Raw genomic sequence first — 229,715 nt, 5'->3', positions numbered from 1 at the left:
TGTTGTGAGATGGAAGTTTGAAACTCTTGGGGAGAGCGGGTTGGTTTTGTACAACTCAGGTATTCATCAGTCCTTGCTGTCCACCCTGTACACCCTTCCTGTAACTCCAGTGATACAGAGCTGTGCCAGAAAGAAACCGGTCACAAACACAAACAAACAAATGTGGTTGGTTACTGTTGAGGCTTACTGGTAGCACGCAGACCCATGCACGTGTGCGCCCTCCATCTACAGAATTAAGGAAGGGTTGTGTCTTGTGCAGCCCCTGCATAGCAGATTTAAGTGGAACTAGTGTAAAGAGTCTTCTGGGGAAGTTGCTGTCTTGGCAAGATCATGATCTTAAAGTGGTAATTAAGTTTCCTGGTGTCCCGTCCCTCGTGTCATTTTTGTGCAGGAGCTGTGTGTCCTGCCTTGTCCCAGTGCAGGCGACAGTCGTTACAGCTCCTGAGCAGGCAGAAGTTTTTCTCCCTTTCTAGGGAGATGAAGTTTTGGCAGGCTGTACAAGGAAAAGATTGGCTCACTGAGGCAGTTCTGGAGGAAACCAGAGTCCAGGGGAGCCAAGGGAAATGAGGGAGACTAATTTAACAATGGGACAGTAAATTTTCCAGGAAGGGCGAGAGGAAGAAATCAAAAGTGAAACTAATAGTGCCAAAAGGGGTGGACCTTCAAGTTGCTGATTGAGAGGAGAAGCCATTATCAGTCCGTCATAGTGCATATCACGGCACGGTGGCTCTTTCAGACTGCAACTGAAGTCTTGGTTCAGGTAAGACACAAAAGAAATTATGGAGGGAAAGAGATGCTGAGACTTGGAATGACATGGAGACAAACATTTTGGACCTGAAGGTGAAAGAGTACCTGTGGTGTTCCTCTGTGCTGTTCCCAGCCTTTGGATGATGGTGCAATTCCTGCCAGTGAAACAAGGTTTTCTGATCTCATACTAGGGTGTGCCTTTGGGAAGGAATTTATACGGCTCGTTCTATCAAAGGGTACGGTATAGTTTTGAGTTTGTAAAGATAGGTTGAAATTCATGAATGACTGTTTCCATTGCAAAATTGTAACAAATTTCGGCACTCCTAACTCTCTTCATAATGCTGCCCTGAGGGTCTGCTGAGAGTCTGGTAGCCATACTGAGTGCTCTTTGATTTCCTGCTTTGTGGGCGATTCCAGCGACTTGCATGATGGGAGCCTTTTCATTGAAGGCTAAGTTCTTTACTTTAAAGAGAGTGAAGATATAAGAAGTTAATTTATGTTTACATAAATAATTTCAGAAGAATGTTCAGTTGTTGATTTCCCTGTATTTACTGAGTGCTGCTACTGAACTTGGTGCTAATAGTTGGCTTTTTTTTTAATTTAAAAAAAATATCTTCCTGTTAAAAATAAACTGGAGTGAGTTGGAGAGGGACTTCAGAGAAAGGGGATAAGTCAAGACAGATCTCGTGACACAGCAGGGCCATTGGACAGAGATATTTTAAATGAAAATATGTAGATTCAGCCATCTTCCACTGTTTTTAATTAGGATTTGTGTATGAAAGCAAAAGTGCTGAGCTGTGCTTTATGCTAGAAAGCACTAGGTATGCTGCTTAGTTGGTGCTGTAAAACAAAAGAAAACCTGATTACTTCATGGCTTGTTTACCATTTTTTTCTCACAAGTTCTGCAATAATCAGTTCTCTGAAAACTGAAGTAGCTGAAGTAGGGATCTCCTGCTTTATTAGCATTTTATTCCATTGTAACATATCTCTTGGAAGTCATGTGGTAATACCATATCATAAAAAAGGCAGACTTTTCCTGGACCTTTAGAGACTGGCTGTCTCACTTTCTTCAGAGTTGTTCTCCCATGTAGGTGATTTAAAATTACTACTATAATTAATATTATTTTTACTGGTATCAATTGTGCCTTTAAGTTAGCAAACTGGAGAAAAAGACAGTGGCACCTAAATATTGTTTTAGTTGTGCTCCCTGTAATTACAGACAGGCTTAAATGTAACATATAGGCACATCTCTTCTAACTGCAATAACTTGATGGATTTGAAACTTACAGCCTTTGAGAAATAAGATGAAAATTTTCTTCACAAGAAAGATTTGCTTCTATAAGCAATATCTCTTGTATCTTAAATGAAAGGCGTGATTTATGCGAGAAAGAAGATAACTTCATAACTACCTACCAAGAAAATGTTATTCTTTCCTGTGTGGTTATGGAAATATAAAGTCAAGTAATCACTGAGGTTAAGCACATTCAGATACTACTGGTTTATATGGGCTGAAGGACATGGATTCTTGCCTGTTTAAAACTTTGGTTTGAGTGGATTTAAGGAAAACAGTATTTTGGGGCAGAACACAAATTGTATGTGCTGTGTCACAACATGTTTCACTGTTTATCAGTTTACTTGGATTCACTGTACATTCACTCTTGCTAACCCACACAACACTGACCAAGGGCATGCCACAAAAACCTCCTTTGCTGTTGAGTCCTTGGAGGAGAGCAGAATACAATTGTCTGCTAATTATTATTTCCAGTTAGTCAGCTGGGCTGCCTTGGAGTATTGTTACTGAAACATTTGCAGTAGCAGTGGGTAAAATGGATTGCAGTATTCCAGTAGTGCAGGAGTAGGAAATTCTCATTTGTCATTGTTGCCTTTTCTGTCTCCCACTGCCAGTGTCTATAAGAAAAGAGTCCTGTTCTGAATGCATTTTTACAGTTTCTTTTCAGAGACTCCCAGGTGTCTGACACCTAGGGCAGAGAAAGTAAAGTGGCAGATGGGTCTCTCACTAGAAGGAAGAGGAGACAGGTCCTTTAAGTGCCAGCTATAGGCTGATTTGTCTCAAGCATTCTGAGCATTGCTGCAGGAGAGGTGTGATCAGGGGACAGGGTCCTGAGGCAGTGGGGCAGCGTTGGGCTGAGCCAACTCCCTGCTCCACCCTGAGACTCATGCTCCATCCCCCAGCCAGCTCACTTCTGGGAAAAGGCTGCCAGTGCACACGTGAACAAAACACACTGATCTAACTTAGATAATGGGCATGCACCAGCTTAACTCCAGCAGGACATGGACTGGGCAGATTGGGCACACACCCCCTCCCCCCTTTATGCCCTCTCTGTTCTCTCTCCATCTCCAGACTATCCATGTGGCAGCATCAACACAGAATCTAAGGACTAGGGATATTCTTTGCTTTCTTCTCTTTCTTGCCTTACACAGCTATGATATTTTACCCCATATTCCATTTTGAATTTTATTGTGGGAGGGAGGAGCTTGTGGAGATTTTTGTGGCTCGGGAGCCAGCACCTTTTGAGGAGGTTGTCTGTGGGAGCTGTGAAGTTGTGAAGTGTACTGTGCAAAATTAAGGGCTTATTAGCCTCTCCTCTCATGGGAATGTATTGTATAAATTTAAGGGCAGGTTAGCCAATACCTTTTGAGTTTAAATATCGGGCTGGGCTGGTTGCTGTAGTTAAGAAGATGGTACAGCCAAACAATGAGAGCTCCTGACACATGTCCAGTGTCTTTGTTCAGCTCGACAAGAGTTTATAACAGACACCAACCATGGGTCATCATATCAGTGGAGGCAGGTCCCTTCAGTGTCAGGGGGAGATAGCTGGAAGGCTTGGAATTTTCTAACTTCCTCTTGTGCTCAAAAGTTGAATCCATAAGCCAAGTTAATTATTTCTAAAGCTGATGGAGAAAGAGGAGTGAAACAGAGATAGTTTGATAAGAATTCTTCATGGGCCTTTGTAAAAGGGATGACATGATCTGTATTTGCTTTTAATATTACAAATTCATTGAGAACTGGGAACTGAATTTTACTTGATGCAGATAAACCAAAACAGGAAGAGGTGCTTTGGGAAGGCTGGCCAGAAGCAGTATGAAAAGAAAGAAGAAGCCAGATAGCTTAGAGTAGCTATACTCATGTGAACTCTTAGTCCTGTTATAGTGTAAAATTTGGCAGTCTCATTTATTACATACTCTGTATTTCAGACTGGCAAGTGGCTGTTTCTCCCAAATGGTATCAAACTTCAAAAACCCCAAACCCGAAGAAAACCAGCAGCAGCCTGCCAGGATTTTACATCCTATACATTGGTACTTCCCACTGTCTAGACACAACATAGAAAACAAGAACGATCTATGACTTTCTCTGCTGTCACTTAGTACAGAGGTTTCAATGTCCTTCGTTTAGTCCAGAGAACTGAAGGAGATAAGCATCAAAGCTATGATAGCAAGACAGCCTCTCTCTATCGAAATACCTCTGATTGCATGTATTTATTTTGGGCTACTGTACACCATGTGATACCTCTTACATGAATCATGTTGTTGCCCTAGTCTTGCTGACAAATGAAATCCACTGCTGCTTGTGTTTAGATCCAAATCCTGATGTGAAATGAGCACAGACTTCCGCAAACTGCTTTTTGAAGTTTCTGAGGCTTTGGTGACAGAGGAACTGTCAGCTCTTAAATTCCTTAGCCTGGACCATGTCCCCAGGAGGAAGCTGGAAGCCATCCATGAACCCAAGGCCTTCTTTGAAGTGCTGCAGGAGAAAGACATGATCAGGGCAGGGAACCTGTTCTTCCTGAAGGAGCTGCTCTACCGGATCCATCGGATCGACCTCCTGACTGCCCACCTGGGCTCCAGCCGGGAGGAGATGGACAGGGAGCTGCGGATCCCGGGCAGGGCACAGGTGTCAGCTTACAGGTAAACACGGGGAGTGCACAATGAAACAGTTCAGTGTCAACTGCCTTTTCTGTCTGCACTGCTGTCTTATGAATATCCCAGCAGAACTGTTTATGACACATGAATTCCTGCCATTGTGAGTTCTACATTCTGCAGTTCAAATGTTTAATTGCGGTGTTTGCTTCTTTCTTGAAGGTCTCTCTATTGTTTTTTGTCAGGCAACTGCTGTATGGAATTGCAGAGGACTTGACTTCAGAAGATGTCAGAAGTGTGAAGTTCCTGCTCCAAAAACAACTACCAAAGAACAAGCTCCAGGAAAATGCTGTATGAAAAGTTGTCTTGAGAAGTTTTTTGCAAGGCTAGTTCAGAGTCCTCTAGTTCTTGTAAGAAGGGAGGGAAGAGAAAGCAGTCTGCTCTCATGAAAATCTGGTTTGAAAGAATTGTGAAGTTAGCTAATAGCTGCTGTGTGAAAGAATGGACCCTTATTTTTTGCATTGTATTTTTGCCTTTTTTTCTCTCCTGATTCTATTTTCTCTTCCACCAGCCATCTCTTTAATCTTATCTTCTTGCAAAATCCATCATGCTCTTCCTTTAATCTTTGCTTGGCATTTATAAGACAAATGTCTTTAAAAGAAATATGCTATACCTAAGAAGAATGATGTTCACTAAAGGAAAAACAATGTTTTGGAGGCCAAAAATCAAGTTCTAATGTGAGTTGAACCAAATTTTTGTGTGTCAATGGGTAAATTTTCTTCTTTATTGTAGTTTGGAGTAACAACATACTGTTAACTTTCCCCCAAAAGTATTAAGAGGCTGGGTGAGCTAGTTAAATTTTTATAATGAGCTGTGTTATAAAAATGCTTGGTATTATTAAGAACCTTCCTTAAAAGTCCTATTTGTATTGTGGCACGTAGAGGAAAATTAGCAGATTTACCTCCAACTTGGTGGACAATTGAGCTTTAATAAACAAAATTAGTGCTGAACAGCTTTTCTGTGTTAGAAAATGGAAAATGGCATAGCTTAAAGGACTTAGCAGCACTTAATCAGAACACAAAGGCACAACAGGATGTTATGTTATCCTCATCAGTGCTTTGTACTGCTGAAACAAAGCAGGATACCCTAGTTATAGGCAATTTCTAATTGTCCTGCTTTAACCTTAGTGATGATGGGTTTATTCAGTTGCACTGCAACTTGACCCTTGCTTTAATGAGTTTTGGAGGGAAAAGCAATAGGTCTTTAGCTGGTCTTTGGGAATGAGGACATTGTCTTCTGCCCTGTTGCAGAAGTCTCTGGGAATGAGGATGTTGTCTCCTGCCCTGTTTCAGAGCTGCCTGATACAAAGGTCACTGGATGAATTTGGGTTATGTGTTTTTGTTTTACCAGTCAATGTTGCAGGTCTTTCTGGAAATGGAAAGAAATGGGATAATTAAAGAAGATAACTTGACGATGCTGAAAGATATGTTACAGAGATTTAGAGTTGACATAAAGAAAAAAATTGATGCCTATGAAGGAAAAAAAAGAGGTAAATTTATTTAAGCTATTTAAGCAGTTTAAGAACAGATCTGGGGTCTTTTGTGGGTTTTATAGCTCCATCCTTGGCAGCTTAGAAGTCTGGTAAAAAGGAAGAGACCTGCCTAGGGCAGGCAGAACAACTCTGGAGAACTCTGATTTCTGAAGTTTTCTACTTCATTATCCCATCATGGATTCTTGTATCTCTCCTTGAAGTATATTCTGTCCCTTGTAAATGGCTTTCTTCTGCCTTCTCTTTGCCTTAAATGCAGTTTATCTGTTCAGCAGGCCACTACAAGAAACAGGAAGTGACATTTGACTTAGGGAAACTGTGTTGGGAGATTGTCAGCACTACCTCCTGTTAGCCAGGCACTTAGCTCTCAGTCATAGGGAAGTCCCTGAAAACCAGTCACTTGGCTAAAGTGTTACAGAAAGTTTTCTGTAACCAGGTGGGAAATTTCAAGGACTTCAGTATATCCTGGCTGTTGCAGCTGAGGTGTTGCTTTCTGGCACCACAGCTGGGTGTGACTTTGGGAAACAGGATGTTTCAGTCAATAGCAACTTCCTTCTGAAGGACTCAGGTCGTGAGTTTCCTCAGATACATTTAAACAGTGCATGCAGTACCCTGCAGAGCTACCCAGCAGTTCTCCCTCCATGCCTTTGTGCTGCTGTCCTCTGCTGGTGTCTCTAAAAGAGCAGAAGATAATTGCCAAGGTAGTCTATTGCCAAGCAAGTCCTATGTTGGGGAATAGCTTTCTAGTAGCATTGCAATTATTTTGTCCTCTTGATAAGTAGAAAAAAAATATGTTGTGTAGAGCCTTGACAATTAAATTTCACTTAAAGATGTTTTTGTAACTTGTAAAATGAGTACTGTGATTTTATTTCCTTGGTTAGAGTCATGAATTTGATGATTTCTTTACTTTTTTCAGAAAGTTGTATTCAAAGAAGTGCTCTGAGGAGATCTTTCATTATGCTGGTATTTTACATCCTTGCATCCACTCACACAGTAAAGTTCTCTGAAGAAGGGACAGTAGCCTCAGAAGTAAATGGACCCATTGCACAAAAATGGGTCTCCTCTTTCACTTGTATATCCCACAGCTGAGAGGCTGGTGAATGGCTTGCCTATGCACATTTAACCTTTTATTATCTGTATCTTGCTACCAGTAAAAGAGCAGAGGAGCAGAGAAGCAGGGGAGCACAGCCCTGCATGGCTTCTGTAACAACCAGCAGTCTGTGAAACTAGAGTCAAGCCTGGCCCAGCTCTAAAAAATGCTGGTGCCTCACTAGTGTGAAAACCCCCTGCACCTCACTCCTTGTTCTGGCTTTTTGAGTGTTGAAATATGCACAGTGGAAGATTTATCCTTGTGGTTTTAAAATGCTTGTTTATCTTCTCCTTCTTAGAAAATTATTCTAGGGAAGAAGTCTGCCATCCTGTGTCTGTGTCTGTGTATCCAGAGGAAAAAGGAGCAGAGGGGGAGGCAGCAAAACTGGTGAGAAATACCTCAAGAGTCCCTTTAAAGTATTTATCCATCTCCTGGGAGAGGGAACATAAATTCATAACAATAAGCAGGTGGCACAGCCAAGATGGAGAGGTAAGCCTTGGAACAATTCCTATTTTCCAAACAAGACTGAGCCTTCTTTGTGGGGACCTGATTGTCAGCAACCTTTTAAGCAAGATATGAACAAACAGTTGAGTGAAGAAACCAATCTTAATGACAATGGAGACTGGGACAATACAGTCCCGGCCAGGATACTCCTGAACAGATGTGAAGGGAATAGCAGAACCCTCTACCTCACTGGAATTGCACAAGGACCCTCAGAGGAAATGGTGGGGTAGAGGAACTTTTCCTATGCATATGCAGATCTGTGTTTCTGGATCCTCTATCCCATGTCAAAATCATATCCTCACCAAAGAAAGAGAGGAGAAGGGGTTCAGGGAGACAATGCAGATTTCTCTCCTCTGTAGCTAAATTTGAATCCTTAGGCTTTTTCTTTCTTCATATCCTTTGTGACTTTCTTTTGTGCTTAGATAATGGATAGACCAGAAATCTGTATATAGTGTACTTCTCTTTTGAACGCTTGGGTCTGCTTTCCTACCTGGTTTTTTGTTTGTTTGTTTGTTTCTGCAGCATGGGAAAATATATAAGATGAAAAATAACCCCCACGGTTACTGCTTAATTCTTAACAACCACATTTTTAAAAATCCATGTTACAATAGAGAGGGAACATTGCAAGATGGAGGTAAGTACTTTTTAAATCCAGTTACTGGTTTGGAGTTTTTCCTTTGATAATTCTTGAGAACAAGAATATTGGAATCTTTGCTGTGAAGAAGAATCATGTCCATGGTACTCCATGGTACTCCCTGGCTTCCAGAGACAGTCATGGTACCAACTGGAAATATGTCACTTCCAACATTTAGCTGATGGCTTAAAGAAGGATCTGCTTTTTGTTCTAGGAAAAAGATATTGTCTTATTTGGTTGTATGTACAAATAGAGAAAAAGTGATTATTATTCCACCTTTCCAATTCTTGATTGTTTTCAGTTCTTAGCTTAGAAAAATATTTTAAGTCCTCAAATTCTCCTCAATGCTCAAATAAATGCTCCGATTCCCTTCTTGCTGCATCAACCATTGGCACAGAATGAGGGACCTACTTCATTTAAGAGTGGCAGAATTTGTCATTCTAAAGAGGTGGCACTTCTTTAACTTGCCAAGTGTTGTTCTTAGGCATCAGAAACTACTATGCAATGCATAGTTAAAGCTTGGGTTAACACAGTAAACTTCACTAATTTGTACCAATACAACACAGAATCTAAAACCTGTTCTTGTGTTAGACAGCATGATACTTAACCCAGTTGTGTTTAAAAAAAAATAAAATTAGGCAAATTAGGCATTTGGGTTTTTCTAATAGGATTTGACAGCCTAAGAGCCAGTCAGGTGATTTTATTGGTGGGATCTGAACACTTCTGCTAGTATCTGATATACTACACAGACACTGCTGTTTCAGCATCTTCCTTGTCACTGTGTATGTTTAACAAGTTCCTTCTGATTTTTCCCCCCAGAGGCTGTGAAGAGGGTCTTTAAGTGGCTTCAGTTTGAGACAGTTGAGTACATGGATCTAGAAGGAAAAGAAATACGTGACACAGTTAAAGAATACAGCAAGAAAGATCATAGATATATGGACTGTTTTGTTTGCTTCATTTTCTCCCATGGTGAAAAAGACAAAATAAAAGGTGTTGATGATGAGTGTGTAAATATTGACGACTTAGTCTCCTACTTCACTGGAACTAATTGTCCTTCTCTTGCTGGCAAACCCAAGGTGTTTATTATCCAGGCTTGCCAAGGCTCTGGACATCATCCATCTGTTGCAGTAGAATCAGACTCTTCTGGACATCTTGAGGTGGATGCTAGTCCTTTGACTTCCATTCCTGATAAGGCTGATATTCTGATTGGCATGGCTACAGTGGAGGACTACAAGTGCTACCGCAGTCCTAAGACTGGCAGTGTTTACATTCAATCCCTCTGTGAGAAGATGGAGCTGCTTTGCCCACTGTAAGTACTAGTTCTAATTCTTGTACATTTAGAGTATTGCAGATGTGCATACTTAAGCATGCTATGCTGAAACAGAGTGATTGGCGTTTGTGCAATTAATGCTTTTGCCATTCAGGACAGTGCAGAACAGTATTTATTTTGAAATTGGGCACTTCTGGTCTTCTACAGATAAGCCAAAGTATAAGTGACTTCCCCTGGTTTTCCTGTGACAAAACCAGGGTTGTAATGCTGCAACGTTGCACACAAACAAGTGTGTGTATGTGTGCTTTTTAACATTTTTTGACTGATAATTTTTTTTCTTCAGATACCTGGCTAGAGGTGAATTTGCTGAGTGATTACACAGACAAAACCCTCCAGTGTTGTGCAGGCATAATTTTCATTGTTGCCTCCCACCCGTCTCCTCATAAACTTCATTTAGAAAATAGAATTTTATCATTTTCTCATGGTGTCCAGAAGAAGAGATGGAGAATGTATAGGTTTGTTTCATCTTGGCAACCTCTTCTTGTTGTAACCAGAGCAATGCTACATGGAGGTTGCTTTTATTTCCCCCAAACACACTGAATTCTGTGGTTGTTCAGTGGAATGTGCAATTTCAGTGGCAATAGGGTGAGGAAGATACCAGCCTTCCCTGGGACACCCCTTTACTGGGGCAAACACACATCACCTCTTTGGCTGAGCTGCAAGTACCATGTGTTTCAGTGTAACTTCTCTTCATTTTTGTTCAAGGCGCACGGATCTCACAGCCATCCTGACAGAAGTGAACAATGAAGTGGCAAGAAGAGACTTAAAAGGATTTAAGCAAATGCCAAAGATAACATCAACACTACTGAAGCGATTGATCTTTGAAGTTCCACAATGAAAAGCAGACAAGTAAGAATACACTTGGTTAGGAATGACATCTGGGCTTTGACAGGGAAGAGAATTTACATGAGAAGTTCCCTGGATCTATGTGTTAGCCCTAGCCCTTTAAGGAGGCAGAGGACCTAAATTTTCCAACTTCCATATTGAATCAGTCTTCCAATACCTGGATCTGTAATGGTTGGTAAGGATGTGGAAAACTACAAATCATCAAGCTTTCTGTCCTGAAGAAGCAATTGAGTATGTTCAATCTGGGTTTCAAGTGAGAAAGGACTTTCAAGTAGTATTGTAAAAGTTATTGGAATTGTCAATGAAGTCCCATTTGTGTCTGAGTTAAGTCCCTAAAATCTGCAAAAAAATAACAGCTTCAGAAAGCTGGATGCATTCCCAAGCAGCACGTGTAAGGTTGTAACTGCCTTATCCAGAGGTGAATCATTGTCTGTCTTTGGAAGCAATAAATGTTCATGGAAAATAACATCCTGCTCCAGAAGGACCAAACCCCATAATTATATTAGTTTGGTTCTTTTCTTCTAAATATTTGGTTTGGTTTTTGTCAATCATCTGCTTGGATAAGCAGCCCAGCTGTGTAAGTTTTTCAATAATAAAGGTTCTCACTTTGATATTTCTCAGAGCTCTCAGGGCATGGTGTGTCCTTGAATGAATGTGGAATACTGGAAAAAAGTTCTGTCTTGAATGAATGTAGAATACTGGAAAGAATTTCTGTAATCATGTTTCTGTTAGAATAAATTATCTCGGTTTTTATATCACCTCAGTTTGTGGTGAGTTCCTCTCTTGGATGAGCTTTCTGAGGGACAGTCAGCATGACAAACACTTTTATCCCACAGAAGTGATTTTGTTCTTGTTGGAATGTTTGTTGGCAGCCACCCTAAGGGGCAGCAGCTGGAGAGAAGGTAGCAAAGAATAAGTTCAGGACTGTCATGATAATGGCAGCTGATGCCAGTAGGACCATTCAGTAACTGCTTCCTCTGGGAGAAACTTGCTGGAAGGTGGCAGCTGCTCCAGAAGCGAAGTTGTACACCTACCGCATTTCTGTTTCTCATATTTCTGTGTCAGAGTTCAATACACTCAGACCAAGTTCTTTCAGCTACTCTACATGAGATGGAGTTGGATATCAAATTTAATTATTTGGTAACTTTGGGGATCCACAGGATTTTGACTTGGTAGGGTAAGACAGCTACATAGGTGTGCTGTCATGACCCTGGACATTCCCAGTCATGGTGGAATGTGGGTGGAAGCCAGCTCAAGCCCACTGCTCTTTCCAAAGTTTAAATATTTTATCAGTTGTCCAGGTTTTTTACTTTTATGTTGGTTTGGGGTGAGCCACTTATCCACACCCTCCATGGTGGTCTGGCTTGCTCAAGGAGACATTATTCCTTGTTAATTGTCTTGGGGTGGGGGTTGGGGGGGAACCTGCTGATTCACAGGTGCAAATGTCTCCTCTAAAACTAAGGTCACTTTCCAATCCTGATGGGGAGGTAAATTGGTCTTTCTTTATTATCTGTTCTTCCCTGAGATGGTGTGGGGTTTTTGTCCTTCTCCTCTGAGCTGTCCTACACTGTAAGGGGGGTGGGGGGGGGTGAGGCTATAGAGGGTCCTGACCAGTCACACCCTGTGATTTAAATTAATTTAATTGATTTGGTATTTTGTTCTGCCTATTAAAATCCAGCTACCTCCATAGTATACCATTATCACTTGTGGATGAAGACCTGATAGGAGGAAGAGAAAGCACCATCAAAATCCTTTAAAGAACCACAGAACAGCCATACTCTGAATTTGTATGTAGGTCATGCAGCAACCAGGCAAGGAGAAAACACACTTTGAGTTTTGCAGTCCTCAGCAAAGTGTGGCTGGTGGGATTTGCATGGATTTGTGTCCCTCCCACAGAGCTGAGTGGTAAGAAGGAAGTTGGTTCTGCAATTTCCTGACTGTTTTTTCTATCTAGTACATGCTAGACAACAGTGAGGGGCAATTACTTTTTCTCTGTGAAGGCCCTCAGCTTTGTTTTTTACTTTGCCTTTTCTTTCCTACCAGCTCATGGCTGGGAGGCCAAATCCAGTCAAAAGCCTGGCACTTAATTCTATTTTGTTTTCAGGCAGCAGAAGTACTGCCACCAGAAAGTGGGGCCAGAAGTCTGGTGGGAAAGAAAAGCTGGTGAGCTGAAGTCCTGAAGACTTAAACTGAAAGCAGGCAAGATCAGAGTGGTGCTATTTGAAAAGGAAAACACTTATAAGATTTGGGGAGGACTGTTAGATAAAGCGGAAATAATGCTGTCCAGGGGCATGAGTCCTTACCCAGTCATTCACATTTTGCTACTTATTCTTCCAGTTTAACAGCAGTGTTGAGTGTTCAGCCTTTTTATTCTGACCCCTCAAAAATGTGGGCACATTCTGTCAGAAATTATTCAAATCTGCCTCTTTTCAACTGGAGATATTTCAAATTATGAACAGAGAATGGCATGTTTAATCTTCAATGACTTCTTTGCAATGTGCTAAGAAATATAAGTGAGATCTTTGGGAATTCATTCATTCTATGTGTCCTTTCTGTAAGTGTGCCTTTGCTTGTCACCCTGTTCTGTTATTGACAGCCACTGGAACTCCCCAGACCACAGACATGGCTGGCTCTTGTGGATGCCAGCCATACATGGAATGTTATCCATACATGGAATGTTATCCTGGACACATCTCCTGAGCTTGGCCTAAGTCTTCTATGTGAGTTTTATATGTGTAGCCACTTTGTGTTTAGGCCTGATTTGTCCAGGTATGTGAATGCAAAGATGGACCCATACGTCCTTAGAACAAAATAGGAAGATCTTGTTCTAACAAGTCTTGAGGAGAGGTCAGCTTATGGCCTGTTGGAAAGTGCCTTGCTTTTTGGATTCCTTCCATCTCTGACCCAACTTGTATTCAAATCGCAGTGGTTTGGCCTGGGAAACCAGCGAGAGGCGACGGCAGGAAAAGCCCGGGCAGAGGGATTCGCACTGGCCGGTTCGGTTTGCTCAAGAATGGGTTCAAGAACATGCAGAATTGTGAGCACGCATGGCCCAAAACACGACGTTCCCCCAGGAACTGTGGGGGGTTTCGCTCCGGAAGTTTAACTCCAGAGGGAAGCACCGCCCCGGGCCGGGTCGGGTCTGGCTCCGCCCTCCGTCCTGCGCGGCTTCGAGGCGGCCATGGAGCTGCCCCGGGGGCTGCTGCTGGCTGTCAGCGACGAGCTGGACGGGGCCGAGCTGGCGGCGCTGAAGTTCCTCTGCCGGGATCACATCCCTTGGAGAAGGCTGGAAGACGTCCGGACCCCTCACGACTTGTTCGAAGCGCTGCAGGAGAAGGCCATGCTGGAGCCGGGGAACCTGGCCTTCCTCAGGGAGCTGCTCTACCGCATCGGGCGGATCGACCTCCTGGTTGCCCACCTGGGCTCCAGCCGGAAGCAGGTGGAGAGGGAGCTGCGGGCGCCGGGCGGGGCGCGGGTGCCGCCCTACAGGTGGGTGAGGGCGCCGGGCTGGGCTGGCCCGGCTGCCCGCCTCGTTCTGTCCGCGATAGCCGTCACCTCCGCTCAGCACCGGGCTGAAGGGTTTGGCTTCAGGCGGTCCTGGTCCTTGTAATCTCCGTCTCAAAAGGGAAAAAAGGGGAATATGTGCTGGGGGAACAGTAGGCAAGAGGAGCGGTGCCGTAGTACGGAGTTAAGTTGGGCTTGGAAACACGATGAAACAACGCCCTCCACTTCTTTTTCTAGATACTTGCTCTTTGACCTGTATGAACATGTCACCGAACGTGAGCTGATGGATTTCAAGTTACTTTTGGGCAATGAAGTGCCAGAAAGCAAGCGAACTCGTGAGACTGTAAGTATCTCTGTAATACTTTTAAAAAATTATTACTGTAATCCATAGAGGCAATTGGGTTGCTTATGGGGGAATGAGCTTCACTCTTCTTTATGGTGTCATTCTTAAGATGAAAACACCACAAGAAAAAGGGCACCCCTGGGTGCATCTGGGACTTGTTTGTGCTGGTGTCAGGCACAGCTTTTGCAGCAGTGTCACCACCAGCTGTGCCAGGAGTGCCAGGCATGGAGGCCATCATGTCCAAGCATCACCGGGAACTCAGGGCACTCAGTGGCCTTAATAAACAAAAAACTGGTAAGCACATTTACTTTTCTTGCCCAACAGCCTTTTTTTTTTTCCTCAGTCATTATCAAATATAGAAAGTTATCCACTGTGGATATTATTTTTTTTTTTTTTAAATGCAGAAAATACAGATCTAAGCAGCAGATTCTTCTCAAGGCTAACTCAAATGAGTTGAATTTACAAGTAGCCTTGCAGGAGATTCAGTGCTTTTCTGCTGTCCCAGCCTGCAGTTCTGATTCCTTGGTACTTTGTTCTGTCTAATAAAAGTTTTGAGGATTTTTCTTAGAGGGGAGACTGTGAGAGCTGTTCTAGTAAATTATTGGGGTGACTACTGTGCTGTGCCATTCACTGATGAGTTTTTGTCCGTTGGGTCCCCTTTTGCTTCAGAGCAATCTCTACACCTCACATGATGGTGTAGAGATTGCTCTGGAGCAAAAGGGGACCCAAGGGACAGAAAAACCTTTTTGCCAGTGCTTAAGATGGTCACTGCAGTGATTCTTGTTTCAGTTGAGTGCACAATAGCCACTGAAAGTTGAATGAAAGCAACCACTAAAAATATTGCTACATTCCTGTATGACCACTGTTAGATGCCCTGGGTTAGATCTTAATTAGGTTGTGGCACCTCTGAGCTACAGACAGGAAATGTTTTGAGAAGATGTTGGTACTTAACAGTACTTGTAGGTTTTGTTGAACTAGGATTAACTGGCTCAGCTGAGGTCTCACCTGAGCTCCCAGTCAGCTGGATTGACTCTGTGGGTCACATGTGCTGTCACTACATTAAAGCTTTAGGTGCACATGCTGCAGCTTCACTCCCAGTGGCAGCATGGAGGTGCCCTAAGAGCAAACTGCCTTTCTGATTACCCAGACAATGCTTGACATTCTCATTGTGATGGAGAAGAGGGGCCTTCTGGGGAAAGACAACCTAAGTATCCTGAAGAGTCTCTGTGAAAAAATAAACATCAGCCTGTGGAACAGAATTGAAGATGGATTAAAGCTGTTCGGTAAAACAGAACAAACCAGCCTCTTCCCCATAATTATTCTTGAAGTGATGTATGGGGACTGTACAGCACTGATTGTGAATGCTTTGCAGGCCAAGAAGAGATGCTCATCACAGAGGAACAGAGGGGCAGCACAGGATGCCCTGAGGGACATCTGGTGTCATCTGTAGCACCTGGTCCTCCTGGCAGCTTTAATGACTCTTCCCAGGTAAGTTTATTTCTTAGAAACATCATTTTGTCTTGGAAGAACTCAGCCCTCCAGGAAGTGAACAATTGTTTTAAGAGCAACTGCTAAAAGCACTGTCTAGGAAAAAAAATGCACAACTCTGCATCCTTTATTCTGAAGCTGTGTCACAGGCTGCAGTGTTGTACTTCAGAAACATCTGCAAGGGTAGCAAGGTAGCCTGAGTTTATGATACCAGGAATTAGGCAGTTGGCAGCTGTCTTAGCACCAAGTTATGAGTGAACAGAGCACCTTGTGTGGGCTGAGCCTGACTTTGGTAGTCCTGCACAGGCTGGCAAAGGCAGTGAGGCAGGGCACTGCCAGGCCCTGGGAGCAAAGCTGTTGAGGGAGAGCTGCCTGGAGAGGAGGCCAGCTGGCTCTGGACCCTGCTCTGCCACTCACAACAGCTAAGGAGCACTTGGAGGAGAGCGTAGGAGTTTCACCAGGAGTCTTTCTTTTCAGCTGCTTGAAGCTTACAAAATGACCAGCCGACCCCGTGGAGTGTGCCTGATCCTGAATAATTACGATTTTGCAAAAGCTAGGGAACTAGTGCCGGAACACAAATACATAAGGGATCGGCATGGGACAGACGTGGATGCAGGTACAGTCAATGTTAAAGATGAGTTTGCCAATCTTTAAAAATAGAAATCTTGTTTCTCTTTTCAAAGGTCTGAATTTCAGTCTTCCCTTTCTAGGATTATTTTTGTTGTAGTGGCTCAGTTGGCTCTGTTTACTGTGCTGACAAGTCCTAATCAACTCATCAAGTTTTTAGTGCCTGACACTGAACAATTCACTTGCATTTTGCAGTTTTAGTGAGGTGATTGAAACCTTAAGCAGCATCCTGAGCCTGGACTTTACAAGCTGCGCTAGCTTTGCATCAGCCTTATGCATACTAATTCTAAAATATGCAGAAATATGCAAGAAAATTGTTTAATGACAGTTAAGGGAACACAGTAGAGATACGATTAGTGATTATACTACTAGAATATTTTCAGACCAGGAATGTAGCTACATGGATGTAGTCATGTAGCAGATGACCAATTGTATCTAGAAATGCAATCTGCAGTTGCAGAGTCAAACTTTCGTATAATGAAATGTCTCAGCTTTCCCTTCTCTTTGCTTTCCAGCGGCTCTGAGGAATGTTTTTAGCAAGCTTCATTTTAGAGTAGAAGAACGTAAAGATCTCACTGCAGAAGAAATCCGTAAGACTGTGAACATCTTCCGGAGTGAAGACCATAAGGACAAGGACTGTTTTGTTTGCTGTATCCTGTCTCATGGGAAAAAAGGCATTATATATGGTGTTGATGGGCAGGAAGTACCTATCAGGGAACTGACCACTTCTTTCACTGCACAGAATTGCAATTCACTTGCTGGAAAACCAAAAGTTTTTTTTATTCAGGCCTGCCAAGGTGATGCTTTCCATCGAGGTGTGACCATTGAAACAGATTCTGGAGAGCAAGATTCTTCTGTGGAGCAAGATGCAAGGTTTCAGTTCGACTGCATCCCTGCAGAGGCAGACTTCCTCCTGGGCATGGCCACCCTGCAGGATTACGTCTCCTTCAGAAGTCCCAGTGAGGGAACCTGGTACATACAGGCACTGTGCCAGCGCCTGGAGTACAGCTGTCCTCGGTACCTGTGTTTCCATAAGCTTATTTTTGGCAAGACAGGAATTTTCCTTCTTCATGACAAGAATTTGATTTAGATGCAGAGGTAGATGATATGCAGTGGGAATACTTGATCAGAGTGAAAACAGTGATGTAGGACAGAGCAGCACCATGAAAACTGTTCAAAGCAACTTCAGGAAGTGCTCTGAAGCCTATTAAAATCAGGAGCCATTAGCACTGATGTATATCAAGACAGCAAAAATGTAATTTTGCTGATGTTAACTGCCTAACACAAACTGTACTTGTTTCTTTGCAGAGGGGAAGATATTCTCACCATCCTGACAGCAGTAAATCAAGTAGTGAGCGGAAAAACTTGTGATCGGGGCATAAGGAAGCAGATGCCGCAGCCCAGTTTCACACTGAGGAAGAGGCTCATCTTTCCTGTCAACTAAATGGGGGGCAGCTGCATGCCAGAGAGAGCTGCTGCAGCCTGGAATTGGCTGGTTTCAGAATTCCATCAAACACAACAGACTTGCAGTGCCTGCTCTTAGCACAAGGGCAGATATTTTTAATTTAAAATACAACTAAGGAGAAAAAGCCTTAAGAAATTTGTATTATTACATTAATTTTGTATTAACACTTTATACTTAAGAGCATCTCTGAGCTGGTCTCTGATTTATCTCTGATTTATTTAGCTGATCTCTCTCAGTGGTTTGCTGGCAAAAATCTACTCGGTGTCTTCTTCTCATCTGTACCACATTGCTATTGCTTTCATAAGATATTTACAAGGCAACTTTTAGAAGACAACCATTATAAAGCTTTGTGTACTTTATGCCTAACCTTTGCAAAATAAAGGGAGGAGTGCTGTAAATTTTATAGGATATAATCAGCTCACATCAGTGTGTTTTGTTAATTGTCTCCATGACTTAGAATCATTCATTCTTAGTGGCTTGGTACACTTCAAGATCAAATTAAGCATTTGTTACCTGGCATCCTCAGCAGGATGTGTCTGTAACCTGGATTTCAGTGTATCCTCTCTGTAGTCTCAACAGCAAAAATCAGTTGCTCTGGTACAGCTTCATGGTTGAAGATGTCCAGTTACCCTGTGTTCACTTACCTTTGAGTCTTAGTTCTAAGCACAGAAAACGTCACTGGGTAAGTACCCAGCATGCACAGAACTGCTTCAATGTCTACTCCCATTTGTCACAAATCGATAGGGCTCCCATAACATCAGCTACTGAGATGAAAAAGCAGCCATGGTGGTGGTAGCCAACAGTGCAGTGCTAACACTGTAATGCTAGAGGAACACACTACCTGCTATAAAAGAGGGAAGGAAAAAACCCCAAAGCACCACCCATGCACAAAACCCCCTGAGGTACCAGAAAATATGAACAGATTAATTTAGTGAGGCTCAACACTTAAGTACTGTCTATATCAATTTACTGGCTTCTAAAGTACAGTATAATAATCGCTATACATTTTAGCCACAAAAAAGGCCTGATTTTAGGTTTGTTATAAAAACAAACTAGTCGAGAAGATGACATCTGGAACAAACCACAGAAGATCAGCAATATACTGAAAAATGGCATGTTATACATGTTTATTATCAAATTTACATTCCACTATGAAACAACAGTAAGTGCAAAAAGCAGATGGAAAAAATACCATGAAAATCCCAGACTGTTCAAACACTGTGTGTAATCCCCTCATGTAACAGCCAAATGAAGCCCAAACACAATTATTTTCCTTCCCTCTCTGTTGCTAGTCGACTGCAGTAGATGTTTAACTTTGATCACAGGTATTTTGAGCATGCAGGTATCACTGAGTTTATTAAAAACAAACAGTGAAACTAGAAAGATTTAAGTTTGTGCTTTAAGACAATCGGAATAAGGTAAATACAAGAATTCCCTTCTGTCTCATAACTTGCACAAGCACGCTAAGTCCTTTCTAGCATCTGTGTTTGACTCAAACCTGCAAGATAACAGAACCCTGCCAAAATGTAACTCTCCATTCCTTCTAGGTCTACCTCTACTGAAACAAAAGATCTGGTGCAGGATGTCAGCCAGGCAAGTTTGTCACCTCTCACCCCTCTTATGGGAGACAATGAAAGCCAAATAATTCCTAGAATCATGGTAACTTCTAAAATGTTCTCAGAAACACATGTTGTTAAAAAAAAGTTTATCTTCTAGGTTTTGGCACAAAATGGTAAACTTGGAAGAAGCATCAATTTTCCCTGTTACTGCAAGCCAGGCATGTATATCCAAACTGTGCATGACTATCCAAAGGCATAAATGCATGACAGAATTTGAACAACACTGCACCACAGCATCAACCAATTGGGTAAACACACACAAACACCATGGTATAGAGATTCTTCCATTTTCTTTTTGCCTTATGTAAATATCTGATGAGACACCTCAGCTACAGAACAAACCGACCTCTCAACATCCACAGCATTGTTTGAACTGAGCCAGTTTATATTGCTGGGCTATGGAATAGGGAAACATCCCCAAGAGACACAGGCATTTCATTTATATGCTTGTAGATTAGTTTTACCTGAACCATGGTCTGCCAAAGGAATTCTGCCTTAGCTGATTTGCTACTCTGCTGATCCAGTGGCTGGAGTTATCTTATGAAGCCGGTTAGAAACACAGTGTAGTACCTTCAAAAATTTATCTGTAACTCAGGTATTCCTACAATAAACACATAAAATGGACGGACTTTTGATATGCTACACGCTTCTCTGTTGGTACCAAACTGTCTAAGCTTTTGCTAACTCATTTCCCTGAAAGTCAGAGATACACTGCAGACATACCCATCCCAGGCCACTGGAGACCAACATGGCACTCCCTCCTTTCACTCTTATGTAGCTAGGCAAGACACCATGCACAGCTAAGTACATACAAACATAAATACTTACATGAAAAAATTAAATATTTTTCACTTAAAAAACAAAATTAACCCGTATATAGTCTTTTAAATAAAATTCACCTTTTGTAAGTGTAAGATTTTGCTTAGAGAGCAAGAGGCAACTCCAGGAGTTCCGAAATATTTCTGTGCGCTGCTGACAGACAAGCTGCTGCTAAGAATCCCTGTGCAAGTTTGAAGTGGTTACTCCTTTTCCTTTTACAAAACAAAAATATCAAAGAGTCATCACAAGATCTAAAGCATTGTAAAATCAGAAAGGCCACGTTACAAATTTCCTATAAACAACGTTAAGAAGCTTTCTTTTCCTGCCCTACTCCATTCACCCCTGCAACAACGGGGGTGCTGATTGTGGAGACTTGCCTGATGGCAAATGCAAATCAGTGTGATTGCACTGATGCTTCACACCACACCCCCAGACAGCTGCCAGCTATACCCAACTTACATGGTAACAGGCAAGGTAAACTTGACTGCTTAATCTAATTGTATGGAAACAAATAATTTTATCATGTTGATAGGTACAGTGAAAATTTATATGAAGACTGAGAAGCTGTTTCTATTTAGGTCACTAGCAAAGACAACTTTTTGTTAAGTTACACAAAACATCTGTTGTAGATTGTTCACTTATGATTAGAACCTTAGACAGGAAGGAATCAAAAAAGCAGCATGGGCAGTAATATTTTTATAATTAACACTCAGAAACCAGATTTCTAAAATGAAGTTCTTTTCTGAGTTGGAAAGTCTGCCCCAGCTATGTTCAGAACCACACCCCCTGACTGATCACTGGATTTCAATATTCATTAAAATGCTACAAAGAACACTAGCTTTTTTCTTCCTGTTTCTATATAGAGACTGGCAAATTTTGCTCTTAATGAAATCTTTTAAACAAAATCCTGCTTGAAATGAGAAATAATTGAATGAAAGGCATAAAGTTACTGAGAACTCTCAAATATACAGAATGTGTACTTGGCAAGACAAGAGGCAGTTTTCTGAACTTCCAACAATTTCCTTGAAGTAAATGCTCTCCATTTAAGTCTTTAAAAAGAAACCCTGAATCAAGCACCTAGGGTTTATTTCCTTTTGCAATGCTGAAATGTGCCTGAGATATTTGTGTGTGTGTGTGCACACAAAACTATCCTTATTTAAACAGATGCACACTACACTTTGGAAAGATTTCTTAGCTGGATGCACACACTTTTCTGCTTCTTAATTCTTATTCATTGCACATTTCTCTCTGTGCTTTGTTCACAAGCTCTGGAAAGGAATTAACTTCTGTTAATACCTAACTAACACAATTGCACTCTTTCAAAATATAAATCCTGTGTTTGTAAACTGAAGTATTACTTTCTTACACAGAGCTAAAGATTCTCTCCCCTGCTTCTCAAAGGGAGGAAGAGTTCAAAAGAGCACAGTTTCTGAAATGGAAAATAAAAGAATGAAAAAAAAATCAAAGTTTTTTCATATTTGTTTGCTGCAGAGAGGAACTTGGGCTGCTAATGCTGGGTCAGACTGATTGTTAGTTTAATATTATATTTAAATTATGTAGTCTGACTGCAAACAACTAGTAAATACTATGGGTGTATGATGGGGAAAAAAATGCCTACACACACAGGTTAAAAGGTTAAAACACTGAAAATGTCAACAATAGTCTTCACTTCTGACTAAGTTAAGACAAGATGCTGAAATAAAGCTTTGGTTTTACCTTTCTATCTCACAAAAACCTTCTTCCTCAAACCCAAGCAATGTTCCTTTGCTCCTTGGTCCCAACGCTTGTCTCTCCCACACTTTTAACATGCACATGCCTTCTCCAACACTTCTGTAACACACCTAACAATGCCTGTACTGGATGTTCATCCCTCAAATTATTTACTGTGCTCTAAGTCAAACACCTTTCAGGCCAGTTAGTCTTCCTTTAGTATATCCATTTTTGATGACTGTGTGCAAACAGGAGCTCCCAGTGCTCCAATCATGGCTGGAAGACTCTGGTTTCTTCTCAGTCCTGCCATTAAGTTGCTACCTGCATTTAAAAACCCAGCTGAGTCCTGCCTCTGCAAGCCAGCCTCTGGCCCCTGATTCTTGCCACGGTCCTGTGTTTCAGGGGGCTTGATCACCCTGGCAATGCCCAGCCTCTTCAGCCTGTCCACGAGGCTCATCTTCAGCTGGCCTACATCCGGGGTGGTACGGGAGGGCTTTAGGCCATACATTTCCTGCAGAAACGTTTCTGCTGGCCGAGAAGCCAGGAAATTCTCTGAGTGATGCACTCGAGGCTCAAAGAGCGGCGGGGAAGGACAAGGTGAACGCGAAGGAGAATTTGGTGGAGTGGAAGGAATGGGAAGAGTTCGGGAGGGCTGCAGCAAAGGCGGTTTTTCTAACACGGGGCTGTCGTAAACCTTGGCAGAGATGCCTCGTTCTTGCAAAAGTTTAGCCAGGCTGCTTGTGCTGCTGAAAGTAGTAGTTGAGTCTCTTCTGTTGGTAAGAAATTCTCCAATACTTAGTCTGTAAGGAATGGCTGGAGTGCTCACTACTGGGGTTCCAGTACTGCTGCCAGTATTCCCTAGTGAAAATGAAGCACCCATGGAGCTGAAAGAAAATAAAAATTAAACAGAGAATGTACACACATTAGACATTTTTATACCTGCTCTTCATTTGACTTTTAGTATATAGAAGACTCAAGAAAAGCCTTAACTATTGCTATCAGCTGTGACAGCTTCAGTACTCAGAATTATTGTTCTGCAAAGTACCAATGAATTTACCTTCTGTGATCACCTGTACTCTGTTAGCTAGAATATTAACATACTTGTCCAGTTAATAAAAAGAAAAAAATAACAGAATCAGAAAATAAATCATCATGGAATCTTTTTTCCCCAACAGCTGTATGATACAAGGCAACTGCTACTTAAGAGTTAAAATTTACTTAAAGTTACCTTAACTTGTTTTAACTCTCACTACAGAGAATTCCAAGCTTTCCTTCATAATTACAATTATTTTTATTAGTAACATCCTATATGTTGCCTAACTGCCTCAGTATTTTTAAAACTGGTCCATGTATCAAAAGCCAGAAAGTAACTGTTTAAACCTACGCAGTGTTATTCCTCATACCTGGGAGTAACCTGAGTGACATCAGATGGGTGAAGGATCCTACAGGTAGTGAAGGTAAATGTGGAATTTGTTGAAGATAGACACTTCCCTGGATTTGAGGCTGCAATGTGAAGAATTTACATCCATTAAGGGTAAAAATAAAGACATAAAAGAATGAATCAAAGTTTAAGACAATGTTATTATCACCACTAATTTTTTGAGTCCTTTTTTTGATGTAAAGAACAAGAACAGCAAAGACAGCATTACCACACAAACACTTTCCATAGAGAAAAGGACACTGCTAAACAGACTCAGGAACACTAACCATGGTTCTTACCAGTGAGTGGTACTGCTGCTGAAGTAATAGGTGGCAGGAAAATCCCTGCCACTGGCTTTGCCAATGCACATTTCTTTTCCTCTGGGAAGGACTGTTGTGCTTGAAATGTTATACCTCCTTCACCCTCTTCCTCATCATCTTCCTCCAGGTCAGAGATGTGGTGCACAGATGTGGTATCATCAGACAGAGGGGTAAAGCCTTTAGTAACAACACCTGGTCTTGGGTCAAGAATGGTGCCAAGGTTGGGTCGAGCAAGCTGCTGCCAGTGAAATAGAGTCTGAGATCCTTGTGTGACAAAAGAGAAGAGATTCAGAGAGCCATTACCTACTACTGTATCAAGTTACAAGAATGCATTATAAAACCAAGTGCAGCTGGCTGGTGCCCACACTGTTATCCACACATCCACGGGACAGCAATGCCAAGAAGCAGCCTGACACTGGCGTGGAGCCTACCAATACTGCTGCTTCCTATTACTGCACATCACACCTATGATTTAGCTGGCAAATATAAAATCTTTTTCTGCTAATGAGAGAAGAAGATCATCCTCTTACCTTCAATTGGTTTGACAATTTGCAACTTCTCTGGTAAGAGAACACGGAGATTACTAGAGCTGGCAGAGAGATCTGTGAATTCTGAGTTTGTACTTGGGGAAAAAGAGCTTTCTGTTGGTGTACTGCAGCCACTAGCCTCTTCTTTCTGCTCAGCCAGCAAATGCATTTTTCGGTCCCACTCCTCCTCGAAGAACTGCTTCTCACACAGGTAGTTCTGACGACGCAGGGAGAGCCTGTGCAGAGCTGTGACCAGGTCATTGTCTCCAGGTGTTCCTGGCTGGCCAGGACTGTGAGCATCTCTGTGAGAAACATGAAATAATAACAGATTTTAAGCCCATTAAATTAACTATTTCTCTATGGGTTTAGTTTTGAATCAGTTCTTTTCAGAAGAAGGTAACAAGCATTGCTTCTTACTTCAAATTCTTCTCAGAGCTGCTCCCTGGGACCACCCGTGCATGGCTCTCCAAGTGGTGCACATCAGACTGGAAGGGCTTTGCTGTCATAACAGCACTCGAGCGATTTGATCCAGGGATTGGCAATGGGGCAGGAAAGGATGGGGAGCGGCCACGGATGATATTAGCAACCTTGACAGTGTCAAACACTCGCTTCTGTTGATCCCTGGGGAAAAGACAAACAAACAAATGTGGTTTTCAGAAGCAAAAAAGATATAGAAAGAAGAATCTCTGAAAATCAAAGTTTGAAAAGTCTGTGGAGACCCCACTAAAAAGATATTCAGAAAAACATAACTGCCCAAAACATTAATGTCTTCAGGAGATCTACTCTATTAAGTATCAGAATTACCACTTCTTTACCTGAAAGACCTGAACCTCTACTGATAACTGCTTTAGCCTATTCAAAAGTATATATTTTATTTAATTTGTATATGCTTTCAGAAACACATATTTGGTTTATTACTCCTTGCTCAGAATTATAAGATCCAAGAACAGTCTTCAAGGTTTTGAAAACTGTTACATATCTTTCAGCCACAATCTCATTTGTCCAGCAATTTTTCTATAAGCATTAAAAGGAGTAAAACTAGTACTGTGCATCAGAGAATTTGGATCAAAAAGCCTCAAAAGAAGAATGAAATAACATCCTTTTAGCAAGGATGTTATTTTGATTCTTGTTATTACTACATTATTATTATTATATAATTTAATAATTTATATTTTCTATAATTTATAGTTTAATTTTTATAATTTATCATTTCTGTAATTTATAATTTCTTCTTATTATATAATTTTGTTATTACTTGATTCTTCATAGAATCAAGTAAGAATAGCAGGTTTCAAAACTGAAAAGACTACCAAATACTACAAACCTTTTTTTACTTACAATGAAAACATTATAGAGGGAATATATGCATTTATGGAGTCCCAGAGATCAGTTTCACCTTAATTAATACAAGTCTATGGAAAAATATCAAAATACCACATGGAGATCTGAAAACATACTTTTGCTTGGAGAGAAGAGATTCATCAGCCTGACTCAATTCCTTCCGCATTGTCCCTTCAATTTCTGCTGCAAGGGAATCCTAGAGAAAAATGGAAACCATAAGAGTTGACAAATTAGATTCAAGTCTTCCTTCTGACAATTTTAGCAGAAAATATGTGTAAAAATTACTTTTAACAATCAGCATTTGTTTGCCCAGTATCAGTATACTTTGGACAAACCCTTCTGCCTCTGAAGGAAGGGCACGTGGAACAGTTTTCCACAATAACTACACCCATGTGTAACCAGGATGGGTTCAGTTTTCGTTAGCAACATCTGCTTTTTCTTTGGGTTTATTTATGGACTCTGTATGTTGGTTGCTTTAGTTAAGCTACAAATTTTAAGAGCACTTCTTACAAGTGTACATGAGTGATTCTGTACACACAGAGCAACCAATCAAAACCTGAAGAATTCCCAGATATTTTGAGTATGTGAGATGCTCTGTTTCTTAAAGAAACACTGTTGAGTTATAAAATTCACACCCACATCAAACAAGACATTAGCACAACTGAGCATAGCTACAGAACATGCCAATTCCCTTATTAAACAGAAATGGCACATAAAAAGGAAAAATAATGGCAGTGTCACAGTATGTCAAGTGAACAGTTAGTTTCCTAACTAATTTCCTAAATTTCTCACAAGTGTACACATTGAAGAATTGAAAAACCATCAGATCAGCTCCTTTGCCTACTGCAAAGTAGTTCTGGCTGCAGTTCCTGCAAAGGCTGTTGTGCTCCTAGAGCTGCTCACTGCCACAGCTGTGTGTGCCATGCTAGAGGTGCTGGTTACCACAGGAAATGTTCCACGGGACTGAGAGTGGCAGAGACAAGCGACAGAGCTGGCTCTGCTGCGCAGCAACTTCACTTCTTCCTGGGACTCGTGCAACATCCCCAGACACTCTGCATTCCGATCCTGAAACTCATGGAGCTGCAAGAGAAGAGAGGCCATCACATGATCTCTTCAGAGAGAAGACAGAGTGAAACTGAATGAAGTCCTACAGCAACCTACAATGGCTGATTTGACACTGTAGGATTCTTTCAGCTGCAGGGCACATGCCCACAACTGGAATGGACAACAGTCAGCACAGCACCCATAGCAGTTTTAGTGACAAAGCACAAAGATTCAAAAGAGGAAAAAGTATGATGAAATTCAAAGGAAATTACATAGAAAAAAATGCAAATACACTACTGATGCAAAAGAAGCAAAAAAAAGAGAACTGCCTTAAAATCTAATGAGCCACAGTTGATACAATATTACTGTTGATACAATCAGTAACATTCCCACTAAAGCACTCTTTTTCTCGTAACTAAAAATAGTAAGACCTCCCTATTTGAAACACGCTCCTTGCCTTTTATACTCTTGTGAACTACAAAAATATTTGTGTAGGGTTAAGTAACATAATTATTCGTTCCCTCCAATCATATGACTTAACACAACGAAAGATTAAAATCCTACATAATTAAAAAGCAGTAGTTTCCACTCTCCCTGTTTTCTTTCTCCTGTATTCCATCCCAAACATTTATCTAAAATGTATGTTATAGAAGTCTTAAGTACCTCTGCTGTCAGTTGTCTCTGAGCATCTTTGGAGGCTTGTAAGTGAAGTTTCAGCTCCTCCTTCTCAATCACATTCTGAAAGCACAAAAAGGCGCTCATCATTTTCTGAGCCCGAGAGACTGATCCTCTGCCAGACTTTCCTGGAACAGCCACTCTCTTGCAATTCAACCCCGTGGCTTGCCAAGTCAATTTTTGCCTGCTGTGAGCACTGGCACACACAGGCTGCACAGACCCCTGTGCACACATGGACACTTTATCAGCATTCCCTTACTTCTTTGAGTTTATGCTGAAGATCAACAATCTGGGACAAAAGGGACGAGATCTCTTCCTGGTAGCGAATCACCTCCTCACTCTTCTCTGACAGCTCCTCTGTTATCCTGGAAATCTGAGCATTTGTTTGCCCTACAAAACATAAAAGGAACTTAGTCAGGACCTTGTCCCACCAAAAAAAAAAAAAACAAAAAACAAACAAACAAACAAAAAAACAAAAAAAAACCCCACCCCCCCCAACAAAAACCACAAACAAAACCAAAACAAAACAAAAACACCCACAAACAAACAAACAAACAAACAACCAAACCAACAAACAAAAACAACCCCAAGCCAAACCTAAATCCCAGAAAGGATGAGTGAAAGTCAACAACAACCTGCAAAACCACCAATTCTCTTAGGAAATCAATTCATATTACATTAAAGTAGGTGCTTTAGAACATCCATGAGGAAAAGACTAACAGTGGGGAGAAGGAGGAAAAAGAGTTAACTTCAAATGCAGGTATAACATATTAAGAACTAAGCATGCAAAATCTGAAATACACATGATCAGTATGTGAAATGACCACAATAAAAAAATTTCAAATGACATAATGACTCATGACCAAGGCCAGACTTGGAATATGCTGGAAAAGTCTGGTTCTGAATTAATCTTGTTATTAACTCCCACTGTAAGCAAAGGCATTTTGTCAAACCTTGTCAACTGTAACATACACTCTTGATCCTAGTCACTATCTATTCCCCAAAGATCCACTGAATAGAATTCCCTGATTCTTTTTTTCCTTTTAGCAAGCGCTTAGCAAGTGAGATGACAAAGCAACTCCAAGAGCTGAAATATTTTTATGCAGTTAGCCTTGTCTGTACACTTGCCCTGAAAACATTGCAAAGTCATTAAAAAAGTCTGATCAATCTTGCATAAAGGTCACCCTACAACTTCAGTGCTTGTTGTAGCTCACACATTTACTGTAGAACAAGGCCCTCCTCATGGGCCTGTGAGCATTTAAGCTCAGTCAGGTACCTTTTTTTCCTGAAAATGCAAATTTTAAAGCTGTAGGAAACACAGCTTCAGGAGAAGATTTTTTTATGTGAATCTAAATTACCTAGCATGCCTACTCATGCTATAGAATTGAATAAAAATGTGAACTCACAGACATTCTGACTGAAGGAAAATAGGAGAACATATTTGAACTAACTCCTATTTACAAAAGATGCATATTTTCTCAGTGGGATCAGAGTAAATTAACCAACTAAGTATCAATTAACAGTATTTTAGGGCCATCTGTAACAAGAAAAATAGAGCAGCAACCCATCTTCCTTATGGGGGTTGTAGAGAAAAAAATAACCTTACATATACTTTAAGGTTATTATGCACAAAGGAAGTAGTACATATCAAATGACCACAGATAAAAAAAGATATTGTTATTTATTGTTTCAGAATACTTAGCATGCATTTATGTAAGAGTAGCTGCAGTTCTTTGCAAATAAGCAGTCCCCAAAGCAAATACAAACAACTGCTCTAGACACATTAAGCCACTTGCTAATTTAAATGCTTTGGTTCATAACATATATTTTAAAACTAATGTGTTCATAGTTCTAAGACTCTACACAATGAGCTATTTCAGTGTCAAGTGTGCTGAATATACACGGAGAATATTTTGTTGATTATCTAGTGTCTGTAGGCTTCAGTTTAGAAAGTTATGGACATCACCTCTTATATTCATTTTCCCCTTCTAAACATGACACACACAGCTGAATTTGAATGCCAGAGTGAAACTTAATGAAATACAGAAACACCTTGCACTTGGGCAAAGGGCAAGACTTCAATGATTGGCATAAATTACTGAAGCCCATTTTTGGATTCAGGACTAACTAAGAAGGTGTAGGCACCAGGTATTTCACCTGCCATCCTGCCACTGCAAAAAGCAGCCTGGATACTCACGGAGTTCTTTGACACAGTCATTGACCAGCTGCTGCTCCTTCTCTTCATATGTAATGGTTTCTGACTTCAGATGGTAAGCCTTTGAGAAAATTATTCATTTATCAATAAAAATTTCAGTTTATCTATAAAGTTATCAATTTTTACTTCTAAAATTCTTGCAACTGAAGAGCCTCCCCTCTCTTTAAAAATTCTATGCAACTGTGTTTTCCACAATAACCTGTTTCCCAGAATTTGCAGGTGTTTTATGTGAAAGACAGATAGACACATGAAGAAAGCCTGATCTCTTGTCTCTAGTAAAAAATTGTTGCAAAAAGATGTAATTTGGTAGGGAAAGTGAACCAAGACAGAAATCAGAAATAAGCAATTTAATCTGCTTTAAAAAACTTAAGTAATAAAAAAACCTTGAAAACTGACTGATGTTAGCCAACTCTCTTATGACACTGAAAAGCTCTTAATAGAACAGCTTTCCTCCATATTCCCAACTTGGTCTATTTAGACTAAATTTTCTGGGCCAGAGACTGAGTATCACAACATATCTAAACAATACGAAGCACTCTAGATTCCCACTTCTCTTTTGATTGTGAGGATGGTAATATTAAATTTAGCAGACAAGTCTTCTACACTCAGGACTGTTTGCCAGTAAAGGACTCACACTGTAAAACTTAGCAAATGGTTTTAAAGATTATCCCAGCAAACAGTACATTTACACAAGTGCAGGCAAATACACTTCTTTACATAGTGCTGTCACATGAAAAGAAATAAAAAAGCAAATAGAGGCTTATTGTAATTGAGGCTATTTCAGTTCACTGAAGGTTATATCACAGAATGATTGAGACCTGGCTCTTCTGTAAACTTGTGCCATCATATACTTAGGAGCAAAATAAAGGCAATCTGATCTTTTCTTTGTTATCCTACAGCACTACTAAATGTATCCAGTTGGTGTCAGGGAGTTTTAGGAAGAATTTGCATCTCAGGCTGAGTTTTCTGGAGACAAAACAAGGGTAGAAGTGTATTATATTGACATTAAAGGAATCTAATGTAGTACTGGTACAACAAGCTTATATTGGGAAAGGCTCACATTAAAAAAAAAATCAAAAACCACACACACAAAATAAACAATCCTCACCTTTCTTACAAACAACACTCCCTTTTCTTAAAGGCAACAAAAATAACACAGTTTTAAACAATGTCCTATTTTATAAGTCCCACTCTTCACAACCAAAGAAAAGGCACTGCATCTGTTGATTCCAGTTCTTGGAACCTTTGCTGTTGGTTCCATTTTCTAGCCATTTTTTGTCTGGCCATTTAGTCTCTATCCTTCTAATGGCATCTCTAGTGCCATTCAAATTTTACACACATGAAAGACCAATTAAAACAGAGAAATTAATCACATAGTCATGACTAAGTGCGTCTTTAAAATAATTTAAGTGGAAGCTTATTAACCCTTAAATTTCTTCTGATAAAAACAATGGCAACAGAACAGAATTCCCCAAATACTCCTGCTCATTGCAGTCAGATTTATGTCAAAACAAACTGCATGAGCTTGAGGGCCTGATGTGTCCTGGTACTTCTGCTGGGTGCTTACCTATCTTTCAACGCTTTTTCATGTACCACAACTGCACTGAAAACAGACTGCCAAAGAACTCTGGAGGCAGTGAGGAATGAAGGAAACAGAAGGATGTGGGCATGGAGGGAGCGTGCTCAGGAATGATTTGCATACAGTGACACAAACAGCCACGTGCTTTAAGAGAAACCCTGCTGCTGGATTCTGAACACTCTGATTTGTTTCCCACTCAGCACAGACAGCACGTGCTGTCAGTCGGATATACCTTGGATCGCAGAGCCAGGTTCTCCTCCTCCAGCTCTCGCAGTTTATCCTGCAGGACATCCAGCTGCAATGGGTCATGACAGACTGTGAAAGACTCGTTGAAACGCAGGGGTGTGGAACAGCTGGAATCCGTCTCACTCTCCTCAGAAGCGATGGAAACGATACGCAGCAGGTCATCCTTCTTTGACAGCTCATGCTGCAGCTGGTTAACCTAGGACAAGTGAGGATCACCACCACGTGAAGTACACTTTACATACACAATATCATACTGTATTATTTATGCAGCCTCTAGAACATCACTGCTCCTGAACAGCTCACACCTCCATTTATTTACAGGAAGATCACAAAATCATAATTTTACCACAGCAAGGGAGACCAAAAATTCAAGACACCACAAAAATGAACAACAGAACCTACTTTTTAAATAGTTTACTGCAAAATCATTTTCTAGCTGCCTCAATACACTGTTTTATTTTAACATGCTAGCTATCATTTTGATTATGACCATTACTCTGAATTACTGAGTTCCTGGAGAAAAGGATTGAGAGACAGCTATTTACATTGATCAAGAGTGGTACCTTCCAGTCCGCACATTAAATGACCTGTAGGACAATTAAAAACAAAAGAAGAGATAGATCTGATTTAGATAAAATCTATTTTGCTTATCCACATTTTTATATGAATACCTAAGTTTATGCTGTCCTACAGCTGATTATGAGTACATCCTTGTCACCAGCATGCTGTTTTATACAAGCAACTAAATCCATTTCACTGTAGCTTACACTACACCTCTTGACCACAGAGTTATTTGTCAACTTTTTAATTATTTTTCTAAGACAAAAAAAAACAAAGAAAAGGTTGGATCAAGAATTTGTGCTTACAGGAAGAGATGGAGTGAAGATCTTGATCAGAATTCACTTTTCATTACATTTTATTTATTCATTTGTTTACTCTCAGTGTAAGCACCCCATCAACCAGCTCACTTTTTGTCTGTTTCCTCACCTGTGAAGTTATGTAGCAGCTCATGTCAGATAGAATCACTTATTTTGACTAATATTAGTCCATTTTTAGTTTAATGGTGAGAAATCAGAATTATGGTCTGATATACCCTAATGATATCTAACACTCTCATAATTCCTCAGTAATTACAGTATGTTGTCTTCATATTCAATTCCTGGACTGCAAAAAGCGATTCAACAATGATTAGAAGAATGACATCTAAGCACACTTCTGTAGTCCAAGAGCACCAATCACCCCAAAATGATATATTTCTCTTAATCCTCTTACCACCATCATAAATGGGAAAAAAAAAAGAAAGAAAAAAATGGAAAAAAATCTAAATAAAGAAAAAAAAGAAAAAAAAAGCAACCACTTACTCTGTCTAGAGTTTGTCCTAACTGTTCTTCCAGGGCTTCATTCTGCTCCATCAACAGATGGTTTCGCTTAAGGAGGGCTTGTCCAATTCGCGCTGCCAGTTCCAGGTCCCGATCTTTCTGCTCACAAAATGAGAAAAAAAATGTTTCCTTTTGATCATGTAAGGTTTAAATTCAGAGTAGTTTTATATTCCCCTCGATGCACCAGCACTCTGAGATCCCCCCTTACTCTCGAATGATCAACACTATTAGAAAATTATTAATGCTTCATCACTTGGATCCAGAACACATTCATAAATGTGTTTTTTGATACAGCATATTCTCTTCCACAGCCATTTGCAGTAACAGAAGGGTAAAGCACCAAACCTGGGGACAGTTTTGGGCTTTGTGGCAAATACAAAGATTATGTGGGCTCTGTTGCATCACACACACACACAAAAATCACACTTGTGGCCTTCTCAGTGACACTTTCTCCAGAACAGACTGCTCAGCTTAAACAATGGTGAAAGGGTAGAAGCAGAGGAGCACCAGGAAACCAAAAAAAATCTGTTTCTTTCTTATACTCACTGGCTTCATGGGTGCCCACAGTTTTGTTACATTTTGTTTCTGAGGTTGTGCAAGCAAACAGGCAGCTTCTCATTACCCATGTGTTTGAAAAGCAGCTCTTGAAGATAACTGAATCAAAATGGTCAGCAGCTGAATAAAACCCTCCCTCAACTGCATTAACACAGCAGAGACAAGCATACCTCAGCTAACAGACGCTTGACCATCTCAGCTTCACCGTAGTCTTTCTGCTCCACATTATCTGTGCCAAGAACTGAAGAGAGACAAACATGCTTATTTTATTGAAGGAAAGACAAGAAGATTGTGGGAAGTGGGAGAGCTGAACTCAGAGGATGTTGTTTATATACAAATACAGTACTTGGCTGATGAAGCTAGCAGAGGCTATGAAAATGCATCTTCAACTTCAGAAATGTGAAACAATACTCATTTGGTAGACTGATAAAAGAGGTATTCAACATTTGCACCTTTCAGCAATGTTAACTAAGACTTGAGGTGCTCACACATCTTTCAAATTTAGAAAAACTCCTAAGAACAACTTTTTGAATACAGCTAAGCAATTAAATCCTCCAGCCTGCTGGGGAGAGAAGGAGGAGTATATTGGAGAATATCCAAATATAGGTCAACACATACTTTAACCCTGAAGCAAAATTCCCACTAGGCTGTGTGACAGCTGTATGCAGGAAGTATGGAGACCCCTGAGACAAGTCATGAAAATGCATTTATTAAGGGCTTGACCATCTTGGAAAAATTAAGAAGAAATGAGATAAAGTATGTCTGAGTTTTAGATGTAGCAGTAAATACTATCTTAGTAATCAAGTGATTTCAATGTTTGAAGAGTTTGCAAAGCTATTAAAAAACAGAAACATCAGGATTGGAAAAACAGGACTGAGTGAGGAATCAGCAAAGCAAATGAAAAATCAGTGACACCTCTGAACAAAACACGGTGCTAGAACTGCAAAGCATTGGTCTGCTCTAGTTTGTGTCTTGATAAAAAGATGATAGTAACAAAGGCACCTTAATTACCTTTTGCAAATTTGTGAGATCCATCCAAGGAGGAGGAAGGAAGTTCAATAAGAGCTGGAGTGACAGATAATGAAAGATATAGAGGGGAAAAAAGAGAACAAAGAAGAGAAAGAATTAAAATGTAAGGAAATAGGTAATTTTCTGCCATGCATCTACCACAATCAAAAAATAAATGCATGTGCAACCATAGTTTTTTCACTATTAACACTTTCTAAGGCCTTTTAGGGAACCATTTAAATGTAATATTCTTCAGAGGCAGAATTACGTATCTCTCTACCAGGTGATGAATGTTTGTGCTAAGCTCAACAGCAATTTGCTATTTTTGCTTTATGAAGTCAGGATCATTAAGATGAAGAAGGCAGCAATATAAATTTAAGAATTACAGGAGTAGCAGCTTCAACTGACCGTTTAAGTCAACGTTTTTCAAAATTAATTCCATCATCACTGGACTGCAAAATGAGATTACTACAGATTTGATCTCAATATTTCCTTCACTCTTTCACCTTGTTTAAACCTCATTCTTACTCTGAATACATCGATTATCAGTTCTTTTCTTTGTTTTTTTGAGGACTGCAGACTCAGTTATGAGATAGTAAAGTGCCAAGCTAAAGTGCACACTAACTTTATTTACATTTGTTATATAAGCTGTCTATACCCTTTACATACATAATGCCCACAATTAACCTTTTAAAGCATAACACTACACCTATGCTAAGATCAAATCCAAGTTGCATTTTAGTAACAAAAGGAACTTTTTTTGTAATTTTGAAAGACAGGAGAACAAGAAGAACAACACAGAAGGAGAAGTTTTACTGTTTCTCTAACAACTTAAAAGAAAAATATATCAAAGTAACAAACCACATGCTTTTCATCTAGTAGATGAGTAAGCATAAAAACCCAACACATGCTGTTTAAGCATGCAGGAGCTTTGAACTTATAGAATTGTCACTTACTAATTGTATTTCTAATTGTATTTCTAAGCAGGGAAAAAAATAGAAATTCTCTACTAAATTTACATATCTATCAGTAGCATAAAATGCATTTGGAGGACAATTTTACTGTATTACTTGGTTGCTGATACTGGCTGCTGAAAGGGGGACTCCAAACTCATCTAGCTTATTAGTACTTGGAAAATTAACTGCACATACAGAACTAAGTTAGAGCCATTACAGGCAGAATATTATAGCCAGCTCTCCTCTTAGCAGGTGATTTCAAGTTTTAAGTTTCTATCCAGTCCCTCTAATAAAAATTTACACTAATTCCATACTAATCCCAAGGTTACTCAGGTAAGATTAGTTCCTAAAATCAAGAGCAAATATCTTTACTCTGATAACTAAAATCACAGAAACAACAGCTTTAAAACTTAGCTCTATACAAATTTCTGTGTTTTCCCTCAGTACAGGATCAAAACTATACACAGTTTATTAGAATTCCCTCTTGAGAACACATGCATGTGCAATACTCACCTTGCCAAGTGAAAGTAGCAAGCAACTCTTCATTTTGGTTAAAATTCTTGTTATGTTGTGCCATGACCTTTTATTCACACACACAAAGTAGTTCCAAAGAGAGATCTTTCGTAATTCAGGATTTCTTATGCTAGCACAATTGAAGCAGAAAATATTCTTCCACTTCACTGAAAATACTGCCAATGTGAACCCAACTGACAGACCTTCTTATAGGCAGCAGCAGCCATAAAAAGAGGAGGAGCTCAACTGCAGTAACTACAGTGCTGTTTTGGGGCTTTTTTCTCAAATACAAATTCATTCAAACCATATATTTAGCACTCTCTCTTGGAAAAATGTTTCCATACATATATACTGGGAGGAAGATACACAGCTAAAACCCCATGTCATGCTTCATGTCACATTATTCCCAATTCCAGGCAACAAAGAAAGATTAACATTTCACCTAAAAAGTTATTCAACAATAATTATAACTAGAATTTGATTTATATCTGTATTTGTCTGGGACTCTCCCAGTATGTCTCTGTAGGTTATTAGTCTCAAAAAAGCTACTATGACTTCAAGTGTAACCAATGTCTGGACAATTTTTAGGCAAAACATGAACCATATTTATCTTGAGTTTACATGACTCAGCAGTTACAAAAGTGTTCTTAAATGATACAAGAATTAATTTTATATGTTATGCTTAACAGCTATCTTTTAATTCAATTTCAGTCGTTGTTACAAGAAAACATTTATACCTTAAAAAACTGCTTAAAAAACTCCTACTAGGAGTTTACTGTTTTCTCAGGACACCTTCTCTATTTGAAAAGAACTTCCCTCTGGGAGGACTAAGAAGACAGCCCTCTCTGCAGTGCCTTGACAGGCAAACAATACACAACAGGCTTCATGAAAACTTTGTAGATAAAAGCCCTCCCTCTCCCTGCAGGCTGAAAATGCAAGCTCACCCTGCCTGAAGGTCCTTTGGAGCCCTGCATTTCGTCACGCAGGTGAGGTGCTGAGCCGAAAGCTTCGGCAGAGCCACGTTTCATGTCAGGCACGGATAGACTCTGATCCACCTCTTTGTAATTAACACTTAGAGACAAGTACACACCCCTCCAATCACACAACTGCTTGCACTGAACTACAAAAGCATTTGCCCAACTATAAAATCATTTATGCTTGCAATATTAGTATCAGAAACAGTCTGTGCAATGAACATTAAGAAGCTTTCCAATTACTTTCCACAGTTAAGAGTTCAAAGCCTTCCAGTTCAACTCATAACAAGGTCACTCTAAATTGTTGAGTACTGCATTCTTGGGAGGTGATATTTTAATCTTTGTCATTCCTTTGCTACGCACCCTTGGGAAGTTTAAACTACAAAGAACAATGACCAAAAAAAAAACCCTTTTAGAGGTGGCATATACAAGGAAGAGGTAATCATTACAGATTGTATATAAATAACAAGTTCACTCTTCTCTGTGGTTTGTTCCAATAGTTCCAATATATGGAAGAAACAGGAATTCCCCATTTCTCTGAATGCATTCTCTTCACAAGAATGCATCCTCTTACAATGCATTCTCTTCACAAGAAAACACTTAGAAACTACAGGCAATAAAGCGTTCAATTATTTTGGCAACTTTCTATTCATTTGCTTTTTAACATATTACAGGTTTCTTCATGTGACTGAAGCTGTCCATTTTCCTCTTTATCATTTGATGGGTTTAGGAGTAAGTTACTTAGTATTTTCAGAACTGGAAGGCAGTGATCAACATTGATCTAGTACTCACCTCTCTGCCATTCATTCTTTTTCTATCTCCAGAAGAAACCACCTACAGCACCTCACAAACATTACTGACACAAAACATCAGGGGAACATCACCAAATCAACAAAAGCACTGTCAACATTCCTGAAAACAGAACTGCTTCACACTCATACCTCTTGTATGAGGTATACATCTCATCTAGCACAGTTCTAGTTTCCTGCCTCTTTTTCACTATCACATGTTCCCATTCTTACTTCAGACTGTAATCTGATGATCAGGCAGTCATTAAACATCCTAAATCAGCCACCAGAATTGCAGCGTGAACCACAAGCACGTCCCCTGAAATCAGCCTTTTCTTCTACCTGTCCAAAGTTTTCCAGATTTGACCATTTCCTAATATTAACACTGACAGTGTATGTAGATTTTTATCTTCAGTATTTGGGGCAATAACTCCCGACTCACTCATGTAACGGAAGGAGTCCTCCTCACGAGCTGGAGAAGCCACCTCCGGCAGCCGGCCGTGGCAAGCCGTGGGCTGCATCCAGTCTGCATTCTCATACAGGTACAGAGAGTCCACCCGTAACTTGTAATCTGGCAGCTGCTCCTCCAGCATGCCCACCAGCTCCACCTCAGGAAGGTCCTCACTGGAGCACCCATCTGAAAGAGAGTAAATGCCAGTTATAGTGCATTGTTAAATATATGTAAAATTTAATAGTGTTGTACAGTACTATACAGTTTATGTACGATAAAATACTTCACAAATCTTTGGTAGATTTGGAAATAATTATTCTGTACCAGACAAAATACCAGACTACTTACTGAATCAATGATTGATTTATACTGCCATACTTGTAAGTTCCTCACCCCCAGCTGATCCCAAAACTTCCTGAAAAGATGGTATACTGTGTCCCTCCAACTTCCTGAATCTAATGTATGTAATAAGTTTCAATTTCTATCTTTTCCTCTTCATTGAGCTAAAAGACAAACCTACATTTTACCAGCTAAAGTCTCACTGACTTTTCATAGTTGCTACACTTATCTTTTCTGAAGGAAATTCACATTTTTCTTGTTCTTCTGCTTTATGCATTGGTTTGATAATGAACATAGATGTAAACAATCTTAAAAGTAAGTAAAATCAACTGAATACTAATTTGAAATCAGGGAACAAGTATACAATTTCATTATCATCCTCATGGAATCACACTCTGAGAAACATGATACTAAACCCCCTGCAATCAAAGTTTAGCTCTTTCTATGTTGTGTGTGTCTCTTAATCTCATCACAATTACTGTAAAAAAACCCACATTAATACTAAATTGGTAAAATATCAATGGTATGCAATGATCATCTTTGCAAGATATCCACTCAAGATGAATACTATCTGCAATACCTTTCAATGGATAAAAACACCAATGTTGACTATTGATAATAAAAATTTTACAAACAGTATTTTATAGTGCACAGTGACTTTACAAGTGAGTCTAATGTCACTGTTTTTGTTCCTCTGCAATATCAAACAAGCAGTACAAAACATAAGGTTGTCTTCAGGTTGGTGCTTTATGACATGTTAGACACATTCAAGATTTGTAATAGTAATTCTTCAACTTACCAGGGATGCTGTCCAAGCCCCTGGGATCAAAACTCATGAGTCCTTCCTTCACAGTTCACTTCCTTGGAAAGAGCATTCTGTAATCAAGCTGTGCATCATTCCTTTATTGCTTTGGTAAAAAGATGGCTTTGGTTTAGAGAGAGAGTAAGTGAGAGCCATCAAGGCACAGAGACTCACAAATCTGGCATCAACTCACTTCTGTAGGCTGGTTCAAACTCCAGATCTACTGCCATCTTAGGACATGCCTATTTCATCTGGGCTATGGATCAGTAGAAGTGTTTCATGTAAGCTTCACCAGCTTCTCAGCTCACCCATCACCTAAATATAAAACAAAGAGAATGCCAAGGTTTAACTGATTTCCCTCTTTAAGGGAGACAGGTAAATTGGTGTGACATTGTCTCTTTCAGTCTGAATTTCCCCTCTGCACTATAATTAATTAATTAACCGTTTGCTTGAGTCTCCTTTCCTTTAGGAGTCTGTTAATTAAAAATTGGACCTATCAGAATTTTACTTTGTGGATTGTGATAAAATTTGTGTTTTCTTTTCAGCAGGGACTCAGGTAAACCAGAAAATGAAACCACTGTGACTGATTCAGATAAGCTATCAGAAGAGTTTAATGAAGTTAAAATACACTTTTCCTTTGCCAAGACTGGTGAACCACCTTCAATATAAAACAGTAGTTCTAGATGTCATAAAGTTATAAAACTGAAGAGAAAACAAGTGTCCTTTTCCCTCCTCTGGCACTCAGTTAACATAAAATTCTCTAAAAAGCCTTCATTAATTTAAAATTTGCTCTTAACAGTTTTCCCAAGACCTCCAATCACCAAGCACAACAATCAGAGGTTTGTTTTGCTGTCTGTAGCAACCTCTTATTTGACAAGATTAAAATGGACAGTGCAGGAGCTTTTTAAAGCAAGCCTGGAGCCTGCCAGTTCATCTGGTCGTAGACTTTGGCAGGAGATCAAAAAAGAACTTTCTTCCATTAAGGTCAGCTCATACTTGTGTGCAGTATCTTCTTGTTTTGTCATTCATTTCTTTATGTATGTAGCCTGCTTATCAGTTGTAACTATTATGCATATCAAACCCTTAATAAAAAAGAAAAACTTGAGATTTCAGAAACATTTTCTACCTGAATGTATAGATGTTTCTAGCAGCAGTTTTAAAAAATTTTCTAGAGGCTGTTTTTTAAATGGATTGCTGAAAAGCATGAACTATACATATCCCCTTCTCTAAAACAACTTAATACAGCATAATAAAGGACATTTAAGAAGACTGTTGTAGATCCACACATGCAAATGACTTTATTTTGTAATAAGAAGAGTCCCTATACAGCTAGACAAAGTTCAGCAGCATAGGACAGTTTCTTCACAACTCTAACTTGGTCTTTTTCCTTTCTGTTTGAAAAATGTAAAAATGAATGCTGCTACTTCTCAAGATTTGTTTTAATCTCTCTTCTAAGTGCAAAGCAGAAGCACAATTTGTAGCAGGTCAATCTCAGTTCAGCCAAAGGCTGGGGGAGGGGGGGGGGGAAATAAAAGGTGATTTGGCTAAATGTTTTCTAGAGCACTAGGCCAACACCAATCTGTTGAACTGAAAAAGCAAACTCATTTGTAAAACCTTTGAGAAGTTTACTACATAAGCAAACATCATAAAAGCTAATGCTTGCATTTCCAGTGCTTCTCATAGCTTTAGTTTCCTGTACCATGAGACAACTTCTGTAGAAATTCAAGCACTGGGCAATTCCACCCTGACAGTGACTCCATGACCCTTCTACACTGCAGCTATAAAATTATTTCCTAACTGCAGATTCCTCCTGCAAGTCAAAACTATGATTAAATACATTTAAATAAACCCCATAAAATTTATAATGTGGCTTTAAAATATATGACCATGCTATAAAAAGATGGATTAGAAATTAAAATGGTTAAATCATGCAGAAAGACATGTCCAAAAGAGAAGCTAGAAAACTTTCTCAGGTATTGATTTAAATCTTTATAAATAAAGATTATTTCCACTGTCAGTTTACTATATTCATTCTACACTGATCTACATCTTATCAGTTTTGTTCCCCTACTCCCTCATAGGCTAATTTCCCACTGATGTTCACATATTTTACTAATAGGTTAATTGAACATGGGAAAAATAAGGGAAATTCAAATATTGGAGAATAACCCATATGCAGGGGGGGTGCTCTCAGAAGTCTTTCTTCAAGGAAGGTTCATGAGACATGAAAATATCAGACAACATTTTACATACATCCCCATCCCAATCTTAGTGTTTCTGTACTCTCTACATTAAATTTTACTCTCCAATGTGTGTCTCACATTTCAGCTATCATTTGGCTCCAAACAGTGAGTTAAACCTGAAACCTGGGGTACATATAGCACACTTCTTGTAGAAGTCAAAACCATTCCTGCACCTTCTGAATCGGCCCTAGAGAATCCAAGTTGCTCTAAAGAGATTTTATAAATTTTTCTTTCAGTGAGTCAGAAGACTCTAGTGAAGATTAACTTCAAAAAGCAATACTGACAAAAATCTTAGAAAAAGATAATATAGTTATAAAGCATTGAAAATTGTTCTTGTCTTTGTAAAAGTACTACTTTGAGCAATCTCAGGTGGATGCAGAAAGAGTTGGGGCACCTCAAGATAGAATATAATTCTGAAGACATTCTACCACTAGAGAAGCTCTAATTCAAATCTGAATTATGAGAAAGGTGAGGGAGTTGCTTTACAACTGGAAACCACATACAACTGTATGTGTTATTCCTTTGTACAAAAAGTTAAAAACATATGCAAAATATTGGCATCTATATTGACAATATCCAAACTTCAACATAAATAAATTGCTATTGCTGCTATTTTTCATTGTTGAGAGCAGCTGACTCCTCACAAGTACTTGGAAAGACTAAACTAGGTCTGCTCCTCTGTACAATTCCAGGATGCAAGACATTAGGTCACAAGTAACACAAACAAAATTTTAACAAAGAAGATTCTAACAACAAGGAAGATTCTAACTTGATTAAGAGAGAAGACAACATTCATTTTCCAAGCAAGCCAAACAAATGAGCATACTATTCTCAGATGCCAAATTTTAGTGCCATGTAAGCATGCAATTTAAAAAATTGTATTAAGTCATTAACACAGTACTTTTTCCATTGCTAAAATTGGAATGCTGTCAAGCCAGCTAATAGCAATCAACACATTCTGCATCTCAAGGTTAATGAAACAGTTCTATTCTTATGGCAAACATGACCACACTGAATTGCTGCCAAAACATTCCTGGGACCAGTGCTCACAAGCCGTGGCCAAATTATTCAACACCATCCAGTAGGAGATGAAGGACAAAGGATTATCAACTGAAAAACAAATCTATGTGAACACAAACATTGCCTATCACAATTAATATTTGCTGTGTGCCTAACACCTGTTATTTTCAGCCATTACTATCCCTACAGAAATCTATTTGGTGGCTGTGTTTCTCTCATGTAAGGAAAAAAATATTTAAGGAATATGCCAACATAATCCTAAAACCAACTGCAATAATCATAAACAACCCTGCAACAGACTTTCAACCAATCATTAAAAAATAGTATAAGAAGAAATTAAGAAAACAAACAAAATAATCCCACCCCCATCTTCTGGATTGTTTTTCTTCTGGGATGAGGGAAAGGCTTCAGAGAGGAAGCTGGAGAACACTTCTTGGAGAATGATTAATCACATGGGGATCATGAAGCCGGCCACAACATTCCCTCATCCCGTTTTATCTACAGTAACACCTAACCAGGCTCACTTATTCTGTTTGTCTGTCATTTGTAACAGCTCATGTTCTCCAAAGTGTTAAATACATGTATACATGCTTTATGTACATGTATACATGCATACTGTTGATTACCACAGCTTGATAGTTAAGATTTATTTAAGTCCTACCCATTTGGAGGTTGTCTATATCACCCTTAGTACAATGTAAAACCAGCAAATGCCTAATTGAAGTCTCCCTTAGCCTGAAACTATGAGTGTTACGTACATTAATGACTTTATTAAAGACATTATTAATTTTTATAATTAACTTTATTATAAAGACATTATTAATTCCTAATTTTTTATGTAAATGCACAATCAAAACATTACTATCAGTATGCATCTTTTCTCACAAATTTTCTTTTTTTAGAAGAAATGATGTATATATGTAGTTATGTTATGATCTCAAAGGAATCAGTAACTATCATGAATTGCCTATTTGTTTGCTAGAGTATAAAATACAATAAATGCTCGAGGCATTCTGCTAATGCTTCATTCTGCTAAGTTATCTGTTAATATTTCATTATAAAGGTTGTAATCAGCTTCTTTTAAAACTCAAGCTTGTTTTGTATAAAGTATACTTGAAGGGAATGTGAATAACACTTAACTGAAATCACTAACATTCAGTTGATGCATGGCTGATCACCCAAAAAAATAGTTTCAGTTTCTTGACCTACACCCCAGCCAGTGCTCAGCATTTGAAATCATAATTCTGTATTAGAATTAACCAAACTTTTCTATATGACTCAGTCACCAGAATATCACTAGCAATCAAACCAGAAAAAAGAATGTCTTCTTTTTTGTAGCCATATCTGTGAAAATGCTCTATTTCTGTCTTCTTGGAAAACTAATCAACAAATCACAATTATCATTCCTGAAAGACGGCACTTCTACTACCCAACACTAATTCCAGAGCTCACTATTAGAGGAAAACCACCATCAGGAAAGTCTGTGGTTTTCCAATGCTCTTCAAACTACATTTTCAGACATTCATAACAGAAATTCAATAAACAGATACAGCTCTAATAACCACAGTGCCACTAGAGTGGAAAAATGTCATGTAATGGAAAATAATTATTTTTCAATTTCGCTTAAGTGTCAGAATGTAATTAAAAAGAAGTTCTACCTATTTTTACTAAGAGATACATCTTTTGAAAGAACACAAGTATCTGAAAACAAACCTAAAATCGACTGTTGCTTTCTAGTGTTACCTTAAGTTATTTATTAGTGTATCAAATATCTGCATCAGACTGTCATAATCAGTCAACAGTAGCTGTGAACATAACCAAGAAAGAGGCACCTATGCAACAGCTGAAGATTGCATTAAAGACAAAAATAAGAGCACGCCACTCCACATACATTTCACCACTAGCATGAACTACAGAGTAAATGACACTTACAGACAGATCAGCTGATAAAAATGTAACAATGTGATTAAGAAGTTGCTAGCAGCGAAAATTACCTCGCCTGCCATACACAAGCAAGACAACAACTAAGATGTCACCAAGGGCTGCCTCGTATTCGCGGTACATGACCCTCCAGGGAGCCCGCTCGCTGACGGGCACCCCGGGCCCCTGAAGGTCACCCCGGCATCGCCTGCGGGCACCGCCGCCCCCGCTTACACTGAACAGACAGAGCTCAACACAGCGCTACGTTACATTAAAGCATCACCACCGCCAAAAGAGTCCTGTCAGCTGCCAACCCGGACAGGCGCCGGAATTCCTTCTCCGCCCGGGACCGCGGGGCAAGCCCCGGACAGCGCCTCACGCTCGGGCCCCGCGCTCCGACCCCAAGCAGCCTCAGGAAAGCCGCCGCACGCCCGGCGCGGCCCGCCCTACCTTCCAGCCCGGGTAGTGCCGCGGCCCGACGGGGAACGGCCCCAGGGCCGAGAGGAGGGGAGGGTTAACCCCTGCAGTGGTGTGAGGCACGGAGCGCACCCGTGAGGCGGCAGAGCAGCTCCCGCCCGGCGCCGAGTGCTCGCTTACCCGGCCCACGCTGCGCTCCCTCCGGCGCCGCTCCTTCCCGCCGCAGCCCCGCATGCAACACAGCGGCGACTGAGGAAGGGCCCCGATGGCTTCCGCTCGGCTCCCGCCCAGAACTACAGCCCCCGGCGGGCCGCTGTCAGTGACGAGCCCCACAATGCGCCGGGCCGCGTGGTGCTGGCGGCCCCCGCCGCTGGGCCCGGCGGGGCCGGGAGCGGGGCGGGGTTCTGGCGGGGAGGCGCGGTGGCGGCGCCGGCCCCCGGCCCTGACTCCGGCGGCAGGAACGGGCGCTGCCGTCCTGTAAGGCTGCTCGGCTGCGCCGAGGCTCCGCGCTGGCCGCGCCCGCTGCTCTGCTGTGGGGGCAGCCGGGCGGGTCTTGGAGAGGGAGCGGCGCACACCGAGCTCGGGAGGCGGCTGCGGGGAGCGGAGCCCTGTCCCGGCCACTGCGGGCGGCCAGAGGGAGACGGGGGCCCAGCGAGGAAGGCGAGGTACGAACTTAACGGAGCGAGTGAGGAACTGAGGGGGAGCCTGCGGGGCGTCCTTCCGCACATTCCGGTGCTTTGTCACGGACGGATCATTTCACTCGAGATACATGACCGAGAGCTGCCTCAGTCACTGCGAACTCTGAAGTAGGAGCTGCAGCCCAGCGTCAGCAGAACCCAGTAACGCGCGTTCCCGGTACCGGGGCTTCGGCTCCGGAGCCTTCACACTCCCCTAGCTCACAGACACAGGTTTCTGTGGGTTTTTCTGCCCTGCACTGTTCGCTGGCTGAAGCTTTGGACAAAGTGCGATGAATGTATCATTTTACCTGTACAACACTGTCACTATCTACATTACAAAAAAAAAAAAAGCCTGCGATACAGAAGGAAAAATGTGGGGACAGGGAAGAAGTTGATGTGGGGACATGTTCGAAAGCCATATTGAAAGATGGAAACAATGTCAAGCTACATAAGAAAAGAAATAAAAATCTTAAAATTGTAGTGTTATTTGAATAAATGTACATCACGGATGTTTCTGTTGGCTGCCTATACATCTTTGAAGTAAGCCTACAATAATTTGACTTTGGTATATCATAGTTATTAAGACTGTATTCTTTAGCTGAGCTTTTGTGGTTTCATATTGCAAGCAGCAGAATAAATTGTCTTGTGTAGCAGAATGAGGCATCTTCTTTCCAGGTAGAAGGATGCTGTAGCCATTACAGTGCTAGGCAGTATCCTGAAGTACCTGCATTATTTTTTTTTTCCTACTCTGCTACAAACTTCCTTAGTGAAGTTGTGAAGTTGTTTAAGTCAAGCGCAGATCCTTTGAAGGTGCCCAGTACCTGATAGGGATTGACTTTTGTCTGTATTTGGTATCTCTAATAAGGAATTACAGCAGATCTTTGGGGTAAAAATGTTACTGGAATGGCTTGGATATTTAGCAGTGAATGGAGTGGTGGGGGCTTGTTAGCTTTTCAAGAGTGTTCCCTTGATTAAGTATCATACATAATTTAAATGCAGGATATACTCAAGCTTAGCTCCTTAATAAACAAAATTATCAGTTTCTGGTATAGTGCTCCAGCTTTTATAAGTTAACTTTCGTACAAAAATTGCATATTAACATGGAACTATCACCTGTATCTGACTTATTATCAGACACCAAGTAGGATTCCTCGTGGTGGCTGAAAAGCTACCTATCAGGAAAGGACCTGGGGTTGCTGTTTGAGAGCTGGCTGAACGAGCCAGCAGCGTGCCCAGGTGGCCAAGGCCAGTGGCATCCTGGTTTGTATCAGCAGTAGTCTGGCCAGCAGGACCTGGGAAGTAATTGTCCCTCTGTACTCCCTGGTGAGGCCAGTTTGCATCTCAAGTTCTGCATTCAGTTTTGAGCCCCACACAAGAAGAAAGACATTGAGGCACTGGAGGGTGTTCAGAGAAGGGCAGCAGAGCTGATGAAAGGTCTGGAGCACAAGTATAACAAGGAGTGGGTGAAGGAGTTCAGCCTGGAGAAGAGGAGGCTCAGGGGGACCTTCTTACTCTACAATTACCTGAAAGGAGATTACAGTGAGGTGGGAGTTGGCCTCTTCTCTCACATAACAAGAGATAGGATGACAGTAACTGGCCTCAAGTTGCACCAAGGGAGGTTTAGATTGGATGTTAAGGGATTTTCTTCACTGAAAGGGTTGTCAACCATTGGAACAGGCTGCCCAGAGAAGTGGTGGAGTCACTGTCCCTGGTAGTGATCAAAAATCATGTAGATGTGGTGCTTAGGGACATGGTTTAATGGTGGGCCTGGCAGTGTTAGGTTAATGGTTGCACTCTGTGATCTGTGAGGTCTTTTCCAACCTTAATGATTTTACTGTTGAAGACTTGCTTATAGCTGAGGTAAAATAGTCCCATTCTGTACTTACAGAAGCTTTGATATGCTTACTAGATATCTCTCCCACTGCCTAAGCCTCCAAGCCTCCAAAGCATAAAGTAAGTTTGCTAGACGACTTTCAGAGAGGCTACTCTGATCTGTGAGGGAATTATTTCTCTTTTTTTTTACTAAAATCCCTTACAATACTATTTCCTACCTCACTTGTGAAATGTAAAGTGCAATTGCTTCTGCCTTGCTTTTTTTTTGTGAGCTAGTTCAGCTGCACACAGCCAAGCCAAGATCTGCCTAGCACAGCTGTGCTTCTTTAAAACAACAGACAATGATTTCTTTTCCTACAAACTGCCAAGGATTCCAAAGTCTGGGGGTTTTTTTACTTTTTGCACTTGTGCAGTTAACTTGCAATTAAATTGTTTGTTCAGAACTGGCAGTAAAATTTCTAAACCCATAAATTAAAAAGGAACACTTGAGTTGACATGTAGCCCTCAGTGTAGAGTTTGAAATTGATATGCTACTTAAATAGAAGCAGACTTTTGCTGAGCTGGACTTCTGGGGTTTTGTGTGTGATAGCTGACAGGAATGCCTCACAGTTCTGATTAAGGAGATTTAAGTTTATCACAGGTTTATGTATCATCTTACTTTGCTACTTCACTTTTTTTTTCTAGGATAAATGGGTGTGTATGACTTCTCCCCTGACCTAAAGCGGTTCCATGTCTTGTTTGGTAAGTTTGTCTTTAAACATTTTGGCTGTTGTACCTTGTTGCCCAGCTATACCTTAATATGAAAAGCCCCGGTGAAATGTCTTGCTTGTGGGGATTTCCACAGTGCTGACATGTTTGAACTTCATTGTTCAGCTTTTGGTGAAGGAGACTTTAATGTCTCTTCTCTCTAGGTCTGCCATGTGTGTGCTTTATATGCTGTTTCTTAACCCCTTGATTTATTGACTTGCAGCAGAAGACTTCCTCAACTGCTGCTTAGAAGGCCTCCTTTTTTACATTTTTGCACTGCCATATTTAATAAATTGCAGCAACTCCATCAACATTCACTTTTTTCTGTTCTTAAGGACTGCTCCTGTATTCTGCGTACACCAGTTGAATCAATCAGACCAGAAGAGCTATCTCAGAGCAGCATCCATGAATGCCTGGTAAGAATAGAAACTTTAACTCCCAAGGCTAAATAAAAAGCTGGTGCATATTTAAAATAGCCTTATTAGGGAGTACTTCTTGAAATGTTGACAATAAAAATAAAGAGAGTACTTTGGGGCTTCCACTTTGCCACTTTGGTAGAAGACTGTAGGTATCTAAGTGTTAATCTTGTGCCAGTTTGAAAACAAACACACACAAAACTTGTAACTCATAAAATGAAGTCTTAATAATGGTAAAAGTACCTGCTTGAATGTTCTTATTTGAGTACTGGACTTCAGCATTAATAATATTTTTGCATTCATTTTAAAAAGATAAATTATTTTAAATTGCATAGTCATTTTGAGAACTGTTTCTTCTCTTTGTTAGGCAGATTCTGATCTAGCCTGGATTCCCCCAACTACAGGAAAGAATGAAATGGTATTTTGCTCTTCTAATGTCTCTCATTATGAACTCCAGCTGGAAATAGGTAACATAAATGAACCTTAAAATATTTCTTCCTCCTTATCAATAGTTTATTGCTAACTGCAATAAATATTAAGTTTGGAACATGAAGGACTATTCCTGTGTCTCCTTAGTTGAGAAAAGTGCGGAACATTGCTTATATTTTAGTAATCTCTTATTTCAAGATCTAAGACAAATCAATAATTACCTGAAATTGTCTCTTGATGTTTGTGCATGTACTTGTCAGTTTTCAAAATCTGTGCTATGTGACAATACATACAGCCTTAAGTAACATCATAATCTTGTAACTTGGGTACCCATGTTGGTTGTTGTAAGGATGGCTGCCTTAGATCCATATGCCTGCATATGTTTATGTGAATATGCATACTAAGTGTTCATTTGCATGTGTAATTGATGCTGATGTATGTTCAAACACTTTTAGTTGTTCTCAAAATAGCAGAGCCATGCTTCAACTAATTTGCTGCATATATTTTGCTGCAATTACTTAAGGTCTTAGCATTCTGAAACAAAAGGACACACTGCTATCAATTGCAATTTTAAAACTGGAAAATGATCTCTAAACATGAAGAAAACCATGTGTTGGCTTATTATGCTTTCCAATGTTAAAGTAGCCATTTCTGGTTTCAGGAAGGAGGTTCAACAATCTAACTTCAGTCTACCTTGCTCGGCACACACCTACAGACAGGCAAGTTGCTGTAAGGATCACAGACCTTGAAAATTGCTCTGAAGAGCACTTGAAAGCCTTACAGGTAAAGGAACAGCATTCTTGCACAAAGCGTGATGAAGATAGTGAGGAATACATATGAGATTACTGAACAAACGTAGCCTTTGTTTGAACAGGGTCATTTCTGTTAAATTTTTCCCTCCAAAGGATTAGAATATAATAAACATTATGCATGTATAAATTTGAGAGTTGCTTTCTGAAGACCACAGCTGACAATTGCTTTAGAAATTGCTTCTGTAATTGTACAACTTACTTGAAACATCTTCTGTACTCTTATTTAACACCAGAAGTTTGGACTATGAAGAAACTAGATTTACTTCAGACAAAAGCAATTTTGGACAAGCTATTTACATTTCTGTTGCAGACTATGCACATCACTTGCAATCAAAAATGTGTATAAATGCAAAGAAACAGTTCTCTTTACTGATTACTGAATATAGTTAATGCTCTTGGTAGGATTGCTGTTCTGTGGCTAACACATCCACTTTCATTTCTTTCCATAGAATGAGGTGGTTTTATCACACTTTTTCCAGCATCCCAACATAATGACATTTTGGACAGTGTTTACAGCTGGAAGCTGGCTTTGGGTCATCTCCCCATTCATGGCCTATGGTAAGAACTGTTAACTGCAATTCTGGAATAGGAGAAAGGGCTGATACAAATTGCACCACGTGCAATTGTATCAGCCTTTCACGTGGTCCATGAGAGGTTTCTATTTAATCATCTTCTGTCTTGTAGAAAAAGACTCTCCCAAACCATTTGTTAGAGATTTCCTCCCCATTGAAGACTGGTATTTGAACTGCATTAAATTCCACTTAGTCCTAGCACCCACCATGTGAGGAATGGTAATTGGGAGATGTATTTGACTTAATGCAGCTTCTGCTAACAGAAGACCTGAATACAGGTTGGGCACAGGCTTGCAGTTAACAGAAGCATGACATGGGGCATCAGTTACATCCATGTAATAATGCACCAGAGTCAATATAGAATGCTGCTCTTGATGAGTGTATACAGTGAAAGAAACACAGACAAATTTAATAAGACTTGTTAGGCCTAGCTAGGTTTTTTCTCACTTCCAGGTTCAGCTAGACACCTGCTGAAGACTTACTTTCCTGAAGGAATGAGTGAAGCTTTGATAGGGAACATTCTGTTTGGTGCAATCAGAGGATTAAATTACATGCACCAGAATGGATATATTCACAGGTAGGAGAATGTCAATAGATAAGAACCAGAACCAGCATCTTACCTTAAGTAATGTTTCCTTTTCCTCTATACCTTCTTATATCAGACAGTGCACAAGTAACAATTTTTTCAATAATACAGCAGGATTAATTTTAACAGAAAATGTATTTAGACATTTCTTCAAACCAGTTGTTACAGGGATTATACATCTGCCTGGCTTTGTCTCTTTGAAGCAGAAGAAAACCAGAGTTATGGAAAGGGCTTCCTTAGTTTACACCCCTTGCAGAGAAGAAGGGCCCTTCTCTAATTTCTGGCACTTTTTTCCTGATCATCTCCCTTAACAGAGAGACGAACTCCATGCTGGCATCTCACTAGAAGTCAATGAAATATGAAAGTTTTTCTGTTCTAGTAGTACTTAGAGTAATTCTTATAATTAAAATTTACCACTTTATATTACAGGAATATTAAAGCTAGCCACATTCTGATTTCAGAGGATGGGCTGGTTTCTCTCTCTGGCCTAAACAACCTCTACAGTTTAGTTAGCAATGGACAGAAGTCAAAGGTGGTGTATGATTTCCCCCAGTTTAGTACATCTGTGCTTCCTTGGCTGAGTCCTGAACTACTGAGACAGGTTAGTATAAATTACACATAATTTTTCCAATTCAAAGGTAGTGGCAGTGCTCAATTTCCAACTTAAGTCTGCTTGTAGAATTGCAATGAAATATGTTGAACTGTAACTTTTGAAAATACATGTACTGAATTTTTAATTCTTCTGGAGAGAACCAGTTCTAAAGCTGTTGGTAAGGTGATGCTGTACTAAATCTCTTTACCCAAACCTCCTGGAACCTACTGCAAATCCTGAAACTTGTGTTCAATACAGCCATCAGATTTCTGAAAAAAGTCTGAGGTTTCACAATTTAATTGCTTCAATACTGTGCAGGTTATGGGGTATTAGAATCTTGGTTTGAAGCAGGCACTTGTATTCTTGTTGGCACCGCTCAATGGCCTCAGTGATCAGTAATGTCTTTCTTCTCTCACAGGATTTGTCTGGCTATAACATGAAGTCTGACATTTACAGTGTGGGGATTACAGCATGTGAATTAGCCAATGGACATGTTCCATTTCAAGATATGCCTCGCACTCAGGTATAATGCTAAACTTTATCTCTAGCTAAAAACATGCTGAGCATTTTTTTTGTTTTGCTTTACTCACAGAAACCAGTGCTATTACTGCTGAAGAAGTGCCTGCTTTTTTTACTTCAAATATGCAAGCCTCTTTCTAGAATAAATAATCCCTCCATCCCTAGAGTTTCATAGCTTACCCTGAATAGGTCTGGATAGCTGTTGAACTCTCATACTGCTATTCCTTCCTACTAGATGCTGCTGCAAAAGCTGAAAGGTCCCACCTACTGTCCCTGGGATATAAATACCTTTCCCCGGGGGGAATCCAGGATGAAGAATTCCCGATCAGGTGTTGATTCTGGAATTGGTGAGAGCATGACACGCACAATGACCAGTGAAAGACTACAAATGCCCTTTTCCAAAACATTTTCACCTGCTTTCCACAACTTGGTAGAACTTTGCTTGCAACAGGACCCTGAGAAAAGGTAACGTCCTGGTGAAAACTAGTTTTTTTGTCACTTCCATCTAAGACCAAGTACAACCCACAGTTTAGAATACAGTAATCAGCTGAATGCTGTTAGAGTCAGAATTTCAGAGCAGATGTACTATGTAAAACCATACACTTACATTTGTATTGTAAGAAATGTCTTGTCTGATAAAGGAATCAAACTTTTAAAGTCATTTGGCCCCTGAATTTCTTGTAATATAATTGTTCTTTGTAACAAGTAAAATTAACTTTCAAACATGTACTTTGTCCAAGAAAAAAACCACCAGAAATCTGAAATATATGTTTTTAATTCTATGTCTCTTTTGAATGAGGCATTTAATTCCTTGTTAAGCAGAAACATGAAAAGGCCTTTAAAAATAGATTTCTTCAGTAGTGCTTTCACTACAAATTGAGGCATAGAATGTAGGAATTGTGTGCTGCTTTTCTCATTCTTCACATTTGTCCTGTGGAGGAAAAACTACAGGGCTTAAATTTATTTCTCAATCTGGCCCATTATCCAGATGCAGTATTTTACTTTCCAAAACATAATTATATTGTTCATTTTATGATTCAGGCCATCAGCAAGCAGTTTGCTTTCGCATACGTTCTTCAAACAGGTGAGTTTACTGTATTTCATTACATGACACAGCTATACCCTAAATAAGCCACAAAAAGAGCTAGATTACAAAGTAATGAAGCTCTTGTATGAAAGTAATGAAGCAGGTATGCTCCTGTAAGAGCATACCTGCTTCCAATTTTTTTTAAACGAAATGGTATTGATAAGAGTATAGGAAGCATAAGATTAATCAATTTCCCCATTGATTAAGTTGATTTTACTTAACTAAAGGCAGCCTAACTAATTTAAAAAAAACCTATTAATATTCTTAATTTAAAGCAGAACTGCACAGCTGATTTCATTAGTCTTGAAAGACTAATAGAGCCATGAAAGCAAAACCTCTCATCCTTTTACTTTCAGTACTGTAACATGCAAGAACATGGCTCTTATTTCACATGCTTTTAATCAAGTCAGTTGCAAAGTTATGGAGACTTTTTTGTGTAAATTTATTTTAACTTTTTTTCTTTGTAGATAAAGGAACAAACACAGAATTCACTACTGTCCCTATTACCACCTCCTATTCAAAATAACAGATCAGAGTTCTTGGCACTGCCCTCAACAGCAGTTGGGACTGAACTTGGACATATTGCTACAAATCAAGATGATACAGACTGGGAATTCTAAATAAATACCAATGATACCTCTCCAGTGTTTCAGAGAAGGGAAAATGTGATTTGTATTTGCTGCTTTTGTATGATTATAATACAGTTAGACCAAGTATACTTGAAATGCCATGAAGTGGCTATAATTCATTAACTTCCTCTTGGCATCACAAAATGCAGCGTGCCTCACTCTCTGACTGTAAGGAAAACTGTGTATAAAGAATGGCTGAGTGCTCACCTCTCTCTTTCAAAATCTTCCTTAACAAGAGAGTCCCTGCTGTAATCTTACTCTGTACTGTATTATCAGCTCACAGTGCTGCAGTCCACATGCCTTTCTGAATTCAGGCCTGGGGTTTGGCTGTGATCTTACCTAAACATCTATTTGTCTTTTCATTATGACCCAAATAATTTTAGTAAGGAGAAATCCTCCACTTCCGAGTTGAAATGTGAAACTGCAGATTACCTGCTTATGTAAATAAATGTTTCTCTGTCAAAGGACATTTTTCTCACTTGACATGCTGTCATATTTGCCAAAAGTTAGCTATGCATCATTTTTTTATGCAGTTCTAATGCTGTGTGTTTCCCAAAGAAGCTGCTTGGAAGTGGGACTCTTGCTCTTGCATCTGTTCATGTTTTTAGTACAAATCTGGGCTTTTGCACCTCTGTTTATTGTTGTGTCGTTTTAGCAGTTAATCTGAGGATGTCTCGCTATGCAAAATAAGTCTCAAGTTCTATTTTGAAGAGGTTAATTTTGAAGAGTCATATTAAATAATCTAAAGTTACTGTACATATTTTTATTTATACTGTATTCCTATTCACCACCAGAATTTACCAGAACCTAATACTGTTTTCTTAGAAGAAAAAGGCAACAGGCATTAAGCTTCACTGGCACTGCTGCTGTCAAACAAGCCTCTTATGCAAGATACAGTTAAATTCCTGTGGATCAATTCAGCCATACTAGGATCCTAGTGAATTTACCTGTTCTAAGTCAGATGAAAATCTCTCTTCTCCCTACAATTCAGTACGTTCTCACCTCTCATACTGTACCAGGCAACTCAAACTGAACAAAAGCAGCTGTTTTCTTTTAAAAACCTGGATATTCTCATAGTGTTGTAGGAAAAGTTGTGTCCCAAAGCCACTAGCACTTCACTGATGGAAGCATGATGGTGGTAAAAAAGTATAAATAGATATTGGATGGATATATTTTAAGTTTTCAACATAAACAACATTCCACATAAGTCTTCAAGTCTTCCATGGCTGAGCAGGCCTGTAGCCAACTTTGAGAATGCTGCTGCATTGCCAGCAGCTTTACTACAAGGCTGTGAAGACCAAATGACTCAAATACAAGCCTGAGAGAAACAAAATTCTAATAAAAGTATCAGCAAAAAAGTTGATTCTACTCATTATGCTGTGAAGAGAGCTCTATATTCCTAAACTTAACATGTGAAACTTGAGATTAAAGACTTATCAATATACTTACCCTATCTGCCTCCATTTATATCTGTAATTCTTGGACTTCTGTTTTCACCATAGTCCAGCCATACTAACAGCTTCTTGTTACTACAGGGAAAAAAAAATCATGTCTATGTCAATCATTAGGTAAGGAAATAGCTGTTGAAACTAGAAAATTATTCTGATTAAAAAATATGAATAACTTAATTGTGTACTCTTGGAGAAGATACTGTTTTCATGTGAACCCCATGTTCTTCAATCTTAGCCATTATAGATTTGGACTGTTTGCAAGTCGAATATGTTAGACAGCATCTACAAGTAACTTTTGACTAACACAGTACTTGTAAAAAGCAAGTCAAATATCTGAGAAGACATGTGAAGTTCTATATATTTTAATAACAGACCTCTGAATAAATATTACTACTATTAAAACCTGTAGAAAATTTCAGGCAGCCTAACTGCTAGTATTTTCATGCTTCTCTTGCAACTCTATAAAAATGAACTTGGATACTAATAACAATGTTAGTACAAAGTTATTCAAACCACTTTTCTGCCCTCTCTGTGGAAAAAAAATTAAAAATATTTCTAAATGCTTCCAATTTCTGTACTGATGTTAAGAAGACAATCAAATCAAATTTTTTTAAGTTAAAAGCCCACAAGTCTTTACTCTCAGAACTACTGCTTCTCCACAACTGTATCTCTTCAAACAAAAGCAATTAAGAAGCACTGTGACTTCTTACAATAACCAGAAATACTTGAAAATACTCCCTGGATTATATTTACTGAAAGGTTTTATATAATTTTGCTCATTAACTGTGATGCTTTCTATTAAGGAATAATGCAAAATAAATATTAGTTAGGAAAGATGTATAATCATCTTTTTAACATTTCAACTACCTGCCACTGAAAAGATAATCTGGGAAACAACTGTTCTGAAAATCTGAAGTTTTTGCATACAATTAAGTTTTCAAAATATGAGGTTGATGATCTGCATTGTTAAGATTCAAGCTGCAGAGACTTTCTATTCCAAGCTGACAGTTTTAAGCACAATAGATTTTTTGTTGGGTTGTGGTTTTTTTCAGAATACTTGTTTACTCTTGCTTATACCAATGATATGTGTTACCAGCATTGAATTAGAATTAAACTTAGACTTGAAATTTCCAAGTACCTTGCATTTAGGCTCCATGTGATATATTTTCAAAGTGGCTTATAAAACCTATGCCTTTGCAAAATCTCATGGCCAGTGAAACAGAAATCTGTCTAATCTGGTTACTTTTGGAATACTTGTGAAAACAACACAAGTGGGTTTTTTGCAGCCACCTTTCATTATGCTAGCATTTAACACTATGTAAAATAAATACCTGTATAATCAAAAACTTCTGTTAATTAACATTATCCTGAATATATGCTCATGCTGTTAAGTGTCTCACTGTCTTGATCTGATACCACAGCAGTTTGTGCATGACTGAATGGATGAACACAGAAGAAAATGTGATCTACTCAGAATCAACTTGTTCTGATACATTAATTCCTCACTTTAAAGAGAATCAATGCAACAAATACCCTTTGAAAACAGTTTCTTCCACTTGATGAACAGAAATAATTTTTTTTTTTAAATAACATAGTTTTACCATACCTCTCTCTTTTCCCTACCCCTCTCCTTCTCTTCAAGTGCTATCAAACCCAGAGGATGGGCAAAATTATGGGAAAGCATTTGAAAACCACTGCTCTGAACCTCTCTTGACAAGAGGCAGGTGCCAAAGTAGGTAATTTACATACCTGCTTTACATGCCTTTAATGCTATTAAGTAACTTTCCTGAAGTATATTAGCTTGTCTAATAAACCTCTGAAACAACTAAGGTAGCAGTAATGGCCAGTCCTAATGATAGCCATCCCTATCCTGTATGAAAGAGGAAAAACTATTAAAATTCAGAAACAGTGCACATTACAGCAAAGACCTCTAAGGACTAAGAACCATGAAATGAAACACCCGGATGTAGCAGACAAGCAAAGAGTTTGAGTTTATAAAAGAAGAAACCACTGAAAATTGAGGTGGTCTACTAATAACCTGGTAGCAGAATAACATTTGGTATTTAACATAATTAAATCTACTCAAGAACTTGAGATAGGATGAAGGAAAGAATATTAGGTTTAAACAGATGCCTGTGGAAACCTCTGTAATTTCCAGATGAAAACAACTAGTTCTACTCGATAAATTAGTTACATATATGTTTGTTTCTTATCTGAAAGACTATCCCAGAAACTTCTGGAAAAACGCCCCAAAAGCCTATATGAAGTTAGCTGCAATCAAGTGGTAGTTTTATTTTTAGATATGATTCTAGAATATACCATTATTACTGGATTTACCTGCACACCCAGATTCATGGAATTCACTTGTCCCCTCATGAAATCCATCTGGAGAAGATGGATTGCTGGCAGGATGCAGAGGTTTTCCTCTGTTTTGTCCAAATTTCCATGACCAAGAGCATCAATGCTGAGTTTATCTACTACATTTTACTTTCAAAGTTTGTTTATTCTACCTTCAGTATCAATTATCTTTTTAATTCTAACATTTCATGCAGTCAAAAAAAAAAAATTCTTACAGGCAGATTTCCTTTTGCCCGTGTGAAAGCTGGCAAGTCAATTATAGATGAGTTTTCTTTAAATGCTTTCTTGGTTTGAGGTGGCTGTTGTTCTACAGTTGCTGATGGAGCCATCACAGACTTGTGGAATTATGTATTTGGCTGGCTGTCATGCTCTTTTTCCTGCTCCATTTTCTGCTTCAAGTTTTCCTTATCATGGGAGAACACATGGTTTTGAATCCTTGGAGCCTGAAGCATGTGATGTGGAAAAAGGTGGTTTAGCACACATGGTTTTTCTTCACTACATTACCAGATTTCCTCAAACTAGTTTTGAGGACAAAGTAGTTTGGTTTTCCTTCCTAAATGGCACATTTATTAACATTTGACCCAGATGCTGGTGGCATGGCAATGCACATTTCTCTACATTGCTTTCCTTTTGACTTCCAGGCAGGATTTTTTTGGCAACATTTCTTTTTCCTTATGCTGGACTTGTAAAAATTACCCATTTTGGGCAGTTTGGTGAGCCATGGCCTACAAAGGTGCTCTGCTTGAATATCAGCATTTAAAATTGAAGAATTTTATAGTTTCAGACTTTGTTCTTACTCTTTGGAGACTTTTTAACAATTTAAAATGTACAGGTTTGTTTTGGATTTTTTTTTTTTTTTTTTTGTGTTTTTCTTCCAAAGTGGTTGTTGGTTGGTTTGTTTTGGAATTTTTTGGGGGTTGAGTTTTATTTGTTTGTTGGGGTGGGGGGGGGGAGAGTGTCATCTCCCCTCCTCCAAAGTACATTAATCTGTTTATTTTTACTGTGGGGATTAACTAGTACATCTGGCAGTGGGTATGGATGTTTATCCAAGAGAAGATCTTGCTTTTTGTCTCTGTATCACTGTTTGAGGCCTGCCTGTGTCCATTTGAATAGCCGCGCTCTCATGGTTATTTTAGTGAATACAGGCAAACTGTGCAGGCAATTTTCAGCTACGGAGGGCCCTACAACTTGTAGAGTTCGAAGAAAAGGTTACATACATTTCAAGCACAGAATAATTAAAACGAACAGCTTGGTTCGTGTGCAGCAGCAGGTGGGATTTTTTTTTTCCTTTTTTGACTGGGTTTCCCACTTAGATCCCATTGCCCCAAATCCCCGACCGACGGCAGCGCGGCCGCTTCCCTCAGGCCGAGTCCGACATGGCGGCCGCGCCACCGCCCCCTGGCGGCGCGAGGGCAGGGCGGGAAAACGGGGGGGGATCCGGGCAGGGCTGAGGGGGGGACCGGGGCAGGGCTGAGGGGGACAGAGGTGGCGGGGCTGAATAGAGTTGAGGGACAGCGAAGTGACCGCGGCGGACAAGCTGCTCGGGAAATAAATGCACCGGGGACGGGAGGGCGACACACGGCAGGAAAAAACATGCCCTAAAGCACCTGTCCCCAGAAGCAGCAACCGGCGGGTTTCAGGCTGGGAGGCCTCCTTGCCCGCCGTGAAGGGAGGGAGCGGACCCGGAGGCACAGTACAAAAGTAACACCCAGGGAAAATAGGATTTCTGCGAGTATCTAGGGACTTTCACAGCAGTTTCAAGCACAGCCGCCCTGAGGAGTGCAATAGCACCGTACACATCGCTACGAGGAAAAAGGGAGAGATAGGTAAGGCTTAGGCTCAGCTGTAGGTATTTACCTGATGGTTTTCTCTGAGCTCCCAAAGTCTTCAGTCACTTAAATTAATTCTGCTGGAAATATACAAGCGAGTATTTCTCAACTAACCATAACCCTCCCTAAAGTTTACCTCAGCAATACCAAAACTACTTTAAAAAAACACTCTGCAAATTAATGTTCCCTTGGCTTCATTTTGAGAAAACTGCCTTGAGAGAGTAACGTTCAAACCAAGACGAAATTACCAAATATTAAATTTCTAGAACAATTTAAGTAATTAAAACAACTTAGCTTTGGTGTCCAGCCTCTGATCAGGCTACGTGGGGCTTTGTCCACCCAAGTCTGGAGCAGACCCAGACAGGCCCCCAGCCTCCCATCCCAAATCTACAGACAGACTGATTCATTTTAAACAGAATAAGCAACGGGAAACAAGACAAAGTAGTACCATCATTTCTAACTAGGTTACAGCAATTGTTTAATATATGTTTCATATATGTAAAAACAAGAACTTGGCACCAACATACCTGAAAACTTCATTAACACAAATGCATTAAAAACAATGACGGAAATGCACAAAGGCATTTCAGTTAAGGCTTCTACAAATATTGCATGTTCTAGAATTAAACATCTATTTTGTAAACTTGTTCTAAGACTTTACAAGAAACTAAAAAAAAAAGCTCACTTAAACTCATATTCCACTGTGAGGCTTAATGGAATGAAAAGTATTTTGTAAAATAGATAATTAGCCAAAAAACTGTTTATTGTGCTTTTTATATGGCAACCTCAAAACTCATCAATTCAAATATGGATAAACTCAGACCCTCCTAAAAATATACACTGGAAAGGCAAGCCTGGCTTGAAATACTGATTACATTAAGTTCATTAATTCAATCCCTGCTCAACCATAAAAAAACTACAATATTTCACAATAAGAAAGAACCTGGCTGTCAGCTGGCATCACTTTGTCTAAGGGATACTTGGAAGGCCAATTCCTAGTGTTAATGTCAAAAATCAAGAAATGTTATCCAAGCTTTTCCTGTACTGATGAGATGCCTTAGCAGACTTCTGCTGAGCTCCATATTTTATGGGTAAAATTATACTTCTGACCTTACCAAGATGAAAGAAAAATCATGCAGCCATGCCATTAATAATTTCATCTTCAGGAGGTGAGTGACTCTGCAAGCAAACACACAACATCAGCAGAAAGTGTGGTGGCAAACTACATGGGAACACTTCCTGTCTCATCCCTCATCTCCTACAGCCAAATAAATCATGGCAAGAACATCTGGCGCACAACTGAAGGAGATCAGCACTCTGAATCTCTCCATTTTAATGTACAATGCAGTGCCAGCCGTAATTTAGCTCTAGTTTTACAGACACACGAGCCACAACAGTTTACAAAAGAGGCTAAGGGCTCCATCTCACAGAAAACTGAATGCCTCAGAATGCAGCCAACAGCTGTGGAACATCTTTTAATTCTTGTAGATGTCTTTTTCCTCCCTGCCAAGATTACCACAGCATTTAAAAGGTATCATGAACCCTGAATTTTTTAATAACTTTAATTTGCTGCATGGACATAAGAGAACACAAGTCCTCAAAGGGGCAGCAACAGCTCTAGTCATACACATTCCCATGTTTGTTTTGAAGCAACTCAGGTAACAGCAAAAAGTTAGCACAGAAAGCATTGAGAGCTCTTTGACGTTTCCTTTCAAGTCCCATCTGGCTACTCTTAACTTCACTACGAAAAAAGTTCAGTAATTCTTCAGTGAACTTTGACAAGTGCACCCCTTTTACAACCACCCATAGACACACGTATTAAATCAAACAAGGCAAAATCAATATACGTTAAATAACACATACAAACATACAAAGTTTTACATACAAAGTTTTGGGCTTTGGGTGGTATTTTTTTGATAAATAGTTCTCAAACTAGACCTTATCTGTGTTTACTAAGGAGATTGTTTCTTCCTGCAGTATATCTGTATTTATTCACATCTGCAATGCTTTCATTTTGCCACTTTAATTTAAAGGAAAAGGATAAATCTTTTCAGCAAAACCCATTGCCTGCCACAATTACTACTAGGTCACTGCATAGAAGGTGCTGCAGACTGTTTGGGTTGGTTTAATAAGCATTTTCTTGTAATTTTAGGAAGAAATTTCCCATTCTATCCTAACACAAAACAACAATTTGGCAGAAAACAATCTCCATCAAAATAGGTAGGAACATTTTTAAGATCTATGAAATCCAAGTTTGTTTATAAAGAGCAGTGAATCAAATGATTGCTCTTGCCATACAAGATAAGGAGAAATCAGAATGCTATTCTTGTGAGTGGCTTTGGAACAGTTACACTTCCTGACTGTTGAGAAATTACAGGATGTGGATACATCCTGATGGCAACACAAAAACACCCTGTTTGATGACAAGATGTATTTAACTGACCAAACTGTTGCAACATTAAAACTTTTGTCTTTTATCTACATCAGCCTGTAAGAACTTGTTATCATCAAGATTTTTGTCAAGAGAACTAAACAAACATAAAAAAGCGGATTTTAATAATCCTCTTTTATGGATTATTCAACAAAATCCCTGTCAATTTAATCTTTTATTCTAGAAAAATATTTTATGACAAATAAATGTAGATTATTTTAAGATTACTAACTTGGTGGGGTTTATGTTTTTTCTAACTCTGCTTTGTTATAAATTTTCCTTAGGCTACTTTTGTTGTAAGATATTTTTTTAATCTCTAGAAAATGTTTAACCAAATCAGATAAGCTAACTGATTTGCATAGTAACAAGAGCAGGTTGTTGAAGACTTTCAGCAGTCAAAAACCACCTGAACACCTGATCTGCATCCCTCTAGTCACTTTGGCTATGTAGGTAGCATATTTACAAAATCACCTTGACTTTATGCAAGAGGGATAATCTACTTTGTAAAATAAAAAGCAAAAGTATAAAAGTTTTCAGTCACATTTGGAAAGTGTAACACATAAAAAGATCAACATGAAATATATACAATATAAAAATACATTTTTTCTTTATGAAAATTATAATACATAGCTATAATACACAACATGTTGAGCCATCAGTCACAGCTACAATATATGCAGCTTCTTGTTCCACACTTATGGCTGGACTCTGGGTAGGACATCTCCATGAGGAAATTCCTCAATTTCAGAATGAAACATCAATTCTAAAAGAGAAAGGAAAGAATTATGTTTTCTTAACTATCACCTGAATATAATTCCATTATTCCTGAAAAGTACCCTGGCCTTCCCCCAAGCCTCCTGCTTTTCATCCCAGTCATATCATCAACAACTCAGCAATGGCAGGGGCCACCAATATTTTTAGAAAACTACTGCTGCTCCCCAAAATTGACAGACTTGGTGACAATGTTAGCAGTTGATCATGTGCATGATCATCTTGCATTCAACATGGACACTGAAATACAACTCTGCATTAGACTGAGGGATTGTTAAAGTTTTGAGCATATCAGACTCAAGAAGTAAAGACTTCTGTTTAGAGATTGGTTCATTTTTACAAGTCTTTGCTCTGTGTCTCACAGTATTAAGTTAGCATATCCCAGCCTTAGCAGACTAAACTTTCACTGCTATTTGGAGAAAGTACTAATGAATTTCTCTCTAGAAATTTCTGAAATGGTTTTCCATTCTTAGTAGGCACATATAAGTATAAAAAAATTTAATCAAAACCTGAGTAAAATTCTGCCACTGGATTCCTTGTTTAAGTCTTTATTATTTATGGGTTTAAAATACGGTTTAAGCATCTATCATAAATTTTACCATTGAGGACTGTAAAGGCTGCCACTTAGTTGTTTGGGGTTTTTTAACTCATTAAATGATTTCTTAGAAATAAACACAGTAACGGGAGCCAGCTGAAATACAAACACCTGTACATTAAAATTCAAAAGTAATTTGAAGAGGCCTGTTGAATCCTCAGCCTCCCAAACACAAATCTGTGCTTCAAGTCATGATGTTCTTAGGATATGTTTTGATTTTCAAGTTGAAGCTTAGGATTTTTATGTACAGCATACCTTCAAATGACAGGCTGCACACACTTGACAGGAACACTGAGTTAGGACACACCTTTTGGATCCCAGGTGGAACACAAAAGGAAGAAGGCCCAGTTTCTAGCCAAGTTTGTTCAATGAGAAGAACCTGCTTCCCCCTCCTCCAGCCTGGACCAGCACAAGCAGTCCTCATCTGAAGTCCTGTGCTGCAAGCACAAATCTGACTTTTCAAAGCCAGGGAGTTCCCAAAACTATTGCAATGTCTTACTGAAAATAATACTGAACTTGTAACCCATTCAGCACTTGCAGAAGGAACATTAATAACATTAGGGAATTTTCTAAGAGACACATAGAATAAATGCATTTCAAATATTTAAAATACTGTTAAAATTTTAAATTCTTTTTCTCTTCATTGAAAAGAGACATTCTGTAATGTTTCAAAATTCACATTTCTTCAGACAGGACAAATAAAACTTTTTTTTTTTTTAAATTAATGTTTAAAATACCAAACACAGACACCAGCGTCCTAAGAAGCATTTGCTGTGCAAGGTTGCCAGGAGATAATTGTTCTTCCTCAGTCACAAAATTTCTCAGGACTAGTCTTGAACACCAAATGCAGAGCACAGCAGATTAAAAAACCCAACAACTTGAATAAACAACATTTTGTCTATTAATATGTCTTACCTTCACTGTGGTCTAGCTCTGGTCGGGAACTTAAGAAGATCCAACTTGTCCCAACTAGAACAGACACTACAAGATTCACCACAACCCATGAATGAACAATTTCTGCCTCTGTACCTGCAGTCCTGGGAAAAACACATCAAACCATCAATCATCACTAGTGCCCAGAAGTTACAATAACATCAAAACAAGTTTTCTAAGCCAGATGTGAAAAGAGAGCTACTTGTACCATCATGGTGGTCTTGCATTGCAAAGGCCTGGTAAAAAGAACAATTACCAAAGATCACAGAAACCCTAAAGCTCCACCCCCTCCTAAAAACTAACTGCCCAAACCAGCAAATTTTCACATAAATGCTTTTGTTCTACTCCTGGTTTACTTTAAAAATCTGTGCTACCAGAATTTAAGTCCACTAATAGGTACTTCAGAAAGGAACAGTTTTGTGTGGGATCACCTAACATGAAGCGATGGTTTATATTTAAATGCCAGCTGTGACTGCATCCTGTGGCAGACTCCTTCAAAGACAGTGTTTACTGTCTACAGAATGCCCTGCCCTTGAACCCAAAATGGCTGCTTACCTCAGTAGGGTCCCACTCTCAAGCAAAAGAGATTTTTAAGGTTCCTGCCAGATGACATTTCCAGCATCATTCCAACTCTTGTTTGAGGTATAACAGATTTGCAAACAACATGACCAAACTCATCCCTGAGTTTTTATTTTTCAGTGAAAATATCAAATATTCAGGACAAGCTCAAAGGCAGGTTCAGAAATAAAATCCTTCATCAATAGTTTCTTATGAACCTTGTACAATCTCGTCAATGTGCCAGTTTGACAAGGTCCCTAAGTGAGCTATGTTATAATTTACAGGGATTCCTTGTTTCCTACCAGATACTGCCATTTTCCGAAGGTGGTGTGTAGAGGTGGATTCTGTCACACGTCATCTGCTGGCTTAAGGATAAGATAAGAGCAGCAAAGTACACTGGAAGAAATGGAATTCATAGTGTCAGGTATAAATCCCAAAATGCTCTCTCATCATGACATGCCACTAATCACTACATTTTCTTTCCTTTCACTCCACTGCCTCCAATCATAGTCTGCTTTAATTCATTCTCTTTTCTTTAACATTCCATGAGCTACATCAAAGCTTGCATTTTGTGATTCTGTTTGTTAGGTTTGTGCTCTATATTCAGAAATGGAAAAGAGCTACCTCACTAACAACTCTATTAATGCTACTATTGCAAAGGCTTTAAAAATATGGAACAAATTGTTTATGGCCATTGCTATTATCAACTACTGAGCAAGTAATTTATTCTAAAGCAGAAAATAACCTGGGAGGAACATTTCAGTAAAAAGAGTATGGAGGAGTTTTCCATTTATCATATTTTCTGGACAGCTCCCTATCCACTTCAAAATACTTACAGAAAGAAGCTAGTGCTGCTGGGTCTAGGGTAAGAAAGCCCCTCAGTGCAATTGATGCTTTTGCCAGATCAATCCTGATAACAAAACCAAGAGTCATTAACACAGCCCAGTAAGACAATGATATTGTTCCTGTAACAGCATTCTTTTGTTCTTTTACTTTTTGCAAGGTATTTTTTCTGCCTCTGTAACAGTGCCTTAATCTACAACTATATCCCACACACATGGCAATGGTCCCCGTTATGCCAATTCCAGAATGAAGGAGGATGTTCCATGAGGTAGTACACTGCAGACCTTTCTGAAACAGGGAGAACCTGGGACATCTGTCCCCTCTAACCCTTGCCATTCAGTTCAGTGGCCATGCTAATGCAACTGCTTACAGGAGCAAATGTGAGTAACTTGGGACTCCTCCCTGCCATCCTTGGAGGGAAAGAAATCACAATTTTTTCATAGCACCAACTCCCCTACTGGCTTATCCTACCTGTAACTAAAATAAACTTTTGTAACATCCATTAATCTAGTCTACTTAATGATCTTTTTTGAGCTTCTTTCTTTTCATTCCCACTCTTAACTCTGTAATGCAGAAGCCCCAGCTAAGCCAGGAAAACTGTTCACTCAGCTATGTTTCAAACCTGACTAGGCAATGGATTCATATTAAAGTGAACCTGACACAAACATTTGTTGCTCTCTACCCCTCTTCACAGTCCCACTGCAAAAAAACAAATCAGCTCTTACATTTGTTTCACCTCCTGATCTCACAAACAGCAGAAGTACATTGAAGCAGGGTGCAAGCATCAAACAGAAATGACTACCAAAGGTCTGGATGCACAAGTACACCCCTTCTGTATTTGGTCAGCCATATGAAAAATCATTCTTTGAGTATATCAATTAAATCATCAACAGCAAATCAAAATGTGCCTAAGGGGAAAGGAACATCATATACACAAATTACATATATACACCTTTCAAATACAAATATGTTTTACCTGTCAAAGGCTGAGACTGTACTGATAGACAGCAAAAAATAGAACAAACTTTGAGCTGGGTATGCTATTGTCTTATACTGCTCAAGCAGGTTAGAAACCATGGAAAGCTCATTTCCTGCCAAAATGTAGATAACCACGATGTTCCATACAGCATAACCAGCAAGGAAGCCATGGGTGAACAGGCCCAACACCCTGAATGGAGGAAAGAACATTAGACCAGTTTTAACATCTTGAATTAGCTATAAATAGAAAAGGCCTATGGATCCATCTGTTCAACCCTGCTTTTCAAGGCCTTTCAGAGATGGTTTCTGAGTGCTTTTTCTGATCTAGTTTAAAAAATTCTAAGCAAGAGTTCTGTTTGCTCCTGTCACATCAGACTGCACCAGAGCCTGAGCACTTAAAGAAAACAAAGATATTTTGCCTTCCCTTCATTACAGCCACAGGCATCAAATACTTTCACTTATAGCTGCCTGTAGTTTCCCAAGACCACCGTCCCTTGCACTCACACAACATTCTAACTTGTCCCCAAGGCAATCTTTTCAATATCCTTATTGCTAAGGAAAAGCTTCAGCAGGAGGCACAGGTTTCCAGCTAAAATCCACCACAGAAGAAGATGGCTGTTATCTTCCCATTTGGCTATTACATAACAACCACATATTAAAAAAGTAATGGTTTCCCTGTAATGTGCAATTTCACTCCTCCCTCTTTCCCACCAACCAGGATTTTCTTTGAGAACTGTCTGAATTCATGTACTTTTATTCTGGTGATACACAGGATAGGTCAGTCTTATTTTCTAACACATTTCTCCAGGTGATTAATGTTTTGGTTATCAGCTCAATCTCTTGCTATTGAGATTTTGTCTGAATCTTTGCAGTATGGCTTTCTTACTCATGCTTTTTTTATTTCACATGTGATGTCTACGCTAGATATTCATAATCTTGACAACAAATACAAAAGCTAGAGGACTAATAAACTTTATACTTGTTGAATCTAGAACCACCATTTATTAGGAATATCCAAAAGAAATAAAAATACATCACAACTACAGAGGAAAGACAGTAATTTTCAGGGAGGGAAAAAACCCCAAAAACTCAAACCAAACCCCTGATTTATGTTTATTTACATCAGAACATTTGTCTTTCACCTGAAACTTCGGTGCACTGAGAGGGCAACATCTCTAGTAGTCCACGAAGCCTTCACATCCAAAAGTACATTGATATTTTCAGTGGTTTTAATCAATTCTGCACGGTCAGCTGCATGAAAACGCCCTGAAAGGATAAGGAGATCAGTTTTAGAGCTCTGTTTCCTTTCACCATCATTTTTATATTAATGTTATTAGTGCTAAAAAGCTGTTAGGAAGCATCAGAAATTTCTTCTCCCCACTTTCTGCCTCTGGTCAGAATGATGCATCCCAGTGGGTCAGGTTATGGAGTTAACAATGAGCAAAGCACTTTGGGAGTGACTCAGTATTCCCTGGGACAAAAAAAAAACCCCAAACAAAACAACAGAAAAACACAAATACCCTGCAAAAAAACTTCCACTTGAAAGAATTTTTGTAATTAATAGTTTCTTCTCAAGGTACTGTGATAATATTAAGTCAAAAAAGCTCATCTGAGTACTTTAAAACCTTCTTCACTCCCACCATGGAAGTAAAAAATCAAACCAAATATATCAGCACAGCAACACCACCATTCACTGTTGAAAAATTATCATGTGTATTTATTTCCAAAAAATTTCTGTTTTAGAAAACTTCTTAAAAAATTCTTCCCAATACTATAGTATTTAGATTTTAGATACAAACATGCTTCTTCTAAGTGCAAGAAGATTTTTAAATTACTTAAATCACAATATGAACTCACGATTTTTTTCAACAAACACTTTGCTAACAGGCTGACTAATTCCAGTGGGAGCAGCAAACACAGGCTGCTGATCTGGGCTCTTTCTGTGCTCATCTTCGATGATGTCTTCCTCCTCCACTTCCAGCTCATTGGAGCTCACTTCGGCTGGCCGAGGTTTCCTGTTGGCACAGAACACCCAGTGGGACAGAGAAAGAATAGGAGATAATGTGTAAAATCCAAAGGCTCCCATGAACACTTAACATGCCCAACCTGGCTGATAAGAACCCATCAGAACCTGTACAATACTACCCTGTTTATAATTTTAAGGGCTAAACTTCTCATAGAGTTAGTTGACTAAAACTAGTAAGACTAATTCCATATCAAGGGATTAATGATTAGAACATATTAGAATAAAACATATCAGAACAATTGGGAAAAAAATGCTAACTTTTGTATAATTAAGACAGTAAGAATGATAGAAAGCAGTTCCAAATTCTAATTTCTTCATGTCTGTGACTGAACTATTAGGCTCATGAAAATGTAATTAGAGCTGTGATGCATTCAGGTATGCCCAGAACGAAGAAGATCTTAACCCTGGAAAGAACTGTCCACAGGCTAAATGGTACTGTGGGCCTCAAGATTTTACATTTTTGCCAAATAAGAATGTAAAATACTCCTCAGCCACATTCACTGTTACAGTTAGTCCAGATTATGAGCTCTACTAGTTCTGTCTTACTTTGTTCTTTTTCTCTGTTTGCGGATCACTGTTTCTTCAGCTTCAGGGACATCCATCCCATTCCCATTCTGAAATTGGGATGCCACATTCTGCTGGGTAAAAGAGGTCTCAGAATCTGAAGATTAAAAAAATAACCAACCCAACATGAAAGTTTTAGAGCTTTAATAAAAATGGAATACATTCACCTAAATACATAAGTAGTTATTGTATAAAAAGTGGCAAAAAAATAATGATCTGAGTTTTGATAGATGTTAAGTATTACATAATTTCCAAAACTGTATATCCATTATTTTCATGGAGGTTTATACCCTATGAAATCTGAAATGAGAAAGTGAAACTCTAAGCTACCACATACCCAGAAATTACTTTTGGCTGTCTTAGGTAAAGAAGCACATGAAATGTTCTAAACCTAAATACACGTTGTCCAGTAATATTTCTGTGTTCCCAAGTTTTATTCACTTCTCTTTCCCATCTACCACTATCTCACATACCAGTAGGAACTTTCTTCTTCTTGCGCTTCCTCTGAGGAGGGGCATCAGGAGGTTCAGGGGTCAGGGGCTCGCTGCTTTCAGACTGTCGACGAACTGCTGCTTGCACAATGCCATCTAAAAACCACAGCAAAAGACCCAGCAGCCTGAACTCAGAGCCACTGACAAACAGGCAAAAGAAAGCTGCCATTTACTACCTTGTTGCCCAGCTGAGCAACAACTGAGATGAAAATGCTTGGCTATAGGATATGTAACAGCTGAGAATCAATGATGAGAGGCAGAAATATACAAATGTATTTCACAGTAAAACAGTATCATGCTTAGGAGAGAATTTAAGTATCCAAGAAGCAGCTCAATTCCCATTTAGGCATGCAGCAGAGGACTGCCTAAAAAGAATCCATCACTGGAAAGAACTACACCTCTATATTTCTCTTTTCTATGTGTAAAAATTATAATGCAAGAGCCAAGAAAAAATTAATCGTTTATTACAAGGTGATCCACACAGATATGTGCTAAGGCAAAATTGCATCACATCAAAGGAAAATTTAAATGCTAAACATACAGCACAAGAATAAAAAAAAAGGAGCAGAAAAATCCACTGAAGGATATTTACTCCAGTTTGAGCGATTAATTATTATACTTTGGAGGAATTATATTTCTGTGAAAGGTTAAAATGTATTCATATTATAGTGCAGTAGCACCATGATCAGATACAGAAAGACAAAATTGCTTCTCCATTTTACATCGCACCTGCTTTTTAATAGCACCTTCAAGAATGCAGTTTTTATGGTAACAACTGAATCTTTGTTTCCACTCCAAAGTTAAGTTTGCCCACCTTTTATAAACCTTTATTGGGCAAAAATGCAAAAGTAACCAGCAAATAATAATCTTTTACAGTCAACTCTTCAGTGATAATGGAGTGATTAACTTGTGACTTTATTTGGCTATGGACTGAAATTGAACCAGACTGCCAAATGAGTTTTATCTTAGTTCATTCAAAAATTCAAGTGCTTAACAAGTTCAACATAAGCAGCTTACAGCTGGAAATGTCTACTTAATGAATTATGCAAAGAAGTTAGAAAGGAAAAAAATGGAAGGAGTAAAAGAACAGGTTTTAGTCTTGGCAGGACCTTACCTAATGGAGTCTTTCCTTTGGGTTTCCTTTTTTTGGGACGACTGAGTGGAATTTCATCTGTATAACATAAAACAAAAGGATGGGTGCACAGCAAGAAAAAAACCTCAATATCTTTTTTTTAACAGCCATCCTATTGCAGGTTAAGAAATACATTATTTTTTACAAATTATGACAACCTTTGTTTTTACAGGTAAGATGACAATTCACCAGTTCACACAAGGAGGAGGAGTACAGAAGACAGTAGGAAAACAGAGTAAAAAATCAGGGTAAGTAGTTCTATGTGCAGCAAAGGCACAATACATGCAAGCACGTGTGCTAAGCAATAAACTGAAATACTTTGAATAATGCTCTGAAAAATAAACTTATCGTTTCAAGCACAGTGGCAACACTTCAACCTTGATGGAAATTGCTAACAGTAGAGAGAGCAAAGAAAAACAACAGTTCTAACAATGCACAGGTATCCAGTTTAAATGATCTGCCTGCATTTAGGAAAAGTATAAGGCTCTATCTTTAAAGAGAGAGTGAGTGGCACCAAAAGGAACTATCAGTGTTTGTAGTTCTCTTTAATAACTCACCTTGGCTTCCACTTCATGTTGAAGAGGGAAAGTTGTTGACAAGCAGTGTAAAAAGATGAAAAGAAAGTTAGTTTTGTATCAATTACAGTTCACAACTGTAAAATTCACACTGCTGTTTTTATGGTAATTTCCTTATCCCCCCCTCCTCTTTATGAGCAGATGTATATAACAGGGTTAAGGTTGCGAAGCAATCAGCAAGATTCAACACTTTGTTGGTGACTACACACAGTTTCTTGATTGGCTAGCTGTGGATCAGATTAAAAGCTTTAATCACCTGGCTAATTAAAACTTGTCTTACTGCCTGGTATATAATAAACCAAGAGAAGTTATGAAACATTTGAGCCCATACATCACTAAAAAGACATTATCTGTCAACAATCATAAACATCACATTTACTTGCAGGTACTTTGAAGGAATTCTCAAGTACCATCTCATAAAAACTATATATTTGCTTTTCCTTTCACACTGAAAAAAAGCCCAATTTTTTTCCCTATACTACATCAAACTAATAGATACCTAACTCCCCATTAAAGAATACCTAGCCTAATTCCAGAAATGCCTGGTTTTAAGTATTTGTGATTCAAATAAACTAAAGAGCACATAATAAAAGAGGGAGGAAGAAGAGATTAAAAATAACAACAATTAAGCTATACTAGACATTAAAACTGGAATCTTTGTCTAAAAGTTTTTAAAGGGTTTATCTCTCATGAGTATTAAAACTGAGGTAATATGGTAAAATCTCTTTGCTTCTATAAAACTTTAAAATGTTTTGCATTCCTTGTTAAGCATTTTGGGACAATAAATTAGCAAGATAAGCAATTTTACTGCTCAGATGCTTATGAAACTTATTTCTTTTAATGTTACTACTTTCAAAATCTGCAGTACAGCATCATGTTCAGTTCCACAGAATGCAATTATTTTACCTTGGCACTGGAGGAAGGGCACGAGGCGGGCACTGAAAGACAAGAGAGAGACAAAAGTCAACTTCTGCCAGTATGAAACCACCTCTCAGAAAACAGCTTCAGATCAGAACATCCAAGGTATGTTTTGCTCTGTATGCCTCCTAAATGGCCAAACATTCCTAATGGAGATGTCATATAAAAGCAAGATGTAAAAGATGCTAGACTAATATGCCTTGAGCAGAGTTCTGATGGGCACTGCAGTAGGAACACACAGCTAACCTCTGTGTGGGAGAAACAGCTTGCATTTCAGCTCCAATAATTTTCACTTATAATGTAAGGTACCGCTTTCACTAGAAAGCTTATTAGTAATTCTATTTAAATAAATATAAAATATTGTAATAAATTCTGCATTCAGTATCATTGTACAGTATACAAGTGAGCTATTTTCTATTAATGAAGATATAAATTCAGAACAATAATTAAAACAATAAAAGGAAATAAGCTCACTTATGAAAATACTTTTAAATATTATAAAATAAAGTTTTTCCATATTTACAAGCATGTCAAATACCTAAAATCTAAAAGGATCTCCAGATAATAATCTGCAACTGAGCTTGTACCTTTCTCTTATCTAGAAAAAGGAGTTAACTTTCAGATTTTGTATTACATAATTATAGTGGAAGAATATACACAAAAAAGTCATTCCCATGCTCAGAAAATTCATAGACCAGAAATAAAAAGGGCTTTAAGATTGGTAAGACTCAAGGATCCACAAACTCACCACTTGTTTCTTTCCCATATCATCTGAAGTTGTGCCCTGAAAGAGGCACTGTGAACTGGTCTAGGCTGCTCACATTGAACCTCAGCTAATTCTGAACTAAAAATAAACTTCAGGCAGCCAGGATTAGCTGGAGCTGAACCCTCCTGCCCCTGGGTCAGGCCCCAGAACTACTCCCATTTGAAACAAGGGCACGTTGTTCAATGGCAGCAAATATTACTTGCATTAAAAAACCTTTGACTCTGCATGCTGCCACAGGTTCCTATAAGCAAGTTTTACATTGGTTTGTTTACCCAAAGCAAATGATATGCTTCATGCAAGGAAGGGTTTGTGAGATTAGACCTCAAATCTCTCACTTGGATTTTGGCCATGCTGAAGACTGACAGCAAGTGCCACTTACACAGGTAGAGAACTGCACACCCTAAGTGGCACCCAGCAGACTGGTAGGGACTGGTCACACTATATTGGTGCACCATAAGGGAAAAAAATATTGGTAAAGGTCAGATCTCATTACTTTTATTGTTTCTAACATTCTTGTGGCAGTAAATAGTAAATATTTAGGATACTTGGTATTTAAAAAAACCTAAAAGCTAAAAACCCCATAAAAACAAACAAAAGCCACAAACCTTTGATACAGCATTCACTGCCTATGCAGTAGTAATTCTGTACTCAGTACTACCTCTCTATTTTATTTCTTCTACAAAATAACTGGCAAGTGCATTGATTTCTGTATCGTTTATTCCTTGCAACACAGGAAACCACATGCCAGCAGCCAGTCGTAAATAGTCATCTGTCCATCTGTGTAACTGTCCCCAACTCTGCCACAGAGCTATCAGCTTTGTCTATCAGCAGGTTCACAGCGTCTGAAGTGACTCACCCCAAATTTCATAGAAAGGATAAGTTTGGGGACAGGTCCGCATGGACATTTTGTTATGGACAGAAGAGCCGGTGAGTGCTCTTAAGTGCCACTAAAACCAAGAGACTCCTACAAACCAGGGAGCCGCTGCCTCGGTCAATCCCCGTGTTTGCACACCTGAGCCGGGCCACAAGACAGTGGGAGGCACCTGGAAACTCAGGGGGAAAAAAGAACTACCCAGCTCCCCGGGTGTCCATTCCAGGATGCTGAGAAGTAAAGGTTTAACTATCGAGAATGTTTAAAAACACTGAAGCAGCCTTCACAGATTTGATAAAGATTTGCAGATTTTTTTTTAAGAGGTTTATATGGAAAAATACAACGAAGAAATGCTTGTTTGCTTCCGCAACAAAGATGGACAGAAAAGTGCGACCCTGCGCCGGTTACATTCCCCCCTCCCGCGGGATGCAGCAGGGCAGGGATGTAGGAGCCGCGCTACGAGGGCACTCTTCTACCAAGGCGCTCCCGCGTAGCGCTTCAGCTCCGCCTCCCCGGAGCAGCTGCTGCAAGGGAGCGCCCCGCCACATCCCTTCAGCAAAAGCGCTCAGCTGGGCCAAGCTCCCGCGGCCGGGCCCTCCGCGCCGCAGCCCCACGGAGCCGTTCGCGCCCCCCTCCCGCTCCGGCCCCACCACCCCCTCACCACGCCGGGGCCCGCCCGCCGTGCCGCCATGGGCCGCGCCCGCCCAGCTCCGGCTCTGCGGGGAGGAGCCGCTGCTCCTTCCGCCCCGCGCCGCGGCTGCGCACCCCCAGCGCCGGGAGGTCCGCCTTCCCTTCTCCCTATCTGCGCCTTCTCGCCGGCGGCAGCCGCCGTACCGGAGTGAGCGCGGCTCTGCGGCTCTGAGCGGTAGTCTCTCGGGCTGCAGACAAGTAAAATCAAGGGGAAAAGAGTTCTGGACTACTTCAGCTTGTAGCTAGGGTCTCAAACGTTAAATCAAGTAATCGGAAAAAAAAAAACAAACACCAAAGAAGTAAGAAATAATACATGGAAAAAAGACAAAGAGTCGACAAATGCTGGACTAGGCAGGAGTGGGGAAGCTGGTCATGGACCACCAGCAGAGAGCTGGCTGCCATCTCACCCTCCGTCAGTACTTACCCACATCAATGACATATTGGGGCTTCAGTCTCCCATTTTACCTCTAAACAGAGAATGCAAGTCCTGCCTCTAGAACAAGCAGGCATCCTGGTGGCTGTAATACTTCTTTAAATCATCTTTCTGGACTGCTTAACTCACTTTTGTTGATTTTCCTCCAAGAAAATCAACAAAAGTGAGTTAAGCAGTCCAGAAGGACTGAGGTAGACCAACAAAAATGAGGTAGACCAACAAAAATAACCATCTGTGTACCTCAGGCAGCAAGACAGCTACAAATAGGAGGTGAAGAGAGTGAGGAACTTAGTTGCCACAAGCATTGCATCCTTTGATGAGGAGAACGTGCTACCACAGACCAACAAGAGTAAGATTTTCTGATTATCTTCCTCTTTGGTAAGTCCACATTCTTTCAGTTTGCACTCACCTGAGTTGATGGAAGAGCAGAAAAGATATATTTACACGTATTATGATGATAACTGGGTCTTGGAGTAATTCATATTATGCCAACAGCAGTCCTATCTTAAAAGGTAAAAAGGATTAGCAACAAACCAACACTTTCATAAATAACACACAGTTGACAGACACCATGCAAAAAAAGCACATTCTGACTTAATATAATTAGTAAGGCTTCCAGAATGTAAAAGGATCACAGAACCAGAACAAGTACAATAGAAAGAGAGGAAAGGACCTTTCTGGACTTATGTGTAAGTAAATAACACAGATACATGCAACAAAATAGATTTTTCTTTATTCTTGTAATTGAGTACTCACAGTATTTCCTTTTTTTTTTTTTTGTACAAAAGTGGATCCAAGTGTAACATAAAAAGCTCAAAAGCTACACAAAACATAGTATGATTATATTCCCCATTTGAGCTTCTTTCCTAATCCTCTTCCAAATCCCTCACGTACAAAGATAAATTCTTGCAATCCTGACATTAGGATTATTCTTGAAGTAAAACATAAGCTGTAATCTTCCTGAAGCTGCCTGCTGCTTAGAATTAGGGCTGATTGTCCGAGCATATCCATACTGCAGGGACCCACTGGGGCTCATCCTGTGCACGATGTACTGCAGACAGCAGCTGCGCAGATGCTTCTTGTAAATTGTCATTCACAATCACGTGATCAAAGAACTGACCAAACTGAGCTTCCATTTTCTTAGCCGATTCTTCCATCTCCTGTAAATCTTCTTCCTGTGAGACAGAGTAAGTCCATAAAACTTCACTGTTGTGTAGAGAAACATACCTGCACAGCATCTGCAAAACACCTTGGACCACATAAACAAGAGGTGAATAGAAAATGTCAGTCTGCCTTCTTTCATTTACAGTTTGCTATAATAAAGTACCTCTGCTACAGTCAGTTCCAGGTCTCAAAAACTGAGCTGCCTGCCATATGCTTCCCAAGGAAGTACCTTGTGTCTTAGGATGCTCCATTTGCCCTAAAATAGTTGCTCTAATGATAAGTGCTGGCAGAGAACGTTAGGGACTGGAAGGTAAATCTACTAATGTTTGTGTTCTTATTCCAAATTTTAGTTTATTTCCCCAGTGTCCATGTTAATTTCTGTCACAGCAATCATGAATCATTTCCACATAGTTATAGACTGAGGTCTCCAAAATGTCAAGATGCTAAATTTGAAGATGATTTGCATGGAAACGATTGTGTCAAAGTGCTGTATATATTCTAAATATAAGAGATCAAGCAGGATCTGTGTTTTGCCTACAGAACTTAGTGTAGGATTGATACTGGCACTGAGCATACATTCTTATAACTGTGAAAAAAATAATAATTTTACTGAACAAAGCACATTCCAAGTATTTCAATGCAAACAGTAAATATATGTGTTGATTCAAATATTGACGCAAGACAGCTAAATAAAACAAAAATATGCAAAATAGCTTCTCCTTTAAGACATTTTGAAGCAAAGTGCCTCAGCCCCCTAGGTTACAAATTACAATTCTTATGCTTCAAAGCCAATCTGTAAGGGAAAAAAAAATCCCAACAAAATCCACAGAAAAAGATAATAATTAGATTTGATCCTAAAGACACAGTAATGTTTTTTTAAGGATTAATAGTGTAGCACAGTAGAATGCATTATGTTCTAGTAACAGAGTCTCAGAATAATAGACTCAATCTCTTTTATTCCCAAATCTCACCTTGAACTTCATGTTCACATAATAATCCGTAATGATCCTGGCATTTTTACGAGTCTGCCTCATGCAGCCGATGCTGGGTGGCTTGATGAATATAATGTAGGGCTTTAACTCATGGGTCCGGGCTATTTGTATACCCTACAAATGAAGAGTAAAATAAACTACTTCAAGTGCATTCATTCCAACTTTACTCCCATAAAAAGCCAGTTGTTTAGAACATACTGTGATCCCCAGACCTAGGAGACACTTTTTTCAGGAACACTTACTTGAAAAAGATCTCACTAATAATCCCTGGAGCAGACATTGTTAAGCAACTGTAGCATACAATTACTTAATTCTGCTTGGTAGCCTCATTAGGAGATGCTTTCAATACCAGTGAATGATGGAACAGTGTCACTAACAGATCTCTACAATCAACCACATAAAAGATGCATTTGAAACATGTTCTTTTTTGACTGTAAGGGTGCTACTTTTGGAACAAGTACCTCTTTTTTGTTCCATGCTGGAATAAAGTATCCTGCTTTCAGAACTCCTTTACTGTGTAACATTTCCTAATGCTAATAAGTAATTTTAAATTACTGCAGAGCACTAGAGGGAATGGAAAAAAAAAAGAAAAGCTAAAGAAAATCACCAGATTTATCAAATCACCAGATTTAAAATAAAGAATGCAACACAGCAGTAGTTCTGCTACCTCACTGGTCTTACTTAATACTCTTTCCAAAAGTTGTCCTTTAAACCCACACCCTACAAAAATAAATCATAGTGGCACATTTGTCCAAGTGGCAAGATTACACACCCCATGCCACAACACCCTTCTTTTAGCCCTTTGCTTAAAAATGTAACAGAAGAAACCCAAAGGACAGTGTCTAAGGTGTGACTTCTTTTTCCTCTTACAGCAGTTTCAGTTTTGAGTAGCACCCCACAAAAGTTGTAACTTAATTTCTATTTTAAGCAGCACAAGCCACTGCCAGCCTAAGGCTCAGACACATTGGCTCTGCATAATTAGAAGGAAATATCCAAGAATTACTGAGTTAGGGTGTTGCTCTTTACATTCAATTAGAGGAGATGTTTAAACAGCATAGCCCAAACAGCTCCTAAGTACTAAATATGCAAGCAATTCAGAGAAGGTTAGAAAGGTTTAGCTAGACACAGCTCTAAGTATCTTAGATATTTACAAGCTCAGGCTTTTATTAGCCTTATCTTCATCAGCAAATTCAATACAAAAATAGAAGGAAAATAAAAATGAATAGTATCTAAGTGAAGAAGCAGGTTACTAAGAGCTGTAACTTCTGGAGAAAAATGCAGGCACAAAGGCACACTAAAATTTTCAGCTTTTGCTTGATTACTTTAAGTGTTGCTGCTTTTACCAAAGGGTGTTCTGAGATTGCTAATAGAAGGACAGAACTCTCAACAGTAGGGCTTGGAGGAGGAATAAATCCCATGCAACAGGTGTCCATGTGAAAGACTAATCCTTGCTTTAAGTAAGCATGAAAATTCATTTCTGTACCATCCAAACTGATAATGCAGCTGCTGGCTTGGTAAAAAATGAACTGTCTCAACATACTTGTCACTGTGGTACCACCATCACCCCCTAAGACACATGACAAGAATAATCTATTATTAATAAGCACCATGAGGTAAAGTGAAAAAAAAGACAAAGCAACTAACACTGTTCCAATGGCTCAAGAACGTAGAGAAAATTATTTTTCCTCCCAGAAAATTCCCTGCCCCTTTACCACTCACCTGTGGTTCTAAATCTATGACACAGATCTTCCCTGCATCAAGGACTGTTCGCACTGCATCAATACTGGTACCATACAGATACCCTTTGTACTCCCCATATTCCAGCATTCTGCAACAGTGGTGAGGAAGAAGGAAAATGAAAGAGCATTTAAGTTTCAAAAAGGTTCCATTTAAAGGTGAAATCTTCAAATACAATCCAGTGATCAGGACTGAATGATCATAAAACCTACAGAATATTGTTTACCTTTGCTCTTCCCTGCTACACTAGGCACAAAACCCATTACAATTCATCTCCAAAACATGCATTTTTTTACTCATCATGGTTTTATGAATTTTGTTTAGAGACTGTGATTTTACTTGTCAATTACATACGACAAATAACTTCTAAGTCTGAAGATTTCAAAGCACTTGGCACGGTTCAGTGGCTTCTGTAGTGCTGAGCTGGTCTGTCTTAGAGAGATTATTGATGCATACAAAGGAGCGGACACTTTTGAATATTTAGCCCTTACAGTTCAACCACTCATGTGTCATCACTGCAGAGATGCTGTAATGGAGTTGTAGGTCAGGAACAGGTATGATTTACTGCTAAATTTTCAAAAGCAGTCTGGTTTCCAGGAAAGTTAAACTCATAACTTAAAAGCACATCTAATGAGCTCAGGACTAGAGATCCCACTTCCTTTTAGAAGAATTCTGAGATTAATTGTGGAGTAGCTATTTGCAACTGCACAAACAGAGTCTTTGAAGAAACAGTCTCAAGTAGTTTGACACAAATTTACACCACACATATGCAGTAAAAGTGGAGGAGCCCAGACTTGGGACCTAACTACAAAACTGTACTTTCTTGGATTGTGTTGTATTTTAGGTAATAAAAATGTAGTTAATCTCTCCTACTCACCTGTGACTATACACCATGTTTTCAAAAGTCTCCTTCGATATGTAGTGATATTCACGACCATTCATTTCATAACTTTTCTGAACACGCGTGGTGTCTGAAGGATGATATAACACAAAGAAAAAAAAAGCTGCAACTAAATTATTGTGAGTTTATAAGCGAAAATGAGAACTTAATGAAGAACTATTAATCAGTATTTTCATAAATAATAATATGAGTTATTTCCATTTGTAAATCCAGAACAAAAGTCCCATACACTATAATGGTTTGCCAGTAACAAGTCATTAAAAGTTACCAAAGCACAACTGTATTTCTAGGAATGGAAGAGTAGTTTAATCCAAATAGTTGTGAATCAAAGCAATCAGGAACTGTCTTGGAACTGGTTGCACAACTCTTTACTCTTCAGAGGCAATTTTTTTTAAAGTTCATTCAGAAAAATCCCATGAGTTTGCCACACTGCCCCTCATCTGGGACCTTAACTGCTAAGTCATGAATTTTCAGCTAGCTTCAGATACATAACTTCCAGATTGGTTACCTAAATTACAAGAACCAAATAAGCACAGGTAGAAATAATTTCAGTTGTTACGTCAGAAGTTAAGCTGCATAAGTCTCATCTGAGACTAGAAGGCTAATAAGGAAAGCTGCAAAGCCTATTAAGCACCAACTTCTGTTGTCTTCATTCTCATACCTGAGTACTTAAACCCTAAGAACCTGAAATACTCCAAGAAATGTTTTTTTTTGTTTTAAATCTAGGAAAAGCAAACACTAAAGTTAAACCAAATCATGCAGATAACTTTTCATCTCCATAAAGCTTTTAATGGTTTCAGAAGATGGAACTTGAACATACCTTTGTCTGATTTGCCAAAATGAGATAGGTAGGTAGGTAGGTAGGTAGGTAGGTAGGTAGGTAGGTAGATAGATAGATAGATAGATGATAGATAGATAGATAGATAGATAGATAGATAGATAGATAGATAGATAGATAGATAGATAGATAGATAGATAGAATTTTAAACTAACCCTTAAGAAAGCAAACAGTACTGGCTTTCAGTAGAGCTGAAGAAACAGCCATAGAGCAAAGAGTGTATAAATAAACAAAGGCAAGAGGAAGGTGCTTAGAATTTCCTATTCACGTTTGAATTGGGGTAGTAGAGGAAAGAAGAGAAGCATGACATACGAGGTGTGGCACTTTGAAACTCTCGTGGGTTACTTGTGATTAGCCTTCGCCGCAGCTCATTCACACCAACTCCTGCGGGACCTGGAAAGGTGGAAGAGCAGCTAACATTACTGACAGGGTAACAGCAGCTAACATTACTGACAAATCACTCCCCAGCAATATAGCCATACCCAGGAGGCAACTCAGCAGTACTATTTTAAAAGAAAAAAACTTCTCAAATACTTTCAGACTTAGAAAAGATGGTGGATTTGCCTTTACTCAGTTTGCGTTACCAGGACCATAGAACAGTGCAGAACAGCATCCTCCCTTCAGTCATTACAATTAAAGTCTCCTGGAGAGCCTGCAGCCCACTTAATGCAGTACATCCTATAAGAAGCATTATTAAAGGTATCTTTCCATACTGTTCATGATGGAGATTGTTCTAGCTGGAGTTAAATATTCTCCTTATTATTGTCATATCTATACATTTAACACTGCTTGTAGAAATGCCTCCATGTAAAGATGCTTTCTATTAAGTTGCCAGTGATTTCTCATCATTTTCAGTCCCAGCTGAATATAAAACAGAGCCACTCCCTAATAAAATCCATTATCAGCCAGCATTCATAACCAGCTTCTTCTAAGGACTTCATTATTACTGTTTTTAAACACTCACTATCTCAACCAAAGAAGATGATACCTGCGTTAAACTTTAACCTAAATAATGGGGTCAAATGATAATAATTCTTCAAGTGAGACTGCCTACACAGTCAGCACTGCAATCAGCAGCAGGAAACCCCTGCTGAAATGTGCCTGGGAAGGTGGTTAAGCTCTTACCCACGAGGATAATTAGTCTGTGCCGGTCTGTTGGGTGCCGCTGGTACCTGACCACCTCTTCGTAGGGAGCTGCCAGGGTGCTGTAGCAGCTGCTGGGGCAGCGGGAGTAGCAGGACTGCTGGTTGAGCCGGGCCTTCCTGCGGCACAGCCGCATGCTTCTGCGGAATCCAGCTGGGTGGGGCAAAGGCACACTGCTGCACAATACAGCCCTCGTGCAGGCAGCTCGTTCTTCAGCCCTGAGGGCCTCTTTCTAAGCCACATAACATACTACCTTTTCTGAGGTTTTTGCAAAGTGAAGGTTAGTGAATTTCATCACTGCACTTGATATGACAGTTTGGTAGAATCTCTGAGCATTAAATGACAGCTACAGAGTAGATAAAATTCCATTGAAAGTCACCTGAAAATTAGCCTGGAATTAAAGACTTCTGAAAGATACCCCAAACAAGCTGGAGGAGAAGTTTCTGGCTACCTGAGGCATTCCTAAGGAACAGGTCAACTTTTTTTGATAGTGTAGGTGGTTCACTCTCATGAGGCAAGTCTGCAACATTTGCTCCAGCCTCCAGAACATGTATTTTAAAGGTCACTATGGTTCAATAACCATAGAGGTAGGTTTGTTTCTTCACTTGACCATCCACTTTGAAAACTTTACTTATAGGTGTACTTTTCTAAGGAAAGCCCTCATGATTATTCTCAGTGGATGACAGACATTACTTTTGAGCAAAAATTAATCATGAAGTCAAGTTTAAATAGCAGTGGCCAAGTCTCTGTAGAAACCTAACAGGAAGAAAGATTTAAATGTAGAAATTGAGCATTATTAGGAAGAAAGAGACTTCCTGATGTTTGGAAACCAGAGTAAGCTGTATTCCATCTTGTAAGTCTTTAGGTGAAATAAAGAACAAAGCTTTTCACTGAACTTCATTAAGCTAGATCAAGCCCCAAACATTTTACTTATCTTTAGTCATTGCATACCAATAAAGACTCGTTGACCAAATTCACCAAATTCTTCCTCTTCTAGAATACAAAGAACAAATACTCATTAAATAAAGAAGAAAAGAGAAACTTAAAAGCTAGATGGCAAACAGTTATTACTAATCCCAAGGAAAAAAGGAGTTTCTGTAACTATGTGGAAGTATAATGCTTAATATAATTTTAAAAGCTCAATACTCTATAATATCAAAATATTTCACATGACCAATGACCAATTCAAAAGGGTTATTGCAAGAAAAAATAAATCTAGAACGTCTTGGTACTTCCTAAGTGAAATTTGAAACTTAACATTCTATTTGTTTCATTCCCCAGATATCTACATGCCAGACAATGTTTTGAAATGGAAATTAGTGAAAAAAACCTCCTCATAATTTAAGCTTTTCAAGTGAAATCTATCTCACAAGATATCTTTAGTTAAAATTAGAAGCTCAAAATTAGAAACAAAAATTTTATAACTCAGTTTCTGCCCCATAACATGTTTGGAAAATGCAACTTGTGTCTGCTCAGATATTTCAGGCAAAATGAAGACCTGATTTTATTACTTCGTTTTCTTCATTGGGTCTGTGATATCTGCTCCAACATGTGAGCCTAACCTCTTTCCTGCAATTCTTTTTGTCCTCATTCTCATGCTGTTCATCATGAAGTCTTCATTATTCAGGTGAGACTTCTAAAACTCTGTATTTTTTAAAAACTGAATCTCTCATATAAGGCTCAAACATACCAATTTTCCAATAAACCAATGTTCAGAAAGTATAGAAACTATTTGAGAAAGGTGATATGGAAACAAATCACCAAAGAAAATAATGGTGCCAGCATTTAGCTTTCTTTTCAAAAAGTACTCCTTATTTTCCCCTAACCACACACATAGTTATTCAAGCTGTGCATTCCCTTTATTTAGGCCTTGTTAAAGCAAGAATGAGATGCAGAAGACATAGGCATGTCTTTAAAAGCAGTATTTGTTCCAAGGAAAAACTTTTTTTTCATTTGCAAAACTTTGAAATACTTTTAGCACTCTTTGATTTACAATTCTCATAAGCATGGAAGTATTAAAACAAAATTAGATGCATAATAATTTCCCTTTTATGTCTATACACTCTTCATTACTTGTACCTTTACAATAGTTTTATTCCTACATTTCCATATGTACTAACAACTAGTTAATGACTATGGGAAAAACTTGGCACAAAACTGCTCACTCAGGGCAATGCTCAGAGTAATGTTCAGCTGACACATGCACATCTATCTTTAAGTCTCTTGAGTTATCATTCAAACATATTTAAATATTTCTGCCTTATCTACCCTGTCTTCTGTGGTATGGAGTGCAATGTAGAATCTACAGGGAACAATCAAGTCAGCTACCGGGTATTGCAAGAAGAGTGGTAGTTCCTGCTAAAGCATAAACACAGAAAAATTCTATTAGATTACTGCTACAGGAGACAGGGAGGAAAATGTTACCTTCTTTAAGCTCCTCTGCAGATTCAGATAGAGACAGACATAAAACAATTAGTTTTGAGAAGACAGTCTCTACTATGATCTAAAAATCCAACAAGCATTGTCCAGAGCGTTTAGGGAATGTAAAAAACAGGTACTATGGACATTAAATCTAAAATATGCTTCTTTGAGCATAAATTCTTAGTTCCCAAAGAATACAAGAAATGCAGCATCTATTTCAGTATGGTAGTGCAAAATCTCCAACTACTTATAGTGGTTAAAGTGAAATGTAGAATTGCAAATATTTGCACCTTTATTCCTCTGACTGTGTGGATACAGCAGACAGCTGACTCAGCACTAAGCAGGATTTACAGCAGTAATCCCCAAGTGCAGCTATCAGAAACATCCTAGCCTGAAAACAAAAGACTGCCCTGCAGACCTGCTGGTTATGCCTTAAAAGCCTTGGGCATTGCTTGAGAGGTAGAAGAGAACAAACGCTTGTGATAAGAGAAGAAGGTGCAGATAGAAGAACTGGCAAGTAGAGACCTTGTGGAGAAGAGCAAATCTAAGGTAAAAAGACACTCTTCTCCACAAGATTACTAAATACCTCAAATGAGAAGTTTACCAGTAGTTTTATTTATGGGAGAAATGATTTATTTTAGAAGACTCAAGTTTTGCAGAACTCTCAATGTGCTGAAAATAAACAGCTGCTTCGTAAATGAAAAAAAAACCCAAACAAACAACCAAAACCCCCATATCGGGTCAAAAAAGAATACGTATTGATTGTATTTTTTATACATAAATAATGAATTTTGTAAGCATTTTTCTTTCCAGTATGTCAGCCATGGCCACAATCAGGAATCCAGAAGCAGCTTTCCTCTTTACCACATCAACTCCTACGGGCACTGGGGATTCAGGCCTGCATATTACTGAAGGTAATCCAATTATCTGCTGACATCAGTGCAGCCCCTGCTGTCACAGCTCGCACGGGTACAGCTGACAAGGGTTGGATAAATAGGTCTGCTACAGATGCACGAGAAGAAACATTCACACTCGTGGGATAAGAGGACGGGAACCTTACTACTAAGGTAATCAGAGAACAAGAGGAAGACTTTAAGCAACAGGATTTTACATGATGGCTGTTCAAGCCAGAATGGCTTCTGAAGCTGAAGTGGCATTTTGGTTTTTGCCACCTGCTTTTTTTCTAAGATGCTTGTCTCTGGACACCCTTCTTGCAGCAAAACAATTGCAAGGAACTTAGAGTTAGGTCAGAGGAACTTACCTGACTCAAATGTTTCTTCATCTTGTTTAGTAATCCAGATAGCAAAGATATTAAAATAAATTCAAAATTTAATTCTTCTAATGAATATCAGAATCAGAAATCAGTTTTCCAGCCTCTCTTGGTCTGTCTCACGTATACTTTCCCCAGCTGCCTCTACCCTGAGGTGGCAAAATACAGCTCCCCATACTTGAATTAACTGCTTCTTCTCTTTTCACACAGTCCTACAGGATCACATCCCTCCATGAGAGCTTTCAATTACCTTGGAGAAGGAAGAATGAACTACACTGCTTTAGGGAGCAACTCAAGCTACCAATCTTTACACTCAGTGTTCACAAGCAAAAACCTATTCTTGCTCCTTGTTCTCCCAAGATCAGGGATTTCTTGACAAGGAATTGTGTGGGTTCTCCAAGACCACAACAATCTGTGGTGTTAAATATGCAATAAGCAAAAAAGCATGGTGACTTTATAGCTACAATCCAACACCTGAATCAAAGTGGTTGCATCACATTCAAGCCAATATTTTTGTGCTGGTCAAAACACTTCACTATAAGCACTGTGCACCAGAACTGCAAACAGCTCATTTTAATACACTAATACAAGAGGAGATTTCCAGGATATGAAAAATAGAATTTTCTACCATTAAGTTCACTAGAAGAATGAATGGCTTTATCTAGGAAATGAGGCTTTAAACTAGCTACTGACTTGAAGCAAATAAAATAATCTCAAGTGAATTGAGTTACCTGTTTCCACACACTTTTCGTCAATCTGCATGTCATCCTCTACAGATCAACAAAGGGAAAAAAATTCATCTGAATCAGAAAAACACTGGAGAGGAAAAACACCCTTACAGATCTTACAAGACTGAACTCAGACATCAGAAACAAGATAGGTGAAGCTCAAATCATCTTTAGACATCTTTAAGAATTTTAACTGTTAACTCCAATTTAGTGATGTTCTTTGTAATTCAGTGAGCAAAAACTCTTAAGTGAGTGCTCTGAAGGCAGAGAGACAAATGCATCTAACTTGAATTCTCCTCTTGAAATAATGAAAGGTTTAACATGCCTGTCAATCTGTTTATCCAGTAGATATCTATTTATTAAGTATTACCATGAGGGAATATAATTTTCTCTGTTAGAGCTTTTAAATATCTTTCCAACATGCTACACTCAAGGAAAGTATTTTGCTTTTTATTTTTATTATTATTTTTACAAGGAAGAAAAGATCAATTCAGCTCTTTCTCAATCCCCAGACTACATCAATTTATGTCCCAGAAATGTGATCACATGAGCTTGATCACAATACAGCACTGTTGGTGTTTTGTCCTTGCACACCCTTCCAGATAGGCCCAGCAGGTCCTATTTTCAAGTTACAGGCAGAGTACCTGTCAATCACATTCTGCCCATATGTATCCTTTAAAGAAATACTCTATCGGAGCTGCTCTAGGAGAGAAAGAAGGAGAAGAAAAGAGAAAGGAAATTTTGTCTTTCTTTCCTCAGACAACCCATTCAAGCTGTCACTTCCATGACAGATAATGCACAGCTAGGGTTTCCACTTTAAGACAATGTATGCATCTGCTAGGTGAAAAAAGGTGAAAAAAGGCTGGATTTCAATTATGTTAAGCACACAAAATGCCAAGAACTTGGGCTTCTTCCACATGTATTTATCAAAATGCCTAATTTCTGACAACTTTTTAAAAAGCCTGTAAAACCATGTATCATACTGGTTCCAGGTACAGAAATGCAATGCTGTCCAGATGTGATTTCCTACCTTCTTCCACAGTGCTTACTGCTCACAGCATATCCATTGAAGCAGTTAAAATGCAATAAAATTATGGTGAAAGAGAGCCTAAGCTCTAGCAAGCAATGCAATCAGTGCAAGCAGAATCCTAGGGAATGAAACACATGCCCCCAGGATTTATCATGAGAGAAAAATTTTATACTTGCATAAAGAGCCATAGAAGGAAATGGGGACAGAAGAAACAGGAAGAACATTATTTTTCTGGGAATAATTGCATATTTACAGAAAATTATAGTTTGCAGAAGATAATAGTTCTGGATTGTTATCATGAATAAATTCAAGGGCAGCATAGCTTATCTTAGACTTCAAGAAAATAAGTTCTATTATTTTCTCTATAGCTTTGATGGCAAAGAAACATTCCAAACATGGCACTTCTCAGTGGCAGAGCTGGTATCTGTGTCCCCAGAAATCCAGGCCAGTACAATTGTCACCTCAAGACTTACAGCCAATTCTCCTAGAGAGAACTGGCTGGCCTAGTGAGGTCCTAGAACGTAGAGACTTTAGAAGAAGTTGAATTCACAGATTCTCTTATGGTCAGATCTCAAGTACACTGGAAACAACCATCTCCACCATCAGTACTCCAGGTACAATTATCAGTATTTTTTTTCAGGGGCTAGCTAACACAGTTGAAGGTGACAATATGGCTCCAGAAACAATGTCTTTGAACTAAGCTGAATTGCATAAGCCTTGATTTCAGTATCCCTGATACAGAGACAAGATCTTTCTTTCCTGCTGTATTGCTCAAGTGACTTTTCACTCACACATTGATGATTTGAGACAGAGGTGGGGCTGGAAGGGCTGACACCACCAGAACTCTCGCTGCTTCCTACATAGAAATAAATTTATCACAGTTAAAGAAATAAAACAGTCCACAAGCACATTATGCTCCAGTCAGATTCACTGTTTACATGTAAGATTGATCAGTACTGAACTGAGAGAAGACAGCAAGAACTGAAACATTACCAATGTTTTAGCCCACTGCAAAGACCTAAAATAAAACCAATGTGCTATCAGAAGTATTGAAATTTCCAAATCAGCAGCCCAGAAGCACTAAGAATTTATACAGAAGTACAGGAAGATAAGCCATACTGTGGTACAGACTCCTGGAAGTAGAAGAGCGTGCTGCTGGAAGGGATAGTAGTACTACTGCCTCCATTACTGCACAGAGCCTCTTGCAGCCTGAGTCACAACCCAGTTTGATTTCACCTTGCATTATACAGACTGCAGGTAGGTTTATATTTATTAAAGTCAAGTTTATCATGTGCTAGTGCGTGGCCTTACATTATCCTGGGGGTACCCCAGGACAGGTGATTAAAGGATCAGATTGGAAAGTTTGCTATAGCAGTGTAAGAACTCTGATTCTGAATGCATGTGGTGTAAAAACAATGGTCTATTTATGCAGAAAATAATAGGCAAGAGACCCTTGTTCTTTCTTGAGTGTTTGTTTTTTTTCTGTTCTTCTAATCTGGTCTACTCAGTTTTGACCAAAGCTGAAGAGGTCACTCATGCATCACAGGACATCCTTAAAAATATACTATGCTTTAAGTATCTCTCTCTTCCCCTTGCTTTTTTCCCATCATAGATGATGATCATTTAGTAGTCAGGGCCCTCAATTTCAGCTGCTACACTCCACCAGATGTCTTAGCAACCAGCATGGAGAATGGATAAGTGCTGCAAATTTCCTAAATGGCAACTTGAGATTATACAGGTGCTTTCAAAAGCTTCTTCTCATACAGGTGCTCTTCCGGGAAAAATAGCAAGAAGTCAGAGATCAGAAAGAGGAAAGATGTTTGTCAGATGTCACTCTGAATCATACTGCTACAATACTTAGGAAATTTTTGAATAACTGGCTGATTTTTGAACCAGAAATCAGGAAAATGATGATTTTTTTACCTTTTAAGAAGATGATTTGAGGGTATGAGTCCAGCACAGGCACTGAGATCTGAAAGTTTCCTGGCCTGCCACCAGAGTGCATCATTCTGATCCACAATCTGGAGTATTTCACCCCTCTTGAAAGGCAGACCTGCATCAGCACATGGTATGGCAGGATCTTGCAAGGGCCAGTAATCTGCCATTGCTCGCACGTACAGCTAGGAAAGAAAAGAGCCAGGAGTGAGTGGGAGCCGAGTCTAGAATGGACACAACAGGGGCTTTACAATCACAGGGCCAGGTATTGCTGCTACTTCAGTCTAGTGATCAAGTCAAGTTTTAAAAACCAGATCAAACCTTAAACCCTCTTTGTTCATTAAATGAGGAAAAAAACCCATTTATCTCATACATTATGAAAAGATTGACCTTCACCTTGTGGATCACTCAGAAAGTGCCTTTATTACACTGTTACATTTCTACTTACTGTCTTTGCTGTTTCATCAACATATTGATGTCAGCTGAAAGGCAGCCATAAAGGCAAGGTAACATTTAGGGATTGCAATAAACTTCCAGGCAACACCATATCTTTGTATCACACAATTGGGCACTATTGCTACCAGTCTGGGAAAAGAAAAAGAATGTTTCTTACTGTTGTTTGGTTGCTGACAGGCCGATCAGAAACTGGAATTAATTTGAACATAATTGTCCCCTGAGACAGGGCCTAAATTATTAGAAAATTAAAATATGGTTGGTATTCAACACAAATAATCAAACATAGGCAAGACAGAGCATGGCTTTGAGGATACTGCAATGTTTGTGTTATAGATAGAATTCAGGTAGACAGAATCAATGTGATAATACTGTATTTTTTCCAAAAGGAAACTCAAGAATGAAACATCAAATTTTGCTAAATATTTTTTAATTTAATCAATGTAAGTTTCATTGTAAGTATGCGTAATTTCAGAATTGATTCATACCAAACTTTTCTACTGAAATCTTATTTAAATTAGCAGCAGAGTCTGGTTAGATGGGTTATATAAAGGGAGAGGAACATAATTTAGTAATTAAGCATTCCAATGGAGTTTGTATTTCTTATACTTAGGAGTGGTACAACCATGGCAATGGCACAGAGACTTGGTGTGATTACACACAGAAATACCTCACTGGCAGGCACTTAACAGTCAAAAACCCTGAAAAATTGTGCACAAAATGACAAAACAGGGACACCTCAAAAGATTTCTTCATGAGAATTTTGACAACAGTAATGACACTGCCCTTTTTTTGCAAGGTAAGGTGTGTAGCTTACAAGCTCATTCACTCTGCTTTAGTGCATTTTGTAACATGGACTCTAACTAGAATAGCAGCTTTCCATGACTTTCTTGTGGAATATTTCTGAGTGCCACTTCTAGAAAAAGTTAGGAATCAGTGAAGGCTGAATAAATTAGTATTTTTCCCAGAAGCTGCAGGTGGAATGGTCACAGTTAATTTCTGCTCAGAACAGAACTTAGATTTAATTCTGCTTTCATATATTCTGATTTCATGAGCAGCTGGGAACTTCATTCACTTGATTCTTCCTTCAGTAAGGAAACAATCTGAATTTTCTGTTAAAAATTCCAGACTTTCTCATGTACAAGAGTGTGTAAAAGAGCGAGCATACAAATAATCTTAAGGTGCAAAGTAGAAAACATATTTAAAAAATATTAAATACCAGAATATTAATGACTTGCTCAGGCTCAAGTCCCTCAACAGGAACTCCATTTACTTCCACCAGTTTATCTCCAGCATACAGCAACCCTACCATGAAAACAAATATGAAAACAGCAGCAGGAGTTTTATCACAGCATGATTTATCTTGAACAGGCAAGGCAGGGCCACACAGAAATATCACATGTTTGTAAGTCAGCATTAAAATTTTCCAGCACCACGTATAGAGGAAGGCATTTTGGATTCAAGCTGCACTGTTTCTGGATAGGACTGCAGACTGCAGCAGGTCACAAGGAGCTTGCATGCTTCAGCTTTCTTAATCCTTCCCACTCCCCCATATGACATCTTTACAATTTACTGATGATTTGCCTTAAAATTAGCATAAACATTTTAATATTGCTCCATTTCTCAAAGTAAATTATGAACCTATCCTATATTAATAGACCATGAGACTTGGAATCAGACCCCTAAAAACACCAGGTGCCGTGGGAGGTCCTGGGACTCCTCTCTGTCCTTTATAGTAAAGTATTCACAATATTTTCTTTTCTTTTCCATGTTCCTTTTCCATGTAACTCAATAAAAATAATAGTTCAAGCTAGGAACTTAATCAGCTATTTTCTGCAAGTTGGGTTTTCCTCTCTATACAAAGGCCAGAAAATACTTAAAGGAACCATTTTATAATGATTGCAGTTGAATTTTACTTCTGATGTTTTACATTTTAATTACATTACATTTCCTAAGGGACATGGAACACATTCAATTCTAGGATGACAAAGTAGTAACATTTCCAAGGAAACTCCTTGCAAGATTGCTTAGCTACTAGTGCTAAGCAAGGTGTTTAGTAGAGTAGTGCCAAAAAGTGTTATTACATATTCCTTACAGCCCATTATCTTCTAGAATCACCAACTATTGATGTTTACCATTTCTCCATTAGTGAATGTGCTGCATTTCATACTACACTGCAGTTTGGGATATCCAGGTATTGGTGCCAAGAACACATAATGAAAACTGGATTTCTTCATCCACTCAGTCTAAAACAGCAAATTCATCTGAAAATCTATGAAGTCAGAATGAAAGTCACTGCAATCCATTACTGCTTACAATGCTGTCCCATGTGCACATCATCTTGCTCTATAATGGAAGATTAACTGTAGAAGCTAAGGTATTTTCTTACTTCAAATATCTTAGTTCAAGTTCAGTTTTTTGTATCACTTTGTTTCAAATTCTACGTACCACTTCTGTCTGCCAGCCCACCGTGGATCACACGGGCAACCGTTATGTCACCTGTTATCTCATGGCGTTTAATGGTGGCACCCTGGCAGGTAAGAACAAAGAAAAAACACATTGATCACCAAAGGACTCCAGTAAGTTTCCTTCCATATCACAAGTCTGATCTTCAGGCTGACTCAAAGACATTGAGGGATACAGCTTTTTTTACCACAACATGGATATAGTAATAACCACAGAATTGTGGAATAAGCTGAGTTGGAAGGGACCACAAGGATCACTGAGTTCCACTCCTGGCCCTGCACAGCACCATCCCCAAGAGTCACACCCTGTGCCTGAGAGCATTGTCCAAATGCTTCCTGAGCTCTGTCAGACTTGGTGCTGGGACCACTTCCCTGGGGAGCCCATTCCAGTGCCCAAGCACATTCTGGGTGAAGAATCTTTTTCTAATATCCAATCTAAAACCTCCCCTGACCCAACTTCAGACCATTCCCTCTGGTCCTGTCGCTGGTCACTAGCAAGAAGAGATCAGTGCCTGCCCCTCCTCTTCCCCTCACTTGTGACTGCAGTGAGGTCTCCTCCAGGCTGAACAGACCAAGTGACCTCAGCCACTCCTCACAGGGCTTCTCCTCAAGGCCCTTCACTATCTTCATGGCTCTCCTTTGGACACTCTCTAATAGTTTCGTGTCTTTCCTATATCATAGCACCCAAAACTGCCCCCAGCACTCGAGGTGAGGCTGCCCCAGTGCAGAGCAGAGCAGGAGAGTCCCCTCCCTTTCCCAGCTGGAGATGCTGTGCCTGATGCCCCCAAGAACACGCTTGACCCTCCTGCTGGAGGGCACTGCTGGTTCATATCCAACTTGTCACTGACCTATACCCCCAGGTCTCTTCCCACAGCACTGCCTTCTAGTGCCTCATTCCCTAGTCTGTCCATACATGCACGGCTGCCCCATCCCAGGTGAAGAATCCAGCACTTTCCCTTGTGGAACTTCACATGGTAGGTGATTGCCCAGCCCTCTCTTTTATTGAGGTCTCTCTGCAGGGCCTCCGGGCTCTCAAGGAAGTCAACAGCTACTCCCAGTTTTGTATCTTCTAGGAACTTGCTCAGTACCCTTTCCAGTCCTATGTCTAGGTCCTTTATGAAGCTGTTGAAGAGCACAAGGCTAAGGATGAAGCCCTGCAGAACCCCGCCAGTCACTCTAAGCCTTTTTGCCCAACCCATAAGCCACTTGCTCACCCATCCCATAATGTGTTTATCCAGCTGTGTGCTGGACAGTCTGCCCAGAAGGATACTCTGAGAGACAGTATTGAAAGCTTTACTGAATTCCAGAAGGATTACATCAATTGGTTTCCCCTGATCAGCTAGCTGGGTTACCTTGTCATAAAAAGAAATCAGGTTTGATAAACAGGACTTTCCCCTCACAAAGTGCTGGCTGTGACCAATGACTGTGTTGTCTATCAGGTGTTTTTCAATACCTCCCAGAAAAATCTTCTCCGTAACTTTACCAGGCACTGAAGTGAGACTGACAGGCCTGTAGTTTCCAGGGCTGTAATGTATTAGTACAAAGTCCTTCAAGGTCTTCAACTTCCATCACACTAAAATAACCTCACTGATTGACAGTTAGAAATCTTTTTCGTCCCTGGTATTACAGATATCTTTCTCTAAAACAGATTAGCTAAGTTATACAATGTTTGCTGCTCATAAGTACAAATGATTACTAAAGAACTCTCCTCACTTCCTTTCTGTTTTGGCCATGGGAATAACTCTCAGTCCAGTTTGGTTTTATCTCATATAATGAAAATGCATCTACCAAATGTTCAAACCCTGAGCAGACAAGGCACTGAACAACCTACACCCACACCATGCATGGCTAGATGGCCTTCTCAGATCCTTTCCAATCTCAACAATTCTTGTGATTCTGTAAAATCTGGACAAGAATCCACACAATCCCCATGACATTCCTGGGAAGAAACCAATATGCATCCAATGCATTATTAATTCTTTCTAAGTTAAAAAAAAATTGACAGACACAAGAAAGGTCCCTCACCAGAGGCTGGTTATTTTTCACTAAGCAGACAATCCTCATAGCCTCTTCATTTTCAGGTATGTTGTCTGGCAGTGGTGGAAGGGTTGGTTCAAAATCTTTCTGGGCCACGGTATCATGAGCAGATAGCAAGGCCTGTTACAAATAAAAACAAGCAAACCAACCAACCCATAAGCAAAAGTCAATAGCAGAGTTTTAAACAGTGACAGGTCAGAAACCAGAAATCACTGAATGTGTTCCTTTGTGAACACAGATCCCTTGTATATATTGACATTTTCTTCTTTCCACCAATAAAAGCAAACCATGAAAGTTTTAAGAACAGTTCCTTTGTTTCTTGTGGAAAACCTTCAAAATATGAAAGAAATATTTCTATTTGGAGCTCTTGGGTTAAGAATACAGGTTCTGCAATTTCAAGGAATATTTGATATTTATATATCTGCATTAACTGTCCATAATTAAAAACTTGCTAAGAAACATCTCTCAAACACAGCCTTAAATAAAATGCAGCCCACTGCAAGTACTTGAGATACACAGTCCACATTTGATCTCATGATCAGATTAGTTCATCAGTAGTAAACTATGTCTCTTCTGGCCCCTTTACCAATTCTTGTGAACAGCTGCCCATCCATTTCCATTCCCACTGCAGAGAGCTCCATGAGCAAACTTTTTCTTTCCTTATGCAGGACTTGCCTTGAAGTGTGGAGATCGCAGAAGCCGTCTTAGCTCTTTGACCTCTCCTGACTGAGGGGCTTCATGCAGTAACTCTACCACCTGATAAATGTAAGAAAACAGCCACAGAGATGGATTCTAGAGGACAATTCATTTAGAAAGCTCTACACTGAATGTAAAGGAATGGAGAGAATATGTGGGAATGTAAAGCCCCCCCACATTATATGAGTCAAAGGATGTCCATATGGCTTGCTCTAGAACTGGACAATATGACCACAGATGCACAATACTCAGCCAAGCTTAATTTAGTTCAGGCACAGTGCCATGTGCTCTAAATCAGTTTTTGCTCCCATCTCTCAACCGATTTCATCACTAATCTCAATTTCTCTACTTTGTCATTAACTCTCCCACTAATTAAAAGATTTAGAATTCAGCTATTATAATTAGAAAAATCTAAAAAGCTTTCCAATATCCTCATGTCATAGCACATGACATGAGGATATTGTAACTCTGTGGTTCAGTGTCATGGCCCATGATTGTAGCCATGACACTGAACCACAGAGTTACATGGGAAGAAAAATACATGGTCAGTGATTAAACAATTGACATCTGTGTTCATTACACTGGCCAGGATTTGTGTAGTGCAGCAACCACAGCTGTGCCCATTTCTCATGCCCCCCCCCCCACCCCAGTAAGGGCTGTTGAGTGGTTTTACAGATGTGTAAGGAGAGTTTCATGTTGATATACTGTGCTTAAACCTGGGACACAGAATTAATACCAGAACACTTAACTGCAGCAGAGTTCATTCATTTGGTATGGGTAAGTAAAGCAATAAACTGTGCATACAATCTCACCTCACGACTCAATGCACGTGCCTGCAGCGTGACAGGAGCTGGTCTTTTTCCAAGATAGTGTTGGAGGCATTCATAAATCTGTTGCATGCCATGACAGACAAAACAAGGCAACGATGACGTTGACCAGTTCACATGATCATATAGATACATGCATGACAGGCAATGGACTACACTATTTCTGGAAACTTCTCTGTCCAGCTAGAGCCCCAGAGTCTGCAATCTCAATTCTTAGTATCTAGAATTGAGTCTTGAACTCAATGTCTTTCCATATTATCATGTAGCTAGCCAGTTATACTGTAGTTTTGAATTTTCCTAGAAGAAAAGCTGTCTACACAGGCAAATAGCCTGATAGTAAATTCTCTGATTTGTAGCCTGTTTCCTTCCTCTAGTTGAAGGCATAATTGCTGCATTTAAAATACCCTTATGAGCATTCTTATCCAGTAAAAACTCCTCATTAAAAATCAAAGACTTTAAAAATCCTTCTGAAAGAAAAGCAGAATTTTTACAGATTTTGTCTCAGAGATAAAATTCTTCTCAAGATAGAAACACCAATCAAAACTCTGTTCTCTAACAGTATAAGATCTTCAATTACACGGCAGATAAATGGGATGCAAACCAAAATACAGTGTCAAAGGCCAAGAAGTGGGATGCATAGCCATACAGAAATTTAAGAACGGGAAAGACAACTGAGTAATGATGTGTTCAGTGTCTGTCCCCTGGCCTTAATAGAGACAGGTAAAGTAGAAGAGCCTAAATGTCTAGGACATTATAGAAGAGAACACTTTATTTTTCTTTAAAGCATAAATGGTTTCATCTACTGTGACTGCTGATGTTAGAACTGACATCAGGACTATCAGCACTTGGTGTAAATAAGCATTTATTGTCCTCATATGGCAAAATCAAGTAGCTGTTCCCTAGAGATCGTTGTGTAGGTGACCTTTGCTTTCCCAGCTGGGTGCTGGCTTACCTTGAGCAGTGCTTGCAGCCAGCGAGATCTGAGCAGGTCATAGAGCATGCCAACGCCATTGACATCTCTCTTACAGAGCAAAGTGAGCTCTTGCAGCACTAGAGTCAGAACATGAGACACACCTGAGCCCAAGAAACAGAAAAGTGCAAGACACTTCAGTACAAAGAGACCAACCAAAGCCAAACAGTGACCCAGACCTTTGAAATGCACCTTTCCTCAATTTGTTCTTCTAAGAAATGCACAGACATTTCCTGCCTGTCTTGCTTTTTTTCCCTGCAATCACCTCTGTTGCATAAGAGCTATTTTACCGTGTTATTAGCCACCAGGTTAGGTCAATGCTGGCAATTTGCAACTGACCTGTGAGAAAGCCATGCAGGCAATCTCACCTGTAACAGTCTGGGTTCAAGCTCAAGTTCTGGGTACCTCCTACCCAGAAGAGGTGAAACAATAAAAAACTCCTTGGCTTTATAAGCCAGAAACAAATGCCAGGTGTTCTCCTCTGATGCTCTCTTAAATTAACTGCATACCACCACTGAACATCAAGAATCATTCCAATTGTTGAATAGTAATACTTCAGACACATTCATCTCTCTCGTGACTCAATGGAAGAAGAGTCACAGAGATCAAGGAATAGCACTTTTGGAAAAGAGAAAGAAAACTGTAAAAGAGATGAAGAGATGGAGAAGTTACCATTATCTTTACTGCTGACCGTTGGCACCTCCATCTTCTCCTTTATTCAAGGAGGTTCCACTCACTTTGAATACTGCATTCACACCACGTTGGGTTCACAAAAAGAGATGATGAACTAGGGAAAAGAGCACCCTCATATCAGAATACTGTCAGCTATTTTACACTGATAAGAAAGCAGAATTCAAAACCAAGGAAGGGGTGGGCAATAATTTGTATTTAAAGTACACCACGGGTAAGAAAAATAAATTAAATATATGAGTCCCACCTGTAAATTCAGCCACCCAGTAGCATCCAAGATGCAGACAGACAAACCTCAACTGCAGTGTGGAATTTTAACATCTTTATAGAATTGTCATTTGCTTGCTTCATTAAGTCATGGAAAACAGAAAGCTGTTTGGTCCATCTTCTAGCTCTCCAGCTTCTTAAGTGTACCACCATGAGAAGTCATAATTTTTTCTAAAGACTTGTATCTTGTTTTAAACCCATATAGCTTGGAAAATAATCATATTCAAGGATACATTACATTTAATTCCTCTTAATATTGACACAGTATTAAAACTAAAAGACTGGAGTTTCTACTGAATTTTCATTGAGCAAGGACATGATTTTGAAAAAAGTGATCCCTGTCTCTATCACTATTAGAATTTAAGGTCTTTGAAGGATTTGTTCTACAGAGATTTCATTATTTTTCTCTTATTTCCTCATAATGAATTAAAAACCCAAAAGCCCCAAGCCCAGATAAAACCCCCATTTCTTACCTTGCTGGTATCATCATCTCTCTCAGGCAATTTATAATAGGTTGTCACTTTTAGAAATGGAATCAAAGAAGTTATTTGCTAATCTAAAGATGTGTTGCTCGTTTCTTTAATTATAAAAAGCAGCATATACTACCTTATTTGTTTTTTCTTTAGATTTTAAAAATCAGCATTTTTAAGCAATGCAGGAAGACAACACTTGCTAATTAATATGTATCTGTGTTGCATAACCTTTCCACAAGTAAATTATGCACCTTCTAAAATTTTCTCTCAAATTCCTTCCCTCCCTTAAATTCTGTGGCAACCTATCACTAGCCTATAATGTTCTCTTAAACTGAAACTGGAAGAAGTTCTTCAATCTGCTGTTCATGGTAAACAATGCAGTACAGAATTGCTTCAGAGAATTCTCTGAACTCTTCTCAAAGTAGTATGGAAATTCCCCAGGGAACACCACACACTGCATCTATACCCTAAAGCATCAAGAATCCCTGTATGAAAGCTCTTAAGTAGTTCAAAATCTTCATTACATCCTAGCTGATTTAACTTCACGCTTGTGATACAAGTGTAAAGGTATTGTTACAATGACAGTATTGTAGATTACTCTTAAAGGATAAAATATTTCAGCTGGCCACTCAAGAGGTAGTTTGTTTACTTGTACTCTAAGTTAACATGAAATATCTGAGCACCTCAGCCAATAGTGAACCCCAGTGTGGCACAGTGAATGCGTTACACCAAATTCTGCTAAATGCACAGTAGGTTATCTCCTGGATTAATAAAGTAAAAAGGCAGCCATTTTCCTCTAGATTGCTTTGTAGACAGAAAACAGTAAAGGTACAAGCAGGAAAAGTATTACCTTGATCTGCTTACAAAAGCAGAAGGCATTACTGTCACTTTTACTGCATTTAATAGTTATTTTTAGAACACACTTCTCTCTCCTGTTAAATCATAAAACTGCTTTCAAAAGGCAGTGGAAATTAAGGGAGAAAAAACCACTTAAATTATGAGATTATGACACAAACATTTTTTTACTGAGTCTGGGCAATTCATTTCAAGTTACTTCTACAGGATATTCAATGGTACATCTTATCGAAATTCTAACCTGAAGACTGCTTTTACAATTACGATTTTTTCTTTCAAAGATTCACAAAATTATAGTTTGATCCTCCTCCAGTACAACTGGGGTTTGAGCTGCAATTATTTAATATTTTCAATAGTCTCAGTTCTTTTCCTTAAAGAATTTGCCTTCCCCATTTTTAAGCTTAGTTGATCTACCTAATGGTGGATTTAACAAAGGACATAAAAAAATCCAGCCATGAAAACCTGTTTCTTAATCAAGACAAAGCACTTGGAAACAAAAAACATTTCTGGAGATGCTAAAATATTTCAGATTCTGCTAAAACACAAACAATATCATTTCCCCTTGAATGTTTTAAAGGGGTTAATTTTTTTCCCATAGAGCATTGCAGCTTCTGGTATCAGTACAGCTTCCATAGAGAACAGATGTGGGAGCAACTTGAGTGTGTTTAGAAATTTTGGACACAGTTTACCTTGAAAGGTGAACCTCAGATTTCCCAAAAATCTGGGAAAGCTACTGAAGGTTTTGCTTGGCTTGTTGAGTGAAACCCTCAGTTACAGCTATCAGAGTTCTAGGAATAAACCTTTCCATCTATTGCTGTCATCTTAAACCACAGAGTTTATGCTCACACTAACAGAAGAGGCATTTGAACATCAAAATCTGTCAAGCTCTGACCACCACAGCTCACCTCAGTCATAAATTAGTAGCTGTTTTGTATTTACACACAACAAAAGGAAAGCAGCTTCCAACTGGGAAGCCTGGTTTCAGAAGCTGTCAGTAGCAACAGATGCTGAAAAAGTCACTAGCAGAAGAGAGGAAAGTTGCTTCTTTAGAAAGAGACCTACAGGACTGCTTGCTTAAGGGCAAAGGTCAGAGTTCAAATAAATGTAGAATTACTCCTGTGCCTTTATTTCCTAAGACTTACATCTATGTAGACTCCAAGGCCAGAGCTCAGGGCCTCCTCATCCAGGGATCTAAATAAATTAGATGGAAATTCTTGCTAAAAGGCTTACCTGACTAATCTGCCAGGCAGTGTAAGGGCCTTCCCATTCACGTGTATTGGAAGCAATTACAGATGCTCATTAATAGAAGAGACTCTCTTTGCCTGTTGTTAGAGAAAGAACTGGATATCCACATTGAGTGTGCCAGAATTTGAGTCAAAATGACTCAGTCACCACAAGTCTGCAGACATCAGTTATCCAAGTCTGAGCTACTCCTTCAGCAGCAGAGAATAAAATTCCTTGATCCTAACTGTCAGAGAGGTGAGAAGGTCTTATTGATACAAGGCTAGAGCAGCAAGGGAACCTAAGCCCTGTTTTAATAAAGCTTCAGAATTGTCTTTAAGTGGACAATTTTGCATCTTGTCAAGCCTCTATAAGAGTCAACACCAGAGAACCTGACATCCAGAACATCAGTCCCCTGCTCTTATGCTTTGGTTAAGATGTTAGACTTGAGCCCTTTTTACAAGGAAAGCTACTCCTATCTTTAAATTTGCCAAAATTAATGATTTGGCATACTGAAGACTGCAAACTAGCTTGAGGGAAGGAAACACTCTGTGAAAGCTTTTGTTGCCACTCTAAATCAGCAAACTGAGTAGGCAAAAAATGGAGGGAAAGATTCAACAACTCAAACCACATGCCCTGTTCAGGACTTTTTTGTTCTGCATTAAATAAGCCTAATTAGGCCAGTGTCATTACTGAAGTCTGACTGCTTCTTTTCTAGTCAGTGTAAGAACAATCCTGCTTTTTGTATACTTTTTGAGACACCAAAGTGTTTTAGCTAAAGCAGCAACCCTAAATATTAATGACACAACTTAAGCCTGTGAAACCATTTATCCTTATCTCATACCCAAGCACCTCTTAATGGAAGTCAAAGGCAATAGAGTTTAAAAAAAAACCTGAACAAATGTTATGTGCACACCAGGCATTCTGTGAGATTTCACAGAATCACACCTGCACACGTGAGGTAATTTGTGCTGTCACTCTCTGTACTCAGATCTATTCAGTGGGGGTTCATTCTGCCTCCCTCCAACACCCTTAGAGCTGCAGTGCTGGGGCCAGTGCCTTGTTTACATGGGCTAAGAGCTGCCAAAACATCACCCCCCAAAAAGAGTTGCACTCAGAGAACACTTGGATGCAGTCAAGAAGGGCAGCCAGCTTTACTTCCAGATGTTTACTGCTAACAGCTTGGGCTTACAGAAAAGAAATCAAACTACCAAAAGCCCCCTAAATAAATAACCAACCACTGTATTGATACTAAATCAACTTAGAAGTACACAGCTAGGTTGTTCATAAAAGGATTTGTTTTACAGTCCCATATCAGTCACACATTTTTCTGCATTATCTCTCAACATGCCAGAACAGGTAGTTTCCTAACCTATTTCTAAAAACAAGTATAGTTTTGTGAAGATTAGGACTGAGGAAAAAATTGCCTTTCATGCTCCTACTCCACATTCATAATACCCCTCTAATATGTAGCTAACAAGAATTAAACAGGTATCAGAAGTTTAAATAGCGTTGCTATAACTATGAGAGGAAACTAATTTCACAATTACATGGGGACAATGCATCCTTGCAGAATAATGGTTTCAGTACAGTGCAAATTTTCTTACCTGCAAACCCCACAGAATACGCCATGTTCAGCTCATGTAGAATTTCCAGAGGGAAAGATTATTTGTTGGATGTTAGTACAGCAAGTAACCTCACTGCCCCAGCTAATCTATGGACATCCTCTCCTTTCTAATCCGCAGAAACCTAACCTTAGAACTACTCATTACCAGGGAGAAGAGAACAAATCCCCTTAACCCTTTTCTTGCATTAAAAAACTGCTTTACATCGTCTCTCACCTAAATAGCTTCTTATTCTCATCAACTTTCCCAGTCATTAGGGTGCTCATCACTTGGGGTCTGTCTGCAGTCACTGTGCCTGTGATTGCAGTGAGAATCTGCAACACCAGAGTGTTGATCTTCTGTGGCTGGTTCCAGGATTTCTGCTGCAGCACAGGAAATACCTGGCTTTCCATTAAAGAGAAAAAAAAGAGAAAAAAGTATTTACCCTGAAGCAATCCAGCTGGAAAGGTCCTGCAGGTTAACTAATTTCTTAGTTAGTTACAGCAATACACAAATCAAAGCTGGTCTGTACTGACTTCCTAACGCATCCCAGCCCAGATCGGCTGCAAAGTGGAATCTGTGTCAGAAGCACATTTAATCCAGGGATTCTCTTCAGCTAATAACTGAGCTATATATCAGAAGGACCAAAAATAATCCAGCCCAGCCTGTCTGCTTTCCTAATTCGGCCAAGCTAAATTCCTACGTGATACCACTACTTTTTCTAGGAGATTGAGTGTATACAAACATACCTCTCTCTGTGTTTATGTATGTAAAGGCAGATGTATCCTTTGGGTTTTGTAGTTCTAAGCTTTGCACCATTCACAACCAATGAAGTTACACCATTAGAAGTTGCTACATGTTTGTAGCTACACCTTGTTCTTGAAAAACAGAAATGATACAGAATTTCCCATTTCTAGTTACATTTCTGGTTTAAGGCACAAAATCAATCTGAGACTTCATATGAAGTAAAACATAATATTAAAATCCTTTCTTCTGAAATATCCAAATACAGAAAATGCTAATTCAAAGCAGTTACAGGGGAAAAAACCAATCCCAAATCTGTTTTTCATGGTTACACTCCCACAAAAGGCAAAATAAATCCTGAATTCAGATCTTCTGCACATGAAAATTGCCATTGATTTACTCAGCTGTTCAGCATAGCCCCATTTTAAAGGGCAGTTCTGTTCCTACAGGCTTCAGTTAATTTTTTTTTTACATGGAGTTACAAGAGATGATTGCATGGAAAGGTTGCCTCTATGCAAGATGAAGTGTTTGAATTCTGCCTTATCCTTCATTATGCTCTTCACCTCTAGTTGCGTCCTCCCCCCTTATCAAGTTAGCTTTTTACAGCTTCCCTTTTACTCATATTATTGTTCATGTCTCCTTGAATTATTCAGTATAATTTAAAAAATAAGATTAAGCCAACACTAAGTTGTTTGTAAACATGAAGTCCTCTCTTTATACTTTCTCATCACTATAGTCTGTTACAATTTAACAGTAGTTTTAAATAGCATCATTCCAGAATGACTCTTTCCCCTTCTCTGATAAAATTAGAAATAATTTTGAAAAGAACAATTACTTTTACTTTATTATGAAAACTGCTACACTGCAGCTGTTGTTCAACACAACAGTATTTTGGCATATGGGTTCTTTCCATTTAGATGCCAATATACAAGCCACGACCACTACTTCAGGATATGTTAAGCATTATCTATGGAGTCTAACATAACATTCTGTAATCTACATTTCCCCTCAATTTGTTTTATTTTTTTGAGGCAGTCCTGGCACCTACAATACTCTGGTTACCCACCAGTGTTATTGGTATAAGTGAAGTTAGCCATGAACCACAGAACACACACACTCAGAGATTCCCCTTCCCCAGGGAAAGGACTTCTCTCAGCCTCCGAGGTGAAGTGCCCCAGCAGGTGTGATCAGGATCGCGCTAAGGGACCGCTAAGGGACAAAATGGAACACCTTGTCATTAGTGCCAGGAGAGACAGCCCAGCATGTCCTGCTCCGAGTGGGAAGCATGGAAGCACTGAAGCTCTGCCTCAGAGGCAGCTCTGGCTCACAGGCAGAACCAGGAGCCACAGCAGAGTTCCAAACCCACTGGAGCAGCCATGCCAACGCAGCCTGTGGGGTGAACTGCCCAGGAGCTTCCCTCAGTGGGAAGAGCTTGGCATTGGTGCCAGGAGTTCGCTTCTGAGGCAACAGCTCTGCATGCTAAGCCCTCCTTCCCAGGAAGGGACCAGACATCAGCTGCTGCTGAGAGAGGAACCTGGTGGGCACCTGGAGTTAATCAAGGCCAACCCAGCACATCTGTTCAAGAGCACCCTTCACCCTTCTCACCTCTCCATCAGCCCACAAGAGCTGACAGAGACAGCATTTGTCCTCAAGGTAAGCAAACTGAACACTGCACAGCATTTCATTCAGTGCCAAAATCTGAAGTGGTCAGTGCCTTTTATTTATTTCATAAACAGAACGAAAGGTAGATGCCTGTATATTTACAATTCCAGTAAATAGGGCAGTCCGTAACAGTGTGATTATTTCCACAACAGCACAGGAATACTGCATTCAGCAATGCTGTTCAACACAGATGCCTCAAAACCGTTATCACCAAACACACTATAGGTACCCATTATAAATACTAACATATTTCTATTTTCTTAAATAAACAAACATACAGCTTAATTCAGGAAGACCAAATGGTTCTGTGATGCAATTCATTCCCTTTAAACATTTCTGCTGACAAACCAGGACTAATAAAAACAAACCCACTGCTTTGGAAGCCATGCGGTCCAGACTCACATGTGTTCTATGGAGATGCCATGCCTTTGTGCAGCACGGTTAATTTAAAAGGAGTAAATTATCTTTCTGTTAGAATAGGAAAGTATTTCTTCTTGGTAGGTACTTGACAAACCAAGTCTTTAACTTCATTACCACTTCACAGAAAGCTTCTGGCTGCAGTTTTTGAATCTTAGAACTGAGAGTTCAGAAGAAACGACTGAATATTTTCATCTGTAGCAGCAGAACTATAACCAAGTATTTTCTAGGGGCCATTTCAGGAAAGAAGTGGTTATGACTGAAGTTCCACTGAGTAGATTATCCCATGGAGGCAGGTTGTCACTGATGGTCTAGGTAAGCTTTTCGTGCTGAATCTGGTAGTAACATGCCTGAATTAAAACAAAGTTCAGATTAGCACAAGTGGCAGTTCACAGCAAAGCATCACACACAAAAAGGTTGATATTTTTTCTATGCAAGAAAATGGAGGACAAGGTTTTCTAGAAGTAGTGGGGCTACAGTGGCACTCAGCACATGAGAGCCTTCTGATACGTAAGCTAGCAAAATGAGCAACAGGAGACTGAATTACAAATTAAACCAACACCTAATGAAGCAAGATAGCTTGATGTGGGACTCCACACTTTCACAGCTCCCAGCTATGCCAAGATGAAAGTATATTTTTGGTTACAAGTCTCTCTTTGCCCTTTGACAGAAGGACTCAAAAATAGAAAATATTTTTTACAGGATAAGGGTGCAGGAATGAAGCATTTCAAAAGCACTCAGAGTGAAAAGCAAAGGTTTCCATCACCCTGCCTGCCTGCTGAGAGTTATTCACTTCATGCTGGTTCAAATATGCACTGTGTCAGGTCAGCCAGGATCAGAAACTTAATATTAATGTCTCAGACAACATTTGCACTCATGGCAAAGTAGATTCTACTTTGGCTTCCACCATGTAGGTTCTTTAGTAAATTTGAACTGATGCAAACCTTCCTTTTTTGCAACATTATGAAACTAATAGGTCTTAAAAAAAAAAAACCCTCTGGACTCGACTATTTTGAGTTTGCACAGACGGAAAATACAATCACGATAAGTAAAAAATCTTAAATTGAAGTTTTAGGTTAAGTTTGAGATTAACAGCCTCCCTCCAAAACAACACCACTAAAAGGCTCCACACTGCTGATTTGTCCCAAGATCCACGTGATAAACAGTTTTGAGGTACCTAAACAACATATTTCCATTATGAATGTCTTAGTGTATAACAGGATATTCTTCCAAACACACTCTCTTCCTTTTCCCATACTTAAAAAGAAAAGAATACTAAATAAAATGTGGAGAGTGACAGAGTGGGGTTTTTTCCCTCTAAAACTGAATTCTTGGGAAGTCTTGATGTAATGTTAGACTTAAACTTTAATGGAATGGCTAATCTCCAAAGAAGAACTTCGTTTCAATTTTTATACAGAGAGTAAGGCTTGTTAAGTTGCAGGGGTGACCATTTAGAACACTCCAACATTAACCAATATTTGAGCAATCCCCATTTGCACATTACACCATTTTCCTTAGAGGTACCTGCAAATAGGAGGTTAGCCAAAGCTTTACATTGAATTTCCTTGCCTATCCTAGTAAAAAATTTAAATTAAAAAAGTCAAAGAACTTATAGCCTAATGTTCATATAATTGTCCTAAGCTGCTCTTCATTGCTAAAAGCTGATTATTTCCAAAGAAAGACTTTAATAATGCTGAATAATTTTCATACCTTCAAGGTAGTGAACATGATGCCTTGCTCCCCATGCTGGAGATAGGGATCCATCAGGTCTTCAATTAAGTGCACCTCAGACCCCAGATTCCTTATCCTGCCACATGTGAGAGTGGGAAAGTGAACATGGGAACACAAGTTGCCAGTATAATGTTTCTTAATTCTGAATTCAGGGCCTTTTCACAATAAAGACTGTTCAAGACTTTTTCAGACCAAAGCAAACAGTCAAATTGGAGAATTTATAGTTACAAAAAGCCAGTAACTAATCCTACAACAAGCACTGGGAGTGTTTAACACTGAAGTCCTTGTCCTGCCTGTGCTCACTTATGACTGATGCCCCCCTTGGTGCCTACCTGGCTCGTAGCACCACGTAGAGAAAAACAGGAAATAAGTCATCCATGGACCACAGAAAATCTTCCTGAAGGGTCTCAAGTACACTCTGGGAGATCTCTTCAAAAGTCTGCTGGATCACCTTCAGCTTGTCAGCTGGGGTAAATGTGGTACTATTTGGGGAGCAAAAGCAAACCATGATAACAGCAAGCAGTGAGAGATCTGCATCTAAATTAGGAAGGGTTTGCTGGCCAGCATGGCCCTCCCCATGCCAATGGATGTCAGTCAGACATTGACACTGCAGCAGCCAGGGCTGCCAAGGCTGCACAGAACCCAGGTTACAAGCACCACACCAAGGCACACTACTGCAAGGGAGACTCTCTTCACACTTTTATGGTGTTTTAAGAGTGAAAGGGGCAAAATTCCTTTCTAAAATATTCCTAATTTCTTAAATTCTTGCACAACAGACACGGAAAAGCCTCCCATGCTGAGGTCACTTGACCACAGCTGTTTGGAAGTGCACATGTATATTTGATAGACATCCTTATGCCTTTGATTCTAAATGGTGCCCTAGACGCTGCTTTCAGTCATGTTTATGAGGCAACACTTCATTCCCCAGCAGGGGAAATTGCATCTTTACTTAGAATTGGAAAACATCTTAGTGACTTCTCTTACAAAGGTGAACAAAAAAGGGTGACAAGTAAAGGATCCCAGTCAAGTAAACCTGATACTACTACAGCAGGAACAGTGAAACACTGGAAGACAAATGACAAAGAATTACCTGATTTGCTGTAAACATTCAACAGCAGAGGCAAAGCAGGCATCTTTTGTGTTTGATGATACCTGTGTAATCATGGTAAGATTTATCAGGCAGGTTCAGCACCCCCACTGTTCAGTGTTGAGCCTCTTTCAACAAGATAAAGATTAAGAATGTAAACTATACATTTTTTCTAATCAAAAAGTATATAATGATATAATTCTCTTAATTAAGCAGCTTGAAAATCTCCTTGCTAGACTTTCATTCTCACACTTTCATAACTGGAGACCAAGCAAAGGTCTCTTGAATTCATTACCAAGTCAGTCAGTGAGTGACAAAGCTGGGCTGATGGCCACTGTAAGAAATCACAGCATGGCTGGGGCTGGAAGGGACCTCTGGAGATCATCCAGTCCAGTGTCCCTGCTAAGTCATTCCCATGGCATTTAAATAGTAGGCAAACTTAATGGAAATAGAATAACATGGCATATCTTAAGCAAAAAGCCTGGCCAAAAATTCTTTGATCACTTTGATGATTTCAGTTCCCTGAAAGAAGCACTGGCCAAAACATGTAAACAAGACCGAATGAACATACCTTTCTACTCTCTCCAAGGATGGACACAGTTCCTGGCCAAAATTTTCTGCAAGAAACCCAACATAGTCCACTGAAAAAACATAGTCTTAAAGTATTTTTTGTATTACAGGAATGAAATCATCATGTTCTGAGACACAACAGCCCTTCCTACAGGATCAACTACACCTCCCACAGGTACCCAGGAAACTGTAATTTGAAATGTCTCACTCTGATTTTGGAGCAATGTCAATCTTACCTCCTTCCCATCCCTTCCACCTCCTCGTTTTGGAAGAGGGAAGGTCTGATTCGCTCTCAACCCTTCTAATTAGCTTGAAGACATGTCTAAATGCATTTAAATCAGAGAAAATAATTTAGAAAGCTGGGGCTTTGTTTCAGTTGCTTTACCTAATACCATGCCATAACCTGTTCCATTTGTTTAGCTGTAGCATACTCACGCTTGCACTCCAAGAAAGCTGAGAAGAGCCGTGTCAGTTTGTTTGTTCAGGCGCAGAACGCATTCCCAGTAAATGTCCTCCTCACGCTCGTTGTCCAGGGCATACAGCATAAACAGAGGGGGATAGAGGCGTGGCAGTAATACAGGGAGCAGCAAGCCAAAACTGGTTACCACGTAGCTGCAACAAAAAACCAGAAGGGGTGGCTTGCAAAGGAAGACATAAAAAGACCTAATTATCTATAAAAATTGAATGAAAAACATTGGAACAAATTTTCATGTATCATGAGCCTATTCTATGAGGGATAAGAGTAAAAAAATAAGTACAAATCCATCAAATAACTCTGATAAGATAATAAATTACCTCCAGTGCTCTTATCTGAAATGCTTTTCTGAAGCCCAGGCCCAAGCCTTAACTTGCTCATCCGTAACAGACAAAAGCAAATTTTAAGTAAAGAACCACTGCATGGACAAGCATGAAATGCTTATGGCAACCATAACCTGGAAGTTTGCTTATCAGAATCCGTCATCAGAACCCATGGGGAAGAAAAACCACTGCTTAGATCCATCAGTCCAATATTGTTTATCTTTCTTCCCCAAAGAAGAAAAAAAATGCAACAAATAAAATAAAGGCTTTGTTAGTTTTTATTTGGTTTTCCTTTATGTACCCTGGCTCAGGAGATTCTGATCTGGAATCAGATTTCCCGCTGCAAAAAGATCGCCTTCCTTTTGGCTCCATTGTCAGAAATGGAATTGTGCTGCCCTCTTCCGGGAGATCAGGAAACAAGAACCTAAAAGGCAACACATGGAACAGCATTTGAGGTCACATCCACACGTTTCCACAGATCTCAGCACTAAGGCAAGACTGGAGAGAAAAAAGACAGCAAAAATAATATATGGTGGGTTAAGACAGCACAGGTAACACACACAGAGCACCAGCTCCCTGGAGGAAAACTTGGGAATGCCAACCCCTCCAAGGACAACTTTCCTACATTAACATCACTTCCCTCCAAGACAAGGCTTCTCATTGGAATTTGGAGTATTTCTGCATTAAGATTGGCAGGACACAATTAAAGCTCTAATTATTCTCAAGAATCTAAGCCAGCTCTTCATAGGAAGAATGTTCATCCATTGTTAAGAACTTTAATGCCACATTGGTAAAAACTTTATGGAATACACTGAGATTCCCTATCCTCATTAGTCTTCTATACCCTTTGAACACTGTCTTTGCATAGCACCAATATCCACAGACACTTAACTGTAAATCCATATTCCAGGTGAGCTGCTTACAGCCACATTTTGAAGTACAATGTAGGATGTAATTCACCTCCAGTGTAAAGAGTTTAGTTTTTCCATTTCTGACAAAATATTCAAGACTCCTTAGAAAGACAGGAAAATACAAGCAACCCCCAAAATTAAGTAACAATGCCAGCACCTTTGAGCTGTACAACACTAGACAGCTGCAGTACATGGGGCAGCTTTAATAAATTCAGTAGCAGTTTGACTGGGAAATGAGTGTCATTACCTGACCAGCTGGAAGATGCGTTTGAGGTAGGACTTGATCTCCCTTACAGCCTCCTGCAGCAGTCGTCGATTTGCTCCTACTCCAACATAGGTCATTCTGTAGACAGCCACCAGTGTTTCCACCAGCTTGCCCAAGGGATGGAGAGGAGTATCACAAGCCTGAGTCAATGAATATTAATTGGCCAGTCAGATAGGTCAGTGGCAGACAAGTTTAAAAAAATTGCATCCAAAACAGATGGGTGAGAGATTCAACTACAGGCCTTCAAAAAATATTACAAATATCTCAAAAATGAGCTATATTTAACAAATTGCCATTTGGATTTTAAAATTTCTGTGTCAGCTAAACACAATTTACAGGAGTCAAAACTGTACAAGAACTTGTTCTACTACTTGGACTAGTCATCTGTCCAGTACTCTTAAAATCAAGATGCAAAAATTAGCAAGTATTTCAAGATGCTTTGCTGGGATCCAACATTAAAGAATGAAAACAGTAACTGAACAGAAAGTGACTTTAGGACAGCATTCATTAGGTAGTCAAAGATTTTAGTCTTAGTTGTGGACTTCAATCTCTTAAGTGATGAGCAAGCATGAACTATGGATTACAAGAGTGCAAATATGGAAGTAATTAGGAAAGCTATTACAAAGTGAGCTTGTCATGCCTTGCCATGCCTTGTTATGTAAGCATTTCAGTCACAATACCTTTATCAAATATTTTTTAATATTTTCATATTTTTCCAGGGTGAAGGCACCAATGTGTTGTGGAATGAACTCCAAACTTTCCAGTGTCTGAGTATGTGAGCGGCTCAGTAATTCCGGGCTGCAGTTTAGAAAGACAGACATTGTACAGGTTGAGACACACAATGGGTAAAAACCCCTGACATGAACAACTCAACTGGTAATAAACATCAGCATGTCCCTGAAAGGGTTTGTAGTGCACAGCAGTAAGGTTATGATTTCACTTGAGATTTGCTGTTGTTTTAACTAAAACTTCACAGAGTTTCAAGTTTAGAGCTGAGTGCAATTCCAGTTTCCTTCTCCATTGGTGACACATTCTCTAGGAGCCAACCTGTCTTTGTGCTGCCGTCGGTTGGTGGTCAGAGCCACCGCGATGTTGTCCCAAGCCTTCCATCTGTCCCCCTGGCCAGGGCTCTCACAACCAAGCTGGTTCCAGCATTCTTCAAATACTGCCTTCCATTTCTCATCAGGGGACACTGCCAGGATCCCAAGTTTCCGCCTAATAAAATGACCAGTGGGTCTGTTAAAATCAAATAGCAATGGAACAGCACATTCAGCTTGAAAACCACCCATGGCTAATGTCAATCTCATCTCTCACACTGTTTTACCAAAAGCTGAGAAACTTAACAGACTCTACTGTGAACCAAGTTTTATCACTAAGAATAAAGTTAGAGCCTACTATTAATACTTACATTAGAGGACAGCTATGAACCTTGTTAGTTTTACTCTTTCTTGCAGCCTTCCAGGAACTGGTACAAATGGCTGGTGCTATTCCTCACCACTGACATTCATTCAGAAGTCTCAGGACACATTGGTGTAGCAGGGACACAGCACAAGTAAGTCCCAAGTATTTCATTGTCCTGGATTGTACAAGTAGCACAGCTACCCACATAAACACCAAGGATGGCTACACAGCTTCTGACCCTGAAATAGTAGCTACAGATAATTTTGCAGGGCATGTTAGGGATGTGTTGATAGAGAGCAAAACCAGCTCAGGCATCCTTTCACTGCCAGACAATGCTCAGGGATCATCTGTAGCCAGAAGAAAATCAAGATCTCTTCTTTGCATGTATATAAAGATATCTCAGACATATAATGAAATTTACAGCTCTGAAAAGCTTTCTCAAAACAAGTAAGTGCTGTCAGGGTTAACAGGTCTATCTTGATTTAAATCAAGTATCAGAAATTGTCATACCTTTCATTATTATTTCTTGCAGCCTATTTGAGATGAGAACTAGCAACACAGGTGATTTCCCCATGCTGCCAGTTTCACAAAGCAGAAAAAGTAGGCTCTAAGCCTTTTCAGAAATTATACCTGAAGATTTTCCACTTGAAGACAGTCAGAAGAGGATAGATGAAACCCTTATTTCACAAGCCATCCTTAAAAATATGTATATACATTTATTCATAGACTCCCTACTGGGGTAAAAGCAGACAGCTGCAAAGGCTGCAAGTGTTCAGTTCGGCAGGGAGGCCCTGCTTAACTTGCACGCTGTTGTAGGTGTCAGTGCTGTCAAAAGAAATTACCAGTGAAAACTTCAGGAAGCCAACTGACAAGTAATCCATGTAAAAATATTAGAGCTGTGTTTCCCATTTTAATCTGAAATTGCAGAGCAGGTTTCCAAGATACTGAATCCCATACAGCAATTGCTAAACCATTACATGGTGCTACCACATACCAGCATCTCACCATCAACTCTTTACTTCAGCTTCTTTTACTCAAAGATGTATCAAATAGAACTTTGACATGTTTTGGTATTTTCCTCCAGAAAGAATTAAGCAAATTGCCCTAAGACATCTGCTATACAGAGGGGTTTATGGAAACTTTTTAAAGTGATCTTTGCCAAGGTATTAAAATGCTCTTCTGCAAATCAGCAATATTCTATTTTCTTACACACTGCTTGGAAGAGGTGGAGGATCTAGTGAATTCTGTCCACATATATCCCCACTGGCATTATTAAATGATACACTGAATTCGTTAATGTGCTAACAAGGTAACTGGCAGAAGGCAGAGAGGTCTGTGATTAACTTAACCACTCTAATGGAACTTCAGTCTTTCTCAGGACTCAGAAGTCAGCAGCAGCTGTGAACTCAGGTTCTATCTGTCAGCTCTAACAAACAAAAAAAAATTTTAGACTGCTATAGCACAGTAGCAGCACATCAGCTGTCCTGTAATTTCAAGCCACTATTTACATATTCAAGTAGTAATTAAAGCAAGAGTAACTATAACAGTATGTTTATCTTATTTTATTTCTCGAGCAGCAAGAAAGAGAAAAAATGTTTTCAAAACGTTTTCACTGTTTCTTTGGAAGAAGTATTTTTGACCAGTCTTTGAAAAAAGACAATCATTCTGTTCCTAAGTAATACTGAACCATATTTATTATTTAAAATAATAATTATTTATTATTCAACACTCACAGTGCTTTAGGCTTGTCTTTCTCATTCTCATACAAACTAGGTTTGAAGTAGGTTCCTGTGATTTTTATTCCAGATCCCCACTCTCCACTGAAGAGACCTTCAATATAATCTCCATTTGGCAAGGTCAGTGTTCCCTTGAGAAAAGATAAAAAAATTTAACTAAAATCCACTGGGAACCAAATGACAACCTTTTTATTTTCTTAGATGGCTAACAGTTTACAAGTGACAACTGCAATACTCACCTTTCCACTCAGAGTCCAGTTATCTGAAAATTCCCCCTCATAGACTGTATCATCCTCAGAAAGCAGAATTCCAGTCCCCTACAAAAAGAATCATAAAGAACACAAAGCAGTAATTATAACAGAAGGGCAGACCACAGATCCAAAAATGCACTTTAGAAAATCTGTTATTAATTCTTAGCAAATAGTAACTTTTAAGCTCTTTCTGAAGTAGTCTTAGGTGAGAGCAGGGACAATAAAGGCAATTCTAAAAGCATGGGCAATAGAAGATTAGAAGAACAGAAGGTTTCCACAGCCTAACACACACTCATCTGCCTCAGAGAGCTGCCACACTTGGAGGAGAAGTCCCTAAGCCCAGGGTCCAACTCACCATCATTTTGTTGGTGCTGAAAGCTCCTTCGTAATACAGTCCAAACTGAGTAACCACAACACCATTGCCTTGGCAAAGATCATCTTGCCACATTCCCATATACTTTTCTCCTCTGAAGAAAAATGAAGTGGGAAAAACAGAGCCTAAATTGTACATCTCTAGTCTTTCTTTGGCTTTGCAGCCACATTGACCATTACAGAAATCATCAGAAGAGAGTCATAGTGCACTTGCTTTGGGTCTGTCAGTTTGGATTCACCAGACTCTTTTTGATACAAATACATTAGAGTGACCTTTCTTTCCCAATTCACATTTCAAATTGGCCATGTCCAAGCAAGGTAATGAGCTGAAACAGTGCTGCAGCCCTGCTAAGCCCACTGCATGCCCCAAGGAACTTGAGCAGCTTGTTCTGCCAAAGTTTTTATTTCTTTTACCCAAAGTCTGATGACTCAAACTGAAGAGAATAAAAATATCAAAAGAAACCAAGCTATTCTTCTTGGGGGAATAGGAGGGAGACCTAGAAAGTCATACATGATGTTTTTGAAATATTAAGAGTACAAATATTGTGAAGAAACACATCATATTGTGCCAAGTTTCTATATAACAGCCTAACAAAGGTCATGATATTAAAAAATTTATTATACTACTAAAGATTGCTTACAAATAAACATCAGCCTCTTTCAGACTATTTAAAACACATTTTTTTTCTTTATATAAGTGCACAGATGTCAGGCTAGAGTTGTTTGAAACTTAGTGCAAGTCCCAAATATTTCCAAACAACCTATTTTTCCAGTTGTTCTGAAAGAGAATGTCACATTTTCCCCATGCAATTAATAAAAAATTAACTTCTCAAGGCCTTTTTTTCTGCTTTTAGAGGAAACTAGTCATTGATTTAATACAATTCTGCTTGTTATCAAGCATTTTCCTTGAAATGTACCCAGGAAAAACCATAGTAAAGCAGAGTAGTATAGTTTATAATAAAGAGAGTAAGCCCAACCATTAAACTAAGCTCAGGGGTGTCTCCCAGCTGACTGGCCCCATAAGGTGGCAGGAAGCTTGTCTGATAATTCATCCTGCCAGCTACAGAGGCCTCTGCTGGGTGAAGGCCCCTTGGAGAGAGATTCTGCATGCTCAGTAACTGGGATGGAAACTCAAAGTCCCACTTGTTCAAAAAACTGTTTCTCAAAAATGACAGCAGGCAATAGTGTCTGCAGCTATTCCTTTTTTGTCTGGGCTGCAGAATAAGTGCAGAAAACAAATCCTGAGGACACAAAGTTACACAGATTACCTCCCTGAGACCAGAAGAAAACTACATCAAGGCAGCTCACTCATGTTTGAGTAGCACTGGAGTGAAAAGCAAATGCCACACTCCTCCTTCACCATGAACTAATACTGCATTTACAAATTCTGGAGGTGAGAGGATTTGCAAGAAAAGCTGGTGTCTATTTGTCCTAGGACAATTAATGTCTAAAGGAAGTATGCAGACACATCTTGGCACTACAGGGTAAGAACAACCTGAGCAAGGCTAGGTGCAAAACTGACATGAGGAAATACCTGGAGATGTTACAACAGCTCTGTTTCAGAAAAAACATCGCCCCTTTACACTCCAGACTTTTGCCTGCTTGGCTTTTCAAGTGGGCATTCAGTTAAACCAGCAACAGTTCTTTGGGCATTCACCAAAAGCTCTTTCCAGGAAAACAACCATGAAATTGGTAACAGAAAGATTATATTGATGTGTGCTCAGGGTTCATTGACTGCACATATTTAGTGCAAGCCTGTCTCTGAGACCATCTTTTCAGTAATCTGCCCTGAGAGGAAGGATCTTTCCTCCACTACGTTGGCAGAATAAGCCAGTGGAAAACTTGAGCACGAGTTGAAATTCATGAGCACCATTATCTGCCACTGGACAACTCAGTCTCATAGGCCTGAGATGAAAGAATATTCCTCACATGAATTCTTAACACTTTCAGCACATGCACAACACAATGGCTCAATAAGACACCATTCTCAGAGCTAGTTTTCAGGCAGGAGTATGACAGAAAAGCAAGACAGAAAAAAACAGTGCAATCCCTCCACCACTCACTCCAGAAGCTGCACCAAAAAGCAGTTCCTAGACCCATTTCTTTATACCACCAACCCAGAAAGCCCAGCAATAAAGAAGAAAAAAAAAAAAAAAAAAGACATGCACTATTACTGGTACTCACAAATCAAATCCTTTCCTACTCTTTTTGCAATTGCATGTCATAGCTGAGTTTTAAGGATTTGTGGAAGCATTACCTTGTGATATCATCAAAAACTCCATAACCACTCTTCTTGTCCATTATCCACTGTCCAATGAACATGCTGGGAGAAGAAGAGGTCAGCTTCCCACTACGCAGCAGCCCGTGCCCGTGGCGCATGTTGTCCTGAAAGCACCCTTCATAGACCTCACCGCTAGCATAGCTGGAACAGCAACAACAACACAGGAACAGGTAAGAGGCCTTCATCTACTGCTCTGCTGGGGGGCTGCTCTGGGAGTTCTTCATTGATTTGTTTTGCTGGGTGCTTCTCCCAAACAGATAAACCCTCTCTTTTTCCTTCTCGGAATTCAATTACAACCACACCAAACAGCAACTGTTTAAGTATGTTTGGGATAAATGTGATCCTTTAATACAAGTCTTTGGATGCTTTATTGTTTTAAAGCCACTCTGCCCGACAAGCAAGGCCATTGGAGGTGATATTTATCTCTCAGAATCAAGAATCCTCTCTCATTGCCAGGAGGCAGCAACATTAGAGCAGACATTAATAACTGACCAGTGTACAAATTGCATTTGTGAGGAAAGCAAAATAAGCCACACTAACTGTGACCACAAGTCTGCAATGTAAGAAAGCTGCACACAGAGCCTTGGTCAGGGCATCAGCCCTGCTCTCCTGCAGCCATGCAGTGCCAGCAACACAAGTGCCACAAGTTACCTGTACACGCCATGCCCACACATTTTGCCTTCCTTCCAGTATCCCACGTAATGGTCCTCTTTATTCAGTGCTTTGTTAGGCACTCTGTATTCCCCATACCTGCCAGGGCAGAGATGGAACACAAGCAGCTGTAGCAACAACACATTTCATTAACAGAGCAGATACACATCACAGAGCCATTCTAAAATCAGAATGCTCTCTCATTTTTGTGCATCTTTAACTACAGCAATCACAGATGATAGTTTTTATAAGAGAAAGCAAGAATTCCAGCATCACTAGATGGTCAACTTAGCCCATACTGCTCTCTCCTGTTTGATTGTGACATGTTGTAAATACTCCTCTCACAGCCACAATGCAGTGTTTTTCTCAGGCCATGAGTCTTTTCAAATCACAAGACTGCTTTTACCTTTATTATTTTCATCAAACCTTGATAATTTAAGTGCACTGTATTCCAGGAAAAGATAAGGGCATGCATTGAAAAGATTTTTTCAAAATATGCTAGCTTCCAATTATGCTCAGTGATAAGGAATTATTCACAGTTTCAGTATGCCTGAAAAGAATGAGATACACAACTGTATTTATTGATTTTAATCTCTCGAGGAGATCAAAATCCAGTTCTGAAGGTTCTCCTCAGAGCATGTCCACCCAACATGACACTGCTGTTAACTGCTGAGACTACAACATGCATGCTGAAATACAAATCTACACATTTGATCATTTCAGCAATTACAGCTCAATACTAATCCATTTCTTTCTGGCTGGGACTTGTTTGCAGTATTTCCATCTCCAACAACCCTAAAATCTCCAGGATTAGTTACTTAGTTACAAATGACCAAAGCTCTAATCTTGCTTTATAGTTTGACATTACACCAATAGCCAAGAGGAATTTTAAAAAGCTGTCAGCAGTCAGACCCCGTTTCAATTTCCCCTCCAGCCCAGTATTTTGAAAATACATCTCAAAGTCAATAGGACTTCTCACATATTTTTATACTGCCCAATATAGACATATCTGCTCACAAGATGCATATAAAAATGCATTTAGAAATAAATTAATCTCTCAGCCTCAACAGTGTTCTAAGCAGATTCTTAGCAATGAAGTCCACAGATTAATTCAAAGCTGTGTAATACATTAAGTTATTTTCAAGTGGCCTTATTTGTTTCATCAGATAACATGATAATGTACAGACCTTCCATTCAGCCTACTTTCAGTCTCCTCTGTACTAGTTATCTTCATCATCAAAATCACATACTCTCATTAGTTTTCACCCAAACCCTGAAGTTTCAATTCAAGATTTTGTCTCTTTGCTAAATTACTAAACCTTTACTCTACCAGAAATATAGCAAAGAAAACACTAGAGAAGATGCATCACTATGTTATAAGACAGGTCAGTAAGATTCACTGCAAAGCCTTTAATTAAAAAGGTTTTGTTGTTTTCTCCTACAACAAAAAGTATTTCTTGCCTGGCTCAAGTAGTTAGAATATCTTACCCATCCTCCAACCCAGTCCGGAAAGTCCCAGAGTACATTCGTCCATCTGCCCATTTTAGGATCCCTCTGGAAAAAAATACAAACCCATGCAAATATGTAAGATAATCAGTTCACTTTGCACTTTGCAAATACCTTCTGTCAGTGAGCCTACTTATTGTTACAGCAACCACTTCATTTTGGTTTCAACAGCTCCATTCCAATGCTTTTACCTCCCATGGGGTTTTCCTGAAAGCCACCTCCCATCATAAACAGCATCCTTGAATCGAGGGTCCTTGTAGAAGGTGTATTTGGCACTGCGAGAAATAGGAGGTTCCTGTCTTGGCACATTCCCACCAGCTCCATACAGAATCATGTCAGAAGTCCCTCTAAGGGCCTGATCCACTGCTTGGCTTATTGCCCTCAGCCACTTGGTCTGAAACAGAAAGTGGTTCATGACAGAATTCAGCCAGCACCTGTCTTTGCACCGACTCTCACCTTTCCAGCAAGCACAGTCATGCTGCTGGCACTGCTCAGCACAGTGCTGTGCCCTCTAACACTGCTACACTCAGGCACCATGTACAGCCAGCCTGCACACTCAGCTGCAGAAAGATTTCATTATTGGGGAGTACTCGGGCAATCCTTCTCCCAGTCTGGTTTCACAGTAGGGGAAAAAGCCTCGTGTGTATCACCAAAGCCATGTCAAATTTGTAGAAATGCCCACCTTCTCCTGAGGTGTTGAAGAAACAAGAACAAATTGCTCTTCAGGTGTTGTAATCTTCAACCCGTTCCTACACAGGGGAAAAGTATTTTAATCTGTGAAATTCCATCCTGAAACCCCAAGGTTTCTTAGAGCATTGATATTGTGTTTTCTCTTCCCTACCCCAGTGAGCATTCCCTTTAAGTTGGCAATAAAAAGAAGCAGCAGCAAAGAAGACTTGCTTCCCTCTCGACCACCTTATTCTTTCTGATGTTTACACAACTATTTTTTAAGACATAGAAATACATTTTCTGAAACAAGAAAAAAGGGTAGACATGGCTGCAATCACTGCATTCCACTCCAAGTTCAGACAGTAATTGGTTACAAAATGCTCCTCTTCTCTCACAAAAGATCAGACTATTTCAGCATTACAAGCAAGAATACTCACACATTACCAGCTTCCTCTGAAAGAGCTTCTATCCACAGTGTGGACAAGGGAAAGATATGGTGTGTTGAGAACTGTAGGAAAGGAGAAGGGAAACATCACCAGTTACTGATCCATTAACACGGCCCCATTTTTTTCCAAATGGTTTATTTTTACCCCCTTTGTTTGAGAACTAGGAAAAACTGAGCATTAAGGACTCTTCCCACCACTTTGCTTCAAGAAACAGCCAACAGAAACCATGCCAGCCCCAGGGCAACGCAATCAAATGTTAAAGACACATAATGTCAGATTTATTTTTACACTAGGAAAACTTCACTATATGAAAAATATGTAATGTTGTTTGAAGCAGAGAAAAGGTTTTGTTGCTGGCTGCAAGCTGGCTCACCTGAGCATGTACCAGAGCATCGTTGAAGAGGATGAACCAGTTCACAGAGAACCTCCCCGCATGCTGCAGGGACAAGGCCCGATTGCTGCTCTCACAGATCAAACGCCGCTCCGGCTTGCGCAAGGAGTCCTGCACGTGGGGTCAAAACCAAAATGACACAATCCCACTCCTCACTGACTGTGATTTAAGGTTGGTGCTTTAACCTTTCACAGTAAAGGCCCAACCTTTCCAAAGTAAAGAGTACTACAGCAACACCAGCTGGAAAAAACAGCAAGTGCAACTGGGATAGCAGCATCAGTAAGAGACACAGGCACTAAGAGCAAGAGATTCAAGCTGCAGATGGACTGGCAATCGTCACCGTACCGTCATTTTCCCAGGAAAGGTCTTCCAGAAGCCAAGGGTGTATTCTGCTTCTTTCATTTTCCTGCTAAGATGGACAGCAAGGTTCTCGTAACATGAACTAGAATCCTGCAGCTTCTGGTATTCTGGAGATGCCTGTAGGGCACAAGGTAAGACAGAGCTGAGGGTGCTGCTGATCCCCTGAACCAACACCACCAACCAAGCTGCAATACAACTGCTCATTTTATTAAATCAGCACTAGGGCATGACACTTGGTCTGGGTAATAAACAGAGCAGACAGTTATTTTCTTGGTCACATGCTCTGTTAAGTGTCCTGATAGTTTTTAAAAATCAGAAGGTGGTCCCTGAATGTTACAAGGAGAATGATTAATATACAATTACATGATCTACTTTCTTGCAGCTTAACAAGCTGTCCCAGAAGTAGTGCTCATAATTGCAGGAACAATACTCTAAATTACTAATTACAATATTGGGCTAAATGTACAAGTAGTTACTGTGCCTGTTTAGTCATCTTTTATTTCAAAACAAACTAATTATACACATCTAAATGGGTGGTAAAAGTCTACCTAATATATATGTAGCATTTTTTGTAGAGTATTACAGCCAAGGGTAGCTGCAATGATGCCAGATGAAACTGAAAAGCAACAGGAAAACATCAAAACAATATATTTGCAATTAAGCACTCAGGCACACAAATGAGCTCTGGCAAAATAACAAGTTTCTACCTGTCACATGATTTGTGCAGGTGGTGTAAGATTATGCAAATAAATCTACAAGATCTTCCCTGCAGCAAATACAAGTTTGAAGTAGCTCCTCTGAGGAATAAAGTGGTTTTAATTACCTGGCATTTGCTTCACACAGTTACTTCCAAGCTATAAGTTTCATGAGCTTATTTATTGCACTATAGATAGAAAAACCATCCTACCACTTCAAAACACGTGGCAAGCTTCAGCAAAGTTCTGGCATAATTATGAAGTCGTCCAAATGGCATGAAAAACAGAGCATTCAAAACTTCTACTAGCTGGAGGTTTTCCTCATTCTTCTCAGACAGTTTCTGTAACAGCTCCTGGTTTTTACTCAGAAAGTCCCTAAATGATGGGAAACAGAGGGACGAGAGAAGAAAAAAGACATTAAGACATCAGTGATGTTTGATGTAAATGAGTCTAGATCACCCTTTTTGAATTATCATAAACCAATAAAAATTATAAGGGCAAATGTACACTGCTTATTCATCTATTTACAATTTAGTTTGAGGAAGTACAGCAGTAAAGATATATAGCTAAAACTGCAACACAAGACTTGTTTTTTATTTCTAATTTCATATGCTCAGTCATCAAACTGGCTGAAGGAAGTTGACTATGTTGCTCACTTGTAACCAATTGGCTTTTTCCTCTTTACCACTTGATGAGTAAAGAACAAACAGGAGGGAAAGACATCCCCATTGCCTTTGGAGTAGTAAGTTTCTAACACTCTTGATTCATGCAAGAAGACCTGAAAGAATCTTAACTTTGCTCTAGTGCACTTCCCTAAATATACTGAAATAATTTCTTCTCCCTGCTGCTGTTCACAGCAACTGAGCAGCTCTTCCCCTAACTACAGAAATTCCATCCTACCTCAGAGAAAGGCAGGAAATCTGTTCAATCCTCAGTCTGATTTCCAAGAGGGAGAACTAATCTAGTTCAGAGAAGAAGAGGGAAATGATTCTAAAGACAATACATTAGCACACAAACCAGGATTTCCTCATTAAAAGGAAAGCACATATTTTTCCCTCTCCTTTGCTGTATGTGTGTGCTCACCAGTGCTGGCACTTAAGACAGGTGCACTGAAACACATCCAGCTGGGAAACATTTAAACCACAAGTTGCAAGAATCAGGTGAGGCTGAGAAAGCAGGCCCCAGGGATAGTGAAACAGATCAGAGTTCACAGCAGACTCCCTAAGAATGCTACACGATTAGTGAGATGCCATCTCACACAAACTACTGTACCTTGTCCAGGTATGCTAGTGGTGTTTAAGAACTCTGCTACTGAACAAGCCTTAGGAATAAAGTCTTCTTTAGAGATAAGACTGTTTTTCCTAATTTTAAATTTATGCCTCTGGACAGCTTGCTATTTTTAATTTTGAGATCCTCACATGGAGGTTTCTCTGTTGAAAAGCATCAAACAATAACAGACAACACTCACTACAGCTTGTCTACACTTTTAGAGGACATGCTCAAAAACCTGCCAGCTATGGAGAATTCCACTGAAGCTGGCACTTTTTTTAAAGTCAGGACTATATCTAATGCATTCATGCTGCAGACCATCCATAAAAGATGGGCTGACACCATTAACCATTTACTTAAGACAGTACCCCTCAGGGAAGGAGTGGGAGGAAATTCATCATAAGCACCAAAGATATTCTTAAATTTCCTTTGCAAGAAGCAGGACAAAACTTGCATGATATCTCTTCCCTGAAGTGTTATTTACCTAATGAGACCCTGGTTGCAGTAGGAGAAGCTGTGACACCCAGCAGTGACAACTGATGTGATGAATTCAGCACTGGGTGATTTCAATACGAATTATAAACAAGCTTATACTTGAACTAAGATTTCCTCTAAGTCACCCTAAAAATCCTGACCAATGACAAAAGATTCTCAGTGTCTCTCAGCAGGGTGATTCTGTATTTAGACTTTGGTACTGATCCTCAGAGGGCAGAATATTCTTCGTCCTAGGTACCTGCGTTTCCAAGAACTTCCAGCACCATAATTTACACTGCACTCAAAGCGCTCCATAAACATTAACTGAATTACTCCCAGTTACAGAGTTTGGGAAGGAAAGGCAGCAATTCCACAGACAAATTAAAAATTACTCTCAGTACAACAACTTCTTCAGAGCACTAGGGTGGGAGACCCAGTGTGATTATTTTATTTCCTAGGCAAAAACTCTACAGAAATGGGAAAAAAGCTTCAGGATCTAGAAACCTCAACTGTACTGTCCCAGACCTTAAAATACAATTCCTTCCTCACATTTACAGCATCTAGGCATGAAATAGAGCAAAGAAACCTTGAGAGGCAGAGAAGATGCACATGCAGAAATGCATTATTTCTGCATCATTGTAAAGCACTACCATAAACTTAAAGAATTCAAATAAAATTAATTCACCTAATCTACTCGAGCTAATTGTCTTTGGTATTTTCCTGACAGTGTTTATTCTTTCAAACATTGCTAACACTGAATAATTATGAACATTTAACATCATTTATCTAAAGTTTCAAAAAAATCATGATCTGAACTCTGTTTCTTTGAAGGAATTTCCAACAACAAGCTTTTTTTCCTCCTTTCTCCACCTTCAAGATGAAGTAACTGAACTCAGCAGCATTTTAACCTAAATTTTTATTACAGTTAAGAGGAGGTAACTTTCTCTTTATTTGAAGGAAAATGAATTAGTGTACTCAAGTATGCTGAGAGGAAGCCTCTGCATGGTCATTACTACACACATACACTCTCCATTCTTTATGGCTCTTTGCTAATTGATAAAAATGTCCAAAAAATGGTAAAGGTTTGCTTACATTGCTGGCTTTGCAAGGAGCATAAATCCTCCCATTACAAGGAAGTTTGTTACTGAAGTACAATACCTAATATAGGGAAGAAAAAGATCTTCAATTACAAAATGAAAACATCCCGAAAGCAACAACTGTTGAAATATCCAGGAGTTTATGATGACATCTGTAATATCTTTTACTACTACTACAAGTTACACAGTACTTGGGCAACACTCAGTGTTACTGAACACTTGGCATTCACCTTCCACGTGGAGCACTGAACATGCACCACTATGCATTTCTGCTGCCATTAGCACAATGCAGAGGGGCTTACTTGAATTTTCATTCTGTTTCTCTCAGATTTGGGTGTGTACAGAATAAACCACCTGTTTGAACCATTAATTAGTAATGGTTAATTACAGCTGGTAATTAGTACTACCAGCTTCTAATTACAGTCAAGATGGAAATTTCATGAGAGGAATTTTCTCTTTTCCTTCTATTCAACATTCTATGACTTCTCCCCATCACCATTACAAACCACCTTTCTCCAAGGGAAGAGGTCTCTGCTTAGCCCATTTAACAGATTATACTTGTGTTGCCTGACTGATCCTTGAAAGATACTCATGGTGTAACACCAAGGCTCTGATGCCACACACATAAAAACATATAAGCAATTGGGAGCAAAGAGGGAAAGCAAAAGACAAGCAGTAGTGAGAATAGAGATTAGGTATTTCGAGAACCAATTTTGAAAATCCAGGTTACAAGACAAATTCAAGTTGAAGACTAAGTAAGAAAATGAGAAAAAACATATTTAGAATTATGCACAATCTATATGATAAACAAAGATGGAAGCTTCTTTTAGGGTGATACAGCATAAGTTCATCACTGACCTAGCAAAAATGTCCTTGGTTGTGCCTGTGTTCAAAAACAGTGCAACTAGTTGTCCATTCAAACTGCTACTGCATAACAAAGTTGACAACTACTGCATAACAACTGAAGTTGGTAATCTCAAAAATTTGTTTCCTTAGATATTTTCAGATATCTGGTAACCAAGGCTACATTCAGATACAACACTTTTCAACACTTTTCTGTGAAGCCATTAATTTTCACAAAAAACTGTAAGTATTAAGTATGATGAGACTTCTCTCACATTTAAATAAAATTGTCCAGAAACTAGAAGTTACTGACAGGAAAGACAGAAAACAGGCTGACTGCATAGGTCTTCTCTCCCAAATGCATTAAGCCAATAAAAACAGTAAGTAGGAAAATCCAGATTTAATTCTCATTTCTAAAGCAGCTCCAGCTTTTGGCTGACAGGTGTAATGTCAGCTGTTTAGCAGGTATAATGACAGAAGAATTTTTGTCTGGAAAACAATCTTTAGTTAATGACTATTGAGAAAGCATTTTGTAACCTCAATAAACCCCCAAAGGCAGCTTTATTAGCAGCCTAGCAATGGTAAGTCTTATCACATTATACTACAAGATCCTTAATGAGTGATGAATATTTAGGCTTATAGGCAGCAAACAAAGAGTCTGTACCCAGAGTTTTACACAAAGGAAGGTGATGCTGTTCATGTGCTCCACTGGTGAAGACTTGGAAATATATCTCACTACAAAATGAATCCATTTGTGTAAAACTCTCCACACATTTCCAAATCGCAACAATGCAACAGTTATATAGCTTTCCTTATGACCTACTTTCCCTTAACTCAGGGCTTGTTGCAGTCAGTAGATTAAGCCTGCAGAGACTCAAGATGAGAGGGAATTGGATACTTGCTCAGTGTAACTATCCAAAAAGAGACTGGAATGCTTCAGAATGGCCAAGCTCCTGGCTTCTTTTACTCCATGAAGAAAGCTACTTAAAGAAGCTCCATGTTGACCAATGAGATAGCACAGCTTGCTGAACCTGCTTGCCATTTCCTGCAACAACTGGATTGCATTTGCATTGCCCAAATTATCTGTAACAGACCAGAAAGCAATTTAGCTTACCTTATGAAAGAGCAGCACCCATTAACAGAGAGAATCTCAACAGGGTGCTGTTTAGATGTTTTATCAGCACTTTCACCTCATGGATACATTATCCAGAATCAGAAATTCAACAGTTTTAGACTAAATAGCTCAAATCATGAAGGATTTCAGGTGAAACCATCAGGAAAGTGCAAATATTAACAGAATGAACACTGTCAAAAGGCAACTGTCTTTCACCTCTTGATCCAAACAGGGGAGAAAACAAGAGCTTAGTTTTATCACAAAAGTATATTATTATGTTTAAATTTTGCATAACAGAAACTTGCTGTAGAACATAGGGGAAACAGTATCAAGGCAAAAATTAAAAGAAAGGCCTTACCTAAACCTAAAAGAGGTCTAAGAACCTGAGATTTGATCTCGCTCAGTTTGAAATAAAACCTTCTCTCAGTAGCAGCCAACTCATGCAAACTGGCAATATATCCCATTACGTTTTTGTCAACTAAGGCCAGACAGTTGTCACCACCAGCTATCACATTGCTTATGTACCCTATCTGAAAGATGAAAAAGAGAAAAGAAAAAACAGCAGCTTTAATGTTTTTCTTTTTACACTCCAATTTAAAAATAGAGTAATGCAAATAAAGCATATTTTGAAGAGCTAAGTGATAGTAAGTGATAGTAAGCATTAATTACCTTCAATGACAAACCATTCAATACTGTCTTAATGCAAGAATGACAAAAGCTGAAGATACATTTATAGCCACTGCTGTTCATTTTCCTGACTCTGACAGAACCAAGAGACAATAAATAAATCACCTTTTAAGGTGGCTCATACAACCATTCCATGTTAAGGAGACAGTGACCTTAAATTCAGTCACTTTAGCAACATTACATCATACATTTCTCCTATTAAATACAAAGAATATACTTTATTAGAACTATGACTGCGCTCTGGACAGGTCCTTTCTGGACCTGGAATATGTCAATTTATTGATACTGCAATATTCCTAACAGTAGTACTTGCTTTCCACAGTAGTTCCAAGCAAAATTCTTATCTAAGGTCAGCACAAGTGCCACTGACACATTGTGGTTCCTCACTAATTTTGGCTCACATGCAAAAGTGAGTAATTCAGAGTTTGAGCTCTACTTTTATTTCCTTGATTGCTAAACAGAGGGTTCCTTTGAAACACTGAGCCAAAGTTGTTCAACAGACAACCAATTCTTATATGCAAGAGCCTACCAGTCACTCTTGAAGAGAAGGGAATGGCTAGCAACCATCTTACAGAGGGCATATAGGAGTGTGTGTCTGCGTGCACAGACATAGACCCAGTGTCTACATCTCTGTCCCTCCTCAAAACACCTCCCAAACAGCTTTTCTGCTCAATTTAGGGAAATAGCAGTGATACCCAGAGACACTCTCTACTCACAATTTCCTTTTTGTTACCTTAAACTCATGTTTGTCTGAAACCATACATACACTGGAATAGGACATGCAATCAGAGTTCACATCACTACCTCATTCCAGCCTCAAGGCACGTGTAAGATTCAGCCTCATGAAAAAAACTGTGTAGGAGCACCTCCTGTCTCCCATTAACATCAAATGCACATCTTTGCTCAGATCCTCCTTTGCACTCACGTGAAAGGGAGGGGTAGGGAAGGAGAAGGTGCAGAACTCATGGGGACCTTCTGCCCAGTCACAAACAAGAGGCAGAATGGAGTAACAAACAGAGCAGCCCGTGGCCTCAGGCAGTTGAGGGACAAGCAAGTGAAGATCAGTAGCACTGAAGCCTGGATACAAAGACTGGTGAAGCAGAGCACAATAAAAGAGTGCATTTCTGCAGCACACACAGACAGAAGGAAATGGATTAACACACCAGAAACACCTCCTTGTCCCTGAAACAGAACAGAGGCCAAGAAATCAGCAGGGGAGAGAACAATACTAACTCGACCTCCTCTCTGCCCCCCATCCAATGTGCTCCTCATTTGACTGCCATGAACCAACCATGTGGCTTGACACCCTTAAAGCTCACCAAGCCACCAGCACCGTGCAATTTCCTAAGAGCACCAGTATGATCTGTACTGACTTAAAGGAAATAACACTCACCTTACTACAAGCTACTAACAAAACTGGACTCTTAGTACAGCTATTTTCATTCAAATTATTTTCTGTTGATGTCTCCTGGCCACAGTAATATAATCCAGGCTGGAAGTCTTTCTCATCTGCTAAGAAGAGAGAATAATCTAGTCCTGCTGCTGTAGTCCAAATACCATCACCGCACACCTAAAATTCAGGAGGAAGGAAGACATTAAAAATCATCACCCAAAGCTGGAAGAAGAGAAAAGTACATAACTCTTCTAGTCACACATGTACATAATTCTCCTGCCAAGACAAACTACTGCAATAGCTATTGCAATTTTTCAGCTTCAATGTCTCATGACAAATAAACTCTTTCCAGTTTTCTTTCTAATGGCTCTTTTTGCCTTTCAGTTACAAATCAGTTTTATTTTTAAATGGGCATCAAGTGAGTTTGATTTAAGTGGAACACTATTCTCCCCTCTACATGTAACTGGGAAATCTACATAAACTTGGGAGACAGTTAACCTGCTGTACATTAATTTGCATAAGGCCTAAGCAGGAAAACTATGCAGCTAGCTTTCCATTAAGATGAGCACTAGGAAACATGGGAAAGGCTGTGGTCTAACCCAAAAATTGTTATTTTGCTATTCACTCAATGTGGTGAAAAGTTCAAACCAAAGAGAAAACCCAGTGCCAAAATTCTACAAAGCTCCGGAAATAAGGAAACGAACAACAAATGTGGCCATGGTCCAGCCAAGCTAAAAACACTAGAAACAATTGTTTAGAATAAAAACAGAGTTCTGAAGTATTCAGAAGTTTCAACACTGCAACATCAATACCAGAGAAACCAAACATAAGGTAAAAGTGAAATGTGATAGGAAGATACAATCAGTCACATTTCTCACTTCTGGAACTTCACTGCGGTCAAAAACCAGAGGAAGTCTGTGTAAATGATTTCTTGGGTAGATTTTCACAAGCTCATCTAAAGATCATTTCACAGCACAAGCCAAAGAAAATCAAGGGCTCTATTATTAAATAGCACATAGATCCATGAACAGGTCCTTCTCAGAAATTACTCTACACTCACTTGTACAAGAAGAGACCCTAAACTGAAAGGAGAAAACCACAGAAAACAAAGTACCTTTGCAAGACGAGGGACGGTTGTTGGGGAGTTCAAGTGACCAAGCTGGCCAGAGATATTACTGCCCCAGGAATACACCTGCAGGAAGCAGTGCTGAACATCAGAATGTACCTTTATATACATGGAAACATACTGAACTGTGGCAGTACAACACATCAAGTGTGCAAACACACTAGTCAAGCATAGGAGTCATGTACTGAGAAGCATTTCCTTCATTTTCACTGCGTTCCTACATTCTGAGATTGTCTTCTCACATTCAGAAATGGAATGCACCAAATCAGCTCACAGCAATCTTTAAACAATGTTGATGGTACATGCAGAACTTGGGCAGAAATACAATTTACATTCCACACTACTACATGCCACCTCCCGCAAATGGGAACAAAAGTTTAGAAGCAAAAGAAACTAAAAACTAGAAAAGACCAAACATGATAATTATGTCAGAGAAACAATAAATGGTAACAATCACTCGTACCTGGGATTTGGCAGTGAGTGCTAAGGAATGATGGCCACCAGCAGAGAGGTGAATCACTTCCTTACCATCAAGGCTTTTCACACACAGTGGCTGAAGCCTGTCAATCCCCAGAACCCGTAAGGTGAGGGAAGAGGAGCAGAATGTGGGAAAAAGAAAAAATATTATCAGAGGTACTGTTAATGTGGAAACACTCAAGGTTTTATTTCCTTCCCCAAAACATATTAGAAAAAACTGAGATATATGGAACCTTCTGGCAATAAACCAGCTTAGTCAAAATGATCAGGAAGGGCAAAAGTTGATGACAGACCTCACCCCGATTTGGACAAAAACTGTTACTGACTACAAAGGGTAAAATTGGAATTGATTGATGCTCAGTAACAATACAGCACAAAACATTTTACTTGGACAAACTCAGATCACAACAAAGAACAAGCAGACACTGCATGGCAGATGTTAAAATTTGAGAAGCTGAGACAGTTCAATACTCAAAATTTTCTAGCAATCTCCTGAATAAAAAACATTTTTCAAAGAAATCTCACCTTGGCAGAACATCACCATGCCCTAGCTGTCCTTCCTTGCCCTTCCCCCAGCTCCACACCTCTGTTCTTAGAGAGGGCAAAAGAGCATCAGCTTCACCACTGTAGGTTGGAGTCAGAGCCACAGTCCTCATTTTTGCCCGTCCTACCTTCCGTAAGAGCCTTGGGGAAACTGAGCAGAGGCCAAGAATGAGAAAAATTTCTGATCATTTTGGTAAATGTATCACTCAGATTGTGTGTTACTCAGTAACAGCACTACTTAATAGCAAGTGATCAAAACTTCTTGAAGCAGTTTTAATTCAAGACTGAGAACAAAGGTTGACAGGTAAGACAACAGGTTATGGATACAGAGAAGTAGCACAGGCGCTAAAACCAGGTAGATACCAAGTAGTGTTTACCAGCTGCTAAAGTATAGCAGACATAGGAGAACCATGCAGTTACAATGAAGCAAATGAACCAAAACAAACTGCACCTTTAAGTGTTTTGAAAGGAAATACATCCTTGCAGTGAACAGAAGACTTCAATCTTTCCTAAACCTCCCCTCAAATCCAAGATCAATACAGAGCTAAACCATATGCACATTCAGAGCAATTAACAGCACTAAAACCTGTGAGGGAACAAAGTCATGAACTTTGAAGCTCAGCAGTGGGAACTGGAATACTTATAGGTCTCTGGCTCAAAACCAGCTCAGTGCAGTGCAGATCACAGACCACACAGATTTTTATCTTCGACTACAAAACCAACATGAATGATCATTTGGCAATGTGACTCTTCCAATGTGCTCACTTTACATTAATTTAACAAGAAAGACCATTTGTAAACCCACTGTTTTTGGTTTTCTTAGCATGAAATATCTGCTAGTCATCACTCTCTCCACTGCTTTCAAGCCCTAAGATATTACTTAGAATTCATACACACCTTTGAGAGATCATTAGATTGTGTTTAATAAATATTTGGGGTTTTTTTCACTAACAAACCTCCACGTTATTATAAGTTTTCCAATATTTTTTCCCCAACATGCTTATTTACCTTGTGACAACAAGCCAGGCAGGGAAAGCCTTCGACTCCCTCCTTCAGACTCCTCTTCTCTAATATCTACTAAACTGGAGCTCTTCTTCCCCTGCATGGATTCCAGCCTGACTTGCTCCTCTCGACTGTCCTTCAGAGCTTCGGGCCCCGGGGACCGGCTGCCCGACTGAGATCCCGGCTCACTCGAAGCTGTGCCATAGAAGTTCATGACTTTCTTCAGGGACAAGGCTCCAGCCTCGTAGGTGGCAGCGACTCTCACCCCAACTGCTGAGGCACACGAGGCCACCAGGCTGTTCAGGGTGGATGTGCTGCTACCCGGAGGGCCAGGGATACAAGCACTGAGCTGCTCCTCTTGAGATGGCTAAAACCAAAGGGAAATGGGAAACTATCAGAGCAGAGAGCACAGTAGGATGATCATACGCATTCACTATTCAAACCGTGGGCCAGACTGAATACCATAAAATATTTATTATAAATGTTTACCGTAAATTATAGATGTATTTTAACTGTATATAATATAAATTATCCAGGTTTTTTATGCTTAGGTGTACATCTATTGCTCAGAATGATTTTTTAAAGGTAGCACCAAGCACCATTTCTAAAAGGACTGGGCTTTGTTGCACCTGTCTTGTAGCTCATCCGTACGAGACAATAAGTCTGGGGTTTTTAAATACCAACAAAAAAAGGATCTTTGCACACAAATATAAAAAGGGATATAATTTAATCTTATTTCATTGGTGGCAACTTCTTTGCCACCAATAAAAGTGCATCAGTGAGCATGCTCCATTTTGAGAGAGACAAGTTCTCTTTTCAATATGGTACAAGGTAAACAGCAATTCATGGATTCATTTTGCAAGGCCTATCTTAATAACAGACTGGGCTGTGCCCCCTTTGTTGCAACACCATTGCTGTATCCATATAAAGCTTAGTCAGTAATCATCAAGTCACACGAGGGACAAGCTGACTGAAGGCAATTATTAGCCCCAGCACACCATTACCTGTAACAGCAATCCCAGATAAGAAACAATGCCCAAAATGACCTCTGACAAATAGTTTGAATATTAAAACAAAGACAGCAAAGTCCCACTTTCCCATCAAATAAACAGTGGAAAACGGTATTATTGCAAGTACTACAGCTCATTTTATTCTGCCAAAATAAAGGCAATCTTTGACTTTAAAGCTTAGGTTAAAGGACTGGGACTGGTTCTATTTACTTCATCCTGTTTCTAAAAGGCATACCTAGCAATACAGGAAGGAAAACTTCATTTGTGTAGGAAAACAAAGAAAAATGAAGGATTTTACTAATGCTGAAATGTTACATTAGACCTCATCTCTTCTCTTCACCTTTATGTCAATAGTGGAAGATTCAGTGAATCAATTCCAGTCTTGATTCCTGAAACTGTGCAAGGAAAACAGTGCTCTGGAAATATGCCAGGAACAAGGAACTGAGAAAGGGAGCATGAAACTATGTTTTTCAGTCATTTCTCAATGCTGGAGTTCTTGCAAGAGTCTGAGGAGCCTGGAACTGCTAGAATGCATTCATAATAGCAAAAAAGCAAAAGAAAGAGCAAATGTACTTAACATTCATTTCCCTAAAGAAAGTTTTCCTCAGAGTAAGAAAGCATAACTTGCTGAACTACCAAATTACTGGACAGATTTTAAAACTATGGGGGTTTTGTTGCCATCAGAGGCAGTATCAAAAATCAACTGTTTTTTAGGTATTGTGAAATCTTTTTCCCAGAACCACTGTGGAGAACATTTTACTGCAATTACTAAAAAAAAAAAAAAAAAAAAAAAAAATTATGTCTGCACAACACTTTAAATGACAAAAGATATTTTCAGAATTCCAGTGTCAGTTTTGTGGCAAATTAGGCCACAGAGCAGCAGGGCTCCTCAGAGGACAGTAGTTAAGTAACGACTGCCAGACTGCACTGTGAGATTCTGGATTAGTTTTCTGTCTGGTAACTTTTGCGTTCTATCTTCTTCCCTTTGCCCCTAATTACATTTCCTTTTTTTTTTCCCCTCTCTAAAAATCAGAAAACAGTATTTTGTCAGGGAGTTACAAACAGCTCTTAAACCATCATGTCAAGCATTTTCTGATGCTTACTAAGAGATGAGTACTTGACTGTTCTGCTACAGCATCAAGACAGTGTTGTTAAATCATTTTCCATGCTACACATAGTACTTACACACCTCCCACACTTTTTACGAGCTTGTGCTACCCCTACATTATTACCATTAGAAACCTTTTGGTCAAACCTTTTAGCAATTGGCAATCCAGAATTTTTAACTGATTGAGAAATTAGATGGATTTGTGAGGGATTTGTTCCAGGTACAGAAATTAAACCTCTACCTTAAAGGTAAATTGGATGAGTACCAGTAAGATCCACTGAATCCTTCTGCCCTACACAAATGGAAATCCATGCATCAGGAAACAGAGCATGGAAATTTGCTTACGTGGTTCTGGTACTGCAGACCATGAGGAGGAGAGATTAAAGCACTGTCAAGGCTGCCCACAATTGAACACCAGTGGAGAACAAAAGAATCTTCCACTTAAAAGTTGATAACCATCAGTGAAAAAGCCACTTGGAAACTATAAAAACATCACAGCTATATGAAAATGTAAGTTTTTCATTTGTAAAAAGAATAACGTTGTCACACATGCAAGAAAAGTTATTGCAAATTATAACTGTGCTGTGATTAGTGATTAGGTACCAACCTGTTCAGGCTCTGTACAGATGTTTTTATTCAGGCTCTCATTTAGTGTGTTATCTGACAAACCAGTTAAGTACTCTTTCCCTTCTTTTTTGTCCAAGAACAGAGTATTTCCAGAACTTGAAGTTCCACTATCTTCCCGTCCTTCGCTGCTGGAAAGGCCACTTGGTCTGTCAGAATCTAAATCCACAAACCTATGCTGTTCCACAAGTGGTTTCTGACAGTTTCCACTTTGGCCTGCTGTTACACTTCTGCCTCCGTGTGTGTCCGAAGAGGGACAGAAAACGTGGTTTTCTGGCTGGTTATCAGACAGTGCTACACCCAGTGGGCAGCAGTGACTATCTGAAATGATTACATGATCTTCCTTGTCTGTCATGGTAATGAGAGGCTGGCTGCAGTGATTGCATCTCTCTGGGATAGGCTTCATTTCCTGCACAGGGAGACATTGTACCAGAGCCAGGCTGTGGTAGGCTCCACAAGCAATCTGGAGCACAACACGTCCTGCCAGGTGCTCTACCTTCTGTGGCTTGGTCACTGGGAAAGTTGTTGTTATGAGACCGAGCTGGCAGCCACTCCCCCAGGCCCATATCTCTCTGCTCAGCGATAGTGCCAGCGTGTGCTCCTCTCCACATGCCAGCTGCAAAATCCGCACTGACAGTAGAGGGCTGGTTTCGGAATCACAGATACTGACGAGCTGGGGCTCGGGCACACAGGGCTGATTGGCAGCTGCACACTGGCCAGCAGAATTGTCCCCCCACATGTACACCGCGCCGCTCTCCGTCACGGCTCCATTGTGGAAGCTGCCCGCTGCCACGGTAATAATACGATGGCTGAGCAAAGTACTTTCTAAGATAGGACTGTTAACACATTCCTCAGGTCGTGATCTCCAGGGCAGCTTTCCAAAACTGTAGACCTCTCCACCTGGGAGGATGGAAAAAAGGAAAACAAATCCTAGTATGAGTGTAAAACCAGCTGTTAAACCAATGCAAAAATATAAAGACTGCTTCAGACAAACAGATATGAATTCCTAGCTTAGTCCAGGCTCAGCAAAACTATAGCTATTGACACAAGAAGGCTGCTGGTTGCTCTCTGCAATTGCAGCTGTGAAGTTCTACACCTCACATTAATGTTACCCTGTGCATGCATGTGTTGTTAAAGTAAGCAATGCTTTTCTGAAAAAAATTGGATTATACTCCAGTCAAGTGAGTTAAGTGTATTTGTTGGTCCTTTCTAATTTAAGAACGTACTAAAAGACATACAAATGTGTATGAAAAGAACAAAGAACAGTCCTCATCTTTCCAAACACAGACCTAGTGTCACTTCTAAAAGAAAAAAACTTGACAACAACTGAAGACTGTTACTGTCCCAGATCATTACAATTAAGGTGTTCCTTACCTTCTGTTAGAAGTAACCCATGGTGGATTCCGAGGGCTGCCTGTAACACTGTCTTTCCACTGAGGCCTGGAAGCCTTTCTGGAGTCACAGAGCAGGAACCAGCCTTCCAAACATAGACCAGGCCTCTCTCTTTGGCTCCTTCTGCCTCTTCTGAGCTACAAAGATTGGATGAAATTGGAACACAATCAGGATGAAGTTTTACATGGTTCAGTAATGCCTATGTAGGAAAGGCTTGGTAGTTCAAACATTAGCTTTACTTTCAAGCCATATTACTATTACCAAATTGTAAAGTAAATGCTATTTAAAAAGCGTCTTCTGTTTGAAACCATAAGTTTTTTTCTCATTTGTACTTGACCATGTACCAATTGCTCCCATTAATAGTCTGTTTAAAACATTACACCTGTAGGACCTCATCCTTTATACACTTTTATCTCTACCTCTAGAGATAAAAATGAGGTTTTGATTTGGAGTTTTTTCTTTTTTTGTAAATTCTTAATGAGTGTCTCAGATTCAAATGAGACAGCTATTCAAATCAGCTGAACCACGAAAAAACAAATATCCTGAAATAGTGTGCAATTATCAGGGCTTGCAGGAGTGACTGGAACTATGCAAACTTCAACCCACTGTGGTTTGAATGCTCAGTCAGCAACTTCTCCAACTCAGCACAAAGAAATTCCTCAGAATTTCCACTAGCCCATAGTTTTAACAATTTCCAGAATCCCTTAATTTAAATACAAAGAGCTATGTTAAGCATCAATATAGACTAGCTCAAATTAAGGCTAGACTTAAATTAAGAGTCACACTTAAGTTTCCTTAGAATTTAATATAGACTAGACTGTTATCTACCCAGAAACAAAAAAATACGTTTAGCTCCTAATTTGACAACAGCCTCACACTCCCTGCATAAATCAGCTCTTGCAGCTTGACATGAACTTGTGGAATTAAATATATTAAGATGGCAAGGGAAGCTTTGACAGAATTACAGTCTTTGTCTGGAAGAAAAGGCACAAAAAATAAAATGTACTCCAACCCTGTACCAAACCCATAAAAAAGCTATTCTGATACACCACACTGCAGGCAAACTCATGCAAGTAGCCCTATTCCTGCAGGCCATGGATTTGTTAAACTCAGTATTTTGTTAACTGTGGTGCACAGATTGAACATTTTTATACAATCTGCCTCTGAAACATTCAAGTTAAGGATAGCTAGGAAACCAAATTATCTCTCCTAGCTCCCATGTCCATCCCAAATACCTTTATTTTCTACAAAACAGAAAGAAAAAATTTAAAAGGTGACAGTCTAGAACTCTTCTAAAATTCAAGTAAATAGTCCATGAAGCAAACAGATTTAAAATGCAGAGTCCATGAGTCCACCTTGCATTTCAAACACATAGGAATTGTGTTCAGAATAGAAGTAAATTTAAAAGGAACCAATCAAGTAATATATACACAAAGAAAAAAACAAAAAGGTTTAAAAATATAATACCAATATAAGGGTATTTCATCTAAGATAAAAATACAGATTTTACACAGATGGGCAAAGCACTCCAAATAACACAAAATTATAATACTGAGAATTTTCATAAACATATTGTACATCAAATCAGTTCAACACCCCATATTTGTGCTTTTATCCTTTTAACAGGTCTTCAGAAAACAATGTAAAACAACTTTGGACAGTCACATAACAGGATTTGTGACAAAAACATCTGAGCTCTACCAAGTATCTCAGTGCAAGAAAAGTCTGCTGGAGGGCTACTGATCCAGAATTAAAATTCCCAGGTGCAGGTACCAGACAGGATGTACTGTTCACTTGGGAATGTTAGTTTCAAGTCTGTAGCCTATGGCTATGGCTCCAGAACTCACAACCATCAGCTTAAAAAGAAGTTGCTGTTGTAGCAACTTTAGTGTTCCAGACACAACTGAAGCTAAGATAATTATCTTCCCTTTAGTGGAAGTTTTAGTACAGATTACATAAAGAGTATGCTGATATCACTTAATTTTCCAGTATGATGATCAGCTGGTCTATTTCAGGGAACCTCAGTGGTTTCACCTAGCTGCTCATTCTCACCTTCTTTCCTGTGAGTCCATCTGTCAGTGGCAGCACTCCATCACCAGCAAATTGCTCCTCTTTCAAAAGGAACAATGTAATTTTCACAAACTGAAAAACATAAAACCAAGCTATTTAATCACAAATAACATAAAACAGTAACAACAAAACCCAAAAAACCTCCAAAGGCTTAGCTCCTGCATTCAATAAATAAACACTTCCACACTGCCAGGATGGTTCAAGTATTTATATTTAGTTCACTCACACTGAGTTGGCAGACAGAAGCCAAACAGCCAGACTCGTCCTAACTACTCAGCTCACAATGGGTCTATTGTAAGGACAGAATGAACAAAACCTCATTCAAACGCAGAAATTCACATCAATCTCTCTATACAATTCTCATTACATTACTCAAAAAACACCAAATTGAATTATTTTCAGTCATAAGACAGAATTCAATGCTCAGCTAAATTTAAGGTAAGTAGATGTGCATGAGCAGAAAATGATTAGGAGCTGAACTTGTCACTTAATTCCTGAACCAAATCACACATCACTATTCACAGGTGCAGTAGTGCCTGGGCAGAAATGCAGAAAGCAGAGTCCAAAACATTTCTTCATGCAAACTGGTAGCAGAGTGCCTATGGAGATAAAGACAACCATGGAAAGCAAGTGGAAAAAAGTGGCTACAATTTCATCCTTTCAGATTTTGTATTTTGCAAGTTCACCATCACACCTTTCCATCCTCATGAAAATAACTCTGTATTACTTGTATTGGAATAAAACAGCTACAGCTAATCTTTGTTTCGTATGAGCTGTTTGGCTTCTTTTAGAACTGTGATTTCTCTTGATCTGCTGCCTTATAATACTATATGAAGTATTACAAATTTTAGTTACATTAATGCATGTGTACAATCACATTTATTCAAAGTTTCACATATAAATGCTTTAGAGCTGTTGCTTTATTATAGTTGCTGTCTGCTATCCACTGTAACAAAACCAGAAAACAAATAAGTTAGTATAAGAATTAAGACCCAGAATAAGTCATCTGAAGCTCTTGTATACAGAAATATCTATGGCCAGTCATGAATACCAGAGACAAAATATATTCAGACCTGTAACTCTCATACAGAAGTTTCAGTGCACACGTGGAAACAGTAATCATCAAGTTGATAAATAATTAAAATAACTAACAAAACCTCCAACACTTTCATTGGAGTGCTCTGAATAATGAATTACCAAGGAGACTTTCACATATAGAAACAACACAGCATACAAACAATTCCAGTCCTTCAGATACAGGACCCTTAAAAGAGCGATTTGGAGTTGGCAAAGAACAGACCTCAAAAAGATAAAGATTTGATAACATGGTATTGTGATCAGTCACATGCACCCTGCTCTAAAACCCCCAAAACCAGAGCATACTTTCTAGGAACACAAAGACGCACTAGTTACCAGAAAGATGCTGCTTTCAAGACAGCCTCTCCTTCCTCAACTACAAAAGAAAAAAACCACTTACAATCGTAAAAGTTAACTTTTAAAATATTAACAAAGGAGTCTCACAAATATAAGGCAACTGTCATGTGATGCTTCAGTAGCAGAGGTGTTGATGAAACATCAAAGGAAAATGGAAGTGCATTTTGGAACTATGACTTCCTGATGTGTTCTTGCTCAGAGCAAGTAAATTCAGGATTTTCTTTAGCCTACTCAAAACCACATAACCCTACAATTCATTCTCTTGAAAATACTAGCACCCCTTCTTTGTGAAGGACTCTAGCTTCAAATAAAATGACTCAGTGGATCACTGAATCAAAGAGATGAACACTTTGATAGAGTAATTGAAGTACCAACAAATATACCATTTATATTGCATAGAGTTATTTGAGATTAAGGAACTGAGGCCTAAAATTCTTGACTTCTAGAATTTATGGACTTTTTTAAGGACTCAAAGAATTTTTTTTCATTTTCATGAGCCTCAACTGCAAAAAAAATGTATTGTAGTTGTCATGAAACCTGATTGTAACAAAATAAAGCTAAAGACAGGCATTTGATTAGCTATTTTGCATTATCTCCCTTCAAAGCCAAATTGAAAAACTATTTTCATAATTACTAAGTAAGAAAGCTGCAACGGTGGCAAATTAGAAACTAAGAGCATGATTTGATGACAGGGATAGATATTCTTTTCTTCACAGAAGCTCACACTTCAGGTTGCATTACCAAGCATTTATGCTTATAAGGGAAAACAAGAGTCAAACTGTCTTCTTTCCACAGATGAAACACATTTAAGGCATTTTGAAATAACTTTCAAGTTCAAATCAAGTTCTTATTCCCTCCTAGGACAGCAGAACATTATTCCCATTTCACAGCTGACACAAAATTCAAGTTGCTTTGTTTAGCTACAAACTAAGTAAAGTCACTGTAATAGAAGGTTTCTCCCTCCCAACAGAAACAGGTCATTTTCCTTGCTTACTCTCATATCTACATTGTTTCCTTTCCACTAAGATTACCTGAATTGTTATTAGATGTAGCATTCACGGAGGTGAACATCCAGGCACAAAACACCACTTGTGTATGGAAGCTCAGTGTGATACCAACACCTTCACTGCTCTGCCCATACTTTCACTGTTAAATTTTTCTTTCAATGCTGCAAGTGGAAAGCAGCAAGGAGTGCCAATTACGAAATGGATTTGGGCTACAGACAGATGGTCACTGGCATGACACTGATGTCACACTCTCCACTTCCAAAGTTAAAGGCTAATTCTCCAGAAATCAAACGCTACCACACTGTAACAACTGCCACAGTTGGGAATGAGGTGGAGCAAAGACTTCTCTAACTATCATGGACTGTGCTCTTTGCTGACCATTTTTAAGCAAGCACCAGAGATAGGAAGGTAACCTTACATTCACTGCTGAACAGCAACAGCTGGTATGCCCCTGACTTTGAGAAACACTAGAACTCCCATGAGCCTCATGTGCTTATTTACCTCCTACTCAATAAACAACTGCAAATATTTCTACAGCTTTCACACATGTTTACTTACATACTTCCAAACACATTTTTAATACATCTGTTGCATCACATTTAGCAATAACTTGCAGGACCAAGACTGCAAGTTTGTTATACAGAATTACCTACTCAGGTTCTGAAGAGGTGATCTCCAAGCTTCCTCATTCGAAACAGAGTTGTCAACATCATTTACTGCTGGCAACTGTGGCTTACATACAACGTGTGACTAGTTAAAGAAGCCCTTGTGTTTTGGTCAGCACTAACCACTGCTTTTAACATTGTGGGATTAAGATCTGCCCGGAACAAAACAAAACAACTGGCTGCTAAGATTGGGTAGAGCCTTTTGGATGAGGGCGAGGGCGCCAAGCTTTTAACGCCAGTTCCATTCTGCGATGGTAGCGAAATAAAGCAGTAAAGAAGCCGAGGGGGGGAAAAAAACCTAACGCAGGTGAAAATTATCTGCTACAGCACACAATTAAAAATTTTAAATTTACCACACTCTTAAAAGACAAAAAAAATCTGAACCTCCTTCTGCCCCTTTTTCTTTTGAAATGCCACCTTAATTTTGCACATTCTCATGTGCTTCCAGTCTGAAGACAGTTCACTCTGCAGAAACTGAAAATGGTAAGTACAGCTAGTTTACATAATCTGCTGCCCTAAACCAGCAGTGATTAACTACAAATCATTTACGACCACTCCGGTCGCTCTCTATTTTCGTTCTGGAAGAGGAGGCCTGTGACAGTGACAGGACACTGTGTCACCTGTACAGGATACCGCAGCCGCAGCAGTACCGTCACTCCATACACTCTAAAAGCTGAACTGCATTAACCCCCGAGCAAGCAAGGCACGCAAAAGGACAGGACTTTTAAACGCAAGTGGGAGGGGATGAAGGGCATGTCAGTTACACTTCGGGGTCTCTTTCCACCAAGAGGGAAGGGACCTTCAGACCCGACAGAAAAACACCTCGATATCTGTGCTGCACCAGCCCATCGCAGCGCAGTTAGAGTTGGCCACCCGGGGTCCGTCAGAGCTGCTCTTCGCCTCTCCCCAAGTCCCAGGGCGCAGCCGGGGGCAGCGCAGGGCCCGTCCCGTGTGTCTCCGGTGCCGCCGGGCGCTCCCGTCCCGCAGCGCAGGTGCGGCAGGCGGGGGGAGCGCGGCCGCCCTCAGGCGCGGCTCCCCCTTCCCGCGCGCAGCCCCGCGCGCAGCCCCGCGCGCAGCCCCGCGCGCAGCCCCGCGCGCAGCCCCGCGCGCAGCCCCGCGCGCAGCCCCGCGCGCAGCCCCGCGCGCAGCCCCGCGCGCAGCCCCGCGCGCAGCCCCGCACCTGTTGCCGCCGCGCCGCCCGCAGCCGCGCGCTGCCCGCAGCCCCTCGCGCCGCCCGGCTGACTCACGCGGGGGCGCGCGACGCGCAGGGGGCGGGGCCAGCGCCGCGCGAGCGCCAACGGGTCCCTGCCCGGGACAAAACAGGCAGAGAGCGGAGCGACACGTGGGTGTGCGTCGGGAAATATTCGAGGCGCAATTAAAAAGCCCCGGACCGGCCCGTGCGGATCGGTGACAGCGACAGCGCCCGCCCGACACCGCTGCTTTAGCGGGGAGAGGCCCTGCGCCACAGCTTCCCCTCGGAGCGGCCTGGTGTGCACAGCTGTGCTGCCACAGGTGCGTGTGCGTGTTTGTGCGAGTCATGCACACACGCCTATGCGTGCTTTTCCACCGGCACAGATTTCACAGAATACATTTAAATATGTACACATAAATAGAGCAATACCTGTATATATGCAATTTGTATATACATCTATGTGTGTGGATACACACATTCTATATATATATTTTTTTTTTTTTCCAATAACGACAATCAGCAACTATGAACATGCTTTCTTCATTTATCATCTCTGGCTATCTGGCAAAAGTTGGATTACTTCTCTTTGTGACAGTATTTCTCCTCTACTCCCTGCCATGCAAAGGCTGGGTGGTTGAGTTGCAGCAACACAAAGAAATTGTTCCTGCATTCCCAAGGCATTTTTGCTTTAAAGTAATAATTGTGCTCAAGGAAAAAGTATTATTCTTGGGCATCAAAACAGTGAAGCAAAGGGAAGATTCATGTGATACATTCAAATGAAAGCTGAAGGACCTAATGGGTCAGCATAAAAATTCCACAGGACAATGTCTGCTCCCTCTGCCCTTGTCATTTTCCATGTGTGGGTTGGGTGTTACTCCTAGGAAACTGCACAGTGAGTCCTGTTCATGCAGGACTATAAGAAGGGGATTTTTGGCCATCCACATCCAGGGTAAATCCACTGTGCATTCCCTGCTCTACAGTGGGCAGTTTGCTCTGGTTATTCTGACATACAGACAAAACCATCAGCTACAGCTCATTGCATCCTTGGACATGCAGTCCAGCAGGGACAGGTCCCCACGCTGATGTGAATGCCAAAGCAAGGACAGCCAATGCACAGCTCCTGCAGAAAGCACAGCTCAGCCACAGTGCTCAGCAAGCTCACCTGAGAGCCCAGAGGCTGAAGTCTGGAGCCTGGAGCTGCTGCAGGCAGGGAGGGAAGCCAAGGCCTGCTCCTGTGTGAAACCCATCCCTTCATTATCCAGCTTACTACACTGAGAGTTGCTTCACTGAAAGAACTGTGTACAAGCAGAAAGTTTGGATTTATTAATTCTCCATCTGCAGGGATGAAAAATGTTGGCTGTTTTTGGAGGGCACGTACCAAAGGAACTGAAATCAATGGAACTGCTCCAGAGGTGCATTTGGACTTTGAAGGAAAAACTGCAGAAATCACAAGACTCTTTGAGGCAGAGACCTCATGCGAATCATATGAGCTGATTTTACAGACACAGAGGGATGAGGAGGAGCAAGGAGAAAAAAAGAGATACAGTTTAATTTAAGCAGGACAACATGGGAGACACGCTGTGTGTCAGTGCTGTCAGACCAGGATGCAGCAGCTGCTGTTCAGAGAGAAGGGGCTCCCAACAAATCCAAGGCCTTCAGCACATGGAAGCAGTGAGTGCAGCAGAGGTAATTAATGTCATCTTGTGATACTTGTGCACTGAGATAGGGTAACCCTGGGTGCTTCCACTTGTGGGAGTGCAAACCTGCATTTGCTTCTAACCAGACAGCATCAAACTTTACAGCTTCAGGCTTGTGAAGCTGCTGAAAGAGGAATGTGTACCTTAGATGACAATAAATGTCTTTGATGAGAGGAGAAGGGAGAGGAGATTGCACTCCAGCATGTTCTATGCCAATGAGAGCTTATGAAGCAGGGAGGCAGCCAACAGCCTACAGTTCTGGAGGAGGCAGCATGCCACAGATTGCAAATCCTGTGTTGTCAAATTATAATCCATCCAATATAGCTGCTTGGGAGGGCTTGAAGCCTGCTTGCCATTCATTGCTACCCTTCTTATAGTTGAGCAGTGTACAGCACTGTAATGCTGTATGGGCCAAATTAACAGGCTGTGTAAATTATACAGTGGGGAGGAAGGAGGTGAGGGGTGAGGGATTAAGGGGAGAAAAATACCTAAATGTAAACTTCCTGAAATTTCACTTCTGCATTTGAGTTTTGGTCCCTGCCCTAGCAGGTTATTTAGAGATGAATATTTCAGGGTAAGGGGGAATAACATGCATGTAGCATGATGCTGGCAGAAGTACCCTCTGCAGTTCAGGGTGCTTTATCTTTGTCTTGAGTGGGTGCTGCCATTTACCTGCACAGGAACACACAGACAGCTGCTCCCCTTACAGCCAGTACTGGAGATCCATGACTGGAAGAGAGAGAGATGAAAATTATGTGTATTGCTCAAAGCCACTGCAGTCAAGGAGAAAGTAAAGAATCTCATCAGTAGAATGCAGTTTGACAGTGACACAGTTTGTCCCCTTTTCCCTTCCACTACATCTGTTAGATGTAACCAGAGCATCCCTTTCTCTACCCCCTCTGCAGCCCCTGCAGCTCCACACCCTCCAGAGCTGGAGGTACAGCACACAGGGACCTTGGAGTTACGCTGATTCTTTCCAGGAGCAGGATGTTGTGGAGGAGTTCAAATGGGTGAGGTGCAGCATCCACAGAGCCAGAAAGGAGATATTTTATCCAGTGGTTATTCCAGCCATTAATCAGTACTTAATTACTGAATGACCTGCTAGTAGCTTCTTGTTGTACCCAGCAATCTAAAACACATACCAATTTCTTCATGAAGCAGAGACAAGGCATCCTGTTTGGAGCTGCCACATCCTATGTACATCTAGAGAAGCTGTGTGAAGGATCCTGTGCTACTGTGTACAAGGGGATCAGCAGGTGAGTGTAGTATTGTCCACAAGGGTCCCAGGATGAGGGAAGAGACGAGAAAGTTGACTCCATGTATCAGAAAGCTTGATTTATTATTTTATGATAGATAATATAGTAAAACTATACTAAAAGAATAGAGGAAAGGATTTCATCAGAAGGCTGGCTAAGAATAGAAAAGGAATGAATAACAAAGTCTTGTCTCTGACCGAGACCGTCTGGACAGGTGATCTGTGATTGGCCCTTAATTGGAAACAGTCAGATGAGACCAATCACAGATTCCCCCTGTTGCATTCCACAGCGGCAGATAAGAATTGTTTACAGTTTGTTCCTGAGGCCTCTCAGTTTCTCAGGAGGGAAAAATCCTATAAGGAAAGGATTTTTCATAAAACATGTCGGTGACAGGTGAGCAATACTGCCTTCCCAGTGCTTGCTGAAACCACCTCCTATGGCAGGTAAAGGCAAATCAAAAGTCCCGTTTTGCCTTTAACATGATATTTGCAAAGCCTCATCCCAGTTTTTCAGGGAACTCCTCCACTGTAGCCATGGAGGCATCACAAAGACTCTTGGATTGTCTGGCTGAACCAGGGAAGGAGCAAAGGTTTTCCTTGAAGTGAGGGATCTCTGCATAGTTGAAAAATTGGGCATGAGGTCATGCTGCCATCACACAGGGACAGGAAAGCTGTGAGAAGGTGGAGTGGGGCCACTGCTCAAAGCCATGCTCCAGCAATACCTGGACAGCAGCACAGTTCTTCTTCATCCAGGTGGGCTGGCTCTCAGCTCACTGCTAATGTACACAGGATGGAGGAGGTTTGTAATTACCTTCCAAGCTTGGCCTGAGTGGGTCAGCAAGGCCCAGAAATTTTCTTTGGGTGTTTGCTTGGGAGACTGTAAGTGCTATCATGCCAAGCACTGAGAAGTTTCATGTGGCTTTCTTCTATGACCTGACAGGATCAACAGCCAGGTGGTGGCACTGAAAGTGATCAGGCTGGAGGCAGAGGAGGGAGTGCCCTTTACAGCCATTCGGGAAGGTAAGACATGGAGGAGCATCACTCTTGAAGAGCATTTGTTTTAACCTGGAAAAGCTCCACGATGTCTCCCTCAGTCCTTTCTTCTTATGTGCCAGCTGTCCTTCTCCCAGAATTCTCAGTTTCCTTATCCTCTCATGGAGGATGTCTTCATGCTGGGCTGGACAGGCATTCATAAGCCTGCTTGACTGAGGCTTCTATTTTCATCTGCTGTACAATCCCAGGAAGACCATAATCTGTTTTCTTCCATGCACAGAAATATGCAACTGTTGTGCCAGTCTGTTTTATGTAATTAGTGGAAGCTATCCATGTAGGATGATGGGGTTTTTTAAAACACATGAGGGGTTTTTTAATTTCTTACTGTGCTTGTGGAACTAGGGTTAATCTTGTGCCTGGGATGGAGAGTTGGGGACCAGATGTGCCAGCTTTCACAGAGCAATACCAGCACAGAAGGACTCTCATGGCAGTCAAATCAGAATAACGAGAGAGGTCGCTGAATGAACTCCAGGTTTATAACTGTAATTAAGACAAGAAAGTTTACAAAGTCCTTAGTCCAATTCTGTGTGAAAGCAGAGACACACCTAAAAATGCCTATTTAAAAAATGGCTCGTGTTACATTTCCTATACACTCATTTGCTGTGGTGCTTTTGCTCTGCATTTACACTTGTAGCCCACCAGTAAAATAAGCCTTGAAAGCTTTATCTGCATTGAACTAATGATGCACCAAAGATCAGCACCCCTTTAACATGCTCTACTGGACAGGCTGAGAGTCTTAACTTCATTCATTATGGGAGAAAACAAGGGTGAGCCTATGAAGGATCTGCTTTAAGGAGGTCTTTTGTGTGCTGCTGAGCTTTGCAGCATCTGACACCTCAAATTTACAATGTAAGTCAGTAGCAAAAACAAAGCACAAGATTTATTAAGGCAGCACATTCTCTGCTACCCTGGAGGAATGTGCTCCCCTGACAAAGAGAGGCTTCACCCCAGGAAGCCCCGCAGAGACAAAATGCGTTTAAAGCTCGGTTCTGGCAGTAGCACCTGACACCCCAGCAGGGGGTTGTAGAAGCAACAAAGTGAGGAGCAGTTCCCAGAAGCCTGATTGAGGCACAGGCGCTGAATCCTCCATTTTACTGTGCACCCTCTGTGCTGCCCCTCTGGAGCAATAACTCCGGTCATATGGAATTTCTGAGCTATCAGAGAGTCAGGTTTGCATGTTCTGTAGCAGATGGGCTCTAGCCAGAGTATTTTTAGTAGATTCATAGGCAAGTGTGAAGCATGTTTAAGGTCCATACTGCAATGCACTGGGAACATACTGGTGGTGGCTAAATGGACTAGTATCAGTAGCAGAGGCAGTTTGGCTGCAGCAACACCAAGCTCTGTGCAAGAACTGCTTTGCAATCCAGTAGTTGTGCTGAATCAGGCGTCCCTTACTGCTCAGTAGTCTCAGAAGTGACTGGGGCTTGGGCCACAGCTGTGTCATACAGTGTAACTCTGGCAGGAGGGCTTTTAGAGCCACGTGAGATTGTTATGATTGCAAAAGGCAAAGTGCTAATCCAGTCTACATTTGCTTTGCCTGCATGAAACTCTTCAAATATCTTTTTCATATTGTGTGAAAAACAAAAAAGCAGCTTTTAATTGTGACCAAAACTCTGCCTCCCACAGCTGTCCCATGTTCTGTATTGCGTGCTTCAGCTAATTCAGCTGAAACAAGATTGTATGCCCGTGCCTTATTTGAATGAAATTTGTAGCACTGTGTGGTCTGACAGCAAACTAATTTGGTTTTAATCAGCAGCAAAAAGTGGGTCTGGAACAGCTCTGAGGCTATTCTGCTATGTCAGAAGCAGAACTAAAATCTCAAGTCAGGGACATCTGCTTTTTTGGGGCTTTGGGTCTTCTCTTTGTGTAGTTTGTGTTCCCTGTCTGTGGACAGCTGGGGCAGATTATTCAGTTGTGCCAGTGACCTAGAGGCAAAGTAATCCCAGCTTCACCTCTTCCCCACATTCCTCCTCTGTACAGAGTTACTGTTATATTGTCTCACACCTAAGGTAGCAAATGATTAAGCTGTGCACCCAGAGAAGCTGAGTTTCTGCTGAGAAGCTCCTTTCATACATGTTCAGGCTGGAGCCTGCTCTAACATAGCAAACCCAATGCACAGCCAAAAGGCCCAGAAGGCTGCAGCTCTTGTCTTAGCATGAGTCAGTGCTCTGTGGTCCATATGGGGCCAGAGACTCTTCCAGGTGCTGCCCCCTGCATCACCACACCCTGGATGTGACAAGGCTTGGCAAAGGCACGTCAGGACCTAAGGACCAGGGACACAAGTTGCAATGATGCTTTTGATAGTCAGGCTGAAAGAAAAGTGTGCCTAAGTTTTATAAATACATACAAGTTACTGTTTACTTTGTAACTTCATTCTGCTGCATTCTGGCTCTGGGAGCTCCCAGGTCCTCCTTCTCAGCATTTACCTTGAGGAAATTACTTCTGCTTGACTGATAAGCTGACACATGGGAACTGTGAACTGCTCTTTCTGACAGAGGCAAGATCTCACCTCTGAGAGATGGATGGGCTCCTGCCAAGCCTGGAGCACTGATGCTTGCTTCTCTGCAGAGCTGTCCCATCCTCCTTCAGGCTCAGTAGCTGCCACTTCTTACAGAACTGCCAAGTCTGAACTATTACTCCCCATTTTTTAATTTTCACTGCCTTGTTTTGTGCACAATCTCCTTCCACTTCCAGCAGCAGTAAAGTTGACCTTCCTTTTGTGTTTTCCCAGCTTCTCTTCTCAAGTGTTTGAAACATGCCAACATTGTACTGCTTCATGACATTATCCAGACCAGGGAGACACTAACATTTGTCTTTGAGTACATGGTGAGTTGATGTTTTTCTAGGAAGTATTGGGAAGTATTGGGAAGTGGCTGCAGAATGAATTTACTGCTCTATGAGACATCTACAAAGAAACAAGTTGTAATTATGTTGTGCGATGATTGATTTTCCTTCTTGATCTCCTGCTTTCCAGCCACATAGCCTTACTCTTTTCTTTCTGCATATGTGACAGCTGTATGCAAAAATAATTCCATCTCTTGTGTCCACTGGGGTGACAGACATTATTTACCTCCATTTCTGCCTTGCCAACACAATAAAAGTAGTGTTTTTGAGCCACAGCAAGGATAGGAAATAATGATATGAGCTCACATCCCAGCTGGGGTCAGATTTGGCACTGACCCCAGTGGCTTACCATGACCAAGCTGTGGGTTGCTCTCATGGGGAGACCAGGATACCAATAAAATTCTCTACTTGAATCTCACTACTTCTCCTGCTTTTGCAGATAGTCAACCAAATGATAAAGAAAATACAGAGGCTACATCTCCTTATTGCAGCTTTAGGGTTAGATCTGCACAAGTATGAATTCTGTTAACCAGCAGCTTCAGGTCCCAAATGCTGGGTGAGATAACAGCTCAGCCAGGTCCCTGATGTGGCCCAGAACTTAAGCAGATGCTTGTGGGCTGCATCAGGCCAGATGTTCACCTAGGTGAAATAGGCAGCTTTGGAGCAGTTGCATATTTTTCCATTTACAGAAGAGGCATTGTTGGTAGAGGCATTTTACAGCAGAAGCTTTGCCTCAAGTTCTTCTCTTTTATTTAGCACACAGATCTAGCACAGTACATGGGCCAGCATCCTGGAGGACTCCATTGGTGCAATGTTATGGTGAGTTCCTTGTATCCCTTAAGGCATGAGGAAGAGTTATTTTCCACCATGTATGGTCACTATAAATGACTTACTAATATTTGTTACATATATGACAAAAATTTGGGAGAAAATCTACCTTTGATGACATAACAAGCTCCCTCTCAGTCTCCAAGCCTTTTTTCAGTTAGCCCCTCCTCCTGTTTTCTGAGCCTACAAGCAGGCATTCAACTTTTGAGAACAATGACATCTTGTGGCAAGGAAACCTATCTCTACACAAATTTTTGTCCTTTTATTGTTACAACGCATTATTCATCTCTCTAATTAAAAACTCTCACATCTCACTCTCTTCTCATTTGGAACTATCTTCATATTTGCAGTTATTTAAGTCCCTTTTGTTTCTCCCATACCTTTTGTGATTGACTGGATCTGGACACAGTCAAACATGTACCCTTACTTTATAGATTGATGGTATAACAGTCTCCTGCTCTCCTCTGTATGCATCTTCACATTTAATTAACTTTCAGGACTGCTGCTGCATGCTGGCTTAAGATTTCAGTGCAGATGTCCTCAGTGGATGCCTGGGCCCTTTTCCTGAGCAGCTTCAGTTAATTTATCTTACAGCTGTCAACAATAACTTTGTATCTTATCAAACTGCCTATTCATCTGGCTTTGTCAGATCTCTCTGAAGTTCCTCACTGTCACTTGTTATCACAACTAATCTAAATACTTCTGTCATCTTCAAATGTTGCCACATTGTTCACATCTATTTCCAGATAGTTGTTAAGCAACACCAATTCTAATGAAGTTTTTTGGGGCCTCAGATTTTCAACATCCTTAAAGCTCAGACAGATCTGAGATGCAGTGTAGTAGTTTTGGCACAGATCTCAAGGGTTCTGCTACCAGACATGCTCGTAAAGCACATGGAACACATGGCTGTAATGTGTACTCACTGGCATTTCTGTGAATAAACACTAGCCAGCTGCTCTGCTTTCCTGTCCTGAATACTCACTGTCAGCAGGAACTGAACTGCAAATTATTTACTGCTCCTTCAGGAGGGTCATCTAGCTTGCTTCATTTTTGCTGGCAAATGCAGTTTGTTTTTTCTGAGTGATTCCTATGGAATATAAGAGTGCAGAATGTTACAGGGACAATTTTCTGGTACAAAAATGACCTATGGGTGTCACTGTTTTTCCTCCTCTTTAGGTTAAACCTCTGGTGAAAAATATCTTTTCTCTGGTGAAGTCTTATTACTTTTGCTGTGTTTTGTTTCTGTCCACTGTCAAAGTTCATACCTTGTTTCAGCCCAACCTATTTTACCCCAGGCTTATTTAGACTACCTAGAGGGTGTGAGTTAGATCTTTATTTCTTGGCTTCCTTTCTTGCTTGGTTTCCTTCTTCCTTTCTTGCTTCATTCATCATATCTGATTTGCTGTATTTTTAAAAGCAGGTCCTCATGTTATCTCCCAGCTTGAAGCCAACAGTTCCCATTGCCAGGTCAGTCAGTTCCCTGCTCCACTGCTGGCATGTGCAGCAGCCATGGAACTCAGTCAGCTGCTGCCATCTGGCACAAGAGGGCAAACCTTCAGCTCCTTAGGCTTTCATTGTGTTTGACTGGGTGTCTTTGTGTCTTTGTCTTGAGCACTGCAACCAGCACAGCTGCTGTTCTGAAAGCTGGGGTCTGTGTTTTGGCAAGCTGACCTTGCTCCTGCAATCAACAATCCATTTCTAAAGAAAAGTTAAATTTCCAAAAGGAGCATTTATGGACTGCAGTTAAACTGCCCTCCTGGCCAAATATTCCACCCTGAAAACCTCAGAAAGCTGTAGGGCAGTCATAACCCACAACAGTTTTCTCCTCCTCAGCCAGCTCTACTCATTTTTGGGATTTTTACTGGTTTCTTACTTGCTTTGTCTCTGCTTTGTTTCAGGGTTCTCCTAAAGTTCAGAGTTAATGTATCAATGCAAAGTCACACAAAATTATTTCATTTTGTTGGCTTTTTCCAGCTCTTCATGTTCCAGCTTTTGCGTGGCCTGGCTTACATCCACCAACAACACATTCTTCACCGAGATCTGAAACCCCAGAACTTGCTCATCAGTTGCCTGGGTGAGCTCAAATTAGCCGACTTTGGTGAGTCACAGTTTGGATACAGCTGGATATCTGCTCAGACCAAAGCTGTAGCATGCATATAGATCTGTATCCACAGCCAATTAAGGCAGAGAAGCATAACCTTGTCTTGAACTTCAGGGAACTATTTCTGTGGTCAGTCCAGCTTTTCTTGTATTGACACTGATAGGTGCAGGGATTAAACTCATTTAAGTCAGAGCAATTACTGCTGTGTAAAACTAGTTCAAGAGAACAAAGAATCAACCCCTCTCTGTTCAGAAAATAATGTAATGTGTAGAGTCCACAGCAATTTGTGACCCAAAGAGCTTTCTTGGCATTGGTTTGGGATAGCTGCTTCAGTCTCAAATGATAAAGCCCTGCAAAACACAGCCTATTACTTGTTTTGATCTGTCCCAGAGGTATATTCAAGAAACACTTTCTCTGTCAATTGCTTGTAAGGTACTTAAGTTTAAAGAGAAAATGATGTCCTGTTTCCAATTATTATCATCTATGCACTGTACAGGTAGAAGGACTGTCCTAACACAGCATTTTTTTGTTGGTTTGTTGGGGTTTTTTTTGCAGGCCTTGCTCGTGCCCAGTCCATCCCCAGACAGACATACTCCTCTGAAGTTGTGACACTCTGGTACCGTCCTCCTGATGTGTTGCTTGGAGCTACAGCTTATTCTTCTGATATAGATATCTGGTACTGACCAATGTCAAAGCATCTGGGGTTCCCTGGGAAAAAATATTTTTATCTGAATTAAATTAAATCACCCAGAGTTAGAGTAGATACAGTTGTAAATAGAGGAATTAACACCTCTGAGCAGTAAATTTGTGAGCAGTGTGGAGTTTTGTAGAAGTTTCATAGAGGGTTCATAGAAGTTTTTGGGAATTATGTCACTACATCTCAGCTATGGATTGATACAAACCTCATCTGATAATATTTATGAGAGATATGCATCTTGTCTGGTAACATGTATGAGTCTTGCAACAGGACACTTTTGCTCAATACAAGTATCTATGTAGTCAGCTCAGCCAGCAGTAGCTCTCTGCAGAAATGGCTTTGTGTGAAACAATGGATCCACAACTGCACCATCAATTACTTAGGCCTTGGTAACAGAAAGGGTTTCTCAATGAGTCTGGAGATGGAAAAGTGTCTGAGATTTTAATTATTTCTGTGATATTTTGTCCTTTTTCTCAAAGACCATGTCTCAGATGCAGTCTGTACTTCACTCAGGAGAAGGGCTGTGTCTGTTAAAGCCTTGTTTCCTTATGAGCTCTACCCAAAAATCTTGATGTCTTTGGGAATCAAAAGGAAACTGCACATTCATAGATGGGAGAGGAGTCTCTGAGAGGGGGCAGCAAACAGCAGAGGATGAAGGCTTTGCAGGGTCCCAGTGGCCTTTTGGGCTGGCTTGGATGGTAGCTGGGCAAACTGCAAGGTTCCTCAGTCTTCTGGCTTATTTCTGCACCTGCCTGAGCCCACTTCCAACAACACAGTCCTGACGTGCTCATGGACAGTGTGCAGCTCTTGAAGTTGCAGGAAACCTTCCTTATTCTGGCAATTTTACATCTGTAGATGGTATTGCTGCTTCACCCTTTCTTCAGACCAGTTAATCTTCTGCTTGTACCTGTCCCACCAGGACTTAATAACTACTGCAGAGTCAAAGGCTGGGAAAGGGTAGAAGTGCAGAAGAATGTGCAAGCTGGCTGGCTAGGTTTACAAACAGCAAAGCTCCAGGTCTTCACAGGCTGTATCTCCCTCCAGAGGTCTGCAGCTTATCAGACACTGCAGTGACCTAAGTCTGGAGGGCAGGTCAGGGAAACGGAAGTTTTTAGATTCTTTACTTCCCTAGGACTGCTGCTAATTTAATTATTTAAAGGCTTCTCTAAGGAGGAAAACCTTGCTAAATTCTAATGGCTTCCAGCTGCTAAGCCAGTCTAAATAGTCCTGTCTGCTACCCCCACTACCTGTCATTTTTCCCTCCAGACAGTCTCTCAGAAATGTCTGCTGAGTTTGAAGAACACGCCTGCCTAGCAGATTAGAGGGTTTGTATCAGATACGAGCCTGTTGGTTTTTTCCCTGAAAGCTGACCCCTGTCCAAAGCCAGATATGCACAGAAAGCATGTCATTTCTGCCTGTGCAACACCAACATCCCCACTGCACGAGTCTGCTCTGGTGTAATGAACAGCGACCTAGGAGTGGTGTACAAAGATCCCAGCTCTAGCAGCACAGTGCTCTGCATCCCACTGAACTACATGCACACTACAGGCACCTTTGTTATAATGCCTCCTTGTAATAACAACATTCCAAGTGTTTGCCCTAAAGAAAGATGTCACGCTGAGAGAATAGAGAGTACTTCAGTGAGCTCTATTCAGTAACTTCCTCTAACAAGAGTCATTTATTATCTTGATGTACACTGCATTTAAGTTCAATTTTTGTCTATTAGGAAATAATGTGAATTCACACAGATGTTACTTGTCTATTGGGAAGAAAGGAAAAAACCCCTGTGTCCATTGGATGCTGCAATTTACATGAAGGCAGGTCGGAATGCCCTTGGTAATGGCATGAGACAGTGGGTGTCAAAGCCTTGGTTTAAAGAAACCAATTATAACAAAATAAAACATTATTGCAATTCATGCACAGTGTGCTTGAGCAGCTATACTGTCAGTGGGAGGCACATGGGAAGTGAATGAGGCCTTGAATAGATGAAGAAAGAGATAGAGAAGGAGACTTGGTTGCTCTTGGACTAACTAGAAAAGCTGCTTTAATCTCTCTGTATCTCTTTTCTCTTTCTCCCTCACTCTCTCTTCAGGACTTTAGAAGATTCAATTAAGGGATTTAAGGGAGATTACACTGCATATCAGAAGGACTTTTTTTTCCTTTTTTTGAAAAACACCAAGTGCTTTATATCTAGCCACATTAATGGCTGCAAACATGAGTGCCTTGAGATGTCTTTTCAGTCAGGCTTTCCTTGTATAATCTTCCATTAAAAAAAAAAGAGAGAAAAAAAGATCACAGTGGTCTTCCCTTGTAAATTCATGTAGAATATGAGTTCACATGCAGTCATTTAACATGGACCTGCCAGGCTCACTGCAGCCTTCTCCTCAGCCTGGTTCACAGTGCCCCACTATGGCAAACTGGGAGAAACTGGCTAAGGGCTCCACTGTACAGACCAGGCTTGGTGATGAACAAGAGGAAGGATATATTTCTGGTTAAATAGAAAATTGCCATCTCCTAGTGCCAACAAAAACTCCCAAACATGGAGAGGGAACTGTGGGATGCCATAGAGATATCTTAAATCTCAATCCTGATGAGCACCTTTCCACTGTGTGATGCAGCACTGCAGACTGAGGGCAAAGTGCAGTGTTCAGACCTTCCCCAGGGATTGCAGATGAATACAGCTGCATCAGTTGTATCCATACTGTCTGAATCAGCTCTGCTTATGCTCCCTGAATATCCCTGTAACTCCTCCTACTACTTTAATTGTCACTGTTTTGGTTTGTGTGCATATCTGGCACTTGCTAAAATATCATGTCTAGGCCTCTTCCCAAAAGACCCCTCCCTCTGCTCTCTCTCTTCCCAAGGCAGTTTTATAGGACTGAGACCCTCTTAAAAACTTATAGACTGGAAGGTGTAAGAAGACTTGAGAAATTAATATTAGAAGGGAAAGAAGGAAAAGGGGAAAAGCAAAGCAACCCCAGGTGTAAGTATTTAGAAAAATTTAAAAGTAAATGCTTTTGAATCATCCTCATTATCAGAAGGCTCCTCATAATGCTGTAAGAGCTGTAACTGTGACTCTCAGAAGGAAAGCTGAGGTCTCTACTGCAAGGCTAATATGACTCCCATTAGCTTTCAAAGTTCCTGCTCTTGCCAGTCTAATGGCCCTTTCTAGCTTGGATATCAGAATGCAAACTGTGGTAGAACATCAGCATCACTTGTTACAAAAAAACACAGAGAGTTGTTTCTCTTCTCCCTGCAAATGAAGAGTATCCAGATTGCTTTGACCAGACACAGCTGAACCTTGTGCAATGCAATCGGCCAATTACAGCAGCCCCTGTGTTTGCAAAATAGGGTGAGCCATTTGGACACATCCATCAGCTGTGAAAACACTCTTGGTATGCCACTGGGCTCAGAAGAATCTTTCTGTGGGCTCCAAAGCAATGTCTAATCATGTGGTAGTGCTATGAAACACCAGGGAAACTCTCTGTTGCAAAAGTTGTGATTTAAGTTTTGTGATGCCTGGACTCTGTAAGAGGATATTAGACAAGCAAAGAAGCTCATCTCACAAGACTTGCCAAGGTTAGGGCGCAGGAAGCTAAGGAAAAGTGCAGCAGAGATGATCATGAAAACAGTGTTAGATATGGATCTGCAAACAGGCTTGGCACCACCTGGTGTGCAAGGCTGACCAAAATAAATACCACAGATGAGCTCCGTGCCAGGGTTTCAACTGACCACTGCCAGGTGGGAAAAGCAACTACAGTGTTGCAAAAACAAGGTGCAAAGGGTAACACAGGAGTACAGATGACCAGGAGAGATTAACAGTTATTGCTAAGCAAGTGAACATAATACTTTCAGAGCTTGTAAGACAAAGCTGTGTTTTTAAGGGTTGAGCTTATAGGACTCAAATATGATAATACCAAAAAAGAATGAGACTGAAACCTGAAGAGCTGCAATGGGGCTTCATGAGAAGACAGAAAATGTAGAAAAAAATGTAAGGAAATGATTAAAAAGCAAATGAGTGGAGTTTTACACCATATAGTAAGAGATGGGAATAGTTGCAAATAGGTAAGTCTACCTTGATCCCAACTATTTCATCATTAATGCCATGAGGACTAATCCACCTTAGTAAAATGAAGCAATTTGGCAGGTGTTAGGGTTTTTTAAACTGTCTGGTTTGTTTTGGAGCAAGTGTAGAGCAGGGGATGACATAAAAATAAGAATATTTTAACTTGCTGTTATGACCAGGTTTTTTATGCTATGAAATCTTGCCTTCAGCTTTCCAATGAAGAGCTAATTGCTTCTGAAGGAAAATGGCTATAATAGTTAGTGCCTCGGGGTTCTTTCTGCTTCTAATATATCCTTCAAACCCAAGAAGTGTGCAGTATGTCCCTGTTTATCTTTCCTACTGTAAGTACTCCAATTTTGTACCCTTTTCTTAGGGAAAGTCCATCCACAGGCTTCTGCCATGATCCTTTTTTCACATAGTTTGTAACAGGAGTAATGGACAGAGACCTGAAACAATTTTTTGGTACTGGAAAAAGAAGACAGTGCTTAGTGGGCTTCTTTTCCAAGGGTGTCACCTGTCTTGTCTTGATGGTGAAAAGAGAATTATTTTATTTTTTTAGTGGGTGATGCTGATGAGAAAAAGGAGATGGGAGCAGAGATGTATGGAACCTTGATCCCTTTGGGTTTTGAAATCCTGGAGGCATGTGAATATAACTTATCTTTGGTCTGCTCCTGTCCTGGTTCACTTGTGCACTTGTATCAAGATTTCTGCATTTACAAATCAGAATGTCTAAATTTCCATTCCAACAATTATCTCTGCCTCTCTTCCCACCCACCCTAACAATTGTGTTATATATATCATTTATGTGAATGAGTTAATACCTTGGGTTTCTTGCAGGAGTGCAGGCTGTGTATTTGTGGAAATGATCCAGGGTCAGCCAATATTTGCAGCAACTTCTGGTGCTCACGAACAGCTGGAGAAGATCTGGGAGGTGAGTAAAATACACTCTGAAATGGAAGAGAAAAGAATCCATCCCTCCAGCCTGCTGAATTTTGAAGTCCTAAGCATGGGTCCTGTGAATAGCAGAAATAATTTGGTCTAATCTGCAGACTTTGTAACCCATTTTATATTTGGCAACTTTCTTACAGACACAGGAGTAAATCAAATGACTTCCTTTTGATGTTTGTCATCTCATCAAAAATTTAAAGCCAATTAAAGTGACATCAAATTGAAAAAGGCATAGAAGGTGTGCAGCTCCTGCAAATTCTGTTGCTTCATTTTAAATCCTTTACTTACTATAGAATACAGTGCATTCTCACAAAGGAGGTCTAATGCTGCTCCAGAATTACCTTGAAAATGGCAAGACCCTGAGGTTTGTCAGAGATCCTTCTTCATTTTAACTTGGCACATTTTGTATCATCCAGTTTATGGTGCGGCTCTAGAGAATGGAAAGTGTGAAATGACTTTATAAAGGTAGCAGTGAGAGCAACATATTTGGGACCTTCCTAAATTGTTTTCTCTGCTGGGGAAGCAGCAACACAGAGCCAGATTCCGAGAGCAGCTGGCAGAACTGAGGCAGGTTCTGGGCGCTCCTGACCGCTCGTGCTGACCCCGTTACTGACCCAACAGCGAGGTCAACCTATGCATTCATCTTAGGTCTTGCTGTAGGGATCACCTGGTCTGCTCAGCCTGGAGGGGTCTGAGGGGAGACCTCACTGCAGTCACAACTTCCCTGAGAGGGGAAGAGGAGGGGCAGGCACTGATCTCTTCTCTCTGGTGACCAGTGACAGGACTAGAGGGAATGGCCTAAAGTTGTGTCGGAGAGGTTTAGGTTGGATATTGGTGGCTGGGGACTGGAACAGGCTCCCCAAGGAAGTGACTGCAGCCAAGACTGCCAGAGCTTAAGAAGTTTTGGGACAACACTGTCAGGTACACAATGGAATTCTTGAGGTGTCCTGTGCAGGGCCAGGAATTGGACTCTGTGATCATTTTGCGTCCCTTCCAACTCAGCAGATTCTGTGATTCTATGTCTCCCCTTTCACATTTCCTCCCAAGGATTTACTCTTATGCATAGAGTGTTTCTGAAACATGGGTTTTCAAAGGAGAAAGTACAGAAAAAATAAAGTTCATGAAAATAATGAGAAATTACTTAATAGCCATTAGAAGTCAGATTTTTCCAGCGTAACCACTGCATGCAGAAACACTCTTGCTTGGTAGGGTTTTCCTCTTTGCTTGTAAGTAGGAATGTGATAAAAAGTCAGGTAAGTGCATCCAGTTCTTAGACTTGAGTTCAGTCCATTTAAATAAATGCTGAATTTCTCTTTCATAGAGAGTGGGAGGGGAAAAAAATTATTGGGGGGGGAAAAAAATCCATCCTTGGCCAATTAACAAGGTTCAAAGCCAGGGCAGGGTCCAGTTTCTCAGAGTGTGAATGAAGGCTATCCTTGCACTTATGTCTCTGAAATCTCTGGATACATTTCCTGTGGTTTTGCATTAGAGGGTTATAGCACTATCGTAATTTCTCTGGTATTATAACTAATACCATGATTAACAGGATTTGTGCCTCAGAATGCAAAAAAAACCCTTATTTAAAAATCATGAGGAAGTTTAAAGAGCTATGAAGTAATTAGTGCTTTTCACAGGAGGTTTTATGATATTATACAGCCTGGAATGAGGCTCTGTGTTAGACCAAGATTTCAAAGCTCCTTAGGGGCTTTCGATGTCTAGCACAAGATATTTTGCTGAGTGTGAGGTTCAGAATGGGGATTCCTACTGTTTTTTCATAGTCAGTTCTTTTCATGTACTATTAGTAGAGGCACCCTGCCCTGGCAGAGAGACCATCTGCATTTGTGTACATGAGTCTTTATCACCCAGTATGCTCATTTCCACGTGGGACTCTTGGTTCACACACCATATAGATACATGGTTGGAAAATCCCCATTCTGTGAAATGTGTTTGTCCTGTTGAATCATCAGGACTGACTGACTGTCATTTTACCAAAAATGTTCTAGAGGCAAATGCCACCTAAAGCAGTCTCCATCTCCCATCTCTATCCCTGGTTGCTCATTGCTGGTCCTGTGCCACCTCTCACTTGTGGGGCTACATGAACTGGGGACCCTGCAACTTTCTTTTCTCCCTGGCTTACTCTAAATGAGAACAGCTTCTTTGCCCTTCTCATCCTCTGGCTGCACAAACAGTAGCCCTAATGAGCACTGGTCCTCATGAAGGCATGGAACAGGAGCAGGGCCAAACATGAAGGGAAGGCTGGCAGTGTTGGTTATGGAAGGGGGTGGCATGAGTGGATGAGAACTCCAACATCTCCAGTTTGCTCATGGCATGGAGAGCAAGCAAACCTGACCAACTCAAGATCCATGATTCAAATTTTAAGAGGCTGGGCATAGGATTTGCATGCAAAAGCTCCATCTGATTGATTAACATCGTGCTGAGAAGGACTTCATGTGAGCTGGATTAGGCTATAGAATGCCACCAGGGTGCTTCTGCTGCTGAGAGGAGGACACCTTCAGCACTGAAAGGGGCTCAGCTGTGTGACCCCTGGGCTGGTGAACACAGGCAGCAGTGGCACCTGGCAGTGAAGCTGCACATACCTTCACTGATGTTCCCAGCAGCAACAGCATTCAGTCTCAGCAGGAGCCTTTCTGCTACATAATCAAGTGCTAAAATGTCAGTGTCCTTTATGCACAGTGGTAGATCCAGCACCAGCCAGGGCAGTGTGATTCTGGTTTACAGGGAAGGCAAGCCACTCTCCACTGAGAGTGATTCCAACTCCACACCAAGGCAGAAATGGGCAGAAAGAGGTCATTGCTCTTCTCACTCTCTTCTTTTGCAGGTATTGGGGGTCCCAACTGAAGACACCTGGCCAGGACTTTCCAAACTCCCCAACTATAACCCAGGTAGGATTTAACTCATGAGAAGGCCAGCTTCTTTTTTTCTGACCCACTAGCCACTCTATTGTTGGGTCAGTAATTCTTATTATGAAAAATCCTGTGTTTATTATGAAAAATCCTTAGTGTTGCTAAATCTCTTGAGCTACTTCATGACAGTGGTGTAGGACCTACAACAGGACTGGGATTGGCTTAGTTTACAAACAGAGCTATGTGTGTGCCAAAGTTGCCTCACTGAGTGCTGGTATGTGTAAGTCTAACAGAAGATTTCATTGCTCAAAGTCTCACAGTGTATTTAGTCTCCACTCCTCAGTGGAGTGGAGCAAAGGACCAATGTCTCCTGGTTCAGACTGGAAAAGCTGACAGGCACCTGGAGAAGCAGTTTATCTGAACTTTCCTTATTTTTATGGAGATTGGTTTGGGGACCTTTAAACCTCAGCTTTAAAGGTCACTGTCCCTGATTTTGATGTTGGCAAGGTGAGAAATCTGTGTGGTTTACAAAGCTGGATTCTTTTATTTCCACATGAGCTGGTAGAGAAGTCTGTGTCCTGAACTTCAAAGGGCCAGTTGTCTCTTATTTTGATGTGGGCAGGTTGAGAAGTATGCTTTGAAAAGCTAGCTCAGTCACTCTCCCTCTCCTTCTCTCTCTCTCTCCCTTTCTCTCTTTCTCTTTTTGTTTAATGTTTTCTCCTGGGAAAATATATTCAAGTGTCAGTGAGGGGGAAATGATGAGCACTGATTCTCAGCCTCTCAGCAGGATCATTCTGTAAGAGAAATATTAAAGTGAAATATTAAAAACCCTAGAATGTGAAATTCAGCCATCCACAATCTAGCCATTCTCTCTCACTTATACCATAGGAGAGTGGTGGGGGGAGCCTGTCTATCTGGACAGGGAAAAAAAGAACAGGGGGGAGAGGAGGAGGGAGAAGACGTGCTTTGAGCAAGAGGTTTACAGGTTTAGTAGAGCATAGTAACATCTTTTCAAAGAAGTGGGTGTTGCTCTGTGACCCAGTCCAAGATGCCCCTCCTTTGATTCTGGTGCATGAACACTAAACAGCCCCCATTTTCACATGGTAGCCGAGATTGGCTGAACAATAACCTGGTCTCACAGTCGAAAGGACTGGAATCTTTCACACAATTAGCTGAGACACATTAATCAAACCAGCGTGAAATGGGAATGTGTCGCTGTCCCCAGCAAGTTTAATTTGGATAGCAAGCAAGCACAGAGCAGACAGGAGGAAGCATTTTCTTCTCTGAGTTGTAGAAAGCCTGGCTGGATAGTCTACAAGTTGAGAAGAGTAGTCTGGGAGATACAGAAATGCTCACGTGTGGGAGGAACTAATCACGAAGAAGTTTTTTATGCCGGTCATCTGCTAATCCAAAGCCTCAAACATACAAACTCTGGGAGATGATGGTTGGGTATCCCGGTGCTATGTAAAGGCACAGCCTAGAAATGCAAGCATTAAGGCTATGTTAGCAAAGAAACTTGCACAGACAACAAAGAATGTGGGTGCCTAGACCTGCTCTGAGCAGTGATTCCCCCAGCTCTGTTTTGTCTGAGTAGCAGTGCTGTCCTCTGCTGCTCTAGAGGGTGCCAGTGGCAGGGCTGGGAGGGAGAGGACAGGCACCTGGAGAGCAGGGCAATAACCCCAGTGAAGTCGAGACATCATAAGCAGTTTTCAAGTCTGACTTGCTTTCAGACTTGATAAAAAGTTTCCCTAGTAGACTCCAGAGGGGCAGAATTCACCTGTGCTGTGATACTGGGATGCTGGTGCCTTTTGTGGCTGGACCAGGCAGAAATGCAGGACTCAGAGGACATTTCTATTGGAGCATCCCATGGAGCTGGCAAACACACAGAAGAGGCTAGGTCATGTTTGGGGCAGTGTTAGCTGGAGAGGCAATGTCCCTTTCCCCTCTTGAGAGCCTAAGGGGCTGCAAGCTGTTCCAGCCACATTTGGGAACCAAACACACCAGCAATACACAAGCCAGTCTGAACAGAAGAAGGCTACTCTCAAATTGGACTATTTGCCCTGCTCATGAACTAAATCAATTCACTTCTTGATGAGACTGCTGGTAAAAAGACAATTAGTCTCTTTGTTTAAAGCTAAATGCCATTTATATGCTTCTGGGCTCTTCCCTGAAGCACAAATGCTGTTCCTCCCCCAGGACATGCTGAGCCCGAATACAATCTGTGGAGTCAGCCTGAGAAAACCTCTCCTGAGGTTATTCCCAGACCATTTGTGCGAATCTGGGTGCCTGGGTTGGTTCAGATAAGCAAACAAACTTTGGAGCTCTTCCCCAAATCTGATGGTTTGAATTCTTTTAGCTAGTCCTATTGATGTTCACACTGAGCACAGGCAGCAAACAAACAAACAGGTTCCTGCCCGCGGCAAGGAATGAACACGGGCAAAACAAAGCGCTGAGGTGTGACCCTGTTCTCATTGAAGTTGATGGCAAAACTCCCACTGGATTCAGGAGCATAGGCTCAGCCCCAGACTGAGACTGTTACTGGAAGGGTTCCTGGGCCAGGTGGGTTAGTAGGAATCTTTGAAATGAGAGCTGGAAACCTTTAGATGTTTTCCTGTCACTGCTGTGGGCTTGAGCACATCCTGCTGCAGTCTGGGAAGGATACAGCATGGGCTCTGGGGTCTCTGGGTCAGGCACTCACAGGGCAGCTGGAGGAAAAGCAGTTCCTCTGCCTCTTCTATGGGCAGCTGACAAGGGATGAAATGGGCAAAGGCCTTTTTGACTGTCCTATGCCCTGGTGTCTTGCACAACGTTCAAGAACAGCCTGGTGCCCATTCCCTACAGTTTGCCAAAGTCTCAACCTGACTCCAGGTGAATGGGAAGGATGGTGAGTAACCTGTTTGCAGCCAGCCCTACAGCTTGTGATGGCACCTTCTCTCTTGGGGTAGGGAATTCTGTGCAGTCATAGGGCCTGCAAGCAGGCTGGAGAGCCATTCCCTGGAGAACATGAAGGACTGGAAGAGCTCCTGCCCCACATCTCAGCACAGTTGCTGGCTGGCTCCCTGGGCTTACCAGCCCTACCCATAGTGACAAGGCTTTGCCCTGTGTTTGTTCATTTGTTCTGTTCCCTCATTTTGCTTCCCCTGAAAGAGGCAGTTGCAGCTCTGTTAACACTATTTTTGAAAGCTCTCATGCTGAGTGAGCTCAAATCCTTGCATTAATCTACTGCTGTGTTCATTTCACTGTGCTGAAAAGCAGCGAGTTTAAATCCCCTCTAAACACCACTGGTGACACCAGAAGGCCAGTGTTTTGATCCAGCCCCATTAATGGTTACAAGTTTGAATCTAGACAGCAGGGGTCAAGGGCAGGAAAGGATTAGGAATCACAGCCCATGACATTAAGCAAGTGCTTTTGCCAAACCAGGAATGCTGGAGTGCCCAATGTACCAAGTTAGTTTTTATTTCCTTTTTTGAAATTTGGATTCCAAAGAGTGGGGAGCAGTGCACATCTGTCTATAACATGATGAACTGAGAGGGAGCTTTACTCCTTGATTTATTACACAGGCTGAATGATGAACTTGCCTGTGCCAGGAAATATCACCTCACAGAGCAGAGGCAGGTTTCACACAAGGTCTTTTCAGATGCAGCAATGACTTTCAAATAAAGCCTAGTTTTTCATGTATCTGCTGGCTTTGATATGCTGAATGAGATTTAGAAGCTTTCCAGAGTCAACTTGTGCTCCCAGGTATGTTTTCAGTATCTGTTGCGTTTCCAAAATGTCACCAGCAGATGGAGGCAACAAGCAGCAGGCCCTGAAATGCAAACTTCCCATCCATCATATTTGTGAAAATGCAGATGAAGTCTGCATTCCGAGCGCTTTGGGGTTTTTTTGTAATCTCACTTTTTATGTTGATGTTTCATTTAACACGTGGGATGGTTGAAAACTGAATTCTAAAACGATAAAATTTTTATTGTCATAATAAACTGCATGTGGCTTTGATCTCAAAGGGAAGAGCAGCACTGTAACTAATGTGCAATGTATGCTAGCCAGGGTGTAGGGAAACTTCCCATCTGTGTGGCAATGGGCACAGCCTGCAGTTTCCAGCCTGCCACACAGACAGAGCTCTGCTCTTGTCCTGAAGCCACAGAGATTTCACTAATGAGAGAAATTTTCTCTGTGAGCCTGCAACCCCACTGCCTTCATCCAGCAGCACTTGGCATCCTTTTTCTGTCTCTTCATCAATTAGGAAAGTTTAACTTTTGTCCTCTGGCTTGCTTGCCTCATTATCAGTTCATTAGCTACTTCCACCTGGGTTTTCAAATAGGAAGGTATTTCCTCATTAGCACACTCTACCTTGCATAAGGATAGAAAATAACAAACCTACAGTGCTACCTTCAGATCTACTCATACTGTTAAAAAAGCCAATCAGCCCTACACAATCCCATCATTTTATGTCTACATCATCATTGTGAGATGATTAAGTCAGTAGTTCATCCACATTTTTGAACGATCTAAATATTCTTTATCTCTTACCTTTATGGAGTAGCTGTTTACAGTGCTTTACAATTTGAGATTGCTCTTAATCTTCCAGTAGGGGAAATATTTACTGCTCTGTTTTTACCCTGCTCAACACAATGGGGCCTGGGCATTCTCTAAGGATTTGTCTATATGGGGTCAGTCAGGAGATTAATCTGAACTGATTTAAAGTGCATTAGTTAACTGCATTCAATCCCTGAGCAGAGACACACTGTTTTCTTACCCATATCTTCCATTTATAATCAAAGCTCTGTACTCAAAGTGGCAAATTTGGCAGTCCTCACTCAGGCTGAATTCTTCACTGAGAGATGTGTTTGGACAGGGAGAGGAGTAGTTAGCTCACTGGCTCTTACACTACCCCTTGCAGACAATTATTAATCGCCAGGTTAATAATAAAATAATAATAAAAGATAAATTTAAGTCAAGAGGCTTACTCAAGGAAGCAAACTCTATAATTCAGGTATTCCTCCCAGTTCCCAGTAAGCAAGCTGATATTTCTGTTTCTAATGTAAAGAAAATCCTATTTCCTTTTTGGAATGTTAATCCTGAAAATACACTCTGCAAAAACAAAGTGACATTTTACTAAAATTTCATTGAAAGGTTTTGCCCTGCTGTTACCAACTCAACATGCTTTTTTAAAATTCTGTGTTAAACTCATTAAAGAATATTAATGTTTAAATATTTCAGTACAGTACTTAAATAGTCTTGGCATTTTTACTAATTTTAATGAAATTGATATATTGTCATAAAATGTTTTCATCTCACAAATCAAATTTTTTCTGACAGAAAGTTACCACATCTGAAAGTTTTTGGCCAGCTCTGTGAAGAGGCAAAAATTTCTACCTCATACAGAAAAAATTTTTGCCTTTCCAAACCATTTTTAAAATTGTTTTTCTTCTATTCTATCTGGAAACTTTACATTGGTAATTTATTTCTACACTTTTGTTACAGTCAAGGGGGCAAAAAAAAAAGGAAAGGTGTCAGTGAAAATGTTACTTGTGATCCAAGAGAAGTGTTCTGCCAGTCTTGGTGACTTATTTGGGAAGGGAGTATTCAAGATGCTAATATATATCTTCCATATATTGGTGATATTCCAGTGCTCTGGCACAGCAACAGCCATGAATCTCACCCTAAGTTATATTCCCATTTACTGCTCTAGAAATTACCTTAGTATTTGGTGTAGGAGAACAATTCAATTCTGAACTATTACTTACCCTGTGAGAGGTTTAACAACCTGCTTGCCTGGTTTAATGGTGCAAGATTGCTGCTGGAAAGGTCAAGGGCTGGAAGCTCAGTCATTTGCACTTTTTCAAGTTGTCTGTGCATCAAGTCGGAGCCCAGGTCTGGCACTCTGGAAATGGCCATGCAGGCAAAAGCAGAGGGGGCTCCCACTGGAGCTCCTGTCCCTGAAGGAAGTGCCTGGTGCTTCCTGGCAGATGCTCTTGAAGGGCTCAGCATTAACCCCAGCTGAGCTCTGAGTCTGCTGGCAGCAGAGCAGTGGTGCCTGCCTCCTGGTGGTCTCCCTGCTGTGGGGAATGCTTGTCCAGGCTGAGCTGGAAGAGGGCTGGACACCACCCTTCCTGCTCTCCTTCCCATGACTAGAGTGCCACTGTTCATTCTCTGCTGTCAGAAACAGTGCTCAGGTAAATGTAGGTGGGTAGAAATTGCAGCCTTTCTGATTGCAGAAAAATCTCTCTGTTCATCAGGTCCATGGGGAAATTTTCCAGGCTTAAGCTATTCATTTGTATCTAAGCCTGAGAAAATTCATGCTTTACAATAAAACATTTGAGGAATGTATTCCTCTATATTTACCACAATGTTTAGAAATATGTCCTTGAAAAACAACAAGAACACAGACTTCACAAAACTGCAAACTCTGCTAAGTTGCAGTCTGATAGAGATCACAATAATCAGTGAGTACAAAGCCTCCATGAGCATGGTTAACTGGACAAACAACAAACTCAGTGAGAGCTGTGGGCAAGAAGAGAGTGGGATCAAAGTGCTTTGTCTCTGTCCCCAGTGTTACTGCTGCATCCATGTAGAAAAGCCCCATGTAGCCATGGGGGCAATATGTGAAGCTCAGCAGCCCCTTGGAAAGTCAAGACAATTGACTGGGGACTCAGGCCTGCAAACTTCTTTTTGCTTCCTTTGTATGAAGGCTTTAGGGACTGATGCTGCTTTTATTGATGTCAAAGCTAAGACTCACACTGTAACAGGAGGAGGTCCAAGGCCTGTACTCACAGATATATGAAAGGGTTACAGAACAGGAACAGCCTTATTAAGATCAATGCAGGTACTCAAGTCCTATAGGAATAATGTATATTTATAAATAATAAGATGATAGATTCTATAGGACCCTTTGAAATTCTGAGCACTTTTTTTTATAGGGGCTCAGAGAATGGGGTTTTGGCTTGATTTTCATTTAATCTTATGATTGCATATTACACTTTCTAGAACTGGTTGCTTCCAGGAGACCTCAGAGACTCCGAGTCATCTGTGACAGGTAAGCTACCTATAACAGCAATGTCAAAATTGCCTCTGGGTTTATTTGTTTCTTTGTGCAATCATTTAACTTGAAATGAGCTCTTTTGGCAAGCTCAGGAAGAGCAGGGTGGCTCTGTAGTAACAAGCAGATCTAACATCAGTTAAGCAACTGATTTTGAGAGATCGCAGCAAAGGTAGACACAGAGTGGGTTTATTATTCTCAGAGGAGCAGTGATTGCTCTGAGATAAGCAGTGATTCAGTGACTTTGTGTGCAGCTTTTTGTGGGGCACAGTTCGATGGAGAAGGTCATACTTTCCCAGGCCCTCTTGCCCAGACTGAGGACAGACTTCACACTGTTGTCCCAATTTTCATTTTTGAAAACAGACTGTAGGAATGTTGCTCAACAACAGTAAGGAAGACATGCTAGGACAGCATTTTCATGAGACAATGAAATAATCTTGTGATTAGCTAGGAGGTAAAAAAATCACATTCTTAGTGGCCAAAGCTATGAGATGAAGGCCATGGTTACACACACAGCTTGACCAGACACACCAGCACTGCTGAATCACTCCCTAATGTGCTGAGGGAAGGGAGTATTTTTTCAGGCACATACTGACACACACACACACACAGAGAATGGATATATATGTATCAGTGAAAGAAATTTATAATCAGACAAAGTGCACTAACCTAGCTGAGGGAGCAATGTAAATCAAATCCCCCTGAACTGATTTTGAGGCACACAGCAGGTTTTATAGATAAGTAGGAAAAGACAAAACAGGATTTGTCCTCAAGATTGTGTACATGAAGATGCCAATAATCAAATGTCCTTTGAGGACATAACCACATTTTTCATTGCTTTTTAATGTCTGTTCAGCTGATTGCTTGGGATCCAGCCCTGCTAGGAGGGAAATGTGCTGCCCTTCAGAGCAGGATTTTCCAGATGCTGTTCTAAATGACTGAACAAACATGCTAAAGTTTTCAGCAAAGCACAGGTTACTGAAATGCCAGCCATTGTCACGCACAGCTTGAGAAGCACAGAAAGCTCAATATGTCCCAAACCCTTATAATGCAGATCCTGGAACAGAACAAATCCTCTCTCAGCCTGAACAAAGAAATAAATATATTCCTTGTGACTGTGCTATCTTGCACTTCTGCTTTTTGGCCATAATCCTTTGACAGACCCCATTTCAGGTCAAACCAAGGGGCTGGCCTAGCACCTCCATGGCAGAGCTCTGGGCTGCACGTGGGCCAGCTCAGCTCTGCCTTGGAGTCCTGGTGCTGCCATGGCCAATAACTGCCTTGGAATGCTCAGCTTGGCAGAAGGAAAGAGCTGCTTCATACAGCCCACTCAGCCATGACTCTCCATGGACAATCAAGAAATCCAAAGGGAGCTCTCCACAGAGCTTGGCCACCACCAGAAGCCTGAGCCGTGGTGGGAGGCACAGAACTGTGTTGCTGCCCAGACTGGGAGCCTGCAGCAGCAGAGACCACTGGGCAGAAGGTCTCCAGCAAGACCCTGCCATGGCAAGGGCAGCCTGTCATGCAGCTCTAGCAAGAGGCCTCACACAGGATGCTTTGGCTCCCTGTCCCATCCCTGATCCCCAAGGAAGTGAGAACTTGAGCTGTTTTTCTGGAGCTGAAAATTCAGCAGTTATCTAGCACAGTGAGGCCAGATACCTTCTACAAATTTGTTTCTCAGGGTCTCTTTCTCTCCTTGTGTCTTGGTGTTTTTTCCTCTTCTTTTATATTTTACATTTTATCTCCTCAAAACAGAAATGCCAGCATGTTGAATGTCCTGTATAGGGAGGGGGAGTGCAGGAGCAGGGGGATCCCAGCCTCTGATGTCACTTGGAGGGGAAGCACTGCTGGGGGCCAAGGGAGGAAGCACAACAGGCCATGCTCTGAAGCTGAAATGTGATCAGAACAAACAAACAAAGTAAAAGCTGTAAAACTAAATGACTATTTTTATTTGTTTCCTTGTTGGTTTGTTTTTGCTCTTCCACTTCCTTGTCCCCAGCTGTGTGCTCCTCTAGGGAGCAGCCACTTGGCATTGGTATTTGCTGGGCATGGAGCATATGTGTATTACATTTATTTTAAGCACTCATCCTGAGAAACAGATTCTTCTCTGTGAATCCCCAACACATTTTACAACCACTACTGGTACTGGGGAAGGAGAAGAGGAAATTATATTTTCTTTAGGTTTATTAGGTTTGACCTCTAGTCTTCTCATTGGGCCAGTCACTTTATTTTTTACATTTGGATTGTCACTGTCAACTGGTACCACCAAACTCTGATATAACAGTTACAACATGTAAAATATAGTCTCCTCAGCATCATTTCCCCTTTCACTTGCAACCTTCTTTTTAAAAACCAGAAATCGGTTTTCAAAATTTGACTGTAAACATGAGTTTGAGCTGAAATACCCCCACATAGTCAAACTCAGATGGAAAAGCAAATGTCCTGCAAAGCTATGTAGCTGGGGTGGGTTTATCCAGCTCCCGTGTGTCCCTCCACTATCTTTGCCTCAAGCTGAGAAGGACTGGGTCATTCCTGGTTCCAGCTTTCTGGCTCATCCTCATCTCCAGTGCTATTTTTTCTTCTGTTTTCCTAGGATGAGCAGGGTGCCAGCAGCAGAGAATTTGGCCTCCAGGATGCTCACAGCCTTCCCTCGAGGCCGAATCTCTGCACAAGATGCTCTTCTTCATAGCTTCTTCAGCCCTCTGCCTCCTCAGCTCTATCAGGTTCCTGCTGGTAAGTTAACTCCCTGTTTCATCTCACCAAGAAAGAGTTGCTGCATGTGCTATTTACCATGAGTTTCCTCTCTATTTTGAAAATCTCTGCCATTCTCCTGGATGTCTCTCTTTTCTGCCTGCACTCCCTCCCCACTCCTATAAGCTGCAAAGTTTACATCCCGTAGCAAATTTGACAACTTGTTTTTCTGTTTTCCTCTACTTGACCACTGTGTTAATACTAGAAAAGGACCTTGGGCTGCTACCATGGCCCTCTGCAAAGCAGAGGTGTATTTGCTTTGACAGGTCATCTCTCCCCCACTCTGTAACTCCAAGGGCCTGGACATTTCCCCAGCTCACACTGTGTTCAGTGTAACTCACCCGCTGGTCCCTCCTGATGTCCTGAATTCCCATCTGCTCAGCATGGTGTGCTAGCCCCAATTCCCTTGGACTGCTCCTCCCACTCCCTTTTGATGTTGAGACAGCTGTTCCTTGTACCCTGTCACCAGTTCTCCCTCAGCTTTACCTTGCTTCCTTCTCTTAAGCACACACAGTTGTGCCTCTCCTGGCCTGAGCTGACAAAAAATACAGGGTCTCCCCAGCTGCAGTTCTGCTCCTCACTAGGGAAAGCTCCCTCCTCTTGGACTGCTGGCCAAAGGAACCTTGCATTCCTTGTTGCCTTCTGGGCACCCTGTGCACTAGTTAGTTTGGTGGTGCTTTTTAAGATAGGGGCAATTAAGAAAAAGCCTTCATGGGCTGTGTTGTCAAGCTATTGGGAAACCAAATTTCTGGCTCCTGCGACACATCCCAGGTGGAGAAGCAGCCAGCTAGCATCTCTCCCAATCCCCCAAACTGCTGCCCTTCAGAAGGTGCTCTGTGTGTGTATGTGCTTGAGTGAGAGACATCTGCATTCCTTTTCTGTTCACCCAGCCACAGAGCACAAATCTACTTTGACACTTTTAGAAAAATGAAAAGATGGAATCTCGCAGGAGCCTGCCTGTGCCGGGGGGGGAGGAGGGGAGCACGCACAGCAGGAGGGAAGTTGACTTTTCTTTATACATATAGGGTTTTTTCCATGCAGAGTTTAAATTATGCCTGATAAAAGGAGTTTCGTGGATGTTTCAGTTCTTTCAAACCCTCCTGGCTTCCTCCCAATTAAATGAGGTTTGTCAAAGCCACAGGGCTCTGCTGCTGCCAGAGAGGCGGACAAGCACTTCCCGCAGTGACATCTCCAATCCCCAAGGGAGAAGATGAAAGTGTCAGTGCTGAGAGAGAGAGAGAGAGAGGGAGAGAGAGAGAGAGAGAGAGAGAGAGGAAAAAAACAGGTACAGAGACAGACAGTGTGAGAGAAAGGGAGAGAGTGAGGAGAAATAGAAGGAATGAGAAAACAGATTGGCATAATGTGTCAATCTCTCCAGTATGCTGCCAGTGAGGGGACAGATTCCTTTCACCTGGGTTTAGGCACCATCCTGTATTTATTATCCCCCCTTGCAGCAAGAAGTATGGTGTGGACAGGAAACTGCATGGTGTTATCATAGCAACCAATGTGCTGAGAACAGAATCAAAGTGCACAGGGCTGAAACAAGTACAGTACAATCATGCAAGACCATATTCATGAGTGACTCATTAAGCCTGTAAAATTTAGGCTATTCTGAATAATTCCCCATGTAGCCATTCCTATTGCCATAATTGTTTAAGACATTTGCTCTCTTGTGTCACTTTGGCATAACACTCTTTTGGAATTTAACTGTATCATTTTAAAATTCTTGTTGCTATGATAACAGTGCAGATTTTAAATATATTCTGTTCCCACTTTGTTCTGGAGGATGCTGGCTATTAGTTGCCATCCTCTGAAAGTTAAAGTTAAAGCAGAAGGGCAGAATGTGATCTGGAGATGAGAGGTGAAAGAAGAGGGGGTTAATCCCAAGGTGTGTAAGAGAGTAAGAGGGAAACAACATTTGAAAAAATAAAAGGTTCTCATAAGAAATTATTCTCTGTTTTTATGAAATAATTATATCCATAACTGTCCTTTTTATAAGTTGTTATGACAAGCTGGAAGCTAGAGGATGTTTTGAAAGGTCAATTCCTGGGGAGAAAAAAATTGGAGAAATCACTGTTTCAAAGTTAAGTACCCCTCCAAATAGCATGTTTCTGATTCCTAGGGGGAATGTTAATGGTTAGAGGCTGGCTGCTGCCCCTGGGAAGGGGGAGAGGGAGCACAGGGCTCTTTGCTTCCTCGAGAGCAGCTCCTACAGAGTGGAACAGGTTGCTGTTGCTAGGCACATCTGAACACAAAGTGCTGGGAAAAAAGAGTAGCCTGTGCTGGAAGGGAGGAAGAAGGTTCTCTGTCCTCTGGGTGGGGCTGGCTCACAGATGGGCCTCTCCTACAGCTGCTCATTCCTGTGCCTGTAGCTCTAGGAGAGGATTCCTGAGGCCAGGGTTCAAACCTCACCCATCATCTTGGTGGCCTTAATTCTACATGTGCCACCAGCACCTTTGGATATAAAAACAGAGAGAGGGGCAGGGGTTTCTTCAGCCTCCTTTCCTTTAGGCTAGTAGCCTAAGGGGTTGCAGTGCTGACCTTTTGTAAAACCAGAACATTTGCTGTCCTTTTTCTGGCTGGAGCCAATCCTGAGTCAATTATCTTTGTGCAGTGCAGGGCTGCACTGCAGCAGCTCTGATAAAACTTCATTCTAACCCTTTGCCACCTGCTAAAGCAGAATGTTTTCTGTCCAATTAATCCCTCCTGGAAGAAAAATGAGATCCTTGAATCAAGAAAGCATGAGCTGTTCTCTCAACTCAGTGACAGTCCTGAAGTGCAAAAGGGCCTTCTGAGGAGCTATCTCACTCTGTTGTCAGACAGGTCAGACACAGTAACAATTGCAGCTTATTATTCTTAGTTATAGATTTGGTTTATTTTCCCTCTCTTTTTCCCTCCAATGCTTTAGAGCAGGCTTGCAAGAAGGGAAGGTAAGCAGTGGGATTTGGGGTTAACAACAGTGCACTCCCAAGAAAACACACTGCAAGAAGAGCTCTGGCCAAACCACACAGGCATAGGGGCCAGGAGCCCTGAGCTGGCAGCTCAGATCCTTTCCCCCCAGACCAATGCCCAGTCTCAGGAGAGACCTTTCTCTCAGTGTAGGAGACCTTCAACCCTGGCCGTACCCTCGGCACAGCAGTCAGTAAATTCCAGTACATGCTCTATCAGGAGGATTGTGTTGCATGGACAGGATCTTGGCTTTGACTAGGAGGTACTTGCTCTTTTTGGGTACAATTGGTCTCTAGTTGTTATATCCCCCAGCAACACAAAATCAGTGCACCAGGTGATGAGAACAATGTACCATTTCTCCTGAAACAGCCTTTCAGAGACAAGCAGGAGGAGGGAAGCTTGATGTTGACAGTCATTTTAATGTCTGTTGCATCTCAACTAAGACAAAGCAAGTAAGTAAGTGTGGGCAATGAGGAGGTGAAGGCTGCAAGCCATTGCCTACCAAAAATCCCATTACTGTTGGGATTAGCCAGCACTGGTAAATGTTATCACAGGGGACATTTAAAAAAGAAGGGCTGGCTTTCATCATCCCTTGTTTGGGTTGGCTGGTTTCCCTCGGCTCTCCTACATAGCTAAAAGATTTCTACAGTCACTTGATTATTTTTGCCACTCTGCTTTGTGACCTCTGTACACAGCAAACAGATAACCTTCACTGTAAGTCAGAGACAGACACCTAGAAAGTTCCAGGTGTGTGAGTCTGGTTTATAATGTGTCTTAATACAGGAATAAACCAAAGCTGGTGATGAGCAGGAAATGAGCTGCCCCTCCTAAGCCAGAAGCAGTCTTATCTGTGAGGTGATAAAACAAATCTTCACTTAACTCAGGAAACCACCCCCCTTCACCTGGTGTGATCCCCACAGTGGTGGAAGATGTGCTTGCCTTCATACTGACAGGACATGAAAGTTTTGTATTGTGTCATTAAGCCACCACGCCAGGAAAGAGCTGTTGCAACATCCCAGCAGATGCTTGCCAAGTGCACAGGGCCCTGGACATGCTGCCCTGTTGAAGCCTTTCCCTGCATGCTGTCCTGGGGCAGGCATTGTGCTGGGCACTGTTTAGGAGCACGGGGCAAAGGGGAAGATGGGAAAAGGAAAATTTTCTTTGCTCACTCCCCAGCTCCTGCTCTTGCAAAAGCAACTGGCGCAAAGTTTGGCCCACATGACTTGTGGAAACAAAGTCCTACAGACATGGATCAAATGCTCTGACTCCCATTGATCTCAGGCCAGAGAATCTCTATAAAGGTCTTATTGTTCAGGGAGACAAACCACTCTTGGGGGGAGTGCTGTTAATACCATTCGTGGAGGCAGACACTATTGCATCAGAAGTTAGCAGATGTTTTTCTGTGTTTTGTCTAATTGCAAGTTATAGCTGAGGTTTCTTTAACTTCCATTTTCCCTTTAACACTCCTAAATGCAAATCTGAAAAGATATAGTTGTCTTGTTTGCTGTGAAAAGACATCCAGACTGGAAGTCTCACATAGTCATTTCCCATCCTCAGGTGCACTTGTGACTTCACCCAGTTATCAGCAGAAAAGAGTAAATAGGGAGGCAGTGATCAGATTTCTAAGGCACAAAAGTTAAAGCTAAGTTTGAGATTGTGACAGCAAGCAACCATGAGCATAGGAACTCAATTAGCCTGAGAGACAACTATCTCATTATCTTTCCTAAAATGATATAAATACATAAGAATATAAAAATTTAAAATAAACTCTCTATTGACTGTCTAGATGACTGAATTTCACTGCTCAATTTCTTTAAACACCCACTTTAGTATTTATTTATTCTAAGCGTGAAGCAGCTACGATAATTAGACTGTCAGATTTGGTAAGTTAATGAGGAGTCACTGGAGTGGAAGGTTTTGCATTTGTGAGATTGCTGAAGGAGAGAAGCTCTGTGCCTTCGCTCTATCTCTTTTTTCTTTTTCTTTTTTTCCCCTCTGCTGGGTGGGAAGGGGAGCTTGGCAGTGTGCAGATCCATTTGAATCCTTTTGATTAGTGGGTTGCCTTCCTACCACTGTTCTACCAAATAGTATTTTGCTGCTTGCTCCAAGAAAAAGAAAAAGAAAAAAGAAAAGAAACTGCAGATGAGATTTCTAGAGAAGAGTGTCTAGATTAAAGAAATCATTTTCCAAAAACAATCAGAAGGAATGCAGCTGTAAGAAATGGGATCTTGAATTAGTTTATATTGCAGCTAATGTCACAGGAGAGCATTAAGAAAGTAGCACAATGAAGGAAAAGGACCCTTTTGCAGCTTTCTCTTTAACCTGATTTTTCCACAGGACAATCAGTGCTCACAGTTCCAGGGGTGGGACTGCAACCTGAAATCTGTGACCTGTTTGCTTCTTACTGGAAAGGCCGTGTCTCAGGACGTTTGAGCAAGTTTTGGTAGAAATCATGGATGACTGAATAATTGTTGGGTAAGCATGTAGCTGCCATTGTCAAAGCTGCTGCCATCACCCTTAGGACGTGAATTCCTTCGTGTATTGAAGATGGGAAAACAGATTTGATACTCAGGGCTGGATGATCACATCCAGGGTGAGAACAAAGTGGGAAATCTCATATTCAGAGAGAAGAGATCAGCAAACCAACGGCCCCCATTGAACAATGTTCAGTGCTATCATGGGAGGTTTGGATTTGTTTTGTCATATTGCCCAGTCTCAGACCAGTGCCCTTTCCTCCAGTGCCTCCCCAGTCAAAGTATTGCTTCATTTCCCCATTGCTTAAACTGACCAAATTGCTTTGGTCTCCCTTGGCCTTGCCTACTGAGTTCACATTTCAAACTTTACTTGTTTTGATTTCACAGACATTGGAACCTGAGCAGAGCTAGGCAAAATCTCCTTATCTTGTAATATCTTTGGTTTTAATTAATCACTATTTTAATGTCGGGTTTCACAGTGATGCTTCAGCATCAATATTTTTCATCTTCTTGTTACAGAAGACCAAAAGGTCATTTAAAATCACTGTTATTAAAAGAAATTGCCAGAAAATATCCTTTTATTATATCCTGTCTCTTTGTTTACTTTGTGCATTTGTTAGCAGCATGTGTCTTGTCAGTGCCACTGCTGGGTCTGTGCTTGCAGGGCAGACCTGGAAGCTGATTTTGAGCCCAAATTAGTGTGACTGTCTTATTGTCTGCCAAGTTAAGAGGCAGCCTTAGGATAGCAGGACACACCTCAGCTACCCATCTGTGGATAGCAGGACACACCTCAGCTACCCATCTGTGGATAGCAGGACACACCTCAGCTACCCATCTGTGGATAGCAGGACACACCTCAGCTACCCATCTGTGCTTCCAAATGCATGTAGATGTTGTGTACCTGTAGGATCAGGTCCCAGCACTCAGTGCCTGCTCTCACAGCCTCTCTACCCCTTCTGCCCTCATCATGTAGACAACAGCAGGCAGAGGGGCCAGCCTGCAATCCTTTGAAGAAAGACCTGACATTGCCAGCGCTGTGACCAGATTGGGTTTTGGAAGCAGCCTGAATGCCTTCCCTGCTCACCTGCTCAGCTGAGTGCAGACAGAATGGCTTTTCCCTCTCTGTGATCAGAGAGGAGCTAATCCTGCCAGAAAAGCTGGCTGTCAGTTCCACTAAGGCTTCTGGGGCAACTCACTTGAGGAGAGCACTCATGCATCAATGTTCTATGAACTTGAATTTGGCCCATTTAAAATGACTTAGAGAGCATTTCACAAATATATAATTTAAAATAGTGAAAGCTTGCAATAATAGGAGAAACTCTTAACATTTATTGTTATATATTAACCTGTCCTCAAAATGACTGTGTCCCCTTTTTTTAGCTGCATAGACATTTTTTAGCATGCTAGACAAACTTAAATGTCAACTCAAGTTTTCTTCTGCAGTTTGTTGCAGGAAACCATTCTATATGTGATGGTGTTCATATTATTAATTCTCTTTTTTAAAAAGGCATCTGGATTCAGACGTGGAAGCAAGGTTATAAATGAAACAGTAATTTTTTTTGTCATTTTGATAGGCTACCAACGGAAAGCAGGGGCTTCTGTGTGCTTTTTCAAATCTAATGAGAGGCAGATAGGCATCTAAAGCACAACAGCCTCACGCTGGCACATGAGAGAATGGAATTTCTTGGGAACATAATGAAACTGGCCAACCCTCCTTCCTTTGCCAACCTGAGTTACAAAAATAGACAAAACCAAAAAACTAAACATATTAGGCTCCATCTTGAATCCATGGCCCCTGAGCAACACAACAAGGGACAAAACATCATCACAGACTCCTCCTTGTTCTCCTTCTGGTTTCAGGAAAAGATGAGATACTGTCAGTTGTCTATCCCAGGGTGATGTATACTCCATGCCAACACTCCACCCATTTTCTGCCCTATTCCACCCACCACTTTCCCTCTACCTGCTGAGGAGGAACATATGGGTCATTGGAATCTGCTACTGTTCTCATCCTGCCTCAAAATAAATATTCAGATATCTAATGCTGCACCTCCTACATGCATGTGATACTGTACCAGCTAAGTGTAGTTGGATCTACAGGAAGAGAAAAGCCTCTTTTAAACCAACTTTTAACAAGCAGAATAACTGAAGGCACTAGCCCTGCAAAATATTCGTAATTGGGATTTATTTTTCTTTTTGATTCAGGACTAAGGCCATGGATTTTTCCCCTGATAGAGTTCCTCTGCAATAGGGGCAGATTGTACCCTCCCTTACACCAAGGACCTTTGAAATAACTCCTGATATTGACAAAATGAAGAAAAGTCTTGAGATTATAGAACAAGGACACAGTTTGAGGGGTGGGGTGTGTGTTTTTCAAAAGTCACCTTTCAGCAAAGGGGAATGAAATTGTGCAGATGTCCTGCCTTTTGTTTTTCAGAAGCAATGTCAGAAGGATTGACTTGGCAACGAAGAGGTAACAGCACAGTCTGGACAGTGGACTTGCAGAATAAACTCAGCCATGTGTCACTTAATAGAGAGCTCCCTGGAGCAGAAGATCGATGTACAAACAGGACAGATGGGGACTGACAATTGAAAGAATGTAGAGGCTCATCCAAGGCTTACAGAGACCTGTCATTCCTGGGCTATGCCTACAATCTCCTTCAACAAAAGAGCTCCTGAGGGAAGGAGGGGATTAGTCAAAAGTTGAGTGAAGTCTCCAGGGAAGATGGTTTCTTGGATAGAGTTGTCAACAAAAGGAATTGTTTAAGACTATTTGTGATAATTTCCTAGAGGGAGCTTCTGCCATTACTAACAGGATTACCAGCACACTGGTTCCACACCAGCAGAGCATTAGACATGTGCATTGCAGGCTGGTTGCTTAGAGCTGAATTCAGGGGTCTTACACAGCATCCCAAATGTGTGCAGGTGTTGATGAGCAGAGGGGAGATGGCAGAGAATTAAGATGCAGCCAAATGCAGTCCATTTTTGGTCCAGCTGTTGCAGAGTCCTGGCTCATTAATGAGTTTCCACAGTGTTTTAATCTCCTTGATCTCAAGGCTGCTGACAGACCATAAGAAGGAAAGCTAATCTGAGGTGAGTGCTGATGGGGATACATGGGGAAATCAGAGACCTCTTTCCTCTAATTGCAGTTACTGTGAAATTTCTCATAGAGTTCTTCCTGGAAGAATTGGTACAGCAAGTAATTTACTGTGTTCAAGTACTAGTCTGCTTGGTTTCAGTTATCTCAGATACTTTTTCTTAGCTCTGAAGCATAGAAACCAGTAGCCCTGATGTAACCTCACAGTACATCTGGGAAGAAAAGGAAGACAAGGATAAATCACTGAGGTGCAGACAAATAAACCTTCTTGAATATTTTTATTTGTCTGAGTAGTGTCACTGGCATGGCTGGGAGAACTCTGACCAAGAATTATACAGGACTTTGAGGCACTGGAACAAAACCAGTCAAGGAGCCATGGGTGGCAGCCATAGAAACAGCTGAAAGGTGAGCTTTTAGTTAAAGAGCCACTCCAGTCCATCATTTACCAAACACACACTGCAGAGCTGGGCAGGAAGCAGCACAACAGTTTATGTTCCCCTTTGCCCTTGCTACAGACATAATTTCAGGAATGTATGGATTAGCTACATTAAGGGGGACACAGATTATTTTCAAGCACTGCCCAGTTAAGAGGACAAGATTTTCCTTAGGTTATGTTCCTTAAAATTCTCTGCTGTGATGAAAAGGCAAGCTATGTCCCAAAAGTCTTTCTGCTTCTAGATTGCATGGACTTGGATCTCCCAAACATCAGCCACTCTCAGTGACCTGACCTCCCTTTGCAATACTGAACAGAGCAGCTGTACATGATGCCCAAGTTGGGACAGGGGTTGTTTTGCATTGCTTTTGCATTCTTGGAGATGTCTGGACCAAGGGCAGTGAAGCAGCAGGATCTCCAGGGCCTGCAGTGGGGTGGTTGTGGCTGAATGTCTGCTCCTAATTGAGAGCCACTAAATGTTCAAGATATGTTAAATGAAAGGATTTGTTCTGCATGGGCAGTGAGGGATCTAATGATGAGAACTGAGTCACTTTTCCTCATGGTCTATCCAGAGCATGGATTGTAAATTTCTTCTGCCCTGGAGCAGTGGGACAGAATGGCTTTGCTGTTTTGCATAGCTGCCACCCCATAATGGCCGTGCCATTGCTAAATTTAGCCAGATGCTAAACTGCCAAAGAGTCAAATGATACCTTATAATTCTGTATCTACAGGGGCAGAAAGCCAGGATGACCCTGGATATGCTGCAACCCAGCAGTCTTCTGTTCATTAACTCAGCATTGTAGGCCCAATGCCTAAAATATGCCAGATCAGAGAGAAACTGACTCTGAACCATTCCTCTCCTCAACTAATGGGAATACTATTTACATCAGGAGTACTATCCCAGTAGATTTTGCATCCCCTGGCCTGCACAATCTCAGGGGCAACAGCCTTAGGGGAAAATGGCTGTAAGCGTTGTAAAGAGTCAGAAAGAGTAGGTAACAAGAAACATGTCTGAATCCATGTACCCAGTTAGTGCCCCCCAAAAAGGAAGTTCTGTTTCCCCCGTTTTCCCTCCCTGTTTCAAGCTTTACAGTCTGTCTTTTTCTCTCTGTCACCTTTGTAAGCCCTTGAAGAACTGATGTAATTCACTAAACAGATGGAAGACTATGAACTCTTTTGCTGAGTTAGTTTTTCATTAGTTTTAGTGAGCTGAGTCAGATTATGCAGGGAGAAAAGTACCAGACTTAATCATGGATGAGTGGGGAGTAGGAGAGGAGGAGGTGGAAAAATCCATAAAGTTCATATTCTCTTATCTCCAGCCTGCTCACATCTAGTTCCTGTGGTGTGATCATCCCCTGTCACATTTGGATGTCTGATGTTGTTTTGAGATAATAACTGAATGGGTTCTGGCAAGTAAGTGCTCAGTGCTGCTGCCATTTAAGTGGGCCAATCTCAAATCCAAATGTTTGCTGTTGAACACCTCACAAAAAGTCCCAGACATTAGCAGAGAGGTGCTGGACTGACCTTCCCTTTTCTTATTTTTCTTTTTTCCCCAGAAAATACTTTCTTTTGGCAGGGTGGGATGCTTTGGTAAAGCAGGTGAGAGTTTATAAAGTGCATGTCAATGGAGATCATTGTGTTTAAGGGTCATCAGACTGTTTCTTCTCACCACCTAATAAAATACCAAAACCAAGTTCTGAGTTTTTTGAGAAATCCTTTAACATCCTCCTTTATGTTAAGAGATTTTAACATCAGACTTAAATATTTGCTTTAAAAACAAGTAAATGAAATAACTTCTTTCTCAGGCAAGGATTCTGTTTTATTTCAGCCTGGAGCAAGTTTGTTGGCCAAATTATTTATGTCCAAGAAAAGATCCAAGGGTTTAAAACTAGCAAACCCCTGTCTGCGATGGTGCAAGTGGGCAATGCTCTTTAAAGTGTGTGGGGGGGAGGGAAATGCCAAGAAAATCCCCCTCACAAGGCAGAAGTGCATTTGGGGAGCCCAGATGAAAGCTGTGATGCGGGTCATGTGACAGGTGTCACTTCAGTAATGATATTGGGGCAGAGATAAAAGTCCTCGCCGGCTGGTCATGTGACATCCCTTCATTACTGGCACAGCAGGTGGTCGGAGAGACTCAATGCCTTCATTTTTTCTTATTTTTTAATTTTTTTTTTATTCTGTGATAATGAGAAAATGTTTAAACTTCCATCCCTGTGTTTAAACACTTCTTCATGCTGACAGCAGCAGGAGATCCCTTGATCAGCTGTCAGATGGGAAAGTGCAATTTTTCTGGAAAGTAAACAGCGTGTTTGCCAGTTGGAAATCATTTTCTGTTTGTTGGGACTGCTTGTCGTGGTGTGATGGAGCCATGTCACAGCATCTGACAGCTCAGGAGTGGGGAATAGAAAACAGGCTGAGAAATGGAGTTTAGACTCTGATAACAGCAGCTTGAGATTTTTGACACTTTGTTATTGTTATTGTGTGGAAAAAAACACAACTTATGGGTTGCTATGAAACTTCTAAAGCAGCAGCTCAGTCAGTGCCAGTGTGAATGTGTGGGTCCTCCTAAAAGAAGCTCCTGCATTTTAATAGAAACTTTTCTCGAGAAAAGCAAAAAGGACACAAAGGAGATGAGTAAGTGTGGAGATGTGTGGGAGTGAAGGTGGTCAGATCTCATTCCTGGCTTGCAAGAAGAGAAAAAAAAAGTCTTATTAGAAAACTTTACATGGTTCAAGTAGGCTTGGGTAACCCACTGGGAATTCCAGGTAAGAAAAGGAAGGCAAATGTGGTCACAGGGTCATGCAAAAGAGCTCAACCCCACCCTGAGCCCAGCTGAAATCAGAGGTGTTATGGTCTCCTTCGGAAGTATCCTGGAACCCAACTAAATTAACCTTAAATGCTAATCATATTTTTTAAAATTTTCCTGTTAGGCAAATACCTTCTCAAAGTCAATTCCTGTTGAGAAAAAGGTGATACAGATATTACACACATAATTCTAATTAAAATTAGGGTTTGATTGTGCCTATGCAGAGCCGTACACAATATTTTTCCTGGGCAGACACAGACAACATCTTATGTGCAGAATCAACAAATCAACCTGATTTCAACACTGGGAAAGTTAATTAGAGCACGGCTGGAATCACTGAAAAATATTCACAGCAATTATATGACATGAAATCCTTGGTAGCCTCCCAACAAATGCTTTCCTCTGCTGGCTGCACTGCAGCACTCTGCCTCTTCCTAGAGATCCCAAATAAAAGCTTCCTGCCTGGTCCAGCGGTCGGTAGCTGACCCGCACCCCAAAGGCTGCCCTGGAGCCGGAGCCTTGGTCTCAGTGCTGGGGGACCAGCAGCAAAACCATCCCAAGGAAAAGATCAGAATCTGGCCCCCGTTGTTAGCAGTCATTAAAAACCATTGCACTTTTAATAGGAGCTTATTCAATTAGCAGACTAACAGGCTCCATCAGATAAGCTGGGGATTTCCCCGGGAATCTGAGTCATATACGCTGAAGCTGCTCTGCGCTGTATGGTTAACCCTCTCCATGCAGAACCAGCATGAAATCCCAGGAAAGGGTTTTTTTGGGGGTTTTAAAGAGAAGAATGAGCCCTCCACTGCGCCTCGAAGGCCCCGGAGGTGCCAGTGCCGAGCGAGTCTCACACTCTGCATGCAAGGACCCAGGAGGATCGTGGCACCAAACTCACTGCTGCAGACAGGAGACTCGGCTGATCTCTGATAAACACGCTGACATTTGGCAGCCTGACAGCTTCACAGTCCCATAAGAGGCTTCCTAATTAGAGCCTGGGTGAGAAATAATCCACAACTTGAAGTTTGTCTCTAGCTTCCTTGCTGTACTTTTTTTCTCCTCCCTTTTTGTGCCTTTTTTCCCTTTTCAGTGTTTTCTCTCACACATTCTCAATACATCCCCTCCCCGCAGGCGGAAGCTGTTTGAAACACCAAGCAGGATAAAGGGTCACTTTTGCCTGTCCTCTCAGCTCAGAACAGCTCCCAGCAAAAGCACCCCCTTACATTCCAGCTTTGCCCTTGAAGGAGACGAGAGATAAGGCAGGGGAAAGGACAGTGCATGGTGAAGTTTATAATGAGGCGAAGTAAAACCTGTCTGGAAATAAACCAAGCCAGTCCCATTCATTCCTAGTCAAGCAAGCAAGCCAAAGCTAGTGCTCCTGGCAGCAGGAAAATAGGGACTCTGGGGCTCTCTGTCTGGATCCAACCCTGAACTTTGCTTTCCTCTTCAGCAAGTGCCCCAAAGAGCAAGTCATGGCATCCTGAGCCCTTCAGCTGGAGCCAGCACGTGAATTTAGCACTGTCTTCAAAATGTAAAGTGCCACGATGCTGCTGTGTCATGGTAAGACATTCAACCAGCTGGTCATACAATGAAATATACTCTAGCAATATGTACTGGTACACAGCCTGACCTTTTAAAGATAAATCATATTGTACTCATTTACCCCATCACATGTGTGTTCTCTGAATAGTTCAGAATAGTTCTTCAAATTAAATAACCTATGGAATTGAGATTATATCAACATTGGCTAAGAAACACAAGTATGACTCTTTTACTGTATTTATCTCTTAGAGGAGTATTTGCTGATAGTGGGATTGTTCTCTATTTAATATATAAAAGTCTTTTCCAGGGTACTGAGACAGGGTAGCAAGGCTCGTAAAATACAAGTCATTGTATACACTGCAACAGTTTGGATACAGATACAAACATCAGAATTCACTTTTTATTAGAAGGTTGTTCTCTCACACTGTCCTCCTCAATGAATACCACATACCCTGGTTGGCCATACTTTACATCAGACAGCTCTTTATGTTACCAGTCAGCAGGATTCCAGATGATGACAAAAAAATACCTACAGGTAGCTGACCATTAGCTCTCTCCAGAGCAAAGAGACTTCATTCAAAATATGCAGTTGGAGCTATTTCCAGGACAAACATATTTAATGCTGAGATACACTGGAAAGTTCTCCATCTAACATCACTAGAGTTCAAAATGTGTCTTACCCAGAGGACTGGGGGTCCCTGGGGAGTCCCCTTCCTTGAAGTTTCACTCTGGGGGCTTGATGACAATTGCTGATGCCCAAGTGCTTCCTGTGTTGCAGTTGCCTATGTATGGTGCAGCTGTGAGAAAAGACGTACTCCTACACCTTTGTGCTGGGGAGAACAACACTGCACAAAGACCAAAAAGGACCATTTGATCACCTTCACCTGTAATGTCTGTACTGCTACAATGCTGGGGCTGAGAAAATTGTTTATCAGAATGGTATTTCCAACAAGCAGATGTTTGTGAAGTAAGCAGAGATACCTCCTGAGGATTTAATATTAATAAATTCTCTGAACAGATTGTAGTTGGGTGTTTTCTACCATCCCTCCCTATAAACTGAAGTATGGATTAGTATTTATAGATCCCAGCCTACCCACTTGCTTGGAACACCTCTGAAGCTGTGGGAGATGCATTCACAGCCAAACATCATCTCCAGGGTCCATACAGCATAATGACAGAATTCTGCCTTTCAGCATGGTAGAAACCATGGAAAACATTAGATGATGTACTGGACCTAAAATATCTGGCTCCATTCCTGCCCTGATATTTTTTGCCTGACAAATGAGTATAGACACGAAGAAGGAAGAGAGCATAGAAAAGGGGAAAGCTCTCTGGGAAGACTGAGTGGGGAGGAGATGAGGCAGAGCTGTCCCTGAGTGACTTGTTCCTTGGGTGCCTGTATTTCCTTGTGGCTGCAAAATGGGCACAGGGGTCAAAAGAACAGCATTATACACACACATGCCTGTTTGAGATGGACCATCTTAAAATTCAGGAGAATCAGATGTCAAGAGCAGGTGTAGTAGCACAGGAGAAAAGAAAAACTGTGATTCTTTCCAATTAAACCTCATCTTAGAGGTTTAGAATTTCAGTCATTTAAATCTATTTTAGACTAAGTCTTAGAAATAGAAGTTGGCAGCCTGGAGGAATTAATATTTTTATAATTTTATTTTAAGAGATTAACTCAAGTTGATAGATTTAGAGCATATTTGAAGTTTGTTGGTTTCATATGTTTAAAAAGAAATTTAAAATAAACAAACAAATTCTAGTAGAAAATTTGGCAAGGGCTGAATCCTTTGGGCAAAATTTTCCCAGGAGAAACATAGATCTCTGATAAGCAACAGAGGAGATGCTGTATTTCACAGCTGCAATGCAGATCTGAGGCCTCTCCAGAGACTCCCACACGCTAAACAGGGATTTCTTTAGTTTAAATGCCAGATCCACTTTGGTCCCAGTGAAACTCCAGAGGGGCATTATCTAGGAAAATGGGGCATCTTTAATCCACTTTATCATTAATGTAAAGAACAGTCTCAATATTTGTGAAAATCAAAACCATGTGTTATGGAAGGTCCTGCATATCTTGAGTGGATTAAGCTCTACGTGCCAGCCTTGCCACAGTTTGTCTGTTTGCAATGTCTCATGACAGGGTCTGTGATGAGGCAAGCATGAGCCAGACTGCTGGCCTGACTGGGCACTTCCCCGAAGGATGTGCTGGAAAAGTTATTTCAGTGACTAAGGCTGGAAGTGTCACAGCTGCCAGAGGAAAATAACACCTCTCAACAATGCAGTCTCACTTTGGCTTCACCCTCCTCATCAGTAATGGTTGTTGCATTTTCTTTGCAGAATTTTCTCTGCTAATTAAATCTGGACCATTTCACACTTTGACTGGATTTAAAACAAAAAGGTTGAAAAAAATTACGTCTCTGAACAGAGCTCTTGGGTTTATCACCATGTGACAGTACTGCCAAGGTCAGCTATTCCCATGATGAAGTCTGGGAACAATTCTTGTGAGCTAAACATGCTGCTGCTGCACAGATCACCGTGCTGGTGCTGGTGAGCTGAGGGCTGAGCTGCAGGACCTGCATGCTGCAGTTGGTGAAAAGCCCCAAGATAAACCACACCATGCTTCAATGGGTAAATGCTGAAGGCTTCTCACTTGATTAGATGTCTGTTTTATACAAAACCCTCTCAGAGCCATTCAGTTGGACACAGACCTGGAAGGTTTAATGGCACTGAAAGAAGATGGTCTGCAAGAGACCTGGGAGCAGGGATGCTGACCACCCATTGCAGATCCTGTGCAAAAAGAAATGAAAGATGATTGCAGATAGCTGTGAGCCCCAAGCTTGGGACCATGTTTGAGGCTCCTGGGAGCAGAATGAGGCTGCCTTGGGGGCTGAGTGAGGAGGCAATCTGAGAATATCTTTGAAGGTGCCAGAGAGAAACCCAGGAAAGCAGCTGCCTCCCTGGCAGAGGAGGAACCTTTGTCATTTGGGCATGACCAGCACAGGCAGACAGGTTGCTAGCCATCACCATGTCTTCAGGGAGCTGCCTGCATGTGCCCAGGCTGCATCACAGTCTCTGCCAGGGCAGGCTTGCTCCCTTAATACAGGTGAGGAAAGATGGGAGGCCTGGAGGGAAGCAGTCCATGAGCAGCAGGGGTTGGACACTTCACATCCAGCAGTGCCTGTGGCATCTGCAGAGACAGGACCCTGAAGGGGCTGCTCTGGGACGATGGCCTGAGGGGAAACAGCCCCTTTGACCCCAACATTTTCTACCCTTTCACAGCAGGCCCTGCTATGCCAAGTCCCTTTGGTTTGTAAAGTGAGGGAGAGAGAACATAACCTCACTTTACAGGCTTCCACCCACCTGCCCTGTGGCTCCGGGTGAAGATTTGGAGGAGGTGGAGCAGAGAAACCTCCCCAGTCGAGAGCATCTGGGCAATGCTCACTTTTGCAAGGGGTGCAGACCTTCTGCAAAGCTGCAGGTCTTTCAGAGGGAGAAGCCATGCCATCCCCTTAGCTGAACATTCTGCTTCCTTCAGGCAGATCATCCAGCTGACACTGAAAGGCAGCCTTAGGTGGCTTTTTGAACCCACCCAGCATGATCACCACATTTACCAGGCCTCCAAACTGCTTCCAAGGGTCTGAAGATATCTTCCATTGCTAGTATGATTACAGCTCTAATGAGATTAGGAGCAAGCTGTTTCTTCTAAACAATGGTGCTATCTCATTCTAACCCATTTAGATTATAATCTGCTCTTCCAGATATTAATATTTTCATATTAATGTAGATCCTTTTATCCCTGTAGCTTAGCACTGGTTTGTGATTTATTAAATAGCTGGCTCCCTCTGGACTGGAGGAGCAGGATGCTGTGTTGTGATGAGCTTAATAACTCCCTGCTCCCTATTAGTAAATCACAGACTGGTGCTTCAAATTTGCAGAGAGAATTGGGTTGACTTTCCCCTCAGTCCTCGAAGCATCTTAGTCCTGTTGTGCAAAACTACCTACTAATGATCTTTCTTAAACGAGCCAAGTGCTCTAATATGGGTTCAGCCCACTTGACTGAACTTTTACCAGCAATCTGGGGAGTGAGGGCAAGAGCAGAGTTAACAGATTTCACTGGCTTTTCCCATCAAATGGTGCCAGGGCACTTTTCTGGAGGCACCAACAATAGAACAATATAATATTCCAGCAGAATTAGTGTATTTATTATTTTAGAAGAGCTCATGTTTTTTTAATATCTCCAGGTTTGAAGCAAAGGTTGAAAGTAAGGGCAGCCTATTTGCATTTTGAATAAAGTTATCTGCCTCCTCCACCCCTGCCCCTGCATCCCCGACTGGAATATGCAGAAATAAATGCCTTCTAATGATCCCTGGGGGGGCTGAAGCTTTGATATGGATCTTGCCCGGGGTAGAGTGGTTGGGAGAAGTTCTGCCAGACTGAAACCCACATGGAGTGGGGGAATAGGCAGTCTTCCTCTGAGTGGGAAAGAAGGGAAATTGGATTATCTTGCTAGCAGTTGGTGTTTTTCTGTCTGCAAGAATTTACAGATGAGAGGCCCCAGCTGGGAAGTTAAACTCTGCAGACAGCAATGTGTGTTTTCCTCATCTAAATAAAAGAGATGATCCCATCCAAGTTCTGGAAAGTTTTTTTTCCTGCTTTGGCTGTGTGCAGGGCAGGTGGGTAGAGAAGCAAAATTGCAGGATTTGGATTTCAGTTTGGTGGCTGTTGAAAATGTTGAGTATGTGTGGCCATGTGTTTGTAAACACAGATTACTCTTTGGATGTGACATCTGGCTTTCAAGGAGCTCCCACAGTGGGCAGAATCACAGGAGTACACACTTCAGTTCCCTCAGACAAATCTATTGTAGCACACTATTTTGCAGTTTACACCACACTGAACAAGCTCAAAAAAAAAAACCCCAAATGCAGCTGAAACCCCTTAATAGAGAAAACCTGTTTAAATGGGCTGCTTTCTGGGAACAAATTGTTGAATCAAAAGAACACCCTGGCAATGGGAAAGTTTCCTGCGTTGCCAAGAGTTCCATACACAGACTGTTATGGAGCTTTAACCCGTTCCCTGTAGAAGGCAGAGCACACGGCAGAGGATGGCACCCTGCAGGGAGGTGGAACACAGCGGCCAGGCAGGGCTCAGGGCCCTGGGGACTCCAGCTGCAATGCCACACCGAGCAGCTTTTCCCCCGGGGTGTAGGCACAGCACCTTCCTAACAGAGGGCTATACCAGGAATGATGAGCGAGCTCCCAGACACACAGGATGTGCCAGGGAAGGAGCAAAGGGAAATACCAGATTTTTTTTTTTTCTCACAGAGAAGGATAGAAAAGAAAGGATTCTGCAAAAGAGCTATTAGAGACAGAAAGGAACCAAGACATAAAGTGCTGCTGTTGTTTTTCAGTTTCAGGATGCCTCACAGTAAGTTTCCTAAGGCTCCAGCATCCTTATGCATCAACTGCAAAACCCCAGTAACAGCATTTTGGGATGATTTGCACTGATAACTCGAGAATTGCTGAAGGGGTTTTGAGAGAGGCATTTATTCCCCTTGCTCCTTCTGTGCAAACTGTAGGTCAGGCTGGCACACAGAGAGCACTCTGGGAGGGCTGTCGTTGTGTTTTTGGAATCAGGGCTACTTACATAATTTTAAGCAATCCTGCTCCCCCTTCCACTCCCTGTTGCTTCCTTGCCCATACCCTGCACCACCAGCTATGCCAGCATGCTGTCTGTGTAGCACACGGTGAATGAGACCAGAGAACTCATCCAGATAAAAAACAACTCTAGGAAAAAAAATGTTTATTTTTCAGCTGGATTGGTTCATGCTCTGGGTCACTGCACAGCAGGGAGACTCAGGGATGAGAGCAAGTGCCGAGGATGGGATCTGTAAACTGTCAGTCAGTAAAGGTCCCCACCATAACCACAGCTTTCTACTCCTCTGTGTGCTGGATTACAGTTCATTTTATGTAGGGCCTTTTATTTCACTCAAATTAGTTTTCTAACAGTTACAGAGATGTGATTCAACCTACAACAAGAGCTTGAGATTCTTCTTATCTCACATAACAACCTTGGAGTGTCAGGCTGTATCTCACTGTGTGGCTTGCTGCAAGGATCCCCAGGATCCCAAAAGCTTAAAGAATTCTGGGGAGAATTTGGACTATATGGCCTTTAAAGGTCCCTTCCAACCCAAACTGTTCTGTGGTTCTACCTCCTGCAAACAGACTTGTCCATTTATCTGCCAACATCCAGCAGCACTGTGTGTGTAAATCCAGTCACAGGAACAATAAAGCTCTCTTATTAGCATGCTGTACAATCCATACCTAGCTCTTTCCTTTTTTCAGCTTGGTTTCTGGTCCCAGGGATGCAGCAGCTCTGCTCCCAGCTCTGGGATTACTGACCTCTGGGCAGAGAGTGTAAGGGTCTGCCCCATTCTCCACTGCAGGCAGAGGTGGTCAAATCTCATGAGGCACCTTCCCAGCAGGCTGCACCAGACTTGTCTGCCTTGTATTGCAGTGGGCTACTTTTAGCACCAACTGCTTCAGGACCAAAAGGTGTCATGGAATTTTAATGGCCACAGATGGCCACAGCTTCTGTTTTATGTCTTATCTGAGCCCCCCCACCCTCAAAGCAGCACCACAGCAGCACCATGCTCCTCTTGGGACAGGATGGGGAGAGAGTGGACTCAGGTGGGTGAGAGCTGCCAGTTCAACACCTCTGCTGCCTGCAGCTCAGCCTGGATTTTCCTTTCCTAATACAGAACCTGAAGGCTGCATGCAAATATGATGGAGTCAGGCAACAGAAAACTGTAGGTGAATATCAAACAAAATAGTTTTGATCCATCTCCTTGAAAACATTCCAAATCCATGTCCTTAGGGTCTTTGAGGCACATATTAGCTGGGACACCTTCTTTTTGTACTGGATGATTGGATTCCCACATTTTTCCATAGGCAAAGGAAGCATGCCCAGATACAGTTCATAGCAACTGTGCAAGTCGTGGCCAGATGTTGGCAAGAAGAGACTGAAGAAAAGCTCATGCTATTTTCTCATTTAAGTATATAGGAAAATGGATCCTCCTATCCAGCTGTGAGCTTTTCCAGAATACACCCCAGAGTGCAGCTGATGGATGTGCCTCCCACAGCCCATAGGGTTTGATGCTGTTCCAGACATGCTTCATGGGGAGTATTCCATTCAAAATAATTATCAACTTGAATAGAGTAAGTTCCAATCTATGCAAAACCCACTTTGTCTGCTGCCTGGGAAGAGATTACAAAGCACATTCGGCTATTGTGTGCATGCTTGTAAATTTTAAAGTCCTGGGTGAGATCTCTGTATCTGGAGAGCATCAGAGGATTTGAGAGCACTAAGGAAATGTGGAACCCAAGTCTTTCTACTTTTTCCTCCCAAAGGAGTCCCAGACTGCATTCAGTAGAAGTCACCGCAGCTCCAGTAACTCCTAATCAATCTTACACTAGCTTTAGATTTGGAGAACCCACACAGGAAAAACCTGCTCCCAGACTCTCATCCCCCATCTTGGTTACATTCATTTCTCCTTGCTGTCCTTCCCTGACATCCAAAAGGCTCCACCTCCACCCAGATCAGTGCAGTGCAGATCTGACTCATGCAGCATCCCACCACATTGCTCCTCCTCTGTGGCACCACTTTTCATCACACTCCTCACTAACCCTGCTCCCTTTTGTTCTCCCAAGAGATCTTCTGTTCCACTGCCAGTGGGATGCAGTTTGCACCTCAGTTTTCTCTTTGCTTCTCCAGTGCTAGTTGCTTATTTTCCTCACTGGCCTTGGATTTCCAACCACTGTGTTCTTGTTTCCAGCTGCAACTCCGCCCCTCAGCACAGGCCTGCCTTGGAAGGTCTGCACAGCAGCACCTTCCTGGATACCAGTGTCCTTTGCAGTGACCATAACAATCTGCCTAAATTAGTCCCAGGCTTCTATACTTCACTTTGCCAGAGGTTTTCCTTAAAAGAACTGGAACATTGGTTTTTGAGGGGCATCTCAGTTTTAAAGACCCTGAAGGCAAATGAGACAACAACCTGTGTGTAGTTTAAGCCCAGGACAGACTCCTTGAAGACACAGTAGGCTGGAAAAGTCCTCACTGTGCTCTGGACTTGCTGCCAGCTGAGTTGCAAGTTCAGATTCCCCACACGTGGTTGAGGTCTGCAGCCTGGGCCACAAAGTTTGGAGCTTTAGGCTGCGGTTTGATTAGAAAATAAATCTGACTTGGGGGTTCCCATATTGATCAAAAATGCCACAGCCATATGACATGAAACATGGATCTAGCACTCCACCAACTTAAACACATTTAGGAATTTTAGACCAGTCAGTTTTTTCACAGCAAGATGTTGGAGTAGATCAGTTCCTACACCACACAACTGTCCTGCCAAATCAGCTAAAAACTGTCTACCACAAGTAGACATAACAGCATAAAGTTGCATAAATTCTGTGTTGTGTGCTTAGACAACCTTGGCAGAAATGCACTTGTGTGTATAGGATTGACCCAGGTTAACTGGGGACTGCTGGGTGATACATCAGATCCACGGTGCTGGTAAAAGTCACCCTTCAGAGCATTGTGGGGTTATTTCTTGCAGGACAAGGCATGATCTTCAGTGTTTGCAGCTGCATGGTTTTGCATCCTGCTGCAAAAGCTGATGCAAAGAGGTTTGTGTGGGCTGTAGGCAACTTTGAGATTCCAGTAAGATAATCTACTGGAGATGGCAGCTTTTAACACTGAGAAACCTTCTGAGATGAAAACTCTTTGCAGGCAGACTGGCCACTCTAAAGCACATCAGATACCATGAGTGAACTGTGCTGTCTGCAACAAGAATACTGTAACCAGTCACAAACACAGGCAAAGGTGAGAGCCCTGTGCCAGGAAACAAGCACAGAAGGGGATGCGTTTTAAGGATGGGAAGGTGAGTGGGAGGAAGTGCCCGAAGCAAGGGATGTTGGGGTGGGATGGGGTAGTCGGAGGAAATGGGGCAGCCAGGCAGAATGGGCACTCAGCTAGGATGGGATACCCAGGAATATGGGGTTTCAGGGTAGGATTGAGCACTCAGGAGGTCTGGGGCTGCCCAGAGGGGATGGGGTGCTCCTCCTCCATTCCCCTGCAGCCTGGGAGAGGGCTGCAGAGCTGCAGAGGCAGCACTTTTGTCTGCAGGGAAAGGAAGGGGTTAACTGGATTCAGATACCCCCCCTCTCTGTTGAACTCATTGATTCATTTTCTCTGTTCCTATTTCTTTCTCTCACTTTCTTCTTCTCTCTCTTGCAGACTGATTAAAAACTCTTTGAGTTTGAAGGTTTTTGTGTCAAAACAGCTCAGATGCCAGCTGGGTGCCAAGCAGTGAATATTCATGGTATTTAAATGTGACAGTGCGGTGGGGGCTAAAGGACGGGCTAGTTAGCTCTTTTTAGATGGAGATTAGCTGCCTCTTTGCTCCTAATCACCACTGTTGTTGAAATATTACAGCTTCTGTTGCAACTATTAATGTCCTAAATGAAGAACAGGCTCCTCTGAATAACATCAAACACAAAATGGTCACTTCCAATTTTAGCCTGTTTCTCTCCTCTTAGTTAATGTGTGTTTTCATTTCTGTCTGGGGACCTGTCTTGGTACCATACGGTGGTTCAGCTTCAAACCCTGCAGGAGAGATCTAGCCTGGCCCGAGGAGCTGCTAGAAACCAAAGGAGCATTCAGGTCTCCAGAGAGGTCAGTAGCTGGCCAGAGGCTGTTGTTTAGCTCATGAGGATGGTGGCTGCTTGGAGCTGGGAATGGGTACCCGGCTGCAGGTCAGTCCTACATGGATGGGCATTCAGCATCTGTTACTCCAGCTGAAGCCCCTGTTCCTTGCAGAGGATGGATGAAAATTATTTTCCTGCACCAAACAAGAGTGCAGGGAAATGTGAGTTGAGGCCCATCACTGGAGTGCTGTGCAGGAGGGCACTGTGCTGTATTGCTCTTGGGGCTGGTGTTTGCCAGGGCCAAAATGAAACCCAGAGCCCTACCTTCCTCCAGGAACATTGTAAATGGTGAGGTAAGCCAACAGGCTCCTATTTGAGCTTTACTCAGATAAAACTCCCACTAAAGTCAGAGGCTGGGTAAAATCTGTGACAGGGTGGTGTGAGTTGGTCCTTTCATGGCAATACCTGGAGGAAAGCCTGATGGAAAATACTTTGCAGCAAAACCTGCCCAGATGTCCAGAGTGTGTTTGGCCATTTGGAAGCTCTCTGCATTCATCCCCAAGCACTGCCTGCCGTTATCCAAGAGCATGCCTGGCAGTGTGACGAAGAGGAGGGAAAACCCATGTGTGGTCCTTAGGCTCTGGCAAGAAATAGCAGAGCAGAACACCAGGCTATTGATTTCATGTTTGCTTTAAAAACAACCTAAGTGCATTCCTGGAGCAAGGCTGGTCTGGAAGCCTAAATAAAATAATATTCTTCAGCCTTGAAAACTGACACTAGACTTCAATGGGTGCTTTAAAGTCCTGCCCCCAGACTAAGACTTGCACATTTCCTAAGCTCTTGTCTACACACAAAAATGGTGCTACTTTAACTAGATCAGTGTAGCTAAAGCAACACATCTCTCCTCCCTTCCATCCCTTTCTCTTCCATGCATGAAAACTGTTAAAAAGCATCCTTATTTGACAAAACCTTCCTTATTAGAGGGAAGTATCTTTTTACTATTACAAGACTTATTAGTGTCAGCACATCTAAGTAGGGCTAGAGATAAGCATTACTGTTTTGGTAGCAAAAAATCACATCCATAAACAGCATGTTTAGTCTGTCTCAGAAGGGATGCACAGAACAAGCCTATGGAAAAAGGCAAGCTGAATTGGTCTAAACCCACCTTCCTCATGACAAAACTTATGTCCTGCACTCCACAAAGTGCAAATGATCCCATCTGAGATAGTCAGGGATTCTGGGACTCTCACGAGGCTGTACAGTATCTGGATAAAATGTGTGCACAGTATTTATCATGTACAGGCAGCACCTCAGAACTCAGTCCTTCCACAGCATGAGCAGATCAACAGAAACTGCATGTTAGCTAGGCTCACTAGAAAACAAACAAGAAATCCTCTAACAACCAAACAGAGGCCACAATGCAGACACAGACACAAAAAATAGATTTGCACGCTGGTCTGTCAGAAATGCTAATTTCCATGGATGGTATCAGAAATATGTGGACCTGACCCTTTGAAATTCTTTCCTTATAGGAAAATTGCATTGGCTACCAGTGAGCTCCTGAAGAAAAAGGAAAAAAACCCATATAGGATATAATACATTCACTTCTAGCAGAACATCAGGACTATGGATTTCCACAAATTGCATTTGATATTCAAGATGCTTTTGAGCAATGCAGTTGTACAGGAAAACCAGTACCATTTCTCATTGGTACCTTTGTAAAGGCAGACTGGTAATAATAATAAGAAGCATCATCTCCATCATCATCAAACTTCTAACTTTTGTCTTGATGCTCTCAGGGTTTTTCTTGCATCAACACTATTCCCACTCCAGCTGAGTAACTTCCCAAATTTCTAACTCTGTACTTCAAGCTTCACCAGTTCTGATAACCTCAGTAATAATATCAAAGCTTCAGGTGTCTTATGAAGCTAGGATGGCCTGAATGGCATTAGATTTCCCCTTCAACAGTGGTTGTTTCACACTTTATGAGTAAATCAGATGGTACTTAGTACTGGAAGAAACTCCTGGTGGAAGAAAAAGCTGAAGACAGATGGATGTGGCAGCAGTTGGAAAACATGGTACCGAATATATCACTAGTCCTGGTCTGTTCTCTGACATATCTGAGTGCCTGAACATGCATACCCACATCTTTCTTTCACTACAGCCATGTAATCTCCTGTCTCCTCACTTTCTAGTTCACCCAAACCACACAGTTGCCTTCTTTGCGTCTTTAGAAGTCTCATCTTCCTTGTCTCCACTCCATCTGCCCTTCTTCAAGACTTCAACTGCTGACTCCATGCCCTGTTCAGTGCCTTCCCCTTCCTGCTCCCCGGCTTCCTTTGTGTCCTTTCAGCAATTCTGCCTTTATCATGCTGATCTTCCCTCCACAGCACAGTGCTACAAAGCCTTCCCCAGCTCCTCCAGGGGCACCACTCTTTAAAGCAATCCCTTCTCATCACCAGGATTTCTCTTTATCAAATGCCTCTTGTTTGTTTCACCTGCCTGAATTGATAGGTGCAGACCAATGTCCAAATTTGATTTCTGGAAAGATTAATAATGAAGGGGTTTTTTTTATAATGTGTGTGTCTGTACATTACAACAGACCTTCACAATTGTGAAGCTGTCTCAGGCCCCCACTGCCTCCTGGTGCTCCAGGAAGCCCAGCTCACAGAGCCTTTCCTGTCCTCTTTGGCTGGGAGGTACATGTCTTTTCTTTCTGCTCTGAAGCTGGCTTCAGGCTGGGTGCTTGCCCTGCACACTGCAAGCTCACTTGGCTGCTGGCTGAAGCAAGATCCACTTTAGCTGGGAGAACTCACACAGAGATCCCTGAGCTCATGGTGCTCCTGCACTGAGCAAGCTGCAAATGGGCTCTGAGGAATACCTGAAGATTAATCTCATTAAGTCCTTTCTCTAAGACCATCTCCTTTCTTTTCCAGCTTCCAGAAGTAAAAAAAACACTTGGCTGACTGTTAACAACTGCTGGACTATAACATTGGGCTGATGCAAGTTAAAGCAAAGGCTGAGGCCACATGATACAGGAAAGTTTCCCATGAAAAAAGCTGGAGGTTATCCATCTCCTCCTAAGTGAAAGCTGAGAATAGGTGGTAAATATACAAGAACCTCTCTCCTTTACCCACAGCTCAAAGCATCCAATTGCCTGCATTCCTGCTAATCCTGACATCCTGCCTTCTCCATGGGTATCTCCAAGGCCCCTGCTTCCAAGAATGCTGTACAAACTGACCTACTGTTCATGCACTCATTTTTAGAAGTATTTTCATGAGAAATCAGAGAATAGAGGCTACATGAATGAATATTTCCAGTCATTCACCCCCCACCATATTTTAATTTTCTTGCCTTAATCACTCCTTTTGGATGTCTGGCACATGTCTTGGCACAAAAGAGACTGGGGAAGGCCGAGGTGAATCCTCCCTCACTTACAGCTGACCTGAGAGGCTGAAAGGACTTTTCTGCATCAGAGCACATAAGATCAGCATTTCTCTCTAGTCCATCCACCAGAACAAACAAGGGTATGCCTCACACCCAAAAGCCCACTTGGGTGTCTGTGGCAGAAGGCACAACAGTGACAGAGGTGACAGACCTCCCTGGTCAGCTTGTTTGCTGACTCTGCCAGTGTCTGTCTGCTCTTCCCCGTGCATGGACCCTCAAGCCTGGCCCTTTCCACCAGTTCAATTATCAGCTCCACCTTCATTTTCAGTCTCTATTTTCATTTTCCTCTTGCTCTTTCTGTCAATCAGGACACTGTTTGGTTACTTAATAAACTCATTATTTCAGGTTTTTTAGCAGAGTTCATATCCTGTTATGGATTTGTTTAATAAAATTACCTGCATTTGCAGGAGGGCCAGTTAACTTCTCAAGGCATTGCCTCACTACAGATCTGCCAACCAACCTCAAGCAAAAGCAGGAAACTGAGTACAGGGATTCTGAATTCTTTTCACAAAAGCAAGGGCTGGCTTTTCTCCAGGGAATGCAATGTCTCCACCTGTCCCTTCTGCTACTTGGACCTACAGTCGGGCTCTGCAGGGAGGAGCTCTGAGTAAAGAAGCCCTGCTAACAGAGGGTTAGTAATGGCACAGTTCCTTAAAGCAGACCCAGCTTCAGGATCTAAACCCTGGACAGGATTAATTACCCAGCAAACAGCTTGTTAGAAGCTGTGCTGGCACACAGATAAGGGGAACTGTAATGGAATCTGCCAATTAACCAGCCGATGGTGCTGAACTAAATGTGACCCCATCGTTAATTGTGGTTGTTTCTCAGCAGTTTTCTCATCACATTGGGTGCTCAGGAGAGGGGAGAGAAAGAGGGCTTATCCAGGTGCTTAATTTATTTCTGCTCACAAACAGGAATCATGGGATATAAACTTCATGACAATTACATGGCAGAACTTTAAATCTTATTACATCTACTCTTCCTGAAAGAGAAGGGAGATGAAAGTCTTGGAAAAGCAGAAAAGAAGGAATCCTCACACTTTTCAGCAGAGTAAACAGCTGTCCAATATAATGAAGCCTTCTTAAAGTAGTTTACCTGAAGGTAAATTTTCTGTGTGAGTGGTGTGTGAGAGGAATTCCTCTCACTCTCTCTTCCACATGGCCTGTGGCCCATCTGCACGGTGCAGAGCAGAACAGAGCCGGTGCTCTCAAAGAAAGCTGACATGAAAAGCTCAGGATGGCCTCAAGCTACAGCTGTGGATCTGGCTCCAGACTTCCCCTCAGTTCAGAGGTGTTTGAATCTCAGCCCCTTGCAGAGCTTTTCAGCCAGATGGAAGATCCAGGAATGAGTTTCCTTAAAAGTTCAAGAGGGTTCAAGAGGTTTTGCTTTAAATCCATCTCTAGGGATGACCTAAAGCAGTCAGTGATGCAGAACAAAGGTCTACCTTCTTGTGGCTGTTTCCCTAAAGGAAATGCTTGGACAATTCTTTGTAAGGAATTAATCTCACATGCTCCTGAGCAGCTAATTCCTCCCTGGAGTAGGACTGTATTGAAAGTGTGTCAGTCACAAGAACTAGCACATTAATTGCTAAGTATGGCTTTGCTTCCTGGAGGATGTGGAGTCTGCACTGATTGAGCACAGCTAGACCCCTACCACAGCCTCTGCCATAGCTGCCTTGGACTTTAGGTACATCTTCTTATGCATCCGGTTTGGGCAGTAGCCAACGTAGCAACTTAGGGCAAAACATGGGAGAGGAACAGGATGGAAATTCCCCCAATTTCTTGCAATATAGAGCAAAGAAACTCCTTGAGCTGGAGGTTGCACCTGCACCCCAGTTTAGCATCCCTCTTTAAACTACTTTCACAACTTTTCCAAGCCCTTTGAACTCATTTATAAACATGTCGCTGACTTGTGTCCTGTGGTAACCAGTTCCAGGTTTGTGCATGCATTGATTAAAAAACTGTTCTTTTCTCTTTCCTTTACACTTTTTCATGATAACTTTGTTCCTTGTGCCCTAGCTGCCATGCTGTGATAAATACTGAATGATCATTACTTACTCACATCTCTGTGCACATCACGACCTGACCCATCTCCAGCACAGCCCCAGCTATCACTGTTTCAAGAGCTTGGCTACTGTCACTTCATAAGGGAATAATTTCTTACCTGTTGCCTCAATGTTTGTCCCTCCAGACCAACAGCTCTTCAGAATGTCACCCTGTGGCTGCACCCAGCTCTGTCCCTGCCTCTCACTCCCAGCCAAAGCCTCCTGTCACCCTGCAGGACTCCTGCCAGCACTGCCACACTTTCTCTCATTTCGCTATGTCCTCTCTCAGGGAGCAACTGCAGGCAGCATTTAAGACACATATGTACCATGGATTTATACAGCAGTATAATGATGTTTTCTGTTTTGCTGCCAGTTCCTTTCCCGGCTGTTCCCTCCTCCCACCTCCAGTTTGACTGATGCTGCCCAGTTTTCCTCCCCAGGATGGCTCCAAATCTCCCTTCTGGGTGGTAATAGCTAATACCTACTCATCCACTTCTCATTGTTTTTCCCCACATTACTTAGACATACATCAACATGGAATTTCATCTGCCATCCTATCACCCACTCACTCTGTATCCTGCAGCTCTTTGTTCATTACAGCTTATTACAGCAATCTCATGGAAAAACAAGCTCATTACGGTGGAGAAACTCACGCCTTATTTCACTGACTGAGGGGCTGCCTGTGTTGGAGGTGGTGCTGACTGCTTGAATTTCTTCCCAGCTATTAACAGAGGGCCCAGTGTGCACTCCCATCCCCTACCCAGAGGGGTAGGACTGATTGAGGCTCCTTCATCAGCCAAAAGGGCAAAGGATCGCATGCACAACACACCATTATTTCCCTACTGCTGGCAACTTTCTCCCTACAGACTGCTAATGGCAGTCACCTACCCACATCCCCCTCCAGTGCTACCCTTTCCCAGCACCAGAGCTTCTCAAGGGAGGGAGAGAGATCAGCTGAAGCAAGACCCTTCCCAGCACAGCTCAAACCTGCACATTAAGGATCCACATGGAGCAAGGAGAAGGGAGGTGCTCTGAGCAAGGCTGTCAATGTTTATAATACAGAGAGGTAAAGAACAGCAGGAAAACCCTAACCCTTACTGCAGCAGCTACTTGGACCCATTAAAATGGAAGAGATCAGGGCCAAGGATGTTTCCTCCAGCTGCAAATGCCATGCAAAAGCACTTCCTCACCTTTTTCCCAACTGCTTGTCTGTGGGATAACCTGGGGAGAAGTGATCTCATATTACTGTCAGTTATATTTTATAATTTTATACCACTATTTCTGGTTATAGCCTGTTATAACCACCTAAACTATTCCTCTACCTTGTGGAACTCATAGCTGGCAAGCATATGGACATATATAATCTCACTTTTTTTCAGGCTCCTTATTATCTCTGTTGCCTTTTTTTGTCATTTTCCTCACCAATAAGCCTCTCCAGTCCTACAGTACTACATCTCAGAACCTCCCCCTTTATCCTCATGGATTTATCTATACCTTTCTACTGTGATACAGCCCAGGACTGAAAGCAGTATATTTTGTTTGGGATGCCATCAGGCATTGAGAGGAACCAGTGCCTCCCTCAGCTGTGGTTTGATGCCTTTCCATACATAGATAAGAATCTTGTTAGCTACTTTTTTTTCCCTACCATAACACACTGTAGACTCACATGATTCAATTTGCTGTCTGCTATCACATTCCCATCTCTTTTAGCAAAACAGCTTTTCAAGCCCCTCTTCCACTACATCACTCTGGGCTAGCTTGCTGAAATGGTGAATTACATCAGTTAAAGACTTGGTCTTTTGTTTGGTATAAATCTTTTCAAGGCTAACCAACCTTCTTCATTCCAGGTCAAATCTCACTCCACTTCTTGCTCCAATTCCTAATCTTTGCAGTTTGAGGGGCATTTTTCTCACGGGAGCAGTCACAACTCCCTACTCTGATATCACTTGTGCATTTCCACCCACAGAGCCCACGAGATGACTGAGTACCAAGCACCTCTAGAAACCTTTTCCCCCAGAATATTGCATTTCATTTCCATCTGTTTATACACTGTCTGTACATGGTGTTCTGCCACTCAGCAGTCCAGGTATGAGAACTGCTTTCCAGAATGACTGGAAAGGTGCAGTTCAAACACAGCCATACCTGACTTTCCACTTCTCCACTTCTGGTTTCAGTGGTGGCCACGCCAGTGTGGAGGCAGATCCCACAAGTGTCACAGCAAGGTCTGTAAGAGCTGCTCCACAGCCCATGTCCACTTCCATCACAAGCTTTCCAGGTTTCACGTTTCACCCAGTCCTATAAAACAGGGCTAGTCCTACAAAGCCCTTCCAGAACTGGCTCTGTAGTGCACAGGCTTTTTTGCCAGATACCCAAAACATTGCACAAGCATTTCCAGGATTTAGGCCCAGATAACAAGATGATCACAGCCTACATCTCCTTACCAGCAGTGGGAGGCTTCAGGGAAGTGGGAGACTTGTCTCATTGTGTTGTTCACTGGCTCTTTGTTGCCATGAAACCCTGAGATTAGCTCAGTCGATTAGAGCATAGTGCTAATAAGATCATGGTCAGTGTTTGATCCCCATATGGGCTGTTCACTTAAGAGTTGGACTTCATGTTCCTTGTGGGTCCCTTCCAGAACATGATGTGATTCTGTGAAAGGATGGGATGTTACAAGGGTCTTTTACTTGCTCCTTGGAGGACTGGCATTCCCAGATGAAGAGTTTGGTAGAGCCTCCTAGCCACACAATACAATAATCAGATGGAGAGCTGGTTGCAGTGTGGAAATGACAGAGGGGACAAGTTATCTAATCACCTTCTTACCATGCTTGCCCTGAGAAACAAAGAGAATCCTTCCCAGCCCATACAGTAGCCAAAGATATGTTATCCCCTCTATGTCAAAGAAAAACCCCGTCCTGCTCACACAAGCTCCAAAATTTTGTGTTCTTATTGCAAAACAGCTGCTGCAGATGTAATAAACCACATTGGTTCTGGGACAGGCAGAGGAGTTAGAAGAATCAGCAACCTGTGGGGCTGGCAGGGCAGGGCTGAGAGGCCTGACAGGGAGCCTGCAGGCTCCTCCTCCTGAAAATGAGGGTTAATTGTACCTGTGGTGGTGGCTTGTGTGGCTCCTGGGGAGAGTGTCACCTGGCTGTGCAATGAAAGACCTAACACAGGCAAAAATTATTTCTCCAGGTCTACTCTTTGTATTTTCAGAGTGGCTAGATCTAAAAGCAAGTAAAGAAATTGAAACACATGGGTTTGAAATGCTAAGCCTGACTCTGTGAACAACTTAATCCAAAATAAGGCAACACAAGTGGTGAAAAAGGTGGCTTTCCACAGTCATACATTTTCTGATCAGTTTTTAAGCTGTCAGGAGCTTTCTTGGTCTTTGCTGAGAGTAAGGGCCAGCAGGAATTAATCACATTAATTCCTGAGCTGTTAAAGTGACCCCCTGAACTCTCCTAAACCAAGCAGCACCTTAGCTGTCCCTGCTGGTAACTTCCAGAGCAAGTCAGCTGTATGGGTTTACCGAGGAATTCCAGAGATTCCTGTTTATGTTCCCGTTTATCATTCAAATCACCTTAACAATAATTAGCACAGATAAGACAGATAGTGTGGGACAATAGATTTCCTCCACAGATTTCCTTTATCTTCTGCAAAAGGTAAAAAGTCTGGGAGACTTTCACACCTCAGTCTACTTCAGTCTGTTCTCAATATCCATACAAAAGCAGTGCACAATGTTGCTGCTCTTTACAGCAGCTGGGGGAAGGCCCTGCAGTCTGTGCCATGAAGTTGTTTCAGGATCCAGACTCCCACTTGGACTATGGCTCTACAGGAAAGCAGACCCAGCTGGAGGGAGCCCAGTGCCAGTTCAGTGTGAAGAACTATATACCAGAAACACGTGAGATGTTACTTGTCAGCTCGAATTTACCCCCCCAAAAAAAAAAAAAAAAAAAAAAAAGAAAAAAAAAGAGAGGGAATTTTGTCCCTGTAGACTTGATGCTGGATCAGGTACTTCACTATTTCCCAAACCTCTTCCTCCTTCCCTGCAGCTAAGAGAGGCCAGTACCACCTGCTATGCAATTTAACTTCCTAGGCAGAAAATTATTTGGGCTCCCTCCTGATGCAGACGAAAGTCGTGCAGCCTCGGGAGGCATTACCAAAGGTAAGCCATGCTCTTAAACTAAGCACCTGCATGCTGTGCAGCTGCACTGGGTGGCTCCTTCCCCGGGCTCCCTAATGTCCCCAACATGTGTGATTGCTTGGTAGCAATGAAGGGCTTCATCCCCTTCACGATCTGGCTCCTGCCCCCAGGGGCTTAGCAGAACATATTTTAAAAACCCTCCTGGGAGCTCACTCAAGCTCTCTGTTTACACAGCAGATTGGTGGCTTCTCGTTTGAAGTCAGGATTTAAGCTGTTCTTTCTAATTACAGAGAGACTCTGAAACCTGAGAGATCTCTGCTGGTGAAGACTAAGCACAGAGGAAAAAAAAAACAACCCAGTTGCATAGGCAGAATAATACTACATCCAAACCCCAGAGTTTGCTATAAACAGAAGGCCCCTGCAGCAAAATAGGACATATGCTGTTATTCGTCCCCTATAGTCTCTTTTCATCATGCTGTTTTCTGTTCATCACCTCTGTTCCTTGCAAGTATCACCAGCACTCAAGGACATTTGTTCCACTTTGTCTACTACAGAGGATGAGGGATAGTAAAAATATCTGAATCCCAGTGAACTTCCCCAGACAGATGAATGAAAGGCAGAATGAATGCTCTCCAAACTGATGGCTGCCATGGGATATAACTACATTAATAGATTGATTATACACTGAAATTCATTTGAACTGATCAGTCACTAATGTTTCCATTAGGAGAATAAAAGGGAATATATTACCACCCCATCTCAGAGAGGCAGTTAGTTTTTAAATTATTCTTTTGTAACTCCTGTGTTTCTAAGAGGCAGAAAGTGATGTCTCCATGCCCCAGTTCCTGTGTGGGTGGGTGTTCCTTCACTCATCCTTGCAAGGAGGGCAGGATGGAAGATTTGGGGCAAGGTGGGACAATGTTCACTCCCTCCTTCAAGAGCCCCTTGCCTCTGACCAGGGCAAGGCTTCAGCCCCTCATTGCCAACATCCTGAACCTGCCTGGAGCTTCCAGACACTGCTGTCAGCTGTGCTGAGATGGCCACTACCTCGATTCCTTTGCTGTCACCAGCAAGTGTGATGTTTTGGCAGTTGACAGAGGAGGCAGGAGGTAGAAGCAAGGTGAGAAAAGACTTTGGGAACTTTCCCAGCGTGTCAGATATAGTCCTCCAGCAGCACAAATCCACAGCTGATTGGTTCCCAGTTCTCCTTGGGAGTGTCAGCCAAGTGGGGGATACGTTAAATGGAAGGTGGAAAGTAACACGTTTGAGAAAAGCTGAAACACACGGGTCTAATCACGTTCTGAAAACAAGTCCAGCCTTTCCTCATCTGAGTCTCCTTAGCAGAAGAGAATTGCTCTCTGCTGCCTGAGGGCAGTGCTTGTCCCCTTGGCTCATTCTGCACTGAAAGGCCAGCACTCCAGTAATCAGATTAAGAGCCTCAAACAACAGCTGTGTTTGTTCTCGGATTTAAAAGCAAAATAATTATAAATTATTGTTTTCCTGTAAATTAAAAGACTGTTTCCTCTTCTCCTGATTTCCAATTTGTTCCCTGAATAAATACATCACAGCATTAACTGCTTGGATCATACTGATCCGTGCAGGCTTCATAAACACTTACAATTTCTTATCTGAAATTATTTAAGGGAAGGGGGCTATAAATCCCATTGAAAGTGAATTCCTTCCAGTGTTATCCACCATTCAAATGGATATAGGCTGAATAATTGGACCTGATTAATTAAAAGCTGCAGGGCACCTATGGGAAAGACTAACCACAGGTCTTCACTGAACACCCTCCCCCCAGATTTCTGCATTATCTTAAAAGACACAACCCCCACTGCTCTGGCTTCATTTGCTCCAGACCAAGTGACACCAGAGCAAGATCCCTGTGTGCTGTGCTGTGCATGACACGTTCCTTTAGCCCTGCAGAACAAACACAGCAATCACCTCACCACCGTGCCAGCACACCCTTGTGCCAAGGGCTCCTCTACTCAATTTAAGGGACTCCTTGCATACAGCAAGTGATACATCTTAGATGCTTCTCCTCCTCGGAGCATCTATCCAAAAATCATTACATTAGCAGCCAAAAATATTATGAGAGGAACTTAGGTTCAATGTTCCATCCAGATCACATGGTGACACAGCTGCAATACCATCTTCCTGCCCACTGGTGCTGCCTGAGACACGTCCCTGCTGCAGAGAAAACACCACTTCAGTGTAACAGTATTTGTGGGGCTGAACCAAGGGTGTGATGGTGAGAATTTGATGCAAATTTTCTGCCCCATGTTCCCAGTTTTAATGTCATCTGGGTAATAAAAATATCAGTGAAACAAGACTGTGCCAGAGACAACCTGTACAGGCAAGATAAGTATGAAAGGATGGGAAGCAAATAAAAATAAAAATTACCCCAGTTCTCACACTCAGGGTCTTAATTCTGTAATCACTCTCCCCTCTTCGCCTTTCACCATTGGACCAAATCTCAGCCTGATCTCCCATAGGTGTTTGATGATTTGGCAACTGAGCTGAAGCTGAACTCTTTAGGAGTTGATATCAGGAGGAGAAATCACCACTGTGAAATCTGAGAGTTTTCACACATATGGGGGAACTGAAGAGCACAGGCTGAGAGGAGCTTTACCAAATCTGCAGTGTAAGTAAGTCATTCTTCTCTGAATTTTCTAAGGTCACCAGCTTTCCAGCCAGAATATTAAGCATGGAGCAGCAGAGCAGCAGTGAGACTGCTGTGGTGATGAATTTTTATTTCTTTGTTAATGGGGGATACAGACTCTGAAAGGAAAATAGTGAATACAGGAGATAGGGAAGAGGGAAGGAGAGAAAAAACTAGCAGATGTTTCTGGTGCTGAGAAAACTGCTCATTCTGAAGTTAATAGTGCAGATTTTATTTCAGAGAACACAAAGGAAAATGACACCCATCCTAATGCATACACACTTCACCACAGCCACCCTCTCTCTAGCACTGAATTTGCCACGTGGAGGGATCCAGGGACTATGCCTGACCTGGGGGCGCTGCTGTGGAGAGCAATAGCACTGACAGTGCTGGCACCGGGCAGCTTCTCTGTGGGCTCCTGTGTCTCACACCATGGTGCAGAAGTTCTGCTGGGGTAAAAGGCTTATTTCCTTCCTAGGGGCTTCTCTGTTCCCTTGTATGTATACATGTGTGTATATCTAGTCTTATCTCTTCAACTTCTAGAGAGTTTTACTTTAAAATGCCCAGCAGAAGCAAGAGTCGGTTATTATGATGCACTCAAGCAGATAACAGCACTCAAAAGGACCCTCAGTTATTTGAGTTTCTTTGAGGTTTTTTACTTTTTTACTATCTGTCACCAGGAAGGGGAAAATCCCCTTTATTAAAGCAAGGCCAGTGTCAACACTGTTGACAGCTCTGTCCCATACCTGGCTAGCTTGACTTTAGCTCACTGATTGCTCCTGAGGGCAAGACCTGTGTTTTCTTCATCTGCATGTATTTCTGGTGTTCAACAGAATAAATCTTCTGCAGTGACACTTTGCTGAAACCTGCAAAGCTAATGAACTTCATACTAATGGTTGAAATCTACATTTTAGTAATGTCTTCTGCAACTTTTTCTTGTTTAAAAGCACCTAAAAGCATTTTCTGTTTCTTTCTGCTGTTGCAGAATGACCAGACACATGTGAAGAGGTCATCAAAATAGAGAATTTAGGTTCCTAATCCGTGTGATATACTGGTCTACAAATTAGGGAGATTAGGAAGTTCCTGGTCCTCTACCTCTTGCTGTTTCTTCCCAGGCTATGCTGCAGCTCCCTGCCTCCACAGCTGTGACAGAATAAAATAGTTCATAGGCCATGATGCAAATCGAGCACAGAATGATCTAGGCAAAAAAGAACCTTTTTTTAAATTTCCTTGAGTTATTTTTTCACAATGAAGTGCGTACTAAAAGATGAAAGTGTCTTTCTCCATTGGGATAATACAGTTTCCCTACACAATTCTTAGCTTGCCACAGTACCAAACTATAAAAAATTCCACAGACTTATTTGAAACTGTTCTTATGTCTAGAGAGTAGGAGGGATAGGTAAACCATCAGAAAATGCCAGCCACACAGTCAGTGAGAGCCTTCTTAGGGTAAGGACTCCAGAGGTAGATTCTCAGTGGCTGACTCTAACATCTGGTTCCACCCACACCTGCTTCAAATGGAACAGTATTCCCCTAAAATGATAAAAAAATTGTAAAGCTTCAGCTCCTTGGGAGCCTCAGCACCCAGTGGTGATGGTCATGGTACAAACTTCAAACCAGAGAATGACTTGTCTGACTCCAGTGCCAGGCAGGTGTCCTGAAATTTTGTACCAGGCGAGTTCCTGTAATCAGATGTGATCTCACACAGATGGATGTTTCACTGACAGCCCCTGTGCTGTGACCAGGGCCAGTTTCCCCCTCCCAGGCACTTCAGAAGGGAGCCATGGGCTGTATGGACACACAGGGCTGCTCTTCCCTAAACAGTCACAGGCCATGTGTGAGAAAGAGCACGGATTTGAGGTGAGAAGAATAAAACCAATTCCCCAGAGTATGAAGGGGGAGGGAGGTGGCTCTTTCTAAGCACTAAAACAAGGTCTCTTGCCGTTCAGGGAAAGGTGAAGCCACATCAGAGCTGAAGGACAGAGAACTGTTGGTCAGATGTGAACCAAACACAAGCAGAGGAAGAGGGCTCCACTTCCCCTTGAGAAATCCAAGTGCAAGACAGTTTGTTGGGAACTGGGCTGGTTTCTAGAAGCAGGCAGAACAGCATTAGAACAAGCTCTCTTTGCCCAGCAATGTTCAGGACACAAAAAATACAGTAAAATGTATTCATTGTATCTGCACTGATAAAGTTCATGGACTGTACAGAGTGGGCAATCTGCTTTGACCATCCCCTAAATCCTGCATGCCCTAGGAAATACAGCTCAGGCAGAAAAGTCTGAGGCCACTGACAGGAAAATAAAGAGGAATGCTGTTTTCTGAAAGTGATAATAAAAATTCAAGAGTTTTACAGGCACTGAATTTTGTCACAGTAAAGGCCAAGAAGCCTTGTAAAATGAAAATGAGTCATTCAAAATAGCATAGCTGTGTGGCACCAGCTGATCTAAGCACTCCAGTTATTTGTGTGGGGGAAGGGAAGCCACAGTTACCCTATTTCCCTGCTGTGTTTACTTAAAAAGTCAAGGGCATGTGATGAGTTGATCCTTTCCTATTTAATGACTCCCAATTTCCCTCTTTAACATTGTAACCAGCCTTCTTTCAGGGGCAGTCCTTTTCCAGCTCAGGTATTTGCCAGTTTATTCTCCTGAGGCTGAAGGACCCATGATCTGCTGGAGGAATACAGAGCTGTACAGATGTTTTTGCAACCATTACAGGGACAACAGGGTGTAAGCTTCAAATAGGTCTCTTGCTCTCCACTGCCCAAAGACAGAGCATTGGGAGAGGAGTGCATGGACACTATACTGAGCCTTTTCTTGTGAAGCAAGGAGAATATGGAACATTAAGGGGATGAGGAGGGAGTATTTCCTGAGCTGATATGGAGGGAAATAGAGGGAGATGGGAAAACAGTGTGCAAAGAGCTGGAAGGTGCTAAAAACCTCAGGAAGAAGTTCTGAAGCACGTATCAACCTGTTTTACTCCAGAGTTACCCAAAGACAAGCCAGCTTGACACCAGGATACAAACACCTGTGTGTGGACCCAGAAAGGGCAGATGAGCCCCTTCTGGCAGGTGTGGGATAGAGGTGACAAGGATGATGTCCTGCCATAAAGACAGAGAGGTATCACAGGCATCAGGGCATGTGGTGCTTTCACTCCCAAGTACACTTCTTCATTTTTGTTGCAGAGCTATACAAGCACTTTAAATGTAGCCAGGAAAGCTGCACCCATTTAGAAAGGTCTCTGATTCTCTTCTGTGAAGAATCCACACCACTGAGGTCTCAGTAACCTGGCTTTAGCTTGGCACCCTTAGGTTCACCACCTCACAAATGCCAGAGGGGCTTTTCAGCACAGTGCAAGAAACCTGAGCTCTTAAATTACCAAATGGAAAAACACAGGAGCTTTGCAATTAGTTCCCATACAACAGCAGAGAAACATCATATCCTTGTGGCCCATCTGCAGATGTCTGCAATCCTTTTGCTGTGACCCTGTGCTGTGACAAACAATCTGTGCAGGAAGCAAGAAGTGCCCAGAAGCTGTGCCACAACAGCCCCTGACTCCAGAACTGATCCTCCAGGGCCCACTGTGACTCTGGTCAAGCAGAGAGTTGCTGGGGTACAGGGACAGCACAGCGACTGGGCAAGGCTGGAGGGCCCCAGCGAACAGGGAGGCTTTCAGAGCACACAAAAGAGAGAGGCTGAGGGAGGTTCATGGTAACACATCTTGACTGCCTTCAAGATGTGTTACCATGAATTAAGGTAACACATCTTGAAGGCAGTCTCCCAAAGCAGTTATCAATAAAGCTGCTGAGGATAAATGGAATTTGAGTGTAATCTGCAACACTGAGGCAAGGCTAAGCTAGCATCCTGGTTCTGCACACCAGGGGTGTGTGGAGCCTGATGGGATCAGCTCATGCAGACACAACTGTTTTCCACTTCTTCTCTTTTTAGGAGTGAGTTTTTCTGCTCTCTGAAACTGTAGATAAATTCTCATCAGCAACAACAATATCATCAATAAACACTGTAACACATTCAAATCCCTGGATCTTCTTGTGCTAAACATGACTGCCTCTTCAGCTTGTGGGTGGCTCAGTAGACTTGGCATAAACAATTGGCATTGGTGGGGTGTCACAGTAGGGCACCTTGTTACTGCTCATCAAATACCAGCAGCTTCCACTGTGTGCCACAGGAACAGGCAGGAAAGTGTCTCATCTCATCCAGTTTTTGTGTGTGATTGTATCAGCATTTTTCTGAGATGCAGTTAGTTGGGTTCTAGTAAAAAACTGTCACTCCACCTTTGAATAGATGATAGTAACATTTCACCTACCCCCAAAGAAAGAGACACTTGTCAGAGATTAAATCATAAACCCTGTCACCCTCCAGTTTTCAAGTGCATGAAGTAATAAACCCTGCATCTCTCTGGCAGTAAACAGCATGGCAATTAGTGCAGAAAACTCTCCCTGAAGTACTTCTTGTAAATTAAATGCCTGGGACCCTGCCTCAGTCTAAAAAGCATGACAGAAATAGACAAGAAGGACCAAAGGCTTTCCAGTGACTCTTTCCTAACCTCTCCACACAGCCCTTTTCCTACAGACATGGTAGTGGGAAGAAGAGCACAGAGTCCCTGCCACAGAAACCTTTTGCAGTGCTCTGCCCCAAGCAAAGGAGAAGGAGCCTCCTGTGAGCTACCAAGGGACCAAGACTGCTTGGATTTTGCTGAGGCAAATGTACTCAACAGCTCCCACACTTGCTACAAGGGCTGCACTGATTTTCCATTAATCACATAAATCACCACCACCAAGAGCTTAGCCCACTGCTTCCCTCTGCCCCTGGTTCTGACAGCCCAGCACAGGCACAGCTCATTTTGTTTCCCCTCATAGTGCACATGGAGTGCTGGATGGTATCTAGATCCTGTTTTCTCTGGTTTTCTTCTTTTCAGTGAGTGATCTTTTCTTTTTCTGGCTTTTTTTTTTTTCTTTTATTTAAATCAGCCTGAACCCATGATAGGCTTCTTGCTTAACACTGAGTGACCACTGGATGTTTTTCCATGTTGCCTTGACATGAGCTACTGCATTTTGGTGGATGACTCCTTCTATCCTTATTATTTCCAAATCTCAGTACATTTGACAGCTGCTGAACATACTCCACATGCTTAATGGCTTCAGGGTGAGACAGAAGAGAAATTTCTAAATATGGGTTTAGAAGCCACCTGGAAAAAATGAGTAGCTATTTTACAAACCAGTTTGAGTAAGTCCATAGACTTCCTTCACACTCAAAAATATGCAAAGAAATGAAAATAATTGGCAGTTGTGATTGCACTTTTGAAGCAAATTCCAGAAACTGGAAAGAGACTTGCTGTGTTGAAGTAGAGCATGCACCCTTCGAGGGCTCTATATGTGATTTATAACATTTGTCTTTAACACCGCAACAAATTTCAGCTCCTAAAATGTGTAGCTCCTGAGAACCCAAAGTCTAACAGCAAACAGCTGGGCAGAAGGAGTAAAAAAGCCTTCCTACAGTGTATGTCATGCAAATGAAGCAACTGAGAACTTTGAAAACCAGAAAAATACATCAGCAGCATGGGGTGTCCTGCCAATGCCACTGACACATGGCATCTTAAACCCTTTGCCTTCAGACACAGCACCTGAGGGCCCAGCCTTGGGGTGCTGAGAAAATAATCAGCAAGGGAAGGCTGGCTCCCAAACCTGCCTCTGAGCAACTCTCAAGAAGGTAAGGATCAATTAGATGGATGGTGGGTGCTGCAGAGATCTGCTGCAGACAGCAAGAGAGAAAGCTACAAGATTACAAGACATAGTCTCAGTAGTAAAGTGCTCATCAGTTAGAATGGTTTTCCCTCTCTTCTCATCTGTTACTCCCTGCTTTTAGTCCTGCTCCTGTTGCCCAGCTCACCCTTTCAGGACTAGCCATAGCCCTTAGGCTACCTGCCAGCAGGCTATTCTCAGTCACAAGGAGCTAAAGAGAAGACACAAAGCCAGCCAGTCAGAGGCATATTAACCAAGCCTCACAGGCAGCAAGTCCCTTTCTGCCCCCCCTGAGTCCATTCAGGACATGGATTCTTGCTATGCAGAGAAAGACCTTCGGTATTTCAAAGCAGAAAAGGCATCTGTGCTTTCTTTTGTCTGGGGATTTAAGCACCAGTTACATGTTTGTCCCAAAAAATTTAGCCAACAAAAGCTTTAGTGAACAAAGTAACACAAGCCAACCTGGACTGGAATGAGGCTGGAAGGAAAGCAGATTGGTTTTCCACAGCAGTTATGTAGGAAGCCATCATTAGATGCTGCAAAATGCTCTCAGAATTTCATGTTGGAGCTGAGCTCAATATAATCAATGCCAGCTGTTCCATCAGTTTCAATAAGATGTTTGTCAGGCCCTTTGAAAGCAAACCATAAATTGGCACCAGTTTTCCCTTCCTGAGAGCAGCTGATGCTCCTTTTCCCTTCTAATAACATCTGATGGGTGTTGGGCGGATAGCAGAGTCCTGATGGTAACTGGTCAGTTGGAAAACCTAACAAGAGACAAAACAGGAAAACCTGGCTCCCAAGTGAGTTGCTGAGACTCAGGGTTTCCAGCAGCTTACCTGCTGCTCAGCTTTCAAGAAGATGCAGTGGGTGCAATTCTCTCTGTCATGCTACAGCACTTACAGTAACACCAGCAGTAGTGAGGATGAGAGGGGTGGTATCAGCAAAGTAACCAACCAAAACCGGTTGGTTTTGATCATCCTTTCCTCAGGCTATCCTGTCTTTGTTACCTGTCATGGAGCAGTCCTGGCTCTTGCTAAGTAAAGCAGAACAGTATGGGTGCACCAGGTCACCCAGGACACAGAGAAGTAAAAGCAATATTTTTTTTTTCTCAAACTGTGGAAGCACAGGAACAGATGCTCAGTCACACTCCAGTTCCCCTGTGGCACACAGAGTTGGGAATGTAGCCAGATCTCCACTCCTAGAGGAGAAATCTTTATGATTTCTGTAAGAAATCTTTAGGAGCAGCAGTGGCTCTAATAGAGTGTTTGATGCAGGCAAGATGTGCTGTGGGGCTGAGGAGAAAGGATACCTGTGGTAGAAGAAATCACCTGAATCACTGTAAAATCCAACCGCTCTGGACTTTGGAGAACAGGTTTTTGGATGTGGCTGTGATAAGGAGTGGTTTATAGAGTCATCCTGAGACTGTTAAATGACAGCAGGATTTAGCAAAATGCTACAAACAGAAGCTCTGCCTGAGAAATCTCTGTTTCCAATTAGGACAAATGTTGAGGTCCTCCCCCAGGGCATTCTCCCTGTGATTGTCATAAGAACTTTTGTGACTGCCATTTCACAAAGACTCAGGTATTTAGGCACCTGCTCTATTACAGATACCTTAATTCCTATGGCTTTGGAAAATCTTGACCACCATTGCAGTTCTTACAGCACTGAAAGGCACAAATTATACAGACAACTTAGTTACAGATACAATGATATTTAATGCTTTAGCCAGGCAGACTAGGCAGTCTAGGTTAGAAAGGCCCCTGAAGAAGACCCTCACACCTATTTACATCCATTCTGCACAGGTAAAAAAGCCTTTGAATTTTATGAAGGAGCTATTTCCTCTCAGAAGGCTCTGAGTCTCACATTCACAAGGGTTGTTTGCCCAACACTGCTCACTGGTTTGGTCAGAAGTGTGCATGGAACAGATCAGCCTTCAAGCCAAGGCATTCCATAAGGTCAGAGTAGTCACAGGGATTTTATAATGGAATTAAAAGCTAATTTGCTTTTCAAAGCAGTTTTACCACTACTAGTCCTAGTTTAGATGCCACTAACTCTTGTTTCTTTATATCTTAACATAAACAGGCCTTAAAATCCTTTTCTTACAAAGCTTAGTGCTGATCCTGGGCTCTTTGTTTCCACAGGGTGTGTGTGTGCTGCTGAGCCTTGTGCCAGGGAAGGAGCACTGAGAAGAGCAGGCTTAGCAGAGTGCCAAGTGTCACAGCCAGAGAAGAAGCTGGTCACTGATAGGGACGAAGCAAGTGGGATGGGAGCTGGCAGAGCCCAGCTGCTGTGCCAGCTGCTGAACAAACCCTCTTCACTTCCCTCTGCTGGGCTGCCTCCCACACACTGTGCTGACAAGGGCTGCATTGCTACATCCAACACTTCATTCTGTGCTTTGAAAGTCCAGAGTAATTGAGTGACAAAGTCATTCTGCCTTGCATCTCAGCAAAGGGTTTTTCTCTAAAGACCCTTTCATCTTCTGACCTTCTCCTCTCTGCCCTTCCTGAAGCCTGGCTAGCCCCAGGCCCAAAAGGGCACATGAAGGGGCAAGTGAACCTTTCCAAAAGTACATCCTGTGCTCTCCTAGCCTGGGCTCTGTCAGTGCAGTTGGTACTTGGGGGAAGCATATGGCTGGGAACCACCAGCATATCCAGGCTTCCTGAGAAGAACCCACCCCCTCCACAAACACAATGCCATGCAAGAGCCCTCCTGTTCACAGCACTCCCAGCAAAGCACAAACTCTTCTCATCCTCCACGAGCACATCTGGGTTGCAACCCCTTCAACCAATGCTGTTCTCAAAAGGCAAAAAATTTAGGATCTTACAAAAGCATTGCAAACACATGACCTGGCAAGGTCCCTGCCCTTCCCTGCTTCCGTATTGGACACAACATTAGACAAGCTTAGAATAAAAAGTGGAAATGGGAAGGATAATGATTCCAGAGAACACATAACTCTGGCTGCCCATACTGATGAGCATTACATGAGTCACTTGTCCAATTCCTTAGTTCTGATGAGACAATTTTTTAAGCATTAAGAGTAATAAAAATTTTAAAAGGATTAAAAATATAGAACCCTCACAAAAAATTAGGGGAACGTAGTATGGTCCTTAGGTATACAGCTCCCTGAATTTACTATTTTTGCCAATCTTGCTAGAAGAGTAGACCAATCCCTCTTAAACTGCTTTGATTTTAAAAACTTCATCATTCACATCACCTCCATTCACAGAACTCTCCCTGCAGTCTTGCCATCTCTTTTGACATATGCTCACATGGAAGGGAGACAAAAAGTAGGAGAATTTTGCAACCATCAGGATTTCCAGTGATGGATGCTCAAGTGTTTTTTGTAGAGGGTGACCTTGTCCCCCAATGAGTTGCAGCTGTTTCAGTTGCTGAAGATTGGAGGTGGGCCTGATCTTAACAGGCCACACCTGCAATCAATAAGAACTAGTGCTATATAAGAGTAAGGAAAGAGGAGTGAGGAGAGTCAGATTACTGTGAGGAGCTGGAGAAGTCAGTGTGTAGAGGAGCTGCCTGTGAGGAACATCAAGAAGGTATGAAGCTCAGATAATATGAAATCCTTGTACTATAATGATGATAGAATTCGAGTTATCGAAGACAACAGTTTTTTCCTTAGCAGGCCTGTGTTTTCCTTCCTAATCTGCTCAAGTATCCTCTCCTTTCTCTCATGATCCTGTACTTTCAGCAGTTCAGAGGAGAACAGTCCTGTGGTTGAACACACCAGAAGCAGAAACAAGCAGTTTCTGAGATATCTCCCAGCTGAGCTACTACTGACTCACTTTGTGGTGTTTTCCCTCCACATTGCACAGATAACCTCAGGAAGTGTTTTGTTGTTTGTTTGTGGTTGTATTTTAAAACGCCCTGTTAAAATTCCCATGCCAATATGTGAGATTCCTCTCTGCCTCCCTGAAGCCCCCATGTCTCTTAAAGAGATGCTTTCTTTCTTCACCTTTACCCTAACCAGCCCAACCCACCCTGTCGATGATCTGTCTTCCAAGGTGGTTCCATCTGTTCTGCTGCTTTTCCAGAGGAGGAGGGGGGCCTGGGCAGAGCAGAGAAACACCTCAGGAGTAGAGGACAAGTGCTCCCTGTGCCTTGTGAAAGAGCTTACAGCTCTTTCACAAGGGAGGAAGGAGTGTTTGAGGCCATGTCTCTTCCTATGCTCAGTACAGAAAGCAAGTGCTCTTTCACTGTTACAGCCTGGGTCCCAAAAGGCAAGGCTGGACTAGCCCAGCCTCAGCTATTAGATGCAATTAAGACACCAACATAAACTCCAGAAGTGCCTGCATTTCATGGAAGACATCATAGATTTTACCTTTGCAAATCTCTGTGAAGAAAACCATGGGATAAATGTAAGTATAAATTGAAATATATCTTTGTTTTTATGTCTTATGCAGCACTATATTACTTGCCTAATAGGTATGTATGCATAATACATATTGAATATCATATAATCATAAATATTAGAGCCAACTAATGTGTAGAAATTACTTTTCTCTTGCAAGGAAGCTAATTATTATCAGGTGAAATGCAAGAGTTCTTTTTACTAGCTTATACCATTTTGGAATGTGGATTTTAGTCTAGAAATGATGGCAGGATCTGTTCTGAGGGTATAAGGCTACTTTGCTCCTCATACTTTATTCTGTGTAAGCATCCAAAAGAAGCCATCTGGTCTGAAAGATGGCTATGCTATCAATTATCTGTGAGGATGTATTTTCAAGGGAAATTATATCCTTTCAAGGTTTGGCTAGTTTGTTTAGACAACTTTACCAGTGGAGAATTTGCTTTTAGGTGCCTTAAGTGTGTAAAATTTCAAGTCTGAATATTTGTGAAATAATGAAGTTTAAAAGGTCAAACAGGAAACTGAAAGGCAAGCTGGCTGTAGTCTGTACCATCAATGGTGTACTTTGTTCTGCCAGAAATCACTAACTGGGAGGTATTCAACCCCCTAGAAAAGCACAGAGAGAATGCCACAGAGAAAGATATGTCCCCTGTTAAGTTCTTGAAGTGCAGAAGCCCACAGGGTAGATGGGGAGACTAACAAAGGAAAAGTAGAAATAAAAATTCTGCTCTATGCACTGCTGGGAACTGCTCAAAGAATTCAAGTGCTAGTACAGCCTCTGGGTGCAGTAGTCCAGAGACAGCCCTCCCCAAAACATGGCCAACCTTGGCTCCAACATCTCCAGTCACAGCTCAATCATGTCAGGGAAAAGAGCATTGCACCTTCAATATTGATTGCTGAAGTCTCGTCTCTCCTATCTTCTTTTGAAAGACTGAGAAGCTGAGGGCCTCAGCACAAGCTCAGCTGGGCCAGGTAACAGAAAAACTGAGAGTTCGAGATGAAGAGTCGACTTTGCATGTTCTCCAGGATGCCATACCTGCCTGTTGGAAATGCCCCATTAACCTCAATATATCACAGGTGAATATAGTGGTGACTATCTGCATTTCTTAGTATAATAAATAAGGCCTCTTGGCCTGAAGGTAGAAGGATTCCTTACAAGTGTTCAGCTGAAATGAAATAACCAGTTCTTGAGATGTGCTTCTGATCTCTCACAGCTTCTGCCAGGGTCAAGTCCATTTCCCACTTTGCACTTGAATCTCCCATCAATCTTTAACTGCTTGATTTTATAGCTCTATAATACAATGTTATTAAAGTAGTTGCCTGAATATACAGTTATGGCATTCTTTTCAAATACGTAGAATATTTTTTTTTTAAATTTTAGTAATTCTTATCTCTTTTTTGGTTGTTTAGTTTGTGGGATTTTTTGTTATCATGCAGCACAGTCTTCAAAACACTGATAGCCAATATTTCTGTTGAAATAAACAACATGGCTCTTAGCAAATACGTGCATTCTCACGCTCTACACATCTACAGCACTCCATGAAAATTAACTGACAGTACTGCCATCTTTTTCAACACCAACTGAGATTAGTCAGCTGTAGCTCTGCACCTCCAAAGTAGAGTGAAGAGTCAATATCAGTTTTGAGCACTAAATAGAGCCAGGAAATTATAAACTACCTCTAATTAGTGATAGATGTTTATACCTGGAGCTACTAGCTACAGCTGCTTCTCATTCTGGTGTCCTGGAAGAGCTGCCATCACCTTGGAGTGATGAGCAGCAGTACAGCCCTGAGCAGGAGAGCTGCAGGGTAACAAACCCTCTTAAACCACCTGTTCTCTACTGGGAGTGTTGGTTGAGCCCTTGCTGCAGCAAATGCATTTCTCTGTGTACTGACATCAACCATTCACTCCACCCAGATCTTGCAAGCACAAAGTTCAGGTTCTGCCTGAAGATCTCTTGATCTGAACACAGTCACTGACCTATCCCAGAATTATTCCCAGATTATGGAAGTACATGTGGTTTTAGGGCTTTGGACCAAAACCACTGCAGCCACCTACCTTAAGATGCTGATCTAACATGAATTTACTCTTCAAGCCTAGATTGTTCAAAGACTTGTGGAGGTTTATCTTTTTTTTTATGCTGGATCAGGTACTTTTGGTTCCTGCCACTCCTCCTTTACATGAATAAGACATCACATTTCCAAAATAACTCAGGGAAACATATATCACCTGTTCAGTTGGGTATCATGGCTTATTTGGATCAAATGTGTGCTCTAACCTATGGAGTGACCAAACCACCAGCAGTAAAACCCACCACACTCCCACCTGCTGACCTAGCAATGTTCTAAGATATTGTTTCCAAAGACTGAAGTGGTTATTTCCCATGCTCACCCAGAGCCTGTGAGCTTTACTGCCATTCCACCACGGGTTTTATGCCAGTAGCTATTGCCACCAGCAGCCATCAAACACAGGTCTGTCGGGGTGATCAGCTTGAATGTGTTCCATCCACTGCCTCAATTCTCTTTTCATTAACAGTGTGCAGCATCTCTCACTCAAAGACTTCAACGAGTTCATCAGATCTGGAGTGTACAGCACCCAGCACTGACCTTCACAACCTGATGAGATACAGCATGCACAGCAGGCAGGAACTACAGTACTTTGCTCCTGGTCTGACACCAGTTCATAAGATCACCTTGGGAAAGCCATGTCACCCCTCCTCGCCTGAGTTTTCCCAGCTGTTAGATATAGATAATAATATTCTTTGAAGTCTGTCCAAATCCTTTGATAAAGGACAAAGATTTTAAAACATTATTCTTGACTTTACAATTTTCAGGACATGAAATGCATCTTTGGCATGGGAAATCCTCTAACATACCACAAGTGCTAACACTGCCCCAAAGAGAAAACAACAAACTCTGCACTGGCTTATCACTACAGGCACTGGAAAAATACACGCTGGTTGCTGATACACTCTTGGGTTTTGGCAAGTCTATGTGTTATTTCTGAACACAATCACAACTTGCTTTGAGTTCAAAGAACTGTTCAGCACTGCTCAGGGTTATCTAGGAGGCAACTCAACCTCCGGCTGTATCACCCTGTGTCCTTGGGAATATTCCTCCGGCTTGATCTGAAGCTGAGTGGATTGTGAAGACACACAGCTGGGTTTCTGGGCATCCTCTTGTACTACACATGCTCCAGTCAATGTATTTTACTTGCCAAGAGAGTTTTAATTTTCTTATTTAGAAGAATGAATTGTGGTAATGGGTGTCTGCATTGGCAACGTTCAATCTTTTTGTTTGTTTGTTTTCTTCCTTTTGCTGAAAGGTCATATAATATTTGTACTGAGCAGTAATGACCAAAGGAGCACACACAGCTCTAACTCAGAACAGAGAGGGTCCTTCTTATGTCACTGCTGTCAACTTAGGACAAAAACTGCGATGAATAGGAAAAAATAAATAAATCTTTTGTTTTCAAAGCTAAATAGTCAAAAATGCAGCTAGAAAAGTTCCATAAAGGTTTAGCTTTCAGCAACACATAGCGGAAACAAAGCTCATTCCTCCTCTTGCTGTGCCCCCTGACCTCAGAGTTTTATATGTCACTGCCTAGAAGGCCTCTAGTCACGGCAGCCTCTGTGCATGGCTTTCCCAGGACTTTAAGGGTTTTCCTTGGGGGATGCTTGAGTGGGGGAAAAAAGGGTTTTAGCACCAGCCTTCGATTTAAAATAGCAGGGGGAGTTTACTGATTAATATTCATGAGAAGGGAACAGTCTGCTTTTTGTTACTGCAGTCGTTTCCCATGCAAGGTGGGTTGAGAAGGAGGAATACATTAAGGAACATATCCTACTGTCACAAGTACCACCACCTTTAGAGATACAGAAATCAGGAGTCTGAGCAGAGCTCAGATGGTAAATATTTAACAGGGAAAGGACTTGCCTCCTCTTTCTGCCTGTATATATTAAACTCATTCTTTCATTTTAACAAGGGAACTGTGTTTTCCTGCTCTCTCAACCCCCACCCCTGCCCCTCACTTAAATTCTGGGACTAAGTGGATAGTTCACAACATGCTATAAATCCCCTCCACCAGTGAGCCAACTGAATGTATCTCCTTGTTTGGTTGTTTTCTAAAGTCATTGCTAGTCCTTCTCCAGTGGGAGATATTCATTCTATTCACTGAGGCACAAGGAAGAGCAGGACTGGTTCCCTCACTCATACCAGAAAATTTCTGGGATAACCTAGCTGAAATCCATGATTCTCACACCCATCTAAAACTGGCATATGAAAAAAGCACAAATGAAGAAAAGTTTTCAAACACAGGTGCTGATTTGTGGTGCCTCTGAATTGTGGGCATTCAGCTCAAAATGCTGCTTTTCATGTGCCTAAGCACAGAGCATGGTCTTTGCCTTGATATCCTCAGTTCTTCTGCTGTCAAGCCCACCAGCATCTGGGTTCAGGGATCCCAGGACCAAGAATGATTTCTGAAAAGTACAGTGAAGGGTTCAAAGCCTCCTCTGTGAGGATAAGCAAGGACTTCTTATTTTCTATGCAATCACAGGGAAAATACACCAGCTCACTTGGCAAAGTCAGCTTTATTTAATAATTCCTTAGAGAGAGGAGACTGTGCTACACCTCCAGTTCTAACAGCAAAAGTGGATTTGTGCAGGAGCTGACAGACCTCTTTGAGAAAGAAATTTGTACCTGTGCTCATGACCCTATAATAGCAAGGCAGTAGCAAAGTAGCTGAGCATTACCATTTGACATTTTCTCTTGCACTGAGTGAAACAAACTGTCCTGGCACAGCCACACTCCAGCTGATGCAACCAGCACCAGACTGAGCACCAGAGCAGCAAATATGGGAACTCTGGGGACCTCACAGACAAGAATGAGCCCTATGAGCTCATACACTTGAAAATGAGCTGATTATGAACAGACTATGGTAGCGCACAACTTGAATCATGTCTGGATAACAAGACAGCATCATCACCCTGACTGAAACCTTCTCCTCTTACCTCCACAGAAGGAAAGAGCTGGAGTGGATCAGAATGGCAATGCATGTGGCCTGTCTAGGGGCCCATCTCTCACAGAGGGCAGCAAGGGCCACACTCTGAGAGCCAGGTTAGCTCTGCCACCAGCTGCTGGCAGGGCCTGGGGTCAGGCTGGATTTGGATGAACTGTGATCCCAGGTCAACCTCACTGTTCTGACAGATGTCCTTAGACTAAGTGCAGTTCAATGGATCAGTACAGTCAATTTCACCTGGGGGAAGGATGGGGCAATGAAGAAGAGAAGAACAGAGAGAAATGACCAGTTTCACCACAACAGCTGTCCTTGTCCCAGTGCAATATCCCTCTATCTCTTCAGCATCCAGCTAGAAAATTTTGCCAGTGGAAGCATGTCGGCTTTGCATTTTTTGTGAAGATAAAACCATGAGGTAGCTGTACCAAGAAAAGTGGTTTTGCCTGTACAGCATCTTTTCCCTGGGAACTGAAACATTTCACATTGCCAAAGGACATCTACTGTCAGAAGCTTCGTTTCCATTGCTTGGGTAGCAAAACTTCAGTAACACAGATAAAGCAGATAATAAGGCCCAGAGTTTCTCACTGAAGCCAGAGAAGTGAGGTTAGGATTTGGTTTAAAGGTGGCATGAGGCATGAGAAGACATTGCATGGAGATGGGAACTTGATAACAGCCAAGAGGAGTTGTTATCACCATGCCAGTCAAGGCTAAGAAGAAAGGAACTTTCTGAGCATGGCTGGGGAAAGGAGGGTCTCCCTGACCTTGTCTGCAGCACACTGGCAGCCCAAGCAGTGCACACCTCGCCAGAGCTCTTGCTTTGAAGAGCTGTGCCTGACTTCAAGGTGATTGTGAATGCAGAGCATGACCCATTTTAAACAGGTAGGCCAAGAAAACCTCCATCTCTCTGCCTTTAGGGACCTGTTTCAGAATACTGAGGACTTACCTTGAAAATGTTTTCCATACTGTTTGATGTTGTGGAACAGTCAGTGGGAATACTGACAGCATTAGATGCCTGGGTGGCTTATTGATTTGTTCTAGTTTTATTAAATCAGCTAAAGTTCATTCAGAAGTCTCCATTCCCCACACACAAATACTTATTCTGAATACTGCCTTGAGAGGAGTAAGTGGGGGAAAAAAAGAAGGGAACTTTAAAGTTGAAAAATTTATCTAAAGAAATCTATGATGTGAAAATGGACTTCATAAAAAGTGTATATTATTTATTTCACTAGCATAGTCTTCTGGGCTCAATACCTCTAGCTACTTAAACTGTGCAAAAAGTTGAGTTGCTGTGTGCATGATATTTCCAATGACACATGCACACAAATGTCTGTGTCTGTGTTCAGAGGGAGAGACTCCTGAAGAGAATAAGAATGATTCTACCACAGAAAGAAATTTTCCTTTTGTCAACCAAGTAACTAAAGAAAACTTAGACCGTTGCCCTGTTTTTGTAAGAAAATTGAGAATTGCGCTCTTGGTAACCTATACCCATGAAGTAATGACAGACAAATTAAATGGCTGAGGTCACACAAGACTAGTCCAGACCTTTCCCCTTCCCCCAACAGTAAGATGAGAGCCCCAGGCAATTTCCAAGAAACTTTACAAATTGAAGTAGGAGCTGTGAAAATGGCCGGTGCTCAGCAGCTGAGAGAAGGACCCCAGGATTTCACACGGACAGGGTGTGACTGGCTCAGGTCTGGCTGAAGGAGCATGGGGAAGAAGAGGCACAATGCTGGAGCTGTCAGAGTCGAAGTGCCCCTCCAGTGCAGGTGGGACAAAGGTATCCTAAGTATCTCCTTGGATCGAATTCCAGATTTATCCATTCTGATCCAGAGAAAACTGTCAAAGGAATGATATCTGCAAGAACAGGGAGAAGACCTGAATTTGATCCATCTCTGCTTCTGTGCTGAAACAGAAATGAATTTCCATGTTACTAACCCAAATGAGACTGTACTGTTGTTATGGTCTGATTGAGACATCAGGAGAGAATTGGAGACACTTTTGTCCTCAAAAAAACCCTTCTACTCCACCTCTGGTTTCTAAGAAAAACACCACAGATTTAATCTGTTAAAACATCACTATTCTTCTCTCAAAAAATAGTGATGTTAAAACAGCTTATTACCCTTCAGCAGACAATTTAAAGGCACAAGTAAGTTAAAATTTATAATTCTTCATGTTAATTATGGATATATTTTAATACACATTTGTGTTTGAACGAGATCTTTTAAAAAGACCATTAATTGAAGCTGTCTGGCTCTGTCATCCTGCCCTCCCATTCTCCACCCAATGAATCAGTAAATTGTAACAAGAGAATCTGGCTAAACAAGTTCCTAATTCAAACGCCATCTTATGGACAAAGAAGTCTTTGAAAATAGTATCCATCATCAGGCTCCTTGCGATGGAGCGGAAAGTTGTTTTTCTACTGCTCACAGAATTCATCTCTCCCTGTTGAGTGCGGTGCCGTGTGAGAGAGTGGAGTCCAAGGAGAGGAGAGGGAAGGGGGAGGCCTCTGTCAAGGAGCCCAGGGCAAGCAATTTCCTGCCAATTAACACACAGCTAGTGATAATATTTCTCCCAAGAGTAGAGTTTCAGATAAGGAGAAATTTTATACTGCTTGATTCCAGGTTACTGATAGAGCTTCCTTTTCTAAGGTCCAGTTGCCTTCTTGATGGAGCGACTGGCTCCAGCGCGAGCACTCCGGGGTCTCGGGGTGTGCACAAGCCAGGCTGGCTTTGATCACAGGAATGAGATGATTGGCAGAAGAGTCCCACTTCCCAACAGGAGAGATCTCTACAGCAGCCTCTGAAGCTGAGCTCACAACTTGTCATGGCTGTTTTTCTGTGGGTGTCACTAAGCTCTAGCTCTCCCTGCGAGCCCCGATCCATAAGCCTCTGCATTCATAAGCAGAGTTGCAAAGTTCACTGTGCAGCACTACAAAACTAAATGAATTAATCTGTATAAAATGATTCAGAGCCAAGCACTGTACTATCCATGATAATACACTAACCAAACTAAATACTCCTGACTAGTAATCTATAAAACTGATTTCAAATGTGTTCATTAATGTCCTTATAAAGAAAATTACTCTTGGCAAGGTAGCAATTTTAAATTTTTTTTCTTTTCCTTTTCAGCTGTTGGAGTACCTGAGAGCAACAGAGCACAAGGAAATGAGAATAAAAGACAGTTGTTCCAAGTATAAATGCACAGGCCATTTTGTGTGAGCAGACCAGACCCTTTTCCTTTACTCTCCTGCATCTTGTAGCTTCTTTGAGGAGGCTGGTGGGAAGAGGTTAAAGGTTACCTAGAGCTGCCAATGAGAGTGAAAAATGGTGGAGAGTGCCCCTGTTCTTGACTGTGAGTTCCTTTATTTTCTTTTATCATGGCAATACCTTCCCAGGGAAGGCCTGAATGTTGCAAATTAGTGTACCAACTTATCTTTATAATTACCTCTTCAGGTGCAATACTGAGCCAGCTGCTTGCATGAACAAAAGAAACTGCTCAGTAGTGTCTGTGTACTGGTATCAGCCACAAATATTTTTTTTTAGGCTTATCAAGTATCTGGCTCATTACTAAACAAAACCACTAACAGAATTTTACCCCTTTTTCTAGGGAAGTAAAGATCTTTCCCTGAAAACTTCAGCCTGATACAAATTATTCTAGGAAGAAATCTCAACTTATACTAGTATATCTAAAAATGACACAATTAAGAGAACATCTGATAAAATCAAATACGTGAGCTGAGTTTGAAGAAGCAAAAATTGGGTGCTGCTACAAATGAAAGAGACACAGGGCTTGGGGAGGGTGAATTCTGCCAGAGCTGTGTGAACAAGGGCTGCAGCTTTTATTTCCCACCACATGCTTGTTGGGCACAAAGGAAAACTCCCTCTGATGGGAAAAGATGATGATTTTGGTGACCCTGCATGGGAGAAGTCTCAGGAGAAATGTTCAATTTTTGTGTTTGTTCAGAAAAGAAACCTTGGAAACTTGAAACAAATTCCCAGGAATGCTGTTGTCTGTTGTGCTCAGGCTGCCTCCAAGTACACAAGTCTTCCTGGGAAAGAGAGTGCTGCCATGGAAGACTCCTTCCAGGTGAAAAAAGCTGTGGTGTTCTGCAAGAATTGTCAGCAACAAAGAATTGCAGAAATTCAAAGGACAAGACAAAGAGATAATAGACCATTGTTCAGGATTCCATATGTAATCATAGACAACACAACTTGGGCAGGATCCTGAACCCATCCTGACAGATGGTGGTCCAGCCTCTAGCCAGGATAGGGAGATTAGGTTAACCCAAACAAGCCTGGCCTGAACAAGCTGGTAAATCAGGAGGGCACATGAACCAAGGCATGAGATCTGATTCAAATCCTATTGAGGTGGAAAAATCTCTTACTGACTATCATCAAAACTGACCAAACTCTTATTAACAATAAAAATACACACAGACAAAAAATATATATATTTATATGGGACTTGTGGCTAGACAAGATCCTTATCAAGCTACACTGAAGTTTGTAGTGTGAGTTGCAGTGAGGTGAAAGAGCTCAGTGCAGTGGACCAAAGGGGCTGTCTTGGGTGCAGGACAAAGTAAAATCTGAATGGCTGGGTATCTGGATCTAGCTAGAAATGGTGACTCCTTAAAAACTAGCCCTCAAGGGGGCTTTTTGTGAATCTGGCCAGGGTACAAATTTTCATTTTCAACACTGACTGGAAAATCCTGTCATTAAGGAACTATTCTCAGAAAAAAAAAAACCAACAACTTGCAATGTTATGTCAAAACACACCAACCAACCAACACAGCTTTTAGGTAACAGAAAAATGGAAAAATCTTTTTTTGCATTTTATTTATACTCCAGTGTCTGTGTTAGTATGGTGGTCCAGAGCAGCAAATGCCAATCCCCAGTTAGCAGGAACTGGTTTACTTTGCAGAGTGTACACCAGCCAATAGCTCAGGGAGAATGCTAAGCCAGAGCTGGTTTGGATGCACAGCTGGATAAGCTGCAGTCCATACTGGAAACCTGGGAGTCTGAGTCAATGCATGGTTCTTTGGAGAGCCAAAACACATCCTTGGTGGGAACATTTGGTTCAAGCAACCAGACCACCTCATCCAAAGAAAAGCTCCCAAACTGCCAACAGGTCAGATACAGGGGTTTTGGCACCAAGGAACTTCAGTGTACTGATCCACCCGTGTTGCAGAAAATAACTTTAGACACAGTCTGACTGACTCAAAAGACGCCAAGTGTTTTCTATTCCCTAATGAACAGTTCCAGAGCTGTTATTCCAGCTCACAGCAAATTAGAGATTATTCACATTCATTAGAGATTAATTTCCAAAATATAGACTGAACAAAGAACTGATGTGATACAAAAGTTTTCACTTAAACAAACCCACAAGATTCTGGTCATATTATGAAAACAGATAATGCATTCTTATTGGTTTTTCATGTTTAACTAATCCTGAATAAATGTATTAAAATTAGAGTTTTGCTGTGTATTTTCTGTTTGATTGACAGTGGAACACTAACATTTTGCCATGAAATAAGAAGGAAAGGGTGAAATTCAAAGCGATTTTAAAAGCTGATTTCAAAATCAGCTTGGAGAGGTCTTTGATGGGTTCTGGTGCTGTGGCACCTGTGGTAATTCAGAGATCTGATCAGTCCATTCAAGTCCACACTCCAAATGGTTGTTTTTCCTCCCTCTCATAACTTAGAAAAAAGTCACTTGTCAATGTCAGGCTTTACATGTAAAAAGTAAAATACTGCATCAGAGACAGAACTGTTCTTCTAGAAGGCAGAGAATCTTCTTCCAACTATTCTTATATAGATGGGGTAATAAAGACATCCCAGAAAATTCAGTTAGCTAGTTATTATTTAATACAAAATACTGTAAATATTTCTTCAGCTATTATATAGCTCTTCATCATACCCCCACTATTTTGTGTGTGTATGCAGTTCAAGCATGTGTGGTCACACCACGTGAACAGATCTGATGCCCACACCAGGAATTTTCTTTCCTTTTTTGCATACTGGATTGTTTCAGTTGCTAAAAGCTACAATCTGCTGAATATAACCTATATTTACTGTATTATTATACTGTACATTGCTCTGAGAAGGCTGGGACATTGCATAGTATATCAGAGGTATATGTTTATGTTATAGATTTCAGCATCTTCATTTCAGTAACAGAAGGCAATAGAATGGTAGCCAGGTAAGAGACCTGTTATAAACATGCTACCTGAAGAATAAAAAAAAAATACTCCTTATTCTTTCAGTCCCAGGGAGCCAGGGACATGATCCTATTAAGCTACATACAGTTACTTCATTTACATGAGACTATATGTCCTGATACTCAAGAGCCTCCCTTTCTTTGGTGCAGAAAAGCTGCATGTCCAGATGATTTCAGCAAGCATAACAAGGCCTTTGCATGTCATGGACTCAGCCAGTGACCAGCAGTGTGAAAAGGTAAAAGTGGGCTCTGGAGAACAGAATGCAATCTCTACCTAGCTGTCCCTACAGAATGTCCTTAAGGCAGGTAAATTCTTGATACCAATTTTACACAAAGATGAGAGAGGAATTCAGATATTGCTTTGTTCCAATTCCACATGCTTCTGTAAGAGGCTGGGCTCTAGCCAAGCACTTTGATTTTCTGATTGGAAGGTGATCTCCAGTGAACTGATGGTCCTCCATGTTTGCCTGCCCACAGATACCTCTGCCCTTCTCACAAAGAGGAAAAGCTGAGAAACAAAAGGCCCTGTTTCCACTGTCTCAAAGCAGAACATTCATGATCTGCCAGTAGCCATCTGCAGGGATGAAAGGGAGGTTGAGTGAATGAATCACATACAGAACAAAGCCAGCCAAAACTCCACCAGAAAGTAATGTTTACACCTGAACAGAGCTGCACAGAGGGAGGAAGGAACATACTGAAGGCAGAATCCTTTCTAGCCTGATCACTAATTATTCTAATACTTGGAATATGATTTTTCTCTGTTTCAGAGAGACCTAAGACCTCAGAGCCACTGGAGGGGTCCAGGTCAGTGACCTCTTTGGCAGCACTCTGCAAGAAGGACAAGCTAGAGCACCCCAGCTCTCCCCACCCCAGCTCCAGGCAGCAGCCACAAAGCCAGACCCTCCCCCTCTGAATGACCCACAGCTGTTTATTCAAGCTGTGTTTTTTGAAAGCCCCAGCTGTGATCTGAATGTAAAATGTAGAGGAGCAGTAACTCCCAGAGACATTTAAACCAGAAAATTCTTCTTTGACATATTTCCGGGCAGGTTTTTTAATTTGAGCAGGTGATATGTCACAACTTATCTGAGAGGACATGAACTAAGAGCAGGGCATTCCAGCCCTGGGAAGGTATTCACCCCTCCTAGTTAGCAGCCAGGACCTTGGGGAGCCTGTAGGAATGCCCTGTCTCCCAGCAGCTGAATTTGTTTTTTTTTAGTTTTTTTTTTTTTTTTTTACATCCTTCTCATTTAGGGAAGTTTCAATGCTGGGATGCTGGGTGGTTGTCCTGATCCAATCTCCTGGCTACTTGGAACTGATCAGATTCAGTAAGAGAATTCAGAGTCTCAGATACTGTGAATGCAGATAAATGAAACTTTTACATACAAATTTGCCACTAAGCAGACACAGTGACTTAAGGGGAGACTATAAACTAGGAGAAAAGAGAATACAGAGTGGGAAAAGTATTTCAGATGTTGATCCTGTGAAGACCTTTCCACTAATTACTTTTGACAAACACTGAGAATGAAAGGCTGCATCAATATGCTAACATTACTCACAGCAAAGTGTGGTTTCAGACTGCCACACCATTCATCTTCTGCCTGATCTCTCAGCATCTTGCAGACATCCAGCAAACAGATCAGAGCACGGCTAACACGTCTGGGTTTAATTGGACATGCCCTCTTCTGCCCACAGATTTTGTCTGGAAGGAAGGGAGACTCTGAGGACCTTCTTTACATTTATGTGGGATTTCTGTAGGTCCAATACCCAGCTGGAACTGCTGTGTGGTAGCAACCCCAAGTAACTCAGTGTCCAAAAACCACAGAAGCTTGCACAGCATCTGCACAGATCAGCTGTGGAGACCCTGCAAGCGAGTCCAACACTTCCCAGAAGTGTCAGAGGGGCTTGTGGTGCAAGCCGGAATCAGCTGTAAAGCCAGGGCAGAGTAAATTCCTTGTTTCCCAAACCAGTGGGCTTGAGGTGCACGTGCAGACCATCTGTGCAATGCACAGATGATCTTCTGGCACTATCTTGTTATGTTTTTTCTTGACAATATCTTTGCCAGCATTCTGCAGAAAGACATACAGCAGTTCTGGACTAGAAAGAGAGCCCAAGGAAAAAGATCTGATATGAACCCTGGCCACCATTTCTGCTATAATTAAGAATGTATTTCTAAGCTTGGGTCCTAACAGCTACATAGGCACCCAGAAGTGCCAGAAGCTTCAGGCTAGAGATCCCATGCTGGTACCATGAAAGCTAGCTTGGTATGAAGGCTGCAAAAAATATCCTTCTGGGAATGTGTTTGGGAGGGGTAGGGGATGTTCAGCTCCTGGATATGAACAGAAAGAAAAGGTTACCAAGTTTTACTTTTGTTAGAAAGTAAAATGCAGCAGAATCTGATTTTTGGTGGACATCAGGGTGAAAAGGAAGATGCAACTAAACCTTTCTAGCCTCTTTCTTGCTTCTGAAACAACTCAAAAAAGCTACTTAGAGAGAGAAGAAACTGCAAGACTTTTAATCATCACCAGCAGGTCTTTAACCTCACAGGAAACAGAAAAGAAAGGACACATTGTAAAATATCCAGACAGACTAAAGGTCATTCTTCTTTCCCTCGGGATGAAACATTGCATCTCGCCTTAAGGACAAATATGCATCCACTATATACACACTGTCACACAGAACATCCACATCCCTTCACTGGCACTCCTTAGTGGCACAGCAAGTTTACATTTGAAAAAAAAGATAGGCACAGCAGCAGGGAGCAAGGAAACAAGCAAGAAAATAGGAAAAAAACCAAGACACTTCTTCACAGTGACAGAAGGATTGACCCAAGCCAGAAATATTTAGTGGCTGTGTAGTTGAAATCATGTATATTATGTATAAATATTATTCTTGTGGAGTCTAAGTTGAGAGGTAGGAAATCAGTCTAATTAAGAAGCCCAGAGCAGAATACACTTCCTAGAGCTCACCAACATTTTCACAGATTTTGGGCAACTCACAAAACCTGCAGGACACACAACAACAACACAGAATAACCAGGCTGGCTGGGATGGTTACAGGAGGCTGAGGGGCAATCAAACACGTTGCCCTTGCTGCACCTTTCACTGAGGAAAAACATCTTGGCTGAAGGACAGCTGGACACTTTCCTGTCTGAACACATTCCTTCACCCACAGATAATTTCTTTAGGTTCTTGCAGTCAGTTGATTCATTTTTCAGTGTCTAGTCCCAGACCTACAAGAGGCTGCCAGCTGACAGTTTGGCTGCAGATAATTCACACATTTTCCTCTTTTTCTCTTGAAAGCCTGAGGGCCAGCAAGGGGTGGTGGTGCTCAGAACCAAGTGCTTGTTCCCTCAGGCCTCTGGCGAAGGAGGAACTGCTTCACTGACCACTATACAGAGGGCTGCTGGGATATGCTTGCCTTTCTGAGGCCACCATATCTTTCAGAGAACCAAAAAGGCTTCCACTTTCCATAGCTAGGAGCACAGAAGAGAGAGATTCTCATCTCCAGCACTTTGTACCTGCAGGAGGAGGGTGGAGATGGGCCTTCCAGCAACTAACACCACTGCAGATAATGAGAAGGCAGAGGGGGAGCTGTGGGCAGAAAGGAGGAGGTTGAACATAAAGATGGCTCCTGCTGCAACACTTCAGGACTTGTTGCTTACTCTTATGTTGTCTTAGATAGCACAAGTTCTATCATCATTATAGTGTAAGGATTTCATATCAACAAAGCTTCATACCTCCTCAATGTTTCTCA

At 41.3% G+C, this 229,715-nt stretch overlaps 8 protein-coding genes across 20 annotated transcripts; 4 read left to right on the top strand and 4 right to left on the bottom strand.

Annotated features, from left to right (window-relative positions):
- The first annotated feature begins 269 nt into the window (after positions 1-269).
- On the top strand, positions 270-11,337 carry LOC103814507 (caspase-8). 2 transcript variants are annotated; one of them, XM_009088088.4, is made up of 8 exons: positions 270-760; positions 4,345-4,674; positions 4,872-4,977; positions 6,037-6,175; positions 7,564-7,652; positions 8,292-8,403; positions 9,223-9,712; positions 10,439-11,337. In XM_009088088.4, the coding sequence occupies exons 2-8, from the start codon at positions 4,364-4,366 to the stop codon at positions 10,569-10,571; spliced, it is 1,380 nt and encodes a 459-aa protein (XP_009086336.1). In that variant the 5' UTR covers positions 270-760; positions 4,345-4,363; the 3' UTR covers positions 10,572-11,337. The 2 variants fall into 2 exon arrangements, with proteins under 2 accessions (XP_009086336.1, XP_030097310.1); XM_030241450.2 differs by lacking the exon at positions 270-760 and having other exon boundaries at positions 4,669-4,789.
- A 2,359-nt stretch (positions 11,338-13,696) lies between these two features.
- On the top strand, positions 13,697-18,427 carry LOC103814506 (caspase-8-like). Of its 2 annotated transcripts, XM_009088087.4 has the most exons (7): positions 13,697-14,068; positions 14,321-14,426; positions 15,574-15,709; positions 15,799-15,914; positions 16,392-16,530; positions 17,057-17,558; positions 17,850-18,427. In XM_009088087.4, the coding sequence occupies exons 1-7, from the start codon at positions 13,761-13,763 to the stop codon at positions 17,983-17,985; spliced, it is 1,443 nt and encodes a 480-aa protein (XP_009086335.2). In that variant the 5' UTR covers positions 13,697-13,760; the 3' UTR covers positions 17,986-18,427. The 2 variants fall into 2 exon arrangements, with proteins under 2 accessions (XP_009086335.2, XP_050832920.1); XM_050976963.1 differs by lacking the exons at positions 13,697-14,068; positions 14,321-14,426 and adding an exon at positions 14,482-14,720.
- Positions 18,428-19,106: 679 nt separating this feature from the next.
- Positions 19,107-45,233, bottom strand: TRAK2 (trafficking kinesin protein 2). Of its 2 annotated transcripts, XM_030241423.2 has the most exons (17): positions 45,067-45,233; positions 39,284-39,601; positions 38,137-38,331; positions 34,467-34,520; positions 33,626-33,696; positions 32,883-32,999; positions 31,508-31,717; positions 29,679-29,757; positions 27,741-27,871; positions 27,470-27,544; positions 26,705-26,842; positions 25,879-25,958; positions 24,839-25,042; positions 24,425-24,723; positions 23,874-24,158; positions 23,558-23,657; positions 19,107-23,038 (listed from the first exon to the last, which is right to left on the bottom strand). In XM_030241423.2, the coding sequence occupies exons 2-17, from the start codon at positions 39,318-39,320 to the stop codon at positions 22,360-22,362; spliced, it is 2,754 nt and encodes a 917-aa protein (XP_030097283.2). In that variant the 5' UTR covers positions 39,321-39,601; positions 45,067-45,233; the 3' UTR covers positions 19,107-22,359. The 2 variants fall into 2 exon arrangements, with proteins under 2 accessions (XP_030097283.2, XP_030097285.2); XM_030241425.2 differs by lacking the exon at positions 34,467-34,520.
- Positions 45,234-45,314: 81 nt separating this feature from the next.
- Positions 45,315-56,601, top strand: STRADB (STE20 related adaptor beta). Of its 2 annotated transcripts, XM_009088084.4 has the most exons (12): positions 45,315-45,551; positions 48,081-48,137; positions 48,479-48,559; positions 48,927-49,026; positions 49,650-49,771; positions 50,250-50,358; positions 50,826-50,949; positions 51,388-51,559; positions 51,969-52,073; positions 52,305-52,534; positions 53,111-53,153; positions 53,624-56,601. In XM_009088084.4, the coding sequence occupies exons 2-12, from the start codon at positions 48,126-48,128 to the stop codon at positions 53,774-53,776; spliced, it is 1,251 nt and encodes a 416-aa protein (XP_009086332.1). In that variant the 5' UTR covers positions 45,315-45,551; positions 48,081-48,125; the 3' UTR covers positions 53,777-56,601. The 2 variants fall into 2 exon arrangements, with proteins under 2 accessions (XP_009086332.1, XP_030097323.1); XM_030241463.2 differs by lacking the exon at positions 45,315-45,551 and having other exon boundaries at positions 48,093-48,137; positions 48,931-49,026.
- Positions 56,602-59,953: 3,352 nt separating this feature from the next.
- Positions 59,954-74,584, bottom strand: TMEM237 (transmembrane protein 237). Of its 2 annotated transcripts, XM_030241470.2 has the most exons (13): positions 74,537-74,584; positions 72,227-72,258; positions 71,303-71,313; positions 70,728-70,784; positions 69,596-69,709; positions 69,105-69,219; positions 68,390-68,547; positions 67,675-67,798; positions 66,531-66,722; positions 65,548-65,621; positions 65,014-65,107; positions 64,136-64,257; positions 59,954-62,617 (listed from the first exon to the last, which is right to left on the bottom strand). In XM_030241470.2, the coding sequence occupies exons 1-13, from the start codon at positions 74,564-74,566 to the stop codon at positions 62,550-62,552; spliced, it is 1,191 nt and encodes a 396-aa protein (XP_030097330.2). In that variant the 5' UTR covers positions 74,567-74,584; the 3' UTR covers positions 59,954-62,549. The 2 variants fall into 2 exon arrangements, with proteins under 2 accessions (XP_030097330.2, XP_030097337.2); XM_030241477.2 differs by lacking the exons at positions 72,227-72,258; positions 74,537-74,584 and having other exon boundaries at positions 69,105-69,193; positions 71,303-71,450.
- A 1,163-nt stretch (positions 74,585-75,747) lies between these two features.
- On the bottom strand, positions 75,748-101,743 carry MPP4 (MAGUK p55 scaffold protein 4). The gene is given in 22 exon segments (XM_018911944.2): positions 75,748-76,173; positions 77,134-77,268; positions 78,874-78,982; positions 79,769-79,862; positions 80,943-81,023; positions 81,756-81,926; positions 82,725-82,766; positions 84,198-84,212; positions 85,456-85,476; positions 86,196-86,234; positions 87,223-87,240; positions 88,014-88,078; positions 89,146-89,342; positions 89,771-89,842; positions 90,830-90,915; positions 92,059-92,140; positions 94,101-94,232; positions 94,788-94,868; positions 95,621-95,698; positions 96,588-96,709; positions 97,278-97,337; positions 101,719-101,743. Coding segments are annotated over 22 exon segments (1,917 nt in total). The 3' UTR covers positions 75,748-75,981.
- Positions 101,744-104,158: 2,415 nt separating this feature from the next.
- On the bottom strand, positions 104,159-141,234 carry ALS2 (alsin Rho guanine nucleotide exchange factor ALS2). 4 transcript variants are annotated; one of them, XM_030241599.2, is made up of 34 exons: positions 141,175-141,234; positions 136,871-136,960; positions 134,801-134,955; positions 133,410-134,326; positions 130,691-131,051; positions 129,665-129,833; positions 129,126-129,222; positions 128,651-128,728; positions 127,537-127,713; positions 125,815-125,986; positions 125,245-125,425; positions 123,495-123,560; positions 120,872-121,034; positions 119,950-120,081; positions 119,587-119,715; positions 119,205-119,275; positions 118,781-118,847; positions 118,290-118,492; positions 118,081-118,146; positions 116,593-116,691; positions 115,918-116,082; positions 113,644-113,755; positions 113,277-113,354; positions 113,035-113,168; positions 110,948-111,136; positions 110,581-110,698; positions 109,883-110,040; positions 109,026-109,148; positions 108,362-108,538; positions 107,928-107,973; positions 107,360-107,421; positions 106,602-106,751; positions 106,249-106,345; positions 104,159-104,888 (listed from the first exon to the last, which is right to left on the bottom strand). In XM_030241599.2, exons 2-34 carry the CDS (start codon positions 136,888-136,890, stop codon positions 104,850-104,852), a joined length of 4,971 nt encoding a protein of 1,656 aa, XP_030097459.2. In that variant the 5' UTR covers positions 136,891-136,960; positions 141,175-141,234; the 3' UTR covers positions 104,159-104,849. The 4 variants fall into 4 exon arrangements, with proteins under 4 accessions (XP_030097459.2, XP_030097460.2, XP_050832822.1 ...); XM_030241600.2 differs by having other exon boundaries at positions 110,948-111,115; XM_050976865.1 differs by having other exon boundaries at positions 136,871-136,929; positions 141,175-141,227.
- Positions 141,235-142,646: 1,412 nt separating this feature from the next.
- On the top strand, positions 142,647-179,975 carry CDK15 (cyclin dependent kinase 15). 5 transcript variants are annotated; one of them, XM_050976976.1, is made up of 13 exons: positions 142,647-142,872; positions 144,042-144,139; positions 145,079-145,158; positions 147,923-148,017; positions 148,792-148,854; positions 150,838-150,961; positions 151,520-151,640; positions 156,565-156,658; positions 159,515-159,578; positions 166,527-166,575; positions 169,172-169,311; positions 174,616-174,753; positions 177,193-179,975. In XM_050976976.1, exons 1-12 carry the CDS (start codon positions 142,753-142,755, stop codon positions 174,723-174,725), a joined length of 1,158 nt encoding a protein of 385 aa, XP_050832933.1. In that variant the 5' UTR covers positions 142,647-142,752; the 3' UTR covers positions 174,726-174,753; positions 177,193-179,975. The 5 variants fall into 5 exon arrangements, with proteins under 5 accessions (XP_050832933.1, XP_030097695.2, XP_050832934.1 ...); XM_030241835.2 differs by having other exon boundaries at positions 142,648-142,872; positions 177,190-179,975; XM_050976977.1 differs by having other exon boundaries at positions 142,649-142,872; positions 150,838-150,937; positions 177,190-179,975.
- Positions 179,976-229,715: the final 49,740 nt, after the last annotated feature.

The sequence above is a fragment of the Serinus canaria genome, chromosome 7, assembly GCF_022539315.1.
Source record: "Serinus canaria isolate serCan28SL12 chromosome 7, serCan2020, whole genome shotgun sequence".
Taxonomy (NCBI): domain Eukaryota; kingdom Metazoa; phylum Chordata; class Aves; order Passeriformes; family Fringillidae; genus Serinus; species Serinus canaria.
Note: the sequence above shows the minus strand (reverse complement) of the source record. Positions and strands in the feature narration are given on the sequence as shown.

Bases quoted from the DNA above. Each gene is read 5' to 3' on its own strand.
- LOC103814507 (XM_009088088.4), top strand. From the start codon at position 4,364: ATGAGCACAGACTTCCGCAAACTGCTTTTTGAAGTTTCTGAGGCTTTG. The intron at 6,176-7,563 runs GTAAATTTATTT...TCTCCTTCTTAG, and splicing joins CTATGAAGGAAAAAAAAGAG to AAAATTATTCTAGGGAAGAA. The intron at 9,713-10,438 runs GTAAGTACTAGT...TTTTTGTTCAAG, and splicing joins ATGGAGCTGCTTTGCCCACT to GCGCACGGATCTCACAGCCA.
- LOC103814506 (XM_009088087.4), top strand. From the start codon at position 13,761: ATGGAGCTGCCCCGGGGGCTGCTGCTGGCTGTCAGCGACGAGCTGGAC. The intron at 14,069-14,320 runs GTGGGTGAGGGC...TTCTTTTTCTAG, and splicing joins GCGCGGGTGCCGCCCTACAG to ATACTTGCTCTTTGACCTGT. The intron at 16,531-17,056 runs GTACAGTCAATG...TTTGCTTTCCAG, and splicing joins TGGGACAGACGTGGATGCAG to CGGCTCTGAGGAATGTTTTT.
- TRAK2 (XM_030241423.2), bottom strand. From the start codon at position 39,320: ATGAGTTTTGATCCCAGGGGCTTGGACAGCATCCCTG. The intron at 31,718-32,882 runs GTAAGTGGTTGC...CACTTGTCCTAG, and splicing joins TAGGACAAACTCTAGACAGA to GTTAACCAGCTGCAGCATGA. The intron at 26,843-27,469 runs GTACTTAAGACT...CTTCTCTTGCAG, and splicing joins AGAGACAACTGACAGCAGAG to CTCCATGAGTTTCAGGATCG.
- STRADB (XM_009088084.4), top strand. The intron at 51,560-51,968 runs GTTAGTATAAAT...CTTCTCTCACAG, and splicing joins GTCCTGAACTACTGAGACAG to GATTTGTCTGGCTATAACAT. The intron at 52,535-53,110 runs GTAACGTCCTGG...TTTATGATTCAG, and splicing joins CAACAGGACCCTGAGAAAAG to GCCATCAGCAAGCAGTTTGC.
- TMEM237 (XM_030241470.2), bottom strand. From the start codon at position 74,566: ATGGCGGCACGGCGGGCGGGCCCCGGCGTG. The intron at 69,220-69,595 runs GTATGTGAGATA...TTTAATCTTCAG, and splicing joins GAAGAAGAAAGTTCCTACTG to ATTCTGAGACCTCTTTTACC. The intron at 62,618-64,135 runs GTAAGACATATT...TTTCTCTTTTAG, and splicing joins AGAGCTAGACCACAGTGAAG to AATTGATGTTTCATTCTGAA.
- ALS2 (XM_030241599.2), bottom strand. From the start codon at position 136,890: ATGGACTCACAGGAAAGAAG. The intron at 134,956-136,870 runs GTGAGAATGAGC...CAATCTTTGTAG, and splicing joins ATGGACTCACAGGAAAGAAG to CTCAGAAGAGGCAGAAGGAG. The intron at 121,035-123,494 runs GTAAGCAAACCT...CCCATCATTTAG, and splicing joins CTCCTTGCAAAGCCAGCAAT to GGACTTTCTGAGTAAAAACC.
- CDK15 (XM_050976976.1), top strand. From the start codon at position 142,753: ATGGGAGACACGCTGTGTGTCAGTGCTGTCAGACCAGGATGCAGCAGC. The intron at 148,018-148,791 runs GTGAGTTGATGT...TCTTTTATTTAG, and splicing joins CATTTGTCTTTGAGTACATG to CACACAGATCTAGCACAGTA. The intron at 166,576-169,171 runs GTAAGCTACCTA...CTGTTTTCCTAG, and splicing joins CTCCGAGTCATCTGTGACAG to GATGAGCAGGGTGCCAGCAG.